Below are 226861 nucleotides of genomic sequence, written 5' to 3'. Positions count from 1 at the left end.
ACCTCACTCCCCTCCCAGAGCTGGGGGCAGAACCCAGGTGTCCTGCCTCCCATCCCCCGCCCCACTCGAACCCTAGACCTCACTCCCCTCCCAGGGCTGGGGGCAGAACCCAGGTGTCCTGCCTCCCATCCCCCGCCCCACTCGAACCCTAGACCTCACTCCCCTCCCAGAGCTGGGGGCAGAACCCAGGTGTCCTGCCTCCCATCCCCCGCCCCACTCGAACCCTAGACCTCACTCCCCTCCCAGAGCTGGGGGCAGAACCCAGGTGTCCTGCCTCCCATCCCCCGCCCCACTCGAACCCTAGACCTCACTCCCCTCCCAGAGCTGGGGGCAGAACCCAGGTGTCCTGCCTCCCATCCCCCGCCCCACTCGAACCCTAGACCTCACTCCCCGCCCACAGCTGGGGGTAGAACCCAGGTGTCCTGCCTCCCATCCCCCACCCCACTCGAACCCTAGACCTCACTCCCCGCCCACAGCTGGGGGTAGAACCCAGGTGTCCTGCCTCCCATCCCCCACCCCACTCGAACCCTAGACCTCACTCCCCTCCCAGAGCTGGGGGCAGAACCCAGGTGTCCTGCCTCCCATCCCCCACCCCACTTGAACCCTAGACCTCACTCCCCTCCCAGAGCTGGGGGCAGAACCCAGGTGTCCTGCCTCCCATCCCCCACCCCACTTGAACCCTAGACCTCACTCCCCTCCCAGAGCTGGGGGCAGAACCCAGGTGTCCTGCCTCCCATCCCCCGCCCCACTCGAACCCTAGACCTCACTCCCCTCCCACAGCTGGGGGTAGACCACAGGTGTCCTGCCTCCCATCCCCCACCCCACTCGAACCCTAGACCTCACTCCCCTCCCAGAGCTGGGGGCAGAATCCAGGTGTCCTGCCTCCCATCCCCCGCCCCACTCGAACCCTAGACCTCACTCCCCTCCCAGGACTGGGGGCAGAACCCAGGTGTCCTGCCTCCCATCCCCCACCCAACTTGAACCCTAGACCTCACTCCCCTCCCAGGGCTGGGGGCAGAACCCAGGTGTCCTGCCTCCCATCCCCCGCCCCACTCGAACCCTAGACCTCACTCCCCTCCCAGGGCTGGGGGCAGAACCCAGGTGTCCTGCCTCCCATCCCCCGCCCCACTCGAACCCTAGACCTCACTCCCCTCCCAGGGCTGGGGGCAGAACCCAGGTGTCCTGCCTCCCATCCTTTATGTCCAGACGGATTTGGCCCCTGACTCCAATGCCATTAGCAGGTCACTGCTCCCGGAGGCACCCTGGGATCGGGCCTAGCTGGCAGTTGTGCCCCATGCCAGCTGCTCGAGGCCTCGTGCGATACCAGGGGAGGTGGCAAACAGCTCAGCAAAGCCTTGGTGGGTGGGGTGTCTCTCCTTGCTCTGGAGAAACCCAGGGGTGATGGAGAGTGAGCAAGTGGGCTGGTTACCCACTACTCAGAGAGGGAGGGAGGGAAGAAGAAAGAAAGAAAGAAAAAACAAAGAAGATAAACAGAGAAAGAAAAAAGCACAGGTAAAGATAGAAGGAACTAGAGAAAGAGACACAGCCCACAGGACACAAAGACAAGCCGAGAACTACAGAAAGCCAAGGAGAAGGCGAGAGAACCAGAGATAGGGAAAGATTATACTGAGCATATACTGAACATTTTCCATTAAAAAACACTTTTTTGGGGGGGGGGGGATTGGAAAGTGGCTTTTTGACACAAAGAAAAAATTCCCCTAAATGCTTTTGCTCATGGAAAATTTCCCGGCTTTCATCAAACACGCTGAAAATTTTGAAATGGAAGCGACTAGAAAATATAAGGTGCTGAAAACTGGGGAACAAGAGTGGTGGGTTTTTCCCCCAACAAACCTCCCCCCGCCTCAAAGGTAGACAGCAAAGGAACTATTTGAGTTGCTGTTGAAATTTTCCAGGGAGTGGGGGAAGCATTTCCTGCCCCACTCGAAGAACGAGAGAGAGAGAGAGAGAGAGAGAGAGAGTGAAAGCTAGAAAGGAGAAAACAGGGGAAGGGAGGGATGCAAAAGGAGTGAAGAAGAACTCGGAAGACAAAAGACGTTGTCTGTTTCACCCTCTTTATCCCCAGAGATTTGGGACCCCACGAACAGCCCTGGCAAACATTACAGACCGTGCTTAGAGCCCCTCTGGTTCTGGGGGGGGGCACATTATCCTGATGGGGAGACACTCTTGAACAAAGGGGAAGCGGCACCCCCCCCCAAAGCTCTCTAGCTGTCACCTTAATTGGTGAGGATTTTAAATTGCAAACTCCCGGGCATTCATTACACTCCTTCGAGGGCTCCAGCGTCCCTTGGGGTCACCATCTGTCTGCTTCAGCCGGGACAGAGAGGATGGGCGGCTCAGTGGGGGGCCCTGAACTGACTGCCCCCGAGTGCAGGCTCCTTCTCTTTTTATCCCAGCTCCCGGCCTGCTCCCGGCGGGGGATGGGGGAAGGGAGCCCAAAGCGCCCTGCTCTGCCAAGGCAGCTGGCCCGCATCCCACCTGCCCCTTCGCCAAGGGATGGAGAAGGGCCACGGGGCACAGAAACCAGCTGGCGTGTGGCGAAGTTGGGGGGCACGTGGGCAGCTGACAGATTGACCCTGGCATGAGAACATTATAATCAATGCAACTGAATGTGGAGGTGATGGGGTAGCAAGGACAGGGCCCGCCTACCCACACCTACTTGGAGGGCAAAGGGGAATCTCTGTTAGCTATTGGGAATAGAGGGCCTATGACTCATGGGTGGCCAGTTCCGATCTCACGCAGTAGACATCTCTTAGATGGAAGTCACTATACGCCCAGCAGTACTGGGAGAGCAGGCAAAGGCTGTGAATGGCTGAAGACCAGACAGAAGGGGCCACTGGGCTGGGGGAGAAGGGTAAGGGCAGATCTTACCTTGCTGGGGTCATCACAGAAAGGGGAACAGTGGCTCAGACATGACCATGAGAGGAACTACATAGAAACCAGATAGATGGAGCGAGGGGTGTGTATGGGGACTGATGGGTAGAGGGGTGTGAATGGGGCTAGACAGAAGGGTGTGAATGGGGATGGATGGATAGAGGCCTGTGTATGGGGACTGATGGGTAGAGGGGTGTGAATGGGGCTAGACAGAGGGGTGTGAAGGGGGGGCTAGACAGCAGGGTGTGAATGGGGATGGATGGCTAGAGGGGTGTGAATGGAAATGGATGGATAGAGGGATGGGAATGGGAATGGATGGATACAGGAGTGTGAACAGGGTTAGATAGAGGGGTGCATAGGGGGGCGGCTGGCTGGATAGATAGATAGACTAGATAGATAGATAGACTTTTCTTGTGGGTGGCTCTGTCTTCCCTCTCCATATCCCCAGAGCAGTTCCGGTGCCCTGGCTGGGAAGGCGCTGGGGAATTATGCTGGATTCTGTCTTCTTTATGGTGGGGACTGAGCGCCCATATCTCCCCTGCGCCCCACATTACCACACGTGGTTTGTGGCAGGGGAAACTGCAACCCTTCCACCCCAGGGGTAGCTGCATTTTAGTGCTGGGTGAGCCCTTCCCTGTTTAAACAATGTACAGAACACTGCCGCTGGAAAATGCAAACTGGCCTCGTACCGTGTCATTTGGGTACATTCCTCTTCTGCACGTCAGCTTCAGATGTATCCGGGCGATGGCTGAACCAAACTGGAGTCTTGAATCCAAATGACGGTGAAGAAATTCTTTTCCCTGCCATTTGCTCCGCGCTGGAGTCTCTTCTCTCCCTCCCTCGTTATTTCTTTGCTAATTAAAACCTGCCCAGCTGCTTGCTTAAAGACGTGGGATCTAAAAGCAGCTGACTGAAATCAGTTTACCTCGTTTTGGTTCTTACCTGGTGCCTGACACTGTACAACCAGAGCACTTCGCAACCTCGAACGGCGTTAGCCTCGTACACTCTTGTGCGGCAGGGCAGCGCTATGAGCCCCGCCACAGATGGGGAAACTGAGGCACAGAGCAATTACATTTTCAGACCCTACGCAGGCTACAACACCCCCACAGCAGCGAGTCTCAGCCCAGGTCAACTCACTTGGGCTTGCAGGGGCTGAAAATAGCAGCTGGCGCCTGGGCTTTGAGACCCTCCCCCTGGCCAAGTCTCGGAGCCCAGGCTGCAGCTTGAACCTCAGAAGGGGCCACTGCATGGCTATTTTTAGCCCCGAGTCAATTGACCTGGGTTCTGAGACTTGCGGCCATGGGGCTGTTTTGCAGTGTAGACGCGCCCTAAGTGTCTTAGGAGTCAACTTTTTACACTGCACGCTAGGCCTGGGTCTGTGGGACCTGAGGCTTGAGGCCTTGGTGTTTCACAGACCTTCTGACTCGGGTGTGCGGCTCCAGCTGCGTCCACGCTGCAAAATGACAGGGCTTGGAGCCGACTCGCAACGGGACTTGGGCCCTGACACCTCCCCGACTAGCATGGGCCTAGGACCCGGCCCCTCCTTGCAGATGGAAACTGGGCCTTGGCTGAGCAAGAGTCTGCCAATGCAGCCCACCCCCCCGGATACGGAGCGGGTTTGCCCACCCTATTAGGGATGCTGCCATGCCACTGGCCGAGGCGCTGGCAAGACCGCGTCTGGAATCCTGGGTCCAGCTCTGGACGCCTGGGTTCTTTCCGCAGCAGCTGCAGGGAAGGGCTCTGGCGATGATCAGAGAACGGAGGGCTGCTCTCGGCGAGGAGCTTGGCTGAGTGGGGAGCTGATGGCTGGCTACGTGCACACAAGCGGGGGATCCCCAGGGTGGGAGAGGAGCCGTTGACGCTAAAGGACAGTGTCGGCCCAAGAACCAATGGGGATAAACCAGTCATGAGCCAACTGAGGCTGGAAATTAAAAGCAGGTTTCTAACCTTGCGAGGAGGCAGGGTCCGGACCAGCCTCCCAGCAGCAGTGGGGGGCACACGACCTAGTTTGAAGATGGAACTCCGTCAGTTTGTGGACGGGATCCTATGATGGGGTTGCCGGCCACAGCAGGGACTGGACCCGATGACCCAGTCCTATGTCCCTAATAACCATGGGGCTTCTCCCTGGCCCACCCCAGTGACTGCTCCCAGCTCACTAACTCATTTCTCCCTAGCCTGTGAGACTGCAGGAGGCGGTTGAGGGAGCTTCTCTGCCCGGGCAGACAGCAGAAGGGTCCAGGGCAAAGCCGTGAAACCCGCAGGCCTGGAGCAGCTTCTTCGCCCGTCTGGCGCCACCGCCTACTGATGCATTCTCCATGTGTGGCGAGCGGGTGCAATGCCACCTCCTGCTGGAGGAAATCGGTGTTTGTGAGCTGGCTTGGCAGGCTCAAGATATGCTCAGGGACCAGGCTGTTTGGTGTCTTGTCACGCTGCCAGCTCTGGGCCTGATCCACAGAGACCGGGAGATGGCAACAGCTCTGGGCTGGGGGGGCTCTGACTGGTGAGGGTCATGCGCTCCATGCTGGTGTGCCAGCATCCAGTCCCTGCTGCTGGCCGAGAGGCCCGCCCCATATATGCAGGTGTGATTCACATGCAGGCCAGAAGGGACCCAGCGGGGTGACCGTGAGAGCAGAGGCCGAGTTGGGACTGGCAGCCAGTCACGCAGGATAGGAGCTAGCTCAGCGCGTGAGCTGGTGGGCTTGATCCCGCAGTGGCCAGTGCATTCGACATGCAGAAAATGGGAGCATTACTAGCGACTTGATGCAAAGAATTCCTCCTGCCGCCTAGCCTGGGTCTTGTATGCTTCAGAGGAGAAAAGACCTGGTTTTCCTGGGCTGCGTTTACTTCTTTTGAAATGGGCTATTACGTTTCAAGCCAGCTCAGAGAAGCGGCAGGAGTGTGACATCACCAGCAACCCAGTCAGTCATCACAGAGCTGATGGTTAGGAGGGAACAAGGTTTAATGGTTAGAGTGTGTGGGGAGGGGGCTGGGAGCCAGGACTCCTGGGTTCTATTTCTTGCTGTGGGAGGCAGTGTGGTCTCGGGGTTAGAAGATGGGTCTAATCAGACAAGGAGGGGGTAAACTGAGGCACGGGGAGGGGAAGTGACTTGCCCAAGGTTCCCTGATTCCCAGGCCCAGCCCTTAGCTGCTGGACCACACTGCCTCTGATGGAGCGATGCCAGCCCAGGGATTGCCTCACTAAGCCCAGGGGAGCAGTTAGCTCCCTAGCAAGTCTGTAGGATCTTCTGTCCCCGTTCCCTGACCTCAGGTGCCCTCAGCAGCTGCTGCTCCACGCTCCCGGCTGCTGATCCCCAGCGAGGGTGGGTGCAGCTAGGAGCCCCCTGCAGTCAGTGCCGACAGCACGGCGTTGTCCCCGCACAGCGATCTGCACCCCCTTCTTCCTCCCCCTGCCCCCACTCAAGAGCCGGAGAAGGGAGAGTGAAATGCCACCAGGCGAGAGGGAGCCAAGCGTCCCGTACGAAGAGCCCCAGAGCGCTTTGTCCTCCCTGGGCCGGTGGATCGAGTCCCAGGCAGTCCAGCCACATGGCCAGAGCACAGGGCTTGGCCCATGAGATCACAGAGCCCCATAAGCCTTGTGAGGGGCGCTCACCCTTAGCAGCTAGCAGACCCCCTGGCCTTGGGGCTACTGCCTAGCAGGGCATGACATTGGGATTTCCATCTGCCCCTTGCCCTCTGCAGCTCTCTGCTCCCTTCCACAGCCTCCTCCCTGGTCCTCTGGATGCCCAGTCCTGCCGCCTCGAGGGCAGGATCCATGGGGCTCTGGCTGGAGTCAGAGCAAGAGCTGGCATCCTCGGATAGCCAAGGCTGGACCCCGCTCCCAGAAAAGTCAGCAAAATGCTCCTGGGCTTCAGTTTCCCAGAGGCCCCGCAGTGCCTCAGAGTGCCCCCTGCTGGGGCTGGCTCAGTCTCTGAGCTCCCATCAGTCCAGGGCCTCTCTGCTGCTAGGCCCAGCATGCCGGTGGGACACGGGCACCCGGCGGGTGGAAGATCCTGGCGTAGGGGGGGAGGAGAGCAGGGGAGGTAGGTGCCCAGGGGGAGCAGAGGACGAGAAGGGGAGCAGGGAAGGAATGCAAAGAGGATGAGAAAAGCCCGTCCAAGCCTGTGCACCAGTCGCATCTCTCCAGATCCAGAGCAACTCAGCAGACACTCAGGTACTTGACGAACGCCTCCCTCAGTCGGATACCCTGACGGAGCACCGGCAGGTCCCCGAGGAGCTCTGTTTGGACTCTGCTTTAATTGTTCTAATTAAGCTGAAGTATAAAGAAACCAAGAGAATGGAAGTTGTCCGCCCCCCTTCCACTGTCAGGATGCTCCTGCACTGGGCAGCAGAAATTGCATCCCAAGAGCCGAAAACACAGAGCAGGTCGGCGTCTCCTCCAGGCCGGCAGCAGAGATCTCAGGACCAGCCCAGAGCTGCACCCTGGGGTCTTTGGGAGTGCTGGGGGCTCACGTCTGGGGGCAAAAACAGGTCCCATGTCAGCAGGGGGCCCGCTTGCCAGAGCAGGCCAGTAGGGAGACGTCCCCTCAGCGTCCCCCCACCACCACCCCGGCTGCCCCTTTCTTTTACCCCCAAGTGGTGTCAGTTCCCCCCAGCTGTAGGCAAGAGGGCTCCAGTCTCCGGGGCCCAGGGACCTTCAGCTGAGCTGGGCCGAAAGGCAGCTGTCTGGGAGGAGCTTTGCCGATAGGCCACTGAGCCTCACTTGCGACTGAGACCTGCAGGGGGGAGGCTCTTCCCCTTCCTACTCCCCAGGGGCAGCCAGTGTCTGGGACTGTGGCACTCCCATGAAGTTTGACTCCCTCTGGGGCGGGGCATGGAGCTGGGGAGGGCATGGCCCATGGCAGAGCAATACACACCCAGATCAATCTAGCTAGGTAGAGGTATGGCCCTGGCCCCCCAGCACCTCCTACACCCACATCCTAGACCGCTGACTTGTTTCCTAGAGCAGCCTTCCCACCGCAGGGCAAAGCAGAAACGGCCCCCAGGAAACTGGGGGCGTTACGCTGCTTGGAGAGGGAAGAGGCACGGGCTTGCAGGGCCAGATTTTCAAGAGCGCTCGGCGCCCAGCGTGTGGAGATCTCCTGCAAGCCCAGCTCACATGACCCTGTCCTGCTTTGTGATCACACTGGGGCCACAGCCTCCCTCTCCATACTCCCCCTGGGAAGGGAGACTGCTTAATCCTCCTTTGCCACTTCCCCCCAGCCCTCCTCTCCCCACAGCCTTTGCTCTTGGTCTCAGACAGGCCTGGACAGGGATTCATTGGCAGGGCTTGTGGCCTAGTGGGACTGCACTGGGACTCAGGAGACCTTGGGCAAATCCCTGCCATGTGCCTCAGTTTCCTCATCTACTTTGTAAAACGATTTGAGCTCAATAGATAAAAAGCGCTAGATAGGATGAACCTTAAGGAAACTGGGTTTTTTTTGGGGGGGGGGGCTGTAACTCAGGAATGCCTTGGTGAAATGACCCCAAATTTGGCTTGCTAACCCTACTCTGCAGCCCCATGAGCTACTCCAGATTTCAAAGCTATGCCAGTAACCGTGTGGCTTTTACAGCACTTATAACGGTCGAGCTTTAAACCTTAAATCTCAACGCTCCAAGATCCTTCCTTCTGCCACTGCATCTGGAGCACAGACATGTGGGCCTGCGTCTCTCCTCCTGGACACGAGCGCTGCTACATTGGACAGGGACCCAGGCTGAAATCGGACCCCCTTCCCTTCTGGATTGAAAGGCAGCTGATTGGTAGCAATGGCGCAGGGTGACATCTGCCCCAAACCCTGCTCCCATCTCTCTGCCGGCACCGACCACAACCTTGCTAGAGCGCAGCTGAGAACCATCTGCCTCCAGTCACTAGCTGAATACCCCTCCCCTCCCCGCCCCATGCTATTGTGGGAGGAGTAGAAAGCACCTGGCTGAGCCAGGCTCTGGGATACTGGGCCTCCGCACTTCAGTGCTTAGCAAGGGACCATCTCCCTGTGTTCTCTTGAGCCCAGAGAGGTAGTAGCTTTCAGTGGTTAGAGCAAAGACACCTGGATTCTAGTCCCTGCTCTGGGAAGGGAGTGTGATCTAGTGGTTACAGCAGATGGTGGTGGGGAGGAAGCGGGGGTCAGAACTACTGGGTTTTATTCTCTGCTCTGGGAAGAGAGTGTGATCTAGTGGTTAGCGTATCTGGGAGAAAGCAGGGGGTCAGGAGTTTGGGGTTCCATTCCCAGCTCTGGAAGAAGTGTCATCTAGTGGTTAGAGTGGGGAGAACGAGGGGGTTAGGGAAAGTGGTGCCCTGGGCGGACTTGTACTTTGGCGCCCTTTCTTCGAGTTTGAGAACAGCAGCATGGGGCGCGGGGCACAGGGACCAGCTCCTGGCCCCGGAGCCCGGCCAGGCTGCACAGGGAGGAGTTTCTGAGCTCTCCCCACCATACACCCCCTGACCACGTAGTAGGAGGAGAGCGGGTGTGCGGCCACTGTATCCATGGGAATGGGGGACCCAGGGGATGGCCTGCTGGCTCGCCCTGCGGCCTGCGCCTCTCCACCAGGCTGGCAGCTCTGGACAGCACCACCCGCTCCCTGCCCCGCTGGCCAGGGGATCCAGTTCTGGGCTTGCCTGCACTCACCCCCACTCTGGCAGCCCAGGCCCGCCAGCTTGCGGCCCTCGGGGAGAGGCCAAGACTTCGCAGGATCACACCACGCTGCAAGGGAAATAATGTGGGATGTTGCTGAGAGGCCGTCGCACCCGGGGGACCCACGAGGCACCCCTTAGCCCCGCAGCTCAGCCAGACGACTGCAAGCGAGTGCTGAAGTTGTCAGCGCTCTGCGTTGGCGTAAATTGTCGGCTGATCCTCTCTTTCACAGACCAGGTGCAATTGCATTAGTCTCACCCTCATCTCCCGCCAGCCCTTCTGGGCGGGAGCTGCTCGTCAGGAGATAATGATCATACTTTTACCCAGCCTCCCGCTGGTTACGGCAGCGGGCAGAGATCTCCCCCCGAGCGCACTGGGGATACTCATGAGAGTTGCCCACCACCGGTGCATGCGCCTCTGGAATGATCAGGTTTGGGAAAGTGGCCCTGGGCCAGATTCTGCAGCTGCTCTGGCCCAAGCGGGGAGCAACCCCATCAAAGTCCGTTACTCCTGATTTTACAGCGGCTTCCCGTTCTTCCTGGCAGGCTCAGATCTGAGTCACTCCAGGGGAAAACTGTCCTCAGCTTTGCCCCAGAGCTGCTTTATGCCAGCTAGGGTGGCACAAAGGGGCCATTGGGGGGGCCCCTAGCACAGGGGGGCCCTGCCCCTAGCACAGAGCCATCTCCACCAGCCGCACTGCCACTATTAGAGCCCCGGGCACAGGGGGCGTGCTGGGGTGGGCAGGTGGGGGCATGGCTGGGGCAGATCTGTTCTACGTCCCTGCAAAGCTCTATTGGGGGTCATAGCAACAGGGGTGCATCGTAGGGTTTGGGGAGGGGGCACATTGGCTCCTGCAGTTGTTTAAAGGGAGCCCCAGACAGCCAGCTTCCGTCCAGCCACACCACCAGACTGATTCTCTCATTGACCTTAGCAGAGCCCCTGTGGATTTCCACCGACAACAACCACGACCCAGAGCTGGGCTGCTCTCACGTTCCAGGTGCACCATTGTCCCTCACTTCTCTAGCAGTTTCTTTTTGAAAAATGCGTGGGGGTGGGAATTGCTCCCCAGCTGTTCATACGTCCCCTCTGCTATTGTCTCCAGGCTGCTGAAGGTCGTTGTCACACAAGATCTCAGCCGGCATGTAATCTTGGTAAAAGTATTGACTAGCTGAGCACCTGACCTTTCCAGGGAGCTATTTTGGGCATTCTTGTTTTACATCTTTCTTTCTTTTAATTAGAACCTCGTCAGACAGACCTTGGGAGGAAAAAAAATAGTTTTCACTTTAAAGAAAAATTCCCTTTCGGTGGCATTGGTGGAATGAGCGAAAGGGTCTAAAACAGCAGCAGAACCCACTCAACGGGTTGGTTCTTTCGACTCAAAGTTCTGGGTGTTTTCCTTGAAAGACCCGAAGGCTTTATTCATTGCCGACAGCATCTTCAACTGATGCAGCACCACCTCCCAATGAGGCAGCATCTTCCATCCCCACAGATGCCAATGGGCTGTACCAACGTGATCTTTTTGCACACAATTACCTCAAGAGGAATTTCTCCCTCATTTGGGAAGGGCACCCACTTCCGAGGAGCAAAAGGAAACAGTTGTCACAACCAGGACATGGGCAGTCTGACCTAGCGGGTAGGCCCAGCAGTCTGAGCAGGAATAGGGCATAGTGGTTGGTACAGGAGTTGGAGCCGGGGGCAAAGCCAGAGTTGGAGACCAAGAGTCCGGAATCAGGAGTCAAGCCGGGGTCAGAGCTGGAGTCAGGGGTGAAGCCTGGAAACAGAGCCAGAGTCCAGAGCAGGGTTTGTTGCAGCAACAGCTTCCTAGAACTTCTTCCATGCTTAAATAGTGGGCCTGGACCAATCAGAGGTCCCAGGGCGTGTGCTGCCAAGCAAGTGTTTGTGGGCGAAACTTCCTGTGGTGCTTAGTCCCTCAGGATTTACCACGCACGGATCACCGCTCTGCCAGATGGTGGCACGGAAGCACCAGCCCTGCACAGCTGGGTTCTGGGCCTCTGGATTCTTACACCAGCTGTTTAACAATGCATTTGACACGGTCAGCACTGAGATAGTGCTGTCTTCTCTGAGAGAGGTGGCAGGGGTCCAGGGTCATGAGCTGAAACGGTTTGAGTCCTTCCTGGAGGGACACACCCAGAGAATAGTGATGGGGTGCTGCAGCTCCACCATTAGTCCCCTCCCCTATGGAGCTCCACAAGGACCAGTTCTCTCCCCAGTCCTATTCTAAATGCCGCCACTGGGTGAACTGGTCAGATGACATGGACCCGTGTGCCAGCAACATGCAGATGACGCATAGCCCTACCTAGCCTTCTCCGCATGCTACCACTGAGATGGCCCAGTGCTTGGAGGAGATCAGCTCATGGATAAAGAGCATCTGGCTGAAACTGAGCACGAGCAAGACAGAGGTGATGCTGGTGGAAGTATTTTGAAAGGTTTGCAGCCATGGCGCAGTCTCCTTTGGTTGAAGGTTCATGCCCAGTGGGTCAACTCACTCTAGGAACGCTCTTGGATTCCTTGCTGAGCTCTCACATAGCACTTTCCATGCCCTTCCTAACATCTACGCTCCGTGAGGAGACTCCATCCCAAGTTATTCAGGCCGACGTCACCTTTCGGCTGGACCACAACAGTGCAACAGACCTGGGGATGAAGCCTTCTGCGCTTGGGGAACTCCAGCTAGTTCCAAACATGCCAGTGGGTCTCCTCAGCACCACAGCACCGCTCTCTACGCTGGCTTCCCACAGAATAGCAAACCCAGTTCAAGGTCTCGGGTCTTCTCCGCAAAGCGCTCTGTGGCTGGGGCCCAGTGTATCTCAGAGTCTAAAGCTCTGGGGCGAAGACCATGGTTGATGGTGTCCCCTGACACAGTGGAGCTCTGTACAAAAAGGGTAAAGCTCATGTTTGGGAGTGGGGACTAGAGATTAGAGCAGGGGCACTGGGAGCCAGGACTCCTGGGTTCCATCCCCTGCTCTAGGAGGGGAGTGGGGTCTAGTGGTTAGAACAGGGGAGGGGGACCAAGTGTGGAACCCCCCCATTCACCAGAGCCAAGCAGGAGTTGGGAAATAGCCAAGCACATTTTGTTACCAAGCTAAAAACATCCTTCTACAATTAACAAGAGAAGCATCTGCCATGTCAGAAGGTGCCTCGGTTTTGCTAGCCTACATCCCGGCTTGTAGCGCCAGAGCACTCAGTGCTACCAACTCCCACAGTCCAGCAGAAAGGGGAAATAGCATTTACCCGGCAATGCAAATAGGGAGCAAGTCTCTTGGGAGGTGAAGGGCTATTGTGCAGTTCGGTGCCCATCCAAAGCAACTGCCGCCCCCGGGAGAAGCCAGGAAAACAGCTGTTGAGCAATTAAGACAGCAATCCGTTGAAGGTTGCGGGGATGTACAGAGACCGGGCCCTGGATCTAATGCAGCCAGCACTAGATGTTGGAAAAACTTTCTTGGAAGCATGTTCTCTTTTGTGCACCTCTGCCCTCTACTGGATGGAATCAGAGCTACACAACTGTGTGTCGTAGGTCCTCTACTGTTAACAGCTCATAGAGATTCTCCATTAAGACAAAGGGCTTTTGGAGAAGGAAGATTTGAGTTGTCCTTGTTGTTGAGCCATGCTGTGCAGCACAGCAATAGCGGTGACGCTCCTGAATAGTCATGAATTTGTTACATTGTAATCAGAGAGCAGGGGCCTGCAGGTCTGGGGCAGTTTAGCTGGATGATAAAAACTTATGGTCTGGATCAGGTCCTCAACTTAATACCACAGCACGTAAATAGTCCCTTTTGTTCCTGGATCTTAAAGTATCATTAACCCCACTTTACAGATGGGACACTGAGACACAAACACAAGTGACTTGACTGCAGTCACATAACACATCTGTGGCAGAGATGAGAAAAGGACTCAGGAATCCTGTCACTCCGCAGGGACACAAAATCCTGCTGTAACTACTGGATCACACTCCTTCTCACTGCCAGAATCAAATCCCCAAGTCCTCTCTCACAGTTAACTGCTCTTACCACTAGACCACTCATGATCCCAGTGCCAAGAGTGGAACCCACTTCTCCTGAACTAGCCCATGCTCCTTTCTGCAGCCCAGAAGAGGACCCAGGAGTCCTGGCTCCCAGCCCTATGCTAAACCCACAACACCACAGATCCTCCCATGCCACATTCAGGATGACCCCCCGCTCTTTGTGCAACCCCCCCTCCCCTTTATAAATGCAGACCTGTCAGCTGTTCACCCAACAGTCCCTTGCAGACAGGCTGCTGGATCTCACGGAGAACTCCACGTTTTCCCCGTGAAATGCTTGAGCCTTAACCTTTCCGTGTCCCTGATTTTGCCTGAAGTACCTTTTGTCATTCTCCCCACTCTGACATTTTGAAGAGACACGTGGTGCAGAAAGCTATTTATAAAGTGGGCTGGCTGAGCCGTGGGATCCGATTGGACCAGGAGGGCTGAGAGCCATGGAGGGACCCAGCTGTCATCTCATGGGTCAGGGACTCTTTAACCAGATTTTCTTCATTTGATATGAAAACAACCCCCCCCCATGCATCCCCCCCCGAATCTCTGCTATAGGCACCAGTGTAGTACCAGTATAGACTGTGCTCCTCAAACAGTTTAGGATCAACCCATTTTCACCCTGGTTACGCTTCATATAGTAACAAGGAGTTTTGTTCTGGGTTTAGAGCAGGGGCTGGGCAGGAGGACTCCTGGGGTCTAGTCCCAGCTCCAGCGGGGAGTGTAGTTTAGTGGTTAGAGCCAGGCAGTAGGACTCAGGACTCCTGCGGTCTAATTCCACCAGTAGAAGGGAGTGTGATTAAAGCAAATCAGGACTCCTGGGTTCTAGTTCTACCTGTTGGCGGGAGTGTGGTTTAGTGGTTAAAGCAGCCTTGATTCTCACAAGTCTGTCTAGGGTGCGATGACATTGCATCAGGCTGTGACATCATCACAATGACACCAGCTGGGATCAGAGGGATGGCAGATCCTAGTGCAGGGGACGAGCTGACCTGCTCATCTCCATGGTGCATAGACCGGGGTAGCAGGGGATAGGGCTTTCTCTTTCAGCTGACGAATCTATCTAAGGTACTTATCTGATCCCCAGTTACTGGAGTATCTGAACCCAGGTCTCAGCCAGTGTTCTAACCACTGCTCCATCCATCCCCTCTACCCATACACATAAGGGGCAGTAGATTAGACAGACTGCTTGGTCTCTTCATTTAGAGACATACAGATCTTTCATAACAGAACTGGGAAACCCAGGCAAGCCTCACCTGGGTTTGTCCTTCACTACAGACCCCCAAACCTGGGCCAGGTTTGCAGAGCTGAGCAAGCCTGGGGGAGAAACCAAATCAAGTTTCTTTTCTCCTGCTTTTGATCCAAGCCAAACCCTTCCGTCCCAGCTGCCCTGTGTTAACAGTCCAACCAGATCTCTCTCTTTTGCAATGGCCCTGTAGTGGGCTGAACCAAAAACCCGGCTCCACCGATACCCAGATACTCAGCAGAGAAGACACTGGGACTGGAAATCTGAATGCAAATCTTGCACCTTGATTCTACAGGTGTCAGCCTGACACTCATCTAGACTCAGTGATGTCTCGCTCTAAACATAGGGGTTTGAAGCCAAAACTCAGAGCAAGTCTCCAACCCCCCCGCATAAAACTAAACCCAAAGCAAAGTTCATCCTGTGATCTTCTGGTTGGGCTCAGCTCTGGCAGCTCTTAAGTCCCAGTGTAAACCTGTCCCTTTGTCCTAGTGGTGTCAGACCAGTCCTAACTTCCCTGACAGCCAATAAAATATTTCCTCTCCCAACAAGTCGCCCCCGGTAAATTACGAGCCCTGACATGCAGTTACATTTTAATCTATCTATATAAAAATCCCTTTATGGGGATCTTTAATACTCAGATGTGCACATTAAATCTTTAAGCAAACCAGTTGGAGCTGAACAACGGGCTTTTCAAAATCCCGTCCCAGCAGAAGGTTCTGAGCCTGAGGTAGCTCAAAGATGGGCAGAGTCAGCACAAACTGTCCCATGTCGATCAGTTTGCCAACAGGTCGGCCAGTGGCTGTAATCTCGGTTTAGTGTTAGCTGCTTTAGCTCCTTACGGACAGACGCAGAGCAAAGTGCCTAGCTTTAGGGCTGGGTGGACGTGGGCCAAGGAGATATCGGCGCCATTTACTCCATTGCAGAGTGAGGATCCAGCCCACCCAGAATGCCAGTGTCATCCACGCACCTTGAATGGCGTAAGAAACCCAAGTGCAACAATGGATTGGGCCCTCGCTGGCTGGGCTCCGGACCCATTTTAAACTGGTGCAACTACATTCATCCTCCATCACGCCACACCGGCTTTTCTTACCCTCGTCTCCTCTGCCCTGGCCCCCCATTCTCTTCCCTTTTCAGCCCAGGGAGCTGATCCCCTCTGAACTAAACCCACCCACAGTCGAAAGATCATGGTACGAACATGCCACCTGCCACCAGTGCACTGGTTGCTCAGCTGGTGTGTTCCACCCCCCCACCCCGTGCTGGCTGGTCGAGGTAGGTTGTAAATAGGGGCAGGAACTGTGTACTGCTCTGTCTGTACAGCACCTTCCACACGGGGATCCCACGCTCATTTGGCATCACCCTAATAAATGTGATTAATAATAATACATTGGCATCAATGGAACTACTGATTTACCCCAGTGGGAGCTGAGAACCAGGGCCTATTGGTGTGCATCCACAAGACACAAGCTAGGCAAATTACCACCACCCCCCAGACATTTGTCACTGGGAACTTTACCATGACCCCACAAACTCATCACTATCAGAACCATCAGCCCTTCCTCCCCCGCATCCTCGAGAGCAGAGACAGGCCCAGCCATAGACGGAGATCGATTTCTTTTTCCTTCCTGCCAGGGCATGGGAACTCCTTGCCAAGAAAAGCAGCAGGCTTTGGGAGCAGATGCCTTCTCTTTTCCCTTAGCTCTTTGCAGCATAATCTGCAGGAAGGCAGGAATCGGTAAGTGTCGGAGGCAGAAATAGACTGCTGGTTGCCTGGTTTTTTAAATATAATCAGCAGCGCCCATGGTTCTGGAGTTCACGATGCTACACAGCTCCACAGAGGGCCCTGTGGTAAGGCTAATGCTCATTCAGTCATAGGGCAGATGCATGGCTGGCTTATTAGGTGAAATTTACAGTAAGCCCCAAATCCTGCAACAATGTTTGAGACAGGGCCAGTTTTTATGCTTATGTGACCACATCCTTTTCAATGGAAATGATAATTGGAAGTGGAGTCTAGTGGTTAAAGCAGAGGACTGGGATTCGGGACTCCTGGGCTTGTTTCCTGACTCTGCCACTGCATGACCTTGGGCAAGTCACTTAATTGTTGCTCTTTGTATTACAGTAACACTAGAGGCCCTAATCAGGGATCAGCACCCCATTGTTCCAGGCACTGTACACACCACTGAGAAGGTGGCCTTTGCCCCACTTGTCTTTGTGTAAGACAAGAGACAGCAGATAGATAAAAATAGATGCGTGTGCACAAGCTCTCTCTGCCTCAGTTTCCCCATCTGTAGACTAAGGGTTAATTAATGTTTGCAAAGTGCTTTAAGATTCTGAAGTATAAGCTAGATGTTCCAAAAGCTATTATTATATTTAGAAGTACTAAGTAAGAATGGTACCTTCCTTTTGTTTGTAATAGCACCATATGGCTCTTCAGGTTAAGTCTCCCAGCTTTACAGCTCATCAAAATTGTCAATTCTACATCCTAACTGCAGGATCTTCATCAATGCCTGTGATGCAAGAGGCAAAAGGACCCCAAAGGTTTTCTGGAGCCTATGGAGGGACTGTCTGGGTCTCTGCATGTTAAGAAGGCAAAAATCTATGTGGAATTTACCCGGATGATTAAAGCAGGACACTCACAATGTGGTTTCTTGCAGAACTGTTTTGCTGGTTATAGCCAGTCTTTAAAGGAATCCAACCTGGTTTGCTTTAAAGCTTCAGGGATGTTCTGTGCTGGAGATGCAGCCCGGGGGAAAACAGACAAGCACGGCTTTATACCACCTTAGTGCCGAGTGTATGCCAAGCCACCATCACTGTAAACTGGAGTGTTCTCGGGGCTGCTCTAGATTTACAAAGGCCTCTTCAGAGCTGCCTAGCCTCTCCATAGGCACACCAAGGGCTACAGCTACCATACTGCCAGCCCCACATGTCCAAAAAAATCACAAGTCTGGGCCCTAAAAACCACGAGATTGGCTTAAAAAAAAAATCACGAGGTCTTAAATAATATATTTAGGCTCTTTTCCTTCGCATTCTGAGCCTTTGGGGTCATGTTTGCAAGCTTGTCTCTGCACCCACCCTACTTTGGGGGGAGAAGGGAGCAGAGATTCTCATTTAATCACATGGCCCTAAGAGTTTATCTTTTTCACCAAATATCGCCAGACTTGCAGTAAAATCATGAGAGCTGGCAATGCTAAACTCCTTTCTCCTCCCAATCCCTACCCACGCCCGATGCCCCCCACATCCTCTACGCTGAGATTTGGGGACAGTATACGGCTGCGTATCCAGCTCTTCCCTGATCCTTTGCAATTTATTTATGACTCCTATATGCCACCAGAGGAGAGCTGGAGAGTACGTCAGAACTGGCCCCTAATATTTTTCAATGTCTGTGTGTTTAAATTAACATCTAGAAGATTAAGAAGTTACACGCAGTCTGTTCTGTGTCTGCTTATTTAGATCACGTGGGAGACCAATGCTTTCCCCACCCATTCCTTTCACAAGGAATAATGAGATAGAGCAGAGCCAAATTAGACAAAATCCTTCACCTGGAGATAAGCTTGGCTTAGCCATCTCTGATTTAGGCTTAGTTTTCACTCCGCCTACCATCTGCGCTTCGAGAAACCAGACACACAGCGTTTAAAAAGGCAGCCTTATTTCATTAAAACAACTAATTCATAGCTCTCCTGCTTGCTGAGAAAAGCTTGAAAACATGACCTCTACACTGAAAAATATAAATCAGAAAGAAAAATAAAAGTGCCCTCCCCCAAATTTTATTTTTTAAATCTCACGATTATTGGGTGCCTGGGGTTGTTCCTACTGGAAAGGTCCGAGTCAGCGCTAAATTCGGGTTTTGTAATTCAAGCCAATCTCAGAGCCAACCAAAAAATTTCCATGGTTAGAATGATTTGTTTTTAAGTTCTGATGGAAATTGTTATTTGAAAAAAAAAAAAAATAGATCTCGGTGCTAGTGGCCTGATTAATCCAAAAAAAACCCATGAACGCTCCTAAAAAAAAAAAAAAAAAAGAACCAATGAGATTGTCTTAAAATTCATGAGATTTTAAAGAAATGAATGAGTTCTAGAGTCTGTTTATTTGAGTCCTGGTTTCTGAGACTTTAGAGGGCCTTTGGGTTACGTTTTTTGGTGTGTTTGTTTTTTTTACTTTTTCTCTGCAACCTTGTGGGCGAAAAATGTACTTTTTCTTTAAGCGGAAGGGGAGACTCTTGGGCATTCCCATGACTCCAAGAGCTGAGGTTTTAAAAACACAACAAGACCCACACTAAATATCATGACCGTTGGCCACAGCGATATCCCCACAATGGTTTGCAGCCCAAACATTGCAGCCGGGGGCTAGCGCATGAGAACCTGAGGGCGTAACTGGCCAGAGACGGCGCATGGACAGGTGGGCTAATTTCACGGGCCAAGTGCCAGTTTCAGTCCCATGATCATTGGGGTGGGTGGCATCCGTGCTGGGTTGGGGGGTTCTCCCCTCTATCTGGGCAGGATTTTGGGGAGCGGGGGTTTGCCCGCAGTTCTGAGGTGAGGCCAGCGAATTCCTCCCCTGCTGCTGGGGAAGGGGGGGCCCTAGCCTGCAGCCCCACCCCAGGCCTCGGGGCCGGGGTGGGGGGGGAGGATCGGGATTCAGAACAAGGCTGGGCCTGCTGGAGCCTGAAGCTGTCCCCATAGCAACCCCAGCCGCTTGCCTGAGCTAACAAAATGGCTGATGTGGCTTCCGGCTTGGAGGGGCTGGATCTGGGGGCCCTGAGCCCAGAGCAGCAGGCACAGCTCATGGAGTTCAAGGTGTGTGTGTGGGGGGGTGAGGGTGGGGAACTGCGGCACCCCCTTAAAGTGCATGTGTGGAGGGGGGGGGCTGGGTCCAAGAGAAACACCTCCCCCCAGATAATGGGGCAATCCCACCCTAAAACAGGAATGGGTGGAGGAAGGTTCCCCCCTCCCGCAAAAGGAGGGCTGCTCCCCACCCAAAAACCTTTTTCAGTCTGGGAGCCATTCCTCCCCCTCCTCTTCTTCCCTCCCAAAAACGTAAGGTGCAGGCCCGAGGCAGCCCCAGGACCCCTTAACTGGGGATGTTAAGGGTTAGTTCGACACCCCTATGTGTGTCCCCCCCACTAAGAGGGCAGGGTGGGGCAGTGCTGATGGTCCCGGTCACTCCCGGGGGAAGACTGGATTTTTTACCTGACCATTTTGTTTAAGCTGTTTTAGGGGCTGTCTTGATCGTATTCGGGCTATTGGCAAGACATTGGGGTCCTGGGCAAGGCAGGGGGAGCGAGACACAGAGTCTGATCGAGTCCTGGTTTCACTCCTGGAATTGTCACCCAAAAGTGACACTTTTCACCCTGCTCTAAATAAAATCGGCCAGACTGGGTCCAACCAGTTGTACATGGCCAGTGCAAGATGCTTCAAAGGGAATAAAGCGAACAGGGTAATTATCGAGCGACCCAGCCCTTGATGTCCAGTCCCAGCATCTAGGTTTCCCAAGAAACTTTTTTTTGGCCAAAAAAATGCAGATTCAGCAACACTGAAATGTGTTGTGAATTGCTGTCGGGTTTGCTGAATTGTTTTAGTCAAAACACAAAAAAAACCTTAAAAAGTGTCCAAAAATAATCAAAATGGTTTGATTATTATTTTTTAGTTCAAAACAAGCCCCCCCCCCAAGTTTCCTTTAATTCTCTTAATAATCAAAAGTGTTTTAGAATGCTCAAAAAATAAAATCAAAATGTTTCATTTAGACTTGAAAGAAACATTTCATTGTACTCAAAATATTTTTCTCTTTGAAATGCTAAAAGTTTTGAAAAAAAGCTCATTTTCAGTTTGACCCAAAATAAACGTTTTCTCATTTTTTTGGAGTTGCCAGCCAAGTGAAAACCCCTATTATCTGTACAGCTCTAGTTACGTTGAGCTGGAATGGTCTCAAGGATAGATCACAGATTCCTGGATTTAAAGCTATGAGCCAGAGGGCTGGCAATCCAATTTACTGATAAACAACCAGAAAATCCTGTTGAAGTGCTTTGACCCTACCCAGTCAGTGAACATTTCTCCTTGGCACATAAACTGTAGTTTCTCCGTTTTGCCATCTCCACAATCAACGTATTTAGGATTTCAAAAGACGTTTGATCAGTTTCAGTCATTCCTCCAATTTACGGAGAATATTCTCATCAAGGTGATAATTACTCATTCAGCTTCCCCAGGGCCTGATTTAGATTAAACCTTAGATCTAGAAGGATGTCAGTGAATAAAATCTAATACGTTTATTAGAGCATAGACTGCAAAATCAGGAAAGCTGGGTTTTATGCCCAGTTCTGCTCCTGAGCTGCTCGAACTCCCCCTTTCTGGACCTCTCGATCACCCTCAGAATGTCTATCAGGATTCCTGGCTTCTATTCCTGGCTCTACCACTCATGTCTAGTGGAAGAGGGGAACCTTTCTGTGCCTCAGTTTCTCCATCAATGTAATGGGCATACATAATATTGATGTACAGGATCATCCCTCACGGTGGGAATTGTGAGGATTGCCTAGCATCTGCATAGCACTTTGGAGAGGCAGAGGGCTACGTAAATGCTATGTACCACTGCTGATTCAGCAAAGCACTGTTGGACTAACGAAACAGGGTTACTGCCAGTTCAGTGCTGCAGCCCTTAAACATACCTTTGCTGTTGTGCTTCTGCTCCCAGATTAACACTCGCATTGCCAATGAAAAGTACCTGAGGTCTCACAAAGAAGTTGAGCTGCTGCTATCAGGATTTCTGAGGTAATTTCATCTTCCCAACACCACAGACACTTGGTACGAATTGGAGTCTTGAAAATTTACCTCCAACACCAGACATGCAGCTATTGGTTCAGTTGCCTCACTGTGCCTCAGTTTCCCCTCCTCAGGAGATGGTCTTCCCCAGTCTGATTGAGTCCTCTGGCCAAGGCAAAAGTCCTCTCCTTCCAGGAGAGACAGAAAGCAGCCCTCTCCCCTGCTCACAGGCTTTCAGTTCCTTTTGCCCTCCCTGGGCTCAGGCCTCCACTTTGGTCACAGAAGTTTTCACAGTTCCTTTGCCCTGGATGAGTCTTTCTCCTCCCAGTGCTGTAGCTCCCTCTTGCTCAGAGGAGGAACACAGTCCATATGGTCATCCTCTCCCATCCCTGGGCATAGCACCCTCAGCTTTCTACACCCCCAAGGGGCCCACGCTCCAGGATTTAGCCCAAAGACTGCTCAAACAGTCTGCCCTCAACTCAGGATTGCCCTGCTGACCGCGTGGCGTGGCCGACCAGACCAGACCCAGCCCTAGCAGGCTCCCCCCTCTAGCCCATAACTCTTTTCAGCGCTTTCTCCCTTTACATGCTATTTCCACCTTCCCAGCAGGCCTTGCTCACTCTCAGTCACATGCTCCGTAGACTACAAGTCCCATGGTCTGGGAGGGAGTGAAGCAGAGGTGTAAGCTGGGCTTGAGCTCCCTTTAAAGGACCAGCTCACTGAGTGCCAGACCCTGACGTGACCAATTAGCCAGAGATGAGATGATCCAGTGAATATCTCCCCCCACTTCCCAGCAGGGAACAGCTTGCAGTTAGCAAGTGCACTGTAACCCCTAGGCACCTATTCTGACCCCTATTCCATGCAGCTGACCCAGCAGGATTTTATCAGGGAGAATCAGAACCATATGTGGAAGCTGTTAACAGCTTTAAACTTATCCATTCCCAGCAGGAATTGGCAAGAGCTAGCGCAGGCCCCCTTCTCGGATATTGGAGGTATTTCCAGGGGTTCTACTGGCATACAAGAGGTGTAGAGTGCCGTCTGGGGGAGGAGGAAACTGATTAACCAGAAGCTAGGCCTTAGTGCGTATATGTGGAGGACAGTTTGTAAGAGGAAATATCACTGCATGGGAGAAGGAAAAGGAGGGTTGAGAATGACATTGTGAGGATGGGGGCCACCAGATGGTGCCGCTACACCTAGTCTTACAAGTTCTTTGTCTGTGCTGGTGAGCAATGTTCAGTCTCTGAAGAAAAGCTGCGTTGTTAGTTTTATAATGTTCAATGCTCTTTGGTGGAGCTCTTGCAAGCAGCTGGGGTATTTGCTTTCTGCCTTAATCCCAGGGAACCAGGCCTTGGTACCGTGGTTGAAATTTCCTGACAGGCGGCATTGCCTGCAAGCTCTTGGTGACCTTCTCTGTTCCAGGCCTGGTGTATAAAGTGTAAATAAAACAAATTGCACTAAGACTACACACACACTCTGTGTCACTGATTTCTCCTCCTCTGGAAAAGCAGCACTGCAGGACCCCACTATCTGCTACCTCTTGGCAGGGGCGTGAGCGTAGATTAGGGTAGAACCCCCTGGTCTCACCTGGACTAAAGGGAAGGAGGGTCATTAGGGAGATAGCTTGCAAAGGCACTGAGCACTTGCGGCTCACATTGATTTCAGCTGCAGTTGAGGGTGCTCAGCTGCCCTGAAAATTGGGTCTGAAAGCTTCTACCCAGACGTTAGAGATGGAAAAATCCTGTTAGGGCCCATCTACTCCCTGTTGGTGCTTGATTATTTTCTCTAGGACATTTTCTTTTCAGGATGTATCTTCTCCAGTTTAATTTCAAATATCCCAAGTGATGGGGCTTCTAATACCATGGCCTTGGCAGACTATGCCATAGCTTAATACACTTCACCTGAAGGGTTTTTGCCCCTCTTTTCTTAATTGCATCCTGTTCCTCACTTGTACCCAGTGCTCCTAAATACTTCCCTCTTGCTGCTTCGTGCATGTGTGATTCAAGATTCTTGTAGCTCCCTGGTCTTAGCAGGGAAATCCCAAGTAGCATACAGGAGTGTGGACACCCCAAGAACCAAATGGCATGGGGATGGGTATTCCTAAGTGAGGAGCGGAGAAGTTCTCCAATCATGGGCCAGATCCTCAACTGGTTTAAGCTGGCATAGCTCCTGACTTCACTGCAGCTATGTTGATTTACCCTCGTGTATTATGGATACTGTGTGACCGGTTGTCTTCGCATGTACCCTGCTGTAAATCAGGAGTAACTCCATCAAAGCCAACAGAATTACTCCGGCATGAGGCCAGAACTGGGCCTTTCCCTGTAGAGGTACCCAGCTGAACGGCAGGAGCGTAGGTGAATGCAGATCCCCCAGTCTATCACGCCAATATCTAATTGCTTTCAATAGGATTTCAGGTTACAAAATGCTTGGGACATTATCCCGGGATAGTATTTAACCATGATGAAATTTTTGTGGTTTTATTTCAGGTGAAATGTATGTTTTCTCCCCCATTTGTTAGTAATTATCTTATCGATTCCCAATGCAGGGCTGTGTAATTCAGTGAGGAAGATTTAATTGTGATAAATATTCCTTAGCTTTGTGCCAGTCTAAATTGTTGTGGGGTTTTATAAATATAAAATTCCCTAAAATTGAAGGCAAACATAAATTAAATGTTTTTCCTCAGTAACTAATTGGCTTATTGATTCCCAATATAAAAGTGTAATTTACCAATTCGTCTTCTGTGTGTTCAGACAGGGCTAACATAATAAGCCACCACAAGACCAATCAGTAAAACTTGGTTTAAAGTCTATTTCTCCCCGTTTTTCCCCAGAGAAGTTATGCTGAGAAGACCAGAGAATATCCCTGAGTTTGCAGCAGGTAAAACCATTATTTTAATCCTGTTAGACAAGAAAAGCAAGACTTGTTAGTATTATTATGATCTTCAGAAGTATTGAGGCAACGGTTTAGAGAAAGTGAGCCAGATTCTATCTAGCTTACCCCAGTGTAAATCCAGAGCAACCCCACTGAAGCAAGGGTTGAATTGGAAGGGGGGAAAAAGGAGGGTGGGACTATTCTAAGCCCCACCCACAAAATAAGCTCCACCTCTGTGAGTTGCCAAAGCGAGACACGGCTCACGGTAGGTAGTACGTGTATTCAAAATACAATCATTTTGCTGCTTGGTGCTCCTGGGGATCCCACAGACTCTGTTCCTTCTTGACTGGCAGGGAAAATATAAAGGGTGGCATCTCCCAAATGCCACCCACGTGGAAGAATAAGTTGGGCAAAGTAAGTCTGCGCCCTACTCCATCTCTGCTCTTATGTGAGAGGAGTGAAATCATTCACAATATTGACCATGATGTCAGCATGGCTGCGAACCTGGCTTAACCTGTTGCGGATCCGAATGACACAGTTCACATCGCTCTGAGCGACTGTCCCAGGCTCTCGGCTAGGGAGGCCACCTCTCCAGGTTTGAACCAGACAGTACTCTTTTGTGGTGGCTTGTCCCCCATACAGCACTGGGACCAAACCAGAAGTGATTCTGTGCGGTATTGGCCAGGGGACACCATTTTTAAGAGCGCACTGCTCCACCCCCTCTGGCGTGAACGCAAACGCACTGTGCGAGATCAGGCTGAGGGGGCAGGAACACGCCAGCGGGGGGCAGGCCAGTGCCATTTCCAGAAGTACTGGAACGCCCAGTATTCTGGGACCATGTCTGCAGACTCAGGAAGACCCCACTGCAGTGGTTCCGTTAACTTCTTTGCACCATAGCAGCTCAAGGCGTAAGGTTTGGTTTGGTTTTTTAATGAAAGGTGAGATTTTGGAGAACCAGACAGTCGCTTCAGAGCAGTGCTGCCCTGGCGTATGGGTGCACATTCGCTGCTTCTGAGCCCCGTACTGCAGTCAGTGGAATTTCTCTGAATCGACATGCTGCAGGCACTGATAGCTGCAACTGGCTCTTTGGCTTTTCGTGGCTTGCCTTTCTACGGGGCGGCTTGCCACTGGAGGGCTGGGGCGAGGCGACTGATTACGGAATGAGCCGCTCCTGGGAGAGAGCAGGGGGATTACCCTGTAAAGGGCAGCAGTGAAGAGGAGAAGCCCAGGCAAGGGCTGAGACACCGCAGAGCATGTGGAAACGCTCCTGCAAAGACCCTGAGACGGAGGGAGCTGGATAGTGAGGGGCTGCAGTGACCAGAAGGCTCCTGGGAGAGACTCTGACTGGGAGAACAGCCGAGGACCTATTGCTGGGGACTCCCTACCTACAGGGAGAGAAGGACTGAACTGGGGTTGGGGCCTGAAGGGCTGGTATGTAAGGGGTCAATAAACAGATCCCCGTGAGAGGAATGTGTTTTCGTTACCTGTGGACTGTGAGTTATTAAGGTGCGCTGAAGAGGGGAGAAACTGGTAGCAGGGCACTGCAGAGTGACCTCTGACCTGCAGGGGGCGCTCATTCAGTGGCCACCCCACTACAGCCTTGTTATTTCTACTGCATGGGTTTCTAGTTGTCCTTCGCTGCCGAAGGTGCAGCCTGTGGCCATTGCAGATGTTTAGAATGAGCCCATTCATGGGCTCAAATGATTTACTGTTCTCCAAAAGGTCTGCCTCTGTTGCGCTAGGATGGGGATCTAGATGCCAGGGTCTGGCATACACTGGCACCCCCGTTGAGGTTTCCCTCAAGCTGCTAACAAAGAGGCTGGTTAGAAACTGGATCTTGGGCTGGCTAGAGTCTCTAAAGGAAGGTTTAGACTCTAAGAGGAAGATTGGTGGCAAGGTGCCCACCAATCTCACTCCACAACCTTAACTCTGTCCCCCCAAATCTGGCAAGAGCCCCTGGAGATGAACTGTCAGTATGACTCAGCCAGGGCTGCCCTATAATAAATGGTCATGAGCAATGAGTAAACAAACGTGCCATTTACACTGACACTTGCATTTAGGCACTGTGGCCTAGTGGCTAGGGCACTGGACTGGAGCTCACCAGACCTGTGTTCTATTCCCATCTACCACTGGCCAGCTGGGTGACCTTGGGCAAGTCACTTCCTCTCTCTGGACCTCAGTTTCCCCATTTTACAGATGGGGATAATGATACGGCCCTCCTTTGTAAAGCACTTTGAGATCCACGTCTGAAAACTGCTGGAGAAGAGCTTGGGCTGATAACGTGACGATGTACATGTGACGATGTATTTAACGTGGTGTGTCGCACAGCTCTGTGTTCTGTCATTCGTCTGCATACACCACAACTGCCTTTGTTGTGTTACGGGGACAGATTCACTGATTGATTCCAATGGGTGTAACTGTTAGGCACCTAAATTACCTTTGTGAATCTGGGCCCTTAACTCTGTATTTCCTGGCTTTCGGAGGTTCAACTCTAGGTGCGTTTGATGTTCTGGGAGGGTACAAGGCATTGGAGGTCAACCTGAAATTGTGTTAATAATATTTTGGGCAGCAAATTTACCATATAGACCCATCTATCGAGAATGGACATGTATGGAATGAGATGGAGATGTGCGTTATGGGTCTATCACCATCCATCCCCAGCTGTCTATCATCTCTCCAGCCACCTATCGGGTCTATCTGTCCCCATTGCACGTAGGCACCGAATGAAACAAAAGATGCCTTAGACCAATATTTCTTTTCACCTTTCTCTGTCATTTCAGAACATTTTACGGATCCAGAGCTTCCAATGAAGACACAGAAAATACTAGCGGAAAAAGCAAACCAGTTGAATTGAGAGAGACCCGTCCCATTCTTTCCTTGCTGAAGCAGGATAGAAATTTAGGAGATTTTTTTTTGCGGGGGGGGATGATTCTTAGATTTATCCTCCAGATTCTCTGGAATGTGTTTATTTTTATTTTGAAGGCTTTGCAATATGGCTAATAATTCTCAGTTGTGTAGTGTCCTCTGGAGGCAAAGAGAGAGATTGCACCCATGTGTTGCTGGTGATGTTTCACGCTTTACAGCTGTATGTTCTGGTAGCATCATTAAAATAGATCTGCTGGTCAACCCTGTTCTATTCACGGACGATTTCCTTTCCCTACTCTGGCTTCTCTGCGTGGCAAAGAAAATGTACAAAGACAGGAGGCAGATCTCATGCCAGGAGGGTTGCTGTTTATTGGACAGATTTTTTTTCCTAGTTGCCGTGGTCGTAGTGAAGGGAATGAGGTACCAGCTAGCTTCTCACAAGTGTCTCCATCCGTCACTCTCACACCTGCCCTTTGACCGCCACCCTTTTTCTGTCTTTGCAAGTGTATGTGGACAAGTACATTCCTTCAGGCTTGATCCTGTGAGGTCTGAGGCTCTCTCAGGGAGCAGCTGAGCACAAGAGGCAATGTTGAGAGGGTAGGACACTGGGAGTCAGGAGATCTGAGTTCTAATCCTGGCTCTGGCTCTGCCACTGCTTGGGTAAGTCCCTTCCTTTCACTGTGCTTCTGTTTTCTCTCTCACCTTTTGTCTATTTAGACTGTAAGATCATCAGAGAAGCAACTATCTTTTACTCTGCCTCAGTGCAGCACCTGGCCCACCAGGGCCCTGATCTCGGTTACTCTGCGTCCATGCATAAGGTGGGCAAAGAGCTTCACATTATTTATCTTATATTCTCCAGTCTTTCTGTCAGGGAAGCTCAGTCATTCAAGGCACAGCCCCTATTACCACAGCAGGTAGGACCCCATTGTGCTCAGCCCTGCACAAACCCAAAACAAAGAATCACTCGTCCTGCAAAGAGCTCATGTTCTGACCAGCTAAGGCTGAGCGAAAGGATCATCATCATCACCATTCTGCGGATGGTGGGACGGAGGCCCAGGGAGAAAAAGTGACAGGCATAAGGACACACAGGGTAGCAACCTGCCAGGAACTTGGAGGGGGGAGCACAGGTTGCAGGAGGAGAGAGTGTGGAGGAAGCACCAGGAAGTCAGTCTGTGTGCTCATGGCTGGAATGCTGGCTGCAGTTACAACAGCTCTGTAAATAGTTCTAGCAATAAACAGTGAGTTAGTCTTGCAAGCATGGAGACCCTTCATGTTATCACCCAGCCTGCAGTCCATGAAACACAAGGAGGGGAGGAACTGGGAACTGAACCCAGATCAATCAATTTGCAAACATCTAGAAGATAATAAGGTGATAAGTAACAGTCAGCATGGATTTGTCAAGAACAAATGGTGTCAAACCAACCTGATAGCTTTCTTTGACAGGGTAACAAGCCTTGTGGATAGGGGGAAAGCGGTAGACGTGGTATACCTTGACTTTAGTAAAGTTTTTGATACTGTCTCACATGACCTCATACACAAATTAGGGAAATGCAACTTAGATGGAGCTACTATAAGCGGGGTGCAAAATGGGTGGGAAAACCATTCCCAGAGAGTAATTATCAATGGTTCACAGTCTGGCTGGAAGGGCATAATGAGTGGGGTCCCGCAGGGATCAGTTCTGGGTCTGGTTCTGTTCAATATCTTCATCAATGATTTAGATAATGGCATAGAGAGTACACTTATAAACTTTGTGGACAATACCAAACTGGGAGGGCTTGCAAGTGCTTTGGAGGATAAGATTAAAATTCAAAATGATCTGGAGAAATGGTCTGAAGTAAATAGGATGAAATTCAATAAGGACAAATGCAAAGTACTCCATTTAGGAAGGAACAATAAGTTGTACACATACAAAATGGGAAATGATTGCCTCGGAAGGAGTACTGCGGAAAGGGATCTGGGGGCCATAGTGGATCGCAAGCTAAATATGAGTCAACAGTGTAACACTATTGGAAAAAAGCAAAATGGGATGTATTAGCAGGACTGTTGTTAGCAAGACACAAGAAGTAATTCTTCCCCTCTACTCCACGCTGATTGGGCCTCAACTGGAGTATTGTGTCCAGTTCTGGGTACCACATTTCAGGAAGGATGTGAACAAATTGGAGCAAGTCTAGAGAAGAGCAACAAAAATGATGAAAGGTCTAGAAAACATGGCCTATGAGGGAAGATTGAAAAAACTGGGTTTGTTTAGTGTGGAGAAGAGATGACTGAGAGGGGACATGAGAACAGTTTTCAAGTATGTAAAAGGTTGTTACAAGGAGGAGAGAGAAAAATTGTTCTTCTTCACCTCTGAGGTTAGGACAAGCAGCAATGGGCTTAAATTGCAGCAAGGGAGGTTTAGGTTGGACATTAGGAAAAACTTCCTAACTGTCAGGGTGGCGAAGCACTGGAATAAATTGCCTAGGGAGGTTGTGCAATCTCCATCATTGGAGACTTTTAAGAGCAGGTTGGACAAACGCCTGTCAGGGATGGTCTAGGTAATGCTTAGTCCTGCCTTGAGTACAGGGGACTGGACTAGATGATCTCTCGAGGTCCCTTCCTGTTCTATGATCATCTCTGTCCCAGCCCAGCACTTCCTTCCTCCAGTATGAAATATGCCCCAGCCGCGGGGCTGAAGGGTGAAGGCAAAGCATGGGAATGGGGAAGGGTAACAAATCAACTAGCCGCGTGAATCTCTGCTGACCTCTGCTGGAGCTCGGCAGGAGGCGTTTAACTCCTTAGCTGCAGTGGCCCAGGGTGGGTGAGATTTACCCCAGTGCAGGGAGCCAGCACAGGGTGTGATTGGTTTTCTCCCTTTCAGCAGAGCCAGCCTCCTGTTAAATGTCCTGGGGATAAGTCTAAGGGCTTTTACAAGACTCCTTTTGCTTCTAGGAGATAGCATAGGGAGTAGAGCACTGGCCCACAGGAGGCCTGGGTTCTATTCCACTGGCCTCAGGGTGACCTTGGGCAAGTCACTTCCCCTCCCCATGCCTCAGTTTCCCCATCTGTAAAATGAGGATAACGACACTGCCCTTCTTTGGAAAGCAGTGGGGGATCTGCAGATGCTCAGAGCCAGGGAGTCTTATTATTTCAAGCCACAAGTGCGTTAGCTCCAACATCATCCTGGTTTCCAGGAAGGACAAGCTGACATTTCTTCTTCATCGCAGAGCTGCTTCCTGGCACAGGCTTGTCTCCCTAAACCAGCACCCTGAGGACACCTCATGTCTCTCTGCTCCCCCTGCTGTGAAACACTATTAGTTATTTCCCAGCAGCGGCCGAGACTATCACTTGTTTCAGGGAATGATGGTTAATTTGCCGAGACTTTAAGCATTTGCTCAACAGACAGTAGCTTACCCCTTGTGGCAGAGAGCTGTTATTTATCTGTATTGTTGTAGTGGGGAGCCCTGGCCATGGACTAGGTCCCCATTGTGCTAGGAGCTGTACATACACCCTTTGCGCTGTTGCCTAGTGCTCTTCTTCTATCTCATCTAGAGTGATGCTTCTCAGCTGCTAGCCTCTGGCCGGGGATGGCAAGAGAGGCTTAAATTCGCTTTCAAATGTTTTTCTGAAAAAGGAGCAAAGCCTGCTGGTGGCAAGGCAACACCCACTGTCAGAGCGCCTCTGAGTGGTCTCATGGCAGGGAGGACAAGCCTGTCTTGCCTCAGTGCCAGCCCCCTGCTGGCCAAGCAGAAACAAAGCGACCTGGTGCTTGGGGCGAAGAGCTTTTCCTTGAAGTCTGGGAATTAGGGAGTTACAGATGTCCACAGAGTTATGTCATATATATATAATATCAGAGTTGGAAAGGACCTCAGGAGGTCATCTAGTCCAACCCCCTGCTCAAAGCAGGACCAATCCCCAATTTTTGCCCCAGATCCCTAAATGGCCCCCTCAAGGATTGAACTCACAACCCTAGGTTTAGCAGGCCAATGCTCAAACCACTGAGCTATCCCTCCCCCCTGTTCTCTGTAAATTCACCACCCTTCATTCTCTCTCTCTCACACGTCTACACTTGAATTTGGATTAAGGTAGGGTGTGAATTTAAAGCACAATAGTTATTCCAGACTAGCTATTCTGGAGTAAGTCCATGTGTAGACAAGCCTTTAGGTACTTTTATGGCCCCTGTTACCATACAACTGTGATGTATAGATCATGGGGCTGATTCTGATCTCCCGTTGATTCCACAGTGGAGTAACACCAGTGATTTCATTAGCATTACGCCTGCTGGAGGGCGCAATTCTGCCCAGCTCTCTGGCTCTGATCCAGCAAAGAACTTAAGCCACGCTTGAACTTTAAGCACAGACGTAGCCCCATTGAAGTCAGTGGAATGAGGGGGAGGAATAGCTCGGTGGTTTGAGCATTGGCCTGCTAAACCCAGGCTTGTGAGTTCAATCCTTGAGGGGGCCATTTAGGGATCTGGAGCAAAAATTGGGGATTAGTCCTACTTTGAGCAGGGGGTTGGACTAGATGACCTCCTGAGGTCTCTTCCAACCCCAATATTCTATGATTCTATGAATGACCCACAACCTTCAAGTTAAGCACCTGGTCAAGTGCTTGTCAGATTATGCCCTTGCACTGGTGTAAGATCAGAATCAGGTCCATGTTATTTTTTTCAAATGGGTCCCTTGGGGAGGGAGGAGCTGTATCTTGGGAAACCCTTGGCCAACTGACCCCAAATTTTCACCTTTCACACTGGCCCTGCCCCCCATATAGCACACCAGGTTTCAAGGCAATCGGTCTAGCCATGAGGCTTTTGCAGCACGTAAGGGAAAAATAACCGGCCATATACAGAAACCCTGCTGCAGCCTTTACGATGGAGTTTCCAAGCAAAGCTGTCCCTTCGCCAGCCAGGACCCACCTCCCTCATTATGCTGGGAGTAACCTTGACACCACCCGGATGCCAACCTTGTGATAATTGATGGAACGTCTCCCACAAAGGAAGAGCATGCTCGTGAATATTCAGGCTGTCCTCCTCTAAAATCCCAGTGGAAGAGGGACTTAATGACTTTTTTGGCACCTCTTCCAGCTTTTCTCTTCAAGTCAGCCGCTCCCATTAGCCTCCTCGTGCGCTGTGCGTGTTCGCTCTGTTACGTGCCAGGGCTTCCTGTTCTTTTAGTACGCCAGCTGATTGTTCCGGCCCCAGAAAATGAAACCTGCTCATTGCAATGACAAGAAAAATCGTTTCGAGCTGGGAGGGATTGGGGGGGTGTTGGGAGGGGGAGAAACCTGGGCTGGAGTGATCCCATCAGAGCTCTTGGCTAGGTGGGTTGGCTCAGACAGCCGCGTTAGCGCCCAAGACAAAGAACGTTACCCGCCAGGATGCGACATTAGAGGGATGAAATGGACACACGGGAAACAGCTCTTCCAATAGTGCCAACCTCTGGCGTTCAAAGATGAAGAGTCAGGCCCCCCTAGCATGGGCACAGCTCTGCAGGTGGCATCGCCCATCTGCCAGCATAGCTTGCTTCACTTGGGGGTGGGGTGGAATGACCTATACCGGTGAAGGACCAGCGTTGCCAGTGCTCCTAGCCCGGCAAGGTGTCCCCCAGCAACCATGGCCCAGGGCTCCAGGACTTGGTCCAGTGCTTTGGAGATGAGACGTGCTGCATATTCTGTGGACGGGAAGAGACGAGGGTTGTCAGCGAGACGAGATGCGCTTCTTTACGCCAGGCTCAGGGAGGCAGAAAGCTGAGATTAAGAACTTCTGCTGCCTTCATAGAACTGTAGAAATGTAGGGCTAGAAGGGGACCACGTTTTCACCCTGTGAATGTTACCAATGACTAGTCAAGAGATTTCATAAAGGGGCCCCAAAATCATGACACCCCCCCAAATCACTACTCACTTTGGATCATCTTGACCCAAGGGCACATGGGTAAGTAATTGCTCCAGGGCAATAGAGAATCTGGCCCTCTGTAGGAATCAGGTGTTTGGTCACTTCAGCAACGTCTCTCTGTCCCTGTGCCTCACCCCCCAGCTGCTTCTACCTTCCACCAAGAGGAGCGGAGTGCAAATGAAATCGAGAAGGAAGCTTGTTCCTCGGGGAAGGCAGCAAAGGGGTAGAAGAAAGGGGGTGGGACAGAGGAGGGGCAAGAGTAGGAGTGAAGGGCAGGCAGGGAAAGGGACTCTCCCAAATATGGGGGGTTTCTGGACTTGGGCCCATCTCTCCACAGGGAGGTAATTAAACGAGGCCTGCTTGGCAGGAATTAGGGGGGTTGTCTAAGGGTGGAATCCTGGCCTATGTCCCGTACACAGAGAGCAGCAGACAAACCCAGGGTGCTGTGTGCACAGGCTGGGGATATAAAGTCCTGTGGAGCCAAGCTGTTCACTGAACAGTCAGATAACGGTTCCTGGGGATTTCAGGGCTAATACTCCCTGGACAGTGATTCATGGTTGCAGAAAGAAGCTTGAGAACCTGGCCCCTCAAGGATCAAAATCCAGATGGCAAATTGGAAGAACCCCAGTTTAAAAAAAAAAAAAAAAGAGAGAGAGAGAGAGAGAAATCCCCATAATTTTTAAGGCAGTCTCATGATTTTGGGGGGCAGGGGGATTTGTGAATTCTTTCACCTCGCGGGTTTAACAGCACTGTATTCAGGGCTGGGACAGTCTCTCACTCTGTCTCTGTGCAGCACCCTGCATGATGGGGCCCTGAACGTGGCTGGATCCTCTACACGCTCCCACAATAGAAATAAATAATAATCATGAGTAAGAGGAGGCCTCAAAAACACAGACTCTCCTTTGTAAACCTCTTCATTATTATTGTAGGGCTTAGCAGCCCTAGTATGGACCGGAACCGCATTTTGCTGCGTGCTGTACATTAGGTGGATTACGGTAGCATCTAGGCACCCCAGCCATTGACCAGAACCCCATGGCGTTAGGTGCTGTGCGGTCTCTATTAGGCGTATTACAGCAGCGTCCAGACACCCCGGTGACGGAGCAGGCCATACAAACACAGAATACACAGTCCGCGCCCCACTGACCCTACAAGCTAAGCTTTGAGAGCTGTGGTTGAAATGCGCAATGAGCGAGACAAGATTTGATTATTAATGACTATTTACTAATGATTGATGGTTAGCTCATCAGCTCCTTGCGAAATTCAGCAAATTGCCACTTCGAGAAGTTGAAAGAAGGCCAGTGGGGGTGTGCATGGGGGTGCGTGTGTATGGGGGGGTGGAAATCAAAGCAAACTCTGTGGCTAGACTCTCTGCTATTACATTGATCAAACCCTGACATCTCCTGCCCATTAAAAGCAGCTCCCATTGCCGTCAGAAAGCATGCGGGCAGCTGCGCGGCCCGATAAAAGAAAAGCCTTTTTGCTTCAGGCTGCTCAGCAGCCGGGATTCGATCGCACCCCCCATTGGGCCATTTGTTAAGGAACGATCCAGCAAACGCAGGTCCAGGGACTCTAGTTCATGCCCTGCCACAGCTGTGCGGGGATGCGGCAGCCCCTTTGGATTTCCATTTTCAAGCTGTTTTCCACTTTTACATCCCTCAGACACAACAGGGAGCTGAGAAACGACCTTGGCTGAGCAGCAGTTGGCTGCTCTGCTCCATCCCGTCCCCAGGATGATATACGCTGGCTTGGACTCACACCTGCATCCTGCTCTGGAAGACACCTGGGCAGCTGCTCTCCCTCCTGTGATCAGTGACAAACATCAGGGAGCGGTCCTAGGAACGAGCAGGGGGCTAGAGGGGTCAGTGTCCAAGAAGGGTTGAATCTGTTTCGCTTGGAAGAGCAGTGACGGGGAGGGGGAAGCATCTATGGCATTTGAGGGTATAGGCATCAAGCAGGGAGAGCGATTAAAGAGGGTGGAACTAGGAGGAATGGGATGGCATCAAAAAGCCACTGGCAAATCTATGGTGCTTCCCAGCCCCTGACCTCCCAACATGGCTGCCTTTTGCCATTGACCCACCTTTTCACAGCGTTCCCTCTGCTCTGCGCCACCCCGATCCTGGACAGGGTCCCATTGGCCTCAGTGGGGCTCAGCCCAGGCACATGATCTGGGCCTAAGGTAGAAATGCCGGCCAGCCACAAAGACAACATCGTAGAGTGTTTAAAGGGGATCACAGAAAGAAAATGAATGAAGATGAAGGCAGAGTGGCCTAGTGGGGAGAGCAGTGGACTGGGACATAGAATGACCTAAGGCAGGTCTGTGCTCAGTACCTGTTTCCCCTCTCACCACCTGTCTGTTTAGACTGGAAGTGGGCAAACTACGGCCCAAGGGCTGCATCCGGCCCTCCAGATGTTTTAATTCTTCCCTTGAGCTCATGGCAGGGAGCGGGATCCAGGGCTTGCCCCACTCTGAGTGGCTCCTGGAAGCAGCAGCATGTCCCCCCTCTGGCTCCTATGTGTAAGCGCAGCCAGGGGGCTCCGCACACTGCCCCCACCCTAAGTGCCACCCCTGCAGCTCCCATGGCTGGGAGCAGGATCAGGCCCCAAACAGCTCTCCCAGCTGCCTCCCTTTCAGCGCAATAGACAGAGCCGTGTCTGCAAAGGCAGAGCAACCGCACCCGGCTGGGGAGAAGCAGCCGGCACCAGGCTGTCCGAGAGGCTTAAACACAAACAAGCAAGTTCAGTGCCACTGAACAGTGCCCAGAAAGCTGCGTCCCCGACTAGCCACAGTACAGGCACAGCCCGGGCAGGGGCAGGGCAAGAATTTAGGTCAGTCTCAACTAACATCATCCAGGTGAGCAGGCAGTCCAGGCTCTGGGGCCATGCAGCCCATGGCCCCTCTGCTGAGAAGTGGATTGTCAGGCAGATTGCTGTGGTGGGGACCTTGTTTGCTAGAGGAACTAGGCTGAGACCCACCAAAACTCATCTCAGAGGCCAACGAAGGGACCACTCCCTGTCGCTGAGGTAACACAATGTGACTGTGCAGCAGGGACAACACTGTGTCTGTGCTCTCAACGCCCCCTGAAACTTTGCCTAGGATTTGACACACACAAACAAGTCACTCTCAGACACACACGTACACAACAGTGAGTGGACGAGACAGACACCCACTCAGACGACGGATTCACCCACACAGACACAACACACACTTAAAAACATGCAGAGACACAACACAGAAACCCGCCTATAGAGACCCAACTCACACACATCCCGCTCTTGCATTTCCATAATCACTTTGACTTCAGCGTTGCCATCCCTGGCTAGTTTTGCATTATGACTCTTCATTTGCACGTGACTCGGTTCCATTTCGTCTCGACGCCACCAGCCCGGTTGCCGACTCATAAAAAACGTTGCATCCCAGCCACATCCCCCGAGGCTGGATATTTCAAACGATTTATCAGGCCCCGTATAAAATTTAAAGAGCCCATATATCGTGCAGATTGCCGACAAAATGTAATTTCATCTTATGCAACACGCTGATCGCATCCAGCCCAATCAATTTCCTTCCCGACACAGGACCGTATATAACTCATGAGTTTCAATAACATTCAGGATGGATTCTGAAGGGGAAAGTTAACGTGACTCATCTACCTATGCACCTCCCCTGATTCAGATGCACTTGTAGTGAGCCTAGTATAACAGAGTCCTGGCTTGGCTGGCCTCCAGTCACCATCGCGATAGAGATGCTCAGTAATAATGATCTCTTGGATGGATTATCCTTGGAGATCGAAGCCGCAACGCCGGGATTTACTAGCAGGATTGGCTACTGTGTAAGAAGGACTGCGAAGGGCCAGTACCGGATTCATCAGCCTCTCACCTAACTCAGCCCCTAAACAAAGCTCTGATCTTTTCATTTGATCTTTGTTTACTGGCCTGGTTTTCAAAGCCTGCGGGCCGTGGCCTCCCATCGCTTGCCCTGGGTGCCGGCGTGGGCAAAGTACTATGTAGTCTGAATGGTGGGGAATGACACTCGCTGGGATGGGGGATTTGGCTTTGCATGCGTCACTACAAGAAAAAGACAAAAGACTCTAGAAGCAGAACTGGGGAAGCGGCTGAATTTTCTGCTGCCTGCATGGTTTAAACCTCTCTAAGGGGCATGGATCAGTGCCGGGTGTTAGCCAGCGCTCGCCTGCTATGGTAGTTTAGGAATGTATCTCTAAGGCATGTAGGACAGAGGGATGCCAGGGCTGGATGTCTCCATTTATACACCATTCATTGCATCCTCATTTCAGCTAACCTCTCCCTGATTTCTGCACCCACACCCCCAAGTCCTCCTCAATTCTCTCCCCAACGAGAATCCCTAATCTCTCATTAACAGATTCCCTAATTATTAGCCCCTCCCCAATTGCCAGTAGATCCTTCAAAGGATCCTTATTTGCAGTAGATCCTGAGCAGCTTCCCATGAATCCCCCCTTCTTTGCTTGCTCGGCAGTCAGCAGTAGATTCCTCATCAGGGGTGATCCCTAATCCGCAGTACTTCCTTGCCCTCTCCCACAGTAAATCGCTGGTCCCCCTCCCTCAATGGCTCTATAACCGACAATTGATCCAGTAGATCCCCAGAATGTCCTGGCTAAATTCCAACATGGGTGAGGACATTCCACCTGCACTGTCCCTGGGCTATAGTGGCCTACATTTTCACCAAGGCCTCGTGATTTTAGGGGCCCAACTTGAGAAACCTTGAAGGAGTTGGATTTTCAGAAAGGGCCAAGCGCCCGCCCTCAGAAAACAAGACCCCTTTGAGATGGCTCGAGGTGAGCAGCCCCAAAAAAGAAGCCTCCCAAATCTCATCTCACTTTTGAAAATACAAGCCAGGGGTATTTCACTTCTAGTCCTCAAAACGTGACCGTGTCGTTGTGGGCTGTGAAACTGCGGTGTGCTCCCCAGAAGTGGCTGCATTTTGATGACTGGCCAAACAATCCTGTTTGTACAGCAGTTTGTTAAGTGCTTTGGGATCCTTCAGGCAAGATGCACTAGAGTGTTCTTACCTGGAGAGAGGGTGATCCTACCTGTCCTCCAGCCTCCACCCCTAGGTTATCCCTTTACGTGTCCTTTTAAAAACAGGCTGCTGGGGTGAGCAGGCTGCTAGGGCAGCAGCAGAGGGAAATCTCTTCTTTCACTTTTCCACTTTGCAGGGAACTATTTAAAGGAGGATCCTGGCTTGTCTGATTGGCTGCTGGCCTGTGTTGCAAAGCATCATGGAAGTGGGTGGGTTATAATTGCCTGACAGGGGCTGGACTGTGGCTAGGGAAGAAGCTGTAGATGATAGTGCCAGGTACTAGATAGCTACAAAGGGAGAGGTGGATTGAAGTCAAGGGGCCTAACCCAGGCAGAGCGCGGGCCTCCTCACCCCACAGCCGGCAGAGTCTGACCCCCAAAGCCGGCGAGATGCAGGGACTCAATGTTATTCCGTGTTACAGGCAGAAGTGAAACGCAGAGGGGAAGCGGGTTGCTGAAGTAGCAAAGGTGGGACAAGGACCCCAGCATGCTCCTACTGGCACGCTCTAGCAATAGGTCTCAGTGCTGCTTAAGGGTGGGTGCATGAGACTAGCATGACCTTGGTCCGCCAGGCTGAAAGCAGCTGCCGGGGCACCGCCAGAGAACAGGGGCTAGTGGCTGGTCTTTCTGCAGATCAAGCTCTCTGGGCACCCTGAGCTGCAGGACACAGCCCTCACCTCCCTGCGACTGCTGGCAGAGAAGATGGTGCACTTGGCAAATCCCAACAGGCCCCAGCCTGCACTGGGAGGTCAGAGGGGCCTTTCCCAATGCTGGGTTCCCCCTTAGCTGCAGAAGGGGCAGCACATTCTGCAGTGAGTGGCTCTTCGGGTCAGGTGTTTCATGGGGGAGACACAGGGCCTGAGCCTTGCTTGGGACACTGCATCCTCCCAGCCCCCTGGAGCATGGCTCCTGGGGAAGGGCCCAGGCTGACTGTTCATCCCAAGGACTTTGCACGTGCTATTGGGCCTTTTAAACTTGGGCTTCACAGGATTTTGACCAGCACCCTCAGCTTTAGAACTTGCCTCTCCCCCTCAGAGGTGGACATGCATCTGACCAGCCTCTCCTGGAGGCAGAGAGCTGGGGCAGGGATGGATTTAACCCCCTCAGTAAGAGTGGGGAACCTTGAACAGGGGCGGGAGGTAGCTCTGGTGGGCTCCAGCCAGCAACAAGGGTTCAGACTAGCCCAGCGAGGGGGCTAGAGGGAACAAGGGAGGATGTCCTGGTGGGATCAGGTTGCTTTGGATGGGTTTGCAACTGGCCCCCGGAAAGAGCTCAGCCCTGGCAGAGATGGGGACACCCTGGCAGTGTCAGAGGCCGAAGATGGGGGTGTAGGCCAGTAGAGGAAGCAGTCACCACATGGAGATTCCCTCCCCCTGGCCCCTTGATCAGGGACCAAACCAGCTGGGGTCCCCAGTCAGGCTAGAGGCAGGGCATTTAAGTCTCTGCCCATGCTGCTGAGAGCAACTAGCAGAAAGGCGCTTTGGCACAGAGGACCCTGACTGGCTACACCCCAAGGAAGGGTTGGCAGGACTGAGTCCCTGCTTCTCCTGCTGCCTGCACTGTAACAGCTGCATTTAAGCCCTGCTCCACCACCTTGAGAGCAGCTGAAAATGAGCAACATAATGGTTCTTTAGCTCTGCGGTATTAGCCCCATTCACCCATGAAGTAGCTGCAAGGGGCAGAGGGGAAGAGTGCCGGCTGTGGGTGCATCCCTCCCCCATTCTGTTAGGATGCCTGCGTCAGGGAGGGTGGTGAAAGGGAGCTGGGATCTCCAGCTCAGCTGAGAGTCTTGTTCCTGCAATAAGGTAACTTCCTGTAGGGGACTCTCCACCTTCCATTTCCTCTCCCCCCATCCAGCTGGACTGGAATCAGCACTGGGACTAGCGGGCATCAGGCTGGACATCTGGGAACAGACCATTTGGTGCTTTTCTACTGATCAGGTGAGTCACTGGTGGCCGCTTCTCCCAGTGCTCTCCCCTCCGCTCCCCATAGGGTATTTGGCCTCCAGCTGCCCCAATTCCAAGGTGTCGTCTGACCGAACCCGAGAGCATCAAGACACAGCCGATTTACACTGCCAGTGGCTTGGACACGGGAGTCTTTTATTAGTAGCTGTGAGCTTTCTGGTGTCCTGCTTTGACTGGGAGCAACATACAGCATGGTGGGTGCTTTCCTGGTCCTGTACAGAGAGCCCCACCTGGGAGGGATGGGCAGGGGGGGTCCCTTCGTGGTTGCAGTGAGAACCTCCCCCAAACACTGACACAGAGTTTACAAGGAGTTAGCTAACTGTCCCCAGGAGAGAGAGGCCAGTTGAGGCCTGGCTGCCCTTCTCAGCTGGCAGGGTGAAGGGTCCAGACACCGCAGCAGGGGGATTCCCTCAACAGTCCAACCTTCCGAGGAGAACTCCCCAGGACAGCGCGGAGGGGCCTTTACCCCTTCAATGCTGCCTGAGCCGCTTGCTGGGCCAGCCAGTATTTGTAGCGCTTGGTCTTTGGCCTCATGAAGTTCACCACAGACATCGGCACCCTGACAGTGTCCAAGCCATTCACCTGCAACACACAAGCCCAGGACGGAGACATGGGTTAGGGCCCCAGACAATGAGCCGGCCACGTGCTTCCAGGTTAACTGAATGCAAAGGGCCAGATTCCCACGCTGGCGGAAAGTGGCTGGGTCCCAGATCCCTCCACAGCCGGTTGTTTCTGTTGGTCGCTGGCTAAGGGTTTCACCGGCAGGAAACACTCACTAGGCCTGAGGTCAGAGAGCACTCAGGGCAGGTCCAGACACAAGCTTACCAATGCCTCGGAGAGGGAAGACATTTAGAGTTGCTTCAAATCTAGCTGCACAAGCAACCTCACCTTTAAAACCCTTCATGGGCTTGCTACAGCTGACCTGACAAACTGTGCCCGACTCCCCCATCGCCCCACACCCAGTCTTCTGTTCCTGCACGGTTGATACCAGGGCCTTCACCTCTGCTGCTCCCCTCTGAAATCTCCTGTATCCCTCCAGTTCCATTTCAAATCTCAGCCTGCAACATCAGCTCCTTTCTCCCCTGTCTCTCTCTCCCTCTCAGCGTTGGGCCATTCTGTTCCCTATTCTTTCGGGGTTACATCATGTAGAGAAGATACTGGTACGTTACAGGCCCGTAGCTTGCCGAGCTGCAATAACCAACATGGAAATGTAGCACGTATGCACGCATGCATCAGGACTTCAATACAGCAAATTAAGCAGGAGGCGATGCAAATTGGTACAGCTATAAATGACACCAATTCGGCACTCGGCCTGCAAGTTTCAGAGCTGGCTCTCCTCCCCCAAGTGGGCAGGAAGGAAAAGAGGGGCTGCGTTTCTGTGGGTATCTAGTTTGTAAAGCACTCTGGAGTGGATCAGGTGGTGCAGATGTGGGATGCAGCAGTAACTTCGTACCTGAGGATCTCAAAGGAGGCCCAGTCAGCAACAAAGCCACCCAACCCCAACCCCCCCCCCCAAGAGGTAACAAGTATGTTCCCTGTGTCACAGAGGGGGGAAACTGAGGCACAGAGCAGGGAAGTGACTTGCCCAAAGCCACCAGCGAGCGGGTGGCCAGAGCTGAGATCAGAATTTGTCCCAATTCCCATTTTCCTGGCTCTAGCCAGCAGCCCTTGTCATCTTCCAAACCCACCGTGAAGGGTGACAGGGAGGGTAGGGAACGAGGAAGTTGGAGCCGTTTGTAGCTAAGTGACCTTCAAACAAAAGCAGCTGCCCCCTTTCCAAAGAAACGTGCACTTACCGTCACTTCACACCAGTATTCACCCCATCTCGTGATGGGCTCATCGGGCAGCTTCACCGCATGCGGCGTCACAAAGACATTAAGCTGAAAGAATCAGCACCATGACTTAGCCCCAGGATGCTCATTCCAACCTAACGCCTGCAGCTGTCCCTCTATTCTCACCACAAACGGTGGCTGGTGGGTGTTCAATGCTTAAACTAGGTGGAACAAGGCGGTCTGCCCCTATAAGGGCAGCAGGGGTCAGAGGCCAGCTAGTCCTGCATGGCCCTTTTAAGAACAGGAGTTTGGAAGTGGCTCACCAACCCCAGCTGGGAACAGGGGGCCAGGGGCCAGACTGATGTGACTGCCTGCTGGGGAGCGTAAAGGAGCGCTCCTAGCGCAGGCGGGGAAGCCTGGAAACAGGAGGGCTGGACAGGGACGGTCTGCTGAGACAGATGCCCGAGTGTTGGTGAGCTGGGAGGCCTGGAGATGGCAGAGACCTGCAGGGAGTAGACACGTTCCTGCAGATGCCCTCCAGCTTAACACTAGGACGGGCTTGGCCTTGTAAATCCTAACCCCAGCCAAGAGCCGTCTACTGAGAACGCGGAGGCCTTGGCCTCACCCTAGATTTCTGGTCTATCCTGATTAGCCCCTTACGATAAATTCACGAGCCTCCACTCGAGCCGCTCACTAAATCCCAACCTATAGTGAGCCAGCTTTGCTGTCTGGGATTAACACTCTCAGCACCCCAGGGGCAGAGCTAAATTAGCCACCTCCCCCACCCTCAGTCCGCACGCGAGTGCCAGTCATAGCCAGAGTACGAACATTTTTCAGGAAGTGGCGGGCAACGATCTCGTTGTTCAGCTCCCACTTCACGTTGTTCTTCATCCCCACCTCCAGACGGCAGCTCCTCAGGAACTGGACGGTCTAGGGAAGGGCAGGAGGATGACAGATGGAGAGCATGAGTGCAAGGAATGGCCAGGTCTCAGTTGAATTTCTAGCAGACAAGTGTCTGCATCATGAAACCACTGCAGTAACAGAACCCAAGACTGCACAGCCCACGGAGAATGAACTCTTCCCCCCCCTCCCCCACTCATGCCTGCAGGAGGGTCCCAGAAAGTCCGGATTAAGTCACACTGGCAGGACAGAGGGAGGGAAGAGGGGGAGTTTACCCAGTTGTCACCCATGCTACAAACATTCATGAAATGAACAGCTCTTCATTGTCCGGTGTCATGAAGCCAGCACCGACTGAACTTGCTGTTTGTTTGAAGAGCTAGCCCAGGGTAAAGATGTTTCAGTGTCACTGATGCAGGACAGGTCTGGTAAACTCTCTTGCCAAGATCATGTTAAGAGCTGGGTACCACTGGTTGATTGAACCTTCATTATAACTCTGATTCAAAACTGGACTGAACCTCACTCTCCCTTTAGAAGGGCTAATAGTATCAGTCGTTTAGAGACCACAGTAGGTATGGAATGGCAGTTTAGCTAAAGACAAGCGCTTTGCCCTACAGGCTCACAGTCTATGTATTTGTCCTTGCTTTTTATTGGGGAAAAAAGCTATATGAACAAACATCCCCATTTAAAAAGACACCATGCCAGTGACATCACTAATCAGATCAGGTTCCTATTAACATGCCAGGAGTTTCAGTTTTGTTGGCCGGGATTCTCTCATATTTCACTGGAATCGCACCGCTATTTCACAAACATTCGTAGGTCTCCCCACCCCTGAAAATATCCCTTCTACTCACCTTTTCTCCGCTCTGGGTTTGAAGTCTCTCCAGCTTCCCTTCATCACGCAGCTATGAGAAATAAGATTGGGGGGGAAAAGTGAGATGAACACACAGTTAACAATGTCTCGCAGTTCATCTCTGTACAGGCCAGGATTTGGGGTTAGGTTTGGAGCTCTCAATTCAAAATGCCTTAGTGTCAGCCATGTCCCCATTCTGGGTATTTTGGGATAGGATGTCTCCGGTGGGCTATAAGTGAGTCACAACTCGTTAATTCCCATTTCACGAGCCAGCAAATCCAACAATTGTCAAAAGTCCCAGTCCTCACGCCACTTTGCAACAAAGCTTTAATAGCAGGGGTCTTTTTTGGCTTTGTATGGTAGGTTTACTAGTGTATTCAGTGTTACATCACTGAAATTAGACAGCACTTGTCAAAGCAGGTGAAGAAGGGACTTTTGGCAATGCAGAATCCTTGATCATTATGTGAATTACTGTAATGCCTAGGAGCCCCGATCATGGACCAGCAGCCCATTGTACTAGGGGGATGTCTTTTTAAAAAGTTGAATTTGTTAAATGACCTGTTGTTTGCAATTTATAATGGGTCTCCTGGTCATTAGCAAGATTATATTAACTGAAAGGCATTTTATACACCACTCATTTTATAGGAGATACTAGAAACAATTGATTTTAGCTCAATAGTCTTTACAGGATGTTCCCAAATACATCTTTAACATTGCTAGCAAGATTTCAGCAGTCTGTTTCTAACAAAACAATCAGGAATTCAAATCCCAGTAACGCGTGCGAGACACACACACACACACAATTTGCTAAAAAAGGTTAAATCTATCAACCTATTTGAAAACAAAACTACTCTCGATTTACAGTCTCCTGATTGCAAATCTCAAAAAAAAAAATCACAAAGCCTCAAGTGAGCAGCAGTTTCATTCTGAGGTTGCACTACCTAGATGTTTTGCTGAAGACACTAAACTTTCAGGGCCTGGTATATTTCCCCCAACGAAATCACAGGTTAACTGTGCGAGCCAAATCCTAGCTTTTAGGAGATTGCATGCTGCTCCTGCTGAATCCAGTAAGAATCTCAAATTGCTCATGGCAGAATTCTGCACATTAGGACAGCAAAGAGCACGATGTGGGCTGGAAAGGCAATTCCCTCCTCCAACTCACCTTCATTTCCTCCTCAAACATTTTTTTGTTCTCCGGAGAGGCATAAACTGCAAGCCCCTCAAGGAGGAGCTTGTTACGAGCCAGAGATTTCTTCACTGAGACAACATCACCCCGGCTTCCCAAGTCTGTGAATGAGAGACATTGGGCACAATATGACATCACTGGCAAACCCAGCACACAGGTAATTAGAGAGCTTTTATATAGTTACACAGCACATTCCTCACAAGAAGGATGCCAGAGCACGTCAAACATAAGAAAAGGAAAATGGCATTTCAAAAAGAGTTTGGAAAACAGGGCCTAAAAAGCAGAAATGTTTTGACAGAGGCCTGAGAGATGATTGAGCGCTGTATGGGGACTATCAGCTGCTTCACTATACCACACTTCATATTCAGAATATATGAGAATGTGTGTGTGTATACACTCATAATTGGAGTTAGGGTATTATGGAAAGGAAAAGCTCTATCCAAAAATAACATTTAAAAATAAAACCAAAGGACACCAAGTTGAGTAGTTGCTCTTGTGTAGTGGTTAAAGCAGAGGACTTGGAGTCAGAACTCCTGGGTCTGGGCCTGAGCCTGAGATCTGAGGGCAGGCTTTAGCACCAGTGCAATAATAGTTACTTCCATAACTCCTTTATTCCTAAACTCCAAAACCACTCTGTGTCTTAACAGGTAACACCCCACATCCAGCGATCACTCCTGTTTTGTAGTGCAGTGATCTCCCCATTTGACTGCTAGGGGCATAGAGGCAGAGCTGGGAACAGAACCCAGGAGTCCTGATTCACTTCTCTGCTCTAACCATTAGCTAACACCGAGCTCGTAACAGATTGGTGCAAATCAGGAAAGAAATACAGACTCCTATGACAGATACCCAGCACCACTTCAGCTCTTCAGTGTGGAAAGCAAATGCCCCTACTGTGCTATGTGGGGGCGGGGGCTGCACTGGGAACCTACTGTCCACAGACTGAGTGAGGATCAGCTCCAGCTCCCCCTTGGGCCGGGTCTTGGTGTCTTCCACCAGCCTGTAGATGCGGTGCCTCCTGGGGTACAGGCGAGGCGGGCGCCCTTCTTTGCTCAGCGGGACCTTCCACCAGCGCTCCACCACCACAGTGCCCTGCGCAGAGAAACTGATCAGCCCGGGGGGGGGTGACCTCCCCCAAATACCACCCCCCCGCAGGTGGGGAAAAACCAGCCCCCGAGAGACCAGCCTGGGGCATGACCCCCCCCAGATCAGCCTCAGGGGTTGAACTCCCACCCCCCGAGAGAGAGAGAGACGGGCCCAGGGTGTGACCCCCCCCTTACAGCCCCCCAGATAACCCCCCCCAAGAGACCAGCCCGGGGGGTGACCCCCCGAGAGAGAGACGAGCCCCGGGTGGGACCCTCCCCCCAGCCCGGCCCCTCACCCGGCTGAGCGAGAGGCCCAGCCCCCGGCTCTGCGCCCCCAGCTGCTCCCCACCGAGCCCCCGCAGCAGGAGGCCGCAGCCCCGCCCCGCTCCCAGCCTCAGCATCCTCCGCCGGGGCCGCCTGCGACCGCCCGGGGGAAGGGCCCGCGCCGCGCCGCGCCGGCCCAGAGGAAGGACCCCGAGCCCGGGCTGCCCGCAGCGCGCCTGACGCGCCCCCTCGCCCGCAGCGCCTCGCTTCCGCCTTACGGGCCCACCCCTACCTGCCCCCCGGGATCTCCTCCCCCACTGAACCCTCCCCTACCTGCCCCCCGGGACCCCCTCCCCCACTGAACCCCCACCCCCCTGTACACCAGGAACCCCCCATCCCCTAACCCTCCCTGCACCCCTCAGGGATCCCTGTTTCCCTTCCCGTTGTACCCCCACCCCCTGTACACCTGGAACCCCCAACCTCTACTGTACCCCCACCTGCCTGCTCCCCCAGGGACCCCCATCCCCTAACCCCCCACTGTAACCCACCTCCCTGCTCCCCCAGGGACCCCTTAACCCCCACTGTACCCCCACCTCCCTGCACCCCTCAGGGAACCCCATCCTCCTAACCCCCCACTATTACCACACTCCCCTGCCTCCCACAGGGACCCCCATCCCTGTAATATCCCCATTCTACCCCTACTTTCCTGGCCTTGTCCCCCCATCCCCATCTTAGCCAGAGACTCCCTCCCCAAAATCCCTGCTCCCCTAAGGGAACCCCTCCCCTGCTGGTCCCCTCAAGAACCTCTTCCCCTCCCCATACTCCCCCCAACTCTCTCCCAGTGCCCTTCAAGGACCCCCCCAACTCATCCTCAGGGATCCCCACGCTTTCCCCCCTTTGGGACCCCACCCACTGTCCATGCTTTCTGCCCCCCAAAGCATCAGGGGGGTTCAAACCATTGGAAGGGTGCCCAATATTCTGGGATCCTAGGTCGGGGAGGGGTAATTCCCAGGAACCCTCATGGCCATGGTCACAGAAATTCCCATGTCCCCTGTCTGTGCCCCCTCCCTCCCAATTGCTGAACTGCGGCCACTTATTCTCAAGGGTCTCCATTTCCATGTTCAAAAGGGGGGGGTCACCCCAGTTGCTAGAGGCCCCCAGACAAATATATGAGTGTAATTGTATGATGGGGTTGCTTGTGGTGGTGGTGGGGGAGGCAGGGCTCAGCAGCCCTGGGGTTCACTTCTGGTTTATCTCTTATGTTTTTAGAGCTCATGCTTCAGGGTTTCAGATGGCCACGAGCAGGGGTCAGGAAGGGATTTGCTGCCCCCGTGTATTCTGCTGGTTGGTTGGGTTGTTTTAATCTCCTTCCTCTGAAGCATCAGGGATGGCCACAGCTGGAGATAGGCCATGCTCTGAGGGGGCACCAAGCATCTCATAGGTGCTTGACTGGCACTTCTTGCTCACACACTCAGGGCCTAACTGATCACCAGAGGTGGGGCCAGAAAGGAATTTGCCCCCCAGCTCAGATGGTGTCATAAATATAAAGGGAAGGGTAAACCCCTTTAAAATCCCTCCTGGCCAAAGGAAAACTCCTCTCACCTGTAAAGGGTTAAGAAGCTAAAGGTAACCTCGCTGGCACCTGACCAAAATGACCAATGAGGAGACAAGATACTTTCAAAAGCTGGGAGGAGGGAGAAAAACAAAGGGTCTCTGTCTGTCTATATGTTGCTTTTGTCAGGGATAGACCAGGAATGTAGTCTTAGAACTTTTACAAAAAGAAAAGGAGTACTTGTGGCACCTTAGAGACTAACCAATTTATCTGAGCATAAGCTTTCGTGAGCTACAGCTCACTTAATCTAGCTAGGTATGTGTTAGATTATGATTCCTTTAAATGGCTGAGAAAAGAATTGTGCTGAATAGAATAACTATTTCTGTCTTTTTTGTAACTTAAGGTTTTGCCTAGAGGGATTCTCTGTGTTTTGAATCTAATTACCCTGTAAGGTATCTACCATCCTGATTTTACAGAGGGGATTTCTTTACTTCTATTTACTCCTATTTCTATTAAAAGTCTTCTTGTAAGAAAACTGAATGCTTTTTCATTGTTCTCAGATCCAAAGGTTATCCAAACCTTGTCCAGGAAGTGGGGTGCAAGGTTTTGGGAAGTATTTGGCGGGAAAGACGTTTCCAAACAGCTCTTCCCCAGTAACCAGTATTTGTTTGGTTGTGGTAGCAGCCAATCCAAGGACAAAGGGTGGAATATTTTGTACCTTGGGGAAGTTTTGACCTAAGCTGGTAAAGATAAGCTTAGGAGGTTTTCATGCAGGTACATCTGTACCCTAGCGTTCAGAGTTGGGGAGGAACCTTGACATGGTGGCAGAGTGGGGGGATTAACCTGAAATCATTTTGAGATCCAGCTGAGATTTTTTGAACTAGAAATACAGATTTTAAAAAGGATTTTTTTTTTCCTTTGGAAAGGAAGTCCAGAAAGCAGCTGAAACTGAAAGCAGCTTGTTTTTTCTCTGCTTTGTGGCCAAGCAGAGACAAAAGGGGATTATCTTTGTGAATTGCAGGTTTTCTTTGCCTGGAGGCAGGGTACTTAACTCCTGCAGGGAAATTCACAGTCTTCCAACCCAGAGTTTTTTTTTCCCCTAAAAGTAAACGGGGGTGGGGGGTGTTCTACCCATTTGCCTGGAGACGAAAGTGGCAGGGGTTTGGGGGTTTTTTTAGGATTTTGATTTTTTACAAGAAGCACAAGTTTGAAAAGGAATTTTTTTTCCTTTAGGCTGCTGGTAAGCAGGTTTCCAAATAGTTGGAGGTTTTTTGCTTTGATTTGGGCCCAGAGCAGAGACAAGGGAATAGTCTTTTTCTGTAGGCTGACAATCACTATCAGAGAATAGGTATTCTATTACAGCACAGCAAAATTTTACAGCCAAGTCTTGCTTGTTTATTTCTAAACCTCGGGGGTAAAGTTATTTAAAAACAGAGAGGTTAGAATGACAAAATCCACGGCTCGACAAAAGCTGGAATTAGCCAGATTTCAGGCTGAGGAAAAACAAAGGGAACATGAAAGACAGACAGAACTCATGCGGCTGAAGAAGGAGGAGAAGGAAAAAGAAAGGGAGGCAGCGAAAGAGGCAGAACAACACCAAGCGGCTGCTCACAGGAGAGCTATGGAGGCAAGGGCCAAAGAAATGGAGGCAAGGGCCAAAGAACTGGAGGAGAAGGAAAAAGAGAGGAAGCATGTGGAGGAGATGGAGAAGATAAAGGCTCAGCAGAATATACCAACAAACCCTAGCAATCCTTCTCCAGGTACCACTCCCCATCCCAGAAAGTTCCCCACCTACAAGGCAGGCGATGATACTGAGGCCTTCCTAGAAAACTTCAAAAGGGCCTGCCTTGGGTACAACATCTCTACTGACCAATACATGGTAGAGCTGAGGCCGCAGCTCAGTGGACCCTTAGCTGAAGTGGCAGCTGAAATGCCTAAAGAACACATGAACAAGTATGAACTGTTTAAATCCAAGGCGAGAGTCAGAATGGGGATAATACCCGAGCAGTCTTGTCGGAGGTTCAGAGCCCTAAGGTGGAAACCAGACGTGTCATTTATCCGACATGCCTACCACATTGTGAAACATTGGGATGCCTGGATATCAGGAGCAAGTGTTGAATCTCCAGTAATTTGCCCTTCCTAATGCAAATGGAACAATTCTTAGAGGGTGTTCCTGAGGAAATAGAAAGATACATCCTAGGTGGGAAGCCCAAAACTGTAATCGAGGCAGGAGAGATTGGAGCCAGATGGGTGGAGGTGGTCGAGAAGAAGAAAACTGGTCGTAGTTGGAGCGGAGACCAGAAGGGACCACCCCAGACCACACCCTATCACCGGGGGCCGCCCAAAGCCCCACATACCTCCCAAAGAACCCTCCAGACCCCTTATCGTCCCACCACCCCGTTCTCCAGCAACCCACCTCGCCCCAGTGACCCGTCAGCTGGACGATGTTTTAAATGTAATGAGCTGGGGCATGTAAAGGCCAACTGCCCCAAGAACCCCAACAGATTACAGTTCATTGCACCGGGATCACACCAGAGGTCCACAGGCCCAGATACCTCCCAGATACCCTTGGAGCGGAGGGAAACTGTGAGTGTGGGCGGGAAGAAGGTCACCGCGTGGAGGAACACTGGAGCACAAGTGTTAGCTATCCATGCTTCCTTAGAGGACCCCAATTTAATCAACCCAAAGATCCAAGTGACGATTCAACCCTTCAAGTCCAACTCATTCAATTTGCCTACAGCCAAGTTGCCTGTTCAGTACCAGGGCTGGTCAGGAACGTGGACTTTTGCAGTCTATGATGATTATCCCATCCCCATGCTGACTTGGCCAATCATGTGAAGCGGGCCAAGAGGGAGGGAATGGTCACCCGTAGCCAGGCTAAACAAGCCGTGAGGCCTAGCTCTATTCTGGAAACTTCTATCAGGACCCAGTCAGAGGTGATGGACCCGAACCCCAGGCCAATGTCTGCAACAGCAGTAGTGGATCCAGTCCCAGAGACTCAGACGGAACCAATCCCAGAACCGGAACCAGACGAACAACCAACACCAGACCCATTGCCAGCACTGAATCCAGTACTTGCAACCTCAACACCAGAGGGCCCCACCGAACCTGAACCGGCAGCAGCCAATAACCCTACACAAGAGGCTCAGCCGGAGCCTGAATCCCAACATAGTGCACCAGTGGAAAGCGGTTCACAGTCAACAGAAACAGCCCCATCCCCTACATCGCTCCCAGAGGGACCAAGCATAGGTCCACAATCCAATGAGGAACTTATGTCTCCAGTATCAAGGGAACAGTTCCAGACCAAACAGGAAGCAGATGAAAGCCTCCAGAGAGCTTGGACGGCGGCACGGAGCAACCCACCACCTCTCAGCTCTTCTAATAGATCCAGGTTTGTTGTAGAAAGAGGACTTTTATACAAGGAAACTCTTTCTGGTGGACACCAGGAAGACTGGCATCCTCAGAGACAGTTGGTAGTTCCAACTAATTACCGGGCCAAGCTCTTGAGCTTAGCCCACGATCACCCTAGTGGCCATGCTGGGGTGAACAGGACCAAAGACCATTTGGGGGGGGGTCATTCCACTGGGAGGGACTGGGCAAGGATGTTTCTACCTATGTCCGGTGTTGTGAAGTATGCCAAAGAGTGGGAAAACCCCAAGACCAGGTCAAAGCCCCTCTCCAGCCACTCCCCATCATTGAAGTTCCATTTCAGCGAGTAGCTGTGGATATTCTGGGTCCTTTTCCGAAAAAGACACCCAGAGGAAAGCAGTACATACTGACTTTCATGGATTTTGCCACCCGATGGCCGGAAGCAGTAGCTCTAAGCAACACCAGGGCTAAAAGTGTGTGCCAGGCACTAGCAGACATTTTTGCCAGGGTACGTTGGCCCTCCGACGTCCTCACAGATGCAGGGACTAATTTCCTGGCAGGAACTACGGAAAACCTTTGGGAAGCTCATGGGGTAAATCACTTGGTTGCTACTCCTTACCACCATCAAACAAATGGCATGGTGGAGAAGTTTAATGGAACTTTGGGGGCCATGATACGTAAATTCGTAAATGAGCACTCCAATGATTGGGACCTAGTGTTGCAGCAGTTGCTCTTTGCTTACAGAGCTGTACCACACCCCAGTTTAGGGTTTTCCCCATTTGAACTTGTATATGGCTGTGAGGTTAAGGGGCCATTGCAGTTGGTGAAGCAGCAATGGGAGGGATTTACACCTTCTCCAGGAACTAACATTCTGGACTTTGTAACCAACCTACAAAACACCCTCTGAATCTCTTTAGCCCTTGCTAGAGAAAACTTACAGGATGCTCAAAAAGAGCAAAAAGCCTAGTATGATAAACATGCCAGAGAGCGTTCCTTCAAAGTAGGAGACCAGGTCATGGTTTTAAAGGCGCTGCAGGCCCATAAAATGGAAGCATCGTGGGAAGGGCCATTCACGGTCCAAGAGCGCCTGGAAGCTGTTAATTATCTCATAGCATTTCCCACCTCCAACCGAAAGCCTAAGGTGTACCATATTAATTCTCTAAAGCCCTTTTATTCCAGAGAATTAAAGGTTTGTCAGTTTACAGCCCAGGGAGGAGACGACGCTGAGTGGCCTAAAGGTGTCTACTACGAAGGGAAACGTGCTGGTGGTGTGGAAGAGGTGAACCTCTCCGTGACCCTTGGGCGTATGCAGCGACAGCAGATCAAGGAACTGTGCACTAGCTACGCGCCGACGTTCTCAGCCACCCCAGGACTGACTGAATGGGCATACCACTCCATTGACACAGATAATGCTCACCCAATTAAAGTCCAACCTTACCGGTGTCTCCCCAAGCTAAAACTGCTATAGAACGGGAGATCCAGGATATGTTACAGATGGGGGTAATCCGTCCCTCTGGAAGTGCATGGGCATCTCCAGTGGTTTTAGTTCCCAAACCAGATGGGGAAATACGTTTTTGCGTGGACTACCATAAGCTAAATGCTGTAACTCGCCCAGACAACTATCCAATGCCACGCACAGAGGAACTATTAGAGAAACTGGGACGGGCCCAGTTCATCTCTACCTTGGATTTAACCAAGGGGTACTGGCAGGTACCGCTGGATGAATCTGCCAAGGAAAGGTCAGCCTTCACCACACATCTCGGGTTGTATGAATCTAATGTACTCCCTTTCGGGCTGCGAAATGCACCCACCACCTTCCAAAGACTTGTAGATGGTCTCCTAGCGGGATTAGGAGAATATGCAGTCGCCTACCTTGACGATGTGGCCATATTTTCGGATTCCTGGGCAGACCGCCTGGAACATCTACGAAAAGTCCTTGAGCACATAAGGGAGGCAGGACTAACTGTTAAGGCTAAGAAGTGTCAGATAGGCCTAAACAGAGTGACTAACCTTGGCACCAGGTGGGTCAAGGAACTATCAGCCCCCTACAGGCCAAAGTGAATGCTATCCAAAAGTGGCCTGTCCCAAAGTCAAAGAAACAGGTTCAATCCTTCTTAGGCTTGGCCGGTTATTACAGATGATTTGTACCGCAATACAGCCAAATCGCTGCTCCACTGACAGACCTAACCAAAAAGAAACAGCCAAATGCTGTTCAGTGGACCGAAAAGTGTCAGAGGGCCTTTAACAAGCTTAAAGCGACACTCATGTCTGACCCTGTACTAAGGGCCCCCGACTTTGACAAACCGTTCCTAGTAACCACAGATGTGTCCGAGCGTGGTATGGGAGCAGTTTTAATGCAGAAAGGACCTGATCAAGAATTCCACCCTGTAGTGTTTCTCAGCAAAAAACTGTCTGAGAGGGAAAGCAACTGATCAGTTGGTGAAAAAGAATGTTACGCCATTGTCTACGCTCTGGAAAAGCTACGCCCCTATGTTTGGGGACGGCGTTTCCACCTGCAAACCGACCATGCTGCACTGAAGTGGCTTCACACCGTCAAAGAAAATAGCAAAAAACTTCTTCGGTGGAGTTTAGCTCTCCAAGATTTTGATTTCGACATCCAACACATCTCAGGAGCTTCTAACAAAGTGGCTGATGCACTCTCCCGTAAAAGTTTCCCAGAATCAACTGGTTAAAACCGTCCTGAAGATGTGGAAAATATTGTTAATCTTTATGTACTTGGTAGTATATTTAGAGATGCATGTGTCTTATTAACTCTGTTTTTCCTAGAGCTCCAGGAAGAAATCCCAGCCAGTGTTTCACCCTAGCTGAGATTTGGGGGGCTCAGTAAATATCAGTATTTCTTTGGTGGTGGTAGCGGCCAATCCAAGGACAAAGGGTGGAATATTTTGTACCTTGGGGAAGTTTTGACCTAAGCTGGTAAAGATAAGCTTAGGAGGTTTTCATGCAGGTCCCCACATCTGTACCCTAGTGTTCAGAGTGGGGGAGGAACTTTGACAGATGGGCAGGGACCTTGGCGGGAGCGGGGTAGGTTTTCGCCTTTCTCTGCTGTGTGGGATTATCACTTGCTGGGATGATCTGGGTATTTCTAACATCATCATTTCCCTGCCATGGCGGGGGCCTCTGGCATGGGTGGCACAGACCAGTCTAGGCTCCCGAGGGCTGTGATACTTTGGGGTGTTAGGTTTAGTGTGCGGGGCCTGTGCGAGCCGGGTGGTCAGACTGGATGAGCTGGTGGTCCCGTCTGGCCTCCAATTCTCTGAGTCTCGGACTCCCCAAACCCGAGGGGATCTGCCCTGTTGGCATAGTGCTGCAGAGAGAAAAGGACCCACTCTAGGGCCTAGCAGGGTGGGGGCTACACAGGGACCCCACAGTGGGAGCCAGGATTTAGAGAGGCCCCCAACCATCATAATCTCCATCGTTTACATCAATATGGACCCTGCAGTTTGGGGGATTAAGGGGACACATGTTGGATGCCAGGGACTGAGGGACCCCCTCCTCCCCCACAAACTACAGCTCCGTCCCCTTTAGAGCAGGATATTAGAAGGCCGGCCGCACAATGGCAACATCCTACACTAGTGCCCGGAAGGGGGAGGGGAATAACCTAGGTGTGTCCCTGGGGGGTGTGGCCTGGCTGGGCATGTCACAATGCTGCCCTCCCCATGGGGAAACGTCACAATGGCTGGGTCACAAAGAACCTGGCTACTTGAGCTGGGGCCCTGGGGCTCGGGGGCTCACTTTGCCGCGGGTAGGCACTGCCTGAAGAAACGTCGCTGCTCCGGGACCACACCTATCTGTTTTCCCTTTCTTACACTGAGAGAGGGAGGAAACGGAACTACTCACACCCCCCCTGCTCCCCCTTTGCATATTACTATTACTGCTATCGCTATCGCCTCATCTACCGGCGGAGGATGGTGCCTTTCCGCGGGAGGTGAGTGGCTTTTCCCACCCCCTCAATCGAAGATTAACAGGGAACTGTCGCTTTCCTTCTATTTGGCACTGGGGTGGGAATCAAACCCTTATGTTGGTAGAAATGTCTGGAAAGGGGAGAAGTCCCTGTTTTCCGGAGCCGGGGGCCAGCCTGTAACTGGTTGATCGTTGTTTTTGGAGCTTTGAGAATGATTCATCCTTCAAAAAACCAACAAGGGGTGCCTGGGGCGTATCTCTGATCTCTTAAGGCCAAGATTTTACTGCACTGTAAACTCTGTGGGGGAGGGACTGGCCTTTGTACTGTATTTATACAGCACCTAGCACAACTGGGTCCCGGTGCGTGACCACACCACAAATCAACCATCGCGTTTTCAAAAGCAACTGGTGATTTTAGGAGCCCAACTTGAGACCCCTTAGAAAGGCCTGGTTTTCAGAGGGGAGGGTGGCTCAGCATCTTCTGAAATCAGCTCCCCCCCCCCCAATGTCTCTGTATATAGTTGAAGTGGGGAGGGTGAAACACCTTCCCCCCCCCACATACTATTCAAGTAGTCACAGATTTTACTCTTAATGAGGGTGTTTTGCATTTGTTAATAAAGCTCCTAACTGCGAGCCAGAGTTAGTTCCCAGCAGAAAGGTGATGAACAGGACAGTCTGTCCACCAGTTAAACTGGCCTTGTGGAAAAGATTGACCCCTCTGGGTGGTTTCCTGCAGGTCAAGTCAAGCTGGGAATCATTTACAGTATTTACCCTCAAAGTACCTTCTCCAGCTGTGTTGATTTGATTCCTCAGGGCATACGGCTCTCTGAGGCAACACCAATCAGTCAAATGTCCTTTAAAGCAGGCTGCATGCTTGGTGCCGTAACAATGAGGTAGCATCTGCCTTCACTGTAGCTAATTACAGAATAAAGGACTGTTCGGCCTGATAAGGGATAAGGAGCTGAGGAATTTACAATGGATTTTCCCTTGTAGGAGCAATTTGTTACAGACCTGGGATGAAACCTTGGCCGCACTGAAGTCAAAGCCAAAACTCCCCTTGACTTGCAAACGGGCCAGGATTTCATCCCTGCTGTCCTTCTCTCTCTTGTCCTTCAAGTATCACCCTGACTGAGCGCGAGAGCCTGACCGTCAGACCTCGCTACTGCCTCCAATGTTCCTGAGTCCTTGGGAGGCGGCCCGGCTAGCAGAGGGGCTAACCAGGGCGAGCTAAAAGAGTTGTACAAGGTAGGCAACCTCCCGCCGCCTGGCTGAGTCCAGGGTGCATCAAGGGGATTGTTCTGTAGCTACAGGTTGTGTCTAAGGAGATGAGGATTGGGGTGTCTACAGAGGAGGGTGATGGGCCCAGAGGAACTGGAAGGGCAGCAATCATTAACGTTTGTCCTTTGAACAAGAAACTGTTTCAGATTCTTTAGGTGGGAAATAGCGCAGGGAGGAAGCTGCCTTGCATGATGCTGGCTTCCTGTCTGTAAATCCCAGGTCTTCTCAGTTAGATCCTAGTCTAGGCTCCCCGGCGCTTAGAGCACATGGGCCTGAGCCATGGGCAGGGGTTCAGGCTGGGAGGTCCCACTCAGTAGGATCTGGGTGTAGAGCTAGATTCCCCTTGGCAGACCCCAGCGTTAACAGGTGTTGGCTCTCAGCCAGCCAGCGCGCCTGGTAACGGGGGCTTCGCTGCTTTCTTGCAGGCTGGGAACCTGACAGTGTTTGCTGGCGACCTTCTGCTCCCTGGTCTCCCTGTCCAGCTGGACTTCCATTTCCAACTAGGTCCCCACAGCTCTGCTCACTGGCACGGACTCCTAACTGACGGCAAGCTTTTCCTGGACACGCCCCGCGGTGCCCTGGATCAAAACAACCGCGAAAGGTAAGGAGCCTGGCCCAGGATGGCAGAGGGGCTTTCCCGCCTCCTTTGTCTGGAGGCCATGGGAGAAAGCAGCCCCAGCCATCACCCTCCTGTTTTGGACGCTGCCTCCCTGAGACACTTGTGATCTAGGGTAACTCCAGTTTAATTTGCAAACACACCGAAGAGCCTGAAAGCATTCGGTGCTGCAGTCCCGCAGTTTAGAGACAGACAGCTGGACACGCCCCGCGAAGTCCTTGGGCAGCGCAGGGTTAGCTCCTCTGGAGCGTGCTGCTGACTGGTCTTTTATTCCATCTGTGCGTCATTTCTTTCAAAGCGCTGGGATGTTAAGGATCCCAGGGCCTATGTCTCCTGAGCCAGGTTATAGTTATCCCTTGACTTTCTGCGGCTGGAAATCACTCCCACCCCCACACCTTGTGACATTAGGTGGCTGGCAGGAAAAAGGCAGCAGCTCCCACAGTGTGGTGTCCAAGATCATAGACAGTAACTGCTGACCCTCCATGCCCATTGTGTGCTCACTGGGGCTGCGCCTTCAAGCTGCCTAAGTCAGGGGAAGGCTGGCTGAGGGACCCATGTAACTTTATTCAGCTCTTCTCAGCCATAACAGTTGTGCCAGCTTCTAAATGAGCCCCCCCTTAAACGAATCCAACCCCTTGGTCCTCTTCAGTCTTGGAAATGTCATAGAGGTTTGAAACTCCTCTGTTGTTTCTCTCTTTCTGGCGGACCAAACTGGGTTTTATACAGCTGCTGCTTGTGGTTGTGTTGTGTTTTAATTCCCAAGTGCCACCAAATCACAGTACTACAGAACTAGACCAACCAATCCTGTATCAATCAAATCCATATTGAAGGGCTAGAATTTTCACAGCCCCCCCAACTCCCCCTGGATTTTAATGGGAGTTGAGCACCTCACTCCTTTGGAACTCCCCCCAGGGGCTATTTCTCAGCTTGTTCGAGCACAGGGGTGTGTTTCTTTCTAGCCTGACTGCGACGCTGGAATACGTGGAGGAAAAGACCGCCGTGAACCTCGTGTTTGTGAACTTCCAGCTGGCTCGCAGCGATCGTGGTAAGGGGCCCTCCGGGCTGGCGGTTGGTAGGTGAACCCAGACACAGAGATTGATCACCTTCCATGTACAGAGAAGTGCAAGTCGCTTGTGCCATGTTTTTGATACTTAATGTACAGTGAATGCATTTCCATGGGAATCTTTTCTTTTCTTGCTAGCTTAGTGGCTTCTGTTAACGGGAGCAGAGGCTGCTCTCTGCCCAGCATACAGCTTGTCCAGTAATGGCTGTTATTTACCCTGGATGTGCAATGCACAGAGACCAGCAGTCAAAGGAAGAATATTGTTCTCCCAACTTTTCTGTATGTAAGAACAGAGGGTGCATGTCCAGTGGGAACCCACCTTTTAAAACAAAGTACACAATTCTGCAGTGCTCTGTGACGATAGGAACTGCAGTATTTTGAGCCATTACTACTGTATTTGTAGGTAAGAGAAGCTATTTGACTTTGCAATTAAAAGACTAAGGCCCTGGTCTGACGTCTGTCATGCAGCCGAGGCTTTTCAATGGAAGCTGATCGCACAACTTTATGTGTTCATGGAGCACCCCATCCTTTCTGCTCTCATCCCACTGTAATGTCAGGGTCTAGTAACTCTAGAGGAACACGAACACTGGGGCTAAGGGGCATGTAATCCCAAGTGGAGGTCAGAACAGCTAGTTTTAATAATTGTGACCCTGTCTCTTCTGACCCCCAGGAGACCTGTTCCGAGCATTCAGTTACTTGGGCTTTGAGGTGGTCAGACCAGACCATCCCTCGCTGCCACCCTGGGAGGACGTTATCTTCATGGTTTGCCCGCTGGAGCGAGACTGCTGTCCGGAGCTGGCATGAGAGTTCCTGAAGCTGGGCATTCTTCAAAGACAGGACAGGATGAAGGGGGGACGGCTTAGCTCCCATTTAACTTGGGCCTGGAACTGGCAGGATCGGGCAGAGGCTTTGAGCTGATGTGTGTAACTGAGCGTGTCCCCACTGAACATCACTAAACAGGTGTGAAAGCACAGGTGTGGTGTCTGGTTAGGGGAAGGGCTTTGACACTCAATGCAGAATGCACTGGGGGCAGGGAGGAAAGAAAGACTCAACCTTGCAGCTTCTGACTCACACTTGAGGTCACAGGTGTTCATAAAAACTGCATAGGGTCCCAATCAACTGCCCCACTAACATGCCTCCAGCCTGACTTGGCAGGATCAGCTGTGGAGCTGAACCAAGTCCCACTGTACAATCAGTGCTGGGCCTTGTGATCTGGACTGAGGCCCCAGCTGATTTCCCAGTGTGGGAGCTCCCAGCAAGAGGAAGGAGACGTTACCCCACTACCCCTTGCCTCAGGCACCCAAAATTCACTGCCCAATCTCCATGCCCTTGTGCCACCCCCAGTTTGAAGCCCTAGCCTGGGTGACTTCTGCAGGACAGGCTGCCAGCAGATGGGTACTGGCTGTTTATAACATCGTCCCCTCAAGACTCCTGCTGCTCAGGGAGACAGGTGGCCGAGGGAAGCGAGGCCCTGCGTTCAGTGCTATTTCTCAGACTGTCACACAACAGCTTTAGAAAACCTGCACCTGGCTCCATTAAAAAAATTCCAGAGACCCTGCTAGACCTCGAGTGGCAGACCCTTGGAATTTTTTAGTAGAAATGAGGCTTGTTCCAGTTCTCTCAGTCACCCTCTGACTACAGTGGTGAGGGAATGAGCCCAACAAGGCCTGTGGACTTGCTCTGGCTACAGGGGGAGGTAGTGATGGTAGAGTTAGGGTCAGCAGGCCTCTCCCCCCACTAGCCAGCCCTTCTCCCCCAGGGGCCTCAATTTGCACTTGGAGCTGGCTAACCCAGAGCTTGACCCCCATGAACAGCAAAGGGCCCTGACCCACTAATTATGCATCATCAGCCCTATTCTACAGCACGGTGCAAGAGGCAGAAGGAGGAATCCGACTAACATGAGTCTCAGAGTGAGAGGCAAGGTGGGCAACAGACCCCTGGCATCTTGCAGCCCAGTTCTAAGGCCTCCCTCCTCCCCACGCATCCCCCAAGGACTTAGCTGACTCACTAGAAAAACTCTCAATGGAACTTTTATTTAAGAAAGAAACCAATGGCTGAGGTACACAGCTCTCCCAAACCTTGTTTGATCGCCCCCTGTTCACCCCCCCAAATGGGGCAGGGGTGAAAACAATGCACCCAGCTAGCAGGAAATGCCCATCTTCACAACAAGGCAGCCTCTGCAGTGAGAGACTTCCAAAGCCACTTTGGATAGAGGTATAAAGCTTTGGCCAATTCCCAGACAGGAACTTTGATGGAGCCAGCCAGGTACTCTCCAGTGGTCAGCAGGCTAAACACACTTTGCCCAGACTTCTCCTTTATGAAGCAAATCTTCAAAGCCCCCGCTTCTGGCCTAACTCAGCTCCCGTCATCTCCAAGGGGAAGACCAGTAAGTCCATGCAGAGCGCTCCAGAAACCACCCCCTCCAAAACTCTCTACAAATGCTACATGCTGAGGCGGTTCTGCACCAAAGCAGATTCAGCCACCAAAAAAAAAAAAAAAAAAGACCAGCTCAGTCTGCGTTTATTGAAACGAAAATGCAGCTCCAACGTTGGCAGCTTAAGAGGATTCTCATGTTCAAAAAGAAGAAACCTTTTATTTTAGTAAAGCAAGTGCTGTCAAAGCTCGGGGCGTCACAACCATCCTCCGGCCCCATTTCTGCAGCAGAGAAAGCTCAGCCAGTCACGTCACCAGAGCGCCGGTGTCTCCCTCCTGCAGTGGGAAGGACGGTGGAGTGGAGCCTTTGGTGCAGGCGCCTTGCTCCGAGATTTAAACCAAAACCGAAGTCAGCGAGCGCAACCCAGCCAAATGGCCTGCAGGAGAGCGAGCGGGGGCCTCCCCCCAGTCCAGGGAAGGAGGGGCTCAGCTGTCCAGAAGGAAGTGGGGCCCAGCAGGCCTGATACTGCTCTCTGTTACACCAGCAGCTATAGACAACTCAAATGCAGTCCGTGAAGTTACTCTGGATTTACACCAGGAAAGCCCAGCAGCCGTCAACTGGGATAGAAGGGGACTGCAACACGGCAACCCCCGGAACACCTGTATTCCGCGGAGCGCCGCAGAACCGCATGGCCGGAACCCCGGCGTCCGACTCAACAGACGCTGGCAGTTAGCCCCAGGATCTCTAGGACCAGCACCCTCCAAATGCAATGAAAAACACCCACTCCCCATCCCAGCCCCCCGCATCCCAGAGAGCCCCCAAGAAGGGCAGTCACACGCCAGCAACATGCACTCGATGTGGTGCAGCCCCCGCCCCAAACACACATGCCCACAGATGAGGACAAGGTTACGATGCAAACCCGTTGTTTCAGGACCCGGAGAAGGGGTGGGTCCCACAAGTCCCCAATGGCTGTGGTCTCTCCTTCCACTTTCCCCGCAGTATTTTATTCTTCCGCCCCCGCCGGGGAGTCCTCATGGTCGTGTCAATCCAGGCACCAACCTCCTAGGGACCAAAGGGAAGGCAAGAAAGCAGAGGCACTGAGTGCAACGCTCAAGAGCGCAGGGAGCTGCAGCGGCTTGCTTAAAATAGCCACCCGGAGTGGGTGTATTACAGCCTCAGACTGTAACTAGTGCCACTCCTTAACCTGCCCACGGGGGGCGCTATTGAGCAGCGCCTCCCGCTCTCAGGGCAGCCATGCTGGCAAACACAAAGCACGGCAGTGCCGACAAGGCCTCCGTGCCGACAAGGCCTCCGTGCCGACAAGGCCTCCGTGCCGACAAGGCCTCCGTGCCGACAAGGCCTCCGTGCCGACAAGGCCTCCGTGCCGACAAGGCCTCCGTGCCGACAAGGCCTCCGTGCCGACAAGGCCTCCGTGCCGACAAGGCCTCCGTGCACCGTACAAGAGGGGCCCTTCCTCTGCCCTGAAAGCAGGATCCCGGAGACAGCCGGGGGCCCAGTACCACCGCAAACAGACTGAAACTTACGCACCACCCTCCGCGACGCCTCCGGCTCACTGCTGCTCGGGGAAGGGGTGGGGAGGGGATCACAGCAAATCATCTTCGACCAGAATAACATCGTCACCACTTCCAGACACAGAGGCGGCTTCTGCACAGAAGAGGAGAGGCAGTGGGTAAAACAGGCGCAGCATCATGGCTCCCCGGCGCCGGCCTGCCACCAAGAGCCAAGTCACCGTGCAGCCAGAGTCTGTGTCCCCTTCTCTGGCGACAGGCTGCAGAGAGACAACCTGCTCTGTTCAGGAAGAGCCCTAGCCAGTGTCCAGCTGCTTCAAGGTGCAAGGAAGGACCACCTCTCCCCACTTGTGCGCCCCGGTGCACTGAGAAACGAGAGTCGTGCCGCAGCTGACACTAAGAGCCCCCGTGCATCCATTTCACGCCCCCTTCGCCTGCTCTGCAGAGCAGGTGATCCGTGCTGCAGCGACACCCAGTGGGCAGGTTCAGCTCTCAATTACACCTGGCTTAAGCCGGAGAACCCCAGTCACCAACATGGGGCTGCTCCGGATTTACGCCAGGAGAAATGAAAGCAGGCCTGAGCCCAGCGATGCAGGGGTGCCTGAAGTGGCACTGAGCACCTTCCCACGGCCCGTGCCACATTGAAAGGTAAGACGCATTGCCAAGGATTGAGGCCCTTGCCGGGAGGAGCAGATGTTGCCAGCTGGTGGAGATTACCAGTAGCTGCCACTCCAAGCCAAACAAATCCCTGCCCCCTTGCAAGCAGGGAGGGGTGGGAGAGCACATGGGACACTCCTGCATCTCAGGGCTGCCAGTGCAGCAGAAATCTGTACTCCTTGTGCTTCCGACACCCCAGACCACAGTGCGGTGCCCATGGTGCCTTCTGTACCTCTCCTCCGGGCCCTCAGCCCCCCTTCCTCCTCCTCGCTGTCAGAGCAGCTGATGAGGACAGGGCTTTGGAGGGAATCGCCGGCAGAGCCTGAGCCGCTGCAGAAGACAGAGGAGTTGGACCACTCTTCTGAAGTGGAGAGGTAATAGAAATAGCCCCGGGGGGAGTAGCAGCTGCTGTCCCCAGAGGTCAGGGCAGTAGGGAAGCTGGCGTTTGAGGTGCTGGAGCCTTTACTTGAGAGGGAGATGGGAGAGTCCTCTCCCGAGAAGGCGGTGGGATGCGTGGAATCAGCAGGACTAGATGTCCACTTGTCATCTGCTGCTTGGCTCCCGGTGGCTGGCAGAGACCCCCCGGCCTCCGACACCCCCTCGCTGCTACAGCCCCCTGAGCCATTCTGCTTTTCACCGCCAGCTTGCAAGGCGAGAGCCTCCGAGTCCCGCAGAGGGCAGGAGGGAGCCGAGATCCGTAGGGACCAGAGCGAGGGCATGACTGTCTTCTGGGAGGGTGGTTCTGTGGGCTCGGTGTCACTTCGGAGCTGCTCAATGGAGTTATCTACCAAGCCAAAGGCACATATTACATGGGGGGCTGGGCCACGCTCTCTCCTCTGCATCTTCAGCACATGGACACAAGATCCCTACTGTCTCCCCCCACCCCACTAGGTCTCTAACACCAGTCTCTTCTCTGTCCCATTGTGCCCCTGCTGGCACAAGAGCCTTCTCCTCTGCAGCTACTGCTGTGTGAAACAGCCTCCCCTCGATTTCTGCTCTTCACCTTTCCCCACTTATATCCTCCTGGCTTCCTTGCTGCCCGGTCTAAGCCTAGAGGGGGTTTCTTGAACCTTTCTGCCCCAACTCTCCTCCCCATCACAGCTAGAAGTAATTTTTCTCCTTTGCCTAACGGATTATTTAACCCCTGCAGAGCGTTTGAGGGATACACGCTTTGTATCTCGTGTGGACGGAGGCTGTATATTTCCGAATGTTCATCCAAACCGGCAAGTGACCCGTGTCCCATGATGCAGAGGAAGACTAAAATCCCCCAGGATCTCTGCCAATCTGTCCTGGGGGAAAATTCCTTCATGCCCCAAATATGGCGATCAGTTAGACCCTGAGCAGGCAAGACGCACCAGACAGACACCTGGGAACAAATTCTCTGTAGTAACTCAGAGCCCTCCCCACCCAGGGTCCCATCACTGGCCACTGGAGATATTTGCTCATAGCAGTCGCGGGTAGGCCATGTGCCACTGTAGGCAATTGTCATACCATCCCCTCCATAAACTTGTCACACTCAGTCTTACGCACACAGCCACTTGCAAAAAGTCAAGTCCGACTGAAATGACATTCCCAGCCTTCTCACTAGATCCCAGAAAACAGAGCTGGAAGCCCGGTTTTGGTTCCCATCCGTCGGCAGCATTAGCCCCTACAAGTATGTTCCTTCTCTTGCGTTAGGATCAGTGGAGCTTTAAACAGCCCTCTCCATCCAGCACTTGGAATAAGGGAATTAGCACCAGTTATTAAACACTGGAAGGATTTGCAAAAAATCTCAATTACCCCATTTACTTTTTGCCTTTCAGGCAGCTTCAGGGCAATTACATGTATTACGGCAGCACCTTGAGGCCACAGCCAAGATCAGGGTCCTATCAGGCCAGGTGCTGCACAGACATGAGACAGTCGCTGCCCTGAAGAGCTCACAAATGGGAGTAGACGAAGGAGGGAGAGGGAAGGGAAACTCGGGCACAGAAGTGACTTGCCCAAGGCCACAGAGCAGATCAGTGGCAGAGCCAGGAATAGAATCTAGATTCCTAGGTCTTCATCCAGTGCCTTACCCACTAGGTCACACTGCCCGTAAAGTTGACCAGCCAGTTTCTAATTCGCAAGCATCTGGCACAGAGTTCTCTTAGGGCTATGAAGTGCAGAAGAATTAGTAAATATCTCTCCCATCCACACCTAAGGAATTAAGTTTAAAAGGAACTGCATGAATATTGTCCAATTAATGTTGAATTTTGTGAAAATCCTTGAAACAAAACGGTAAGTGCTGGGCCTGAAACAGTTGGTTCTGTTTTTCCCTAGAGTAAACACAGATTCAATTTTTTTGCCCCATTCATGTGGCAGAAGGGGAGAATCAGGTCTCAGACAAAGGAGAAAGCCTTAATTCCCGGTTCTTTTGCTCCCTCTGGTATCTTGGGGAGCAGGGGCACATGAAGAGCCAGAGACGTAGCTATTGATGTGATGTGGAAGGTGCCCAGACACTATGGTGACTGGCAGCAAGATACAACCCTAAGGCAGACAGATTCTGTTGGAGCAGCCGCCCCCAGGAAGGGCAGGTTGCTTCAGCCCATCACAACGGCGTACCTGAAAGGCTGACGCAGGTCTCCGACAGAAGGCTCTCGAGGGAGGTCCCTGCAGCATTCCCCTGAGCAACAGAGAGAGGTAGCGTTAATCCGATTACTGTGCCCGCGGATAAACACCTCCTCGCTGTCGGGATCCACAGCGCAGAGCCAACCAGGGTCCGTCGAGGGGAGAGGAAACCAGCCCCGAGGCAGAGATCTCCTACACCGTGGTGCTGCCGCTCCTGCCCGTGGCAGACAGAGCCAGCTAGTGCCAAAGCTTTCGCATGCATTGCTCTACCTGGAGCGAGAAGGGTTTCGTTAGGACGTTGTCCTCTGCATTCGAAAAACACGGAAGCTGTTTTACAGCAACTCTTTCGGGGGGTGTCCGTCCCACTGGCCTGGGGCAAACAGACTCAGAGATGATCTAGCCTTAGAACAAGGAGCGGGACATGTGGGGTAGGCGAACAGCCGGAGCTGCGACTCCTGGCTCAGGGAGCTGTACACACGCTAGCTTTGCTCAAGCTAACGTGCTCGTAACAGCGGCAGAGCTGCGGCGGGCACAGGCGGCAACTCGGACTGGCTGCCCGACTGCAATCCCGCCAAAGACTTTGGGCACGAACTCGGGCAGCCGGCCCGGGCAGCCGCAGCCATGCTGCTATCTTGATCAAAGCTAGCGCGGGCACATCAGCCGGAGCTGGAAACGACACCTCCAGCTGCAGGAGTGCCCGAGATCCCACAGCTGTCTGCATCAGGGCAGCCTGAGAGCAGAGGGCACCTAGAGCCCCTCCCCTCCACCCAGCACACGTCACTTCCTCAGGCTCTTTTTCCTACAGGCCGCAAATGGGATCATTACAGCTGCTCGCCAATGGTGGTTCCAGCCCTTCCACGGGGCTAGTGATTGACTAACCAGCATCTTCTGGAACGCCTCGGCCGTGGCCTCCTTCCCCATCTGGGGGGCGCCGTCCCCCGCAGCGTCATCCTCCTCTTGCAGACACCGCACGGCGTGACCCAGCCGGACCAGCTCCCCCCCTATATCAAGGCTCTGAAGGGAAAGAGGAAGGGGCAGAGAGTTGCAGGCTGGCTGATGACAGCACAAGGGGAAGAGACTAAGGGGGTGCAGCTCGGAGAAGGGAGCAGGTGCCAGAGAGGAAGCAGCACTGGTGGTTTGGGGATACAGGTTGGAGGGGGAGAGAGAGAGAGAGACGGACAGGAGTTTGACTGAATCCTGATCTCAATATAGGCAGAGACGAGCCCACCCGGGCTTGCCAGGCTCTGGCTGCCAGCGGCCGCACCAAGGGGAGTGGAGATGCAGAAACGTGCTGCTCTACAGACCCCTTGCCAGCAAGTGCTGTGTTTGTAAGGGGAGAATGCAGCCTGCCAGACAACCCAGCCTCTGGAGCTCACCTGTCCCTGGCTGGTGTCATACAGCTGGATGCGTGGCCAGGTACAGACCCCAGACTGGACGTAACTGGAAATCTTGGCCAGCAGGGGCTTCCACTCAGCACAACAGGTGAGGCGATCGAATTCATCCAGGGCGTCCTCTTCCCATTGCTCCCCTGTGGGGAGAGACTGCGTAGCAGAGGCTGGGGTTGACTCCCCGGGACGCAGAGAAAGAACCCCACGGAGCTAAGTGCAGGCGGGTCTGGAAATGGGAGATTTCCACATCAACCAGCCACTTGGCAACCATCGAGAGCCGCCTCCCTCTGGGTGCTGGCCAAGCCCAGTCGGGCTATCCCACCGGCAGCCCGTCTGGTTCCCTCGCGGGGACACGTCCCAGCAGAGAGCACCTCGCCCACAGCTTCGCAACTCACCCACGGGGGCGATCCCAGCAAGGCTGCACTCGATGGCCTGGAAGGGCAGACTCAGGAAGTCACTCCTAGTGGAAAGGGAGGGGAGGAACCATTGTGAACAGCGATATGACCCCAGCGCCCGGAGGCCCCCCAGCTGGTGAAATAGGTCAGGTCTGCCCTGCTAAGCCACATCTCTCTGGGTTAGTAGGGATCTGCACGTGGAAGTGCGGGATCCCTGCGGCGTCACTGCACCCACCCTCGCCCTTCACGTTCAAGGAGCTCCACACCCTGTACAGTTGTTAGCTTGGCCCTTCAACCCCCTTGAGATGGGGCTCTCCCCATTTTACAGAAACGGAGGTGCAGAGTGAACCAGGAGGCTTCCCCAGAATCCCACAGCAAATCAGCAGCAGCAATGGGACCCAGGAGTCCTGCTCCGCGCCCCCTCTTTCCCTCCGCCCTAGCCTACGCTCTCCCTCTTCACTGCCCTCCCCACTGCACGTACCGCAAGGCTCGCAGCACCTCCAGCGGGGCTTCCCCGTTATCCCCAAAGTCGACGTAATACAGATCCAAGTTGCCGTTCTCCAGGGTACCCAGGACTCGGGCCCGGTACCAGGCGCCGTGATCAGCGTACGGGGCAGCCACGATGTCGCCTACTCGGACGGTCGGGAATTCAGGCTGGCAAGACAGAAGGAGGGGCAGGGAGTCACATGCGCAGGTTCTCGGGGCTAGATCAGGAAGCGATGCAGGTTCAAGCAGCAGGGGAGGAAGAGAAGGATTAACTCCTCTTCGGCTAGTGGGCGTGGGGGAGGCACACCATTCCATTCGGCTGCGGCAGGTTTACCCAGCCGTCGTGTCAGGTGGGGCATGCCACGGCAGATGCTCACCGACTGGCTGCTACTCCCATAGTACTGGGACATCTCACAGGTCAGCTTGTCGAGCTGCAGGCTGCGGGAGCCAACGATCTGGATCCAGAAGTGGCTGGGGTTCTCTGAGGCCGAGACGTAAACCTCCAGGTGTTCGTCCGCGTGGAAGCTGAAGTCAGGGCTGGGGACTGAGAGGGGCACACCGCACTGAGCAAGAGGGGAAGGGGAGGCCCAGGGTAACCCAGAGAGGGAGGCAGAGGGTACGAGCGAAGCTCTGGAAGTCCAAGCGTGGGCTGCTGATCCAGACAGAGGGACAAGGGTCTTGGGGTGGGCGGGGGGAGACATTTCACCGCACGCTAGGACCGTTGAGGAGCGACGCGCGGGTAGATCTGCAGGCACCCCGCTCACAGGAGAGGAGTGGCACACCGCGACCCCGCTCAGAGCAGGTTTGTGGAGGACAAAGTGGGAGTAGCCAGCTAAGATACCTTCCATCCTGGCAGGACGGCAAAGGCGCCCCCCGTGAGGAAGGGTCTCGGTGCCCTAAAAGACATGGATAGAGTGGCATGTGGTCCCACTGGGCAGGGCAGCTCCTGAGAGTCAGGGCCGCGGTGCAAGGGAGAAGGCGAGCCCCAGGGACCCAAGCCTCAGGCAATCCACAGACTGACACTGCGTGACATGCAGCCCCAACCCTTTTCTCTTTACAGCTGCTTTTCTTCAGGAGAGCAACCTATGCAGACACCTAACCCACGCTGAACAGATAGGGAAACCAAGGCACAGAGTGGGGAGGGCGCTGCTCCGAGGCCAGCGAGTCAATCGAAGAGCCAGGAAGAGAACCCAGGAGTCCTAGGTCTCAGCAGCCAGCCCATGCCCCTCAAAGGGCTAGGGCAGCAACCCCATTGGCTCTACGCCACGCATCCTCTGTTTAAGCCAGCCCTGGAGAAAACCACTCCACTCACCCTCAAACATGGGCACTGCCTGGCTGGGCTCCATTACCGGCTCCTCTGGGGACTCGGTCTCAGCTCTGAGCTCCTGTGGTTGGTCCAAGGCTTCTGCAGCCAGCAGCCAGTTTCCATCCCCTGCCCCTTCCTGAGGGCTCACCAGCTGGCAGAGGGCCTCGCCGCTGGGGCTTGGCAGCTCCCCCTGCTGCCCAGGATCCTCTCTCCTCATGCCCAAGGGCTGCTTGCGCAGGCACCGGGCTGCCGCCGACAGGGCCAGTTTCTTTCGAAACACGTCTTCCTCCGAAAGCTTTTCCAGGATCAGTTGCTTTGGGAGATGAAGGGGGAAAAGGGTGTTTGGCTCACAGCCACCAGCCCATGTGGAAGGAGACCCTGTGACAGGGTAACCCCCACACAGGGCACTGCTCTGTGGCTAATCTTTACAGTATCGGCATGCCCTGCCTCAGTTTCCCTTTCATCCACTCCAGCCTAGTTCTTCCCCTCCTCCCTAGGGATTTCTGAACAAGCCTTCCTGCAGCTTGGCAGCGTTCTCCTGCTCGAGCCCGTCCTGAGAGCTCATCGCCAGCAGCTCCCAGCTCAGCGACCTTTTCTTAAGCCAGACCGGGAGACAGCCGACCAGTCCCTCTTAAAGAGGGCAGTCACCCCAGACCCACCTTGGCAGCATTCACCTCCTTGCGGGTCCCTGAGAGGCTGATGAGCCGGGTCAGACACAGGGTGTTGTCTGTCTCCTTCTCGCAGACCACTCTGGCCCCTGAGCTGCGACAGATGGCTCGCACCGTCTCGCCGCCCCTGCCTGAGAGAGGCAACAAGAAGTAGGTTACTCACGCAGCAACAGCAGCAGAGAAACTACAGAGAACCCCACCGAAGAAATGGCTCTGAGGGGAACGTCCACTCCCCCAGAGTCATTTTTCTTGTGGCCAGAACACAAGCGCCTCCAGAAATTTGGGTTTTGGCTGCTCCGCTCCAAGGAGATGTTTTTAGCGAAGGATGAATGGCTGCTGGCACCCAGATGCTGCAGCGATGGGCAACACCATAAGAACTTAGACAGATCCAACTGCGATTTTGGAAGATGCTGGTTGCCGCTCAGCGTATGTCTACATTGCAATCAAAGCCCCATGGGCAGCAAGTCTCAGAGCCTGGGGCCAATGACACAGGCTTGTGCCATGGGGCTAAAAACAGCCGTGCAGATGTTTAGGCTCAGGCCCCGAAACCTGACGGCTCCAGCCCAAGCCTCAATGTCTACACTGCTGTTTTTAGCTCTGTAGCATGAGCCCGAGTCAGCTGACCCAGGCTCTGAGATTCGCGGCCACAGGTTTTTCATTGCAGCCTATAGGTACAGCTAGCTAGTAACAAGCGCTCCAGCACGACACATGGGGTACAGGGCCATCCTTCAGATGTGATGCAAATTCCAGGGCCTGATCTCTCGTGCTTTGTGAAAGAGGCAAGGAGCTAAGCCCCATTTTGCTGGCTAAATTCCGATTGAGGCAACCACAGCTGGGCTTCCTGTATTTCTGTGTTATCTTAGATACATATCTAGCCCCCAACACCGAACTAGCCAAGCACCACACAGTCTTTAAGGGTATTTATACTCACAGCCCTCTTGTGAGAGGGGGCAGGGCTCTTATTGCCACAGTACAGGTGGGGAAACTGAGACATGGAAATTAAATGACTGGCACAAGGTCACACAGGAAGTCAGTGGTGGAGAAGGGAGTTCAACCCAGATCTCTCACAGCCCAAGCCAGTTTCCAGCTGGTCAGGTCATAGTCTCCTTCCCCTCCTGTGTCTCCATCGAACAAAAGCAGTATTCTACCCCAGAGATGTCAGTCCTGTGGTTGGCGATTCACCCTAGCTTTATAAATACAGGCTTCCAAAGTGCGCCAGGATCAAAGTGCAAAATAAAGGTGCTTAGATTTGACACACTGCAGTTTGATAAACTGAGGCAGCATAATGAGACTTCTTGTCACCCTAAGGAGCCAATGAGTGGAGAAGGGGCATAACTATTCAATCCCGGGCTCTGGATGCAGATTTACTGTTATGTCTCAATATTTCTCCCAAGCCCCCCTACCCAGGAATAGGAACAGCAAACGCTCTGGTCAACAGACTGAAGCCGTATGTAGCAGTCACCATGTTTCAGCACAGCTGCGGTCAGTGCTTCTGGAGCAGCTTTAAAAACCAGCCCCCGGGTCATTTCTGCCCAGGCCCTTTGCATTTCTTCTGGTGGCTAATGGGACGTGGGTGGGTAAGTCTCTAGCCAGTTACCGATAATCCTGCCAACGGCTCTCTGCGGCACAAAGAACTGTTCTGACACAGGGGCGTTGTCCACCAGGATCTGGTGGATAGCAGCTTTCGCTCTGCACACCTGGACGGGGAAGCCACTGATCAGCAGCACCCGCTCCTCACCGGAGTCCTCCACATCAATGTGAGCGCCCGTCTCCTTCCTCAACTGCGGAGACACAGGACATGGAAGTCTAGCAAGGTTCTCCAGCAGAGGGGATGGTTTAGCAGACTGAGCATCAGCCTTAAAACTCAGACCTCTTGGAAATGCGATCGATTCAGCCTTTGTCCCTTGGAGCCTGTTAGCGTGGGTGGCTCTTTAAAAGCCAAGGGATGGGCATTAACATCCAGTGGCACATTTTATAGCAGTATTGTCCTCCCCTGGCATCTGTGCCCAAATCTTCCCCTCCCCAGGCTGCTAGGCCAGTTGCCAACCTGGCTGCAACAGCTTATACAAAGATCTTTGGGATTCTCAGGGATGGAGTGGGGGGTCCAGAGGGAAGAATACACTGAAGCCAATGGTAGGGCCAGGCACTGATGCCGGACTCGCTAACCGCTGTCCACTTGCCTGTTTGATACTGGCGCCCTGCCGTCCGATGATCAATTTCACAGCCTCTTGTGGGATCTTCATTTCAATTTCAATGTCATCCTCTCCTACGAAGGTCAGCCGCTCCTCTGAGCACAAGCCACAGTAAACAGGTTAAACAGGCTAATGCATCCACCCCCCAAAGCCATCTTCCCCACAGCCTGAAGATGGACAATCCCGCTAGTTCAGCAGCTCCAGGACAGAAGAGAAGGGGAATCTGCAAAGCTCCAGAGTACTGAGACATTTAACCTTTCAGTGCTAAGTGTGTTTGCATTTCCTCAAGCACCAGGCAGGATCCAGGAAGGAATTAGCAGGAGGGTGAAAGGATTTTAGCTTCTTTCAGGGATGGCATTATAGAAAGCACAGAGGAAATTCAGAACAGACAAAGCTGCTCAGAAAGCAGGCCTCCTGTCCCCTGGGATCACCCCCGGATATGCTGCCAGCTCTCTCTTTCGCATGGGAGAGGCTTATTTCTGACCACCTGCCAACATTTGGCAAGGCTGCGGATGGGGTGGAGGTGGAAGGAGGCCGTATAATTAATAATTTGAGCCTAAATGCAACACACAAGCTGTTAGTCACCACACAACAACGGAGTCTCGGCCACCAGAAGGTCATCGCTACGGGGTGATGCATACATACCTCGGCTTTCTCTGTACCTGCGATACAAGATGTACAGGACAGTTGCGCTGGCAGGGATCCCGAGGGCCAGAGCGATTTTCTGAAGGGTTGTCAGGTTGGTCCAGTAACCCTGGTCTGTTGACATCTTTCCCAGACTGATGGATCACGTTCTAATTGGGAGGGGGGAGAAGAGGAATTCTCTTAGCCACAACAGCAGCTCCTCTTCCTGAGACCACCACAATTGGCATGACTGGCAGTCCCAATGGCACAGACTCCACTAGCCCTGGGCACTGCCAGACCAGGGCAAACCTCAAAACGCGACTGGCACATGCCAGGACTTGTTCAAGCTGCTCACAGATAGCCGCAGGCTTTTAAGCCTTCTGCAGGATCGCTCTGCATCACAAATCTGATCTGTCAAGGTGTACGAGCCGTAACTGTCAGGCTGCACTCTTCCAAACCAGGGGGGAGATCAGAGAAACAGAAGCACAAGTCTTTTGCATGCAAGTAACACTGCTATTGGTGGGAGAGAAAGGATAGGCCAGTGATCTGGCAGGTAACATTTAATCAGAGTCAGCTGGACGTGACACTAAGCACAGTTACCATTCTTGCAAAATAAAGGCAGCTGGCAGGCCAAGCAGATTGTGGCATCAGGTTCTCTCAACAGCACAGCTCAGCTGTTGAGCAAACCTGCATAAGGAGGAGTAGAAACTTGTGCACCTGACAATCAATCACAGGAACTACCACCAACCATGGGAACTACTACCAGGGATCAGGCACAAGGTCCAGCTAATCTGGTACCTTGGTTTCCACCACCTGCTCCTGGGAAGACGTGAGCAGGGACTTAGGCATCGGCAAAAGCATTTTGAGTGTTGGCATTTTATATTTTGTTTTTAATCAGAGCTAAACTCCTGCAATCAGACACCCCCTATTCCGCTGCCCTTAATGCCAACACCCCAGATCCACAATCACCCCCTTCCACGCCAACCCACCTGCCCCCATCCAGGCCTACATTCCACCCTCTCCAACAGCATATCTAACCCCCAGACCACTCACCTCTGTGCCATTACGTCCAACCCACTAGAGCCAACCCAGCCCACCCCACCATGCCACGCACCTCAGCTCCACACCCCATGCAGCCAGTGTGCCTAAGCCAACCCCAACCCACTCATGCTAGCCTGCCCTACTTCCCCACACCAAAGCCCCGCCAGGCTGCTGCTGTGCGGCCAGGCCTGGCTTCCCCAAGGACACCCCATCTCCTCCATAATACAGCTCCCTAAACACCTCCACTATACTACCCCCCAACATCCCTCAGCTACCCTGGATCCAGCTGCTCTGGTCTCCCCCCACACCCAGATCACCATCCCACCTTTCCCCCAGCACACGAGGTTTCCCCCATACCTTACCCTCTGCATTGTCCCAGGGTCACCCCCACTCCAGATCTCTCCCCTCTCACACCCCAGATCTCCCCACTCCATGCCAGGCCCCCTACTTCCTTGGCTACTACAGCCCCCCCGCCACCCCGTGCCAGACCCCCCGCCCCGAGCCAGCCCCCTTGGTCCCCCGCAACCCCCCCGCCCCGAGCCAGCCCCCTCGGTCCCCCGCAACCCCCCGCCCCGAGTCAGCCCCCTCACCTGTCTCCGCAACCCCCCGCCCTGAGCCAGCCCCCTCGGTCCCCGCACCCCCCCGCCCCGAGCCAGCCCCCTCACCTGTCTCCGCAAGCCCCCGCCCCGAGCCAGCCCCCTTGGTCCCCTGCAACCCCCCGCCCCGAGCCAGCCCCCTCACCTGTCCCCGCACCCCCCCGCCCCGAGCCAGCCCCCTCACCTGTCCCCGCAAGCCCCCGCCCCGAGCCAGCCCCCTTGGTCCCCCGCAACCCCCCGCCCCGAGCCAGCCCCCTCACCTGTCCCCGCAACCCCCCGCCCCGAGCCAGCCCCCTCGGTCCTCCGCAACCCCCCGCCCCGAGCCAGCCCCCTCACCTGTCCCCGCAACCCCCCGCCCCGAGCCAGCCCCCTCACCTGTCTCCGCAAGCCCCCGCCCCGAGCCAGCCCCCTTGGTCCCCCGCACCCCCCCACCCCGAGCCAGCCCCCTTGGTCCCCCGCACCCCCCCACCCCGAGCCAGCCCCCTCACCTGTCTCCGCAAGCCCCCGCCCCGAGCCAGCCCCCTTGGTCCCCCGCAACCACCCGCCCCGAGCCAGCCCCCTCACCGGTCCCCGCACCCCCCCGCCCCGAGCCAGCCCCCTCACCGGTCCCCGCACCCCCCCGCCCCGAGCCAGCCCCCTCACCGGTCCCCGCACCCCCCCGCCCCGAGCCAGCCCCCTCACCGGTCCCCGCACCCCCCCGCCCCGAGCCAGCCCCCTCACCGGTCCCCGCACCCCCCCGCCCCGAGCCAGCCCCCTCACCGGTCCCCGCACCCCCCCGCCCCGAGCCAGCCCCCTCACCGGTCCCCGCAACCCCCCGCCCCGAGCCAGCCCCCTCACCTGTCTCCGCAACCCCCCGCCCCGAGCCAGCCCCCTTGGTCCCCCGCACCCCCCCGCCCCGAGCCTGCCCCCTCACCTGTCTCCGCAACCCCCCGCCCCGAGCCAGCCCCCTTGGTCCCCCGCACCCCCCCGCCCCGAGCCTGCCCCCTCACCTGTCTCCGCAACCCCCCGCCCCGAGCCAGCCCCCTCGGTCCCCGCACCCCCCCGCCCCGAGCCTGCCCCCTCGGTCCCCGCACCCCCCCGCCCCGAGCCTGCCCCCTCGGTCCCCGCAACCCCCCGCCCCGAGCCAGCCCCCTCGGTCCCCCGCAACCCCCCGCCCCGAGCCAGTCCCCTCACCTGTCTCCGCAACCCCCCGCCCCGAGCCAGCCCCCTCACCTGTCTCCGCAACCCCCCGCCCCGAGCCAGCCCCCTTGGTCCCCGCACCCCCCCGCCCCGAGCCAGCCCCCTCACCTGTCTCCGCACCCCCCCGCCCCGAGCCAGCCCCCTCGGTCCCCGCACCCCCCCGCCCCGAGCCAGCCCCCTCACCTGTCTCCGCAAGCCCCCGCCCCGAGCCAGCCCCCTTGGTCCCCCGCAACCCCCCACCCCGAGCCAGCCCCCTCACCTGTCCCCGCAACCCCCCGCCCCGAGCCAGCCCCCTCACCTGTCTCCGCACCCCCCCGCCCCGAGCCAGCCCCCTCGGTCCCCGCACCCCGAGCCAGCCCCCTCACCTGTCCCCGCCGTCGTAGTCACCGGCTCGGCTCCGCTCCGCTCACCTCCCTCTCCCCAGCCCAGCCCAGCCCCGCCTGCCCGCACACGCCCGCCGCAGCCAACCCCCAATCACGGCGCCGCGCCTCCTCTCTGAACCAACCGCTGCACGGGTGGCCGGGAGAGCCACACCGCTGCTGCTCCCCCAAGGCCAATCAGCTCCCACGCCTTCTAACCAATGGGAGGCTAGGCTAGCCGGGTACCCAGCCAGTAAGAGAGAGGTATTGAGCGAGCGGGTCCCGCCCCGCATCTTGAACTGAGGGCGGGGGTCACGTCTGAGTGCTCCCATGATGCACTGGGGTGGCGAGGAGGGGGCAGCTGCCCCCTGAGAGCTCCCATGATGCACTGGGCTGAGGAGGGGGCAGCAGCCCTCTGAGGAGCCCCCTGATTAGGGCCCTACCAAATTCATAGCCATGAAAAGTGTCACAGACCATGAAATCTGGTCTCTCCCCCTCCACCCGGTGAACTCGGTCTTCTGGGGGCTTTTACCCTGTACAGCACAGATTGCAGGGGGGAGACCAGCGTTTCTCAAACTGGGGGTCCTGACCCAAAAGTGACTTGCAGGGAGGTCACAAGGTTTGGGGGGGGCGGGGGTTGCTGTACTGCCACCCTTACCTCCGCGCTGCCTTCAGAGAGCGGCGGCTGTTAGGCGGGCGCCCAGCTCGGAAGGCAGCGCCCTGCCAGCAGCAGCAGCGCAGAAGTAAGGGTCGCAATAGCATCCCATGCTGGAGCCCCCTGATGAGCCCCACTTCCCCTGGACCACCCCAACAAGCCCCCTGCACCCAGATCCCCACCCTACCAAGCCCCAACCAGCTGCACCTGGATCCCCGCCCCACTCCCCGAGCAACTGGACCCCCGACTGAGCTCGCCACACCCAGACCCCCGCCGAGCTCTATCCCCCCCACCCAGCAACCCCCGCTGAGCCCTAACCACCTTCACATGGACCCCCCCTGCAGAGTCCCATTACCGGTGCACCCAGAACCCCCCAACAAGCCCCTGTGCATCCAGATCCCCTCCCTGCACCCGGATGCCCCACTGAGCCACCTGCACCCAGATTGCCCCACACAGAACCCTCTCAACCCACACCTGGACCCCCCCACACTAAGCCCCTCCACGCTTGGATCCTGCCTTGCTGAGCCTGCCTGCTCACACCTGGTGCACTTGGCATAGAGGGGCAGGGCCCTGGGATGTTTCTGGGGCAGGCCTGGTCCTTGCATTGTGTTGGGTGCAGCCTCACCGCTGAGTCTGTGTCCTGGGGTGGGGAGTTGCACAGTGTCCTGTGCTCCCCAATGCCATGCTGGAGCCTCCACATTTGACAAATAAAATTTGCAGAATTTTAAAATATTATGCACAGAATTTTTTGGCACAGAATGCCCTCAGGAGTACCATGTGGACACTAAGGTCTCATTTATTCTGGAATAGAGTATCCACATGGGGAGCTGTTCCAGAATAGCTATACCAGACTAATTATTCCCTATAGCTATGCCAGTCAATTTCCCTATGTAGACAAACCCCAAATTCCCAAATCTCCATTGTATACAGTGGTGTATTAATGCCTAGGCCAACAAGGCCTAGGGTGGCAAATTTGCAGGGGTGGCAAATTTATAATAGCAGCCAGAGGCTGCTTCCCCCAGTACTGGTTTGCGCCCTCTGCCCCTGCCCCAACTCCACCCTTCCCCGCCCCCATTCCCCGCCCCCTCCCTGCCCCTCTTGGTCCCCTTCTCCAAATCCTGGCCCTGCCTCCTCTCCTGAGCAAGCCTTGTTCCCCCCCTTCTCCCCTCCTTTGTGAAGCTGTTTCACGTGCAAGCACTGGCAAGGAGCGGGGAGAAGCAGGACCCAGCAGCCCGCTCAGGGGAGGAGGCGGAGCGGAAGTGAGCTGGGGCAGGGGGGAGCTGCTGGGAGGGGGCGGCAATTATTTCTGGGCCTAGGGGTGGCAAAATCATTAATCTACCACTGATTGCCTACAGTTCTACCTCCCTACCACTTAGAGGGAACAGTCCAGTGCTCAAGCAGCTCAATCTGTTGAGTTTAGCCAAGAGAAGGTTAAGGGGTAATTTAACCCCAGTTTATTTAAAGTACCTACAACAAACAATTGATACTGGGCTCTTCAACCTGGCAGAGAAAGGTATAACACGATCCAATAGCTGTGAAGCTAGGCTCATTCAGACCAGAAATCAGGCTCAAATTTTTAATGGCGAAGGAACCATTGGAACAACTTCCTTACAGTTGTAGCAGATTCTCCATCCTGGGCAATATTAAATCAAATTGGATGTTTTTCTAAAAAAATTTAGTTCAAACAGAAATGAATTCAGTGAACTCCTATGGCCTGTGGGCACACTAGATGATCACAGTAGTCCCTTCTGGTTTCGTAATCTATGTAATCTCTTCCATTAGAAACCAATGAGCCAGGAAAGAATCCTTTAGGACAGTGGTTTTCAAACTTTTTTTCTGCGGACCTAGTTGAAGAAAATTGTTGATGCCCGTGACCCAAGGGAGCTGGGGATGAGGGGTTTGGGGTGTGGGAGGGGCTCAGAGCTGGGGCAGAGGGTTTGGGTGCGGGGATGAGGGCTGCAGGGTAGGGCCAGGAATGAGAGGTTCAGGGTGTGGGAGGGGGCTCTGGGCTTGGGCAGAGGTGCGGGAGGGGGTCAGGGCTCTGGGCTGGGGATGCAGGCTCTGGGGTGGGGCCAGGGATGAGGGGTTTGGGTTGCAGGAGGGGGCTCCGGGTTTGGGGGGCTCAGGGCTGCTGCAGGGGATTGGGGCGTGGGCTTACCTCGGGCGGCTCCTGGTCAGCAGCACAGCGGGGGTGCAGAGGCAGGTTTCCTGCCTGTCCTGGCACCGCGGACCGTGCTGTGCCCCAGAAGCGACCAGCAGCAGGTCCGGCTCCTAGTCGGAGGCGCGCAAGCAGCTCCGTGCAGCTCTCACCTGCCAGTACCGCCCCCCAGCCAGTTCTCGCCCACAGGCACCCCCCCCCCCCCCAGCTACTGCTAAGGGGTGATCTCCACCTGGGCAAGACATGAGATCTCAGAGAATGAGCCTGCTACAAAGGTAACATTCCAAGTCTCTGGCCCATGTTAGGGATTTCCAAATAACCCAAGGGCATGTGGCTGAAAGCAAGATGCAGGAGAGAATAAGGATGGCAATTGACATTTCCAGGGCACCTATCACGGCAAAGCACTTTACAGATTATATGGGTCACCAGTTCATCTACCACTGAAATGCAGCCACCTCTGCTATCAAACAACGGCAGCTGTTTAACAGCACACAACATCATCCGGTGGAACTGCAGGGGCAGTTAAGGCAGGAAGAATGTAACCACCCAAGTATGAACTTAGCCAGGACATTGGGGTTACTATCCTTACTCTTGCTAACAATGCCATTGGGATGTTCAATGGCCATAGGAGGTCAAGGCATTCGTTTTAAGTCTATTATGTCCCCCTATTCCATGTTGGCTGCAGTAGTTACTCAGAGTCAAGAACACCCCATAGCGAGTCACCAAACCCAATTCCTGAAACATCTGGGTTCCCGCTCCCAAGTACTAACACCCCTAACCCTACATAGTGCCAAAAGGCAGGCAGCATGGCTGAAAGCACATTACTGGGGCAGCAGCATCTTTCTCACACAGTGACGATGGGCTGCTATGCACCATAGGGCCGGGGTGGCCAACCTGTGTCTCCAGAGCCCCATGCGGCTCTTCAGAGGTTAATATGCGGCTCCTTGTCTAGGCACCGACTCCGTGGCTGGAGCTACACGTGCCAACTTTCCAATGTGCCGGGGGGTGCTCACTGCTCAACCCCTGGCTCTGCCACAGGCCCTGCCCCCACTCCACCCCTTCCCTAAGTCGGCCATGCCCTCGCTTCCCCCTCCTCCCCAAAGAGCCTCCTGCACGCCATGAAACAGCTGATCGGGAGGTGTGGGGAGGGAGGGGGTGGCGCTGATCCGCGGGGCTGCCAGTGGGTGGGAGGTGCTGGGAGCAGGGGCGGGGGGGGAGCTGATGTGGGGCTGCTGACGTATTACTGTGGCTTTTTGGCAATGTACGTTGGTAAATTCTGGCTCCTTTTCAGGCTCAAGTTGGCCACCCCTGCCATAGGGCCATATCATTAGAGAGAGAGAGAGATTCAGCCATCAGACACTTAGCGTTTGGCGAATGCACGCATTTATTCCTTTCCCCAGCACACGTTACACTTTCTTTCGACTCAGAAGAGAACGGAACATAGGTTGTTTTTTCGGAGGGGGCGCGGGGGGAGTCACCTGTTACAAAGGGGCGGAACACACAGATATTCAGATGGCTACACAGCAAAGCGGGGTCCTGCAGGAGTGGAAGCATATGCCATGGGAGGGAGCCAGACAACATTGCTCTGTTTCTTTCAGAAAGAGAGGGCAGAGGATTGTTTACTAAGAGGCAGCTAAAGGCAGCTTCTGGTCGCTTTTTGCATTCCTCCAGCAACGGAAGTTCTAGAGTATCAAACAGGAAAGGGAAAAAAAACAAACTTGTGTTTTTCCAATATACAGCGCCCCGACTTGGTGCAAACATGGGACTGCCAGCATCGCCAGCCTCAAATATGCAAAAATCAGCTCAGGCCTCTAAAAAAAATCTCGAGATTGTTTTTTAAAAAACAATAACTGTGGCATTTGTCTCATTTGCCTTCTGGGTTTTGAGCCTCCAGGGGTTGCGTTTTCAAGCTTTTCTGCACTAGACACCTATATTTTTTAAATGACAGCTGAGATTCTCCTGCAATCACAGGACTCCAGGAGCTGGAGTTTTAAGGAAAACACCAGATATGACAATAGCGACATTGGGACTTCCTGCGATCATGCTCCAAGAAATTCATTCAGGTTTCCTATCCGAATATTAATATAAACCTCTTCCTTAACAGGCCCCCACCCCATCTCGCTGGGAGATACTTGCGCCATGAGACCAGTTTTACATCCACTCTTCAGAGTCATCGTGGGGTAATAAGGGAAACAGACAGCACAGAGCCAAAAAGTGGAGTGGGGCTGGGCATCAGAAACACGGACCTCCATGCATCTGAAGAAGTGGGATTTTTACCCACGAAAGCTTATGCCCAAATAAATCTGTTGCCACTGGACTCCTCATTGTTTTTATGGACCTCAACTGTTGGTTTAATAGTCCTGGGTCATTCTTTGCCATTTTTAGGTTCTCTTCTTTCCCTCCTCCCTGGTGGAGTGGCAGCCAGGACCCCAGCCCCATTTGACTTCCAAACAGTGGTGCGTGTAATAAAATATATAGATATATTAACAGAGCTCTAGTATCAGCTCCCCTGTCACAGATGGGGAAACTGAGGCACAGAGCAGCAGCATCATGTGTCCAGGTCACACTGCCAGTCAGGGGCAGGATATGGGCGGCTGCTGCGCTAGCCACTAGACCATGCTGCCGCCTATATAACTACACCGATTAAAGCAATGGGGGCCCCTACTGCTTCAAGACAGATTTGTGTTGCCCCTCCAATAACCCTGCAGCCTTTCTGGGACCCCAGCCTCCCTGCTGAATTTAGTGTTAAATGCTACCAATCTGCTTTGTGTGCATCTAGTAAATTACCTTATTTCTAGCCATCACTTGGCCTATGAAGTGGATTGTCCAGGCAACCTGTCGCCTCCTCCTGGTGTTAAAAAATAGCCCGAGGTCCTGCTAGCAGAGAACACAGCATGGGGCAAAGCTGCCCTGCTTGCTCTTGGATTAAGAGATTAACCCTTTAGCATCCAGTCCTGACAATCTGGCACTTTTGTACTTTCCATTTAATGGCGCAGCCTAATGGCATCCCTGGCATTTGTCTGAGAGTTACTCTAAATTGCGCTACTCCCCCATGACCGAAGTCTGGCTGGACACAGCAGCAGAAATCTCTCTGCTTCCTCTCCAGGGATTGCAAAACACACACGTGCTGGCATTCACTGGCAGCTTGGGCACTGCCTTCAGGACATGCTGGCCCAGGGCATGGGTGGGGAGAAGAGCAGAGGTAGGCTGTAGGGATGGGTAAAAAATAAAACCACGGATGAGCTATAAAAAGAAGATCTGCATACCTCTGAGTTCCCCATAATGAGACATTATTCTGCTCACACACACCGCCGGGAGCATGGGGTAGTGGTGGCCAGTCACTGTAATTTACGACCCACACATCTCCTTCTCCTACACATGCTTGTTTTCCTAGGCAGTGAAATCCTTCCCAGCCAATCTAAGGGCAGACCTAGAACAGCAGGTGAGGCTATCTGGGGACAGCCCCGACTGTAACAGAGTGGGATTCGGAGACTCCCGATACCCCATCCTACGTTCCCATCGCTTTAAAGTAAAACACAGCCCTTCTGTTGTGCTTTTCAAACATGAATGGTGACAACCCTGTGAGGTTCAGCACTGTCATTAGCCCCATGTCACAGATGGGGAAATTGAGGCACAGTGTCGCACAGAGACTCGGTAACAGAGCTAGGATTGGAACCCAGGAGTGCCTGGGGCTGCGCCTTATGCTCAGTAGACAATACCTCTTTAATAACACCAAATAAATACGCAGAGCTGATAAATACAAGCAAAGGGAGTTACTCTAACATCCTACCTGTTTGGTTGGGTTTTTTAAACTACATGGGCCATTAGCTACATTCATACAGCTGCTGACTATAGCTAGTTTAGGGACTGGGAAATTTTTATCCTCATCTTTTTTTTTTTTTTGCAAAAACTTTCATATCTATTTTATACAAAGATAAAAAAATTATTTTGCTGAAAATCAGGAGAAGGAAGCAGCTGGATTCTGGTAGAGGTGCGGTAACCAGATGCGGACAGCTGTTTTGGCACTCAGCAGAGCCGCTAACCTGCTGAAAGGAGGGTTTTGGTTTCTGGCTCAAAATCACCAGAATTTTACACAAACCAGGGGTCATGCACTGAAATTAACAGGCAGCAGGTTTAAAACAAACATAAGGAAGCACTTCTTCACACAATGCACAATTAACCTGTGGAACTCATTGCCTGGGGATGTTGCGAAGGCCAAAAGTATAACTGGGGGTGGGTTCAAAAAAGAATGAGATAAGTTCTTGGCAGATAGGTCCATCAATGGCTATTAGCCAAGATGGTCTGGGACACAACCCCCTGTTCAGGGTGTCCCTAAACCGCTGACTGTCAGAAGCTGGGACTGGATGACAGGGGATGGATCACTCAATAAATTGCCCTGCTCTGTTCAATCCTTCTGAAGCATCTGGCCCTGGCCACTGTCAGAAGACAGGATACTGAGCTAGATGGACCATTGGTCTGACCCAGTACGACCGTTCTTATGTTCTTTGTTTTTTTAGGTTTGCTTGCAAATTTAGCCAATGTAGTTTAACGTCCAGGGCACTGGCTTGGTCAGTATCCTCTGGACACAGAAGGTGGAGAAAGGTGACATGATTAACTCTTTCCGTACCATTGCACAAGCACCTAAAGCACTGGTTTGGTAATCCTGTGGGAAATGAGCAATGGGGCAAGATTGAAAGCCAGTTTTGAATCCATCTCTCCTGGTCTCTGGGCCAGATTCTGATCTCCATTGCAGCAGTGTCAGACTGGAGTCATTCTCATGAGGCAAAGGCAAAGCTTCCCCAAGCCAATGGCTCATTAGGCTGACACAGTTAAGGCACATCACTTTCAGAGCCAACGGGACATAAGGAATTGATGTGGACCCTGACTGCCCTAACCTGATGGAGCAGGTTCCCATTTCGCAGGGGAGAGAGCATCCTAGCATGAGAGCGAGCAAGACTCATCCCACAACCTTCAGGCTGGTAGGACAGTGTCTTCACCACTCAGCTACCACACCTCTTCATGTGAGTGCCATCCAGATTTACATAGGTACGACTGAGCTCAGCTGCTAACTTTCCCTCCCTCTCTTTTGCTTTTCGATTTGAAATCCCCTCTAGCTGGAAGCCCTTCTCCATCTGTCCCTTTTCAGCGCAGTTGCTCAGAGTGGTGGATTTGAGACAGTCGTGCGGAATCAAGCCTGAGGTCCCTCCCACGGCCACTGCATGGTGCCGACTGAAACCACTGCAAGGTGGTAGCTGAAGATGGTTGCTTGAAGGCGGATCCATCACAGGAAGCGCCAAGTCAGCACAGTGACTCTGCATTTACCCCAGTGTAAGCTCAGAGTGTGGGTGTCTGGATGATCACTCTCCCTTCCCTTGAAAACACAGGCCAGGCTGGTAATCAGGGTAACTGTGCATAAAAGACAGGAGTGAGAACAGCCTGGATCATGACTCCGAACAGGTCAGACTTGGGGCATCAGCAGGGGAGTTTTCCCTTTAAACAACATGGATGCTAAAAGGATTTAGCTCCTAGCAGCTAGAGTTGGAAGAGACCCACTCATGCATCTTCTTTCCCCCAGCAGCACCTTGGGAGGCTTGTTCCTTAAAGAAGCATTAGAAAGCCACATCATGGAAACCAGCAAAATCCTATAGCCCAGCAGCCTTGGAACAAGCAAACCCCCAGTCTGGACCAGTGCCTATCAGACAAGCTGGATGCTAAACTGGGATCAGCATGCAGCAGGTCTTGTGCTGAACAAATTCACTAGCTCACTGAGCAGCAAAATAAATAGTCCATTTACCCTCCTGGCCTCTACTCTAACTTCTCCCGCGCCCCAGCTCTGCCAAGTTTAGTCGTGCTTTACATTTTGAGAAGGAGGCTCCTGGGTAATTATCGATGGCTAGCAAAACCCCCACCGCAACGGCTGTGGTTGCTGATGGGATGCCCAAATTGGAGCGTTAGGAAGAGCCCCCTGGAATTTTGTCCCTAGAGCGTCACATGTTTTGTTTGGGGTTTAAAGGGAGAATCATCAGGAGGGAGGGTTACAAGAAGAAAAAGAAAGAGAGGGCGTTGGCAGTGTAATGAGATCTTCACTTGGATGGCAAAGTCTAGAGCAAGAGGGTGGTGATGACCAGGAATAAAACACCAGCGGCCACTGTCACGGAGAGCTGTGGGATGCAGGCAGCGTTGAGCGTGAGTTTATAGGCAGTAATCTCCTCTAGGTAGCCGTCCTCCGTGGCTGTGCATTTGAACAGCCCCTGGTCCATGGGGGCGTTCTTCCCAAAGCGCAGCGTGCAGGAGTGCCCGTCCATGGCACAGGGGTACTGCTTGGTGCCGTCTTTGACCCAGGTGTAGATGGCGTGGTGGGAGCGCAGAGGGCACGGGAGGTAGATGTAGCTGGTCGAGTCCACGCTCACCTTTTTCAGAGCTTCCTGCGCTACTTGTTCTTTGAACAGAGGGATCAGGGGTTAGAGCAGAGCAATCATAAAGGGAAAGGTGGTGGGGGAGAGGAGACTGAACAGGGGAAAGAATGAGAGCCATAATTTGGAGGCACAAAATCCCAACCAAATGCAGCCCCAGCCTCTGAGCACACGGACACACTGGGCCTCGACAGCGAGGCTAAGAAAAGCCCGTATTGAAATGAAACAGCCGCAATCTGCTGTATGTAGAACCCCATCCAAATATCTCAAAGTGCTGTGAATACCTGCAGGAGCTTGCGTGTCCCAGCTTGCGTGTCCCACAGAGGTTAATGTGATGGTTGCCATTTTTTTTTGCAGAAGAGGAAGCCAATGCTCTGGCTGAAGGACTTTGCTCAGGATTCCTGGGCAGGGCTGGCAGGAGAACCCAGGAGTTCTAGTTTCCCTCTTCTGGGCAGGAGGCGGGAATTATCAGCAGCTCTCAGCACACTGGGTGCAGGCCGGGAGCTGAACTCTGCTGACAGTCTGGCTCTGAGGGTCGCAGTGGCAGCTGCTAAGAACTTTGGAAAATTCAGCCCTTATTTAGGCGCCTCTGGGTATGTCTACACTGCAGTCCCGGGCTGTGATTCCAGATGGTGTGGACATACCTGAGCCAGCTTCAATCTAGCTCTCTTGGCTGCAGGAGGACGCCATGGCCGCACGCACAAGCTGTACAAGCCCGGCCCCTGGGTACTCGCTCACAGGAGCACAGACTATCGCAGCTTCACTGCTTTGATACCCGAGCTAGCTAAATGAAAGCTAGGTCGGGTACATCCACTCGAATTGCCGTCACTCACACCCCAGGATTGCAGTCTAGACATGCCCTAAAGGGGACCTGAATTCGTTGGGAAAATCTAATCCCCATTGGGAGTGATGAGCACGTGCCAATCTGACCTGGAGCCATTCTGAAAATTCCATGCTGGCCCCTGGCCCAGGGCTGGGATGAGAACCCAGGAGACCTGGCTCCTGGGTCCCCCTGCTCCAACCATTCTACCACTCCGCACCTTATTACTGGGGTGTTTGAACCATTACCACAGATTGACTCCTGCCGACGGCTAGCACAACCCTGGATTTATGGCACGGTCTCGACCGAACCATTTTCCTGCAGTACCTTGGTCTCAGCTTTTGAAGCTGGAAATGCACGAATTCAGACGGAGGGGGGAGGCACTTTGCCAGCAACAGGGGGGTCCTCACGCCAGGTGCTGCAGCTCAGCAGTGGGGAAAGAGTAACATTAGGCTCTTGCTAAGGCACTAGAGTTTTGGGGCCGTGTCCCTCCATTGCACCAGCACTGAGCCCTGCTGGTAGTGAGAGTGGGCATGCTATATCCCTGGCACTTTAATGGCCTTGCCAGCTAAGCTTGGTGCAGAGTAGGAAAATCCCATTACTGGAGCGGCACGGGCAGCAGCTCCAGTGGGAGACTGAAGGCAGACGGGTCTAGCTTAGACACGGCCTCGCAGTCCTGAGAGACGCAGCTTGTTTTTTCCATGCCCACGGAGGCACCAGCGAGATTCCCTCAGGCAGATGGGCCTTTTGCCATCTGCTTTTCAGGGAGGGTCTCCTCAGCCGAGGCAGCAACACCTGTGTGCAACCAGGGGTCCACAAAGGCCGAGGCACCTACCTGCTGCACCTTCACACACGTCCTCAGCCTCTGGGTCCAGGCTCTGCAGGAAGCTGCTGCAAGGAAAGGCAGAGAGAGAGAGGAAATCATTCAGGAGGGGGGCAAGGGACACGCAACTATTGCATCCTCATCCAGAAAAGTGATTGTCATTTTAACAAGGGCCAATGCTTAGCCCCAGCCCCCGAGGAAGGCACAGCACCCCCTGTGCTCCCCCCATGATAACTACTGGGATTTTCACAGCAATGGGATTTTCCTACTCTGCACCAAGCTTAGCTGGCAAGGCCATTAAAGTGCCAGGGATATAGCATGCCCACTCTCACTACCAGCAGGGCTCAGTGCTGGTGCAATGGAGGGACACGGCCCCAAAACTCTAGTGCCTTAGCGAGAGCCTAACGTTACTCTTTCCTCACTGCTGAGCTGCAGCCCCTGGCGTGAGGACCCCCCCCCCCCCCGTTGCTCACTCTGTGGCTCCAACATCTTGCAACACAGAGGTGAGGAGCTCGCGCTACATACAAAAGCATAAGGTGAGTTGCGGGGGTCTAGTCAGACCTCCTGCCAGGATACAGGATTCTGGCTCCTACTGTGCAGCACTGCCGGGCCCTGTTCTAGTTCTCTTGCTCTAGCCTAGAGGTAGCTGCATTTCTTATTTACCCTTCACGGTGGATGACTATATAAACAGAAGTTAGTATCCTTTCACAAAAAGGGTCTGCTTTCTCTAGCAAAATTCATTGGTTTGTTGAAACACCGAAATAGCACAGTGCCTCACGGGAGAGATGTAGGTTGATTGTTTCATGTCCCCATTCTCCTCCACAGACTGAGCTCCCGAGCTGCACTACCATGATGCACTACGGCCAAAAACTCCCATGATGCACTGTCTCTCCAAGAGGCAGGACCAAGGTGCATCATGGGAGTTGTAGCTCAGGGGTGGACCACAGCCTAGGGAGGAGAACTGGAGCTTGAGGTGCATGAACTACAACTCCCATGAGGCCCCATGGTAGCACTTCTGAATTTTTCCATTATTTGAATTTTTGCCCAAAAAATCTAAGTTTTCCATAGGGAAAAAAATCCCATTTCCTGACCAACTCTACAGCCAAGCCATTCCCCTGCCAGGGTTGTGCAGTCGGGGACAGTCTCTAGGGCAGTGGTTCTCAACCTATTTACCCTTGTGAATTGCACATGCAGCTCCCTGTGTGTTATGTAGGCTGCATCCACACAATATAGATACTACCTTGTATGGCCCTGAGGATGTCACACGGGCCCCAGCTGTGTGCTGCTTGGGCCAAAAGCAGCAAGTGGGCGGCAGATTGAGAAACACTGCTCTAGGGTTTTGTCTAGCCTAGGTTTAGAAGTCCCAAGCAAGCATATTCAGGTTTATTTCTTTTTAGAATATCAGGATTGGAAGGGACCTCACGAGGTCATCTAGTCCAACCCCCTGCTCAAAGCAGGACCAATCCCCAATTTTTGCCCCAAATCCCTAAATGGCCCCCTCAAGGATTGAACTCACAACCCTGGGTTAGCAGGCCAATGCTCAAACCACTGAGCTATCCCTCCCCCCCATATATATATATAATAATAATAATAATACATTCATTACAGCTGGTCTGAAAATGAATATTTAAAACCAAAATTTCAAACTTTTTCACAGAACCAAATTCCACCAGTTTCGCTTCCGTCAATTGAAACATTTCAGCCCGTTTTATTTTTTTTTTAATTCTCTATAAAATAAATTTCTAAACCAAAAAAGTCTTTTTAAAATGAAAACTCAAAACTTTTCCTTCTGAAAAAGTCAGAATAGGACATCGCACCATTCCCAACATGGGTTTGTTTTCATTTTTTTTCCGAAAGAAAATGTAACTGAAATAGACACGTATTGTTTTGTCGAAACAGAAAACTTTTTCAATGCAAATTTTCCTGCCAATTCTCTATACAAAATGCCTTTCACCCACGAATCTGAGGCCTGATCTATACTGAAAAAGTATAGCGGCATAGCTTTGTTGGTCAGGGGTGTGACAAAACCCCACATGTCCTGGTGTCAGAGCTGTGCCAACAAGAGACCCTCCCCGCCCCGCAGTGTAGATGTAGCTATGCAGGCAGAAGAATGCTGCTTTCAGCATAGCTAACGTCGTTCAGGGAGGCGGTGGAGCTATGCCAGCAGAAGAACTCCTGCTGCTGTACTCTGTGGCTAGACTAGGCTCTGCAGTGTAGACATCATCGAGTGATTTGCAAGGGTGGGAAAGAATTAACCCCATGAGACGGTTAGCCTCTTCCCCTGTGATTGGTAGCAAAGTTGAAATCAGCCTCACCTGGAGCTCCCTCAGGATAAACCAGAGGGCCTTCTCTGAGCAGGGTCCTCGATTTTGGAACTTGCTCCTCTCCTCCCTGCATGTTCCACCAGAGCCCAGATTTGTAACCCTCCCAGCTCCTGGCAAAGCTCAGCTTTAAGTTTCCCCCTTTGTCAAGGCTATGGTTGGGGCAGGCATGAGCTCGGGTGGATCTGTTTATGGGCAGCCTTTGTCTATGTTTGGAATACAGGAGGTGCCCTAAAGTTGTGTTCCAAAAATGTGAACGTGAAGAAATTATACAGATGGGCAAACCGAGGCACGGGGAAGTGATTTGGCCACGGTTATACAGCGAATCAGTGGCATAGCTGGGAATAGAACCCAGGTGTCCTAGCTGCCGTCCTCATGCTCTAACCAGTAAACATCTCTCCCTCCCACAGCTGGGAATAGAACCCAGGCATCCTGAAATCTCCCTGTGTGACAGATGCTCTAACCAATAGACCATGCTGCCTCCATATTGCTGTGTGTACGTTTACAGCTACCAGCTCCTTTTCTTTCCTCCCTCTCTCCCCGACTTGACAAGACCATTGAAAGGATGGCGGATTGGGAGCAAAGCATTCCGCCTTTAAGCCCGAGCACACCTGGCAGTGTCGTTTGCCTCTTGGGATATGGTTGAGCATTTTTTGCTGTCTGGATCCCATCCGCAGTATGGGTCCTTGGCGAGGACACACTTCCAGCAGGTCTCCCTGTACTGCCCGCAGTCTGCCAGTGGCAGGCGCGTCACCTCGAACTCAGTGGCTGCATAGAGGTGCCCCTGCCAAGGAGGGGCTGGGTTAGTCAAAGGTTCAAACAAACAAGCGAGAAAGGAGGCCGCATGCTCTGGAACTTACTGGTGCGATGCAAACTGGGGCCAATTCCTTTCCAAGTAGAAGCGTTGGCCAAATTCCCATTGAAATCTCCATTGGCAGCAGGATTATGCCCATAATGGACTTCACAAGCAAAAGCACTTGGTGAGGGGGGAGGGGGTGAGGTCTGTCTTAGAAACAGGTGTTCTGTTCATGGCATACACACTGAGACGTTAGACAAAACCAAATACTCTTGCTGGAAGGCTGCAGTGTAACACGACCTCCCTGCTTAGAATCCAGAACCCTGACACAGAAGAACCCCAAAGCAGTGAGAGACAAAGCAGGCTGCTCCCTAAAACAGTGAGGCACAACCCACTCCACCTTACTCAAGGCTGCCTCTCTGCAGACTAATGGCTGCTAGACCCAGATCGTGGGCTCCTCTTACCGAGCCCCCTAGCCTGGAGCAGGACCAAGAAAACCCCACAGCATTTAGAGACAGCTCTAAATTAACCAATGTTAAATACAGAGCAAAGATAGAGAGGGGGGAAGGGCGCTTACTGTGGCGGCATCCAGGGCCATCCCAGAGATGGGCGCGTCTCTCTGGAAAGGGCTTAGCTCAGAGATGATGACCGTCTGCCCTCCACTCTGCAGGACTTTGTGGATCTTCCCTTTATCTGCAGCAGCCAGGGACATAGGGAGCTCAGAAGAAGGAGCCCGGCCCCCTCGAAGGCGATGGGAGCTTGGCCAGGGTTTCACCTGCAAACAGCCAGAGGCCTCCCTGCATGCCCAGGACAGGGAGAGTCCGAGCAGGGACAGGGCTAGTTGCCCTCAGTGGGCCTGCCCCCGTGCCCCAGCTCTGCCCTGGAGGGACCCACTGGAGGGGAGCGCCGTCTCCGGGGCCCAGGCAAGCCCTTGGCCTTTGCTGGGGCTGCCCAGAAAGGGGTCAACATGCTGTCTGCGGTGCTCCCAGGTTTGTGATGTGGACACCTGGGTATCCCCCCCTTTCGCCCCCCCCAGCTCATAACACAAAGGCCAGTGAGCAGCTGTCAGACCAGAATGGCACAAAGCCATCCCCAGCCAGCGCTGGAGTCGAACTGGTGACCTGGAGGCGAGCCGAGCCCTGAGCCAGCTGCGTCCTGGCCTACACTTCACCACACAGGGCAAGCACACAGCGCCGTCGGGTAGAAGAGACTCTCCTGGGGGAGGAATCACCAGGGCCAGTGTCTGCTCAACAACGACCAGGCCCTCTGAGGAGGCACAGACCCCACCTGACCAGTGGCTGGCATGGGGCGGATGCGGCAGGCATCTCGCCCTGGGATCTTCAGCTGCCTGACTTCTTGGGGGAGTGGGGGCTAGTGCTTAGAGCAGGCAGCTGGGAGTCAAGACTCCTGGATCCTGGCTCTGGGAGGGGAGGGGTGTCTAGTGGTTAGAGCAGGAGGGCTGGGAATTCCTGGGTGCTATTCTTGGCTCTACTGTGTGGCCTAGGCCACTTTGCGTCCCCACACTGACAAAACCTAAACACCCAGACGTGGCTCCACAAAGGCTGAGTCCCAGAAGGAACATCCCCAGCTCCCTCCACACCTACCCGTCCCAAGGTAGAGGACAGTGCGAGAAGTGTTGCTGGCGTCCAGGACCCTGTCAGCCACCACCTTGGTGTAGGTGTCATTGGTCTGCAGCACATACAGGGGGCGCTGCCCCTCGGGGTAGATGACGGTCTCGATCTCGGGGTAATCTTTGATGATGCTGAGGACTGCTTTGGAGGGGGCGCTGGGGGAATTGTAGGGGACGCACTATGGAAAGAACGGAAGAGGAAGGGGGGTAACAAAGAGGGAGGCCAATTTCTGCACAGACAGACCCTGCACCCTCAGGCTGCTCCAGTGATGTCTTCGAGGAGCCACCCAACGCAGAGCTCATTTTGGGGGTTAACCAGCAGAGTGTCAAAGAGAGTTAGGCACCTAACTCCTACTAGAATTAATGGGAGTGTGACACATGGCCAGAAAGGGTTAAGCAGCTCATCGCTAAATGACTCAGAGTCAACCTTTAGAGACATGTAGAAAAGTATGTAAATGGTGATTAGGGCCATTCTATGTTAGATAGGCTAGAACTTTGAAATAAAAACCTGTATTGTTAGAAAACTAGAGGTAATACTAATTGTATGTGTTGACTTACATCTTTTTAGATGTTAGCCATGTAAACGGACAGTTCCTGTCTATTATTATAGCTATTGATTCAGAGATCAAAAGGGAATATTAACATTTAGACAAATTTTGGGTGAAATAATGTCATTGTCTCTACGTCTCTTTAAAGTTTGTGGTAAACTGTATATGAACTGCTTAACGGATAAAATTACTTTATGTTAATCCATGTACTTGATTACTGGTGATTTTTGGGAAACAGAAGGTTACATCAAAAGCCTATTGTTCAACCAGGACTGTATGGTCAAGAGGCTGCTAGAAAACTGTATAAAAGACTCTTGGCACCTGATCCTTTCATCTCAGATCTGCTTGATACTTTATGCAGGGGAAACTTGAGTCATAAGACTGAGATCTCCAGTCCCATCTGGATCACCCTGAATATGAACATTGGACTATAACCTATGGACTAATTCTGAAAGAACTCTTTTCAACTACAAAACTCACCATCTCTACAGTGAATCTGATCTCAGAACTGGGCTCATGTCTGTATGTATACTGATCTTTTAACCATACTCTCTTTTCTTTTTAAATAACTTGTAGCTTAGTTAATAAGAGTTGGCTGTATGCGTGTGTTTGGGTAAGATCTGAAATATTCATTAACCTGGGAGGTAATGTGTCCGATCCTTTGGGATTGGTAGAACTATCTTCTATGATGAATAATGTGTTCAGCAATCCTCATCCTATTTGACCTGGGTGTCTGGCTGGAGGCCTAAGGCTGGCTTGCTTTAAGAGAACTGAGTTTTGGCTTCTGGGTAGCCAGTGAGGTGTTGTAGAAGCTGTTTTGAGGCTAGCTTGGTGGATCTAAGCACTGGAATGACCACCAGCTTTGGGGATGGTCTGCCCCATTCTTTGCAGTTTGCCCTAATTAAGTAACCGCAGTGTGGCTCCCTGGTCAGAGGGAGTTAGGCACCGAAATACCTTTGAGGATCTGGACCTAAATGCTGCTATGGGAGTTGAGCGAAATGTTTCATACGACACTTTTTTCTAACCAAGAAACAATGCAGGATCGGCTCAGTTGCAATATTTTGTGAATTCGTGTTGGTTTCGGCAAATTGTTCGGGGTTGGGGAAAAACCCTACATTTTTTTTCAAAAATGTCAAAAAATGTTTCGATTCAAACCACTTTTTGTTTTGAAATTCCCTTTAATTTCGTTTTTAAAAAAGGAGGCAAAAGCCCCGAACTGAAATGAAACTTTGTTCGCCCCAAAATGAAAATGTTTGACTTTTTGATTTGCCCATTTTCTTTTAATTTCAATTTTGGGTTGCCCCAAATGATTCTTCCCCCGATTTTCCGGACTTGCCAGTGAACCGAACAATGTGTTATTCGCCCCACTCTTGTATCCATGAGATTGCAACAGTCTCTGTGCTCACCTGTTTGTCCTCCCTAAACGCTTCCCTATTCATGTGCACCTGCCCCCTTCGGGCACCCACGTGGGACTGAGGGGGACCAGGTTCCATCCCTAGCTTTGCCACTGATCTGCTGGGTGACCTTGGGCCAGTCCCATCTCCTTCCCAGTCCTCCCTCCAGAGCGCTCACTGCAGCTACTAACCCTCTCCCTGCCACAGGTTCAGTTTGCTCCTAAAGATGTGACAGGACCCAGGCGTCTGGTGCTAGGGGTCCCGTGGAGAAGGAGCTGGCAGAGAGTAGAGGAGAGACAGCGACTGGGAGGTGCTGAGGGCAGCAGGGAAGAGATGGCTGGCTTTCCTTTGGAGGGATGGGGGGCTGTGGATAGAGGGATGAGTGGGGTTGCACAGGAAGCTTGGCCCTGTGGAGATAATTTGTTGTTTACAAATTCCCGTGGAAAGGAGGAAGAGCTCTGGGTTACTTTTATTTGCAAGCATTTAAAGGGGTGCTCAGTGCTTGGCCTGGGCCCCTCCCGCCTAATCATGCAGCTCCCAGAAAGCAGAAGGGCAAAGCTGCACTTTCGAAATGACTCCACAGCCACTTGTAGGCCCCTGTGACAGCGGGCCCTTTGTGGCTACTGACTGCCCCGGGCAGCTCTCTGGTAATTCCCTGCAAGCCATAGAAGCTCGGAGTCCATCCCCCAACACCTCCGTTCGCTGTCAGAAATGGGGGTCCCTTCGTTACTCCTGGGGAGCTGTTTTGGGACGCAAACCCCGCCCCATGCAGGCCTCACCGTGCCGGGTCGGTGCGCTGGCAGGACGCTGGTGTAGCCCTTGAGCTTGGAGGTTCGGAAGGTGTGGGTCACCGTGTCCATGGAGTAGGCGCACACGGCAGTCGTGCCCCTGCAGGTGGAAAATGCTCCCTTCAGGCTTTGGCAGCTGGCAAGGCAGAGCTGGTTACCACTGGCACTGGATGCTTTGTGCTAGGACCTGGGCTCTGAGGCCCACTCGACGGAAATGAATGGCAGGCGCGGCGGGCCTGTGCTGGAGTCGAACCGGGGAGCCAGCACCGAGTTACTTTCCCTGCTCGGGGAGGGGGAGACTGGCCAGGGAGCTCAGACGCCTTGTCATTGTCTTCTGCCTCTTTGCCCAGTGGATGTCCTGCCTGTCTAAGCCGCTCCGGGCTGGGCAGCTTCCTGCCCTATTCTTCACGGGCAGAGTTTGGGGATGGAGCTGGGGATGAGGGGGGGATGTTGCTCCCCCAAACTGCAAGTCTGGGGCAGGCATGGAATTTCCCCCTCTACGCTTGGCCCCATTGGCCTGACTGGAGCTGCCCCTGCCCCCCAAATATATACGTCAAACCACGCCTATGCTATTCCCCTGGTCATGGGGGGAGGTTCTCCTGGCGAAGGGGCACCGTGATTCCCACCTGCCTCATGACAGCAGCAGGCATACTCCATGGGAGAGGAACAACAGGGTGGGCGAGAGCCCCCCCTACCATGGCCCTGCCTTCTCCCTGCACCCCCAGGCAACGTTCTGCCCCCTTCACCAGCCGTGGGGCAAGGAGTCTGTGTGACTTCAGCCTGCAGCGTGGCCCCAGCCCTGCCCGGCTCCGGCTGCGGCCCCTGCTCACCAGGCACTGGCGAAGATCCCGTACAGCATCCCTCGGCCTGTCTGCCCCTTGCCCAGGACCACAGCATCGCGCAGCTCGTTGAAGCGCTGGGGATGGGTGGGACCGCCGCACACCAGCCTGGCCTGGAGGAACGTGGTCCAGAAATCGACCAGGAGGCTCTTTCCACCTTCATCCACCTAAGCAGGGTGACAGAGGGAAAATCCCAGAGCTCTTCAGGCCTAGAGCACGAACGTTCCACCACAACGCCCCCTGCCCCTGCCACCAGATCCACGCGTGGCCTGAACCATGCTGGCCAAAGCGCACGGCCACGGCCCGTTATAACAACAGCGAGAGTTGTTATAACTACGCATTGAGAACTCATGTGGCTCACAGACATGGCTCACAAAACTGGTCTTTTTAGCTCCGGCTACTTCATGCTTCCAGGGCCTGCTGCTCACACTGTGACATCACCCTCGCACCCGTGTCAGGTGTAAGAATGACAGACATTTGCCTTTCACTGCCAGCTCTCGGCCCGCGGGGTCTCCGTACCTTACACACGCGGCCCAGCCGGGCTTTGACCGGCTCTTCGTCCAGCCCCGCCGTCTTGTTGACTTCGTTATAGAAGAAGTAGATTTCATCCAGGTTGGACTCCTTTTCCGGCACCAAGGCGGCGCTGACGAACTCTGCCTCTGCGGGAGGAAAGGGGGATGGGGTGGGAAAAGAGATCGAAGTGTGTAAAGAAATTTGGCTGGAGCCATGTGTGTGTCAGCACCACCACTAACTCCTTGGCCAAGTCAAGATACGGGCCTGGAGGGGGTCATGCGTGTCGCCAACCCCAGGCCCCTCAAAACAATGAGACTGGCTTTAGAATCAAGAGATTGGAAATAAATAAATAAATAAATAAATAAATAAATGCGGGGTTCTGGTTATTCTGAGCCTTTCGGAATCACATTTTCCAGCTTTTCTCTGCAACCAGGAGAGCTAAATAATTTATATTTTAAAGCAAGCTGAGATTCTCTTGCAATGCCGGGACTAAATGAGCTGGGGCTTTAAGAAGGACTTTTAACTACTGTGAGGCTTGCAAGACTGTTGTGTGAATTGACTCTCCTGGATTGCATCTGTTTCATAGAATAATAGTCATCATCCCTAGCTCTCCCCAAAGGAGGTCAGTATCACTATCCCCATTTTGCAGATGGGAAACTGAGGCACAGAAAGGAACTTGCCCAAGGTCACCCAGCAGCAGAACCAGGAACAGAATCTTGGTCTCCTGTTCCCCACTTCAGTGCTCTATCCCCATGACCACATTTTGTTTTGGGAATCAGAGCTTCTACTGGCAGAGAATCTGTATCATCTCTGCAGTAAGGGGCAGTGTACCCATTCTCTGAAGTGCCAGCTTTTTCTGGATGCCATCTGCCATGCTTGCAAATGTGTCTTTCAACCTTCTTCTTATTACCTTTCCAGCCTAGATTGCTAGAGCTGAAGGGTTCTGAAATGCCAACCTATGGAACTCCCTGCTGCAGGGGTTCAGCAAGGCAAACACTGTGGGGGCTGGACAGTTCTATGGCCAAAATAACACATAGCTGTTTCAGCTGAGACTGGGGTAATGGAGTTTGATGCTAAAGGAACCAGATGATCACTCCAGCAGGATGGATTGGCAAACAACCCCTGGCACATGCAAGGTTTGACCCAGTGCGTTGCCTTGGGGTGAGATCCAGCAGCATCAGGGACTGGCTGCTACTGGAGGTGATGGATCTTTGGGGAAAGCGTCGGGCCCAGCCTGGCTGCTCTGACCCGCCTTGGGGCAGGCCAATAGGAAAAGTCTCTCTTACTGGTGAGCCATTTATCTTCTGTCCTCAGCAGCTTCCTTGGGCCATAGCTCCTCTGGATGGTGCTTCTGTCCTGGGACAATGCCGAGTACAGGCTGCCCTCTGCAATATTAACCCAAGACAAAAGAGGATGGGTGTTCTCCATGGGGGGGCGGGAGCCCTAGCCCCCTCCCACCTTCTGGGGGGAAGCCCCACCAGCCTCCTGTGGAGTATGGCCATTATCCAGTATGCCAATATCCACTTTCAAGACAACAGAGGACCCTGGTCCATGGGCAACAAAGAACAAACCTTGTTCTTCATGGCCAGCTGCAGGTCACACTGGGAGACAGGAGTAGAGGCGGGACTAGAACCCACATATCCTGGCTCCCAGTTGCCTGCTCTAACCACTAGCCCACATTCCCTTCCAGAGCTGGGAACAGAACCCAGGAGTCTTGGTTCCCCATCCCCAACCAGTAGACTCCTCACTGGGAATAGAACCCAGGAGTCCAGGCTCCTCATCCCCTGCGCCAACCAGTAGAACCCTTGCTGGGAATAGAACCCAGGAGTCCTGGTCCCCATCACCTCTCAGCAGAGTTCCAAAGCCCATCTAGGCTGCAGTGGGATCTCCTCCAAAGAAGGAAACTCCTTTATTGGCACCAGCCCTGCTCCCAACCTCCCCTGTCCACTGGACCTTCCCATGGGCCTGGCTCATCTTGGGATATTACAGGCTGCAGTGGGGAAGCCCACTGCATGGGTCCAATGCCACCTCCCTCTCCGGCACCGCTCCTCTGGGGCTTGGGATCCAGAGAGCAAGAGGCAGAGAACACACCCAGGGCGAGGCCCAGGGGGACCCTAGGTGGATCCCCGCCCCCCACTCTATCTGGGGATGGACAGAGGTGGATCTCCTTACCCACAGCGATGGCTGCAGCCGGCTGAGACGGTGATGCCGGGGCGAGGCTCTCCCCGCTGATGGCAAGGGCTTGGCCCCGTTTGTCCTGCTGCAGTGTCGTGTCATTGGTCTGGGAGGGGAGTGGGGGTAAACCCAAGCCAACAGTTTTAATTGTTTCTATAGATCTTCTTACCCAAGAAGCTTCACAGACCTCAGCCCAACTGGCCTCTTGCAGTCTGACATTTCTCTGATTCTATTTTCCCTGCGAGGCAGTGCCCATCTTACACACATGGAGACAGGGCAGGGGCCGCGGGAGTCCACTGCAGAGCTGGGAATGGAACCCAGGAGTCCTGGCACCCAACCCCCTACTTTAACCCACTGGACTCACACTTCCTTAAGCGATGTCTTAGGAAAATGAACCCAGATTTGACAGGTCACAGGGCAATATTATAGACCCGGGGATGGAAATGTCCCAGTTATGAGTGAGGTGACTAGTGCCCCCTATGCCCATGGGCCATTCTCTATGCATTCCCCCAGCCTGCCATGCTCACCAGGAACCAGCATTTGGGGGAACCAGCGTTGGTGCCACAGACGATGATGGAGCTGCTGTTCAGCCTCTGGATCACCCGGATGTAGTTGTCACACTCGGCCTGTGGGAGAACCAGCCCCGAAGCACTGTGGTTAGTGCTCGTTACACGTACCCGGCATTAATGGCAGGAACAGACCCAGCCCTCGGCATTTCACTGAGCAGGTAGATCTGAGACGTCCTCTGTGTGTGATTATACACCCACGATAGAGCCCTGATGGGTGACAGAGTCAGGGGCACAGCTGGGATAGAACCCACGAGTTCTGAGTCCCTGGCCTCTGCTCCCACCACTAGACCCCAGTCCCGTCCCAGAGCTGGAAACAGAACCCAGGAGTCCTGCCTCCCAGACTCCACGTTTGCTCTACTTAGAAGCCCCATTCCCCTCCCACAGCTGGGAACAGAACCCAGGAGTCCTGCCTCCCAGACTCCACGTTTGCTCTACTTAGAAGCCCCATTCCCCTCCCACAGCTGGGAACAGAACCCAGGAGTCCTGCCTCCCAGCCCCCCTTTGCTCTACCTACTAGACCCCCCCCCACCATGCAATGCTGTCTGTTCAGTGGGTAGCGGGACGCGCTCAGGAAATGGAGAAACTATGGCGGGGAAGGAAGCTCAAAGCAACTGCCCAGCTCCTTGGAGCCAAGCCCTGGCATGGTGAAGGGACCACCGGCCCTGCCCGGAGCAGAGGCAAGGGGTCCCTCCATGATCAGCACTGTGGGGGCGTCTCTAAGCTCCATTAGCCGTCTCTGGGGGGCTCAACATGCTGCTGGGGGTGTCAGTCGCTCACGGCTCAGGCCCATCCCTCGCCAGGGTCCCCTCTCACCTGCACCACCCCAGGCTTGCTCCTGCAGTTCTTCTCCACCTTCTCATCAGCCCGCAGGGGAACCTGGGAGGCAGACGGGGAGGAATGCTGATCAGACCCTGATCCGCCCCATGCCCCTGGCCACAGGTGGAAAGGGCCAGTGGGGTAGCCCTCAAGGGGATGGTGCTTCTGATCCGTCACAGGAGGGGTCTCTGACCCTGGCCATACCCCATCTTCCCACAGACCTCACAGCCCCGAGCCGCCCCCATCGACTATGCAAGGGGAGTGGGGAGATGTGGCATTAACCTCGTGTTTATCGGAGCCCCTCACGCAGCACCTCTGTGCTCCCAGGGGGACCTGCTGCAAATGGAGACAGCCCGAGATCTCTCTGGCCGTGCGGCCTCGAGAGAGGAAAGCCCTGCTGTGGGATGGCAGGTGGCCGTCCCGTGGGTACCTGGCCAGCTGGCAGGTGGCCCCTGAGCCCGGCAAGTGACTCTCAAAGGGACTCTCCTTTCAAAGCCCAGCCTGGTCTCGGCTGGGAGCTGCCTTCCTTAGGCTGAGCTGGGGTTGGCTGATGGCCCAAGGAAAGGAAACTCGCCAGTAGGATCTGATGGAGCCTGTCCTTGCTGGGAGTCTCTTCCTGGTGCCTGAGCCAGTCTCCTCTAAAAGCTGCCAGATCTCTTCATTGGCTTGTCAGCTCTGGGGCCTCCAGCTGATCATACACCATCATTGCAGGCCCGGGAGGGAGGGGATGGCAGGGGCCAGAATAAACCCAATGAGAGGGGCGAGGGACCCCCACACACCCCACCTCTTACCTGGGTCTGGTTGACCTCCGCCTCCTTAAATGTCAAGATGCGCAGCGCTCCCCTGCCCCCAACGTACAGCTGCTCAGATCCGGCATCATGGAAGAGGACTGTGGACTTCTCCCCATTCTCAAAGCTTAGCACAGGAGAGTCTGGGGGGGAAAGTGAGGGGGCAGGACGAGAAAGGAGAGGATAAAGTTTGCTGAAGGCTGAAATCCAGACTCTACCCCCAGCCCATCCTTCCCAGCTGGCTTCTTTCCTCTCTAAGGCAAATATCTTGCGATCAGCCTCCTCCCGTTTTCAGATGGGGAAACTGAGGCACACAGCAGGGCCATAGTTTGGGACCCACGGTGGGCAAGCTGCAGTGCTGGGAAGAGAGCCCAGCTGGCAGCACAGTTCGCTAGACCGCACAGCGTCTCTTGGGGTCGCCAGACTCTCCCTGAGGCAACAATTCAGGGCCCATTCTGATGCTCAGTCTCTCTTTCCGGACACTCGGTGCCAAACTGGATGGCAGCTTCTTTATAGTGTGGACACTAGAGACTGGACTGAGACCTGCCAAACCCACCCCTTGCCTATCGAAGGCTTAAAGAGACGCTGTCGGTTCCTGCTACAGGGGAAGAGGGAAAAGCTAGCTCCGGCCGGCCCAATCCACATTTTATGAACGCGCCCCAGTGCACATTGTTCCTGGACCTCAGCCTGTCCATGGGTAGCATGAAAACCTCAGCCTTACGCAGGCCAAATCTGCCCCAGCAGGGCAATAGTCCAGAGCAGGGTTTCTTGAAAACTGGTCCGTGGACTGGCGCCGGTGTCTGAGATTTCCCTGACGCAGTTCAGGAAGGCAGGAAGCTTGCCCCTGGTACCACAAAGGTTGAGAAATGCTGCTCTGGAAGCAGGCACCCAGCTTATTTCGCACACAGGCAGGTCCACAGGGCTCCAGTAGGGGGCACCGGCAGACAAGCACACAGCTCTTGTGCGGCATGCCCACGGTCGCTGATCCAGGCACCTACACACCCTGCCCTGTAACCAGGATGGCGCCAGGTCCTGTACAAGCCAATGCAGAAAGCTGGTCCCTGCCCCGTAGGGACAGCACACAGCCATGGGCTGCTCCTTGCTGCGGTCATCTTGCGGCCAGCCAAGAAGCCAGACCAGGTGCGGCTGGCTCTTGGAGCTGGTACCTGCCCCCAGCCTGGGATTCTGGCTCTCTTGGTTGTGCAGTGACCCGCCCTCTTGGCCTCCCATTGGCACAGGCTTATCATGCAGGAGGGAGCGCCATTATGTTTTCACTAGAGTAGTGACCATGGGATGGGTGTGGGCATGTAGGAGTTTCTGGTCCTGGTACTAAGGATCAGGGAGAGGGGGGCATCATGATGCACCCACCCAGGGATGGGGAGTGGCTGTTGGCTGGGCATCAGGGTACAGAGGGTTAAGTCATCTCTGGCTTTGACAAGGAGAGCACCCTCACCAGCAGCAAAAATTCTCCTCCACCATCAGTGGGTGGGGGCTGCAGGCACTGAGAGAGAGAGAGCAGACCTGGGGGCTCAATTCTGCCCCCTGCTGAGCTCAGGGGAGCAGGCCCTGCCTCTGATTCTGACAGACAGCCTCCCACCAGGCTGCCAGGTGGGGACTCTTATAGGGGAGGATTTGGGGGAAACGGGGGGAAACTGATTCTTAGGTCCCATCGCTGGCAACTACCCTGCAATGACTTCCTGCTATGGGATTGCCTCTCAGGCTAGCCCAAGGGGTACAGTAATGGACGCCCCTTTACCTTTATTGCCTCCCTGGCCCATACCACTTCCATGTCACTACCAAAGCAATGGATCTTCCTTCCCTCCTAGCGCCTCTTTCAGGGCAAACGTTTTCAGCCACGCCCTGCACGAGACACCCCTTGGTGCTTTTGCTGCCAAGCAAAGATGGGCTTTGGTTTCCCACTGGAGCAAGGGGGCAGAGCTGGAACAGGCCACGGTGTGTGCAATGTGGCTTTTTCATTCTCTGTGCGTTGAGTGGCAAAGGGAAAAAAAGACACCACTCTGCTCCGGGAAACCGCAGAGCCATCAGAAAACTGCAGCGGCTGCATTACACAGATGTTGTTTTTCTCCCCCTGGCAAGCCACCAACACTTCACAATGAATGCGGGTCAAGGGGCAGGGGCTTTTTCACGAGGGAGGGTCAGACTGGATTGTGCTGAGGAATTGGTCTCCTGGTAGAGGCAATTTTGGAGAGTAAGGCATGGATCATGCTGCAGCTGGGGGCACTTATCTGCATTGCAGAGGGTGCAGAGACTTGTCTATAACATCCGTAGTCCCTCTTTCAGTAACGGAGGCACCAGCTGGCTCTTTCAACAGCTAGGAGTTAACCCTGAGCCTGTCAGTTTTGAATCAGATGGGAAGTGACTCCAAATGAAATCACTGATCAGGCTGCAGTTGTAACACCTGTCAGACCAACAGCCCAGATTGACGGTTATCTGCCACTGGCAGCCAAAAAATAAATAAAAGTTTCCTTCTTGTCATCTCTTTAATCAAATCAAATTAATGTATGGATCAGTCTTTAAGTAAAATATTCCCCCAGCAAAACTCCCCTCCCCACCTCAAAAGCTGCTTTCTAAACCCACCATGCCATCCCCTCTTTGCCCCCCATTAAACACTCCCACCTTTCATTTCCTATCATCAGATGGTTAGATCCGCAGGAGGCCGATAGGAAATTAACCCCCGCGTCATACAAGCCAAGTCAAGCAAACAGCAAAAACAATATGAAATGAAACATACCGAGTGGGTCAGGAATATGGCACCAACAGACGCATCAGATCTTATCTCACCTTTAAGGGTAAACTTCAGTCTTGGTATCTTTTGGGCTGAACAGAACGCTGACAGGAGGAATAAATACAGAGATCTCATATTTGTGCCTGTCCACACGCCTCTGGAGAGAATTTTCTTTCTGATGTTAACTACTGTCACTAAGACTCTGGCAGGGCTGGCTCGGTGCTGTCTGTATAGTTCTGAGCCTTGGGCTTTCTCTGGTGGGCTCGTCTGCAGTTTCACATTTTATACCTGCCATCCTGAGCCAGGAGATGTAACGTCAGCATAACTTCCTTCAAAGGAGAGGAGACGGAGGAGAAAATAACCCCCCCCCGAGCTCCACAAAATGGAGCTCCAGAAAACAGCTTCAGCAAGAAATTGCTCTTGTGGGGAAGATGGGAAAATCACAAGGTGCGGGAGCGAGCTGCAGCGATCTAGCGAAGTGGTTTTAAAGGCCACCCGTTCAGGGGTTGCTCATCGGTCAGTGGGGACGCCCTGCCCCTGGGATTTTCTAGCCCAAGCATCAGCCCTGCACTGGAAATGCAGATGCCAGGCTCCGCATTTTGTCCTGGTTTCAGCATGAAACCTCTTTTAGTGCAGAAAGGCCACGTCCCCCTACCCTTGAGCCCAATCAGTGCCCCCTCTCCCCCCAGTGTAACTGCCTAAGCAGGATCACTTGAGGCCGGAAGGTCGGTCCCCAGCATATATCGTCCGGGAGGACTCCAGGAGGGTTGCCTAGTAAATGATGCTCACTGGATCGGGGGAGCTCTGAAGCTGGCAGGAGCTGATGCTAACCCAGACAGCAGGTGAGTTGTAAAGCCGAGGAGGGACTTTAGTTCCCCTAGTTAAAAGCCCTCTGCCAAAGGAACAGGTTGCCATGGTGATGGGCCCAGTGCTAGACAGAAGGGACCTAGTTCTTGGCTACACCAGGGCCCCTTGAGGCTGCTCTGGTGGGCTATACAAGGGGCTGAAATTGTGCCCCCCCTAAGACTCTCCCCTGTGCAGGGGACCTCTCTGGAGCTGAGGTTAGCCTCTGCACTTGCCTTGCGCCCAGCCCCTGCTTCCGTGGGGAGTAAAGCGTAAAATCGAGCAGCCTCAGGGCTGCTCTAATGGGCGTTGCGGCCGAGGCAGGGCCTTGCACAGCCCCAGAATACTGGGAGCAGAAAGGTGGCTTCAAGGCAAAGCCAGCCTTACCCGCACCCACCGTATGCAACACTCTGTCCCTCACATATTGGGGTTGATCGGCTGCTGCACCTAACAGACCCAAGTTGCTTAGCTCGGGCAGTGAAGGTGCCTGTGTACAGATCCAGAAATCCCAGGTTCAGTCAGGGCTGCTGGTGACCCACTCAGGGGTGTGGGGGTAACACTGGATTTGTCTCTCCCCTGAGTGCAGGAACAGAGGCAGGCCCATGGCACTAAAGCCATTTAAAATCTGGGCATACACACAGCGGAGGGGTTACAAGCACTCCTCCCGCTGTGTGACTGCTGCCTTTCCCAGGTGCCGCGCCCAGCTCTGGGGCCAGAACCAAACATGGGCTCAGCTGCTGTGACTTCAAGGACTGACTACCTGGTTGGCAAGCAAAATTGGGCGGGTGTCTACGTGAGCCCAACTGGGCCCACAAACCCGACTCTAAAACCAGGCCCGCGACCTTCGCTCGCTTCCCGTTTAGCTGCCCCACTGATGGCACAAGGAGGCCAAGTGCAAAACCTCCAAAATGGCCACTCAGCTTTCAACGCCTCCACTTTGGGGGGCCCCAGTTTGAGATGCTCAGGGCCTGGTTTTCAGAGATGCGGCTCCCCTGGCCATCAGCTGGTTTGGTGGGTCACCCATTGGGGGAGGGATAGCTCAGTGGTTTGAGCATTGGCCTGCTAAACCCAGGGTTGTGAGTTCAATCCTTGAGGGGGCCATTTAGGGATCTGGGGCAAAAATTGGGGATAGGTCCTGCTTTGAGCAGGGGGTTGGACTAGATGACCTCCTGAAGTCCCTTCCAACCCTGATATTCTATGATCTCTGAAGATCAGGCTCTAGATGTCTCAGATTGGGTTGAAGAGGTCAGTTGTGGGAGTCAGTGGGTTGGGGACTAGAACTGCCGATATCCAAGCCTCGCCTGCCAACCTCTCCACAGAAGAGAGCGCTCACCTGTCGCTGTTCGGGGTCTAATTTTGGGCTAGACCAGCTTTGCAAACGATGCGTGGAGCTCTTTATCTTTGCACTTTCCCAAAGGGTTATTCCTGCTGGGCCTTGCCCAGGACAATGGAGCATGGAGCGAAGCCATGAAGGCGTTGCATTCTGAATGCCCGAGCGAGCCCTAGCCACGCAAGACGAGGATAAGAACACACTGGGTCAGACCAATGGCCCACCTAGCCAGTATCCTGTCTTCCGACAGTGGCCAGGGGCCAGCTGCTTCAGGGGGAATGAACAGAACGGGGCAATTTTGAATGATCAATTGTTGTCCAGTCCAATTTCTGGCTGTCTGAGGCTAGGGGTTGCGTCCCCCCGACCATCTTGGCTAATGTCCATTGATGGACTTATCCTTCAGGAACTTTTCCTTTTTGAACCTAGTTATACTTTTGGCCTTCACAGCGTACCCTGGCGGTGAGTTCCACAGGTTGACTGTGAAGAATACCGTATGCTTGTTTAAAAGCCATTGCCTATTAATTTCAGTGAGTGGCCCTGGTTCCTGTGGTCTGTGAAGGGGTAACTAACACGTCCCTCGTCACTTTCTCCACACCGGTCATGATTTTATGGACCTCTGTCCTTTCCCCCCGTAGTCACCTCTTTTCCAAGCAGAACAGCCCCAGTCTTCTCAATCTCCCCTCGAACGGCGGGTCTTCCATCCTCTAATCATTTTCACTGCCTTCCTCTGCCCCTTTGCAGACAGAATTTCAGCTTCTCCGACCCCCTGGCTGTGCTCCCCAACCCGGGTCGGTTCTGCTGGAAGTGACTACAGGTTCGAATGCTTTCACAGCCTGTCTTCTGCATTTTCAGTAGCATTACACTGAATAAGCTCCTCTCCCGCCCCCCGGCACTCCCCATGTCTCATGTCACTGCTTGTACCTCTCCCCTTAGCCATGGGGGGCTGAAAGTGCTTGAGTCTGTATATTAGAAAGACTTCTCCGGTGCTGACATGCAGCTGCCTCTGGGTGGAGCACAGCAGCCATTTGAAACCTGTTATTGAACTGGAGCAAAGGGGGAATTTAGGGAGACGGGTGACTGCCCCAGCACTGGGCCTGTAAAGGGTTATATCCCTCCAGACCCCATGAGGAAAGGGCGGGCATGGTTCCTGCCAGAGTCCAGCCCTGCTGCTCATAGCATCTGCCCCCCTGATGGGGGTAACGTAATTCAGCCACAGAGAGTTGGGGGCATCCCCAACATGCCAAGGCCGAGCCCCAGACAAGAACCAGCCCCCCTCCCTCTCTCCAAGGGTCTGGGCAGCCAAGGCTTTCAAGCAGGTTCCCCAAGCAGAAACCCCCTTCTTTCCGGGGCTCCTGTACCCCTCTCCTCCAGGACACTCCCCTCCCCCCCCCGCCGCCAAACTGAGCCGGGATCCTCCCTTCTAAGCCCCACCCATCTCCAGGCTGGATAAGCGCCACGGGTGGGCTGGGTCGGGGCCCACAGCGCCCAGCAAGACTCTTTCATTTCTTCCTGCCTGGCATGGGGAGCTGACCCAGCTCGGGGCCTCCCCCTGCCCTGGAGGTGGCGGGGAGCTCAGTCTGTGCTGCTGGGTGTGTTTGGGGCGTGGGGAATGGAGCTCTTCAGGGCTTTAGCGATTGCAAATCTACAGCCGCTCCCTGCTCTTTTTGCTGCATTATGGAGGGCAGGGCAGGGACTCAGGCTAGGCGTCAGCACTCCTGGCTAGTGGTTAGTGCATGGGAAAGGGGCACCAGGACTCCTGGGTTCTAATCCCAGCTCAGGGAGGGCAGGGGTCTTCTTAGCGGTTGGGGGTGGGTTGGGAGCTAGGAGGGGAGGGATGTGGTTAGAACATGGGGATGAGGATTCAGGATTCCTGGGCGCTATTCCCAGCTCTGGGAGGGGAGCTGGGTCTAGTGCTTAGAGCAGGGGGGCTGGGACAAAGGATTCCTGGGCGCTATTCCCAGCTCTGGGAGGGGAGTGGGGTCTAGTGGTTGGAGCAAGGGGGGAGAATGGGAGCTGGGACTCCTGGGTGCTATTCCCAGCCCCAGCACTGACTCACTGTGCAATCCGTAGTTAGTCCATTCCTCATCCTGCTTTGATTTCTGGGGAACCAACGCTTGGCTCGGGAATTGTTCAGTGTTTAAACCCTGGGCAGCAGCATCTCGTATGCTGACAGTTTGCTCCCTTCCCACTGGGCTGACTCTCCCCCCAACTCCCTCCAGTCCTGATTTCTTTTCTAAGCCCTGCCTAGGCTCCCTCCGCTATTTCTCTTTTATTCCCTGCAGCCTGGGCCGTTTGTGAACATGGGCTCCCTCGTCTGACAGCCTGCGCACCCTGCCCTTATGAGAGATCTGTGTTTTGCAGTGTCATGCCATCACACAGGTACTCTGGCATCTCTCTCCCTCTGCAAGTTCCAAATCACTGCTTGGATCTTGGATTTAGGCTGAGGCTCAAGAAACAGCTTCCTCTTTTCATTTGCGCTGATTTGTCCTGCCTGGCTATAACGCTGGGGACAGAAAATGACAGGGAAGACTAAAGAATAACAAACCCTAAAATCCCTCCAGCCCCTTGTCAGCCAAGATTTTTGCTAACAAGGAGGCCTCGCAGCTCCACCTGGAGGAATGAGACCCACCTACCTCCTGTTGTACAGGCAGGGAAACTGAGGCCTCCAGAGCGGTTCCAGGTCACAAATCACATGGCAGCTTTGGAAAGAGAACCCCGGCGTCCTGGCCTGGTACTGGGTAGCAAAGGTTCTAATTGATTGTCAGGAAGCCCATGGGGTGGGGGGATTGGGAATAGAGGGAAGAAACTATCGATCCTTTGCTCGATAGCGTGAATTGTGCTTTGCTGAGATGCACGTAAAACCTTTTCCCATTGCATGGTGCAGAGAATAACACACAGACTGTATGGCACTCTTCAATGCATTTTCAGCGAGCTAGTTAAATATATCTGGGTTAAAACTGGCTTTCCGAGTCTTTGGCCTACTACGGCCCGTGGGCTGGATCCGGCCCGTCAGGGCTTTGGATCCGGCCTGCGGAATTGCCAGCTCTGTGGTGCAGTGGGGCTAATACAAGTTCCCTGCCTGCCCTGGCCCCACGCCACTCCCGGAAGCGGTCAGCACCACGTCCCTGTGGCCCCTGAGGGAGGGGGCCTGAGCCCTCTGCTGTACTCTGCACCCCAACTCCCTGCCCTGAGCCCCTCCTGCACCCTGCACCCCAACCCCCCGCCCTGAGCCCCCTCTCGCACTCTGCACCCCAGCCTGCCCCAGGGAAATGCTGGGAACACTGCAGGCCCTGTGGGAATCAGCCCAGTTGTTCCTGGGCTGGGTATGGCTGCTACAGCATATTGGGGGGCAGAGGTGAGAGCAGGGAGGAGGAAGGAAAGTCAGGATTCCCAGGTTCAATTCCCAGCTCTGGGAGGGGAGTTGGGCCTAGTGGTCAGAGCAGGGGGGACTGGGAGTCAGAACTCCTGGGTTCAATTCCCGGCTGTGGCAGAGGGGTAGAGATTTAAAGCAGGGCCTGGGACTCGGGCATGTCCTGTGCTCTAGCCCAGTTTGAATGACTTACAGTATAACTTGGAAGCAAATCTCTGTGCCTCAGTTTTCCCCTCGCAGGGGGAGCGTGGGGAGGGTTATCACCTCTGACGAGCCTTGAGCTCCTGAGAGACCGCCAAGAACAGTCGTCACACTCCATCTCTGAACACCCTGCCCCCAGTCCAAGGGCTTGTGGATTTGGGCCTGCTGAAGAGAGAGAATCCAGCTGGGGAGTTTCAAGCTGGAGGATGAGGGCTGTTCGCAGACATGTCCAGTGAGCCAAGCTGGCCTCCATCCCTGTTGCAGGGATCATGTCAGAGAGGGAGCTGGAGTGCTCTGGGCTGCAGCTATTCTCTGTGTTGTATGCCCCCGCAGGGATCGGGCAGAGCACAGCTCCAGGATACAGGGAGCAGAAAGATGGCTTAAAGTTCACAGCTACCGTCGTGCCTCCTCTCCCCACTCCCGGCCTTTCATCCCTGTCCCTGGTGTGGGAACGGAGCAACTGAGAATCATGGTCTGAGGGCTTCTGCTGTGTGCTGGCACCCAGGCCCGGGAGTCAATTTCCCCCTTAGACAATTAGCCTCCCACCCAAGCACACAAGTGACAGAATTCTTTTAGGATGCAGTTAGGGCTAAATTCAAACCTCAGCCAAGCTGGTATAAAATGCAGGGGACAAAATCCCCCAGGGGGCCCCAGCCAGGCTCCAACTTCTCCAAGGAGGTAGCGGAAAACTGCAGTTGAGGAAAAATGACTCAGGAGATGCATGCGTTTCACAAGCTGGGCCGACGGCCAGGAGCAGCGTGATGGACCAAGCCCGTGGCTTGTAGCTGGGCTACCAGGAGGAGAAAGGGACCGTGTGCATACAGCACCTAGCGCCGGGGCCGGGGGGACTACGGGGCTCCTTCAGTACCCACATTGCTAATGCAAAGCACCGGGCTAATCGTAGGCAGGAGGGATGAAACCTGGGCTGTCTGCTAAAATAGACCCCTTTAGCGCAAGTCCAGGAACTGACTCATCAACCTCGCTGTGTGACCAATGCCGCCCCTCGAGGGACCCTGAACGCCACCCCTGAGCGAGCGTGGCTCCCAGCGTCATGCCCGGTAACTTGCCACAAAAATATCGTCTATGCCCGAAATTTCTTTGCCCCCTGGATTCCCGGAGCGGTTTTGGTTTACTGCACCAAGGAGGGAAAGCGATTTGGAAGGGACAGATGGACCATAAACATGCCCGGCTCGGATTGTGCCAGGGGGCCTGGAGATCTGCCATTGCAACGCAGGTGCTGTTTGCCCAAGGAGGGCTGCTCTTGACCCGGCGGCGCAGCCCCACAGAGAACGCGGTCATATGTGGGGCTCTAGGGCAAAGCGGCCATCGTGTAGCAGAGACGCCGGTGCTTTAGCTGCTACGAGCCAATATCTTTGGAAATTTTTCCAACAAAACCCAGGGCAAAGGAATGAAAGTTCAATTCCTGCGTCTTCGTGTCATCTCTGGTTCCCTAGGCTGTGAGGCCAGGTCTGGAGTTACAGGGAGGCCACCCGGCAAAGTTGGTGGGGAATATAAATTATTCCCTGGCCCATGTGTCTTGGGGAGGGTTGTCCAGTGCAGGGGTTCTCAGGACAATTTTTTTGGTGGCCTCAGAGTGTGGCCACCAACTCTTGCTGGTGGCCGCCCCCACACTTTCCCCTAAAATACGAAATTAGCTTTAGCAAGAACAAATAAATACGCACATATACATGGCCAACTTGTCGTAATTTATTTGGTGCTAGCTAGTAAGTCTGATGTGAAAAGTGATATTAACTAACATACAAGTATCACTTTTCATAGCAGACTTACTCAGCCCTGGAGAGGGGGTCAGGGGAGGCAGGAGCCCAAAGCCCGGCAGCGGAGCCTGGACCCTGCCACTGCACAGCCAGAGCCCGAGGCCCCCGGGCAGAGTCTGCTGCCCCGCCACCCCATTGCTGTAGCCCAAAGCTTAAGCCCCAGTGCCCCTGGGAAGGTGGGAAATTCACTGGCTGCCTTCTCCCCCAGCATTGTACCCCAGGTGTCTCCAGAGGAGGGCAGGGTCCAACCCCTGCTGGCGGCCCCAGCAATCAACACCAAGGCAGTGCATCCGGGAGCAACAGGGAGTCGGAGGGGCTGCTAGATTCCTCCCCCAAGTCACAGCCCAGGAGGCCGTGGCCGCAAGACAAGACCCTGGTGGCTACATGCAGCCACGGTGGCCACATTTGAGAAACAGACTCTAGTATTTAGAGCAGAGATGCACGTCAGAATTCCTGGAGGTCTAGTCTATTCCCAGCTCCACTGTGTGATCTCAAGGCAAATCATGGCCCCTCTCAGTGCCTCAGTTTCCCCAATTAGGTGTTAATACTATAGCTTGTGAGCCCTCTAGTGGCACTCACAGTGTACTACGTTCTGAGAAGCTTTCGGAAACCAGCCAGAGCCACCTGCTCTGTGTAACTAGGCCTGGCACATTCCTGTATAGTGACTGAACGTAGTTATTTAGGCCCCAGCTCTGCCTGGGTAGCTTGTTCATAGTGTTGTAGTATAAAGAGCAAAGGACACAATGCCGCCCTGCTCCATGCCTCAGTTTCCCCATCTGTAGCATGGGGATTGTGCTATTTACCTGCATCAACGGGTTGTCATGAGGTGTAACCCCATAATGACTGTGATGGGCTTTGAGCTCTTTGCCTCGCAGTTGCTATAGAAGTGCGGAGTGTTATGTATTGCTCTCGACGATCTGGTTAAGCATTAGACAAGACTTTCAACCACAGTGGTTTTAATAGATTGCATTTAGCAGCACGCTTGGTTTTTGCCTGACATGAATAATTCACTGCAGATTGAGAGGTTGTAAAAGGGTCACGGGAAGAGGGGAAAGATGAACATTTTGTCTCCCCTCTGGGAGCCCATTAAGGATCTGGGTGATTTCAGGGACAAAGATGACTCCAGGCCTGGCAAAGACACTTCCAATTATTAACCCTACCCAGTTTACCCCCATCATTTTATAGCAGAACTGCCAAAACCCCTGATAAATTGCCCCACTCGGACAGTTATATTATTTTCTGCCATGTTGTGAGAGCTGTTCCACTCCAGAGGAAGGAGCCATGATTTTACAATGTCCCACAAGATCCTTCCTCCTTTATCTCACTGCTTTAGGACACATCCTCTCTCCACAGCTCTGGGACATTTACGTTTCCCCCCCATGCTTCCCAGCCAACACACCTCAAACCTGACCACTTCCTGGAGTAAGGACCATGGCTCATCCAGTTATTGAGATGTGACAGCTGCCCCCTGGGAACTTCACCACGCCCCACTAACCTCATTCCCCAGAGGTCCCCACCTCTCCAGCCCCCGCCAACCTAGGCGGGGTTAGAACCAGTGACCTAGAGATGAAAGGCTTCATAGTCCAGGCCCAACTCCCCACGCCACCAAGTCCATAGTCTCTAGCTTCTGCCTTAACATGTTATCTTTACACCAAACCTGCACCAGTATCATTGCCAGGTCCCTGAGAGTCGGCCAAAAAGGTCAACTATAAACGATCTCTGCTTCATGCTGACCACAAGACTCCCCGGCCCCCCGCGCTGCTGCACAGGTGGAGCGGGGTGCTGGCGTCGGCAGCTCACAAAGATGAACCACTTTTGTAAGTTCTCTGCATTTTTCGTTCCCAGGTTTACAAAGCTATGGGGGCCTGAGGTGAGAAAATGGCCCCCCCATCACATGAGTTTCATGGCAAACTTGCCTCCGCCACTGCTGCGCGGCTTGTTCCAGGCCGCATGGGGATAATGAGGGACGAACTCGAAGGTGGCGTGATGCTTGACCTTCCCTTTGCTCTTGCTCCAGAAGAAGATGAAGACGAAGCAGACGGTGACCGAGCTGAGGAATGGCAGGATGCCCATGGCCAAGACTCCCACCAGCGTGCCCACGTCGATGAGGGATGTCTGGAAGGCCTCCGAGCGGTTGGAGAACAGGAAGGAGTCGTTGCCCAACTGGGCGGAGGGCTTGCTCACGAGAAGGTGCGCCAGCAAAGTGTCGTTCCCTGCTACGTTGCTGGCAACGCAGTGGTAGGTGCCGCTGTCCTGGGCTAGGGCATAGTCAACCTCCAAGGTGCCATCTGCAAAGACCCTCATCCGCCCCTTGTGGTTGGAGTCCAGGCGGATGTTATGAGGTGACACCCAGTAGACGGTTGGATGTGGATCCCCTTCGCCCTTGCAGCTCAAGGTTGCTTTTCCCCCCTCTTCCACACTCACCTGCTGAGGGGTCTTGTCTGGGATCTTAGACTTCCTGCAGGTGAAGTGACTGGGCAGGAGGACGTCGGAGAAGTCCTTGAAGACTTTCCCTTTGACCGTTGTGGGGCTCGCGCAGGCGGGCTGCTGCCCTCCGAAGTTAAGCCTGCGTCGCCTTCGGATAATCCATAAGAGCCGGCAGTCACAGGCCAGGGGGTTCCTGTCTAACCGCAGGATTTCCAGGTTCCCCACCGAGTGGAAGACCCCTTCTTCCAAGGTCCTCAGGGCGTTACCAGAGACGTTGAGCAGCCGGAAGTAGTTGAGTCCTTGGAAGGCACTGGTGGCGATGGTGGCCAGCTTGCCTCCGGAGAGGTGGAATTCCTGAAGGCGCGAAAGGTCACTCAGCCTCTTCCCATGGATCACCGAGATGGGGTTGTGGGAGAGATCCAGGTACCGGAGATAAACCAAATGCCTGAACGCCTCGTAAGGAACGGCGCTGAGGTTGCACTTGGTGATGGACAAGGAGGTCAAGTTCAGTCCCGAGAGGCTGTGGGGCTCCAGCGTCGCCAGGAAAGGCCAGCGGTCAATCTCCAGCACGTTCAAACGGTGCAGCCTCCGGAAGGAGTAGTTGTGGAGGACACTGATGTTGAGCACCTTGAACCGGAGCTCCACCAGGTGGGGAAGCTGGGAGAGGGCGAGCTGGGGCACGCCCGTCAAGTTGCACTTCTCCAGGGTGAGCTGCTGCAGACGGAGGAGCCCGCTGAAGGCTTCCGGTGAGATGAAGACCAGGTGGTTGTCCCCGGCCTCCAGCTTCCTAAGGTTGAATAGGTCTTTGAAGGAGTGGTCCAGGAAGATGACGATCTTGTTCTCGCTGATGTCAAGGATGGTGAGGTTAGGGAGGCCGGTGAAGATTCCAGGCGGGACAATTTTCAGCTGGTTACTCTTCAGCCGCAGGGTCATCAGCTTCTGCAGGCTGTTAAAGGCTCCAGGCTCGATGTTGGAGATGATGTTCTCGCTCAGGTCCAGCTCCTTCAAGGGCTGCAGGCGGGAGAACATGCCCTGGTGCAAGGTCCTGATCCGGTTCTTGCTCAGGTCCAGGAGCTCAGACTCCGGGGGGATCCCGCCCGGCACGGTGGTCAGGCGCCGGCGATTGCAGAAGACAGACCTGTCCTGGGAGGAGCAGTGGCACCTGGAAGGGCAGCTCCAGCTGGATCCCGTCAGGAGGGCCTCCAGGGCAAGGAAGAACAGGGGATGCCAACAAGCCCAAGAGAAGGGAGAGTCTAGGAAAGGCCCAGCCACCATCTTACCTGCTTTCTGCAAAACAAGAACATCCCATAGTTAGAGAACCAAAGCAGATCTACACCTAGACAGCAGCTGGCCATGGGTGCCTTGGGAGAGCCATGCAGCAGGCCCATCTATCTAAGAGCCAGACAGCACAGCATCTTGAACCTAACACTGGTGCAGGGCTGGCTCTTTGTTTTTTCGCCATCACCATGGTGTCTGGCCAGGGCTATCTCCCAAGGACCAAATCTGGGCCCCAATTTGCCTCCTGACGTGGTAGCAGGAGAGGGTCGGCGTTTGACTCTCTCTCCCTGCAAGGATACTCCTAAACTCACAATTCCTCCACAGCACCTGATACGCTTGCAATCCGTTGACCTCAGAAACACTTAAAGGAGGAGAGTCCCCCGTGGGCCCAGGAGGAGAAAGGGACTTGTCGAAGGTCACGCAGCACATCAGTGGCAGAGCCGGGACTAGAACCCAGGTTCCTGAGTCTCTGTCCGGCCTTCTACCCGCTGGATCGCACCACGGCTGATAAAACCTTTGCCTTCTGGAGAATGTCAGCTAACCCACAGCAGAGATGGCACTATCAATGTGATTTAAATGCCTCTCCATGCTGACATGCACACCCAAGGCTGTATTTTATCCACCCCGCCGTCCCCGCCATGTTGGCAGTCCCGGTTAGCATTGCAGGTGAAGGACAATGGATCTCGCTCAGCACTGAAATTCAGTGGCCCTGGGATATGATGTATTATTTTTAAAGCAGAGGACGATGCCGGGAACTTTTCCAGCCTCAAATGATTTATTAAAATTCAAGTTCCCCTCTAATGAATGCCCAAGGGGTAGAAAACCATGTTCTCCACAGCTGCCGTTTGACAAGTTTGGAAGGCTTCAGAGCATAAATTGCTGCAGCACTGATGGGGGAGGCTACGATTTAGTCCCGGAGGTCCCAGAAGTCATAGAATCCAGGACTTCCAGAGACCTCCGTGACTTCATCCCGTGGCAGTCAGGAGCTGCAGGGTCCCCACTGCCCGTGGTGGCAGGGAGCTGTGGGGTACCCCACTGCCCCAGGTCGGGGGGGTCCATCGGAGCTCCGAGCCACAGCAGGCGGCGGGGGTACCCCGCAGTTCCCAGCTTCTGCGGGCGGGGGGACCCTGCAGCTCCGAGTCAGGGCCCCCGCAGCTGCCCAGCCACCCTGGGGACCCCGCAGCTCCTCATGTTGTCATGCATATTTTTAGAGAAAGTCACAGACAGGTCACGGGCGTCCATGAAATTTTCTTTATTGACTGTGACCTGTCCATGACTTTTACTAAAAATATCCGTGACAAAATCTTAGCCTTACTGATGGGTTTTATCCACTGTCGGTGTCGCACCAAGCATCTTGAAAGGATCCGGCATTGGCAAAGAGGCCGCCATCACCCATCCTCGTCACTTGCCGCAAGATGCCTTTCAGCCGTATCAGTCTGATCCCAGGGAGGGAGCTGTCCCCAGGGACCGGTCCCAGCTTCTTTCATTTTTGGCCAAGGCTACATGGGATCTTGTCAGGCAAGTGAGTGACCTGAGACTGAATCCCAGCTGGGAGGGCCGGGGAACTGGGCTGGAACGTCTGCCCAAGCTGGAAGTTACCCCTGCTGCTGCCGTTGAGACGCCCCCAGGGACTAGAGTCGTTGCTAGCCTGTGCCTGGATCTGGCGGGAATGAAAAACCGGGCACTTGCTTTTCCCAGACGGGCGGGGAAATCCCTGCCCCTCGCTCGGACGTGGCCCTCGACCAGGGGCACTGCAGCTCCTGGAGGAATGCAGAAATAGCCTCCCTCGGACCAGTGCGCCATCTAGTGTCTGCCACAGGGCAGTGCAACAAACCCTGTAGTGCCGGGATAACTGCCCCTGCCCCAACAAAGGGTTGGCATAAGCCCTGAACAAGGGGTTTCTATTCGCAGCACCAAGAGGGATGCTCTGTCCCAGCGCACACACCCCATTCCCATGGCAGGGGGTTTGGCTGCTGGGTGTGGCAAAGGGTCTCCTCCAGCGGGTAGCTGGCTTTCTCCCAGCCCTTCACAGCAGGGTTAGGTGCCACCAGGCAGCTGTGCAAGAGTGCAGACTTGAACCCAGGTCTCTCCCATGACACACGCCCCTGCCACGTTGCAGGCGATTTCCCAGAGATGGGCAGCTTTTGTCATTTAATTCCAGCCCGCCTTTCCAGCCACCATCCGGTGTGCTCCGGGAAGACACACTTACCTTTAATCATGACCCTGGCGGGGTGTCTGTGCGCACGGCCAGTTCAGATCGCAGCAAAGAGATTCCGGTTTGACTCCCCCGTTTCCCCAGGGCTCCCGCTGGCCACGCTGTCCTTCTTGCAGGTCATGGCCCACTGGGGAGAGAGAATCAAAATGGTCGGTGACTCGTCACCCCACTGATGGAGACGCCCGTCGGTAAGAACTATCTGCAAGGGAACTGGCTGGTTCTGTAGGACGGGGGCAAAGATACACTCAGGCCACTGTGAGTGTTTGTCACTTGCGCCCCGGGAGGCTGAGCCCCTGGAAACAAAGCGGGCAGGGATCTGATGCTGCAGCCTTAAAAACCCCAGGCTTTAAGGGCTGCTACCATAGCCGCAAGCAGGAGGGTGCATTGCAGAAACACAGCTACTACAGAGGCAGCATGGTCCAGTGGTTAGAGCCCAAGCCTAGGCCTGTGGAGACATGGGTTCATCTCCCTGCTCTGCCACCGACTGCCTGTGTGACCTTGCACAAATCACTTAGCCTCCGTGCCCCCCTCTGTACATGGAGATAACAGTACGACCTAGCTCTTCCCCCCCTAGATCGCCAAGTGTGTTACAAAGGAGGTCAGTATCATTATCCCCATTGTACCGATGGGGAAACCGAGGCACAGAGAGGTTAAGGGACTTGCCCACAGTCCCCCAGTGGCAGAGCTGAGACTCAAACGCAGGTCTCCTGAGTCCCAGTCCAGTGCTCTATCCCCTGAAACACCCTGTCTTCCCCTGTGATCAGAGAACCCAACTGAAATCTAGACCCCATTGTGCCAGGCGCTGCATTGCCACAGGGAGGGACAGTCCCTGCCCCTGGCACTTGCTGTCCGAACAGACAAGACAGGCCAAGAGTGAAGGAAATGGGGGGACTGTAAGAAAACAAAAAGTTGAGGTCCAGAGAGACTAAATGACTTGTCCAAGGTCACACCTGGGATCTGTAGCGGAGCTGGGAAGGGAACTCAGTGGGTTAGACACAAGACCCTGATTTCGCTCTAATGCCAGGTCATGGTGCCTAGTGCCCATTCTCTGCCCCATGGTATATTCGCCAGCTGTATCTACCACTGGCCCCCAGGGGATGATTGCCTCCCTAACCCATATCTTCATCTTCCTGGCTATTCAGCTTAAATTTACCTCTCCCTAACTTCATCCCGTTACTCTTCCTCCTCCTGGGCCATCCCAAGCAACTGCCTCCCCCTCTGCCGATACTTCCCAGCCACTTTGCCCTCTGCTAGCACCTTCCACAAAGCACGTTAGAAGTGTACCTAGACCTGCTGACAAGCAGCCTCTTCTGGGGTGAGGTATGGCAGCCTATAACAGCATGCAGCAACAGCCTGACAGGCAGGAGAAGGAGACCGTCTATAGCAGTGGTCCCCAAACTTTTCAGGGTCACGCCCCGCCCCTTACCTCTATCCAGCCTCCCCTCACCCCCTGAAGCCAGGGCTGGGAGCAGGGCCCCAGCTCTGGGGGGAGGGGAATGCAGACAGGGGGAAGGGGGCCGAGGCTGGGGCCTCAACTGGGGGTGAGACTGGGAGCGGGAGCAGGGCCAGGGCCGAGAACGGAGCAGCAGCTGGGCCGCAGTCGGGGGTGGATATGGGCATGGACTGGGAGCCGCGGCTTGTGAGCAGGGCCGGAGAAGAGCTGGGAGCAGAGCAGGGCTGGGTGGTGCTCCCTCCCCACCTCCCATGGTGCTGGGGCTGGCCTGGATCCTGCCATGCCCCCCCCACGAACATTCCTCCACTCCGTGCCCCCGTAGGGGAGCGCGCCCCACATTTGGGAACCTCTGCTTTCTAGGCAGGGCACTATTATTCAGGCTGGAAGCTAGATTTTAGCGCTCCTTGTCTAACAGTGGCCAGGGCAATGCAGAGACGGTTGTTACGTGCCCACGCTTGTACAAGCCCTGAGAGATAGTCGCATCTCCAACCCAGAGGCCTGGCTGGCTTCCTCCTAGCCTGCCGGCTGGCAATTCTCTGTTTGCAAAGGCCGGGACGCTGTGGCTCTCAAGTCAGGCCAAGGAAAGCAATCTCCTTTGAGTGCCCCTGTGGCATCTTGCCAGCACATGCATTAAAACGCAGCCATCAAAGCAAGGGATGATTGAAAAGGGGGAGAACATTCATCATAGAGGTGGGGGGGGAGGCTTGGAAGGGGTGGGAGGACAAGAATTCATTGGAATGGGAGCTGTTGCCTTTCCCTACTCGACTAGAATGTCATTGGTGAAATGAGGTCTGGCACGCATGGCGCTTCCTAATGTTGTCTTTCTTTACCGGCTAGAGGACAGAGACAGATCCTGACCTCCGTGACGCTGGTGTAAACTCAGCATCACTCCAGCAGGGCTACTCCGGGTAGATCCTGGCACACCAGAGGAGCAGGACTGGGCTGTAGGTATAATTGAAAGGTGTCAGTTTTGTCCCCTGTTTTCAGAGAGGAACGAGGACTGCAAATCCCCTGTACAGCTCAGCTGGAGTTTAGCATCTCTCCACAAGATGTTCTCAGAGAGCAGAGGTGGCCTCCTTTTAAAAAACACTATGTTCAGTTCTCTTAGATTCCCAGGGCTCAATAATCTTCTACCAATACAATTTCCATGTACAGAATCCCCTTTGCAACGGGATCCGAGTCCCACTCAATGCTGGTGAAGTCTTCCAGCCATGGAGCAATGACAATGCCCTCGAACTGCAGCTGCTGGAAGAGAAAGGGCATCTCTCCTGATGTCGTGGCCAAATGCTCGCCCATTCTGTCTGCTGAGAACGCTGGCGGGGACTTTATTCCGATCTAGTCTCAGTCTCTTTCCAATCCTCACTTGTTGTGGTGTCAAGTTGAGTTTAGATTGTACAGACGGTAGGAACGGGACAGTGTCTCTCCTTGCTTTTAGGATAAAGAAATATATATGACAAATAAAATATGTTGCATTGTTGTGTGCTGCCGTGTTCCACCCCAGAACAGACTGCATTTTGGCGCCAGGCAAAGTGCATTTTTATTCTTGGACAAAACTTCCGGAGACTTGAATGGTAGAATTGCCTAAGTAAGGACTGCAGGATTTGGTCATCGTTTGCAAAGCTCTTTTGGATCCTTCAGGGCGAAAGAAACCCTGGGGAATTATTATCCCTTACGGCAGCTAACTGCAGTGGCACAGAGGAAACGGGTGATGGAGCAACAGGAGGGGGTGAAGGCTAAGTGAGAGAGATCCTGCATCTTTTCTTAGCAATTAACTCCCAAAGTACGACAAACCCACCCAACCCTGGGGGAATGACGCTTAAGCTACACCTGGCCTACACAGCGCATGCCCACATAGCTTCCCAGTGTATAAATGCAGCGTGCACCGACAGAGGGAGCTTTTCTGCCGGTGTAGGAACACTACCTCCCTGAACGACATTAACTAGGCCGCCCAAAGCCATTTTCTGTGGGTGTAGTTGTGTCTACACCAACACAGGGTGTCACCATAGCAGGTGACTATTTCACATCCCTGCCCGACACACCCATGCTGCTGTAAGTCTAAGTGTAGACCAGAACGGACGGGATTTTCCAGTCGAAACCCCCCCCAAGAGAAGCCGTCAATTTCTCGCCTACTTGTTTTGCCACACGGAAGGCCAGTGCTGACGGGTTGAGAACAACCGCTGCAAACACGATCTGGCCCCGGGATCATTTTGTGCTGGCAACACAGGTTTAATTAGTATTTTTTTAAAAGGCCTTTTTCAGTAAAAACGCAGCCCGAGCGTCCAAGCTCAGAGCTGCCAACTCCTAAGTAGCCCCAGGAGGCAGATGAATGGTGATTAGATTCAGAGATCTGAGCAGAGGGAGCTTTAATCAGGCTAATGCAGGTGTGTTGGCCAAAGAGAAAAGGGGGTGAGGGGCGGACGGGGGCAGAGACTGCAGTGCAAAGGAAGAAATGAGAACTTGGTACTGGCTTAGACCCAGCGGCCCGACTCTGCCCGGGGATTCTGCGACGGGCCCAACTCTGCCCGGGGATTCCGCGGCGGGCCCGACTCTGCCCGGGGATTCCGCGGCGGGCCCGACTCTGCCCGGGGATTCCGCGACGGGCCCGACTCTGCCCGGGGATTCCGCGACGGGCCCGACTCTGCCCTCCGTGAGGCTTTGCACCCATGTCGCTGAGCTGCCTCTTGGGTTGGGAACAGAGAGAATTTGCCCAGCAGTGGGTTTAAGCCGCACTGCCAGTATCGATGCCAGGCTGACGTTCACCTGCCAGGCGGAGCCCAGTCGCTGCTGGTGTTTAAAACCATAAATGAAGGACAGAGAGCTGCTCGCTCTCCATTGACTCAGTGGGCGAGAGCCTGGCTGGTGAGGGGACCCTGCTCCCTTGGCAGCGAGGATGCGGGTTAAACCCCTCGAGGGCTGACAGCCTTCCTGTGCCTCCCCACAATTGCCTTCCGTGTGCCTAGACGCACAGACAAGTTCTCCCCCAATTGGCCAGGGAAGAATCACAGGGCAGCTCCACTCAGAGCAGCACAAAGCACCATGGGACGCGCCCCCAGAAGTCCCCAGGGGAACGCAGCACCGGTGAGGACACAGTAACCTGGGCAGGGCTTTGCCATGCGGCTGCTCACGCCTGGGCTGGGCTAACCCAGGTGCTCAGACCCAGGGTAACACTGCAGGGATCTATGGTGAACCTCTGTTTGCCTTACCCAGGCAAGGAGCTTTCTTCAAGGGGAGGGTGGAATTCATCTCTGTGACGAAGGCCCTGCAATGCTGTGGTCCTATTTGCGGGTTTCGGCATGTCCGGAGTCGTGCTCCACCTTGGATTTCATCTTGAGTAACGAGAGCTCTGCAAAGACCTCCTGCGCTCTGAATCAATCCAGGCAACCTTTAGCTTTCACGGATCTTATCCAGCGCTCAGGAACGGCTGGCACGCACCCATTCACCCTCCCACCACCGCTCTGAGCCCACAGCCTTGTTCTCCAGAGTCTCCACTTTCATTTTTTAAGAGGTCAGGCACGACTGGGAAGAAACGCTTTGTTCGCTTTTTTGGAGGTTCACCGATGGTCTGCGGGGAACTTGGGACAATCCCTCGGCGAGGTCTGAATTGCCCCGGTCACCTCGGGGAGGAGCAAACTGTGATGCCCAGTGATGAGAATTTAAACATCAGCCCAGTCAGCCCTTCCATTCCTGGCTTGAGAGCAGGGCGAGGGACATAGATCGGGACCATCTAGTGTGTGCGGCATCTCGTTTTGTGCCCCAAGTGGGTAAGGTGCAGGAGGGGCCACCACTTATTTCCCCCCCCAACATGGGAGGAGCTGAGCCCAAGGAGACACTGTCAAGCCCCACCAAGCATGAGCCAAGCCCAGCCTGGTCGGTGGCAACACAAGCATATTTTGAATATCCGCATAGATTCTGTTATGAGTGGGGTCTCATTTTGGTGACTTGTGTGGGTGGAGCTTATTTAGTGGGTGGAGCCTGGAAAGAGTACCACCCCCACCCACCTGATTTTACATAGCAGCTCCAGTCATCTAATACAACTCCTGATTGTTGCCTAGTAGAAAGATACCCCCTCCCTATCAAATAACTACTCCCTGTCTGATCTAGGCTGAGCAGATGTCCCGATGTTATCAAAACTGTCCCGATTATTAGGGGCTTTGCCTTATATAGGACCTTATTACCCCCTCCCCCACTTTATTCCCTCCCCCCGGTCCTGATCTTTCCAACTTGCTATCTGATGACCCTAGTCTGATCCCACGTACACCGAGCTTTGCCTGGGGGCAGCCATTCCTTAGAAGTTCTGGGGATTTATGAATATGGCCCCAACCCATAATTCTCTGAATAACCCCGTTAACTAACCCTTGATGAGCACTATACTACAATACCAGATAAGCTGATAGATGGACATGTTGGGGTGTCACGGAGTCCCCGGGTTATGCTCTGGAACTGCTCCCTATGAAGCCAGTCAGGACTATGGGGAAGTCTCCTTTCTGTGAGCAGCCTGTCTTCAGGACACACAGCTCACACATCTTCCACCTTCCTGGGTCTGACCTCGGAGCATTCAGCATCCTCTGCCCCTCTGTGCGCTTCCCACAGCGAGTCCGCCCAGGCGGGCTCCTGGGGAAGCCAGCGGGTCCTGCCCCCCAGCTCCGCAGTCAGACGTGACTCTCAGCCAGCTAGTAAAACAGAAGGTTTATTAGACGACAGGAACATGGTCTAAAACAGAGCTTGTAGGTGCAGAGAACAGGACCCCTCAGCCGGGTCCATTCTGGGGGGCAGTGAGCCAGACAACCACGTCTGCCCTTCACTCCATGTCCCAGCCAGCCCCAAACTGAAACTCCCTCCAGCCCCTCCTCCTCTGGGCTTTGTCCCTTTCCTGGGCCAGGAGGTCACCTGATTCCTTTGTTCTCTAACCCTTTAGCTCTCACCTGGCAGGGGGAAGGGCCCAGGCCATCAGTTGCCAGGAAACAGGGTATTGGGCATTCTCTGTGTCCAGACCCCTGCACATACCTGCCCTCTAGGGCTCTGCAAGGATCATAGACCCTTATCCCACCACCTAAATACTTAAGAACTGCATAGGGGAAACTGAGGCACCCCCACACTATTCAGAGGAAACATTAAGAACAGTCCCGCTTCGTCACATGGGGTCCCACTGAAAACCCCACTAGTGCCACCCGCAGTGTTCAGAAAGCATGAATCAGGCCCTTAAACAAAATCAAAAGAAAAGGAGGACTTGTGGCATCTTAGAGACTAACCAATTTATTTGAGCATAAGCTTTCGTGAGCTACAGCTCACTTCATCGGATGCATACTGTGGAAAGTATCGGCATGTAGCTCACGAAAGCTCATGCTCAAATAAATTGGTTAGTCTCTAAGGTGCCACAAGTCCTCCTTTTCTTTTTGCGAATACAGACTAACACGGCTGTTACTCTGAAAACTGTGGAAAGAGTGGCTTAAAAAGCACGAGTTGTTTTTGGTTTTTTTTTAATAAATGTTGAATGCTTTTGATTTGCGGTCTGCTTCGTGGGCCTTTTGGGGGCAGGTGTTCAAGCTTTTCTCCCTAGTCAGGGGGCTGGAAACTTGCTTTTCAAAAAAGTTTAAATAAAAGCTCCCAAAAAGCACAGCTCCAGGAACTGGGGCTATCAAACCTCAGAACATTGTGCAACTCATGGCATGTGCCACGTACACCCCCCCTTGTGGCCAGATGGGTACTGCATGTTATTCCTGCCATCTGGGTCATCAATACGTAAAGGATCCAGGCAAGGGGAAGCCAAAACAAACCAACAAAATAAGAGCAGGAGGACTCGTGGCACCTTAGAGACTAACCAATTTATTTGAGCACGAGCTTTCGTGAGCGACAGCTCACTTCATCGGATGCATTTTCCACGGAATGCATCCGATGAAGTGAGCTGTAGCTCACGAAAGCTTGTGCTCAAATAAATTGGTTAGTCTCTAAGGTGCCACGAGTCCTCCTTTTCTTTTCGCGAATACAGACTAACACGGCTGCTACTCTGAAACCTAACAAAATAAGTACGTCCCCTTTAGGATCTCGGGGCAGGGCCTTAGCTCAGGATTCTGGTGCAGAGCTCCCAAGCTTAAAGTCCACAAAGTCTCTGTGTCTGGTCTGAGCCAGAGCCCAGCCACTGAAGTCAGCGTGGGTTCCACAGTCCTCTCTCTTGTTCAGCTGCTTGTTCATATAGCCCAGTCCAGCCTGTTTTGGCTCCACGCCACAGCCTGTATCTTAAAAGGGCAGATCATAGAATATCAGGGTTGGAAGGGACCTCAGGAGGTCATCTAGTCCAATCCCTTGCTCAAAGCAGGACCAATCCCCAATTTTTGCCCCAGATCCCTAAATGGCCCCCTCAGGGATTGAACTTGAACTCTGGGGGGAGGGATAGCTCAGTGGTTTGAGCTTTGGCCTACTAAACCCAGGGTTGTGAGATCAATCCTTGAAGGGGCCATTTAGGGATCTGGGGCAAAAACGGGGATTGGTCCTGCTTTGAGCAAGGGCTTGGACTAGATGACCTCTAGAGGTCCCTTCCAACCCTGATATTCTATGAACTCACAACCCTGGGTTTAGCAGGCCAATGCTCAAACCACTGAGCTATCCCTCCTCCCTTCACATGGGGGTGTTTTCCGGAGGAGCCAGAAGGTACGGCCTACCCCAGTTAACTAGTTTTTTGTCACTAGGGGTATTTGAATGGGAAAATAAGCAAGAAGCTGGGGAAGGGTCAGTCCTGCTCAGGTATCAATTCAGGGTGATTCCCATCAAGTCAGTGGCATTCCTACAGCTTTACTCCCTCTCCACCGACAGTCCCACGCAACACATTCACTCAGAAACAGGAGTGACTGTTTAATGATGGAATTAGTCAATTAATTAGATACGCTCAAATTAATTAGAATTAATAACGGACCGAGGCTAGAGTCAGGATCTGAACTCTGTATCCCAGACTCTCCCACTCCTCACCCAATCACCTCGTTAACATCCAAGGGTCTGATCTTACAGCTGGGGATCCTCAGATCCTCACAGATCCCCCTGCGCAGTGGGTCTCATTCGCCCCGTTTTGCAGACAGGGCACATTTCAACCCATTAAGAATGACTCACCATTGTTTGAAGAGCAAAGCTGGGGAAAGGAACCCAGGAATCCTGACCCTACAACCTTGCCTCCCTCATTAAAATACCATAAGATACATTATGTCATTGGAAGACCGCTCAACAGCTCGCCTGTTTCTATATCACTTATAATTAGCACCTCTCGGCCAGTCACTAAGTTGCCAGTAGTGACTTCACAAGTTCTGGAAGGTTATTAATGTTCTTTCATTTCCCAGAACTTCGGCCACCCCTCAAATACCCGCCTCCGCCTCACACAAGAGGATCTGATGCACTGCGTCCATGCCAGCAGCTCCCCCGGGCTGTACAATCCTCCTGCCATAACACAACTGTTGTCTGAATGGTCGGTCTGGCCGCGGGGTTGGAAAGCCGCCCCCTGCCGGCTGGCCTTTCGAATCTGGCCAATCGGCCACCCAGGGGTGGCCGGTGCAATGTGAATGAGGCTCACTGGAGTATCCAAGTGCCTCGCCGTCTTTGCTGTATTTATCCTCATGCACCCCTGTGAGGTTGGGCGGTGCTGTTATCCCCATTGTACAGATGGGGAAACTGAGGCACAGAGCACAGACGGGCCAGATACACAAAGGGATTTAGGCATCACCGACACGCTCCTCACTGTGGCTTAACGCCATACGTGCCTGTAGACTATCTGACTGGTGCGCCCCCTCGTGGCTGGGTTTAGCATAGCAGCGCTGTCCTCTCGAGCACCCCCTGGCAATGGCTGCTCCAGCTCTGCAGAGGTCCCATCTGGCGACTCGGCCCGCCGGCCAGGTCACGGTTTGGTGCCACCCCTTTTGGGGGACCAGGAAGCCCAAGAGAAAGAGGCAACAACCTGAGGTCTGCTCCTCGGTCCCATGGGCCTCACAGCCCTTCCCTCTGGGTTTTCCGCCGTCCTTATCCCCTGCTCACAGGCCTCACGCCACCTTCCCCAGCGGCTGGTGGGGGAAGCCCAGCCCAGGCTCTATACTGGGTTCCAGACCAGGGACCCTATAACCGGCAGCTGATGTCTGCCCCGTCAGACCCCCTGCTCCTGCCTCCCTGCCGTAGCCTGTCAGCTGGCCTCTCCCACAGCCTCTCTAGGTTCACCCTTCTCTCCGGGCCAGAACCCACAGGGCTCCCCCCAGGAACCCCCGAAGTACAAACTTAATCCAGCTACTGCCCTCCTGGGGCTTGACCTTCCACCTGACCCTCAATCAAGCCCACTGGAAGCCCAGATCCTGGAGGGCCCGGCCAGCTCCCCGGCCAGCCTCTGCGCCCTCCAAGGCCGAGAGAGGGATTGTGGAATTCCTTCCCTGCAGCACCTCCTGGTCCCTGCTGCTTCTCCCTCGCTCAGCCCCTTCCCCAGCCTCCTGGTGCAACCAGGGAGCAGAACCGGCCTCTCAGGCCCCCATTAACCTGTTCATTGCTAGAGCGAGGGTCCCCTCTCCCCAAGATTTCTTCAGTCAGGCCTGGGCCAAGCCGAGTCCTGACCCCGCCCCTCAACTAACGAACTGCTCAGCCCCCGGGGTGATTTTCAAACGAGGCGATTCCCCACCTGTCTGCCCTGCGGGGCGCGATCCAGTCGGCGAGCGCTGGGCACCCCTCGGCCGAACACAAACCACTGGGGGGGGGGGGGCGATCAGACAATGACACGTGTCTCTCCCCCCAAGCTGATGGAGGGACTCAGCTTCAAATCTCTGCTCCGTCTGATTTGGAGCAAGGGCTTGGACCCAGCGTCTCCTACATGCTAAAGGTGTACCCCTAACCACGGGGCTGTTGCGTATTCTCACAGCTCCTCTGCCCCCCATGCCTCTGCTTTGCACTGCTTCCTAGCTTATGCAGTTCCCCAGTGCCTGGAGATGCCTTTCCTCGGCGCCTAACTCTCCCCATGCAATGCACGGAGACGGAAGTCCCCTGTGTGAATCTGGCCCGAAGTGACTTGCTCAAGGTCACTCCGGAAGCCTGTAGCAGAGCTAGGAATTGTACCTGGTTCTCCGAAGACCTTAGCTAGCGCCCTAACCACTAATGCATCCTTTTCATCTCCGGGGGCGGGTCCCAGATCCCAGCAGAAGGAGCCAGCTGGGAAATGACCTCCTGGAACTGGCAACCTGCAGTTTATGACAGTGCACAAGAGGGACACATTTCTCCCAAAAATCCAGGGACAGCACAGAGCCACCAAGGATTATTGACCGAGACAGGATTGCACATTAGCGACTGCTTTAAATAGCCAACCTTGGCACGACGCTGCATTTACATCATGAAGTTTGATCGGTGCTAATTATAGCCCAAGCGAAGCGAGTTTGCTGCTTTTTATGATGCCGCTCTCCATATGACAGTTCCTGGCTTTGCCTTGAAACCAGCTAACACCTTGTTATTTGCACTCAGCCCTCAACAAGCTGTGGCAGCGCCCGGAGAAACTGGCTGAACTCCTTTAAAGGGCCCCGTGGCCAAAGACTTGTAGCGTTCCCACAGATCTCCGCCCCGTTGAAGATTTCCGGACACTAGTTACCCTCCAGCTGCCCAGATTTTGGTCTCTCTGTGTCCCAATGCTGGGACAAGGGGTTGCCTAACGAAATGAAAAGAAGGAAAGATCTTTTCAACAAATGTGCGACAAGCCTGTGGAACTCACTGCCACAGGAAGTGGCTGAAGCCAAGAACTTAGCAAGATACACAGAGGGACTGGACATTTATATGGATAACTAGAAGATCCAGGGTTAGTGTAGTTATTGCTAACAATCCCTTTGGCAGAGATATTACCCCTTGTGCTTCAGAGCTTAAGCCAATCTCTAAGGCACGGCTGATAGCAGCTGGTGCTGGCCAGTGTCAGAGACAGGGCACTGAACTCGATGGCCCTACCCATCCTTACTCACACCTTACTCCATGAATAGTCTGGTTCAAATCAATTGGATGAGGCTTTAGGAGATAATTGGGTTTATTTAACACATCAGAACCAAATATCTTAACTCAATGCACCCTCCTTTCCTTCTGCACAGCTGAATTTGTGGCTGATCAACATGTAAATGCCAGTTATTTTTAAAACCCGCCGAGCCAGCCCCTCAGCTGAGGTACACTGGCAAGTCAGACTACTAGGTGAGTGGAGCCGTGCTGGTTTGCAAAGATTGAGGGTCTATCCCAATGTGGTAGGTTTATCGTCCTCTGGATTAACACTAAAGACTTATATATTCTTCCAGCTGGCAATGACATTTAGCTCAGAAATGTGCATTAGAAATTAGGATATTCACACACGGTCTTAGCTGTGTGCCCTTACAAAAAAGAAAAAGATTGATTAACAAGAGGCTAAAGAAAAATCACCCGGCTTCTCATCCGGAACGGCATTTGACTAAAAGCAGTAGTACATGGAAGTGTTTGTGAAGTCTCTGTGCTATATTGTAGCAGGCAAAACGACCCATTATTTGCAGAGTTGCTGCTAAGCATTTTAACTCAGGTCGAACTTGATAACATCCTTGCCCTGGATATTAAAAACGTATTGAAAAAGTGATCAGTCTGCAAAGCGCCAGACAAAAACATCGACCAAGCCTCCCGGGAGAATTTAGCCAGCATGCAGTTTGGCGACAGGCAACTGGAACCAGCGTCTGCTCTCTGTTTTAAGGTAAGCCCTTTTGTGTTGGAAAAGCTGGACCGGAAAGGGCAGAATTGAAAAATCGGGCTGCATGAGTGAAATGAACCAGCTGCATTGAAGGAACAAGATTGCATCGCTTTTCCTCATGGCAAGCTGCCCCATTTCAGGATCTCAATTTCTACAAAATATTGACTTGGCCGGCATCTCTCTCCTAAGCCAATGGAGTTCCACTCACTGATCTTTTTCAGAAGGGACGGCTGTGATCCCTGAGTCTGACATGCCAGTGACAGGTGGGTCCCAGGTCATGGAACAAGCTGGGTTCTGTGTTTTCTAACCCTCTCCATAATTTTCAGTGATGCTGTGACTGATACCAGTCTTTTTGGCTCTGCAAGGGATCTTGCAATGCAACCATCCCTCCTTCCCCCGACCCCTCCGTGCCTCCACCTAGGAGCCAGAAAGACATGCCGGTTGCTTCTGGGAGCCGTGTGGTGCCGGGTAGGGAGCCTGCCATCTCCACGCCAACCGGACTTTTAACAGTCCGGTCAGCGCTACTGACCGGAGCTGCCAGCGTCCCTTTTCGACTGGGCAATCCGGTCAAAAAACGGACACCTAGCAACCCTACTTAGTAGTCCCTTTACCAAGTCTTCCCTGAGATCTGTGGTACTCAGCATCTCGCAGGATCGGGCCATCAGCTCCAAGGACCAATCTCCCCAAAGTCTGGGCTTTTCCAGAGAGAAGGACACCCCCGAACCCACCCCCACGCCCTGCCACCACAGGCTTCGCAGCGACATGCTGCTGCCCCCATTCCCAAGGCAAAACCCGACCAGGAGGCGAAAGAACCGTTTTGCAAATCAGTTGCCTTCCTCCCATTGCTAGCAGGGTCAGCTCGGGGCAGCTCAGGACGCAGCGCCTTCAAGCCTCTGTCCATCACAAACCGGTAGCAGAGGGCACCCGGCAGCCTCTTACCTGAAGCATCTGGTGCCTGCAGGAGCGAGGATGCTTCTGGGTTGCATGATGACAGTCGTCAGCGTGTGTCTTATCCCTGCTTTGCTCTGCTGCTGCCTTTCAACCACGTGGCTCTCACTTTTCCCAGGCAATGTGCCACGCCAGGCGAGCTCGCTTGTCTCATGGCTGCTGCCTGCAGGGAAGATTTCTTCATACAGAAGCTCACTCAGACAGAGATCAGCCCCCGCCCCTTCCCCTATATCAATGGAAAGGGTGCCAAAAAACGGAAGGAGGGACAGGGAGGGAGGCTGCAACGGGCCTGCTGCTCTGGGGCTTGCCTGCAGCATGCACAGGGCAGAGAACCCGCCACCCTCATTGACTTCTGTAGGTAAGGTCATCAAGGGTTCACTGGGTTACGCAGAGTATTATGGGTGGGAGGCATGCTCCACACATCCGCTTAGTTCCTGTTTGGTTAGTTGCATAAAGATTCCCCCTATTCCCCCCCACAACTCTCTGTTGTGATGCAGTTAAATAAAGCAGCAAGTTCCCAGCCTGCAGTCCTGGGAGTAGACTTTCCCCCCGTCCCCTTTTTTTTGCCCTTATTGGTTGGGTTGCCAACTTTCTAATCGCACAAAACCGAACACCCTTGCCCAGCCCCCTGTCCTGCCTCTTCCCTGAGCCCCCACCCCTGCTCACTCCATTCCCCCCTCCCTTGGTTGTTCACTCTCCCCCACCCTCATTTACTCACTCATTTTCAGGGGGCTGGGGCAGAGTGCAGGGGGGGAGGTGAGGGCTCCGGCTGGGGGTGCTGGCTATGGAGTGGGGCTGGGGAGGAGGGGTTTGGGCTGCAGGAGGGAGCTCCGGGCTGGGGCCAAGGGGTTTGGAGTGTGGGAGGGGATTCTGAGCTGGGGCAGGGGTGCAGGAAGGAGTGTAGGGTCCGGGAGGGGACTTAGGGCTGGAGCAGGAGGTTGGGGTACAGGGTGCGGGCTCTGGGAGGGAGTTTGGATATGGGAGGGAGCTCATGGCTGGGGCAGGGGGTTGGGGTGTGGGAGGGGGTGCAGATCTCAGGCAGCTCCCAGAAGCAGCGATGTGTCCCTTCGACTCACGGAAGCATGACCAGGCAGCTCTGCGCACACTGCCAATGGAGTTCCACTCATTGATCTTTTTCAGAAGGGACGGCTGTGATCCCTGAGTCTGACATGCCGGTGACAGGTGGGTCCCAGGTCATGGAACAAGCTGGGTTCTGTGTTTTCTAACCCTCTCCATAATTTTCAGTGATGCCGTGACTGATACCAGTCTTTTTGGCTCTGCAAGGGATCTTGCAATGCAACCATCCCTCCTTCCCCCGACTCCTCCGTGCCTCCACCTAGGAGCCAGAGAGACATGCCGGTTGCTTCTGGGAGCCGTGTGGTGCCGGGTAGGGAGCCTGCCATCTTCGCGCCAACCGGACTTTTAACAGTCCAGTCAGCGGTACTGACCGGAGGTGCCAGCGTCCCTTTTCGACTGGGCAATCCGGTCGAAAAACAGACACCTAGCAACCCTACTTAGTAGTCCCTTTACCAAGACTTCCCTGAGATCTGTGGTACTCAGCATCTCGCAAGATCGGGCCTCAGTGAGCCAGCAATTCTTTTTTAAACCCTAAGACGGCCGCTTGTCAGCCAGGGGGATTCCCTTGTAGCAAAAGAGAACGTGACTGTAACCTTTTCCTTGTTCCCACTGCAGCTCTGTTGTTGCTGGCCTGGCATGAAATATCAGCAGTGCCAGGGCTGAGCCCCGACACCTCTGGGCTTGGCAGTTCGTAGCCCCGGCACCTCTGGGTTTGCTGCATCCGTTCTGAATGTAAAAAAAATTGTGTGGGGCCCGGCACCTCTTTCATAGCAAATTAAGCACTGAATCTCAGCGCAGCTAAAGCCTATGAACACTGCACTGACTCATGTTGCAGTTGCCAGGGTACGAAGAGAGGGATTGGAAGGGTCAACATCTACCAGATTGGGTGTCGGTGCCCCATAGAAAGGGTGACGTTAAAAATACGTGACTAACGCAATCATGATTCTGTAGGGCCTTTCAGCCTAGAGGGCTTTCTGCCCAAGAATCACTTCCACGGGAATGCAGCCACCTCCGGGGTGGAACGCAGCCGCTAACAGCACACAGCAACGCTGTGTCAAAGTTCAGGACAGAGCAAGACAAGTGCCTTGGTGTGTATAGCAGCTTCATGCTCTGAATGAGAAGGGATCCCAACTGTAAACCTTTAAAACATTATAATCAAAAACACCCTCTAGGCTGTTCTCGCTCCAAAGTGGGGTTGTGTGGCAAATAATGATTTCTATTTGACTTCTTGGGCGCAGAGAGGGAAAAGATGGTTAAACCAGGGGAGTAGGGCGCAGAAAACCTGGCTTCAGCCCTTTGCTCTGCCATCGACTCACCGGATGATGCTGGGGAAGTCGCTGCATCTCGGCGTGCCGCAATTCCCCATCTGTAAAATGGGGATAATGTATGTTTCTTCCACCGCTGATCGCAAGCTTTGGAAACAGTCTCCTATGGCATATGTATGTACCGCACCTAGCGCAACAGCACCCTGATCTCGGTGGAGGCTAAGTGATGCCATAAGCTACTTCGATACCTTGTGCTAGGCACAGTATAAGAACCCGAGGAGAATAGTAATAAAAATATAGGACTAAAATGGTGCTTTTCTCCCCATAAGACACTTCGGAACTGTTGATTTCCTCCTTAATCTTTGATATCTCTGGGATGTATTTTCATTGTAGAATATATCCCAGCCCTTTAGTCCTTAACGAGCACAAGGGCCTTGGGCAGAGCTGAAGATGCTCCGTGCAGAGCTCACAAAACTGGTTTGAACCCCCTGGGCTACAATGTTTCCTACCACGAAGTCAGCAGTGTACTAAAGTGCAGAGCTGAGCGTGTAGCTGGAGTGCTGGACGTGGGGTCTAAGGCTGCCACAATGACGCTGCTGTGGCAGGCGCCACCAGGTGGCGCTGGGATGCATGGTCTTCCAAGTTCATTGTTCTTGGCGCGCAAGCAAGGTTTTAGTCTTGGGATTTGAATTTTCCAAAGGGCAGGTGTTTAAATTCTCAACCAGGATGGTGCATTAAGTTAGCTTTTGTTACTACTCCATTGCATTCACCTATGTTGCATACATGCACATGGGGGGGAGTTGGTAGCGCACCCTATATTTACGTTGTCTAACATTTTCCATTATAATGACTTCTTGCTATGTTTTCTTTGAGGGGCTTGTACACTTCCATTGTTTGCAATACACCTTTGCTACTCAGCAGGGTGAATGCCCTCAGGCAGCCTGGCAAAATAGCTGAACATTCTCATGCTGCACTGAGAACTCCTCGGAGGTGCAGCATGCCCTTCTCTGGGGGGGCACCACGTGGGGCAGGAAGCAGGCCAGACTCCCCAGTAAATATTTTCCCCACATCTAGCATGTGATCCTAGCTTTCCCAAGCATGAGGCGAATGCTCTAACCACTGGACTACCCTTCCTCATCAGAAAAGCAAGGCCTCCTGCCACCCCAGCATACTGTGGCTTGATTTAAGGCAGATTTGGGAGGAAAGATGCCAACAATTTGAACTGGCCAAACCTTGCTTGGCTGGTGGGATCTGGCAATATCACACCCCTAGGCAGTGCTGTGAGGAACCCACACACTGCAGGGGCAGAGCCCCAAGCCTGGCAGGACAAAGACAGACCCACCATTGCTCGGTGACACTGCATTAGCTCTTAGCTCCTCCACTGGACTCCAGTGAGGGACTCTCCCGCCTATGCCATCTGCCTCCCCACCCAGGGGCTGCCCACAGATCACTGGCTGCCTCTCGCCCTGGTGGGGTTCCCTGCCCTGGGCCTGTTTGACCCCCCTATGGTGGCAAACCAGGAGGATCTGTAGCGAGGAATTTATGGGATTGCAGGTCGGGTCAGGGGGAAGCCTGTAGCCATCCCCATGATGGAACAGCCTGACACAAGGGGGGACCCTCCTGTAGCAGAGACTCTGGTTTTTGCAACGTGACTAGACAGTTCCCTAGAGTGCAGCCAGGACACTGGGACCAGCCTGGCAGATGGGTCTGATGGCCCAGTGCTCCGCAGCCCCAGCCCTTCCGAGGCGTGAGCAGATTGTAACTCGCCTCTCTATTTTTTGTTAGCTCCTCGGTGTTTGGGCTCCACGTCTGTGCGTGCTGTGCTCGGCGCAGCGGGGCCCCAATCCGGGCCACCACGTGCTACAGCACCACAAATGTCACACAAAAGCCCGTGCCCTTTTGCCCCGGTCACTGAGTCCCCTCGCCGCGGGACAGCCCCTGCAGAGGGCTGCTGAGGCTCTATGCTGGTTTTCCAACCGGGGGCACAGTCCTCAGGCCATTTCTTTGGGAGTCACCAACTAAAAAGTCCCCAGAAATGTCTGAACACAAATGAGACCCTTCTGCCCTCTCTGGGGCTGTTGTCTTCGAGGGTCAGCCTGCAGCTCCCTTTGCTCGGGCTGGTAGGGAAACCCAGCTCCCCCCTCACAGCACGGCTCTGTGGCCCTGCCCTGAACAGCTAGCTCCACTCCACCCCTTTACCAGGGCTGCGGTTTTACCTGGGCTATTTCCCACCTTGTGGTTTCTTGTTGCCCCTCTGGGTCTCCCAGTCTCTCCCATTTAGTCAGGGTCTGTCCTGTCGCAGGCCCCCTTGTCCCTGCTCTCAGCTTCCTTTCCTACCCCAGCTCACCATCCAGCTCTGTCCCCAGCTGCCCTGCATCAGGGCTTTAGCCTGGCTCTTTATGGGCAATTCCCTGATTTCACTCAGATGCGGCTCATTCTGTGATGAGGGTGGCTTAGCTCCAGCCATCCCAGCCTAAGGGGCAAACCACTGCGTTACCCTCCACCCCACCACTCTATTTCTGTCCAGCTGTCCCCCCTTGTCATTAACCCTGACTGGGAGCTCTCTGGGGCAGGGACTGTCCCCTTTTTATTACTGTATATGGCACCTAGTGCAAACAGGCGCCGAGCCCGCCTGGGGAGCCCCCACCGTCGCCAGCCCCAAGCGTTTGGAAAATCAGGGGCGCGGCTTAATAATCCTGAGAATTTTAAAAGTAATCATTGGGGGGAGGCTGTTCCTGAGCCTTCCAAACCTTCCTCTGCACACACAAGGGCGAGCAGCTTTGTTAAAAAATGAAATCTCCGGTCATCCCATGACTCTAGAAGCTGGGGCTTTAATAAAACACTTTGATGATCAGCTCTTTGGGGCAGGGGACTGGCCATGTCTGTACTGCGCCTAGCACAGTGGGGCTCTGATCTGCGGCCGTGACTCCTAGGTCCTACCATAGTACAAGCAGATTTCATAAGAGTTTAAGGCCAGCCAGGACCATTAGCTTGGCTTCTTGTGTACCACAGGCCAATAAATGTTCCTTCAAACAGCCCTATATAAGCCCCAAAATTCTAGTTAGACTAAAGCATTTTGGTCCTCAGGAGACTGAACCATTGTGCAGCACAGACAGAGACCAGGAAGGGACCGAAGTGTCATCCATGCCCAATGCGCTTGCAGTGGCAGGGAACTGGCTTGGTGAGATATATCCAGCAGGCAAACCGAGCTCCGTGCCCCAGAGGACGGTGAAATTTAGTAAATAACAAAAACAGCCCTAGACTCGTGATAAAACCACAAGAGTTTGCAACCCTATGAATAACCGCAGAGCCACAAATAAGCAGTCGGGCTCCATTTCTTGGCAACCTAGTTTATTGAAAATAGCAGAGAAAACTGGACACTTTTCAATAAATTTTTCATTACAATGTGCATTCTGAATAATATATTTTTTAAACCCTTGCAAGTAAACATATAACCCTGGGCGACAAACGAACGAACAAACAAACAAAAATGCACCATAAGTTTAATTAATTTAAATGAAAACTAAAACCCTTTTTTTTTTGTTTAAAGAATGATTGCTCTATTAAAAAAAATTACAACTTTCACATATTTACAAACCTGTCATGACAAAATATTTAAATATTTTAAACAATTTTACAAAATGACACTATTGCAGGTTAGATGTATTGAATTATTATTATTATTTTACACTAAAAGAATGCAACCAAAAAGCAACAGTAAACTAGACATGAATGGAAAGAGGTTAACGGATCGGTGAAGCAGATCCCCTGGGTTGCAGGGTTAAGAGTCGGCTCTGGATCAAGCTAGCAGATGTTCAGAAAGGACCTAAGGCCAGAGAGGGTCTGATTGTCTTTTATTGTGCTGAAAACAGGACTGTCCGAGTGACGCTCTTAAAGAGGCAGATGGTTTCGAGGGTCAATGAATTTAATTCCTCTGGAATCCAGACAGTGCAAGCTTCAAACGTGCTTAGGAAGTTGGGTGTTGGTTACAAATCTGGGGTGAACTGCCCTTAAAGACCCAGGTTCTGATCTCGCTTACACCAGTTTTGCATAGGGGTTTCTCCATGGCCTTCAACAGAATTGACTCCTGATTCACACCAGTGGGACAGAAGGATGTTTACCCAGTTCCCCAATGGTATTTAGGTGCCAAGTTCTCTTTGAGGTGCTGGGCCTAAGTGCCCAAGTCCCTTTTGAAAATGGGACTTAGGCTCCTACGTCCCTGAGGCCCTGGTTTTTAAAGGTATTTAGGCACCTAACTCCTGTTGGTTTCAAAGGGAGTTAGGTGCCTACACACCTTTAAAAATCAAGCCCTTGGGCACTTGTGAAAGACAAAATATTCCCTGAGTGTCCCCATGTGTGTATACCGTTGTCCCAACAGATTTTCAGGGAAGGTGGAGCCCTTTCTGCTCCCACTGACTTCCAGTGACTTCCGGAAATCAGGGCTTCTACAGCATGGCTACACCTCGGGTCCAATCCAGCAACAAAGAACCTGCCCGCCGCAACAAGGAACCGGCCAACCCACCCCTGCTTTGCTGCCGAGAGGCCGCCCAGCCATAGCAGACGGGCAGGCTCCACCCCAGCAGGTGTGCAATGACTGTGAGTGTGGTAGAGGCAGGATTCGAACCCAGGGCTCCTCAGTTGTGTGTTCTAGCCACTGCAGAAGCCTTCCCCTGGCAGCGGACGGGGCTGTGTCTTCTAGGTTGTATTCGCTGCGTCAGCAGTGTGCGGCGAATGCTGAAATTATCAAATGAATCCAGGGGTCGACTCAAAACCAAACCCGTGTTAGACGGTAGCACTGCAGTGGGCTGAGTCTGCACCCGGAGCTGGCTTCGCTTAGAACCAGGCCAATGGTTTTAATTAAAAAAATGGCTTTTGACCAAGATTTTGGTCAAAAAATTCTAGTGTTTTTGTCTAAAAAATCAAAATTTCCCCTTTCCCTGTTGTTGATCATTTTGAACCAGAACATCTGTGTGGGTTTGTTTTTAAGTTGGGGCCGGGGGCTGATTTTTCTACAAAAAACTGGAGATATTTTGATCAGAAACTTCAGGAGAGGGGGGGTGGGAAATGATTCCCCGCCACAGCCACCGATTTCCTACGATAAATAACTTGCACTTCGCAGGCGGCTCTAATTTGGCTATTACCGCATCGCTAGCTGTGCCGTCTCCTCCATGAATTCTGTACTTCTGACCCGTCCAAGCCCAGCACCCACCCGGCAAGACAAAAAGCCTGGAGTCCATGCACATTTCCCATCATTAATTAGGCCTCTGTTAAACTCGCACCCTGTCTGGTGACAAACTACGTGCAACCTTCCTTTCTGTAAAGCTCTTGCTGAATAATTTTAAAAGTGTAAGTTGAGAGGAGACGGCTCATCAAGCCGATTGTTTTGGGACTGGAGACCAGCAAAGAATTCTGCTCCCCTGCCAGCTATTGCTGTGTCCTCATCCCTGGATTTTCATACAAGCAAAGTGCTTCCAGCAGGACGAAGGATTCACATGGGCAGGACAGATGCTGAGGAGGCAAATAGGACACTAAGGTAGGCAAGTTAGAGGCAGGGACTAACTGAGGGTAGTACCTTGGTCTGTGCTGATGCCTCTCCCCACGGATGCCCTTTACCCCCCTAGCCACAGCTGGGCATTTGGAACTCAGACACTTTGGGCGTGTCTGCCCTGCAATCCCAGGGTGTGGAGGCGGGAGGGATCGCTCAGTGGTTTGAGCATTGGCCTGCTAAACCCAGGCTTGTGAGTTCAATCCTTGAGGGGGCCATTTAGGGGATCTGGGGCAAAGATTGGGGATTGGTCCTGCTTTGAGCAGGGGTTGGACTAGATGACCTCCTGAGGTCCCTTCCAACCCTGAGATTGTATGATTGTATGTATGATATGTGATGGCAGCGTGTGCAGACACACCTTTGATCGAGCTCACTGGGGTACCACAGCAACACAGCACTGCTTTGCCTTGGCTGTGTCCGAGCTACCTCAGGTATGTCCACACAAGCTGCAATCACCCCCTATCCTTGCAGCGTAGACCGGCCCTGACGTCACCGTAGCCCTCTCAGTGAAATACCTCGGCTGCTGGGCTCTCCCTTGCAGCTCCCAGAGGTCGTGTCCCATCGTCAGACGCGTGTGCAAGCGTGGTGAGCATTAGCGGGCAGGACTTGGCTGGGAGGGGCCAAACACCAAGGTCATTCCTTGCGCTTTGCTCCACGGCGCTCGTGCGCAAGGGAAGAGCCTAGACAAGGAACGTGGGGTTTGATTCTGCAAACCCTCCGCAGTGCTTCATTTTACCAAGCAGTCCCCTCACAGCGATGTCACGCAGTGTCTATGGGGCAGTGGCCCGTGAAATCAGCAGGACCGACGGTGGCCTTGAAGTTAAGATTGTGCCTTTGTGATCTACTGGCTTGATCCAAAGTCGGCTGAGGTCCACGGACGGACTCTTGTAACGGTGGCTGTCCTTCCGAATCCCAGCTGTACAAACCCCCAGCTATTTTCAATTCGAATCGTTTTACACACACTGGGTTACAAAAGCTCTTTTAGAAAAAGGCAATTTCGAAAATCATTCCCCTTGTAAACAACCATCAGCTCCCGCTCCGTGACAGCCCCATACTTAAGAAAATTAGAATTTGTTGCTTTTCAAAAATAGCCTTAACATTAAAAAACAGCCTTTTATTATATTAACTTTATACAGTATCTCTATATATTTTATGGTGAGTAAAAGCAAATTATTGGGTTTGAAATCCTGAGAATTTCATGGGGACGGGGATTCTGCCCAGCAGGGGGCAGCAGAGTGGCAGACACAGGCACCAAACTTTCTACGGCTGCAATGTCTGGTCAATTGCGAGACATTAATAAGAAATACAAGAGCTTGGGCGGGTGGGGGCTGGCCCCCTGGTGCTGCAGAGTGGACGTAAAGGCAAACGGTTAAAAATAGATCTCTATGTTATGTACAATTATTATTTTCAAACAGCTTGGTTAAAAATTCTCCTGCCACAAAACTGTAAGGAGACCAAAAAAAAAAAAAAAAAAATTGTTTTCAATGAGGTATTTGAACTACCCGGGCCGGTCTCTAGATGCTAGTCACTGGAGTAATGGGGTGGGCAGTGTGTTTTCCTTGGCCCTGAATATGTTACAGCAAAAGCTGGTGATCTCCTTGATCTCCGTCCCACTGGGGTCTCGGCTCGGGGCGTCTCCCCAATAATACTTTGCGCCTTGGTAGCACCCTGCCAGCTGAGACCTCAAAGAGCGTCACACGGTTATTTAAGCATCACCCCCCGCCCCCATGGAGTGTGTGGGAGGGTGTCTCCCTCCCCGCTGCATTGTAGAGAGAGGAACGAGGCCCACAGAAGGGGGCAGTGACTTGCTCAGGTTGGTGGCAGAGGCAGGCATGGAACCCAGGAGTCCTGGCTCCCAGCTGTCTGCTCGGATCACTTGGCCGCACCCCCTCCTGCACCGCACCCCTCTGCTGTGCTGTTTGGGAGGGGACGGGAGGGAGCGGGTTCTAATGTGGTCCAACCCTCCCCCCACCAACCTCCCATCCCGGGGCAGCGGGGGGCCACAGACCGGTGCGAGATGGGAGTCGGTCTCTGGGCACCGGCCTCCCATGGGGATCATTCTGCTGCTGCTCCCTGGAGCTCGCACTCGGAGCTGAAGAGCTCTTTGTAGAGCGGGGGGAAGACAGCGTGGACGATGATGGGGTACATCTGCCGGAAGGACCGCAGCTTCTCCATGTGCTGGTAACACAGACTGCGCAGCTTCCCTTTGGGCGGCAGCTAAAGGGGAGAGAGGCACGTGGTATAAAGGCGGATCTCCAGGCATGGACTGGCTCCCGCCGCCCCAGCCCCTCTGCTGAGCCCTCGCAGACCAACCCGGCCATCCATCACCACTCCACAGCCAGCCAGGGGCCTTGGTGGGTGAAACTAGGTCAGAAGGTCTCAGCTTGATCAGGGCAGTAACTGGTCTGGCAGCACCTGGGGCTTCTGTGAGCTCTTGCGATGCTGCTGAACACGTCTGGGGAGGGGTGGGGGGTGTGCGCGGGTGTGTGCATGTGAAAGTGTGTGTGCATGGTGCACATGTGCGTGCGAGCGTGTGAGAGTGTGTCCGTGTGTGTGCACGTGCTCTGCTGCTGGTCTGTGAGCGTGATCCCATTTGAAGAACCCTCCACCTCTACTGAACAGTTACATAATTACCCAGAATCCTCTACTGAGAGTCCCCAATGTCCAACCTGAGTGTATTGTCTGCTCAGTGCAGATATCTCCCCTCAGTGACCCAGCCCCCGATCCACATTGGACACGTGTATCCAGCTACAGGTCCAGCCGCCCAAGCCTCCCTCCCTCAACATTAACGAGAGCTGTGTGGTGAAAGCATCGCGCTCTGGCTCTGAGCCTTCTCCTTCCAGCATGGGAGCGCTGGGGGCCCACTAGCCCCAGAGACAGGGCACAGTAAAGGGACCCAAAAGCAGGCCCTCAAGTCCTGGGCTTCACAACACCAGCAGCATTCGAGAGGTGGCCTATGCCGGTCGGGCATGTGGCTTGTGACAGAGGAGGCAGGTAAGGCTGTGGGACCATGCACCTACCTTGGCCAGGATGCCTTCCCGGTGGGTTTTCCGTAACATGTGTTTAAAGGCCAGTTCCAGGTTATTCTGGAGCCTCTCCACCTTGCCCTTCTCCTGCAGCCACGGCCGATCTGCACCGAGACAGGAGAAGACACTGATGAGCATTTCCCAAGCTTGACTTGGGTGGGGGGGCACCTCGGGGTGAAACCCAGCCGCTTGCCCACCTGTGCTGGCAGGAGAGCAGAGGACACTGGATTCAGGAAGGAAAGCGTTTGGGGGCAGGGGCTGGTTGAAAATATTCCATCGGTTTTTGATGGAAAACGGGGGGGAGGGGGTTTGATTGTAGGAATTTAGTCATTAAAATTGTGATATTTCATCGATCAAACTGACCGCTCGAAAACCAAACATTTTTTGGCCAAAAATGGAAATAATTCAATGTACGAGGGTGCCGCAATTCCTCATTGGAGCAGCAGTTTCGGTGCCTCTGCTGCCTCATTTCCTCTATGGACTGTGTTCTCCAGCTGGACTACATTTCCCACAATGCCTCCCTGCACCAAGTGAGGAGAGTGTGGTGCCTCATGGGAGTTGTAGTCCAGCCAGAGACCATGGCCTATAGAGGAGAATGGGAGCATGAGGCACTTGAACTACAAATTCCAGGAGGCACCTCAGTGCTAGGGATGTAAAAGGTTAACGGGTAAGCATTAGGCTTACCGGTTAACCAACCTTAAGCATCAACTCCAGCAGCCCCGCGCCAGCATGAGAGACCCCAGCCGCGGCCGTGCTAGACTGGCGGGACACCAGCCCTGGCCACACCATGCCGTCTGGGCCGGTAGGACTCCAGGGCCGGAGTGAGCCCCAGCCCCGGCCCCCATAGTGCCAGGCCCACCAAGGCTACCTCAGTTAACAGTTAACTGGTTAAACAATATAATTTTAATCGTTTAACCGGTTAACTTTTTAAACTGATCTTTACATCCCTATTCGGTGCCATTATGAAGTGAAATATTTCCGGGGAGGGGGGTCATCAAAAAGTCAACCCGCCCCTATTTTCTGGCCAGCTCTACTTATGTGGCTGTTTGGCAATTAACATCCGGTATCCCCCCGCCCCCCACGATGGGGGCTGCAGCCCTAGGACAGAGGGGCAGCAGCAGCGGCAGACGCTCACTTGAGTTGATGAGCACCAGGGCGGTGAAGAGGGCGATCTCGTTCTCCGAGAAACGCAGCAAGCACAGGCTGTGAGCGAAGTCGAAGATGGAGTTGATCAGCTCATTGCACCCTGGGAAACGGAGCAGAGCCGTCAGTCACCTGCGGCTTCTTCCTGGGCGGCCCCACCCCCTCTCCAGCGCCACCCAGAGGCGGGATTAACCTTCCTTTCTAACCAGCCTCCGGCAGGGTCTACAGGCATCGCTGACTACACATTGTCTCCCCTGGGATCCAAACCTTTTGGGGAACCTCACAGGACAAACCTCCTCCACCCGCTGGGGCTGGGAGGGAAGTCCAATCTCCAGGGCTCATATAACCCTCTGCATCTCTTCTGAGATTGGCAACAACGGGGGTTTGCTGCGATGTGAACGCCTGGCCACCGGGAACTGGTCAGAGGCCACCGAAGATATTATTTAATATTCCCAGAGGCTTCAGCCCAGTCAGACCCCGTGGCACTAGGTGCTCCCCAGACACACAGTAACTGATGCCCGCTGGCCCAAGGAACCTAAGCGGCCACTGGCTGGGCCTTAGCGCCATGAGCTAGATTTGAACCAGGGGCCTAGAAAGGAAACGGCACCACAGCTTGTTGCCAACCAGCCCCATGGATATCGGCCAGGCAAAAATCAAAGCCACCGCTCCGGACTGAACACAGCAGGGCATCACGCTGGACGCGAGCCAATGCAGGCGTCTTCTTCAGGGCCTCAGCAGGCAGCACTGGCTGCTCTGGCTGGGAAGGACCCATCACCCTCCCCTCCTGAGATGATCCCTTTACAATGGGGAGGAGGTTTCCCAACAGCTGGGGTAATAAAGCCGGGGGGGAGGCCGGCCCATGAGCAAGAGATAGAGGGCGGCCTTGTGGCTCAGGCACTGGATGGGGACTCAGGGAATGCGGGTTCGAGTCCTGGCTCAGCTGCTGACACCCCGGGCAAGGTGTTTACAAATACGCTCAGCAACCCGGCATGGGAATAAAGGGAGGAGCCGGGCACTGCTGAGATCCTGGCTGCTTCATTCCACTACCTAAATGGGAGCTAAGTGCTGAAAATCTTGGTCTGTCTCTCTGGGCCTCAGTGACCCCATCTGTAAAAGGAGGACGACCATGTGGCTCATTAGCCTGGGAGCTCTCTGGGGCAGAGACCGTCTCTCGCCCTGTGCCTGTGCAAAGTGGGGCCTCTGTGCTTTACCGTAATACTGACAATATCATACCGAGTGATTTGAAGAGCTCTGGGCCTGCATATTTGCCCTCGAAGAAGACTGTCCTGTTCTCCGAATTAAAGGCACGGCACATTCGCACCAGAACCACTTCCATGGCTCCTGCAAAAACGGAGTGGGGGGAGTGAAGAAGTTGCAAATATAAGCAGTAAACAGACTCACTGGAGGTCCCAACATCTCTGCCTTCATGCACGAGAGCAGGGAGGTCCAGGGAAGTAAACTAGTCCCCGGCACGGTATCTCCTGCCCATTTGGGGGGTAGGGGACAAGTGTCACAGCCTTTGAGGTAACGTCTAAACTGCCATCAAATGGGTGCCCGCTGCCTGGGTGGGCATGGCTGAGCTAGCTTTACCCACGCTAGCATGGCTAAAAATAGCAGTGACACGATATGGTGGCATGGGTGTGGGCTGGCAATGCAAACACATACCGAGGGACCCCCCCACGCTGCCGCGTCTTCGCTGCTATTTAGCTAGATTAAAGCTGGCGCAGGGATGCGGTCACCCCACCGTACCCCTCCGACTGCAGCACAGACGTGGCCTGAGTCACGCAGTCCCGTACAGAGTGGCTGGGAAATTCGCAGGGTACGGTCCACCCCGAGAAGTGCGATCAGAGACAGCGGGCGTGCTGGACGTGGGCCGAGCCCATGCTCCCACCCAAGGATGCTCGCGGTTTGGAAACAGGCATGGCAGCCCCAGTTGCACGACGGGGTCTTGCAGCAGGAGACGGGCTGAATGTCAAAGCACAGATCCAGGTGCAAACAGCCCCTGCAGGCTGGGGGCTGTGCCTCTGAGTACAGAGCCTATGGGGTCTGCTTCCCAGGGAGGCTGTTCAAATGAGAGCTCAAGGGATGGCCTCGTTATTGACCCAGCTGTGGGAGGTGGCATCCCTGCCGGGGCCTGGCTGCAGCAGTTCCAGCTGTGTACCTGCTTTCAGAAGCACGATCTGGTCGTTTTGGCACAGCTCCATGAAGCCGCCCATCCGCTTGGCAAACTCCACCACGTACTGGATGGCTTCCGTGATGCGGCAGGCGCAGCGTTCCCACATCTCCTCCATGGACTGCAAGAGAGAAGCCCGCGGTTGCACCACACTGTACGGCTGGCTGCCCCTCGGCCCATGGGCCGTGTCCCATGACGCTTGGTTCCTCCACACCCCATAGAGCACAGCTGCTCCTTACCCCACCCACCATATCTGGTATGGCTGCCCCAAAACCCCATGTGCCCCATGCCACATGGCGTGGCTGCCCCATAACTGTGTGCCATGCCTGGTGCAGCCACCCTGTGTGCCCTACCTCATGTGGAGCAACCGCCCCATAAGCCCACTAGTTGGCGAATAATCAAAAAAGTGAAATATTTCCATTTGGAAATACCACCGCTGTGCCTCATAGGAGTTGTAGTCTGGGTGCTGTGACAGGGTCAAGCCAGATGGCTACAGGAGAGTGATAGAAGGCAGATATATTAGCCCCAGGTTAAGTAGGTCCCTTAAGGTAAGGTAACAGGGAAGGTTCCAGAACAATCAGGAACTTTCTGGAAACAATTAAGGCAGACAGGCTGATGAGAACACCTGCAGCCAATCAAGAAGCTGCCAGAATCAATTAAGACAGGCAGGCTAATCAGGGCACCTGGGTTTAAAAAAGAAGCTCACTTTAGTCTGTGGTGTGTGTGCGAGGAGCTGAGAGCAAGAGGCGCAAGAAGCTGAGAGTGAGAAGGTGTACTGCTGGAAGACTGAGAAGTACAAGTATTATCAGACACCAGGAGGAAGGTCCTGTGGTGAGAATAAAGAAGGTGTTGGGAGGAGGCCATGGGGAAGTAGCCCAGGGAGTTGTAGCTGTCACGCAGCTGTTACAGGAGCCACTATAGACAGCTGCAATCCACAGGGCCCTGGGCTGTAACCCGGACTAGAGGGTGGGCCCGGATTCCCCCATCCCTCCATCCCCCCAACTCCTTACTTGATACCAGAGGAGTTGACCTGGACTGTGGGTTCCACCAGAGGGGAAGGTCTCTCGCCTGTTCCCCGATCCACTAGGTGGATCAGCAGAGACTGCGGGGATTGTTCTTCTTCCTTTTCCCCATGCTGGCCAGTGATGAGGCTAACTGAGTGAACGGCAGATTTGAGCACTGAGGGCTGCCCTGAACCTCTGAGGTGAGCAAATCGGCCAATAAGCACAGGACCCACCAAGGCAGAGGAGGAACTTTGCCACAGTGCCTCACACTCCCGTTCTGCTGAAGAGGCCAGGCTCCCTGGTTAGACTACATCTCCCATGATGCACCATGGTCTCCCCTCTTGGCGAGGGGATGCAGTGCATCATGGGTGTCCCTGGCCCTGGTGGAATGTGGGGGATGAAGTCCAGCCAGAGATCCCAGACCAGAGAGGAGAACAGAGGCATGAGTCACCACAGGGGCATTTCTCAACCGAAATTTTCCATTTTGGGGGCATTCGGTTTTTGATGAAAAACTGAAATTTCCCGTTAGAAGGGGGCATTTTCCGGGCAAAATTTCACTGAGCTGAAACCCCAAGTTTCTGCTCCAAACGATTTACCACAGAATATTTCGAGCAGCCTTCCCCAGTTCTTTCTGGGTTTTCATTGCCCCTTTTACTGCACTTTGCACCTGTACCCCAGGAGTCCTGCCGTGGCAGTTAACCCTTAGTCTCCTCCCCAGAGGACAGAAGCCCAGCTGTTGCTCATACATTAGCCATTTTCCTTTGCTCTCTCCACCGGGCCCAAAGCTGGAGTCTGTATTGATCCGAATGTTCCTATGCCAGGGCCATTATGAATTGCTCCGAAACAACTTGGCCTCATCTGGAAAGCTGATGAAGCATTTAGCAAACCAGACAGAGGTTCCCATTTAGTTAATGGATCTTAATTAGCTGCTGAATCAAACAAACTCATTTTCTTCCCTCTGTCCCATCCCTTGATTTTATTGCGAAGTCCTCATCTGAACCCAACTGAGCGAGCAGTGACTCACACAAAACCCTGTGCGCTGAATGAAGTCACGATAAACAATAAAGGGGCAGCATCTGTTCTATGCAGCCGATGTTAAACCTCAAAGTGCCACAAAAGGTCAGAGACACCGCGCGCTGGGTCACTCAGTCGAGTCCCCTCTTGCAGCCAGTGCTGAGCGGACCCTGACCACAAGCTTGCTAGGGCTTCGTGCCAGCTAAGAACTCTTTGCTATATTCTCTTCCACCGTGGTGCAAGAGGAAACACCAGAATTGGAACTGGTGTCATTTAGGAAGACAATTTACAGGCAGCCACTATGGAAAAGTCCTCCAAAATTTAATAAGGTCCCATAGACCTGAACAGAGATCACCCTCTGGAGAGAATTTTTAAGCCAACCTTATAGAATTTATATCCTTGCTAGAAAATCCTGGAGGCTGGTCTAGAATGTCTGCAGAAAAACCATCCCTCTCTTCTCTGTTTAAATCCCCCCGGGCTATTTCCAGGTGGACAGTCTGATTCTGCTCCTGGGAAAACTGATTCAGTCTGGAACAAGTTGGGCCCTAAGGGACTTGCCCAAAGGCCAGAGAGTAAATCAGAACCAGGAGCAGAACATTGGTCGTTTCTCTCGGCCAAACCACTAGAGACGCGACCTCCTGCCCAGTTGCCGGTCCAGTCTTAACTGGGCCATGTAACAGAACTTGGGCTTTGGAAGCCTTCCCGCTGCTCTGCCCACATTCCCCACTGATCCCTTAGCTAGCCGGAAGGGAGGTGTTTATCCTAGCCTCGTACCCTGGTGGGCTGGCTTCCCACGTTATCTGGCTACCAGATTATCCCGTGCCGGGCATCCCAGCCATGTCCACCATGTCCCCCATCCCGCTTCTTACCTTCTTCTGGTAGCTCCTGACCTCCTCCCACGAGAACGTCTCCAGCCTCAGGAGCTGCAGGTCTTCCAGGCGCAGCTGGCAGGTCTCCCGGTAGGACTTGAGGACATTCTGGGTCAGGTGCTCTGTGGACGGCAGGCGGCGAGGCTCAGAGGGGGAGCGTGGGGAACGGTTGGGCCTGTCCCTGGGCCGCAGCCCTGATTCTCCCTTCATTTTTTTCTGTGGTTTCCTGAGTCTATCGCTCTGCACTGCCAGCTTTGGCACGCAGGCCCCTCTGTGTGTAACGATCTGCCCCCTCCCCCCCAGCCCGGCACTTAGCAGGGTTTGAACCTGCAGTGTTAAAAGCATAGGCTTCTCCTGTATCAGTGGGGGAGTAACTCCACTAGCTGGTAGCTGCAGTAGGCTGTTATCCTCTGATATGGAGCAGGATGTTCCCATGGAATGATGGGAGCTGAGTGTAAGAACCATCATCTGAGCTGTCACCGGGGATCGAATCCAAGACCAACAGAACAAAGAGCAGCTCAAGCTAAGAGACTAAGCTCGCGGCTGACAGCTGGATGAGACCTGTAATCCCTCTGTGGATGGTGAACCCCGCCTGCAGCCCCCAGTAATACAGCCTGAGTGGGGGTCCTAGAAGGGCGAGGCTGCCCAGCCGGGCATTCCTGCCCCAAGAGACTCACCGATCTCAGTCACCGAGGAATTGGGCGACTCCAGGATGCTGGTGAAGTTGGGACTCGTGTAGAAGTCGACAGTCTCCCCGATGTCGCTCCCAGCCTGGCCCCGCTTGCCCCCTCCGATGTCCAGCCGGGAGAGGTCTGGTGACGCCTGCATCTCCAGGGCGTAGAAGACGCTGGCCCTGCTCTCCATCTTGATCCGCTCGGGGCTGTAGTCCCTGGCGAAGGGGCCGCGCAGGTTGTCGCTCAGCCGGCTGTGCCCCTTGGCCAGTCCGTTGGGGTAGGCCAGAGCCACCGTCTCATCCGGAGACTGGCTCAGCCGCGCCTGTCCGTTCAGGGGGGCCGTGGAGCAGGCCGAAGACTCCAACAGGTCTGCGGGGGAGGCCAGCTTGAGTTGCCCGTTAGCCAGGCCCAGGGAGTAGGCCGGGGCCACCACCTCGCCGCCTTGCTGCTGCTGCTGCTGCAGCTGCTTCTGCACCTCGGCGTGGAGGCTGTCGCGCTGCTTCTTGGACATGCGGCCAAACTTGACGGCTGGAGAACAAAGGGGCAGGGACGCGTCGAGCTGGGGCTGAGGCTGGCCCTGGGTTCGCGGCCGGAGCCGTTGTGAGGGGCCCTGGGCTCCCTCTGCTGGCCCCAGCCACTTCCCTGGAGATCTGGAGCAGCGGCCTCCATCCCCTGGGAAATCCAGGTGACATAATGGGGCAGCAGGTCCCATAAGGAGCCTGCCGCGAGCTGCCAGGGATGGAAAGGGCAGAAGGAGCTGCCAAGTGACTGATGGAGCTGCCCCGCTCGACAGCGGTGGATCTGGCTCCTTGTGCCTATCAAGACCCACCAGGTTTGTCTTGGTGGTTAAGCGTGGGGCCCGGGCAGCACTTGGATGGGACGGGGAGACACCAACCGTGGTTCAGCAGGGAAGTGACTACCTAACAGAGGTGCTTTCCCCCCAACAAGTCAATAACAAACCCCCATCACTCCCCTCCAGCAGCAAAGCACGCCAAGCGGACAGGACGCAACCTGGATCACTAGCGAGCCCTGGGCATTTTCCCTGGAGCAGGGCTGCTGGCCGTATCCCAATTCGGGTCATTTACACTCTGCCCCGCAGTTCCAATCCTTTTCACTTCTCGCCCTAGGATAACACTGCTCTGCGGCTGCTTGAACAGCTCCCACAGCCCACCCCAGAGGTGGCTGCATTTCAGAGGTAGCCGATCACGGGGGGTATAAAATGCTTTGGGATCCTTGGGGATGAAAGGCCCCAGGGCGGCGATTCGCAGACTTTCTCCCCCAGAAGCTCCCATCTTGCCAGCTGCTCCCTCCCCCCCAGCAATCTGGGAAAGGCAGGGGGTGTGACCCCCAGCCTGAGATCCCTTGCGCTAGGGAAGCGCCCAGGATCTGAATGTGGCCCTAGGGGTGGGGACGGCTATCTCAGCATCTCGGCGCACTCACTTGGGAGCGGGGACAACGGTGCGTGCTCTGCGTGTGGTCGTGTGGGTCTGTATGTGGTCGTGTGTCTAAGCAGGAGCCTCATCTACCCAGCTGCAGAGAGGAACCGCGGTCGCAACGGGAGGCTGATCGCATGTGCCACGTGGTCGGGCTCTTTGGCTCTCTCGAGCGACCTACATACTCACCACTGAGAGACACCCAGCTAAAGGCTTGAGCTACTTTTTCCATCCTCTTTGGATTGGGTTGGTGGGGTGTGTGTTTGTTTGTGTAGTATTTTGTGACTTTCACTCTCCTCCTGGTTGCTTTAACCCCCCTCCCCCCGGCCTGGCTCAGGGCTGTGCGCTGACGGTGCTACCTAACCAGCCCTAAACCTCACTATTTGCACTTCCCTTTCACTTCCTCTGGCCTCCACTTGTAGCTTTTTTAGCGCCTTTAATAATCCCCAGCCCGAGGACTCCTCCTTAGCCGAGGAGTCTGGTGCCGTCTCGAGAACCGAACCTTTTTATGCCCAGGGGGGCGGAAGAGAATGAAGGTTCAACCCCTCTCTGGGCTGGAAAGGAGGGTGGTTCCCCTGCTCACGCCCCAGCTCCTGTACGCCGCTCTGCTGGCATTCAGAGGCCTTTGCAGCCTGCAGCAAGGAGCTGAGGGGGAATTCTGCAGGCTCCGGCGCTGCGCTGGGCTGCCACTGGCTGCCTTCCGCAGACCCCGCCCCCATTTCAAGCCTTGGCGTAGGGGGCATGCTGGGGGCGGGGCCAGAGCACATGCAGCTCTGGCTAAGTTGCCCTGTGCCACAAGCCACAGGTAGCTCTGTAGAGATAGTTTGGCCCACTGGTTCAATTCCCTGCTTTGCTACAGACTGTGAGCAAGCTGTGCCTCAGTTTCCCCATCTGCACAATAGGGATACTAGTCCAGACATAGAGCACGCTAGACTGCTCCAAGTTACACTGGAGGTGCTTTCAACCCTTAGAGCAGCATAGAAGGAAGAGGGTGCACACCTGGGCTGCTGGTTCTCATCGACACCTGCAGGGGGTGCAGCTTAGACTCTCTCCCACTGAGCCTCTTAAACTGGAGGACTTGGGAACCAGTGGGATGGCGATAGGGGCCGGCTGCTGTTTGTCCATCATCACTGATTTTTGGTGATAAATGGCTTGTGGTCAAATAGAAAAGTTTCTACAGAAAAAAAATCTTTCCCAATGACATTTTTCAGGTTTTTTTTAAACCAAAACCTGAACTTTTTTTTTTCGGTTAAAATGTTTTACTTTTTTTACTTTTAACAAAAACCATTTTTTTTAACTGAAAAGCACATTTAACCCCCCCCCCAAAACTGTTTTTAGTTTTTTTGTTGAATACCCCAAAAAGCAGCTGGTACCAGCCACTGTCAGAGATGAGAGACCGGGTTAGATGGAGTAAAGGGCAGAAGCAAAAGAAATGTCCAGGTATTTTTAACTTCAGGGCATAAGAAATGGGTCAAATGCAGGGACCTCTGGGGTGGGAGGCAGCAGCTGTTTTAACAGAGATCATTCACCCAGCACTGAAATTCAGCCACTTCTGGGGTGGGGCCTGGCAGCCGTTTAAACAGGGATCCTTCACCCAGTACTATTATACAGTTACCTTTGGGATGGGGTATGGCAGCTGTTTAAACGGGGATCTCTCACCCAGCACTGAAATGCAGCCACCTCTGGGTTGGAGCGTGGCAGCTGTTTCAAACATCTTACCATCTCTGGACATTCCCAGGCTGAGGCATTTCTGCAGCCTGCAGTGCTGGCAGCGGTTGCGGCTGGTCCGGTCAATCTGGCAGTTCTGCTGGCGGGTGCAGGAGTACGTCACGTTGCCCTGCTGGCTTCTGCGGAAAAACCCCTGAAACAACGGGTTGGGGAGAGAGAGGCATACAAACTGACCACGGCAGCTCCGCGGCTTGTGTGTGAAGCGAACTGGGGGTGCCAACGCCTGGGGGAGGAGCATCTGCGGTATAAAATCAACACAGTGGCTGGTGCTGACTGGTCCCAGAGCTGAACAAGCCACGATGAGCCGATCTCCACTCTGGTGTGGTGGTAAAGGGCCAAGGGGTCAGGGCATGCTGATTAGCTGCTGGGCGGGTGCTAAGCAGGGCCGGAACGCCAATGGTCCCACAGCCCTGCTGGCAGACCCTGGGCAGCATCTGCTCCAGCACTGGCCCACGGCCCCCTCTGAAGGGCGCTGTCCCAGGGTTCTGTGTACTTGGGAGCGCCAAGGGAATTGGAAAGGAATCCCACACCCGGGGCGCTCCTGGTCGCAGAGATCAGGCAAGCGGGGGCAGGGGAGTGGAGTGGGGATTTGGGGTGTTGCTCACCTTGCAGCCTTCACAGGTGATGACCCCGTAGTGAATCCCTGACGATTTGTCCCCACAGATCTTACACGGGATCACTTCTATTTGTGCTAGGATTGAGAGCGAGAGAGAGAGAGATCATGAGCAGGGGCCGGAGTGCGCTGGGCATGCCCTGCATGTGTTCGCTTGGCTCTTTGGCACTGTCGTCTAATGCTTCTTAGAGCGAGCAGGTGCTGAGAGTCAGGACTCCTGGGTTCCATTCCCAGCTTTGGGAGGGGAGTGGGGCCTAGTGGGTTAGAACGCAGGAGGGAGGCCGGGAGCCAGGACTCCTGGGTTCTATTACACAGACCATCTCAATGAACCCTGTGGGGTGACCCCATTTAAGAGAGGACAGAGTTGGGGTCCTTAAGTGGCTAAATCAGCCACCAGGATTGTGGGTGGAGCCTTTATGTGAGTAAACTAGCTTGGCGCCAACAGCGAGGAAGGATTTATTTTGCCAACTCCCCAGGAAAGTGCTGAGTGTTACGCAGAGTTTGCCCACACAGGGGCACCCTCGTCTCACATTTCCTCCCATGCCCGGATGCCAGAGACTGGCCAGGGCGCCCGCCCTGCTGGATAGCAGTGTGCAGGGATCGCAGGCTGCGGTAACCCGGCCAGCAACTGCCTGCTGGGGCTGTCGCTCAGGCAGCGCACCTCTGCTAGTCCCGCCTCTGCCTTCCACTCAGCTGCCAGGCTCAGCAGGGAGAGAGGGGCAGGACCCAGCCACGCTCCCAGGGGCCTCGGGAGGGAGAAGGAATGGGGTTGATGTCACAGGTGGGGTCACCCTGTGGCCATGCTCCCCTGTGCCAGCCTGCCCCCTGGGCCTAAGCCACACCCCTGTGCCCCACTGCACAGCCCAGCAGCTCTTCTTTCCGGGGGTTAATTATCCAGCCAGAGTAAAGCTCTTCCGCACTGATAAGCACCCTACCCACCCCTCAGAGATTATTGTCACATGATGGCCGGTTACATAACCTGGAGATCATCTCATCATCGGCCGGCCAGGCCTGCAGGGGCCCCCTTAACCTCTTTGCAGGCAGCTCCTGCCTGGGCATCTCATCATCGGCCGGCCAGGCCTGCAGGGGCCCCCTTAACCTCTTCGCAGGCAGCTCCTGCCTGGGCATCTCATCATCGGCCGGCCAGGCCTGCAGGGGCCCCCTTAACCTCTTCGCAGGCAGCTCCTGCCTGGGCACTCTGCTCGCCAGGGGGGTTTCGTTAGGGAACTGGATTGGCAGCCCTGGGCTTGCATCTGCATGGGCACTCCCCTCTGAGTGCTGGGAACAGAACCCAGGAGTCCTGGCGCCCACCCGCCCTGCTCTAACCACTCAGCCACACTCCCCTCCCAGTGCTGGGAACAGAACCCAGGAATCCTGGCTCCCAGCCTCCCCGGCACACCCTGCTGTAACCACTGCTGAGAAATACCTGGGACAGAGACAAGCCGTCTCAGAAGACATTGAGACACCTAGGATCGTGCAGTAATAAGCAGGGGTGTCCTGTGGGGATCAAGTCTGGATTAAGGCACAAGTACGATAGTCTGTCCTAATGCCCCAGCTGCTGGAGCTAGGGGATAAGCGCAGAAATTCAGCTTTCATTTAAAAAAGAAAAGTTACTCCTCAAGGACGCACAGAAAAGCTTGAAAACAGGCCCCGAATCTGCAGACAGCCTACACCAACAGCTCTGAGAGGTGTGAACAGCCTCGTTCCTGGGGACTCCAACTTACTGCTGGCCCAAGGAGGGGCGGGGCTGCGGTTTGGGACGGGGGTATTGCCGTGCATGTGTCAGGCCCCAGACTGCAGTTCATGGAATCTGGTGCAGAGCAAACTTTTCCAAGAAGGGCAACAAAATCTACCACTGAAATAACTCCTGCAAAAACCCCAAGCCTGTCACTGCTAGGGGCTGGCATACAATTTTAAAGGAGGGTCAGGATTGTGAATAAACAGCAAACCAGGGAATTGTGCCCTGCTCATGCGTAAACACCTGGAATCCAACCAGTGTCACTGGGGCTTAGAGTTTGGCACCAAGTCCACATGTCTCCGAAGGTCGAGGCCCATGGGCCAAGCAGAGGGTTGGGGGCTCTGCTGACAGCAAGGAGTTTATGGGGACTGACACACTGAGTTCTCTGCTGCTTTGTAGTGGGAATGTGATGCCAAAATTAAGCTGGAAAGTGGGAGAGAGAGGGTATGTGAGGCAGAAGACTGGGAATCTGGTTCCTGGATTCCATCCTCAGCTCTGGGCAGGGAGTGGGATCTAGTGGTTAGAGCAGGAGGGCTGGGAACCAGGACTCCTGGATCTCCAACTCTGGGAGGGGAAGTGGGGCCTAGTGGTTAGGACGGGGCGACGGGGCATCAGGACTCCTGGGATCCATGCTGAGCTCTGGGAGGGGCAGATCCAACAGGGATGAGAAGCAGGACAGCAGCTTCTGCGTCTTCCTGAACCCCCTGGGCCTCTGGCCACGGGGAGCCATGAGCATCAAAGAGCTCCAAGTCCCTCAGTTGAAAGCCCCTCACGAAGGGCCGCGCGTAACCACATCCTGCACCTTCCAGGCCCAACAGCTGCTTTCCCAAGCATCTCCTCCCCGCAGGCAGCCCCCTGGCACCGGCCCAGCTCCTGCACTGGTTTGCTCTGTGATACGCCAGGCGCCCATTTGGTTTGCTCTTCCTCTCTAGAGCTTCCCTTATCGATGTCCCCTTCCTCCTCCCCCACCCCGCTGCGTAATGAACCCAGGCGATCAGCGCCCTAAATAAGGACCGAGAACTCGTCCCCCCATCGTCTTCGAAACCTCAGCAGGCAGCAGATCGCCTGACGCTAACCCACAACTGGGACGCACCTCCCACCGCGCAGGAAGGCAGAAACTTCTCCAGGGCAGAGAAATCTCACAGCCTCCCCTCCACTGCTCACCACACACCAACAGGTGAAAACCCCTACCTGCTGCTTGCAGGCAGGTACCAGTAAACAACTCCCCATCACCCCCTGGCAGGAGTGAGCTAATGGGGCCACGGGGCGGGGGAAGCACCAAAACTTTCCATCGGCACAAACACGCTGATACAGGGCTTTAAAGGCCCTGTGAGGCTAGCAAATCGCAGGCTCCAGGGCTATTGCACAGGCAGGGGTCAGGAAGGGAGGAGGCCCAACCTGTGGAATTCAAGAGTTGTTTCTCTCCTAGCCTCCTGCCAAAAGCAGGATATGGGACTAGATGGAATCGGCGGGGCTGCAAGCGGATCCCGGCTTAGATGGGTCACAATGTTTGATCTGCCCTGTCTAGTCTGCTCCCCTTGGCCTTTTGAGGTGTTATTCAGTCAGGGGGAGGGGGTCAGGGCAAGGTGGGCCCATGGTCTGATCTGGTGCGGTGGGGAGCTGGGAGAGCAGGCGGGACGGAGCGCTGAGATGCCCTGGTGTGGCTGCGGCGAGATGGGCTGAACCTTGCTTGACCCAGACCTTTCCCCTCGGCCTGGCACAAGCAGCAACACCGATAAAGGGCCAGAGCTCCTAGCCTGCTGCGACCACAGCTGTACAGACCTTTATGACCAGGCTCAGCCACTTGTGCCTCGGAGGCACCTTTTGCACCCTGCAGCCCCCTTGTAGCCGCTCTATAAACCATACCCCCTGCTGGGCCGCAGCTCGTTAGCGAGACAACGGTATTCATAGGTTACCCCTTTCGGGATGGATTTATTAACTAAATTAGCAAGGAGCGACCCAGACCGTGGCTGCAAGGAGACCGATGCAAAAAGGAGCACGTTTGAGAACATTTGCAGTTGGCCCTGACCCGAGACACTAAGGCCCTGATCCTTGAAGGGATTTAGGTGCCTAACTCCCATGGGTGGAGTCATAATGGAGACTGACTTCCCCTCTCCAGGTGGGCAGGGGGTACCGTGCGTCTGACCCTCACCCTGCTGCTGCCTGTGGGATCTGTGGGCAAGCTGCGGGTGTCATTCACCAGGACCAAGTACACTCAGACGATCCACGGCACCCCAGAGAATACAACAGGGCTCTGCAGATCATTGAAAAGGAGCAGAGAACTAGCCCAAACCCAGGGACTTCTGCACAGTTACGCCAGGGGTTCCTTTGGTCCCAGGACTGCTGCTTTGTGCTTACATCGGTGCGTGCACACCTGCACACTCTCAACCCCCCTCGACCCACTTCTCCCCCCAGCACAGAATTAGCTTGTGGAACTCGCCAAGACAAGATCTCCCTGAAGCCAAGAGCTCCGCAGCATAGCAGAAGGGGCTGGACTCTTATGGGGCTCACGAAAATAGCCAGAGTTACAATAGTAAGCGCTGGAAGGGATGTCGACTCTCCTGTGTCAGGGCATCATATAAGCCTGGGGTCAGGAAGGGAATTCTTTCAGGTTGCCCTAACGCAGCCAGGGCTCGCTTTTGCGTGCTGATACATTCCTGTATTTCCTTAAACAACACGGGGGCTAGTAAGTTTGTCTGATAACAATCATTCTCTATCCTACGCATTCCATTTCCTCTCTGCAACCACCCACTGCTCAGACCCAACGAGAAGAAAAAACCACAAGCTTCAATTGATTCCCCCCTAACCTCACAACAGAATGATTGTAATTTTTTTTTTTGTTTTTGGTCTTTTCTATCTATAGCAAATCAAATCGGTGGGAATGGGCTCAGGGTTTGACTCAGAAACAGGAACCCAGTGCCTGAATTAGTCAAAAAATTCACAAGCCAGAGAGCAAGCTGCCAGTAACTCTCATTTTCAGGTGATGGCTGATGCCAGTAAATTCGACCTGAGAAAGGTCAGTGAGGTCTCAGGCGAATTCCCCCACAGCAGCCCCATGATTGACGTGTGATGCCCGCGGGTGGCTGAGTAAGAGGATGAAGCCAAGACTTCGGAGGGGAGGAAGCAACAACCCCCCCCCCCCCCAAAAAATCCTTTGATACCAAAAAAGTGCACCGTAACCTGGCTGGGAACCGGCCTCGACCAATGTTCCTGACTTTAACCACTGAGGGGCGTCACCAGGCGGGTCCGTGTCACGCTTCCCGTGGCGTCACGGAAGTTCCACGCGCCCGCGCTGGGGGTGAGGTAGGGCACGTGGAACTTATGGGGGTCACATGGGAACGGGGCAGGGAAAACACGCTAAGTCATGAGATGCGGGTAACGGAGCCGGGAAGCGGATGCAGCGTGGGACACGAAAGCAGGGCTCCGGGAGGCCAATTCTCCCCTCCACAGCCTTGTCCAGACACACGGGCGACAGCGGTTTAACGCGGAGTGTGACGTTCAACCCACTCTGCTAAACTAGTGCAACAGGCCGGGGGGAGGCTGCTCTCGGTCCCGTTTAAACCAGCCTAAGTTGCATCGATTAGGAGCAGGCTCAAGGCACCCATCGGCCGAAGTCAGAGCGTTAATTAACCCAGCACGTGTGCGGGTGACAGGTGGCGGCTGCCACCCCGTCAGCTCCAGGGGCCTCCAAAACCAAAGGCAAGAGTCACTGCAGCTCCAGCTAAAGAGCCAGGGCCGCTATGAGACACATCCCAAGGTGGCCATGTAACATGCATGGACCAGCGGCTCCCATGTAGACAAGGCTCAGTCCCAACTGGGGCTCCCAGCTTTAGCTTGGCTGGCTAGCCGAGTCTCCAAGGCCCACGTCCTCAAAGGGACGCAGGCTCCTGCCAGTGGAAATGAGGAGCCCACAGACCGTTGAGAATCTGGGCCCACAACCCCGCATCTGCCATGATGCCATTTAACCTGCTCCTGCCCCCCCAGGCTCGGGTGGCCCATTGGGGACGGCACAGCCTACTTGAAGCCAGGCTGAGCCACCCCGTGCTTGCTGCTCCTTATGCTGGCTTCGTCTGTCTGAGGGGCCTGCCGGGAAAGCTCGGGCATGCTCAGCGCTGCTACGGAGCTGAGGGGCGTATGCCCTGCAGAGCAGGCACACTAGAGAGGCACGGAGGTAGAGGGGCCAGAAATGGCCCAAGTCCTCCTGCCCCAGCCCACAGGAGAAGAAGGATGGCCCAGTGGTTAGGGAACTAGGCCAGGTGTGGGCCTAGCTTGACCACACGCTCCCTGGGTGTCCTCTGCGGGTCAGCTCCCTGTCGGTGCGAGCCAATAGCCTGCTGCCCAGTGGTGCTGTGCAACGTGCCGTGTTTACACTCGGGAGGGGAGGGAGCCCAAGCCCAAATGCTATGGGGATGGGCCCAGGTGGAGGGATTTCTCTGTATTCTTTGTCCCCACTTATAAGCTAATTGGTTGGTCACGGCCCTCTCAGTCGCCTCTGCTCCACGGCCTGGAGAGCGACGCGACACGTGAGGACACGGCCGGCCCCCAAGGGGCCCCAATCTCACACTGGAGCCCCTGGGTGCTATCACAATATGTAGACTAAATTCTGAGGATCCCTTGCAAAACTCTCAGAGCCTACTCAGGTGTTCACACTAATTGGGGAGCGGGGGAAACTAGTGGTTAGAGCAGGGGTCTCCAGGGTTCTTGTCCCTGCTCTGGGGGGGCAGTGGGGTCTAGTGGTTAGATCAGGAGACTGGTAATCAGGACTCCGGGGTTCTTTTCTCAGCTCTGGGAGGCAGCAGGGTTGAGTAGCTAGAGCAGGGTGGGAGTCAGGACACCTGGGTTGCATTGGCCGATAAATTACTGAGCAAGCCTCTCCCCACTTCCCTGTGCTGCAGCTTCCCCACCTGTAAAATGGGGCTCGTGAGACTCACATAAGGGTTACAAAGTGCTTTGAGATCCCCAGCTGAAGGTCACTCCTGGCCTGTATAATGCTGAGCAGCCACTGGCTTACTTGCCCCCAGTCAGCAGCTGAGGCTTTTAGACCTGGTGGATCCATACTTTAACTGGTGGTTTAACCCGCCCACCCCCAGCACGCACTCCCCCTGCCCCACTTTTCAAAATCAGGTGGCCGTGGGGGGTCACGTTTCGAGCTGTGGGGCGCACAGGGCTGTTTAGGGGTGATCCCCGCGCTGAGTTCCAAGAAAGATCAGCCTATTTACATATTAATAGGAAACAGAAAACCGTCCATGCAGCAGCCACCAGGAGGAGGGGCTGGTTAGATCACAGGTTGATTTGGAGCTAGCTGTGCTTCCCTTCCCCACTCCTCCGGGCCGCGCTTCAGGTCTTGGGCAGAACCTACGGGGCTTTCGGGACCTACCAGCAAAGCCATGGCCAGCAAAATAATCCTAGCCCTGCACACGCCCTTTTTGGCCCTTGGATCTCACTGCACTTTGCATGAGGAGGGAATGCTTCAGGTGGGGAAACTGAGGCACAGAGCATGCACGAGACTTGCCCAAGGTCACACATATTGACAAAACTGGACATAGAATCCATGAGTCCTGTTGCCCTGCCTCCCTCCTGCTCTAACCACTAGGCGCCGCTCCCTTCGCAGAGCTGGGAAGAGAACCCAGGAGTCCTGTCTTCCAGCCGGCTGCTCTATTAGACCCCTCTGTGTATTTAATGTCAGATAACCTGATGGTGTCAATAGCTTTAATTGCTGAAAACTAAGATTTACCTTCACACCCGAAGGCCAGAATTAAACTCCTTGATCTCAGATTTTGGTGCCCAACGTGACCTGCTTTGCTGAAGGTGATGAACAGCCGCAAACCACAACAGCTCAGCACCTTTGCAAACCAGGCCCCTTACACAGCGGTGGCTCCGGATGAAATGCGGACGCCCAATGTGAGGGGTGGAAACGTCGCCCTCGACATCCGAGCAGAATCTGTCGGAAGGGGCAGGGCCAGGAATCCTGGGTTCCTTCCACAGGTCTGGGAGCGAAATCTAGTGATTAGAGCAGGAGACTGGGAGTCAGGATTCCTGGGTTATACTGTCAGCGCTGGGAGAGAAGTCTCATGGGTCCAGGAGTCAGGACTCCAGGATCCCCTCCCTAGTGCTGCTGCTGACTTTGCCGTGTAACTTCGCATGAGTCACTGCGGCGGCCTGTGCCTCGGTTTCCCCATCTGAAACGGGTGACGGTAACCTTCAGCGGCACAGCCTTAGCCATGTTTGCAGGGAGGATGCCTGGCTGCCAGGGGAACATGGGCGTGGGGTGGTGGTATTACACGAGGCTCAGTTAATACCAGGTGACTGATCTGTCCTAACAAAACGTTACAGAACCGGGGCCAAGGCAGACTTGTAAACCAAAACTGAGCAACTCCTCCGCCCTGGAGGAAAACCAGGGGCAGGGCAGGGCGGGGTGGAGGAGGGTTATCCCCTATGCAAGCAGATGCCCCTCCCCTCACTTGGCACGAACAGGGGCTGGCTTCCCTGCCTGGTGGAGGAAACCAAGCTGAGCTGCAGGCTCTTCACAGGCAGGGCGATTGCTGCTGGTTTGTTGATAGAAAGCAGCCCTTGGCGGAGTCACAAATAGAACCCAGGAGTCCTGACCCTCTGCTCTCACCACCAGACTGGATCAAACTTCCTTCCAGAGCCTGGAACAGAACCCAGGACTCTTACCTCTCCCCCTCCCCTTCCCCCATCCCTTGCTCTACTCACTACACTCTCTTCTTTCCCAGCAACCCCCCGCACCCGCAACAGGCCTGTCCAGTCTCTGTCCCCCGCTCCCCAGCCAGGGCTAAAGAGCTGCCAATCTGAGGGCTGAGTGACTCCGACAGGGCTGGCTGCCTACTCGAATGCAGGGCCCGGCCCAGTTCAGAGAGGGCAGGTGCCCGTCTGCTGTGCCGGCCAGCTCCCTGCTTGCTGCCCGCGTGGCATGGAGCCAGGGCAGTCCGGTAGCCCCGTCTCCCTGCTGCCTCGCAAGAAGACAGGACAAAGCCAGCGGCTGCCGTAGGGCTGAGCCCTGCCCACATGCACCTTCCGCCACCCCATCTGCTCACCATGGAGGGGCCCAAGTTGGAGCCCTGCAAAGAGAGGCCGCGGCTAGAGCTTAGCCGCAGTGCTGGTGCCGGCCGCGAGGCAGGAGGAGACAGCATGCCTGGAGCCAGGCGACACCGGGCGGGTCAGGCCTGGGACTCCCTCCTGCCACGGGGAACTTGCAGCCTGACATGCGCAGCCTTCCTGGCCTCCCCACAGACCCCTCGGGGGAATTTAACTCTCAGAGGCCAGGGGCAGAGAATGCTAACGAAGCTAAAGGGGGGTAGCTTGAGTCCATTATGTAGGGTGGGCGCAGAAGCTGAAGCAGGAAGGCAGCATGGCCTAAGGGACAGAGTCCTGGAGCGAGGATCCACCTACATTGCACACAAAGCTGTGACCGCAGCATGCGGAGAGAACCCCTGGGTTAGCTTTGATCTCGCCAGTACAAACACCAGTGGCAGCAGGAAGCCCTGGATGCCGCTCGAGGATGTCCCCAGGATCCCCAGCGTCCTTGTACAACCCCCCCCCCCCATGGCAGCGTCCCTGCCGTTGGCACTGGAGCCGGCTAGATCAAAGCCAGTAGGGGTATGCCTACATGTGATGCAGTCACGCCTCTGACTGCAGCGTAGGCAGATTCTCAGACTCAAGAGATCTGGGGTCTATTCACAGCTCTACTGCTGGGTGACCTCAGGCGAGCTATTTCCCTGCCCCGTGCCTCAGTTTCCCCATATGTAAAATGGGGTTAATGATCCTGACCTCCTTTGGAAAGGGCTTTGAGATATACTGGTGGAAAGCTCTCCCCAGGAGCTCTCTTATCTAGTTAAGTGCATGGGGAGGGATCATTACTGTTTTCTCCTTGAAATCAGCAAAGATGACAGGCCGTGACCTAACAAGGCACTGTTTGCGACTCTGCCACCTGGACTGGCTTTAGAAAGCAGCCTGCAATACCCTCCGGCACATCTCTCCAGTGCCGTAGCCGCCCTGCCATGACACCCATGGGCTCTCAGTGTCATCAGGCTGGAGAGAAAGGCAAAATTGCTCTTCCTCGCACACCTCGATGGGGATGCCCGTGAGGAAGCATCAAGAGGTGTGTTTTTTTACTTCTCTTGCTCGGCAAACTAACTCAGTGCGTGGCCCAGGCTGGGCTGTTTGAGTAAAAGTGACTTATTGGAATGGGTTTGAGTGTCCACAAGGGCGGGGTGACTTGTTAACACTTTCCCCACATTAATCAAACTGAAAACAGCCGATTATGAACTCTCAGCGATGTCAAGGCACATTCCACGCCCCCAACTAGTTACTCAGCTTTCTGGGTGTCTGCAGAACAAAGCAGATCCTGAGATCTGGGGGCCCTGTGAGTCCCACAGCTTCAAAAACAGGCCCACAGGGTCTAGACGTGGAGGCGGTGTCTCGGGCTGGGTTTCCCCCCCTAGCCCCCCCCAGCTTAAAAAGATTGGGGTTTTTTTTAGTTTAGGTTTGGAGACTGAGACAGCACCTCAGACAGATGTTGTTCTGGGGGTGCCAAACTGGTCAGGGCAGACAAGATGGGCTGCAGAAAAAAGGCAAATAGCGTCGTCCCCCCGCCCCACTTTTGAGGGTAAGGAACCTCCCACGGGTCGGCTGTGCAAAAAAATCACAAGTTTAGGGCCAGTGTTTATTGATAGCCCTGATGGTAGGCAGCCTCTTTCGCTGTCATATCCAGGGGCCAGGTCCTCCAAAAAGCACAGCTCTGAAGTCCCCAGCTCCCACTGACCCGCTTACAGCCAGGTTTTGCAAGCAGCTGGTTTTCCAAACCCAATATACTGAGCACTCCTGAAAATTCAGCCATTTATTTTGGTCTCTAAGTGGGCACTGAGCTGGTTTTAAATATCTGGCCCCCAGGTGGGTCACTCATCCCCACTATTATTTCTTGAAAGTCTTTGTTACTGACAGGTTTGAAATAAAATTGCAGCAAAGCTAAAAGTTGAAATAAAAAAAAAAAACAGCCCCCAAAACCCAGCCACAAGCAGGATGTTGACGACGAAAAATGGAGAAAGTCCACTGAGACCCAGCTATCTGCTATTGACGTTATGTGAAAGGCACCCGGCTATCATGGCAATGGGGGTTACGAAGATAAAACAGGTTAGACCAGCAGACAGGCAGATCGACAGATAGATGAAGTAGATAAGCTAGATTAGACAGACAGAGTTTAAAATAAAAATTGAAGGTATGCTGAATCCAGATAAATTATGAATAATGGGGAGATTGGGCAGCACATTACAGTTGAAAAATGACTCCCCAGTGAATATTAATGGTGTGTCAATTGCCTACCTCTACAAACTGGGCTAGTGCTGAAAAAAATCTGGTCATCTGTTAGCAAAAATAATCCTCATTCATCGACTAAATACTGTCTACAGGTCTTTTGTTGTCTGTCTCAGTTTTGTCCCTGCTTAGGCAATGCAAGATTTCTCTATATATTAGCTATAAAATTAACAAACCAATCGAAAGCTTTTTTAAATTCACAACAGAAAACAGCTGAAAGATTCTTCCAAGTGAATTTTGCACATAAAAAATGACGACACTTTACAGGTTTGTCAGCACTAAAAAGTTGTACCAATTTGGGGAAGAAGCTATCCCAGTGTTAAGGTACCTTTATACTGTACCAGCATAACTGCACCCACACTACGGGTTATATTGATATAACTACATCTGCAAGCAAGCAAATCAGTCAATCACACTCCAAACCAACATAAATTATACTGGGACAATTTTGAAGTGTAGACCTGGGCTAAGAGGGAAGCAGCATGCTAATTAAATAGCAGAAGCTTAAGAAACGTGCAATTAACATAGGCAGCAAGATGCTGCACTCAGCAGTGTCTACTTTCCATTGTGTATTTTCCAAAAGTTTTGACACAGAGGGGTTTTTATTTTATTTATTTATTTATTTATTTAGGACGTGAGTCTGATCAATCCAGCATCTTGCTCTAAAGTTTAACCATTCCTTTCTGTTCCTTTTACATGCAAAGGGAACAGCACAGTTATTACCCTTTGACAAAAGTCTCGGTTGTGCCTTTGCATCTGAAGATGTTTTACTGATATAAAATAAAAACATTGTAGAATGATGCTGTTTCTCTTACTAAATTCAAGTTTCAACGCTGCAGGATCATGCATTTAGTTTGGGGCAGATTCTCAAGTGGTCTGCACCCGCAATAGGGGAGAGATTTCCCCAAAAGACCTCAGCTTTTATTTAGGCACCAAAATAAAGACCCGATTTTCCAGAATTCAGCACCTACAGGAGCTCAACTGTATTGAAAATCTGGCTCTAAATTCCACACAAATTAGAAATTAAGAGCCAGATCCCAGAGCCAATAAAGCGAGGCGGACATCACATCAGCTGAGGATTTGGTCCGAAGAATTTTTAAACACCCACTATACACAAGAAAGATGTACATAGCTCATAATAATTGATAGATCGTGTTGTTTTTCCATAGCCGTTGCTCAGAGGGTCTAAGAGTCGTTTTGGTTTGACTATGAAACTTCATTGTCAAACAGTTCATAATCTCGTATCATCAAAAAGCAACTGATGTTAAGCAAACCGATGTTTGAACACAATGGAGGAGTGAAGAGCTGACAAAGATGTGTATCTTGCTAAACCACCATAATGTGGTGTTTAATTAACACACAATAATTATTCTATAAAGTCAAACTCATTTATGTGAAAATGAAAGCAATTGCATAACTGTGCGCAAGATATGGATCTGCTTAATTCTTAAATAAAGTTTTAATAATCAGCATATTCTAATGAATACAACACTGCTTCACTACTGTTAAATTGACTGCATATTTAGGAGTCTCATTTTCCCTCTGAGTATTTATTTTTATTTTGCATCTCAAACATTTTTTAAAAATTTACATTAAGTACTACACTAATTAGAAAAATGTTTAGCATTGATACCAGCTGGATTTGAGTAGGACTTAATTAGTCTTTATAATTGAATTAAAAGGACCACTAGGATCTCACTCCCCACTAACAGATCCTCAAATATTCTGTGAAAATGAAATTTATTCACAACATAGCAAGTGGCTTTTATTAACAAAGTCAACCTTTTGCATTCTGCTGTGTTATTAAACAGCAACAGGCTGAGATATACATTCAGGATATTTTTGTACTGTCCAAAACCTAATTGTGTTGTCCCAACTTTTCCGATCGATGCAGATTTGAAATACTTCTTGGAAAGAAGTGAAAAGATTTTAAGTCTTATTTGTTCCATCTTATTAATTTGGGGATTTTGAACACATATAAACACCTTCAGTCAGTTAAGGCAAGAGATGAATTGACCGAGATCAGAGGTTTATTTCAGTAACAGATTGAATCAGACACTAAAAAAAGAAACCCAAAAAGTTATGACACACAAAACCAGATTTTCATGGGCTCAGCACCCGACGCTGTGACCTTGTCTGAAGATCTAGCCACTTAGTTTGCTGTCTAAATATTTTTGGTGCCCAAAGTTTGTTTTATTTTGCTTCTGGGTAGTAATCATTTGTGGCTGTAACTCTAATTAATTTTAGAGCCATTTTGCATGGGCATTTTTTAAAATTGTGGTTTAAACTGAAATAAATAATAATAATTAAATTGATGCTGGGGTCTTTTGGAAAATTCTGACCTTAGTCAATTTCAAAATAGACCCAGCAAGACACACACACACTAGGTCCTCTACAGAGAGAATTCAGATTGAGAATGCAGCAATCTCTAGGACACATCTCTAAGAAAGTTAATTTGTCTCTTTTATTACTGACTGATTTGCTTCGCTCTTTCTCGCTAGTGACTTGGAGTGATCAATCACTAAAATATCTGAGCCCCTATCATTCTGAGATCAGGAAGCTCAGCCCTTCACAGGATCAGGTCCCTTATTTGCTGAAAAGAATTCAGAACCATGCCGAAGAATCAACAATCAATCTATGCTCAAACCCCATACTGCAAACGCATTTCCCCTCTGCCCCCCACAGCCTCCACACTCACAGAAAACTATAATTGTTCCACAGATCCTGGCCAGGCTGACTCCCCCAGTCACAAGACTGGGCTGTGGTAGACAAAGAGTTCATGTCAGAAAGTTCATGTCAGAAAGGACCATTATGATCCTCTATTCTGGTCTGACCTTTTGCATCACTTCTGATTGAGCAGGACCTTATCTTCTAGAATCAATGAGGAGTCTGGTGGCACTTTAAAGACTCAACCTTATCGTTTAGAAAGGCATCCAGTCTTGATTTGAGAACTTCCACAAGATGGAGAAGCCACCACAGCCCTGGGCAAACTGATCCAATGGTTAGTTACCCTCCCTGCTAAAAATGAGCACTTATTTCTAGTCTGAATTTGTCTAGCTTCAGATTGCAGACACTGGATTTAATTCTGCTTTTTTTCTGCTAGATTAACCAACTACCTACAAGCAAAAATCTCTTCTCCAGGTTGGTCGTAATCAAGATACCTCTTAACCTTCTTGTGGATAAATGAATAGATTGAGCTTCTTCAGTTTCTCTCTCTCTCAGGCAAGTTTTCCAGAGCTCAACCCATTCTTGTAATTCTACTCCTTACTCTTACACTATAACCCTGCGTATACTCTTACACTATAACTATCCCCCTTCTCAATCACCAGATCTAATCAATCCTCTAAATCATTTGGTCACCAGACCTTAAATCATTTCACCAGATCCCAGGGGACTCTGATTCTAGAAGTCACATCATCACATCCTCTGTGTGTAATATGAAGAAATAATAATACTCCTAGATCTTACCTAGCACTTTTCATCCATAGACCTCAAAGCATTTTATATCGGAGGGGAGAATATAATTATTTCCTCTTTGCAGAGATAAAATAGTGCATCAAAAATAAATTTGTCTGCAAGCACATTTGGATTCTGGTGGGGCTGGAGGTCTAGTCCGGTCTAGCCAGGAGGCAGAATCTGGCCCCAAATTGCTACCATTTCTAAGAAAGAACGAACAAACTGCTAGTGGAAGTATTCCTTGTAAATCTTTTGCAAATCTTTTATAGCCCGTATTCATCCAATTCATATTGCATCTGATTTGAACATGGCTTCTACTGTAAGAGCTGTAGCCCTGGATCTTACTGGAAATATACACGTAGTTGGAGATGAAATTTGACAAAATATGCGCTCAGATTAAGAGACAACAGTGGCATTTCACTTACTGCTACGAACCCCACTCCTCTCTGTCCCACCCTGACAACTGACGGGCTTTGGAAAAAAACACTGAGTATTTCTCTGACTATGGCATCACTAATTGAAATGTGGGAAAGGAAGGGAGATGTATTTTAAAAGCAGTTTCGGGTTTAAGAACCCAACGCATCAATATAGTCTCTGAAACCTCAGCTCTTGCTACCACCCTTTATTCTTCTCTCTGTATGTATCTGTTTATCGCTTCCCTTCAAAGCAAAACTCTCCCAATGAATACACTTTCATTATATTCTCAGTGCCTCAGATAAGAGGCTTGAATATCACTGACAAGGAAACTATACTTTGTCCAAGAGTTAAATATATTTGCGTTAACTGATCACAGGAGATGAAATCACTTTCGCAAATCAGTTCAAACTACGTTATTACAATTGCTTTCACTATAGAACAACATTTCAAATACCCTGATTCGGGGCACGGCTAGCTAGTTTAGTCACTTCTATATATTGCCTTTAGGAAACTGCAATGGTTATTGGGATTCACAACACTGAGAGAAAACCACACAACAAAGAAGATGCAGTCTGGGAACCGGTTATCCTAAGAGCTTTGAATTCTTAGATCAGTGGAAATTCTACCAGAGCTAAGACAGAATTCAGCTGTATCTACTTCTTGGGTTACACACACGCTAAACCACACCACAAACGCTACAATCCCCAGGCAGAAAACGTGTAGCAAAACTCATATAATCTTTGTGTTCTGCCTCGGTACCACACCTAGTACCACGGTGACTGGGGCTCCTGGGTGCAACCACAATACACATAATTATAAAGACTGCAAAACGTCTTCAATGGAAGTTAAAGGCACTCAGCGCTATGCAGAATCAGGCCCTATCATCAGATTTCCAGTTCTACATGCCTCCCAGGCTGGATAAAAATCAATGACTTAAAAAATACCTTAAAAAAATTGTATTTTTAAATTTAAATTAAAGAAGGTACATTTTTTCTTAAAGTGAACTATTTAAAAATAAATTTGCACCTATGTTAAGACCTACACTCATTATAATCTATTAAAATCATTTCAATGAAATGCAGAAAATAATATTAAGCAGTACGCAGCTGCCAAATTTTAAAGAAAGTCAAACCACTGAACTCGTGTAAGTCACCGGCTAAGCGCCTGCAACCAGAGTTTGAAGTCGTTCTAAATCAGCTTTTGACAGCAGCAACCTCTTGAGCACAGGCAGAAAGAACACTTTCGTCATTTCTGTTTATTCAATGGCTAGTTCATTCAAAGTTAAGAAACCAACTGGGAGCTGACAAAGCAGGAAAGCTTGTTTTCCCTTTTCCAATCTATGAATAAAAGCTAAGGTGTGAGAGGACAAACTCTATTAGTTCTAAAATCTTCCAGGAAAATCAGTTAGTTTGAAATACAAAACATGTTTTGATTCACATATTTTTGTTTCTTATGAATACAGCACATTTAAAGGTATTTTTATTCAACTAACTGTAAAAAAATGGAAAACCCTGCTTTTATGCATTTTTGTTTGAATTGCAATTTCCATCCATATATAACTTGACACAAATCATGAATAAAAAATTAATCACATACAGTAAATGAGAAATGCATCACTCACCATTTTCTAACATCATAAAAAATTTAAAATCTGAATAAAAGTAAGTTAAGTGCTATAAATAAATTGCTTAAATAAATGCGTGTAGATATAGTGTAGCCTCCTGGCTCAAACAGCACCAACATTTTTGTGAAGGCTATATTTAGTTGCAAAGCAAAATGTTTTAATGGTTACTAACCAATGAGAATCAATTTTTCTTTAGGAAGATAACTGAAAGGGACAAACACAAAGCACAATTAAACTTGATTATTTAAATTAAGGTTTCCTATTTGCTGATTTAAACCATGATTAAAAGTGGTGATTTTAATCGCTTCTATTTAAATCAATCCACCTGATGTCTCCCCATTTTCTACACACGCAACAAGTAAAACCTCAAAGCAATTCTACTGAAACTACACAAATACCCGGAACACACTTAGAAACAGTATTATGAGTTGCAATCTTTTTTTTTTTTTCTGGTAACACAAAATATTAATTGAAAAAAACCCTCAACACATCTTGAAGCAAAAGATTTGGGGCAGATCCTCAGAGTGTATAAAGCAGGTTGTTACCTTGATTTCAATGGAATGACACTGATCTACACCTGCTAAGGATTTGGCCCGTTGTTTCTCAGAAGGCTCTTGGAAAGAAAAAAGGATCTGAAATTTCCTATCGCAAATTTACAGAGATCCTGTAAGTCACTGCATCTAGGGAAAGCCGAGTCAGGCCTGTATCTCGGGGCGTGGGGTTTGAGGTTTATCATTTTTAAATTCACCAATTCTGAAAACACACAAATTACTGGAACAGCCAATTATTAATTGGAACATTTTTTAAGAGAAGAATGAAGTGGGCTGGGAGCCCAGCAGAGGTATCGGATAAGTAATAGGGGATAGTAAATGTAAAGAAGCAGAAACTGATAAGCTAATTTTTCCCATATACTATCTGTACTCAGGAGCCCCAGTTATAGAGCAGGACCCAGTTGTGCTGGGCGCTGCACATTATTATTTATTAGGTGTACTACGGTAGCACTAGAAGCCCCAGCCACAGACTGCAACCCTGCCGTGCAGGGCGCGGTATAGACACAGAATAAACATTTGAATCCCTTTGCTTGGTGGGTTGATTTTATGTCTGTGGTTCCGACAGTAGTGTATTCGCTCTGCCCAGGTATATACAACACACACCAGAAGATTAGAGGGAAGAAAACAACAACAAACCACTAAAACAGATTTTCTGAGGCGCCCCCTCTCCGCAGCGCAGCGTGGCTTCTGTTATTCTCCAGGGACACTGCTGGGGGCTGAGTGCTTGGAAGTCGCTGGGAAGGTCTGACAGCCTGGGAGCCTGATGGAAGGACTGGCCAAAGTCCTGGAGAGAGTGGACCGTAGGAGGCTCGGTGGGGTCTCCCTGCCTTTGGCCTCTAGGAATCTCTAGCTTCGGGCTGCTCATTGCTCATTGGGAGCAAGGTCTGAAAAGCAGCCCACAGTTGTTATTAGGGCCCTCTCTGCTTGGGGTTGCTGCTCCCACGCCCTCAGATGGCTACAGGAAACCATCTCCTGCCACCCACAGACACACGCGGTGGAATGGGGCAAGTTATGTCATCAAAGGAACAGCAACGGGCGAGGGTGGGCCTGGAACCGGTTTTGACCGCAAGTGGCAGAGGGACGCAGGAGAGTCCCACAACAGCCGGGCATGCAGACAGGCAGGGAGGAAGACTGCGCTGGTGAATAGGGCTCCGATCCTGCACTAGCTAAACCAGCCCAGGCCAGATCCTCAGCCAGCGTAAACTGGGGCAGTTAAAACTAAATTAACCCAGCTATGGAGATTGGGGATCTGGCGGTAGTTTTGTGACTGTTTTCAGGGGGAGGAGGTTCAAATCCACCAGGCTCCACTGCCTTAGAAGAAACTGCACCTCCCTGCAAAGGGGAATCTGGCTACTGACTGCCGAGCATCACTAGCCACAAACCAAGGAAGGAAGGAGCCCATTGGGCTGATGATCAGAGATTTCTGCAGCTCTTGCTTTGCCTTTCCTGGCCAGAGTAGTTAAAGGCACTGACACTTCTGACCGCCCCAGCCTGGGAGTAGCGCATGAACTGAGCGAACGGATGGTGAACAGAGAGCCAGACCACAGAGTCCCTCAGCAGATCAAAAAAACCTTAATCAGCAACTTTCCCTCCACCTCTTCAGCACTAACCTGTACGCGTGGCATCGAATGCAGAAAACCCACAACCCTCCCTTCCCGCCCCGAGGTTCCGTTTTGCCTGCTGCCAGGGCCCTCCGCAGGCAGTGGCTGCAAGGGGGTGAGGGGCAAAGGGTCTCCAGCTCAGGTGGGCTGAGCCGAGTCAGAGCTGTGGTGGCTGGTTGAACCTGGAGCTGAGAGAAAGCCCAGCCCCACCTAGACTTCTACAAGGGGCCGGGAGGCTGTTTGTGGCTGGCTGGGGTGGGCTCTTTTGAAAGGAACTGTTCAGAAAGTTGTTTAAACAAAATTCCCCTTGAGCTAGTCTGAGCTGAAGGCACGAGCTAACACAAGCTCCAAACCCAGCTGAATTTCCGTGCCGGGAGCGAGCGCTGACCCAAGGAGGCAGCCGGGGGCGGAGGGAGTGGGGGGGCGGGTAAGGTTTCATGATCTGGGCACAACACTGGGAGCCAGGATTCGTGGGGTCCATTCCTGCCTCTGAGCAACAGTGTGGCCTAGGAGTTAGAAGGGGACAAAGGGAGCCAGGATTTGTGGGGTTTATTCCAGGCTCTGAGAGGCAGCCTGGCCTTTGTTCTTAGAGCAAGACTGGAAGCCAGGACTCCTGGGTTCTATTCCCTGCTTTGCCCTCGACTTGCTATGCAATCTTGGGGAGTCACTTCCCCGATCAGTGCCTCAGTTTCCCCTTCCACACTTTGCCTGTTTTGTCTATTTAAAGACTGTGAGCTCTTGGGGCAGGGTCTGTCTCTCTCTCAGTGTTCATGGAGCATCTACCACAATGGGGCGGAGATCTCAGCTGGGGCCGTGAGATGCTATTGAAATATAAATAAATAATCATCATAGGTGGTGAAGTGGGACAAGGTTACAGGTTTCCCACGATCAATGAGCGCTCTGCAGAGTATTTGCAGCCTGAAGAGAGGTCAGCGCTGTGTACGTGGGGCAAAAAGGAACAAAGATATCCACCCTCCCCAAAGGAGTTCAATTGTTCCAAACCCCTAAATTCGTCCGCTGTTTGTTTTTTTTAAAAAAAAAAAAAAACGTTAGAAACACAAACCATCAGATTTCCCTCCGTCATGGGCAAGAAACAGTTTTCAGGGCCAGGGAATGGATGTGACAAATTGCCAGGCTAGCGAGATCACAAACATTGGCCAGACCCGCACGGGTGTAGGGGTCCCCCAGCACAGATTGTACTGGATTGGGACTTTAAGTACCTGTGGGCTGGACTCCTGCTCAAGGTCACTGCCAGGGGGGTTGCAGTGTAGGGGTGTTTTTGAGCTCAGACTATGGCTGAAGGAATATGGTTGCATTCTCAGTGGTGTCTACACTATATCTACATGGGCCATTCCTTTATCTATTTTAGGTTCATTAATTTCTTTTTTGTATATTTTTATTTTGCCTTGTCGATTTTAGGGTCTGCTAAAAGCCTGTGAGAGGGGTGTGACATCGGACATTCAACACAATTTCACTGGGGTTTTAAATTAGACCATTTATTCCACTCGCACAGGGGAGAAAATGGAACAACGTGCTGGGCCAGAACCCCAACTGGCGTAAATGGACGTAGTTCCTTTGATGTCAATGGGCCACATCCCCAGCTGATTCCACTGACGTCAATGGAACAGATCCTCAGCGTGAGTAAAATAGCACAGCTCCATTGACGTCAATGGGCCAGCCCCCTAACTGGTGTCAATCCGCATCGCCCCATTGACACCAACGGGGCAGATCCCAGCCAACTGTGGATCAACGTCGCGCTGCTGACTTAGACGGAACGACACTGATTCACATCAGCCGAGCACCTGGCCTAGTGAGTCTAAAACATCCCTGAAGAGTTAGTGACGTAAGACCAGGCTGGGAGCCTGGGTGGGAATTCAAAGGTTCTACAGGGGAGGAGATATTTGTTCCCCTGGGGCCAAACGCCTAATCCTTCAGGGCGGGTGGGGGGGGGGATCTCCAATCCTGGGCCTAGACTCAGCATCAAGGCATGAAGCAGGGAGTGCCCATCTGAAACATGGGGGGGGGGGGGGGGTCCCAGTTCAAACAGGGTGGTGTGCCGAAACACAGAACAAAGGGAAGAGAAGCAGGATCCCCTGTAGCTGGGCGCCAGCATGCACAGCAGGGAAATGGATTCAGTACAGGCGCTCGCCATGTCTCTGTTATCTATGGGTTACTTCCTTCCGGGGTGAAGTCACTGGAGTTACGCTGGGTTTGCACCAGGATGAGTGGGAATTATCTGGCTCGAGGACCCTAAGCTAGGGATTTGCAAAAGGAGCTGCCAAAATCAGCTGCCTAAATCCTCGGGGAATTCAACGGAGAGGCAGGACAACCCAGTGGTTAGGGTGCGGCTCTGGGACTTGGGGGGGCTGGGCTCAATTCCTGGCTCTCCCAGAGTCTCCCTGGGCGACCATGTGGACAAGGTTTACAAAGGTGGCTCCTGGTTTTCTGGGCCCCAGTTGGGGCACCATAAAGGGGGCTGATTTTCAGAAAGTGATGAGCCCCCGCCCCCCCTGGAAATCAGCGCCCTTTGAGGCCTGCAAAGTCAGGCACCCGCATGCTGAAAACGTTGACCTCAGTCTCGCCCCCGCCCCCCAGGCTTTCCACCTCCCCCACACCATGTCCTTGTGTCTGTGCGCCCCCCCCCCGGTCCCCCGAGCCAAGTCCTCACGTCTGCATCCCCTCCGCTTCCCACACGTCCCCACCACACCATGTCCTTGCGTCTGTGCCTCCCCCCAGCTTCCCACACACACACACACCAGGTCCTCGCATCTGCGCCCCCTGCAGCTTTCCACATGCCCCCCCCACACCAGGTCCTTACGTCTGCGCCCACCCCAGCTTCCCACATGTCCCCACCACACTATGTCCTTGCGTCTGTGTGCCCCCTCTTGCCAGGTCCTCGCATCTGCGCCCCCCCCAGCTTCCCACACTTCCCCCCACCAGGTCCTTGTATCTGTATCCCACCCCGCTTCCCACACACCCTCCTCCCCAGCCAGGTCCTGACGTCTGCACATCCCCCCAGCTTCCCACACGTCCCCCCCACACCATGTCCTCGCGTCTGTGCCTCCTCCACGGCCAGATCCTCACATCTGCACCCCCCACAGCTTCCCACACATCCCCACCACACCAAGTCCTTGTATCTGCGCCCTCCTCAGCTTCCCCCCACACCAGGTCCTCGCGTCTGTGTCCCCTCCAGCTTCCCACACATCCCCCCACACCAGGTCCTCGCATCTGTGTCCCCTCCAGCTTCCCACACATCCCCCCACACCAGGTCCTCGCATCTGTGTCCCCCTCAGCTTCCCACACCAGGTCCTCGCATCTGCACACACCCCCAGCTTCCCATACAGCTTCCCCCATGCCGGGTCCTCGTGTCTATGCGCCGCCCCCCCCCCGAAAGCTTCCTACACTGCCTCCTCCAGGCCAGGTCCTCGCATTTGTGCTGCCCCAGCTTCCTACACGTTCCCCCACACACACCGGGTCCCTGTGTCTGTGTCCCCCCCAACTTCTCACATGCCTTACTGAGACACTGGTTCCTCGCACCTGCCCCCCCCACAGGCTTTCCACCTCCCCAATGCCAGGTGCTCCCCCTCCGACGCTGGCTCCTCACACCCCTCCCTCAGGTTTCCCACCTCCCCAGGTGCCTGTGGCCACCCCCTCCAGCTTCCCACAGCCTTCCTCCAGACCTGGCTCCTCACCTCCCCAGTCTCTGATCCCCCTAACACTGGGTCCTCACACCTTTGTGCCCCTGCCCCAGGCTACCCACCCCCCTTGCCAGGTCCTCATGCCCTCATGCCTGTAAGCCCTCTGCTTCCCACAAGCCCCCCCATCTCCTCACTCCCCCTTCAGATCCTCCCTCTGACACCAGGTCCCTGTGCCTGCACCACCCCGCGGCTTCCCATGTGCCCCCCACCCGTTGGACACTGGGTCCTCATCCCTGCCCCCCCACAGCTCCCTGCATGGCTCACCCCAGCCACACCAGCTCCTTGTGCCCCTTCACCCACCCCAGTCTCTCTAAAATCTAGCCCTGCTCCCAGCCGTGGGTTGCCGGCTCAGCTCTGCTGAGCCCCGGGCATCGGCCAGGGACACAAGTGCAGCGGCCCCAGTGTATGGTGCCGCGCTCCTGCCAGGGTGGCAATCACGCTATTACTGTCCTTGTCCACTTTCTCCGGGCCTTTCGGCCTCTTCGTTCGCTAACAAGGAGCTCTGCCAGAGCGCACAGGGCTGTGGGTGTCCGGGGATTCGTCCGTCACCACTCGGAGCCGGCAAAAGCTGTGAGGCCTGCAGAAGCCTGCTTAGCACCGGGCTCCCCACCTCACCCTCGATACTTCTGCAGGCTGATCTACACCCTGGCACGTCCCTGTTCCACAGCCGGGGGTGACATGCATGTAATTGACACGTATCCCTTTGGGGGGGGGGGGGGGGAACGGGACTGGAAGCCAGTCCGTGTTGAAAAGAAAAAGGGAAAGGAGGGGTGTATCGACGCAATAGGAACTCCGTAGTATGGGGCAGCTTTAGATGGCTTCAGCTGCTGCGATGTGCCCTCACACACACACACACACACAAATACACACAGGATTAATACACACACACCCCCAAAGACATTATCTAGTGAAACCTAGACACACACATATACACAATAGCAAAGATGTCTAAATAAACACACTCACAAAGACACACACGTTCTGTATCCGGACGGACACACACACACACACACAGACAAGGTCCCCGCACATATTTAAAAAAGACACAGACAGGCAGACAGACCCACACAGGCATGTTATATATCAAAACACAGAGACGTACACAGAAAAGCAAAGACACACACACACACGACTAATCCAGAGACACACACACAAAATACACACATTGTTAATCTAGACACACACACAAAGACACACACATCAAAACACAAACACACACTCATATAAAAAAGACAAAGAAAGACACACACAAGACACATTATCTCACACACACACCAAAAAGCAGGCTCCCCTTGCCAACGTGCAGCTCCAACCTCGCAGACCAGCTGTTCCAACCCCGCTGCAAACCCCAGGAAGGCTCCATAACTCCTTGCCATGGGATTTCCTCCGGAACCCGCGCGGGCTGTGATGCTGGCGTGGCTCTTTCGGAACTGAGAGGCGAGGACGTCCCAGTTTGGGAACCCGTTTACATTCCGCCTTCCAAACCTCAGCTTCAGAACCTGACGGGCCAGATCCTGTTCTCTGCAACCATGCGGAGTGACCCCACTGATGGCCAGAACATTTACACCGCGGGGGTGACCGTGAGGTTTGCAGGGGGCGGCGTGGAAATCAGGCCGTGAGGGACGTGGTTGCAATGAGAGGGGTTTGCCAAACAGCCAGAGAGGCAGTGCGGAAAGGCATAGAATCGGTAGCCTGCAAGACTGGTGTCCGTGCACGTAACAAGCAGGAGCTGAGAAAATCTCCTCCAACATGCCTCAGCCCTAGAGAGAGCGGGGAGCCCAATCTCCGTGGTCCATTTGGATCTTGACCCCCTCTGGGATGCTAGTGACCCGGAGGCCCCTCGACATCTGGCCAGAGCCCTGCCACCCAGTCAGCGGCACCATTCCCTAGCATGCACATCAGCACACAGACCCATCACCCACACGCACCCAACACCATGAGCTGCTCTGAAAAGCTGCATTTGGATGGGTCGTGGCTGGTAGAAGCTGGACTTCAGCCCCCACTTCACCCCCGAGCCAGGCCTTCCCCACCTGAAGGAAGATTTTGGATGTACTTAGCGCCTTCTGTCCGAGGGGCAGAAAACGGCCTGCCAATGTAAATCGACTTAGCCTCGCAACAACCCCCCAGCGAGCTGGTCAGACTTTTATCACTGTTTTACAGATGGGGAAACTGAGGCACGGACGGGGGGGTGCTTTGTTCAAGGTCCCACAGTGAGCGAGCAGCAGAACCAGGGACAGAACCCAGGTGTCCTGACTCCCTGGCCCCACTCTGCTCCAACCACTAAACCCCACTCTCCTCCCAGAGCCAGGGACAGAACCCAGGTGTCCTGACTCCCAGCCTCCATTGTCTAATTCACTAATGCTAGACCCTACTTCCCTCCCAGAGCAAGGAACAAGGGGCCAAGACATCCCAAAGCAATTACTTATTCAAGGAGCCCCTTAAAGGAGCCTGATATACATGGGGCAGCTGTCCTGAACAGTCTGAGTCTGGCCCCGTCACAGTGTCTCAAGTCAGGCTCCCAAAATCACTAGCCCCCTTTGACAATCTTGGCTCCGGAGACTTGACTGCCACCTGTCTGCTACATACCAGATCCCACACCTTCCTAGAGAGGGGCAAGAGAAACCCGGAGTCATGACTGCCACATCCCAGATCTAAGTACTAGACCCTGCTCCCTGACTGCCAATCTCCCCTGCTCTAACCACTAAACCCCATGCCCTGCTAGAGCAGGGCATGAGAACCCAGGAGTCCTGATCTCCGATCTCCCCTGCTCTAACCACTAGACCCCGCTCCCCACTAGACCAGAGTGCGAGACCCAGACGTCCCGCCTGCCAGCCCTGAGCCGTAACCCCACCTCGCCGCCACAGGCAGGCAGACAGGGCTGCGTCTGTGCCACGCACCAGGGCCATTCAGCTCGGAGCCCTCCAACTCGCTGCTCCAGGTGGCCCTTTATCTCCCATCTCCCCCCAAAACCACCCACCTCTCATGGTGCCGGCGGCGTGAGCGGCTTTGTGGGGCGGCTTCGGCTGGGGAGGGCACCGGCAGCACCTGCCTCTGGCTGCCAGCTGGGGAGCTCAGCGCGGGGCCCGGGGTGCCATGCTTTGCCCAGGGCTGCTTGCATTTGAAAGCAGCCTCGCCAGCACAGGTGGCTTTGCAAGACCGGTTGACAGGCGTCCCCCCCGGCCAATCAGTGCTCCCGCCATGCACTGGGGCTAACCAATGGCAGCTGACTGGAAAGTTCCAAAGCCACAAGCCACAAGAGGCCGAGTTTCCATTGCTGAATGAGATGGGCTCGGGGAGAGGGGTGCAGCACGGCCGGGGGTTCAAGCCCTGGGCCCGGCCAGCCTGTGCTTCTCCGGCGACAGCCCGTGACTCTCTCCTGCATTAAAACCTGCGCCCGCCTCTCCGGCACAGGGCTCTTTGCCGACACACTCCCAGCCCCCCGGGCAGTGGGTCAGCACCAGCAAAGTTTGATTCGTAACGACAGAGGAGCCGGGGCTCCCACCTGCCCGGCCCAGAGGAGCCGGGGCTCAGCCCTGGCAAACCCTGGCGTAAATTAAGCACTGGGCACCAGGCTCCCAATTTCACAACCAGGGAACCTGAGGCGCTGCACAAAGTGTGTGGGGGGGGGGGGCGGCGCAGGGGGGCACAGGGAGGGTGACTTGCCCTTCACCACGTGGGGCCAGGTGTTCCTGTCTTCTTCCAGCCTTCCCCACTCAAGCCTCTCTAGACTCCATCCCTTGGACAGAGCGGGGGAGAGGGTGCCGGAACCCTGACTCCACGCCCCTGGCACTACCCACTAGCCCCCAACTCTCCTCCCAGAGCTGGCAAGAGACAAATCCAGGAGTTCTGGTTCCCAGCCACCCTATTTGAACCACTTCCCTTCCAGGGCTGAGGAGAGAACCCAAGAGTTCTGGCTCCTGGCAGCGTGTTCTAACCACTAGGCCGCACTACCCTCCCAGAGTCAGAAGCAAAACCCAGGTGCCTCAGTCCCTCAGTGAATTTAACCAAGTCTTTTTTATATCATCGAATCATAGAATATTAGGGTTGGAAGAGACCTCAGGAGGTCATCTAGTCCAACCCCCTGCTCAAAGCAGGACCAATACCAACTAAATCATGTGTGTATATAGATACACGCATCCCCCCCCCCCCCCGACCCAACTTCTGGTGTCATTTAGTGACCTGCTTTCCCTCCAGCCACAGCCCAGACGGCAGAATCATCAACTTTGCTCCCAGGGCCCCGGCTTGGCCATGTGGTGAGTCGTTAGCTGCATCAGGCTTGAAGCCGCTACACTGATGGGCAGTGCGGCAGGGTAGGAGGACGTGGAGGCCGGCGGGGCCATGGTGAGCAGCCGTGCGGTTTGTGTGGCGTCTTTCCTCCACCAGTAGAGGAAAAGGTAACCCACGTGTGGCTCAAGCCCCAGGTGCGAGACACACCAGCACCTCAGCTCTGCATCCCGGAGCTGTGCAAGCCTCAGTGACAAAGGGAAAGCCACCCCGACATGAATGGCAGCACTGCATCCGCCCTTTCCACAGCACCCTGCAGCCCAGCACACTTCAGGAACGTGGGGCGTGTCACGGCGCTGGAATGCGGCCACCTCTGGTGTGGAACGTGGGAGCCGTTCAACACAACAGGGTGGGACAAGGGAAACGAGAAGAATTTTGTATGCAAGGGAATATTAGCAGGGCCGACTGGAACGAACCAGGGTTTTATAGACAAGGAGGTTAATGTGGATTTTCCTGGGTGCCAGGCAAATCTACACCGCTATTGGTTCAAATGGGGCAACTAAATACAATCCCAGTCCTTTAAAATCCCTCCAGTTCTCTCCTAGTGAATCACACTGAGCTCCTGGGCCACAGGCTCTTTATATACCAATCCTCTCTGTGCTTCTCAAGCTTCCCCAGCATCGCCGCCTGGCATACACAGCGCACGGATCCTGGCCGGGCCGTGGCACGGTGCAGGTATCAACTCAGCACGTCTAACCCTGGAGCGCCGGCGACACGGGAAACGCCAAGCACTCCCATCAACAGAAGCAGGCACAGTGCTTTCCACTCGCCCTGAGCTTGCCGGCGGACTCCGCAAGGCACCAGATCCGCCATCAGCGAGTCCCAGACAGGGCTGGGAATAGAACCCAGGAGTCCTGACTCATAGTACCCTCTGCTCTAACCACTAGACTGCACTCCTTTCCTACAACCAGGTCTAGAACCCAGCAGTCCTGCCGCCCAGCCCTCTTCAGCTGACCGCTAGGCAACGCTGCCTCCCTGATGGTGTGCATTCGAAAGCGTGGCGAAGCTCAGTGCACACCCACTCTGCGCTGGCTGCAGAGGAAGGGCTGGGCAGAGGGAGGGCGCTGGTGCACCTGCCGTGGAAACCCTTGCGGTTTGCCCTGCACCTGCACAGAAAGATTTCCGGACGGTTCACAACCCCGGTGCCAGGGGCCCGATGCATCGGCAGGGTGTGCAGCTCCGGGGGGCACAGACGCCTGCTGTCCCTGAAGAGCAGCAAAGCAGGCCCCGGCCGAGGGGCACCCCATGGCAGTACAAGCCTCCTGAAATACCTAGGCCCTGCAAGAGGTGAGACGGGTGCCCATGGCTCACCGAGTCCTTTGGTCTCTCAGCTCAGAGTCCTTGTCCTGGAGGAGGTGCAGGGAGGGGTCCCCTAGGAGCCAGATGGGAATTGGCCCCCCCTCAGTTCATGAAAGCGGGCTCGAACCAGAGAGGCGGCAGGATCTCCAGCCCCACGACAACCCCCTGCGCCAGCCAGGGCCCTGCTAACGCCCGCCCACACCCACCCCCTCCCAGGCACGACGCAGACACCAACGGAGCCGCGCGGCCCACTGGGAAGGGCTCAGCTGATACAACCCCCACTGCCTTGGCATGGTCCCCATGCCCCCAGCCAGATCCCCCGCCCCTCCCTGGGACCCTCCTGAGGAAGTGGCCTGTGAGGCCCCCCGCCACCAGCTCAGCCCCGGGGCAGCTGTGCTTTGGTTCCCTCCCTGTGGTGAGGTGGGGGGAGGGAGACCAGCCTCTGCAGCAGGTGGGCTGGGGAGAGAACACCCCCCCTCCGGGCTTCCTTCTGCTCCCCCCCCCCCCAGGAGCGTTCACACCTCGGGACAAGTTAACCACAGCACTGTGAAAACCAAACCTGCCGCTCACCGCAGCGCCTGCCTCTACCTCGCCCCCCCTCCCCACCGTGCACGGCATGGGCTCTGGCTGAGAGGGAGCCCCCAGGCAGAGCCAGGGAGAAACAGGCCCCCCTCCCCTCCCACTGGCAGGCGTAGCTAGGCCCAGCCAGCCGCAGCAGCAGGGGGTTAAACAGGGCAGCCCGCCGAGAAAAGGAAAGGCAGGGGCTGTGCATCTCCAGGACGCCCTGCTGCAGACAGGCGGGCACCCAGACCTGGGGCTTGCCAAGGCAGGGTGGGCTACCCACAGCCCCCTCGTTCCGAATTCACGAGCCTCAGCTGCAGCTCGTCTGTTAGCCCAAAAGCATCAGCCGACTCGACCTCTTTGCATAATCCAGCCACCAGAAGGAGACAGAGCACACCAGACGATACTTTAACGATGGCAACTCCCATGCTTCAGGCCTTCAGGGTCAGGAAGGAATCACAGGGCGGCAACACAGGGCTGGACCCGGGGCCTTTCTGTGCGGCATCAAGCACTGGCTGCTGCTGAGGGGGTTGGCAGGCACAGATGCCAGAGAAATCTGGCATGCAAGAGGCTCGCAAAGCTGATATTGCAAGGACGGTGTTTACCGAGCCATGTTTGGAAATATCCCCAGCGTCCCCGTTTCCGTCGGCCCAGCTGAAGAGACAGGGAGCCGCACTGGAACAGCAAATACAGGAGGAGCTGGGTGTAATATATGCAAGATCTGTCTGCTCCTCTCCTGAGAGCAAGCCGGGGCGGGGGTGTCAGGGTCCTTGGCCTCCATCCTGCTTCTCCCAGCAGCGCCTGCCCGCGCCCCAACATACCGGCTGGTCAAAGCTGGGACAAGGCTGTTCGACCACCTGCTGAAGATCTCACCCCTCCCGGGGCAGGATGGGACAGTCCCTAAAGACGCACGCTCAGTGCTGGCACCCCCTGCGTGCGGAGGAACCCGGGGTGCTCTGGAGCAATGTCCCACGCCGGCTTTGAGTCGCTTGCGTCGGCCAAGCTCATTGCACCTCTCCATTCTCACCACCTGTTCCCAGGGCGCCACCCTCCCCTCCCCTCCCCCCCCCGTGTCAACCCTCACCCTCCCCTTCTCCTGCACCCCATCTTCCCCTCCTCCCTCATGCCAGGAGCTCTGGGTGCCCTCTTCCCCCCATGCCAAGGGCTCTTTATCCCCCATCACCCCCTTCCCCTTAAAACCCCTAACATTTGGCTGTCACGTGACTTTTCAGGGGGGCTGCATCTCGGGAACCCCTGGATCAAATAACGCCCACTTTGGACCAGCAGTCCTGCCCCCCTACCCTGGCGAGGCCCGACAGCAATCCAAGCCAGCCGGTGGGTTTTAGAGCCCTGAGACAAAGCCAGCTGCTAAGTGGTAAGCGAGTTTCAATGGTAACTCTACCCTGCTGTAACAAAGGGTGAACAGACGCCATGAGCCTGTTCCAGGTGTGAGCTGGCTGCATCTACATTGTGAGAAGGGGCCCCAGACTAATATCAACCTGCTATTGAGCTCCTGGGTATTACAAGACTCTATAATTAGTTAACCAACCTCTCCCTTGCTTATTAGCCCTTTATAAACAGAACCATAGTCAGGCGCAAAGAACTGCCCAACTCCTGAGAGTCGGCCAGGTATCCCTGTTCGCAATGTACAGGAGGGAAACTGAGGCACAGTGCAGGTGCCTGGCTTGATTTCAGCAGTATCAGGCTTCCTAGTCCCCTTGCTCAGCCCACTAGACCATGCTGCCTCTGCTACAGCACATCCCCACATGAACCGAGAGGGTCTAAGCTGGGCTTTACAGATCTCCCTTGTGCCCCATGGACAATTAGGGGCAGGGCCCACGATCCGCACTGGGGCAGGATGTCTGGCGCAGTGCAAAGGGGGAGAGGCCCGTTGGCAGGAACTGTACTTACAGGTGTGCGTCTTCTTCATGGCGATCGGGCCTGCAACCAAAAGAGAGACGGGGTGAGACGGCAGCTGCACCAGGACCCCTGCAGGCATCCCCCCCAAGAGCCTGCCACCCCTCCCAAATGGCTACTGGAGCGTCATGGGGAAACTGAGGCACCAAGCGGGGCTCCCAGCCCCGCAGAATAGAACCCAGGGGACTGATTACCAGTCCTCCCGGCCCCAAATTCCCCTCAACTAGCCCACTAGCCCCCACTCCCCTCCCATAGCTGGGAACAGAACCCAGGAGTCCTGGCTCTCAGCCTCCCTGCTGTAATCACTAGACCCTCCAGGAGAAACGCTCTACAACCCATTCCCCACCCCAATTTATCCAGCACCTCCCCCTTTCAGTGCAAGTGACCCCTGGGCAAATGCCCCTGGGACATGCCCCATCGCAGACCTTACAGCAGAGACCAATCAAAGCATCTGGGAATGACGCACACACAGCGCTTGGTATGTCAAAACAATATTATTATCGCTGTTTGCACTGGGGTAGCACCGAGGCACCTCATGCGTGAGCCAGGTCCCCACGGTGCTAGGCGCTGTACATTATCGATTAGGTGTATTACGGTAGCACCTAGGCGCCCCAGTCACAAACCAGGTCCCCCTGGTGCCAGGCGCTGTACAAACCCAGAACAAAGACGGCCCCAGCCCCAACGTGCTGACAATCTAAACGCAAGACCAGCCGGACCCAGGCAGCTGGGGGAGCCGGGCTCGCAGCATGGTGGCAGGCCAGCCCCGGCGGAGGAGTTCTGAAGGTGTAAGGAGGGCCGTGCGGGAGGAGATGAGCTCATTGGGCGGACATTCACAGTGACCTCCTCCCGAGAACAGGAGAGAGCGCCAAGGGGCTGGTGAGAGAACGGACCAGGTGGGCGCTGGAGGCTGGGACCGTGGGCTGAGTGGAGGAGGAGCGAATGCGGGACGGCAGGGAGGGAGGGGACAGGATGCCAAGGGGGGGTGAGATGGCAAAGCCCCAGGCTCGGAGTACTGGCTTGCAGCGGCCTGCACGCACCAAGGCCAGAGCAGAGGGGCAGCAGGGGGGTGCTGCAAGATGCCGAGGCGAGCCGAGAGGAAAGACCGGAGCTTTTCATTTTTCAGTGGGAGCCATCGCTTATTGATTGATCTCTCCCCATAAGCACATGCCCAATACCCTGATTAATAACTCAGTGACTGGGTAGGGTTATCAGACGGATTAATAAGTGACTCAGTAATAAACGATGCCGCACTGTTCCAGCGGATCTCAGGAACCCCCTGCATTTACACAGTCGTGAGGGGGCAAGCTTGGGAATCGGGAGACCCGGGTTCAAGTCCCTGCTCTTCCACAGACTTCCTGAGTGGCCTTGGGCAACTCACTTAGCTTCTCTGTGCCTCAGTTTCCCCCTGTACAGTGAAACTAACCACACTGTACTTGCCTCCTGGGGGGCTGCGAGGATGAAGCCATTATAGATTGGGAAGCACTTGTTTGCTAAGATAAGGGGGGGGCAGGTAAGTACCTTAGACAGATGGGGGTGCACAGGAGTGGATGGACAGACAGATGGTGGTGTATGAAGATGGATGGACAGATAGATGGGGTTATAGGTATAGATGGGTAGACAGATGGGGTGTGTGGGGATGGATGGACAGACAGGTGGGGCTGTATGCAGTTGGGCAGATAGACGCTCTCTGTGCCCCAGGGCAGAGACCGCTGCCCCATGGTGGGAACGGGCAGTAACACAGCCATTCTCTGAGCTGATGGACAATGAGCACCAGGTCCCGTTGAGAGCCTTCTGCAAAATTCCCTTTAAGGCCCTTTTTTATTGAAAGGGTCAGCGTTGGCTCAGCCCTTTGGGCTCGTTTTCTCTCAGGGCAGGGCAGAGGAGGACGTAGCGATCGGGGCAGAAATCCTGCTGCCTGCCTGCCCATGTGGGACCGGATGGATTCTGGGAGCACCTGTGAGATGTGGCACCCCCAGGTCTCACATATCTCGCTGGAGGGGCTCCGGGCGCACTACAGAACATGGGGCAGGATCAGCCCCCCGACATGCCCAAGGGCACAACGAATCTGTGGCAAAGTTGGGAATGGAACCCAGGAGTCCTGACGCCCAGGCCCATTGCTCTAACCACTGGACCCCACTCTCTCCCTTTGCGGGACTTGCAGTGGGCACTCCCCGGGGCTCCTGGCAGGGGCTACGCTCTAGGACCTTGCGGGGTCAGTTCTACTTGGAATCACGTGGGGCAGAGCACAACCCTGCCCAGCCTGCCTGCACCCCACAGTACCTGGACCCGGGCAGCACGAAACCTCGTGCCCCCTGGGACTGAGCCAGGGAGACACAGCACCCCCCCCCGCCCCTCCTCTGCGCTTTGTAAGTTCCTTAGAGAGTTTCCACTTCCCCTCCCACTCCAGGAACCAAGGTACATCCCAGAGCTGGGTGTGTGGCGGTGTGGGAGGTGGTGACTGGGATTGAGGGGGCATCGGCAGATCTAGGGAGCCCACAGCTGGGATACTGGGAGAAACATCTCAATCCTAACCCGCAGCCCCTGCTAGCCCAGCCCTGCTCCCCAGCTCTGCTGCTGCCCCTCTATCCCGACCCACAGCCCCTGCTAGCCCAGCCCTGCTCCCCAGCTCTGCTGCTGCCCCTCTATCCCGACCCACAGCCCCTGCTAGCCCAGCCCTGCTCTGCTGCTGCCCCTCTATCCCCACCCACAGCCCCTGCTAGCCCAGCCCTGCCCCCGCTCTGCCACTGCCCCTCAATCCCGACCCACAGCCCCTGCTAGCCCAGCCCTGCCCCTTCCAGCTCAGTCAGTGCCCCTCAATCCCGACCCGCAGGCTACAACAAAGGGTTAATTGCACCCCCACCCCCCCGAAAGGGAAAATCAATCTGATTAGCTTGCTGAGCGTCCCTGAGTACTCAGCCTGGAGAAAGCCGCACGATCGCCATGCCACCCTCCTAAGCAGCTTTGCTATTTTCGTTCCTTGCCTTAACCCCCGTGGCTCCGGGGCCATCTCTGCGCAGGGCTGGAGTCGGTACCCCAGGATGGGGCTGGCCGAGTGGAGAGAGCTCCCCCAGGAGGGACTCACCCGGGGCGGGCAGTCGGGGCTGCTAGGTGCACTCAGGGTCCCGTGTGGCCCCTGCTGCAGCCGGGAGAGTCCAGCCCTGTCTTCAGGGGAAGTGGGTCTGGCCTTGGGCCTGGCCCTTTCTCCCCCAAACAGCGGGTGGTTTTGGGGGCTGGAGGGGGCCCTGCCCTACTAGAAGCTGAGACCGTCCCGGCTCGCTGTGCTGAAGCTTGAAGTGGGGACCTCCCTCCCGCCCCCCGATTCACGGCCCTCTCCCCACCTGGGCCATGCTCCCCACTCAAGGGCGGAGACACTTTGCAGCAGCCAGTGCTGTGGCCCATGGGCCTGGGGGAGTAGGGGGCTCTGAGACGGGGCCCAGCACAGACCCTTGTTCCTGGGAACTATCAAGGGGTCTGATCCCCCTCAGGGGAGTAACAGGGGGACCGATCCCCCTCAGGGCGGGTCAGCCATGGCACCGGGCACCTGATGGGCAGAGAATCCCAGAGTCTACTCCTGCAGCTTTTAGTTTATTTCCCTTTTCCAAGCCTCCCACCCCCACAGGCCCAAGCAGAGCTGGCCCAGTTTAAGCCAGCACCCATGGGCCTTTCGCAGTGTGGGTGTGGCGGGCGGGGAGGGGGGGCAGGTTTTGAATTTGTGGCGGGAACCATGGTGCTCTCGTCCCATCAGGCAGCCCAGCCAGCCTCCAATCAGAAGGGCTCAAGCACCGGCCGCATGCGGGGCCGAGAGTTAGTGGCACAAGATAGGGAAGAATTGGAGAAAAATCTCAGGCCGAAAGAGACGAGATTCTCCCCGGCCTTGTACCCCCCTGGGCTGTGGGCTCTGTGGGACAGAGACTGTCTCACTCTGGAGCGTGAGGGGCCTGATCTCAGTCCTGGGGCCTGTAAGGCCCAGTCCTGGGTCCCATCCCTGTGGGGCCCCTGATCTCAGAACTGGAGCCTGTACAATCCCTGGGTTCCTGTGGCGAGCCTGATCTTGGTCTGGGTTTGGGCAGCGCCTGGCACAAAGGGGGACCCCGATCTTGGGGTGAGCAGGTGTGGTGGGTGGGATCTATGCAGCACCTGACACAACTGGGACCCCACTCTAGGTCAGGGCGCAGAACTCAGCACACCGATCCTGGTCGGGGCCCCTAGGCACCCCTGTACTGTCAGCCCCACCCAGGGTCTGGCCCTCTACGCCACCCCGTGCCCACTCAGCTGCCTGCTGCCCCCTGCTGGGTGGGGTTTGAATAAGGGGAAGCAGGGCAGGGCGGGGGAGCGTGGCCCAACCCCCACGCTGGCCTTGCCTGAACTCCCTGCTTACATAACCCAGCTCCTGGGCCTTGGCCGCTTGCCAGCCACACGTGTCTGAGTCACAGCGCAGGGAGGCACCTGAGCAGACATGGGGCCTGGGACCCCTAGCAGCCATCGCCTGCATACCCAGCAGCCACGCTGCCTCCCGATAGCTTTTTATCCCAGTCTGGAGCACATGCTGAGATGCAGCCACCTCTGGGGTGGGGCGCTGGGGCTGTTCATACAGGGATCCCCTGCCCAGCACTGAGATGCAGCCACCTCTGGGGTGAGGAAAAGGGGCTTTACAACAGTCTCACAGCAACGCTACATGAAGCTCAGGGGGGAAGGGGCAGCACTGGGCCCACCCTCTGGCTGAGTGATGGGGATGCCAACCCAACCTGCACTGCAGGAGCCCAGAGGGCGACGCTCTAAGGAGGCTGCCAGGCCCAGACATCCCCCGTGGTGCCCCTTGGCTCGCCAGCTCTCAGCCTGCCCCCCACCGGGCTGGTGATGCGTGGGCTGGTGCCCCGTTTGCTTGCCGAGTGGCCCTGCCATGCAGCCACCCTCTGGGAGCTGACTGGCGGCACCAGCTCTTCCAGGGGAACGCCAGAGGGTTTGTTCCTGACACAAGCGGCCTCACGTCGGCCAGCAGCGCTGCCGGGAGCTCGTGGGCCTGGGCCGGAGCTGCCTGTGGTCGCTGGAACCACGCCTGGGCTGCTGAGGGGAACTGGCCTGGGTGCAATTCCTGCTCCACAGCCCTCTGCAGCCCCTTACCTGGCCTGGCTTTTTACATGCTGGACTGGCAGTTCTGCAGACAACAGGCAAACTTCGTACCGCTCCCCTGCCAACCTGGAGGGACCCCCCCCACCTGGGGTGCTCACTCCCGACGGCCGCTCCAGTCCTTGAGTCACCTCGTGCCTACAAGGTGGGCCGGGGGTGAACTCGCAATCTAGGGATTAAAGGATCTGGCATCTCCCCTCTCCCTCAGTCCCAAGAACCAACACAGGACAGATGCCCCTACTCAGACTGTCAGCTCTTTGGGGCAGGGACCATCTCTGGTCTGGGTTTGTACAGCGCCTAGCACCCTGGGTCCATGCCTGGGGCTCAGCGCAGACAGTAATAATAACGCCTTGCTAGGGGAGTGTAGGGTTCTGTCCCCCCTCCTCTGTCTAAGAGGATAAGAGTCTACTATAGCTACCAGCTAATGGTGTTGCTCCTTTAGCTCCCGGGGTAGAAGATGGTGTTTGTAGCACAGAAGGTTCCAGGGTCATACCCAGCCAGGCTCAGCTGGGATACTGCCAGTAACTGCTGGGAGCCCAAAGCCCTGCCCACATGGCAGAGGGGAAAAAACAGCAGAAATCCATGATCCGAGGTCCCTGCAAAAGCCCACAGAGAACCACATCCCAGGTCACTATAATTTATATTACAGCAGCGCTTAGAAGAGTTGTATCAGGCACTGCAAAAACACACATCAAGACACAGTCCCTGTTCCACCTGAGACCAGGGCCCTGCCGCGCCAGGCGCTGCATAGACACACGGCGAGAGACAGTCCCTGTTCCACCTGAGACCAGGGCCCTGCCGCGCCAGGCGCTGCATAGACACACGGCGAGAGACAGTCCCTGTTCCACCTGAGATCAGGGCTCTGCCGCGCCAGGCGCTGCACAGACACACGGCGAGAGACAGTCCCCGTTTCACCTGAGATCAGGGCTCTGCCGCGCCAGGCGCTGCACAGACACACGGCGAGAGACAGTCCCCGTTCCACCTGAGATCAGGGCTCTGCCGCGCCAGGTGCTGCATAGACACACGGCGAGAGACAGTCCCCGTTCCACCTGAGATCAGGGCTCTGCCGCGCCAGGTGCTGCATAGACACACGGCGAGAGACAGTCCCCGTTCCACCTGAGATCAGGGCTCTGCCGCGCCAGGTGCTGCATAGACACACGGCGAGAGACAGTCCCCGTTCCACCTGAGATCAGGGCTCTGCCGCGCCAGGCGCTGCATAGACACACGGCGAGAGACAGTCCCTGTTCCACCTGAGATCAGGGCTCTGCCGCGCCAGGCGCTGCATAGACACACGGCGAGAGACAGTCCCTGTTCCACCTGAGATCAGGGCCCCATTGTGCCAGGCACTGCAGACACCCAGCGAGAGACAGTCCCGGCCCCACAGAGCTCACAATCTACTACGCAAAGGCAGGCTGATTTCTCCCCATTTTACAGATGGAGGAACTATGCCTGTGAGAGGAAGGGACCTGCCAGGGCTCGTACAAGAAGTCAGCAGCAGAGCCAGGATTCAAACCCATCTCTCTAGAACCCCAGGCCAGGGGCCAGCTACCCTCTCCCCGCCCAGGAGAGCTGCTCCCATGGCGTAATGGTCGGCACTCAGGACTCTGGCTCCTGTGATCTGCACAGGGAGTATCCAGAACCCACAGTCTTGTATAATCTCACACCTAGGCAAACAACACGCCCTCAGTAGGCAGCTATTACATAACGACCGACACACACACCCTGCTGGCTCTCGGTGCTTCGCTGGCACAGGGATCAGAGCTCTCCCTGGGTAGGAGCGGGGAAGTCGGGGATGTGCCAACTGTTGCTCTGCAAGGTGCTGCAGCAGCAGATGGCCGGAAGGGGGGGTGGGACGCAGACCCCAGAGCTGCTTTGCTGGTCCCTCAGCCAAGAGCAGCTCGTTGGACAGCAACCAAGACACTCCTCGGTTCAGATCCAGATGGGCTCTTTCAGCATCTGGATTATTCCTGGTACTGCCTGGTTGTTCGATGGAGGCACAGAAACGCCCCTGCCAAGATCAGGGCCGGGGCCGGGCCGGAAAACGAGAATTCAATTTTGTCAAAACCTCAAAATGAGTAGCATTCAGTTTGATTCCACACGGGGGGGGGGGGGGCACAGAGAGCTCTGGGAATCTTCTACAGAACCCCAGGGGGAGACCTCAGAATATCCCATGCCCTAGTGGTTATGGGGGGCAGAAGGCCCAGTCCCTGCTCTGAATCAGGCACAGAAGGGATTTGAATCTGTGTCTTGTACGCTCCAGGGGAGTGCTCTAACCACTAGGCCATTGGCTCTGCTGGGGTCTCCCCCTCCAGAAATTCCACCCCGAACTTGAGAAACCTGCCTAGCAAAAGTTTCATCAAACCCAGTACGTTTCAGCCAACTTCACTTTCAAAAAAATTAGCGTTTTTCAGCCAAAAAACATTTTGTCAAAAAAATTCCCAAACAGCTCCCATCAGCGCACCGTGGTGTCGGGCACTGCAGAGACACACAGCGAGAGACAGTCCCTGCCCCCGCTGAGATCGGGGCCCCGCCGCGCCGGGTGCTGCAGAGACACACAGTGAGAGACAGTCCCTGCCCCAGATGAGATCGGGGCCCCGCCACGCCAGGCGCTGTACAGACACAGCGAGAGACAGTCCCTGCCCAGCTGAGATCAGGGTCCTGTTGTGCCAGGAGCTGCACAGACGCACAATGAGAGACAGTCCCTGCCTCACAGCCTAGACAGACAACGGAAAGATCGCAGATTTCAACCTTGGAGACCTAAACCCAGACGTAGCATTAGCTGCAATGCAGGAGGGCAAATTGGGATGGATGGTGGGGATTTCACACTGCCAAGAAGTGCATGTCCACATCCCTGACACCATCCAGCGAACAGTCGTCATTTGCGCCAGGGCAACCGCCAGTGAGCTGAGAAACCAGCCTGGAAGAATAACGGGGAGCTTTTCAAATGTGAACTGCACCCCACATCACAGCTGGGCAGAGAGAGGGAGTGACTTGCCCAGTATCTTATATTTGTATGGAGTCAGTGGCGGAGTGGGAACCCAGGAGTCCTGCCTCCAACCCCTCTCTGCTCTACCCACTAGTGGCTGCTTCCCTCCAAGTATAACACAGCAGGAGCTGAATTGAGATTAGGGCAGGAACAGCAGAGGAGAATGTGGGTCAGATTGGGGTGCACGGGCAGGTCTGGAAAACAGGGGGCTATGGGTCATGATTGGGGGGCACTGGCAGAGCAGGGGGGTGGGGAGCAGGATTGAGGGACACCGGCAGAGCTGTGGGGGGAACCTTGGGCTGGGATAGCGGGCCGAGGGTCTTCAGGCTGAAGCCTGCCGTTCACCATGTGCAGTGGGGTGTAAACCTGACCCCCGACTGAGCCCACTGCATGGCACCGCCAGGCCAGATGCAGCCTCCTCCAGCCCAACCCTTCCCCGGGCTCTGCTGCGAATTCCTGCCAACATCAAGGAGGACAAAAAACTAACTAAAAACCCTGTAGAGAAATTACTGGGGAGCTGCTAACACCACGTGCCAGTCAGTACGACAACATTCTGCCCCCACACATACCCTCTCCACCCCACTGCCACAGGCTGGATTCTGGCATCCTAGGGCTGGCTGCTGCGTCTGGGCCACCCAGGGAGGGGCGGGGCGGTCCCACGGCCCAGATGTTTGCAATGACACAGCCCAGCTATGCAGCAGTTGCCTTGCTGAGGGCTCCTGGGAAGGCCAAGCGACACTGCTGGTCAATACAAGGTCCCGGTCACCAGCTCTGCGCCCCGAAGCTCAGGGCTATTAGGAGCAGGACTCGGCTGCAGATGGTGAAATTAAAAGCCAGGGACATATGACCCGCCCCAGGCCCCTCTGGTTTGAGGAGGGAATGCTGGGACGGAGGCCTAGGCATATTGCCGGCAGAAAGGGAAGCGGGGTTTTGGGGTTACAGCTCTGGGGTGATTCGGCTTCGATTCCTGGCTCTGCTGCGCACTCCCTTTGGCCAATCGTTTTGTGTCCCCGTCCCCCCGCCCCCAAGCCTCAGTTTCCCCGCCTGTAACACGGGGATCGTGACCCTTCTGCTTGGATGGTGAGCTCTGCGAGGCAGGGCCGTCCATCTAGGCACGACCGCATCCCCTCCACCCCGAGGAGCAGTGTGGGGCCCCTCCGCAAGGGCAGTGTCTCAAGCGACGGCGCTCTCCCGGGGACATGACACCATCGGACGCTCTCGGCATTAGCCTAAAGCCTCATCCTTCGGCAGCCAGTTCTGCTGCCTCCGAGGAAGTGAGCATGGCTCCGATGCTCTTCGATCGGGGCTCCGGAGAGTGACAGGCGACCTGGGAAAGGATACTGCTTAGCCATCACTAACCTCCTGCCTCCCTTACGTCAATGCAATAATCTCCCACCTGCAGAAGCAGATGTGGGAGGGAGTGGAGAACACTTATCTGCCCAGTAAACTCCTTTCCTTTCTCTGAGCTAATTCCCTGCTGCCAAGCGAGAGGGCTGAAAGTAGAAAGGTTTTCGCCAGGCGTCACAAAGCAGCTCGCGGCAAAAATCCCTTTACAAATAGCTCCCCTTTCTCCCCAAGCCGGGCGGCTCAGGGCCGCGCAAGCCGGTGAGAGGGAAGGAGCTAAAGGCAACAGAGCCTGGAGGCCTGGCTGTAAAAGGGGCAGGGAGAGAGGTCTGGTTTGATTTACAATGCAAAGGAAGCACAGGTTCCCAGCACACCCCACCAGGGCAGGAGACACTGCCCACTGAGGGCAAAGGGCTGGTCTACGCAGGGAAACCGACAGGAATAATAATGCAGAGAGCAGCTTTGCAGAGGGGACCCTCTGTTCCGATCCCCCACGCAGGTGAGCCCCCACTGTGAAATGCTCAAGCAACACGTGACACCTTGAACCCATGCACGGGATTGTACTCAGCACTGATCCCTTCCTGGGGTGAAATCTTGCACCCACAATGTCCCCTCTTGGAACCCATCCCACCGACTCACCCGCGATGGGACATGTCTGACTACAGCATTCTGCCCTCCTACCCCACCATTGGATGGAGGATGAACCAGAATTTGGCAGACAGGAACTTTGCGAATCTCACAATCCCCCCCAGGAATATGGTCACAGATGGGGAAACTGAGGCACAGAACAATAGAGTGACTTGAGTGGCAGAGGCAGAACTAGAGCACATGCACCTTGACTCCTGGCCCCTGTGCCCGTGACCTAGGCATGCTCCATCCCTGGACTGCAGACTTCTCTTTTCAGATCTGGGTGCAGAGTGAGGCCTAGTGGTTACAGCAGGGGACTGGGAGCCAGGACTCCTTGGTTCTATTCTCAGCCCCACCCCTCAGTTTTCTTTTCTGTGAAATGGGCATTAAAGAATGGACCTCCTTTCTCGGGGGCCGTGAGGCCGCAATCTCTAACGTTATCCAGTGCTGTAAATTCCTAAGGGGGCAGGTGCCCGGGGAGGGTGGAGTGGGACAGTCAAGGGGGGCTGCCCTTTCCCCAAACCTCCCCTGCTTTGCTTGCCACCCGTACAGCACTTGCCAGTAGCTCCTGGAGGCGCTATTCCAGAGGTGCTGCCGTGGCCCGCCAGGGCTTTTACAGCCAACATTTCCATGGCAGCTTTCCCCGCATTCCATGGCGCTGACTCAGCTGCTCCTGGTTGGGAACATCACAGCCTCCCTGTTCCCCAAACGGCCGGCACCCCGCCGGGACACCACGCTGGGCGACTCTCCAAAGCCAGCACACCCTCATTCCCCAAGCCGCCCCTGCTGGTCTGACTGGATCTTTGCTTCCCGGGCCTGTTGCTGTGGGCTGGTAAAGAGTGACTGGGTCCCACCCCAGAGCTGGCTGTTATTTCAGCTGGACGAAGCGACAGCCCCCTGGCACAAAGAGCCTCTCAGTGCAAAGCAAACAGGGCTGGAACGGCCCCGCACGGAGGGTTACGACTTGGCAAGCAGAGGCCCCTCTCCCCGCATGCTCACACACACATTGATCTGCTCCTCAGGGGGAAATGCCCAATAGCTACGCAGCCAAGGGTTTAACAAGTCCTTTACAAAGAGAAATTAACCCGCTTAAATCAAAACTGGCTGCTTTTCTAAAAGCTCTGTTCTAGTTCAAAGAGGAATTAATTCAGGGCAGTTCTCGGGCTGGTTATCATTCAGGAGGTCAGACGAGATGGTCACTGCTCCAGGTCCCTGCTGGCCTTGGAATTTATGAATCTAAGCTAAGCGCTGCTCTGTTCTACAGAAGGGGAAACTGAGGCACGGAGAGACATGACTTCCCTTGTATTACACTGCAAACCAGTGGCAGAGCTGGGAATAGGACCCAGGAGTCCTGGCTCCCATTCCCTCTGCTCCAAGCCCTAGACCGGGGTGGCCAGCCTGAGCCTGAGAAGGAGCCAGAATTTACCAATGTTCATTTCCAAAGAGCCACAGTAATATGTCAGCAGCCCCCCCATCAGATCCCCTGGCTCCAAGCACCTCCTGCCCACCTGCAGCCTATCAGTGCCTCTCCCTCCCTCCTGATCAGCTGTTTCCTGGCATGCAGGAGGCTCTGGGGGGTAGGAGTGAGGCCATGGCTGGCTCAGGGGAGGGGGCAGGAAGGAGTGGAGTGGGGGCAGGGCCCGTGGCAGAGCCAGGGCTTGAGCAGTGAGCACCCCCTCCACATTGGAAAGTTGGAGCCTGTAGCTCCAGCCCCCGAGTCGGTGCCAAGACAAGGAGCCGAATGTTAACTTCTGAAGAGCCGAATAGGGCTCCGGAGCCACAGGTTGGCCACGCCACCCCTGCCCCAGACCATATATTCTCTGAGAGGTGAGAAAGGGACCCAGGAGTTCTAACCCTCCAGCCCTCCTTCCTTTAACTCATTAATCCCCTCCGAGTGCTGAGAACAGGACCCAGGAGTCCTGACTCCCAGGACCCCCACCCCCCTCCAACCACTAGACCCCACTCCCCTGCTTGGACACCATGCCAAACCCAACTCTGAGGCAAGGCAACTGAAATCCCCAGGGAGGCGTTTGGCCCAGCACAGCTGGATCTGAGGGGGGGACCCATGGAAGGTGGCTCACGGGTGGCAAAGGGCATTGTGGGAGCAGGCGAGGGTGGGATGGGGGAAGCGGGGCAGAGCTGAGTGGCGGGGTGGGGGCTTCTGGAGTGCTAAACCCCAGCTGGCAGGTGCATTCTGCCCCGCTCCCCAGCAGCCTCCTGGTGACATAACCTGGCCGGGCCAGCTTGGGCACCGGGCTCCTCCAGTGGGCCAGTGGCAATGGAGACATGATCCCAGCCGGCAGCAGGAAGACCCTGACCCCAGCGGATCTCTGCGGGTTCCCTGGCGCCGCGCGAGCCCCTCTGCTTGCCAGGCCCACGCCCGTCACCAGTCCCTGCCCATTGGCCTGCACCGTGCCCCACGCAGCGTTTGCCTTCCACGCAGCGCCCGCCTGCACCCGTGCAGCAAGCGAACCCACGCAATGCCCGCCTGCCAGCCCATCCCTGCCACAGCATGGCACCAAGACAGAAATACCAGAATGCCACTATTCAAAGGCATTGTCCGCCCACACCTGCAATACTGCGGGCAGTTCTGGTCACGCATTGGCCACGGGCAGGAGACAGGACATGGGCTAGATGGACCATTGCTCTGACCCAGTGTGGCCGTTCTTATGTTCACCAGCCCGCACCCCGTACAGCAACTGTCCGCCAGGCCCCCACACAGCACTCGCCTGCCAGCCTGCACCCCACGCAGCAGCAAGCCACACAGCACCCACCCACAATGCCCGCACCCACCTGCCGACCCACGGCCCCACGCAGCAACAACACACTCTGCCCCCATGCCGCACCCATGCCATGCACAGCACCCACCGGTAGCCCCATCTGCCAGTTCACATTCCTGCCAGCGCCTGTGCCCGCATGGCGTCTGCCCATGCCCAGCGCCGCTCAGCACCTACCTGCTGGCCTGTGCCCCACGTGGCATTCACCATGCCCTTATGCAGATCCCACGTCATGCCCAGCATGTACCCAGAAGCCCTCAAAAAGGACAGCACCTGCCAACCACTTCACGCTCCTGTGCCAAGCACAGCACCCAACCACCCGCTGCCCCACCCCAGCATCGTGGGATCCAAGCACCCTGCCAGTCTCTCCTCCACACCTCCCACCCCGACACCGGCCACTTTTTGCCAGCCCGTCGCTGTGGGGCGTAAGAGCCTTCTCCTCCGCATCCAACTCCCCTCTCCAAAACTCCACGTCGCTCTGAGAATCGGCTGAAGGCACCCCTGCCCTCATCGGCCTGTGACTTGTGAATTCTCCCCCTTGGCTGCTATTCACTAGCCCTACGGGCAAGGGGCCGGGGGGCAGGTGTGGGGAGGAGACTGTACCAGCAGGACAGAGACTAGCCAGCACTGGAGGGGGCACAAATCCATCTAAGCCAGCCGCAGCAAGCGCGACTCCCATGGGAACGGATGGGAGGGCTCCCACTGGCTCGCATGGGGGCTTAGATCTGATGGAGGGACCCTTCATTCCTTGGGGCAGGGACCAGCCTTTTGTCCCGGGCTTGTACAGCCCCTAGCACGAGCTGAGTCACAGATAACTGAGTGAGACAAGGCTAAAGGGAGCGAGAAGCAAAGCATCGGCATCCCATACTAGGAGCAGCCAAAGCAGCATCTGCATAGAGGGTCAGATTGCAGCCTGTCGTACCGGCACGGTGAGATCTCTAGGCATGACGCCAACAGGTGCTTGACCTCCTTCCACACTGGGGTCCCCATTGCCATACTGGGACCCCAGGCCAGGTGGTCCCTTGCCACTTTAGCAACCCCCTCCCCATGTGAAGAACCTCTTTGATTACACCACATTCTTTATTTTAACTTGCTCTGATAGTTTATGAGCCACTATCCCACTACTGCCACCACTCCTAAACACCCCCTGGAGTTCTCCACTGTGAACTGCACCCACTCATGCCAGGAGATGCTATCTCTCCATCTCAGCCCCCAGGGGTGCCAGGGTACTTGCGGATCCCCTCTCTGTGGGACGAAGGCACAAGGGGGTTCTTGGGCCTGAAAGATGGAAGGAGCTGGTCTCTGCCCTTTCCAGATATCCTGAGTCTGATGCCGGGGCCCAGCCTAATGCTAAAATGCAGAAGCCCCTTGCCCCTGCAGCTGGGGGGCTGGAAAGGCCGGGGGAGGATGTCCCCCTCGTACGAAGGAAAACAAAGAGCTCCGTCTGCCAGAGGCGCCCACACGTTGACTGCAACAGGCCGCCCGGTGGGCATGGGCTGCTCCGGCCCAGATTCACACCAATTAAAGGCGGCGCGAAGCCTAGAATGCTGGAAGAGGCGCACAGAAGGCAGCAAGGGCCGCTCTGCAGTAGCAGCCGGGGGGCGCAGCTCCCCCCACGTTCGCTAGCCTGGGGTGCCTCGGACAAGGCACCTGGCTGAGCTGGGCCAGCGTAGCCCCGGTGGGGCTGGTCATCGCTAGCGGCGCTGGCCAAATCTGGATTGACTAGCAGGGACGGAGAGAGGGGTGCAGACACTCGGCAGCTGCAGGCTGAAGTAGGGCTGGCAAGGCTGGAGCAGAGCAGGGGCCCATCTCGCCCAATGGGCGGCTCTCCCCGGCAAAGAGGGAGCGTGCAGATGGGCCCAATCCTGCCAAATGCCCTCCATGGATTGGGGGAGCGCCGCACTTGGCAGGATCGGGTCCCTGGGGCTGCCTGCGTCTTCTCCCACCTCAGCTAGGCCCCAGCTGCGGAAACGGGGGTGACCCCCGGGTGGGGATTACCAAGGGATTATGCAGCAGGCAGGGTTGAGTGCCATGAGCCGGCTTTGCCCCACGCCACAGCCAGTGCATTAACATAATTAGCTTACATCCCTCCAGTTAAAAATAAAAGCGGGTGGGGGGTGCATGAGTACGTGCAGTTTGCAAGGGACGGTGCCACTCTCACCGGCCCAGTCTGTGAAGCAAGCCATCAAAATCAGCCTCAAGGGGTCTGGGGGTACCCCTCCGTTTCCACCGGGGCATTATTAGGTGCATTACAGTAGCACCAGCGCGGCCCACCGCGCCAGGCGCTGTACAGACACAGAGCAAGAGGCAGTCCCGGGCATTATTAGGTGCATTACAGTAGCACCAGTGCGGCCCACTGCGCCAGGCCCTGTACAGACACAGAGCAAGAGGCAGTCCCGAAGAGCTGACAGTCTAAACGGACAGAGGGTGGGAGGGGAAACTGAGGCACAGAGGGAAGTAATTTGCCTGTGCAGGGAACAGAACCCAGGTCCCACACGTCAGTGTCTGAGCCACTCAGTCATGCTGGCATCAACCACATTGGCTCTTTCCTGGCTGCAAATTTTGCGGCATGGCCCAAAGCCGGGTCCTCTGTCCCTCCCAGGGCGACACTGGAAGCCGAGCTACAGAGATGAGGGATGGGGGCACGGATCAGTCACCGAGGTTTATGCCGGGGATCCCTGCTGAAACAAAGCCATGGGAAAATGGTGATCCCATGGGAGGGCGATGCCCAGGCTTCTGTGCTGGGCTGACCCCACCCTGAGTATTGCATGGGATGAGAAACAGAGGCACCTCCCTAGCAAATTCCCTAGTGGTATGTGCCACTGTGTATCCCAGAGGTGGCTACAGACGCCCTCGCTAGTAATCGCACCTGACACATGCTCTCGGCCAGCTGACCGGTCCTCGCTGCTACTCACAACATCAATTAGCTCTTATATAACACGGCGTTATTAATACGATGCTGCAGTGCCTTTCATCCAGGCTGCATTATGCTGCTTGTAAAATTTGCTTGGCCGGTATTGTTATGACCTTCCTACAGATGGGGAAACTGAGACACAGTCCCAGCGTCTCTTGGCAAGCCAACAGTAGAGCTGGGATTAGAACCCAGGACTCTGGACTCCCAAACCCCGCCCTGCTCTAACCACTAGACCACACTCTGCTCCCCGAGCAGAGAATATGACCTGACTCCCAATCCTCCCCGCTCTAACCGCTTTACCTCCTTCTGTGTAAATACAACCAGCCTAGGATCCAAGAGCAGCTAACCTTAGTCCACAGGTGTCTGCTGGGCTCCCCAAGGGCTCAGGGCGTTCATACACCAAAGCCTCTGCCCTGAGGAGATCTGTGCACCCTGGATGCTCTGTTCTCCCAATGGGAAAGGGGCTTCATCCCTCTGATGCTTTTATAACAATCGCCCCGACACCCCACCCCGGCTTGAACCCAGAGTCTCCAACACAGCCACCCAGGCCCCTCTGTCACTGGGACTGCAGGAGGAACTCCATCCCCCGGCAGCAGTAGGCTATTATGCATTAGCAGACCAGCCACCAGAGGGGGACGCAAGGCAGGCTTTTCTACTTCCCCCAGGAGAGGTCCGGGCCCTGCGGAGGGAGAGGACAAGGGAGGTGTTAGGCTCAGGGTTTCATGGTTACTTGAATCTCTCATTGGCCGGGATCTATCTGTGGTCACTTGCCTGGCCCCCATGACATAGTATTTGAGCACCACACACTGTCAACATATTTATCCTCAGTGCCCCCATGTGAGGCCAGAGTATCAACCTCACTGGGGAAACTGAGGCACAGAGCGACTAAGTGACGAGTCCCGGGTCACACAGGGAGTCTGTGGAATCAAACCAAGTCCTAGGCTAGCGTGCTAACCACTGGATCATCCTGCCCCTCCAGTAACATGTTCACATCCCAGTTGGGGCTTGGTCCCCTGGCTGGGCACTGAACAGTTATGGCAATATCCCTCCACCACAGCCCCCACCAGCGTGCGGGCACCTACCCTGCCAGCGCCGGCCCTTTCCAAGGAGACACACACACCCAAAGGGAAACCAAGAGCCTCGTCTGCATGACAGCAACTCACCCGGCGTTAGGCAACAGCAGCCTCTGCCAGTAACCCCGGCACCTCCCAGTGCATCCACCACTGTCCACCTGCTGCTCCTGCATGGCGGCATTAGCCGGAGCCCTGGGGGCTAGCACATGTACCAGAACACTTGGACGTCTGCTAGCGTTGCCTTCCGAGATCCCCGGGCACTTCACCAGCCTTCACTTAGCCTCACGACACAGCCTCTACCCTCCCGGACAGCGACAAAGGGAAGTAGTAAACTGAGGCACAGAGAAATCACTTGCTCAAGCCCCACAGAGAGTGGAAGAGTTGGGGAAAAGAACCCAGGAGTCCTGACCCCCCAGCTCCCCCTTTGCTCTATCATAAGGTCACCCTTTCTCCCAGGGCCAGGGATAGAACCCAGGAGTCCTGCCTTCCAGTCTCTGCCCAATTCTGTCCACTGGAGCTTCCTCCCTCCCTCCCACAACCAGCACAGAACCTAGGAGCCCTAACACACAATCACCAGAACACACTCCCCAGGCCAGTGCTCAGAACAGAACCAAAGATTCCTACAACCCAGTCCACCGCTCCAACCGCTAGACCCCGCTCTCTTCCCAGCGCCCAGAGGTCCCAACGCTCAGCCCTTTGACCACACTCCCCCTTCTCAGCTCCCGGAAGGGGTCACACAGCTATGGTGCTGTGTCCCTAGATCTAGCCACTAGACAACACTGCTGCCTGCACTTAAAGCAGGTCTATAACGGGATGCAGGAGGGTGAAGAAGCACTGATTTTAGCCCTGGTAGCACTGACTCAGTGGGGAAACTGGGGCACAGAGGCTAAGTGACTTGCCCGGCTGCACAGCAGGGAAGTGAACCCAGGTCTCCCAAATGGCCAGGGCCGTAACCACTAAGCCATCCTGCCTCTCCAGGATTTCACTCAGAGCCCAGCCAGGGTTTGGTCCCCCCCACCCCAGGCCTAGCAATATCCCTCCACCCCAGTTTTCTGGGATCGGGGTGGCGTTGCCTGTAAACCTGCCTGGGACCTATGGTCCCTCCTCACAGCTCGGAGTCAAGCAATAGGCCACCAAGGAAAACGCCCCGCAGGGCCCTTGCCTATCCCAGCCCCTCGCTCTGTCCTCTGCACAGGGGAAGCATCTGTTGTCACAGGTGCCTGCAGCAGGGAGTTTGCAAGCATCAGGCAAAATTCTGCAAGCCGTTCCCCCCGTCTGGCATCCCTGGCCCCCCAGCGTGCTGGGCTCTGTGCCCCCCGAGGACAGCAGGTGGTGGGGCTAGTCATGCGGAAGGCGATTAAGAAGCCTCCCTCCAAAAGGCAGAGGAGCCAAGAACAGTAACTCGAAAACCGGACAGGCCGCCACAAGATCTATATTCATGGCGCAGAAATGAGCTTATGGTCAGACGCTCCCTGGTCTAGCACCATGCCGCAGCTACCGTGCAAATCACTTGCTGAAGGCTCTGGACAGAAGCAGCTGATGTTGTTTACAACTTGGGGAGAAAAGAAGAGGGAGGGAACAGCACAACCTGGAGAGACCTGAACTGTTAAAAAAAATATCCGCAGGGACTTTACACCTCTTGGAACCTCCCGGCAAAAGGAAACCTTATGAGATGGATTACGGCAGCACCTAGGAGGGTCCCAGCTGAGATCAGGTCTCCTTTGAGAAACCATCCCTATCCCACAGAGATCACACGTAAACAGGCCAGACAAAGGAAGAGTCATTGTCCCCACTGTGCAGATGGGGAAACTGAGGCCCAGAGAGGGGAAGGAATGGAACTAATCTCTCCTGCTGTAGGAGAGTGTCTTCCTCATCCTCCCTCCCTAAGCAAGAGAGTAAGACACAGAGCCCCGCTACCACCCGACTAGAGGACACGCTCCCTTCTGGCTGAGCAGTATAGGGCACATGACACACAATTGCACAGTTCTGATCCCTGTTGGCAGAGGGCAATGTTGCATTAGAACACGTACACTGCAGCACCCAGGGAAGGGTCCTGGCTAACACAGCTCTACAGCTGATGCACCAGGCGGGCAGAGGGGCACGGGAATAAAGCAAAACCAAGTCACAGCACACAGAATAAACAACACTAGGCCAGAGACCAGGTTGCCAAGTCAGCAAAATGGGACAGGACAAAGTGGAGCAAGAGGGAAAAAACTTCCCCCACCCATCTAGGTACCCCTGGCAGAGGGATCAGCCCCTGGGTCCTTGGCCAGGCTGGGAAGTGCATGCAGGGTGATCCCTTCAAGCCATCCATCACAGCCAGATGTGGTCCCAGTTTCCTTGCAGCACTCCCCCACTCCCATGCACCTACCAGCGTGATGCCTGCAGCGCTGCTCGGCCCACCTCCCCTGACAGCTGCCACCGATGCCCACAGTGCCCTGCTGACACCCGCTGGGTGCCATGATGCCCATGGGCCTCTGCCTGCCCCTTCCAGGGACGCCCCCTGCTGGCACTGCTCTCCAGCTTCCCTTGCTGCTCTGCCAGCCACCATGACGTCCACTGGCCCCCGCTGCTCCCCCTTGCTAACTGCCCCTCACCACTCACTGCCCTCACCAGTCATACCCCCTTACCACCCCCCTGTCCACCCTGACAGCTGCCCCCGATACACACCGTTCCCTCCTGACAGCTGCCCCCGCTCCCTCCCACTCCCTCCTGACAGCTGCCCCCGATACCTCCTGCTCCCTCCTGACAGCTGCCCCAATAACCCCTGCTCCCTCCTGACACCCCCCGCTCCTCCTTCCTAACTGCCCCTCACCAGTCATACCCCCTTACCAACCCCACATTCCCTGCTGACTGCTGCCCCCAATACCCCCCGCTCCCTCCCGACAGCTGCCCCAATACCCCCCCCGCTCTCTCCTAACAGGTGGCCTCGATACCCCCCCATTCCACTTCACCAACTGCCCCGACATCTCCCGCTCCCCTTCCTAACTGCCCCTCACTCCCCACTGCCCTCACCAGCCATTGCCCCTTCCCACCCCCTGTCCCCCCGTGACAGCTGCCCCGATACCCCCCTGCTCCACCCTCACCAGCTGCCCCGATACTCCCCCCCCCGCTTCCTCTGACAACTGCCCCGATACCCCCCCCGGGGGTTCCCTCCTGACAGCTGCCCCCATTACCCCCCTGTTCCCCTTCACCAACTGCCCCAATACCCCCGCTCCCCCACGACAGCTGCCCTGATACCCCCCCCCGGCTCCTGCTGACAACTGCCCCAATAGCCCCCGGGGGGTCCCTCCTGACAGCTGCCCCAATACCCCCCGGGGGATCCCTCCTGACAACTGCCCCGATACCCCCCGGGGGGTCCCTCCTGACAGCTGCCCCGATACCCCCCGGGGGATCCCTCCTGACAGCTGCCCCGATACCCCCCGGGGGGTCCCTCCTGACAGCTGCCCCGATACCCCCCGGGGGGTCCCTCCTGACAGCTGCCCCGATACCCCCCCGCCCCCGGCTCCGCTCTCGCCAGCTGCCCCGATGCCCCCTTCCCCGGGCGCTCCCGGCCCGCCGTGCCGAGCTCCCCCGAGCCCCACCTCTGCCTGCCCCGTCCCGCGGCCGCTTGCCGCCGCCGGGCTCCATGGGCTCCGCTGCGCGCTGGGGCCGGACCCTCGGCGCCTCTGCCCGGGCAGGCGGGTGCAGCAGCCGCTGGGGAGGGAGGGACGCGCCGGGCAGGGGAGAGGAGTCGCTCCCCGAGGAGCGGCGGCTGCAATAGCCCCGCCCCGCCCCGCCCCCGGCACCCCGGCTCCCCAGCCCCGCCCCCCTGCACCCCCAGCATCGCCCCACCGCATCCCTGCGCTGCCCAGGTCCCTCCCACCCCAGCGTCTCCAGCTGCATCCTGCACCCCCCCCATCCGCGTCCCCAGCCCTGCCCTGTCCCCCCAGCCCTGCCCCCCGACCCCAACATCTCCCCGCTGGACCCTTGCCCCCGCCCCGCCCCATACTCCCCAGCCCCCCCCAGCCCAGGGTCTGCCCCAGGCCCGCGCCCCAGCCCAGTTCCGCACCCCCAAGCCCAGCATCTCCTTAGCCCAGCCCCGCAGCTCAGCCTTGCCCTACACCACTCCCACCCCAGCATCTCCCCCACTGCATCCTGCACCCCCAGCATTCCCCTGCATCCTCCCATCCCTGTCCCTCCCAGCATTCCCCCCAGCTCCGCATCCTCCACCCCAGCATCTCTTCGCTGCATCCCTTCCCCCCCATCCCAGCATCCCCCTGCACCCCAACCCAGCACCCCCCTGCACCCCCAACCCAGCGTCTCCCCACTGCATCCCAGCCTCCTCCCACCCCAGCATCTCCCCAGCCCTGCATGACCCTCGCAACCTCCTATCCCTCCTCTTGCCCCCTGCACCCCACAGCCGCCTTCCTTTTAGCCCAGCCCTGCACCCTCCCATCGCATCCCCTGCAGAACCTGGGGCTGAGCAGGAGTGTGGCCCAAGAACCCCTCAGAGAAAGGCTCCTGCCTGCCTCCCCAGCTCAGATTTTTTGTAGGGGAAGTCCACCCCCCGCCCCCCCGGCAATTCTCTGTTCCCTGGATATAAAGCTGCAGGCGCTGCCCATGCTGGGAACGTGGTTTGCGTGAGCTTCCTAGGGAAGCTGCGGTTTCGTGGTCACCGAAGGGGGGGGGGGGGGTCAGGACTTCTGGGTTTTAGTCCAATCTCTGGAAAGAGAAAAAAAGTCTAATAGTTAAAGCGGGGGGGGGGGGGGGGCTGGTAGTCAGGACTCCTGGGTTCTATTTCTTGCTCTCCATGTGACCTTGGGGGAAAGCCTGGCTCTGTGCCTCAGTTTCCCCTCCCTCCCCCCCATGGAGACATTGCTGCTTACAGCCTCTTGCGGAGGGGCTGGGGAATGGCAAAGCACTGACAGACTTTGCTGTCTTCCCTAGTGCCAGTCACCCCCAGCTTCCAGGCCTGGGCACTCATGCTGCGCAGAGCCCTGACTCATGGCCCTGAGAGGTGGGACAAAACTCATGAGGAGCCTCCACGCCCCAGCCCAACCTGCAGAAGGGACAGGAGCGAAACTGCCGGAGTCTTGTGATTGCCTGGCAGCAATGGGGGCTACGACTCATTGGTTCCCACATTGCTGCCCCTGCCCTCTGCAATCACCTCTCCAGGGCATTGAAGGACCCACGTGTAAATGCCGCGAGTGGCAGGGCTTCACCCCGACTCCATTTCCCCCTTGCCCCCCTGCCGCTTTCCCGCCATAGCTCTCCCCTAGGGACATCCTCCCACCCTCTCCCCACAGGGCTGGAGGGTGGGGTTCAGAGGTCACCCCCATCCTGTGCAGGGCAGCACGCAGCTCTGAACGTGGCGGGGAGGGAGTCCAGGCCCCCTCCAGAAGGGGATGCTCCTGGGACAAAACAGCAAAAGCCCCCCTAACTAGGGGGAAAGGGGTGGCAGTTCACCAGGACCTTGACTGACACCGTCGCACAGAGGTGCGGGGAGGGGGCACAGAAACTCCCCCCCAGTGGCAGTGCAGGGCACTGCAACCTAGTAGGGGGCAGAGTTAAGGGAAGAGGCATAGGGGCCTACATCCTCAAGGGAATCCCCCTCCCCGCCCCATGGCCTCGCTGCGCTCCCACTCATGGCCTGTCCACTGCAAACTCCCCAGGCCGCTGGGAGAGAGGGGCGCTGGAAGGGCTGCATGGCAGGACATTTGGGTTCCCTTCCCAGCCTCATGGCCTGGGGCAAGTCACTTTGCCTTGACTGTGCCTCGGTTTCCCAGATGTGAAGGTGGGGGGACAGTAACACCCTGCATGGGGGAGGGGAAGCTCGTGGGTGTTTTAAAAGTGCTTTGAGATCCTTGGCTAGAGGAGGGCCTGGGGGGCGTTAATGTCTCTGGTCGCCCCCTCTCCTTTCCAGCCCCCATGACCCGAGGCGCCGGCAGCACCCTTGATTTCCAGAGGGGCTGAGCACCCACAGCCTCCCCTGCCCCCGCACCCGGGATCCTCCCCAGGGACCAGGCCCCTTGACTGTTTTCCACGCGTGGCTCCCGGGAGCAGGGCTCGATTAGCCGGGCCTGGGCGGCCCTGTTACACAACCACCGCCGGTGCAGGAGGCTGGACCGGCCCGCGAGCCGCCCGCTCCTCCCCCCGCGCGCCACGCCGCCGCCGCGTGTCGGGCCCTGCCCAGCCGGGACCCGCCCCCGGGCGGCACGTGCGGGCAGCGTGGGCAAGGGCTGCTCCGGATTTACACCGCCTCCCCCATTGCCTGCCATGGGCAACTGCGGATTTACACCACGTCCCCATTGCCTGCCATGGGCTACTCCGGATTTACACCACGTCCCCCATTGCCTGCTATGGGCAACTCCGGATTTACACCACGTCCCCATTGCCTACCATGGGCTACTCCGGATTTACACCACGTCCCCCATTGCCTGCCATGAGCAACTCCGGATTTACACCACATCCCCATTGCCTGCCATAGGCTACTCCGGATTTACACCACGTCCCCCATTGCCTGCCATGGGCTACTCGGGATTTACACCACGTCCCTCCATTGACTTCCATGAAGCTACCCATTCATTTTCAGGGAGCTACTCCTGATTTACACCACATCCCTCCCGTCCCTTCCAGCAAGTTACACCTTGTTTACACTAGGGTAACTGAGAACAGGATTTGGACCCTAGGAAGTGACACAAAAGGCCACAGAAGTTACCCCACGTTAGCGCTACTGTTTTGGTTTTAATTGTCTTTTCCTTGGGGTAAAATTTGCACTGAAATGGCTGGGGAAAGGCCCTTGGATCCACCCTCCCAGACAGACATGTAACTTTAGACATTTGCCCCAGGTTGTGCAGGGCTGGGAATAGTCCTGCACTGCCCCACCCCTTCACAGACAGCGTGGCACCCAGTCCCAGGGAATTAGGTGTCCCAGTAAAGCTGACATGGTCCTTTGCCCTGTCTCAGCCCCAAAGAGCAACCAGTGTAACATGGGGCAGCAGGTGTAGACTGGGGTAGGGTGGGGGGCAGGCCCTACTCCACCAGGCTGCTTGGAATAATCAGGATCACCTGTCTGTTCAGGAGACTCAATCCGCCACCCCCTATCCTGTTATCCTAGCCACCTGCAGCCTCCTGCTCCCCCAGCCGTGGTCTCTCCCCCACCCAGCCCCAGCCCACAGCTCTGCCAGCGTCCCCCGGTCCCAACCTGCAGCTCTCGCTCCCCCACTGTTCCTGTGCTTGGCTTTGCTACTGCTCTGTGATGCTCCTCAATCCCGACTTGCCTCCCTCAGTGTCCCTCATGTTATTGAACAGCCAGGGCTGGGCTGGGTCCGAAGGGGGATTCTGGACTGAGGCTGCTGGACGCAGACAGACCCTGTGGTTCTCTCTGGCTCCCTGCTGCGGACGGTCTCTGAGTCCAGGCTCGCACAAAGCACTGCTGTTTCCTTCAGGAGTGGGAAAGGGGGTCTCCCAGGAACAACCCTTAGGACGATGCCCTTTGCCCAGTCCCACGCCCCTGCATGCCCCCACGGTTTGGCTAAGCAGAATCTGACTTGGACCTCTCCATGCATCCCTCCCCCGGGCCAAGTCAGCCAGGGACAGGCCGGGCCAGCCAGGTGGCGTCGGGGCAAGTCTCCTGGTTCTCGTCAGGTGAGTCGCTTGCCGGAGCTACGCCCACCGAGAGTCGCAGCTGGCACCCAGCCGGGCGGTGCTGCGGGCTCCTGGCCCTGAACCACCCAGCCTGGGAGAGAGGGGAGGGCTGCACAGAGCAGGAGGGAAAGGGCCTGGGCTGTGGGGGGGGGGTGTCTCTCAGTGGGACTTAGGGGGTGTCTGTGGGGTGGCCACAAGCGCCAGGTTGCAAGACGTGGGTTGGCGGTGTTGGGGGGACTAGGGGGTATGGAGGTGTGTCGGAGGGGCTGTGTCTGGGCCTCAGGTGTGTTTGTGTGTCCCCTTGTGGTGAGCTGTGTCGCACTGGGGTGTGTGGTTTGGGGGTGTCACCTACACCCACTGGGGAGTGTGCGTGACGGGTCCCTTTCTGGGCCTTGGCTCTTCGTCTCAAGCTGTACCAGCCCCAGCTACAAGCTATTCCCCAGGCATCACCATGTGGATGGGTGTGGCTGGGTGGGTTTGTGCAGGATGTTATTGGTGGGTATTGCTGTGGGGCAGGGTGTGGCATGGGGTGCGGGTGTCATTGGCAGGTGTGGCCGAGGGTGGGTTTCTGAGGGATGTGATTGGTGGGTGTGGCTGCGGTGGGTTTGTGGAGGGGTGATTGATGGGTGTGTAGGGATGGGTTTGTGGGGTGGAATAGGCAGGTGTGGTTGGGGTGAGTTTTTGAGGGATGTGATTGGTAGGTGTGGCTGGGGTGTGTGTTTGTGGAGGGGTGTGATTGGTGAGTGTGGCTGGGGTGGGTTTGTGGGGGTGTGATTAGCAAGTGTGGCCAGCAGTGCTTTATGGGGGTGTGATTGGTAGGCGTGGCTGGGGGCGGGTTTGTGAGGGCTGTGACTGGTGGGTGTGATTGGTGAGTGTGACCAGGTGTGGGTTTGTGAGGGCTGTGATTGGTGGGTGTGGTTGGGGGTGGGTTTGTGGGGGTGTGATTAGCAAGTGTGGCCAGGATTGGTTTGTGGGGCTGTGATTGGTGGGTGTGGGCAGGGGTGGGTTTGTGAGGGCTGTGATTGGTGGGTGTGGGCGGGGGTGGGTTTGTGGGTGCTGTGATTGGTGGGTGTGGCTGGGGGGGTGGGTTTGTGAGGGCTGTGATTGGTGGGTGTGGCTGGGGGGTGGGTTTCTGAGGGCTGTGATTGGTGGGTGTGGCTGGGGGGGTGGGTTTGTGAGGGCTGTGATTGGTGTATGTGGGCGGGGGTGGGTTTGTGGGTGCTGTGATTGGTGGGTGTGGCTGGGGGGGATGGGTTTGTGAGGGCTGTGATTGGTGGGTGTGGCTGAGGGGGTGGGTTTGTGAGGGCTGTGATTGGTGGGTGTGGCTGGGGGTGGGTTTGTGGGGGTGTGATTAGCAAGTGTGGCCAGGATTGGTTTGTGGGGCTGTGATTGGTGGGTATGGGCAGGGGTGGGTTTGTGAGGGCTGTGATTGGTGGGTGTGGGCAGGGGTGGGTTTGTGGGTGCTGTGATTGGTGGGTGTGGCTGGGGGGGGTGGGTTTGTGAGGGCTGTGATTGGTGGGTGTGGGTGGGTTTGTGATTGGTGGGTGTGGCCGGGGGGGGGAGTTGTGAGGGCTATGACTAGTGGATGTGGGCGGGGGTGGGTTTGTGAGGGCTGTGATTGGTGGGTGTGGCTGGGTGTGGGTTTGTGAGGGCTGTGATTAGTGGGTGTGGCTGAGTGTGGGTTTGTGAGGGCTGTGATTGGTGGGTGTGGCTGGGTGTGGGTTTGTGAGGGCTGTGATTGGTGGGTGTGGCTGGGGGGGTGGGTTTGTGAGGGCTGTGATGGTGGGTGTGGGCGGGGGTGGGTTTGTGATTGGTGGGTGTGGCCGGGGGGGGGGGGGAGTTGTGAGGGCTGTGACTGGTGGGGGTGGGTTTGTGGTATATCCCTGTGGGGTTCCGCGTGGAGGTTCACGTCTCTGGTAATGGGCCATCAGAGCTCTGGCCAAACTGCTTTGGCTCCTGGCACGGAACAGGCCCAGGAGGTCGGGCACTGGGCGTGCCACGGGGGGGTGGCAGACAGGGCTGGCTCTGCTGAGGGCAGGGCCACCGGCAAGGGGTGGAGACAGGGGCCCTGCAAGAGCACCCCAGTAACAAGGAGCGGGTTGCTGGTTGTGGGATCCCCGGGGGATTCTGGGTAATGGAGGATGGGGCGCTGGAGCTGAGCAGAGGCCCCAAGGCCCTGCAGAGGTTGATGTCTTTTCTCTGATATACCCCACTGCCCTGAACTTGAGGGCTCAGCTCCTGCCCTGCCCCTGCCTCCTTCCAGCTCTGGCCGCTGTATCACAGGGGAGTTACCTGGCTGAGTGCAGTGATGGGCCTGTGGCCGGGGATCCTAGCAGCTTGCAACTCCCTGGCCCTGGACAGCTGGCATCTGAGCCCAGCCCCTGCCGCTCTCTTACTCTCCCGTGCTGCAGTGCAGTGTGGGTTTGAACCAGCTGCCAGGCTCCCCCCGAGAAGTGGCTGCAATTCAGCACTGGGGCAGCTGTCCCTGTGCAGCGTTATGGGGCTGCAAATACTGGCAGTGATTGTCCCTGGCTGGTGCTGCCCGCAGAGGTGCTAAGGGCAGCATGACTCCCAGAGCCTGGCCTAGAAGGGGCAGGGAATGAGATGTGTCAGTAGGGTTGTCGGTCCTTGATTTACTATTTACTCCCTTGCCAGCCCCAGGGGCATTGCAGTTGCCAGGCTGGCTCGGGCATGGGGCTGAGTTTGGGGGCAGGCTGAGGGCAGATTGCAAACAAGACGGCCTGGGGCTGATCGGTAGGGTGGGGGGCGGGGGCTGTGGAGGAAGTTGCGTGTTGACGGTTACGCTCCTGAGAGGGGCTGAGAACCTGTGGTCGGACGTGAATCAGAGATTCCAGCCTGTGGGGGCAGGGATGTGCTAACCCCCTCCTCCTCCCTGGCTACGCTTCAGTAACACGCAAACCAGCTTTGCTCTGGGGGACATATACAGAGGGGTGTGTCCCTCAATCCCGACCCACAGCCCCCAGCTATCCCAGCCCCTCCCCTCTCCCCACACTCTCACAGATCTCCTGACACCCCTTGATCCTGACCCACAGCTCCCCACCTTCAGGGCTGGAATAGCAGGGGGGGTGGGGATTGAGGGGCATCTCCACACCCCAGGGTCCAGAGTGGAGCCATGCAGCAATCTCACGTGCATGCTTTGCACCAGACTCCGGCACGTCACAGGAGGGCTGCGATAAGGGTTGACGGTAAGTGCTGCCCACATGGTGTTAGGCACGCACAGGGTTACAGGAACAGCCCTGGACCTTTATCTGCCCCTGGCATCTCGGGCCGGCCACTCGGCAAAGCTCCTGTCTGGCTCATGTGCCCTGCTTGTGGGAAACCACAGCCACCACTTGAAGTCAGACACTGCTAAACGCCCCTTTCCCAACTCCCTGCGGGGCTGGGTCCCCTGCTCCCTCTCCCTCGCCCCAGCTAAATGCAGTGGCTCTGGGGGGAGTGGGAGCTGAACTTCCCCCACCCCCCCGGGAGGAAGGGTGGGTTTGTGAGTCAGGCCCTGGACTGGGCTCCAGGAGCTCTCACTTCTGTGACCAGTGTGGCCATAGGCTCTTGGTGTGATCCTGGGGGCGTCACTGAATGTCCCAGCTCCTGCCTGGCCCGGGGCAGCTCCTGCAGCCAGTCTCAAGGCCTCTCTCCTTCTCTGTGGCAACAGGATTCCCTGCTCACCCACCCAGGTGAGCCCTGGCCAGGCTACAGGCTCCAACCCTGTGCCAGATGTGGCACAGGCATCCCAGCTGTGCCCAGAGGCCAGCAGTGTGTAGCCATGTGCGTACCAGCTGGGGCCAGCATTCTAGAAGTGGAGAGGCATGTGTGAGCCAGATGTGCACAGCTGTACTTGCTCAGCAGATCTCTTCTGTTACCTCTGGGAGGGTCAGTGCCGGGTAGCAGTGAGCTGGGCAGACCCTCCTTTAGAAACCAGCTCCCATTTGTGTTTAAAGGCAATTAAATCCAGCAACCTGGCTTCCAGCCCTGCCAGAATGATTCCCACTCCCTTCCGTGCCCTGCACTGGCCCTCCTCACTGACAGAAGATCTTAGGGGCCAGTGGCTAACCAGGTGCTGGCATGAGTTCTGGGATCCCTCCCCCTGCCTGGGCAGCTTACCTGGCCCCATAGCCCCTACAGCTGCCAGCCTAGTACCAGATGTTAAAAGGCCAGTTGTAGTCGGACAACAACCATCCATGGGGCAACTAAACAAGAGAAGGTGAAATGGGTGGGCCAGATTTACAAGCCAGCATGGAATTGCATGAGTGGCCCTGGGGTCAGGGCAGCACTGGGCACCATAGGGAGCCCTGATCTCAGCCAGGTACTGCCCGCTACACATAATAGCAATCTCTCTGGTCTTCTTCTAGGTTCAGCCTTCCTGTCCCAGAGCGCAGGCTCGGCGTTAATGCGTCGCACTGGAGGTCGGCGTCTCTTGGAATCCGTCTCCTGACTTGGTGCAACCTTTGGTGCTTGTGTCCTCCAGGCTCTGCCATAGCGATGGGGAGATAGCAGGGCTCCCTGGGGCCATCCGGCAGGGAGGAGCCTTCCCAATCCCTGCCTTGATTTGGCCTGTCAGGGCAGCCCTGTTTCCTTCCCATCACCCCCTTGGGTGTCTTCCCGATCCGTGTCTCGTGGGAACTCCCAAGAGCCTGGAGCCTCACCCAGAACAGGTGGCAGAGCCGGGCGCTGCTCATGCTGTGGGGCTGGGTGGATCCATATCCCCTTCCCACCCCTCTGAGCCAGTGGTAGGGGCAGAGTGTATGTCTCCTGGGCACCGCTGAAAGCAAGCAAGCGCTTTCCAGCCAACTCTCCATTGTTATTCCTTTGTATTACAGTAGCGCTGAGATGCCCCAACTGAGATCAGGGACCCCCTTCTGACGGGCACTGCACAGTCACAGAGTAACCGAGATCGGGGTCCCGTCATGCCAGGCGTTGCCCAGTCACACAGTAACTGAGATCGGGGCCCCGTTGTGCTGGGCACTGCCCAGACACACAGTAACCAAGATCAGGGTCCCATCGCACCGGGTGCTGCCCAGACACACAGTAACCAAGATCGGGGCCCCGTTGTGTCAGGTGTTGCCCAGTCACACAGTAACCGAGATTGGGGCCCCATTGTGCTGGGCACTGCCCAGACACACAGTAACCAAGATCGGGGCCCCGTTGTGCCAGGCGCTGTCCAGACACAGAGTAACCAAGATCAGGACCCCATCGCACCAGGCGCTGCCCAGATGCAGAGTAACCAAGATCGGGGCCCTGTCATGCTGGGTGCTGCCCAGACAGACTGAGAGAGAGTCCCTGCCCCAAAGAAGCCACAGACAAGCTAAGACAAGATGCAACAAGTGGGTATTAAAAATTATTTCCCTTGATTTCTTCTTCTCTAATTGCACAATAGATCTAGCTCCATTGTTAGAGAACATTCCCCCAGCTTTACCTGTGTTTATTCCAAGAATTCATGGGGCCCAGTTCCTTCCAGTTCAACAGGTTTCAAAAGAGAATCAAACAATCAAGTGTTCTTTGACTTTGCTAGTATCTTCCACTGGAGGGTTTCATTCATTAATTCAGCCTCATCATCCCAATACGAGGATGCCTTTCTACAGATGGGGAAACCGAGGCACAGAGAAGGGAAGCAATTTGTCCAAGGTCACAGTGAGTAAGTGGGAATGGGAGTCCTGATTCCATGTCACCTCCACCAACCACTAGACCCCTCTCCCCTCCCAGAACAAGGAATAGAAACCTGTCCTGGCTCCTAAACGCCTACGAGGGGAAACTGAGGCACAGAGAGTCTTTCTCCCGCCCTCCCCAGTACTACACAGAAAACCGGTGGCAGAGCTGGGAATGGAACCCAGGAGTCCTGACTCCCCGTGCCCCACTCTGCCCCCCGCAGATTAAGGAAGAGCCCCCACACCTGATTCCCCTTCGCTGGGCCGAGGCAGACTGTGGCGAACGGAGCTGCAGCCAGGCCGATCCTTTGCCCAGCAGTGCCCTCTGCTGGGCATCCCACTGAAGGCCGTTTTTGCCGTTTTTCCACTGGGGCTTGGCACACCAGACCCCCCTTAGGCCAGCAGCTATCCTGTGGCCAGGCCAGGCCAGACCAGGCCCGGCCCATGGGCCAGCTGCTTGTAGTCTGGGGTTTTGAGCCACTCCATCCTTCCCAGCCAGTTGGCATCTTGCCCATTCAACGCCCTGCCCCTCCAGGGGTGGATTTAGGGGCCTCGCTTGCCCCATAGATCTACCCGTATGTCGCAGTCGCACCCTGCTTGGGGGCAGCACAAGGATCTCGCGCCAGAAAGGATGGGACAAAACCGGCCACGCCTCCCCACGCCCTGGTTCTCATCCCCTCCAGCCCAGCTCCAATCTGAGCCCCACACGCCCTCCCCCACAGACCCACTGATGGGAATAAAGGAGGGGGTGGCTCTCAGTGGTGGGGGGTGGGGGTCCCCCAGGGTCCCCCAGGCCCCTTGGTGCCTGAGCCAAAGCCTGCTGGAGCCCTTCCATTTACCTCACTTAGGCCCCATGGGGGGGCGAGGGGGGCTGGCCCTTTCATGCCAGCCAGGCCCATTGGGGTGCACATGTGCCCCCCAGGCACAGCGTTCCCTTTGGGCCCAGCGAGCGGGAGTGGGGCACACTGACATCCCGTGGGGGGGAGGGGGGGTCACAGACGTCACATCGTCCTGCACCTGCCTCTCCCCCTGCAGCCTGAGGGCCCTTTTCTTCCCTTGTCCCGCTCAGCCACCCCAGGGGGGCGGGGGGGGGGGGGAGAGAGGCTGTTGCTTTCTACCCTTGTGGCACCTGCAGCGTGAGTCAGGTCGCCCTCTAGTGGCCGATCCACAGAAGAGGGTAAGAACCTACTATGGGGAGCTGTTGCTAGAGAATCACCTGCAGCGCGGGCAGTCGGGCCTCCTGCGTGTAGTACTGGAGGCTCCAGGTTCACACCCCGGCCAGGAGGGGCTGTGCTCTCCCCCAGCTCAGAGCCCCGGGGCAGGAGGGGGCTGCTGGCTGTCAGCTTTCTCTTCTATTTCCAAACTCGGCTGTCATGTCTCTTCTCCCCACCCCCCCCCCACCCCTCCCTGCAGCAGGAAGTGGATCCAGAGGTGGGGCATGTTGTGGGCAGAGCGAGACACCTCCCCCCATTGCCAGGTGGAGAGAAACCGCTGGAGTCAGAGCAGGGGAGGGGATGGGGCGGGGATGGGCAATGGGAGGGGAATGGGAAGGAGGCAGGCAATTGAAAGGGAGGGGAGGGGCTGGGGGGCTGGGCAAGGGGTGGCTTGCAACGCACTCTCTCCATGAAGCCCTGGCCCTCGCTCCGCTGCAGCCTGCCCCCCCTGCCCGCCCCACATGCAGCCACGGCTGGGATCCCATGCAGTGCAGGCTCCTTTTCATTATCAAAAACTAAACAATCAGTTCGCTGTGCGCCCTGCACAGGGAGCCTGCGGGCCAGCGTGCAGCCCCGCCGAGCGCCCCCACGCCTGGTGGGCCAGGGGCACAGGGGCACCGAGCCCTTGTCCATCCAGGGCCGGGGCTGGGGCAGAGGGGAGGGACGGGTGGGCAGCTGGGCCGTAGCCGTAGCTCCTCCAGCCCCCTGAACCTTGGCTCTCTCATTCTCCCTCCTCCCAGGCCCCCGCTGGGAGCCAGGGCCAGCGTGCCGGGCCTTGGGCTGCGGCCGTGTGGCCCCGCCGGGCCCTAGGGGGGCAGCAGGGCAGGCAGCGGGACCTCGGCCTCGCCCAGGACGGCGTCCCGCCTCACGCCGCAGCCCACGTTGAGCGCCTTGAGCCTGAGGCGGCGGCTGGGCAGCTCATGGGGCGCCAGGCCCTCGAAGAAGAAGTCCTCGTTGAAGATGGGGCTTCGGCTCCTCTTGACCACGGCGCTGCGCTGCTTCTGCGCCTTGCCCGGTCGCAGCCGCAGGATCACGCAGCAGCCGACGTGCCGGGGGTCGCAGGGCCGCGGGTAGAGGCCTTCGGCGCTGACCAGCCGGACACGCAGGCGCCTGCTGGCCGGGACGTACTCGGAGGAGAGATGCAGGCGCCCACCTCGGCTCAGCGCCACTGTGTTCTCCTGGGCCACTGGTGTGGGGCGGCAGATGAAGTACAAGGGGAAGAAGGGTGGCGGGGCCAACCTGGCCGCTGCCCCCCAGCTGGGCTTGGCCTGTCGGCGTGGGAAGCTGGGGCTGTCGTCCGTAGAGCTGGCTTCCTCGGCAGACAGCGAGCTGGCCCGGCCCATCGCCTGGGCATCCGGGGTGCGGCTGCAGAGGGGCCGGCCCCAGTGGGCCTGGCAGGCGAGCGAGTGCCCCAGCACCGGGGAGCCGAAGGGTGAGGCACCTGCAGAGGAGGTCATGTCGCTGTCCAAGGCGCCAGGCTGGGAGACGGGCCACCAGGGCCGCAGCTCCGGGGGCGAGAGCCTGGCGTGGGGCTCTGGGGAGAGGTCGAGGGAGATGCGGTGGGATGGACACACGGTGTGAAAGATGGACTCCCTTCGGCGCGTGTGGGGGCTCTCGGGCAGGAGGGGGAAGCCCCCCGGGCTGAGGAGGTGGGGCGTGGAGCAGGCAGGGGGGAGCTGCTGGCCAGCCTCACCCTCTGCCCTGGCCGCAGAGTCCTGCTGCCGGCCCTGTGTGTAGATGACATGCTGATCGGCGGCTCTGATCAGAGCAATGTGTGTCTCTGGGCTCCCGGTCCCTTGGGGTCTCTGCTGGGAACCGGGACTCCCGCCCGGGGCTCTGCCATACAAGGTGGAGAGTTTGGGGGGGATGAAAAACTTGGGGATCCGGTCGGGGGTGAGGACGTTGGGACAGGTGGGCAGTGGACCCGGCTTCTTGCTCGTGGCCCTCTGTCTGGAGAGAAACATTCGGTGGAGTCAGGGGCTGAGGGAGCGGGGGCAGAGAGTCAGCCACTGGGGAGCAGGTCGCTGGGCAGCTGCCCCCTCCAGAGGAAACCTGATCCCGGGCCTGGAGTCAAAAGCTTCCTAGGGAGAACCAGAAGTAGCAAATTAAAGCCTTGGAGGGTGGCAAGGGGCTGGATTGCCAGCCCTGGAGGCCCCTGTCCTCTCCTCACCCTAGAGAGCTGTTTTTGTCAATAGCAATGAGAGATTTTTAAAAGCTCTTAAACCACACATCCTGCTCCCCCCCCCAAACACACATCTGCAAAGCCAGCAGGCCCCGATTTCCGTTTCCCAACCCAAACCCACAGGGAGAGCCCTCCGTCCTCTGCACTGCTGAGCCCTGGGGCGGCACTGCTCTAAAAGGCCGTGTGTCTCCCCCAGACACCTTGGCCGGGGGAGCGGCCAGCGCTCCCTCGCCAAAGGGCAATCAGTCATGTCACTAATATAAAAAAAAAATGCTTAGAAACTGCACCCGCCATCCCCATCTCTCCTGCCACCCCAGGCCTGAATTACCTGCCATCAAAGCCCCTCATTGCATCCTGGCTGGTTTTCTCTCCCACCCCTGTACAAGCCAAGCTGGAAAAGTTCGCTGGTGTAAACAGCTCCCTCTTCAAAGTGGGATCAAAGCTTGGCCCAGAACTACATCCCCCGTCCTTACCTGCTCTCCTCAGCAGGGAGCTCAGCTTCACGCTCGCCAGAGCAGCTGGGAACCACCAGCCTTTGCCACTGGGTTTATAGCGCTTGGCTCCCAGCGTCACTCTCTTAGTTAGCCCGCTGCTGGGAAGGAAGACAAGGAGCCCAGTGCTTGCAGATTCACTCCCCAGCAGGGGGCTCCTTTATAAAGAGTAAGCGCTGGATATTTATGATGACGCATGTATTGAGGAAGGAAGGAAGCAGCCCCTTGGCCGCAGCCTGGCTCAGCACGGATACCACTTGCGGCAGGCAAGATGCCTTTGTTTCCAGTTCGTGGCTGAGCACTTTATCAAGTTTGTTTCTCCTGTGTTACCAGGGAAGGGTGCCTCAGGCAACATGGCTGGGAGGAGCGGTACAAAGGGTGTTTTCTTCCCCCTGCTGGAGTCGCTTGCTGCGCTTGCCAGGGCGCTGGGTTCAAATCTCCCCACTCCAATCCCGATGCCCTGAAATGCCGCTTCTCCTGCAAGGTGGAGGCCATCGGACAAGGCGGCGTTCCTGACCCTCCCCGCAGGGCTCCACGGCCCTTATGAATGGAGCGCACGGCTCAGTTACGTCACACTCTCATAGAGGATAAGAGCCTACTATAGCCGCATGCTGACATTAGCCGCATGCTAACATCACTTGTCCCAGCTTTTGAAGTTAGTGGTGAATATCTCCCCCTTTCCCCCAAACATAATGGCCTAAATCCCTGTAATCTCTACATAACTTATTTTGGCTGAGGAGGCTCAGGGTTGAATCCCGGCTGGCAGTGGTTAGTTGCACTAATAGGATAATCCTCTGGGGAAGGAGCAAAGAGCAGGTTCCCTGTTTACCTGAGGCTGATCCCCTGGCCCCGCTCCTTCCGGTTTCACACCAAAGGGAGCTGCATCCTGCCTCGCTGAGGGCGGTGCTGGCCAAACAGTAGGGCGCTGCAGGGCAGTGCGGTTCCTTGGCAGAATTTGTTGGCTTCGTAACGAGACACCGCGCCGAGCCGTTGGCGGCTGGATTTGAATCCGGCCCCGGCTGGCAGCGATGGGAAGGCCCTGCTGGCCGGTGGCTGCTCAGGGAAAGAAGTTGCCGGGTCTCAGCCCCCACGCCATGGGCAGGCGGCCACGTTGGAAAACCTCTGTTGCGATTTTGTCCGTTGGCAGCCGAATGGGCCGTGAAGACTGACCTCTCCTAAGAGCTGTCCCCGCTGATCAGCGTGGGGACAGTTTGCCCTTCCAGTGCCCATGCTAGCCCTTTCCTGGTCCAGGCCCATCTCACTAGCCCCTGCAGCGCCAGGATACCCTATGTTTGCATCTTTCCTGCCTCCCCTTATCGAACGCTTGACAGACTTTGACTAATTTGATGCCACTTCTTCTTAGGGCTTTGTTCCCCTCGCGCTGCCCAAGGTTGCACTGGGTCACATCCAATAACACAGGACAAAGAGGCTTTTGTGGCTGGATTTCGCTGCTGCGTTTGGGACATGCACAGAACCTTTGTGCCTCTTGGTAGATCACAGCAGCACCTTCCCTGAGATTCTTGGCTGAGCTAGCTGGGTATGGGAAGGCTAACAGGGCTTAGGGTGCTCATCTGCCTTGTGGGAAACCTGGGCTCAATTCCCCGCTCTGCCACAGACTCCCAGCATGACACAAGGCAAATCCCAGAGTTGCACCGTGCCTCAGTTTCCCCATGTGTCCCATGAAGCTAAGAGCACTGCCCTGCTTTACAGCGGAGGCTATGAAAATAACTACATTAAAGACCGGGAGGTGCTTCAAGAGGAGGGTGATCGGGGCTGTATAAAAACCATAGACAGACCTGCTTAGAGTGCCTGAAGTTGGCTCAGTGTTGCAAATGGGTGACAAAGAAAGGAGATTTTCAGGCAGTCCAGCATTGACAGAGGGAGGGGCACTAACTGATAGACAGGGAGGATTCACCATCTTTGGGAGCCAGTAGAGCAAGACGGGATGGCTTCTGAAAGATCGGCTTCTGGCTCAACCAGATGTCCTAGATTTGGAGCAGGAATCTTGGGCCTCGGCCAGGCAGGAGGTGAGAGCAGCTGATCATGATGATCCGGGCTGGCCTTCGATGAACACGTTAAGCGTCTCATATGGATTGTCACTTTCAGAATCTTCCCCGGGGTCTGACTGGCAAGGACTGGGTGCAGGGGGAGGAAGTTCGCCTTCCCTGCCAGCATGTGGCACGGGTCACAGGGCACATCTCACCTCATCACCCCCTGCCATGGCAGGGACCTCAGGCTCTGCCTCCTGTGGCCCACATGAGCTTAGTCTCTGAAGGGCTGTGAGACTTGCATCTAATCCAGGTGGCTGGGCTCCATACGAGGGTGACGTGGGTGGGGTTTGGTGGCCTGTGATGCCCAGGTCAGATGCAGTGTTGTGGGGGGTCCCTGCTGATTTTAGACTCTGACTCTAACTTGCTTTGCAGATGCTCGCTGAGAATCTGGACCCAGAAATGGAGGCCTCCCCGAAAGCCTCCTTGTCAAAATTTTGGCCTGGGGTGGAAGGGAGTGATTATGGGAGGGGGATGAGGCTGGATCATGCAAGTGACACTTTCTGCCATTTCTGCTCCACTAGGAGACACCATCCCACCCTGATGGATGATGACCTGGCCTCACTTAGTCCTGCTTTGGTCACCCCTCAGCTCTGCTGCAGCATCGGGCAGACCTGGGAACGAAGACTTCAGCACCCCGGAGCATTGAGCATCTCCTCAGCAACACAGGCTGTCGCAAGCTCATCGCACCCATCCTCCGCTCGCGGCGCCGGCTCCCCACTGACTAGCAAATCCCAGTCAAGGTCTCGCTCCTCCTCTTCAAGGCGCTCCATGACCTGGGCCTGGGGAGGCTGAAAGAGCCTGACTCCGCAGGATGAAGACTGTGGGCGATAACTTCGCTCCCCTGACACACGGGGTGCCGTACAGATGGTGTACTCGTCTGAGCAGGAGCAGAACTTTCTCCGGTGGCCAATCCCAGATTGTGGAACGACTCCCTCAGGAACTAAGGCCCATCAAGGGCAAGGGACATTTCTCTGACCTGCCTTCTCTACCACAGAGCCACCTGTGTGCTACCAAAACCAGACACTCCACTGCACACACATCTTCCCTGGGGGACAGGATGAGCAACCAAGCCACACGAGACAGATATTAGTCATGCTGCTCGCTCAGATACTGCGGTGATGAGTGCGGTATAAGAACATCCACAGAAATAGAAACAAAATAGTTCATCTCTCATTTCCCTCCCCTCCGAGCCCCCAGTGTTTTGCAGAATCATAGAATGGAATATCAAGTTTGGAAGGGACTTCAGCAGGTCATATAGTCCAACTCCCTGCTCAAAGCAGGACCAATCCCCAACTAAATCATCCAACTAAATCAGACATCACTGAGACGGTGAATGTTGGGCATAATTCAGAAAGGGAGAGATAAGAAGACAGAAAATATCATATTGCCTCTCTATAAATCCATGGTATGCCCACATCTTGAATACAGCGTGCAGATGTGGTCATCCCATCACAAAAAAGATCTAGAAAGGTTCAGAAAAGGCCAACAAAAATTATTAGGGGTGTGGAACAGCTTTCATATGAGGAGAGATTAATAAGACTGGGACTTTTCAGCTTGGAAAAGATGGGGGATATGATAGAGGTCTATAAAATCATGACTGGTGTGGAGAAAGTAAATAAGGAAGTGTTATTTACTCCTTCTCAGAACACAAGAACAAGGGGGTCACCAAATGAAATTAATAGGCAGCAGGTTTAAAACGAACAAAAGGAAGTATTTCTTCACACAACACACAGTCAATCTGTGGAACTCCTTGCCAGAGGATGTTGTGAAGGCCAAGACCATAACAGGGTTCAAAAAAGAACTAGATAAATTCATGGAGGAGAGGTCCTTCAATGGATATTAGCCAGGATGGGTAGGGATGGTGTCCCTTGCCTCTGTTTGCCAGAAGCTGGGAATGGGCGACAGGGGATGGATCACTTGATGATTTCCTGTTCTGTTCATTCCCTCTGGGGCACCTGGCATTGGCCACTGTCGGAAGACAGGGTACTGGGCTAGATGGACCATTGGTCTGATCCAGTGGGGCCATTCTTAGGCTACATCCTACCAATGCAGACCAGAGGAAAAAGTCTTCTTCCAGCAGGCCCTGGAGTTTTCCTGGTAGCAGCCAAGGTCCTTGGCAGAGCTGGGATGGAAGAGGCACGTTCTGTGCTTTAAGGTGCTCTGTAGGCTGATGTCTGTGTCATTTCCATAGATACACACAGGCCCTGGGGCTTGGTGGGCACCGAAGTCAAGCTGAGGAGCTGCTCAGCGCAGATATTGCGTGGGCGCTTCTGTCCACTGTGAGAGAAGGCAGCAGCGTCAAGCAGCATCGTACCGGCTCCGTACAATGGGGGTCTGTTCGGGACGATATTCGGACACAATGCCAACTGGGACACGCTAATGTGTTCCTGCCGATGAACGCAGCAAGTGAAACCCAACACACCAAGCGCTCGGGGGACACGACCAGGTCAGTTGCCGGTGTGATGCCATTGCGGGAAGGAAAGATTGGGCTTGGCTTCTCTGCTCTCTTTGCCAAGCGATTGGCATCTGCTTTCTGGCTGCCAACCAGCTCACGGGCTCACCTGGAGGTGACATCCTCTGAGTCTTTAATGGCAGCAGGGAACGTCATAGGCGTCTCTTTGCAGCCGCTGAACTTCATAGGAACGATGTGCTTTGACCTGGCTTCACTGCCCTAACAGTGGCCCTTTCAACACCCACCCAGGCAGGTAGTCTGGATCTCGGCCTATGGCAGGGAGAGGAGATTGCCTGAAGAGCCTGATATATTAGGAGACCCCTAAACTCCCTGGCCAAGGGAGGACCGGCTCTAGAGATCAGCCGGGTACCATAGGCACAGTAGCTGGACATACCAGCGTAGGCTCCCATCTGGCCTAGCCTGAGCCAGATCGGCACACACTTACTCCTTTGACCGCATGAGTTTCTGAGCAAAGTTACTGCTAGGCTCTACCCTCCCGTGCCGCTGTGCGGTGACTCAGTTTCATGCCTCCCATTCAGGAGGCAGGACCCCGGCCCCGGCTGGGCGGAAAGATGCTTTTGAAACAGGAGGGAGGTTAACATGAGGCCAGACAAGCGGCCTTTCGTCCGAGACTTCAACCTTGTCAATGAACGAGGCTAAATGAGCCATCCCTGTGTCCCCTTTCAGTCCTGAAGCAAGGATTGCAGCACCATGTGGCGGGCAGGGGCTCAGAAAATCATGACCTTTAGGAGGAGGAACGCCTAAATCAGGGTGTCAAAGTCCCAGCCCGCAGGCCATCTGCGGCCCGAGAACCTCCCCACTGCAGTCCGTGGAGGAGAGACGTAGGCAGACACCTGCTGGCTCTGTCTGCTGCAGGCACCGCCCCCCCCCACAGCTCCCATTGGCTGGGGGAGAGGGACAGCGATACCATCACTAGTCGCCAGGCAGAGTCAGCCATGGCAGCAGCATCAAAATCCCGAACACAACTATCTGATGCCCACCTTGCTGCAATCTTACAGGTTTCAACTGCTCCGTCTCTGAGGCCAAACATCAACAAACTGACAGAACGGAAGCGTTGCCGGGTGTCTGGCAAACACTAGAAACCTCTCTGGCAGGGGAAGAATTGTATCCAGTTGTATGACAGTTTTATTAGTGCTAAGAAATTCAAAATAAAAAAATACAATATAACCATTTTCTTGTCTGAACACCATCTTCAGCGACCTTACTGGCCCGCTGGGAGGATTTGAGGACTGGCCCTGGCCCTAAGGGAAATTGAGTTTGAGACCCCTGGCCTAGACTGTGGCTTCGGGCCATTTTTAAGTCACCACCTCACTGATACAGGTCAAATTCTTCCCAACGTCGCTGACGCTGTGTGTGTTGGGAACAGGCTGGCAGCAGGGAACGGAGGAGGTCTGGTTAAATAAACCCTGGAAATGCTGCCCCACTGAACTCCCCTTCTCCTATTGCGCAGACAGTGCCCGGGGCAAACAAGGGCCCAGATCAGCGGAAATTGGAGTGCTAATATCCCTTGGAAACTCCCAGCCCCAGAAGTTCTTCTCTAAGCTGCACTGTTCTGAGCAGCAGCAGCTGGTTTTGTTGTTAACGCAGCCCTTAATCCCTTCTCCGAGGGATGTGTTTGCTCTACGTGTAACAGGAAAGGCGCACAAGCCAAACAGCACACGCAACAAGGAAGACGGGGGGAGGGGAGGGCGCTGAGCTCAGTTTGAGAACTGAGACCCAAACGAATGTCTTCAAGGAATCTCCGCAGCACCTGCTGGGCCGAACGCTCCAGCGATCATTCAGCACAGGCCTCTCAGCAAGGAGGGCTTGCCTCGTTAAGACTGTGCACTAGTCGGGTAACTCCATGGCAAATGCACCAGGGAAGTAGACGGCACAGCGCCGCTGATCTCAACAGAGCAACACCGATTTCCCATAGTGAAGTGCTGGAGTGAGAGCATTCAAGCTCGCCCTGTTCATCTGCAAGCGGGAGCAGGGCAAGCTGACCCCGTGCTCCCCAAATCGAGCCCCTGCTGCGGCACACTGAGTGGGCGGGGGGGTTAACTCATTCAGTCCAAGGCATCTCTGCTGCAGCAACCAACAAAGGGATCGGTCACTGGGGGAAGTTTTGGGAGGGTGACGCCCATCTGATGAGCTCCAGCTTAAGAGAACAGGCTCATTTCACCTCTGAACAGCTGCCCACAGTCGGGGTAGACAACGAGTCAACAGTGTGATGCAGGTGTAAAAAAGACTAATATCATCCTGGGGTGTATCAACAGGAGTGTCGCACGTAAGACATGGGAGGTCATTTCCCCAGTCTACTCAGCACTGGTGAGGTCTCAACAGGAGACCTGTGTCCAGGTCTGGGTGCCACCCTTTCGGAAGGATGTGGGCAAACTGGAGAGAGTCCAGAAGAGAGAAACAAAAATGATCAAAGGTTTAGAAACCCTGACTTGTGAGGGAAGGTTATAAAAAAAAAACGGGCAGGTTTAGTGTCGAGAAAAGAAGACAGATGCGGGGGACCTGATAACAGTCTTCAAATATGTGAAGAGGAGAACCATCCGTTGTTCTCCAGGTCCACTGGAGGTAGGACAAGAAGCAACGGGCTTACTTTGCAGCCAGGGAAATTTAGGTTAGACTGAGATTATGAAAACGTTTCTAACTCTCAGGGTAGTTCAGCTCTGGAACAGGCATCCAAGGGAAGTTGTGGATCCCTGTCACTGGAGGTTTTTAAGAACAGGTTGGACAAACGCCCGTCAGGGATGCTCTAGGTTTACTTGGCCCTGGCTCAGTGCAGGGAGTTTGACTAGCTGGCCTCCCGAGGTCCCTTCCAGCCGGATATTGCTATGCTTCTAATCTTCAGTTGCTATTATTTGTATCACAGCTGCGCCCCAAGGCCAGGTTACAAAGGTATTTATGTGCCTAAAGATGCAGAGAAGCACCTAATGGGATTTCCCAAAGCACCGAACCTCTGTCCTCATCCAAAACACTCCCAGGATAAGCGCGAACCTCCTCAGCTTTGGCTTCACATGCCCTGAACATTGGCCCAAGCATTTAAGCTGCTGCCAGGTACACAGGAAAGATGCCCTGGTGAAACAGGTCATCTGTGTACAAAACCTTTGGGCTGTTTTCCATGGGAGTTAGGCACCCTTTGAAAACCCACCAGGCACTGCTCTCTAAATGTGTGGTTCCCCTCAGTGGTAGACCAGAGTGGCCCGTTGCTAGGTGCCGCACAAGCCCAGAACAGAGCCAGCCCCTGCGCCAAAAGGCTTACACTCGATGTGTAGGACAGCAGGTGAATAAAGTCCAGCAGATGGGGAAGCCTGACCCATGTTCAGAGGTGCCCCACTACTCTTGGAAATTAGACAATGAGACAATATTAGCCTGCATAGAAAGCCGCACTCACAGCACGGCAGCTGCCTAGCCACTGGTGAGGGTTTTTTTAAATAGGCAGCATAGTAGAAGGGAGTTTAATGAGAGTCCATATGCACCCGAGCCGGCTTTGAACCCGCCTCCTACAGCCAATAGCCTCTAACTCCCAACCTCCGGCTTCCGACGCGATCATCGTCACGCCCATCCAGCTTCCCATCCGCTGGCCTGCTCCAGAAAGGGATCCGCTGTTCCCAGCAGCCCCTTGCCTCAAGCCCCAGAGGTTTAAAGGCAAACCCAATCCCTGCTTTCCAACTTCCTTTCCCCAGTTTGGTCAAAACAAGTCCACTGCTCCCCTGGGAGACCATGGAGCAGTACCAGAAAGCGCCTGACAAGGAGAGAAGATCTTTTCCATGCTGAGCGCCATCCAACCCCTGTTTACCAGCCACCACCCTCTCCCACTTCAGCTCTGGCCTAAAAAACACGCTGTTGCGGCTTAATATATTAAAATAAAATCCTCCCAGCGTCCTGTTTTCCTCCCTCCTGCTTCCCCATTGCACCCTCCGTTCTCTGGCTCTGGTGCCAGAAGTGTCTTTAGTTGGGTGTATTGCACAGCACCAAGAATGCTGCTGACATCGACAACGGTACGTCTTCACTGCGGGGTTATCGCCAGCGATTGGTACCTGGCTTGGCCTAGCCTGGGCGGGAACAGCCACACGGCAAAGCCCTGCCTAGGTTACTACGTTCTCAATGGTGCCACGCTCCCCTGGGTGTGTCGCTGGGACTTCTGGAGGTGCAGCCACATCAGCTGGAGTCACCTCTTCATGGCTCTAATCCTGGCTATTGTGTTCCAGAGTCCATAGGGATGGTCCCGTCTTGGGGCCATTGTTTAATCTTTCCTGCTTGGCTCCCCTACCAGCTGCTTTTGATCTAAGGCCATAGCAAGTAATCTGTCCTACCCCACCCTACCGCACACAGAGCTGTACACCGTGTTCATAGCAAATAATACAGATATTTCCTCATTCTCCCCAAAATCCTAGCAACGCCCGGGTGGCTGGCGTTCTGCCACGCATTAACCGGTCGAGAATAAACCCTACGCTCCCCGGTTGTTTACCAGGATCTGCTAACACAGGTGAAAACTACAAGCAGCCTTGTCTTCGCTAGGGTTTAGCATGTTAACACGTGGGAAAGGGAGTATCCTTTTTCCTAGTGTGGACGCAGGCTTATACAAAAGGCTTAAGCCTGTTCTACATTACATTGGGATGGGCTCTGCTATTGTACCACTGTAGCTATACTGATAAAAGCCTCAGTGTGGACACAGTAATACCATTATAGGGCACTTGAGAGCAGCCTGGCTTACCTCCCGTCCCCAAGTCGGATCACACTCCAGCAGCATAGGCACTTAGACAGATGTCCTAGTGTCCACACAAGGCAGGGCTGCTGCTTTAATTCTACCAGCACAGCTGATGCGGCAAAACTTTTAAGCGTAGACAAGGCCTTTATTGCATGTAATAATGATGTAGTAATAATAATCCCCAGCACTTTTTGTCATACTTGGGTGCTCTATCCCCTAGGCAGCACTACCTTCCTCGTCGTGCTGTGTGCGGGGAAACAATTGGGCATGGACTTATCGTCACTATACTTCCTTCGTACCTTGAGTTAAGAGAGACCCAATTAACACAAAGTAATTCAACGCTGGTGGAAAGGCTGGTGCAGACCGGACCCTCCCCCATGTTTGATCAAGGCTACAAATGTTTGTTTTTTCCCCTCAGGATCAGCCTCTGAGAAAGAAGAACAAAGGTGGGGATGCGCTTACTCCAGCTTTTACAACTGTGTTAAGTGCCTCCAGTTACTGGCAGTGAGGGGGCACCCGGTACAGCACAGACAGCCCTGTGTGTCAGTCAGGCCAGGTCTAGTCTGCATAGCATAGGCCAGAGATGATCACACTTTGAATCGCGTAGATTCTAAGAGGGACTGGCCACCGACATGGCTAACAGGACTGGCCAGAGCTAGTATAGTTCACAGGATCAACCACTTTAGGAGGGAGGTTAAGCCTTGTGCTTCAGGATTCATGAATCTATTTGTTAGGGATCAGAATGAGAGCCGATGGGGGAGGCAGATTATCCCACATCTGCTACTGGGGGGTTCGGATGCTGTCTTCAGATGTCATGCTGGCCACTGTCAGAAATAGAATACTGGGCTAGCTGGACATTGGGTCCACTACAGCCTGGCAATCCAGGGGTGGGCAAGCTTTTTGGCCAGAGGGCCACATTGGGGTTGCAAAACTGTATGGAGGGCCAGGTGGGGAAGGCTGTGCCTCCCCAAACAGCCTGGCCTCGCCCCCTATCCGACCCCCTCCCACTTCCCTCCCCCGATTGCTCCCCCTCAGACTCCCCGACCCATCCAACCCTCCCCAACCCTTGTCCCCTGACTGCTCCCTCCTGAGACCCCCTGACCCTAACCACCCCCCCAGGACCCCACCCCACCCCCCCGCTCCCTGACCCCTATCCAAACTCCCCACCCTCTGACAGGCCCCCTGGGACTCCCACGCCTTTTGAACACCCCCCCCCCCATCCGCCCACAGCCCCCTTACCATGCTGCTCAGAGCAGCAAGACTGGCAGCCACACTGCCTGGCCGGAGCCAGCCCCACCGCCATGCTGCCCTGCAGGAGCTCGCAGCCCTGCCGCCCAGAGCACTGCCCATGTGGTGGCGTGGCTGCAGGGGAGGGGCCAGGGGCGAGCCTCCCCGGCCAGGAGCTCAGGGGCCAGGCAGGACAGCCCCGCGGGCCGCATACGGCCCGCAGGCCGTAGTTTGCCCACCTCTACCCTAGGATGAGTCCTAGGGTTGTGATGTATTACCTAGAGAAGACATCCCGGAGCGTTTGGCAGGAGGGAGGGCACTGCTGGCAGTACACATAAGAAAGCCAGGTAGCTACTGCTTTCTCGTCTTATACTTTACGCCCATTCATTAGGGCGGGGACCATCTTCATGTTGTGTGTCTGCACAGCACCTGACTGGTGCCTCTAGGTGCTTCTGCAATAACAACAGAGAGCAACAGAGACCAGGAAACCCCTAATTATTATTAAAAACAAACCCACCCCTCTCCAGGCAGCTTACTGCAGAACAGCACAACCCGAAAGCAATGCTGTTCAGAAGGTTCACCAGGCCACAGTTCCATGCAAGAGGGGAAAGAAAAATAAAAAGGACCAGCACATATCTGTTCTAAAATAAACATCTTTATTCTTTATTGGTCATGCCCCTTTTAGATTGCAGAAACCATCCCTTCAAATGGAGATGCTCCAAACAGTGACAAACAAGATAACAATCCAACTCAAAACCAAGATGAACTCCCCACCCAGGCACCGGGATATTTGAGAGAGCAAATTTCAAGTTTTTAAACCCTGCGCACTGGGTGAAGAACAATAAATCAATTCATGTCACAGCCCGATTGAGTCCTTCTGTTTGAGCCTCAATCAGTTGTTGAGAGATTTCCTTACCAGCATTCTCGGCACTGGCTGAGAGCCTAACAATTATTCCAGTTTCACAACCTGATCCGATTTGCTGTGTTGCTGCCCTGTGTTTTCTTTTGTTCTTCAAGCAGTTCTGAAGGTGGACCTAGCCTGGTCACTTTCATGCTCTGCTTCTCCTATGGAGGACTCTGCACTAGGCTGTGTCTAAGGTGACAATTTTTAGAAGCATTCTCCCACCATTAGTATAGTAATTGGAGGAGTGTGGACACAGCTCAGGTTCAGGCAGTTTTAAACCATGCTGGTGTCTAGACCGAGCAGGGATAAACAGCACCATGGCAGAGATGCCAGAGCCCAATCTACCCTAATACTTCCATGGTGCCAGCTGTGGGCAGTTCTCCCACTGTTGGTTCACATTGTGACTCCACAGAGTATGTGAGTTACTGGCAGTGAATGCTCATTTACAGAACTTAAAATAAATACATACGCCCCCCATCCAAACATATGGGAGTTCTTTGATCTGCCTGGACTGAGAACAGAAAGTGCTCCTTCACTCGGTTCCGGGATAAGCTCCTACAGCTGATTAGCTCCATCTAGTTGCAGAAGTGGAGCAGCTGCAGGATTGGAGAAGCAACACTATCAGGACAACACTGTTGAGGTTAGATTTCCCACAAGGTGAGATGTTTAAAAGACAAACAAACCCTTTCCCCTCAGGATTTAAAGTTGTCCTGAAAGCCTTCCCCTTCATAGCAAGGAG

The 226861-nt window shown here is 54.7% G+C and overlaps 9 protein-coding genes and 1 long non-coding RNA gene across 12 annotated transcripts in view; 3 read left to right on the top strand and 7 right to left on the bottom strand.

Moving 5' to 3' along the window:
• Positions 1–19425: 19425 nt before the first annotated feature.
• On the top strand, positions 19426–27528 carry RIIAD1 (regulatory subunit of type II PKA R-subunit domain containing 1). Its single transcript, XM_084613581.1, has 4 exons — positions 19426–19578; positions 21467–21543; positions 24362–24408; positions 27183–27528. Exons 1-4 carry the CDS (start codon positions 19495–19497, stop codon positions 27254–27256), a joined length of 282 nt encoding a protein of 93 aa, XP_084469707.1. The 5' UTR covers positions 19426–19494; the 3' UTR covers positions 27257–27528.
• A 12735-nt stretch (positions 27529–40263) lies between these two features.
• Positions 40264–46388, bottom strand: MRPL9 (mitochondrial ribosomal protein L9). The gene is made up of 7 exons (XM_084613573.1): positions 46236–46388; positions 45787–45946; positions 44834–44958; positions 43673–43723; positions 42750–42851; positions 41946–42029; positions 40264–40731 (listed from the first exon to the last, which is right to left on the bottom strand). The coding sequence occupies exons 1-7, from the start codon at positions 46338–46340 to the stop codon at positions 40612–40614; spliced, it is 747 nt and encodes a 248-aa protein (XP_084469699.1). The 5' UTR covers positions 46341–46388; the 3' UTR covers positions 40264–40611.
• An 8313-nt stretch (positions 46389–54701) lies between these two features.
• Positions 54702–58891, top strand: OAZ3 (ornithine decarboxylase antizyme 3; the record flags this gene model as incomplete). Its single annotated transcript, XM_084613621.1, is given in 8 exon segments — positions 54702–54872; positions 54874–54891; positions 54895–55073; positions 56166–56226; positions 56228–56293; positions 56752–56927; positions 57902–57987; positions 58676–58891. Coding segments are annotated over 8 exon segments (891 nt in total). The 3' UTR covers positions 58810–58891.
• A 3041-nt stretch (positions 58892–61932) lies between these two features.
• On the bottom strand, positions 61933–75462 carry TDRKH (tudor and KH domain containing). Its single transcript, XM_084613537.1, has 13 exons — positions 75392–75462; positions 72232–72380; positions 71575–71681; positions 70992–71175; positions 69386–69525; positions 68733–69039; positions 67798–67964; positions 67416–67588; positions 66935–66999; positions 66528–66679; positions 66031–66165; positions 65146–65206; positions 61933–63349 (listed from the first exon to the last, which is right to left on the bottom strand). Exons 2-13 carry the CDS (start codon positions 72353–72355, stop codon positions 62622–62624), a joined length of 2343 nt encoding a protein of 780 aa, XP_084469663.1. The 5' UTR covers positions 72356–72380; positions 75392–75462; the 3' UTR covers positions 61933–62621.
• A 4102-nt stretch (positions 75463–79564) lies between these two features.
• Positions 79565–102497, bottom strand: LOC311512354 (semaphorin-7A-like). Of its 2 annotated transcripts, none has more exons than XM_084613547.1 (14): positions 102234–102497; positions 99435–99574; positions 98641–98703; positions 97786–97884; positions 97256–97364; positions 96370–96468; positions 95090–95229; positions 94562–94737; positions 93723–93831; positions 90976–91180; positions 89949–90064; positions 89187–89359; positions 86267–86319; positions 79565–84637 (listed from the first exon to the last, which is right to left on the bottom strand). In XM_084613547.1, the coding sequence occupies exons 1-14, from the start codon at positions 102310–102312 to the stop codon at positions 84300–84302; spliced, it is 1899 nt and encodes a 632-aa protein (XP_084469673.1). In that variant the 5' UTR covers positions 102313–102497; the 3' UTR covers positions 79565–84299. The 2 variants fall into 2 exon arrangements, with proteins under 2 accessions (XP_084469673.1, XP_084469672.1); XM_084613546.1 differs by having other exon boundaries at positions 86267–86322; positions 102234–102496.
• LOC311512375 lies at positions 92009–118509 on the top strand. The gene is made up of 4 exons (XR_014709445.1): positions 92009–92071; positions 97772–97985; positions 115701–115804; positions 117907–118509. It is a non-coding gene; the product is annotated as an uncharacterized lncRNA (long non-coding RNA).
• On the bottom strand, positions 110606–128811 carry LINGO4 (leucine rich repeat and Ig domain containing 4). 2 transcript variants are annotated; one of them, XM_084613548.1, is made up of 2 exons: positions 128696–128811; positions 110606–115743 (listed from the first exon to the last, which is right to left on the bottom strand). In XM_084613548.1, the coding sequence occupies exon 2, from the start codon at positions 113396–113398 to the stop codon at positions 111587–111589; it is 1812 nt and encodes a 603-aa protein (XP_084469674.1). In that variant the 5' UTR covers positions 113399–115743; positions 128696–128811; the 3' UTR covers positions 110606–111586. The 2 variants fall into 2 exon arrangements, with proteins under 2 accessions (XP_084469674.1, XP_084469675.1); XM_084613549.1 differs by lacking the exon at positions 128696–128811 and having other exon boundaries at positions 110643–113410; positions 115611–115707.
• A 5736-nt stretch (positions 128812–134547) lies between these two features.
• On the bottom strand, positions 134548–201262 carry RORC (RAR related orphan receptor C). Its single transcript, XM_084613550.1, has 11 exons — positions 201177–201262; positions 180739–180768; positions 150261–150346; positions 149647–149788; positions 146498–147022; positions 145821–145942; positions 142922–143054; positions 141994–142101; positions 140753–140863; positions 139612–139721; positions 134548–138808 (listed from the first exon to the last, which is right to left on the bottom strand). The coding sequence occupies exons 1-11, from the start codon at positions 201220–201222 to the stop codon at positions 138647–138649; spliced, it is 1575 nt and encodes a 524-aa protein (XP_084469676.1). The 5' UTR covers positions 201223–201262; the 3' UTR covers positions 134548–138646.
• An 11436-nt stretch (positions 201263–212698) lies between these two features.
• Positions 212699–214059, bottom strand: C2CD4D (C2 calcium dependent domain containing 4D; the record flags this gene model as incomplete). Its single annotated transcript, XM_084613562.1, has 1 exon — positions 212699–214059. One exon carries the CDS (start codon positions 214057–214059, stop codon positions 212902–212904), a length of 1158 nt encoding a protein of 385 aa, XP_084469688.1. The 3' UTR covers positions 212699–212901.
• Positions 214060–225853: 11794 nt separating this feature from the next.
• LOC311512365 (acyl-coenzyme A thioesterase THEM4-like) overlaps positions 225854–226861 on the bottom strand; it is a 10321-nt gene continuing 9313 nt past the window's right edge. Inside the window, exon 7 of the mRNA XM_084613571.1 lies at positions 225854–226861. This exon is cut by the window's right edge and continues 2016 nt beyond it. The gene's annotated coding sequence lies outside the window, so the exon portion shown is untranslated.

The sequence above is a fragment of the Lepidochelys olivacea genome (assembly GCF_965140295.1).
Source record: "Lepidochelys olivacea isolate rLepOli2 genome assembly, chromosome: 24".
Taxonomy (NCBI): domain Eukaryota; kingdom Metazoa; phylum Chordata; order Testudines; family Cheloniidae; genus Lepidochelys; species Lepidochelys olivacea.
This window is presented reverse-complemented; position numbering and strand designations above follow the sequence as displayed.

What these genes read in the sequence shown, in the direction of transcription:
- LINGO4 (XM_084613548.1), bottom strand. Translation starts at nt 113,398, where the DNA reads ATGGTGGCTGGGCCTTTCCTAGACTCTCCCTTCTCTTGGGCTTGTTGG.
- TDRKH (XM_084613537.1), bottom strand. Translation starts at nt 72,355, where the DNA reads ATGTCAACAGACCAGGGTTACTGGACCAACCTGACAACCCTTCAGAAA. An exon ending in GGCAGTGCCCATGTTTGAGG is followed by an intron (nt 67,965 to 68,732) that starts GTGAGTGGAGTG and finishes TGCCCCTCTCAG; the next exon opens with TCCCCAGCCCTGACTTCAGC. An exon ending in TGCTGGGATCGCCCCCGTGG is followed by an intron (nt 66,680 to 66,934) that starts GTGAGTTGCGAA and finishes CTCTCCCCACAG; the next exon opens with GGGAGCAATGGGAAGAGGAC.
- MRPL9 (XM_084613573.1), bottom strand. Translation starts at nt 46,340, where the DNA reads ATGCTGAGGCTGGGAGCGGGGCGGGGCTGCGGCCTCCTGCTGCGGGGG. An exon ending in TGGGCCTCTCGCTCAGCCGG is followed by an intron (nt 45,947 to 46,235) that starts GTGAGGGGCCGG and finishes TTCTCTGCGCAG; the next exon opens with GGCACTGTGGTGGTGGAGCG. An exon ending in CCCGCCACTTCCTGAAAAAT is followed by an intron (nt 42,030 to 42,749) that starts GTTCGTACTCTG and finishes TGATTCTTTCAG; the next exon opens with CTTAATGTCTTTGTGACGCC.
- LOC311512354 (XM_084613546.1), bottom strand. Translation starts at nt 102,312, where the DNA reads ATGAGATCTCTGTATTTATTCCTCCTGTCAGCGTTCTGTTCAGCCCAA. An exon ending in ACTGAAGTTTACCCTTAAAG is followed by an intron (nt 99,575 to 102,233) that starts GTGAGATAAGAT and finishes TTTCCCCCCCAG; the next exon opens with ACTCTCCTGTGCTAAGCTTT. An exon ending in CAGCGCACCGACCCGGCACG is followed by an intron (nt 91,181 to 93,722) that starts GTGAGGCCTGCA and finishes TTCTTTCCATAG; the next exon opens with TGCGTCCCCTACAATTCCCC.
- RIIAD1 (XM_084613581.1), top strand. Translation starts at nt 19,495, where the DNA reads ATGGCTGATGTGGCTTCCGGCTTGGAGGGGCTGGATCTGGGGGCCCTG. An exon ending in CACAGCTCATGGAGTTCAAG is followed by an intron (nt 19,579 to 21,466) that starts GTGTGTGTGTGG and finishes TTCTGCTCCCAG; the next exon opens with ATTAACACTCGCATTGCCAA. An exon ending in CTGCTATCAGGATTTCTGAG is followed by an intron (nt 21,544 to 24,361) that starts GTAATTTCATCT and finishes GTTTTTCCCCAG; the next exon opens with AGAAGTTATGCTGAGAAGAC.
- RORC (XM_084613550.1), bottom strand. Translation starts at nt 201,222, where the DNA reads ATGGAGCCCGGCGGCGGCAAGCGGCCGCGGGACGGGGCAGGCAGAG. An exon ending in GCGGGACGGGGCAGGCAGAG is followed by an intron (nt 180,769 to 201,176) that starts GTGGGGCTCGGG and finishes TTTTGGTTGCAG; the next exon opens with GCCCGATCGCCATGAAGAAG. An exon ending in TCAGGAGCTACCAGAAGAAG is followed by an intron (nt 143,055 to 145,820) that starts GTAAGAAGCGGG and finishes TCTCTCTTGCAG; the next exon opens with TCCATGGAGGAGATGTGGGA.